Source organism: Protomyctophum parallelum (genome assembly GCF_964188405.1).
Source record: "Protomyctophum parallelum genome assembly, chromosome: 16".
Classification (NCBI taxonomy): Eukaryota; Metazoa; Chordata; class Actinopteri; order Myctophiformes; family Myctophidae; genus Protomyctophum; species Protomyctophum parallelum.
In genome coordinates, this window is record NC_139711.1 from 16,032,981 (window position 1) to 16,321,338 (window position 288,358).

The following is a 288,358-nucleotide window of genomic DNA, read 5'->3' on the forward strand; positions in this document are numbered from 1 at the left end:
TATAGTACTGTACACATAGTGTGTTCTCTGCAATATTATATGCTTTAACATGACATGAGCGGGGGGGTGTGTGTGCTGTCGGGATTGGGGTGAGAGAGAGAGCGCTTTCGCTCATGTCGAGACCCAGCCCTCATTGACTCTGTTCAACAACAGACAATATTTAGAATGTAATCATTACAATGCACGCATGTCTATGTATTTTTAAAGTTGAAGGGTTTAATATATAAAGCTCGGATCCTCACGGGTAATTTCCGGTAACTGCATTTCAGAGTTCAGACGATCCGACCCAGACCCACGGCAATTTGTAGGGATGCACCGATCCGATACTCGTATCGGAGATCGGCGCCGATCCAGGCTAAAATTCTAGATCGGGTATCGGATCGGTGGCCGATCCATTATCCGATCCGATCCGATAATTATGTGTAATTACAGTATGAAAACAACTCTACCTCCTCTGTGACACAGCAGTGTAGTATTGACAGTATAACATGTGGAATGCAGCCAGGCTAGCCTGCGCACACATTAACCTGGTCTAATTGTTGCACAGTTATTTAATAAATAATTCAGTGCATTTATATCTGTGTTTGTTACATTTTGTTTTACAAAGTTGGGAAAGTAATGTTTAAGTCAAGCCTTGATGTTGCCTTACACAAAATAATGATTCCAGACTCCACACAGTGAGGCCTACAGCTTAATAGGTTATTACGTTTCTTTGTGGGGGGGTATCGGATCGGTACTCTGTATCGGCAGATACTGGACCCCCATGTATCGAAATCGGTATCGAATGCCAAAAAGCCGGATCGGTGCATCCCTAGCAATTTGGAATGGATCCGACCCTGCCCGAGGGACAAGTCAATATTTTGTGCCCGAACGGGCTCGGTTCACGGTTCGGCTCTCGGGTATTCGGTTCCGGATGGACCTGTGCTGCCCTCTACATCATATATACAGTTAATATGTATTATGTATGTGTGTGTTAGGCTGCACAACAGTGACACTTGGTTTTTAAAACGAACCAAATGCTATTTTCAAGTATCAAGTACAATTATGTGCAATTTTGGTTAATACTTCCTATAAAGCCCATGTCTATAATATATTATAACATACATGCATGCATTATAATCAGCTTATACACTGTATAATTATGGTTATTATAACCCCAGGATCATAATGCCTTATAACAATATTCATAACACATTAGAGCATTTTAAATGTCTTACACAGAGCTTGAAAATGTGATTTTAATTGATACGCTACCAAAATGTAATCTGTGCGACCTCTGAGCATTTGTGCAAAATGCAAATGCTGTATTTTCAAATTAAACTAGACAAGTTTTTGCCGTTTGTGCTTGTGCGAGCATGCATGTAGTTTCTCTAGGGCCTATGACTCTTCTATAATCTCTGCCTAGACTCTAGGCAGAGATTATAGAAGAGTCATAGGACAACGCACAGCTGGTATAGTGCAACAATTGAGTATTGCAGATTGTCTGGGCTAAGGCTTCGCGTAACGGTGGTAACCATGTGCAACCTGCAGCTACTTTGCAGCACCAAAGCACTTACTTTTGAGCTCCTCCTTGTTCTTCTCGCTGGCTGCGTTGTCGACACGGAGAGCCCTGCCACTGAACTCTCTCCCGTTCAGGTTGCGCATGGCACTGAGGGCTGTCTCTTGGTCTTGATATTCACAAAAGCCATAGCCCTTTGGTTTCCCAGTTTCTCTGTCATACACTAGTCTGGACATCAACAGATACACATACAACATGATCATACGCTTGATATAGCCCCACAAGTCAGAACCCAATGGTACTGAAGTTTCTGACATTTTTGAGACCCAGTAGCCATGGGGTCCTATTCCACCTCTACCCTGCCACCTGGTACGCGGACATAAATAAACAAATACCGTCGCATACGTTGTTTCTGCGCCGTTTGAGGGCTTATGTTCGTGTGAGTTATTCTGAATGTGTGAACTATATGTACCTATAAATACCGCTGCGAATTCTCCTGTGCCGCGGAAGCCGTTAAGTATTTTTAATCTTTGTTTGACCGATTTGGTCGCTTTGATTGTAAACTAGAGTTCACACATTCAGAAGCCCTCAAACGAACAGAAGCCCTCAAACATCGCAGAATCCACTTCATTTATGTCCGCGTTCCATCATTTCCATACGAAAACACATCACCGCACAGGGACCCTACGGGTCAGCCTGGTTCGGTTCGGATTGGGCTGACCCAGGGGGTTCCGAGAGGGGCTAACGCTTGATACAAACTCATGGAATTCAAATGAATGGTCCATTTCAAATTGTATGACAACTAGATATAGGCAGCTGAGGAGAGATGGCTCATCACAAATTTTAAACCATTGAGATTTCTTGTGGGATTGGGTTTCTTGTGGCATAAGAATGTACTTTAACCGGTATATGCAGCCTTCCATGTTGTGGGGGCATTTGATTTTACTGACAATGAATGTGACACTGACATTGTGGAATTACAAGTAGCCTACATTGAAATATTGTGTGTAGCATAAAAAATATGAATTGTGCATGTGTGTATCCCCTTAACTTACCTGAAACTGACAACAAGCCCCACTTCAGAAAAGATGTCTTTCAGCTGTTCTTCCGTGGCTTCATATGGAATGTTCCCCACTAAATTAAGTGTGAAATGTGCAGGTGACATTACTAAAATATAACATTTCATCCAAAATTATAAAGAATTGCTCGCCATCCCATCTCAAAAGCAACCTCGTTGTAATGCTAGCGGAACCTCATTTAGCCAGATAGCTAGCAGTATCCTTGTTTTACTTTAATGGTCCGCAGTGCCAAATTCAAGAAATGTCACACACACACAAAAAAACTAATATATATATTATATATATTACAAAAAAGTTAACGAACTTACCAAATACTGAGCGTAACGAACGATCAACTGCTGGATCTCTGGCTGCGGCAGCAGCGACTGCAGCTGCAAGATTCGCCATTTTGGGGACAGAAACAAAGGTGGCACAAGGAAATGTGCACAGACACAATATCCGCCTTCAAAACGGACCTATCCTTTCAACGCGACAGTGTACCATTGTACACTAGCGCCGAGACATTAATACACATACTTGACTGCAGTCACAGTCCAGAACAAGAAAGCAATATTGTGTCCTTTTAAAATAAAATGTCCTAAAACTTGGCGTTGGAAACAGTATCACACACAAATTAAAATGAAGAATAGACCACTGGGTGGTGCAAGTTCTTCTTGCGACTGCGACTACCAAAGCTGTCTGCGACTACCTGATGACTACCGCTACCAGCCTCCAGGTGGCGCAGGTGTTCGTGGTTACCTCTAATTATTACCCATACTGTATCGATAACATTATGCCAGCAAGGCTAAATGGCCCAAATGCCAACTTTGCCAAGGCTACGTTGTGTTCCGAAAAGGAAGAACCCGAGTTTGCATGAGTACCGGTAAGTATTTTATTAGTATTTATTGTTGTTATTATTATAGTAGTACAGTTTCACATGGTAGGTTGCACTAATTTCAACAGTAACTAAATTTAAACATAAACGTTACGTATGTCATGCACAGCAGCACAGGTGAGCATGATTTATTTAGCTTACATGATGAATAAAATTGCACTGGCCCAGTAGCCAACGTTAGAAGTATAAGTATTTATGTACGTCCTTGCAAAATGAATTAGAACTAAATTCAAATTAAGCTATCTAGCTTGAGGAGCAGGGCGACATGTTTGGGGCAGCTGCGACACTTCACTGTCACTGAACTCAATGGACACGGGCCGGCCGTGTCCATTGTTCTGTTCTCATTCAAATATCAGCCACAAGTTGCCACAAGAGAAAGCAAATGTATTCTGTAGTGTAAAGTGTTCTATAGTGTCAGTTTGTCAATAAAACAATGGGGAAAAACTGAATCTATTTCATCAAGTTTCCCCCAGACCCAGTAGCCTATTGTGTTTGCTATTGCAACTGTCGAATTTTGAACATATTATGTGAATATGTATGCTTTCTTGCGTTTCCACTTTAATTCACAATATGAAAACCATTGAATAAAGACTAGTGTTAGAATAGATGCATTTATGCTATAAAACGAACCCTCGGTCCCGATTCTGCCGATTGCCGAAAAGCAAAAAGTAATGGTTCCACTGGGGCTCGAACCCAGGACCTTCTGCGTGTAAAGCAGACGTGATAACCGCTACACTATGGAACCACTTGAGTAATCCGCTCGGATATGTTTGGTTTTATAGGTTATATGAGTCATGCAAGTATTGTATCTTGAAGTCCAGGAAATAAACGTTGGAAAAATGCAGGCTGTATTTCGCGTAGCCTACTGTCTTGCAAGATGTTGGCTTCGTTTGTCTAGCCGATTATACGCAGATTGAGAACGTGAGTTATGAGAAAGTGCATGTGGGGTTTCAGTTGCCATCGAGTTGTTAGAAGTTAGAACTAGATACGTTAAAAAGTATCTGTTATTGTAATAAAGCATAGGACTACATGATAGTGATTAGTGAGATTGATTGATTGAAATATTTGTCATTAACAGTTTGCAGAATTACAGTACATTTCAAGCACAACTCAATACAAAGACTGTTAACTGTGAGTGGACGACCCAATAAAGCTTGTTTACTTGTTTACAAGAGGGTCCACCTTATTGTTCAATTCATCAAAACATTTAGAGATGTACAAATAGACACTTCTAATATTGCCAAAGAAGCACAGATTATTGGCGATTGCGTAAGGAAAGCAGCACGCTCGCGCTGCGGTGATGTGTATGACACAATAACTGCCTGACGTCTGCCAGCGACAAAACTCTAGGGGCAATCTTATTTTATCCTATAACTGGGTGTAGGTGTAGGGCAACATGCCAGGGCTGAGTGTTCAGCTCCAACTCAGTTAGTGAAGAGAAGACCACTTTAGGTAATTAGAGTTAGCCAACTATTTCATTTAAATTGAACAGACAGACAGGCAGGCAGACAGACAGACAGACAGACAGACAGACAGACAGACAGACAGACAGACCTTTATTAATCCCAGGGCGGATTCGGTTATCAATAGCAATTACAGCAGTAAAGGGAGACACAACAGACATGACAGGAAAAACACCACAGATAATCTTTTTCTAAATGCCAGTCACTTTCTACACTAGCCTACTACTGTAAGTGATTGTGGGATTCAACAAAATGATTAATTGTTGACATAATATTAATATTATGCATATTTTTGAGGGTCGCCGCCGCCAACCCCTCCAACATCTGGCTTTCACTCGTGACGTCATGTGGCAGCCAAGTTGATAGTCTTTTAAAGGACATATAACATAAAATTCTACTTTTTCAATTTCTTTTGTGTTTTTGGGGCTCCCATATGTGTTTTCTATCCCCACAAATAACCAATTTTGAACAATCAGGCTTTCATATCATATGGGTGTTTTAATGGAAATTGCTCTCAGGAACAGCTCAACTGATTTTGGCCTCATCGTGATGTCATCAATGTCACCCTACTTATATAATTCCTCTCTTTTTCAGTCTTCAGTTCCAAATTTGCATGTCCACTTTGTTTACAATGTCCACCATTGTTGATATTCCAAGCTGGCATGGAATGGAAACAAGCCTGGGTTTAGCTAGCATCAGTATTATAATGTCTCAAATATTAAATAATCTGCATATCAGCACCCCACCACCTGTGGTACTGCAGCTAAACTGCTTTCAAAGTCCAGAAAGAAATGACAAGGCCTGGTTATATCAGAGTGGTGATTGAGGCTCAAACCATTAGAAATAAATTTGAGGGACATGGACAATATGATATTAAATATTAAAAGCAGTTTTAAAATGCATGTTATTTGCGCTTTAATGTTTGCTTTAAGCAGATTAATATAATGCTTTTCTAAGTACCCAAAGTCACTTTACATAAGAAAAGGAACCAACTTTATAACGAAAAAAAGAAAGAATTGTACTATTGTGGGAATTGCTTTTCCACCTTCCATTGAAATGACGTGGTCCTTTGCCTATGTACATTTCTGGAGCAGTGCCCTATTAAAATATATTTTCTCTCAGTGGTTAGACTTAGAATTAACCCCTGGCCTATACTGTATAATGTATTATGATGCATTTGTTGTTACCAAATGTTGGTCATGTACCATCAGGACAGTACCTCGTCTGTACTATAGTGGGAATTGCTTTTCCACCTTCCATTGAAATGATGTGGTCCTTTGCCTATGTACATTTCTGGAGCAGTGCCCTATTAAAATATATTTTCTCTCAGTGGTTAGACTTAGAATTAACCCCTGGCCTATACTGTATAATGTATATGATGCATTTGTTGTTACCAAATGTTGGTCATGTACCATCAAGACAGTACCTCGTCTGTACTATAGTGGGAATTGCTTTTCCACCTTCCATTGAAATGACGTGGTCCTTTGCCTATGTACATTTCTGGAGCAGTGCCCTATTAAAATATATTTTCTCTCAGTGGTTAGACTTAGAATTAACCCCTGGCCTATACTGTATAATGTATATGATGCATTTGTTGTTACCAAATGTTGGTCATGTACCATCAGGACAGTACCTCGTCTGTATGCAAGTGACAACTATATACATCTTTCACTCTTAAATATAGAGGAGAGAGAGAGAGAGCTGAGAGAGAGAGAGAGATGTCTGCTAATTCCCCCACACAGTAACTGTCATTTCTTGACCGGTTCGGACGCGGGGCGGCTCGCCAGAACCGGGCCGGCACCCTGGGCGCGTTCCTGTGGGTCTGGAAGTTCCACCACTCAGTTCACACGGGTGTGATTCTTAGATACTATGGCAGCCTATGGGTTAAGATGGCCCTCTCCATGCCATGCGTACGGTCAATGGTCAACTATTAGCTCTGCAAAGAGACCTTGTTTACACTACAGTACTTGTCCACTATGTCCTCATGCTTGGCAGTCTTTCTCTGGACCTTATATTGGCCTAATCATGACTTCAGTAGTCATTATTAGGCCATTTTGCACTGTTCTATGCAGACAACTTGACACCTGTTATCTCACGTACAGGTGGGTGACAACCTTACATTGTCGCTGATTAAAAATTCATCATGATTTGCCTCATGATTTGCCTCCCTAGAGCTTTTTTGTAGTTGTTGCAAAAGCATGTTGTAACACAGACATGACTCTACGTACCTACCTGCTCAGCCAGCCTCAGAATTTGCAGTGTTTGGTGTGCTTGCTAAGGAAACACGACACTGTCACACCTCAGGTTTGTTGGAGAGAGTGCAGCAGCTTCAAGTTCCTCCCCGTTAACAATACACAGAGGTATAATATGTTAAACATAAAAAAAACAGTATCTAAGATGATGAATTCACAAAATGTGGAAAATAGAATTCACAAGGAGTTTGGTACCGATCGATGAGGTGGTTTGCAAGCTTGCCGCAGATGGACAGGCAGACGGACGTATGGATGGATGGACGGACAGGTGGTCCTAGTCTAAACAGTTCCACCCGTAGGTCCTTAAAAGAAAAACAAGACAGGGTCTAACAGAAGGAGGATGTAAGGGATTAGGGTCATATCCGCGACACACAGTAAAAGTTGTGGTGTTAAGTTTAGTTTAGTTTAATTTTCATTTAGAGTGTTAATGTATTTATGTTTATTTCTGTAAATTGTACTTTGTGAGTTGTTGTTGATGGGAGGGGGTGGTGGAAGGCAGGTGGTGGGTGAGATACTGTGCATACTGCATACAGTATCTGTTTGCAGAATAATGTAAACTACTTTTTTTTATGGTGAAAGATCATAGATTGTTTTTGTCTGAATAATGTGTAGTGTGGTGTCCGAAATGTGTCTCATACATACAGTAGAAATAACTTCCTATGTGAGTAGGGAGTAGTGAATGAGTTATAGTTACTGTTAATGTTAAGTTGTGAGATATCTTGTGTGAAAACTGATTTTTTTACTTTTAGCACCTCATTGTCAATTGTCATGCTAGAGATGGATCATGGGGTCACTCAAATGGTTATGGTTCATTCACCAGGGAATATGAATGCACTCAGTGTGTTTCATAGCAATCAGCCTATTTGTTGAAATGTGGGCATATGGTTGAAACTAGAGGAAAATCCTGGATAGCATGAATGTGCTCAGAACATTTCATGGCAATTCAGCCAGTGGTTTATATGTTATTTGGGATCAAAGTGCTGGACAGACAGATGGACCAACATTGCCAATTTGCCATCATGAAGCCACACCGCTAGTGGGGATAACATCTGGTATTCCTCCTGTGTTTTGGAACAAGATAACGTTTGGTTTAAATGTGGCTAGTGAGTTTCAATAACTACAGCAATTCACTTTGGCCTATATGATGTTATTGTCATAAACCAGCAATAGTATTGTTAGAAAGTCAAATGTCATTGTTTAATTAATAAACCAATAGATGCTTGAAATAGCTGCATGAAACCTTTTTGGATGCATCCAACAGTCACTGACAAAACGGTTTGCTGTGTGTCCATGGGTTATTTTAAAATGTATATAACCTAATTTCCATATGAACGGTTTCATTGATAGTAATTACTCGTGTAATCACTGTAACTGTAACTAGTGTTAACATAGCCAGTGGCAGGCACTTTGCATTCACCTGGATCTTACTCAGTCCACCATCTAGAAAGTGAAGAAGTGCATTACAACTGAGTGAGTTTATAGCAAGGGACATTCCATGCACTATCAAACACAATGAAATCATCCCTACCATTCTACACACCACAGCGACCCCAGCTGGACAACCAGAACCCAATTTGAATTACAATGGTCACCAATGTAACTGCTGGCAGGGAGGGGAGAGGGATGGTGTTCAGTACTTCGTCCTTGACATAGTTTGAACTGCAAACCCTCTGCTCACCTACATTAGTGTATTATATTAATATGTTCCGTCTTATCCACATTTATACATGAAAAGGAGACCCCTTATTCGTTGTTGCCGAAGATAACCCAACCGAGGGTCAGCATATATACCATAGGGGCAGACTGAGGCAGCCGGGAGCAAGGAGATACTGACAGCAACAATAAATGCTGGACAATTTGTTTATCAAACAACCACAGCCATAGGCTATTTATTCAAAAGCACAATGATAAACAGTTACATTTAATGAATCTATATGAATATTACTGTCAATGAAGAACTGCCCCAGTGAATGTCCAAATGGATTTCTAGACAGTATGGGGAGAGAGTTGGCTGAGAATATGGCAGGCATAGGCCTACTGGTGGTGGCACTGGATGATGGGGTCTTCAAATGTCGCTGCCCTTTTTCTGCTACTTTATGCGTTTTTATTCTTTTGGACCTGTATAAGCTCCAACAATGTGATGTCTCATCAGCTTTGAATTATATACCATATCCACAGTATGTTTAGCAGACAATTTAGTTCATGTTTGTTCCTTCCACCGCGAGTTCGCTCACAGTGACAGTCCAGTTCTTGATGGCCCTTTAGCTTGCACTAATTAGTCAGCTTCCATATCAGGGCGACAGGACCACAATGGAAAGAAGCCTTAGGGCTTTATTGTGTTTTATCCACAATGTTATTGTGTGTGCTGTATGTGTGGAAGTGCTGATGTTCCCTTTCCTTTTATCACCAAATAAATGCAATCGATCAATCAGCCCAGGGAAAGTAATGGTTATGTGATAATATGTGATATCATAGGGGTTGAAATCCACTGTGTGCATCTGGTTTGGCCAAGTGGCTATACAAACAGAATTGCCACTGCATGAACTCCTACATGCTGGGGCGGAGTGTTAAACGGAGTAGTAGGAGGAGTAGGTTTCTTGGAACAGTGGAAAAGCGCATCACCGCATGCCTGGCTGACATCTCACAGTAGATGTCTTCTCACCACCTCAAGCTGAACTCAGACAAGACTGAGCTTCTCTTCTATTTCCACAATGTGGACTTCGGTTCCAACAGCTAAGAACCTTGGTGTTGTCCTGGACACTGGACAGTCAGCTCTCATTCAAAGCACACATTACAGCAGTCACTCAATCCTGTAGTTTTATACTCTATAACATTCGAAGGATATAGACCCTTCCTCACCTAGGAGTCAGCCCAGCTCCTTATCCAGACATCAGTCATATCAAAAGTTGACTATTGTAACTCTCTCATTTCTGGCCTACTGGCATGTGCACTTGGGAGTTGGGACCGTACCCAAAGCCTCTCCAGAACGCCGCAGCACGCTTGGTCTTCAGCCAGCCAAAATTCTCACATGTCTCCCCCCTTCTCCGCTCCCTCTATTGGCTCCCAGTTGCTGCCCACACAGAGAAACTCTGATGCTGGCCTTCAAAGCAACCAAAGGTATGGTTATGGTACCCGTACCCCCATATCTTCAAAGACCCTATACAAACCGCCCTGTGTGCTCAGATCAGCCAACACAGGGAGGCTGGCAGAACATTCACTAAAATAGCCATAGAACATTGATTGATTGATTGATTGACAAACTGTTTGCAGAATTACAGTACATTTCAAGTACAACTCAATACAATAACTGTGAGTGGACGACACCATAAAGCATTACACTTGTTTACAATAGGGCCCACCATTGACCAACATTTACTATGCTTCACACGTCCCAGACTCTTCTCCCTTCTGGCTACAAAACTATGGAATGGACTTTCCCATTGAACTGCAGACTCACTCCCAATCTTCCGCCGACCACTATAGTCTGTAAACCCACCTCTTTAGGCTCTATCTTAGCCCATAGCTGGCGTAGCACTTGCCGTAGCACTTGCACTAGCCTCGATTACGTAATTTAGATAGCATTTTATGTAGACATAGCACTTACTGTAGTAATAGTCTTACTGTACAGAATTTCTACAGTTTCTAGATTTTCTACAGATGCTAGGTTCTTGATTATTTTGTTTCATGTAGGCTATTTGATGTATTGCCATTGTTCTTGCTTACTGTAAATCGCTCTGGATTGAGCATGCTAAATGCCTAAATTGTAAATTGTAAGATGGAGACACTACGTCCACCATGTGGGGGCTCCTTGCTGACAGATGAACCAGATACAACAGTGGGATATTATCAGAAAGGAGGTAAATATACAGCGGTCCGGGCACCTAGGCTGCTAATCCAGCGTGTCGCGGCGAGTCGCGGGTTTGACTCCCGATCCCGACGACCTTTGCTCCCTCCATTTCCTGCATGTCACTATACTGTATAGTGGTATAGGCACTATATCCAATAAATGCAAAAAGAAAATCTTACAAAGAAAGAAAGAAATTAGGTAAATATAATCAGATACTCTAGATTTATAGAGTATTGTTAATCGTTAGGCAGATATTTCTTTAAACAAGATGTTTAGATTTGTATTATCGTGAGAATGATGGCTTCCATTATCGTATTGCAACTTTTCAGGACTAGAAAGCCTGCAGTTTCTATTAGCTTGGATTCCCCATTGATGATGTCACGGACGGGTTTCTGAACTGCCCACAGCATGAGACACACTGAGTAGAAAAATAATTGTGCCATTTTATCACGATTATTAGTGAGGACCTATTATATGAAGATACCGTATTGAAAAGTGGTGAAGTGGTCCTTTAAAATATAGGCTACTACAAAATGAATGCTCTGTTAAAGTTTGTGCTGTTAATTGTATATGAGGAATTATTATAGCCTCATAATTAAAACATAATTAAAGCATGCCCTTCTGTAGGTCAACCAAACTGAAGCCCAAAATGAAATTTACCTGAACCTCAACATGAAGATTCATAATTTCGTATTGAAATCTGAATTGTTGTTTCTTTCCTTCCTATAACTAACTGGTGAGGGTCTGACCAACCATGATAAGCAATTGCTGTTATTAGATAAAATGTCTGCTTATCACTGATAGATTTAAAAGTACTCCATCAGCATATTCATTTTTCTGTTTGTATAAAAGCATCTATCTAATAATCTCCATCTGTTTTAGGCATGATCCCCTATTTTTTAATAACATTCTTTACTGAATTTTTATGTTTTCACATAAAGATGAATCAAATGTATACAGAAAAAGTGAGACAAACTAAATTAAAAGCACAATACGGCATGATCCCATTTTAATGAAATTAGTGTTCAATATCATAAACGCTATCAATATTCCACTACCCGTTTTACATCTCTTGCAGTCAGAATATGCACCATCGGTAGTGAAAAGGTAGGCTCTAGTGAGTCTAGTCTGCTTTGAGAAGTTGAGAAATTGTCTTTCCGACTCCAATGAAGTCACAGACACGATACTACACCGGCCTAGTCCATTTGTTATTCACCTGTAGGGCTTTACCCGGCGCTAGGACCCAGGGTGCGCGATTTTCATCTCCAGCTGCTGCAGACTGAAAACTGGCAATAAGGGAAGATCGCGAGGAGGACAAGCCAAAATTGCATACTGTATTTCATTCTACTTTCAAATCATATTCTTTAGCCCTGTACGGAAGAAGTATCTCACTACAGAACAATAGCTTGTTTTAGCTGCGTGCAGGCTTTGTGACTATTCTGGTAGGCAGTTTGGAGCGCAAGGTAAGGCGGTGCAATACCATGCGATTACTAATAACAAAGGCGTTACGGGCGAGCAGGGGGCATTAAAGGGGGCATTGCACAACGCCATTGAGGGCAAGTGAACTCTCCCAAACTTTGACCTGGATATTGGTATATTATTAATTATTTTCAAGTTTTCAATTGTCTTGGCAGAAGCGAGAGTGGTTGCAGGGTTGTGTACGTCTTTCTGTGTCCCGTGGCATTATAAAGAAACGTGTCACGTGTAGGCTGCTATGTATGCAGACCTAAGTTCTACATCGTGATGATGACATTATACGTGAGCTATTGCATTTGGGCTGTTTTACACCAGTTACCACTGAGTACCACTGACAGTCTTGACACCGTGACCATGTTCCGCGCAGATATTTGTCAGCCCACATGGACTGCTTGTTGTCGTTGCACCATTAACCTGGCAAATAAGAGCATCATTCGATTCGGCTATCCATTTTAAACGAACGTTTAGAACAGTCCATGACATTACTATTAACAAGGAGATGTGACTGACTTTTACTTAGCGTTTTGTTCCCCACATCCCCTAGCCTCGGCTTGACATTCAACATTGCCCAGGCAGGTGAACCACGAACTTAGACGGGACATATTGCATATAGGCAACACACCATGGCTGCCGAAATGGGGTCGATAATCTCCAATATGACTCACAGATGACCATGTACAGACTAGTTGTACACCCACTTTGAGGACAGGCCTTCGAAGTAAACGCGGTTCCTTCGTGTAATAGGCATTCCCGTAGTTATATTGTGCATCTCTTGCCATATTCTTTCATGTGTGATATTTTAATTGTGTGCATGACAAGTTTTAACATCCGTGGTGGAGCCTGTGAAGCAAACTCGTGTATATGGAGAAGCCCCGAGCGGAGCGGTCGGTCACTACCGGGATAGCGCTGTGCTCTGTGTGTGTGTGTGTGTGTGTGTGTGTGTGTGTGTGTGTGTGTGTGTGTGGGTCACCCCCCAGCTCAGACACAATGCCAGCGAGCCAAGTGTCAACTGACGACTTCGTTCTTGGTCTCATGCTTATAACGCTGGCAGGGTGCTGATCAGCGATGCTTCTTTTTTTCGATAGATGTTTCGGTTTCATAATTCCACATTTGGACATTTGTCAGCGATTTGCCTGTTTTTAGCCTATACGCAGCCTGCCTGCTTCGCTGCCATTGCTGCGCGAATGGCGAAGGGCATGTTAGCACACACACACACACACACACACACACACACACACACACACATGCAGGCAGCGATTTACTCGCACAGTGCACATACAGTTTACTACTCGAACGCTCTCGTTGGATGGACGAGGATCGTCGTTGCCCTATATCTGTTGCAAGTCGATAAAGAGGCATCGTGGCTGGGTAATAACAAGTAGCTATAGTATATACTGTCTTCCATCCCACAAGTGTTTAGGAAAAGTATGTTGGGAATGTATTGGTCTAAAACGATGCCACAATAGACATACCAATTAAGACGCGTGGTCTACTGTAGGCTACTTGATAACAAACTATTGTATTTTATGGGGAACAATATAACTCAGAGTCAGAATCATACAAGTAGACCACCAAGCTGTGTATTTGTTTCCAACATCTCAAACAGTTTCCCTGGTTATATCATGTAAATGAGAGGTGTCATGCCTGTCAGCCTGAAATGGTCAGTTTCTCTTTCTTGCTTCTGCATGTGTTTGTTCTCCAGTGCTTTTGTTTGAGTAAGTGGTCATCAAGTTGACTGATAAGCTTAAAGGCATATATTTAAAATAGCGCTTTGTCTTACATGCTATATACATATGGTCATTTTAATCATTCATCACGCAAGTTAATTTAGTCAATGGCCACTCTCTTGTTGCATGATGTCTACTGTTAAACTCAGGCTACTCATGTGTTCTATTTCTTTACGTATTGATCATCATTATGAATTTGCCCAGTATTATTTTGATTGTGTATTGGACGATGCTCTGTTGTCCAAATTCAGCCTCTGCAGCATTTGCAGTCTGAGCTCAGTTAAACATGAGGGGGTAAAGTTTGTATGTGACTGACACTGCACAGCAACATGTCTTTAATGCCATGATATAGTGTTCACTGCTCAGAGTGAGTGTGACAGTTTTTGCATAATCTCCTTCATCACTGTTTATCTGCAGGCATGCTGACAAAACGTCTCCACAGTCAGAGAGTTCAGTCAAACCAAGTAGGGACAAGTACAACTACAAATTAGACCTGCCAGGCTAAGGACAGTGTGGGAGTTAATTCAAGCTGCTGTGGTGAAGTGGGATACAGGTCACCCTTGGCAAGACCTACACTACGCTGTAGAGGCTATCATTTGTTTGGGCGGAAGTTGCAGGATTTAGCAGAAGTATCGCCCAAGGAAATGACGTTGATGCTTTACAAATCAGTTTACATTTTCCGCGAATGAAACAAGTGTTGTTCTGATTGGTCGGGTAAATATCGTATCCGGGGGAAATACATCTGACGGGTGTTCTGGAGGATACATCCGCCGATAGCTGCTCTGCCTTACGTTGTGACCAGGCTTTTCTTTTCGCAGATAAGTAAGCCTGGGACCGAGGCTAGATACAGGTCCAGTGGGCAACTAGCACAGTGCATCTCACTGTTCAATTGGCTGTTTAAAAAAAAAAAAGAGAACAAAAAAAAAGAAACATTTAAAGTCCATAGACTCGGCTGCCACGTGACATCACCTTTAGTGCTCTAAACAAACATTAGAAAGTACACATACTTGGTTGTTTACTCTGTTTGTTTAAAGTGATCTAAACAAACATTAGAAAAGTCTGTCTGATGTAATTTCCGAAAGCTAGACAATCAAAAGGGGTGCCTTTTATCACAATGATTACTGCATGATGACATTACGGCATTTGCCATTGACTTGGCCGTAAAGAAGAAATCTTGTCATAAAAAGTCCATAGACCACAGTCCATATTGGCCACACACATGACGTCACGGGCGGAACACACAAAGCCAGATGGGCATGTGTTGAAATATTGGGCTATATATATATATATATATATATATATATATATATATATATATATATATATAAATAAAATGTGCCAAGTGTTCTCATGGGCATATATAGGTGCCGGAGAGGGGGTCAGAAGAGTCTGAATGTCTATTGTCATCTTTCTTCTTCTTTTCTTTTCTTATTGTCATTATTTTTATTCAATTGTTTTTCCTGACCGGCGCTGGTCTAGGACCATTCCCATTTTGTTGCGCAGTCGTCGTGTATTGGCTGCATGCTTGCCTCTCGCCGCAATGATCATTCTGCAGTTGCTCTCTCAACTTGATCAAGGTGTCAGACAAGCTAATATACACAACAAATCATCCTTTGTATGCTGGCTGTAGGTGTGAAAACAGCAGATGCCCGTGGGGCTCGGGCTGGTAGAATCAAGTGCTGCTGTGATAGACTAGCTGACCAGGGATCAGATTACTGCAGCGCATTATGGGTGAACAAAGTTATATCCCCATCAGTTAAAATGGGAGCCGAGAGAGCACACACGCACGCACAAAGCACATCAAACCTCTAATCAATTGAGTGTGCACAAACATTGAATCCCATTGACAATGAATGGCCAGCTTTGAGTGTTTGTGTAAACACAAACATTGAATCCCATTGACAATAAATGGCCAGCTTTGAGTGTGTAAACAGTAAACACAAACATTGTGTAACACAAACATTGAAGACAAAAGTGAGGATGCAAAATGTGATTGACCGGAATGAGGATGATGTATATGCTCATAAGAGCGCCCCTCACTTCACATGGGTGTGTGTGATTTTTTTATTTTTGTCTGCTCCCCTCGGTGGTTGGGTGGTTTGGGCATCTGGTTAGGATTCCTCTCGGGCGTCTCCCTGAGTCCTTAGCGAGGTCCTCGATACACGTCCCACTGGGGGGAGACCCTGCATGAGTTGGAGGGTTTATATCTCCAATATCTGCTGGAACCGCCCCGGGATCCCCAGGATGTAGTTACTAATGTTAAGGGGTCACGTTGGCACAGTCGGTAGTGCTGTCGCCTCACAGCTATAAGGTCCTGGGTTCGATTTCCGCTGGGGACGCTGTGGGCGTGCTCCCTCCTCCGGGTCAGCAGTGCCCATACCCGAGGCGGGGTTGGTGAAAGGGCCTTTCTGTGTGGAGTTTGCATAACTGGTCAGAATAACGTGTTCCTTCCACGCTACGTCCGGCCGGGGGAAACTCTCCCCTGGCAGGTGAAAAGAAGCAGCTTGGACTCCTCATGCATAGAAGGAAGCATGAGGTCAGTCCGCTCTGCCCTCCCAGGTTGGCACAAGGACTGTATAAAGAGGACAGGAAGCGAAGACCGTAAGGGCGCCGCCATGTTGCTCACATGGTGCTCCATGGAAGGAAAGAAACATGCGCAATGGGCTTTATGCAGCCAACACTTCCGCGTTCAGCTTCCTTGGTCTGCAACTGCGCATGTTTCTTTCCTTCCATGGAGCACCATGTGAGCGCCCGTACGGTCTTCGCTTCTTGTCCTCTTTAGACAGTCCTTGGGTTGGCAGAGGAAGTGTAGCACCCAGGATTACATTAGATAATTGACACTGGGTGAAAAAATGGGTTACAAAATTGTGGGTTAAAAAAAAGTTAGGATAAAAAAGTTACTAATGTTGCTCTGGAGAGGGTCTGGTCTGGAGCTCTCCGCTGGATCTGTTTCTCCTGCGACCCGATTACGGATAAGCGGTTGAAGATGGATGGATGGCTCCACTCTGAGAACCAATTTCAGAGGTCCATTATAGTCCATTGGATCCGTCATTGTGAACCTATTATGTTCATTTATTCTGACTTCCTTCTATTCCATTACTATTATTATTATACTTATTATTATGTTTTTGCAATCCAATGTTCCAGTTCTTCTAACTTTCATTTACAATCTGGTCTTTAACCAGATTATAGTTAATTAAATTCCGAGGAGGACACATCCACTGTTCCAGTTACCATCAAGTGAATGATAAACACGTATTTGGATGTCTATTGGTGTCTAAGAATATGATTGCATTGTTAACAGTATATATTTGAGCAACCGTTTGGAGATAGTACGGTAGTAGCCTACAATTAATATTATAGAGACCCTAAATTGTGTTGTGTTTTCAGGGATGCACTCTTTTGAGGGGTGCTAGCCCCTCCAATACATGGCGTTTGAAGATACAGTGTCATATATGGCAGCCAAGTTTGGGAGTTTTATGTTTAGAGCACTGATGTAGGCCTAAATCGTTTTCCAGCCAAATATGGACTTTAATGTTTATTTAGGGCACTAAATGAGAACGTAAGATGTCACGTGGCCGATATAAATACATATATTTTAATAATTTTGTTTCATACAAGAAACAAGCCAGGATGGATAAAGAAAAGAAACGGTAGGCCTACAACTGTAACCAATGTGTAAAAAGCTTCACAAGAAACAGTAAGAAAGCAGCCATGCAAGTGTGATTGATTTAAATATTTATTAACAGTTTGCAGAATTACAGTATATTTAAGCACAACTCAATACAAAGACTTAACTGTGAGTGGAAGACCCAATAAAGCATTACACTTGTTTACAAGAGGGTCCACCTTGTTCAATTCATCAAAACATTTAGAGTCTTAGCCAAAGAACAGAACAGGAATTCATCATAAAGGAGGTAAAAAGGGAAAAGAAACATATACAGTGTAGAAGCCAAGTCTATGGACCCCTCTGTGACTACAAAAGAAGACATCCCTCACTTCACACAAGTGTGATTTTTTAACTAAAGGTCACTAGCTAGGTCTCATTTAAACTCGACAATGCCATCAACACCCATAGCCAAAATGTCTTTAAAGACAGTGTGTCTCACTCTCAATTATTTGTCATACACTTTCTGCTCAATGTCTGTGGAAAAGAATGAAGTCTCTGTTCCATCTGCCTTCCTATATATGAATCTGTATTCTGTAGTGTAGTCCCTAAAATGTACTGTCATGTAACTAACTGGAGTGCCCCACACACCCGGGATCTTGCTTCCTCGTGTTAATTCCGCTGCAATAGAAGCATACCTCTCCCACTCTTTTTTGCATTTGGCAAGTCCATTCAGCAACCATCACCCCTCGCCTCGTGTGTTTCTGTAAGATGACTTGTTTATTACTCAAATGCATACACCCGTACAGTTATACTTGGCGTCTCTTTTGGTTTGAAAAATTATATACAATTTATCACTTCTTACTTCGATAAGCCATTTCAGTTTATAGCGCACCGTTACACTCTGGTTGCGATCCCTCTTTCCCCTTGAGCGGCTGGAGTTTGCTTTGCATGCCGGTACCTGCAGTCCATACGCCTCCCAGCCCACCATCTCTTACGCCTGGGCGTGGATAAAGAAACACTACACATCCCATGCTAAGCCGTCCACCTTCTGCCCCTCTCTCCCACCAGACTAGAGGCTGGAGATACGGTACGGACTGTCTTGACGAACCCCCCCGGACTTTTAGAACCGAAGACCGTCGAGATTAGTGAACAACAGCGAGCGGGGAGAGAGAGAGGCTGGGCTGCTATGTGAGTCGCGGTGTATGCTGCTGCTCCCGTTCCATTCGGACGAAGGGGTTGGTAACTGTTTGTGTCATTAGACATCTTATCTTGCTCGCTAATTACCTTTAGAATTATTCAGTATTTGGGGAGAGTCCGGGGACGACAGTAATCGATTCGGCTCGAGCTTCGTCAACGCTTTTTCAACACAGAAGCGGTTCCGCGAAGGGCCGATCCGAGAGACGGAGCACTTCGCGTCGGTCGGGGATAAATACAGTAGCCTGCCTAAACATGCACACCACTGGGAGTAATGCAGAGGGACACTTCGCTCCGCATGGATCGGAACAGTATTTGTGGTACTGGATATTTGAGTTGAATATTGTTTGCCCTCTCATAGTGTTGTCCGTTCCGGGGCACTACCCCAGTGTCCACAAGTTAAGTGTAACCCACCCCTCGTCCCCTCCGTTGTCCAGTCAGTTGTCCAGTCGACTACTTTTGATCACAACATTTTGTGAGAAACTCCGTTGTGGTGTATGTCAGGAGGCTACATTGTGACGTTCTGTCATCAGCCGGGTTACATTGATCGGGTTATGTTGTGTGTTTAAAACCACGTCACTGATCATGTAGATCTACCTGGTTGTCTATTTATAGATGTAGAGATACCAGGGGTGGTCGTTGTGAGTTTTGTTTGCGCGTGATTTGAGGCTTTTTGAATGCACGTCGTTGAGACTAGTATCTTATCGGCAGCGATGTGACGGACGGACGGCGGCGGCAGTTTTGCCACATTGTGTCCACTACGACGCAGCCCGAGCCTTTGATGTGTGGAATTCTCCGCTCACTGATGTATGCCCATCATGTTCTACATCACATCACGAATGATTTAATCGCGGGTTTTAAAAATGACACGGGCTGTGTGGAAACCATGGTTAACGTATATTCAGTTGGGTCGTGTTTGTCTTTGGACTGTGTGTGTGTGTGTGTGTGTGTGTGTGTGTGTGTGTGTGTGTGTGTGTGTGTGTGTGTGTGTGTGTGTGTGTGTGTGTGTGTGTGTGTGTGATCACCTGAGAGAGGCAATTGTCATCCTCGTTATGGTGACTGTTCGCCATCTCCCGCGAGCGAGCGAGCGAGTCGGAGCTCTCCAGAGTTTCTCCGTGCTGATTTTTTGATACAGAACAAACGTAGCCTGCTGTTTTGCGAACGTTCCCGGTGCCACGAAATCGATCTGCTTGTGATCCGGCACTTTGCCTTATTTCATAAATTGACTTGACATATTTCGGGACCGTCGGGACGTGTCTCTTTTGTGCTGTTGTTGGGCTGGATAGCCTACTGAACTGGCCGGGAGGAAGTATATGCTACACACAGTCGGAGACTCAGGCTAATGGAATATTTGGTTTATTCAATCTGTGATACATTTACTGGTGGTCATGAGGACTTTGTTTGTTTTGACTGTGTGATGTTGCCCACAGCCTAATGTATATTTATAGGGCTATTACTGGCCTACATCGGAGAAGATTAATTCAAAATGCTGTAGCGGGGTAACGTTACTAGACAGCGAAGGGTAGGCTATCTGCAGCACAAAGACAAACTAGGCTGTAAGCAACATGATGTTAGACGGTAATGAATGCAGACCCTCCTCGCATTCAGCGATGCCAAAGCGGCTTCGCCGCGGAGCCGTTTCGGTCCTCTCTCGCAGATTCCAGCGGAGATGGTGTGCCAGTGCCAATGCCAGGGGTGTCATCATCATGTCAGTCGTCGTCAATGTATACAAGATGAGCTACATTTAGATAAGCACAACACGGTTTATCATTTTCCGTAAGATTTGACATGGATTTTTGTGTGGTCCCTTTTTCGTATATAGTTGACTAATTTACTTGCAGATGCGCTCGTCTGCGCTCACCTCTGAACACGGATACCAGCGGGTGTTTGTGTGTGGCGTGTGTGTCTGCATGTCGCCAGCGTTAATGGCATTGTTTCCTCTTAAATATCAAGTTTAAGTGTTATTGTTATAATTCACGTCCTTTCTATTTATACAATTTTTATTTTTTATTATATTTTTTGGTCATAAAAGGTGTCATTTTCATTTCAAACTCCGTGCTTTGTTTGTCTGGTGGTTATTAAAAGGCAAGTAATGGATTGATTTTTTTGTATACTCACAGATAAGATGAACTGTCAAACTGCAGGACAGTTACATGGATAACGCATATAGGCTACAACAGAAGATGCACTTCCTTATAAAATGTAATATGAGTAGCCTACTACAAACTGATCCGTTTTAGATAATATAATGTATAAGTGCAGTGGATTAAAACTTTTAAGGCAGAGCCTATGGTTAGGTTAGTGTATTTATTGAATTATGGGTAGAAGAGATACAAATATCAACACACCGCTTCCCCTTACCACATGTTTCCCTTGCATGACTTGGTCAACATTTACAATGCAATAGTAATAATAATAATAACTTGAATTTATATAGCGCCTTTCAAGAAACCCAAGGACGCTTGGTAAATGTAACTATATGCGGTAGTACGGGACAAATGTTTGAGATGGCTTAATTACCCCCCCCCCCCCCCCCCCCCCTCGTTCATGCAATCAAGATCATTTCACTCACTGAGTGTCTTCCTATAGCAAAGACAAATTATTTCACACATTTGGTGTAGATAAGGAAAGGCCAAATATGAAGTCATGCCTACAAATGTGTTCCTCTATGTAATGTGCCGAACTATGATTTCCTGTATCATCTCGTAATTTCAAAGAGACGAAGTTTTCACTTGCCTTTTGTTGCTGATAGAAAATCTATTGTTCCCAAAAATAATGTAGCCTATGATTAAAGTGTTTTATTTTTTCCACCTTTTGTATTCTACAGCATATTACCGTATATCAAGGAAAACACTCACTTGACTGACACAAAGCAGTACCCTCCTCCCGAGGGATGTTGTGTTAAAGAAACATCTATGCAGGTATTGTTATTTCTATTACGCAGATTATGCTAATTTAATTTTTTCCCCTTATCTAATTAACACTGACCCCATGAACGTCTTTTTATTACTCAGGTGGATCCTACACTAATGAATGTAGGGGATGGAGGCACGGTGAGCAGAGAGATCGGTGCTCCAAACAAGGCGTCTGCTAGCATGGTGGGAAATCCCCCTCAGATGCTGCCCCCTGAGCTGAGAGGAGATGTTACTCTCAGTCAGCAAAACAAGAACACCCCGACAACAGACTGTAAGATGGTGAAGCCCTGCTCGGAGCCAAGTACTTACAACCACAGCCCCGAGGTGGTCACCCCACCTCAACAACAACTCAACAATGTCCCAATGTCAGGCCCTCCCCTCCCAAGCTCTGACAAAAGACTGGACAAAAGGGCAGAGTTCCCTAAACTCAAGGGCGACGGCACAGGAGTCAATCCTACACCTCAGTGGGCCAGCAGCGCACGAATCGAGGACTCGCTCAACTCGAGCCACAGCAATGTGAAATCCAGCAAGAAATCTCATACGCAGACACAATCGGTCATAAGTCTTCCTCCTGGGTTTCAGTGCTCCACCTTATTTAAACCAGGCCAGCCCGTCGCCTTCCTTCCCACCGCCAATTTTACCTCTCCACTTTGTAAAATCACTCTCCCACCAGCACTGGGTCAGATCGCAGCTTTGAGAGAGGCCACGGCCAGTCAATTTCAGAAAGAAATTCAGCCTCAAAGCTCGGGTGTCGGAGGGACACCTCTACTACGTACCTACCCATACCCCTTCTCCGTGGGACGGAACCCTGTGCCAGAGAAGAAGGCGGGCAAATCAACATCAAAACTTAAATCAAACCTAATATTGAGTAAGAGTTCAAAATCGGTAGGGGAGCATAAATCCTTAGCATCAGTGGTGGCCTCTCCAGCTATTACACTCCCATTACAGCACCCAGCATTAGGGTCTGCCCCACCAACACGTTTCACATTGTCTCCTACCGCTGCCATCTGCTGTGGCCCTGCGCTGGCCGGTATCGCCACTCAGAGCAGACTGTTGAACCATGTGGAGAAAGGCCACAGTGTAGACAAAACATCCGTAGGCTGTCTAAAACCCAAGCCCCCATCTGCTCCAGAAGACCATGCAGCCATTTCCCCCATCGAACCAAAGGATGTGCCTCTCGATTTGTCCGCAAAGTCAAAACGTCCAAAATGTATTAAAGACCCTCCAGTGGAGCATCACCATATTGAATCAAATCAGAGAGATTCCCTGAATAAGAAAAGGAGCCAGGCTACCCCATATAACTCAGTTGTGCAATACCCTATTTTACCCAGTACCCACAGAAATGGATCTCATCCAAAACAATCAAATAGGCCTGCAAATCACCAGGTCACAGAGTCCAAGTCATCCTGGGGCAAAGGATCCTCACAAGAATCCATAAAAAGCATACCCGGAACATATGTTGGCGTGGCCAGCCCTATACTGGCTTCTACTTTGCGTGGCAAGGATGGAAAAGGGACTTTTGTTGATGAATTTCAGAATTTTGCTAAGCAGGAGTTCATATCAATCATTGATCAAGGGGAACATCTGGCCTCAAAAGGAAAGAAGCCATCCTATCTGATGAAGAGTAACCAGCATGTTCACGGAGTCAAACATGTGAACAGCAGCAGTACAACCATAACAAAGAGCTGTCCATCTAAAATAGCCCCAGCGACCATGTTGGGCTCTGCCAGTGCTCAGACTCATCACAAGTGTGGAACTAGTAAAGCAGCAGTGCCATACTCTACCACTGTTGTCAACCCAGCATGGCAAAAACCACCTCTTCTTCCTCCTCACCAAGCCACTTCTCTTCAGAGAAAAGTCTCACAAGGATCCCCAAAGGCCAAGGGCACTGCAAGTGCAGAAGGTTCCAAGTTTCAGAGTGCCCATCACCCGCCACAAATGGACAATGACAATTGGGACAGGATTAAGTCCCCCTTATCTAATCTCGAGTCAATTGTGAAACAGAAAGCTCTTGAAACAACAGTGTTGACTGGCGAAGGATATGCTCAGCCTACACCTGTTGCACCTAGAAAAGCTGATGTTGTAAATCCGCTCTTGTGTAGCCACGACACTCAGTCCAAACAGACATCTTCTTTTGGATATCTCCCTTTCAGGACTATAGAAAAGAAAGATGGGAAACAGCTTAAAAGTTTGATACCTCAAGGGGATTCAAGGCAAATGATGAATCAGATTGAGAAGGCAGGTGTCATTGAGCCCAGGGAGAATAATATTGGAATCCATAGCAGCCAGGGAGAGCATATGGTACCGCAAGAGAAGCAATGCTCCTCAAAGCCTTCTGTCCAGTCCACTATATTTGGAAGTAATGCATCAACAAATGGCAACCGGATGGAGAGCAAATTAGCCCAGGTGCTAGAGGGGGACATATTGAAAAAAGAAACTGGGCCATTAGATAGTCCTCCAAATGAAAAACTGGATGGCATAGTTCTGTCTATACTTACTGGTCAGTGTGTGGGGGTAGACAACAACGCTGAAAAGAAAACAAACGGAACCAAAGAGCGATCTCCCTCCAAAGCAAAAGCTGCTGTTGTCAAACAAAAGAAACCTAGACCCAAGAAGCCAGCTAAGGAGAAGCCACCACAAGACCCATCAGCAACGGAAAAGAAAAAGAAAGACAAGGAAAGCACTCCAACCAAAGCATCACGCCCCAAAAAGGTATTGTAGATTACTTTTACACTTGCTGTGGAAAATCTATCCAATGTCAAAGCTAACAGCTAAGCTTTAGTGCATTTACTCACCCCTTTTGGTAATTTCAGGAATAAGGTTGTAATATTTATTGGCTTTGAAGAAACAGCTTTTGAATTATACATTTCATAATTATAAGTATTTACTTGTGTGACTGACTGATGATTCAACTTCAAAGGGCTTTATAAAGTCTTGTTCTATTACACGCTCTCCATCACCATGAAAGTGTTGTGATCAATAGTGTCCCCATACAGTCTGTTCACTCTGTCCCCTGTGTGTTTCAACAGAAGAAACAATGTGCACCTGTGCAAGAGCAGAGCCTACACATGGACAAACCTTTCCTGCAGACGAAAGAGGAGATTCCAAAGGACAAGTGCAGTCCCCACAAAGTGGAACAGGCAACTCACAACAAACCACGTAAGTCTTTTGTTTCTTATAATACTCTGACATTTAATGCCCTTAAAACAGAACTTCTCACTGTGTTCAGAAAAAGAAAAGAGAAAACATGTGCTTAGAGTTTGCACATACACATACGTAGCTGTACATTGTTGTGGACATCGAACAGGTTTTACTGGCGGCTCTGCAAGAGAAATCCCCCGGAGTGGTAATACACGTTAAGTGGGCAGAAAATGTTGTAGATTGTTGTACTAGATATATAAGAAATGGTTATACCGCCGTACTTTTAACGTGTATGTGTATGTTACAGTTACAGAAAGTGTGAGCAGTCCTCACAGTCTAGAGACCTCAGTCTCCCTCAAAGGCTCCGGCAGACAGCGCAAGGAAGTTAAATCTGCAGAGAGCTCCACGCCGAGACTTAGGAGGGGCCGACGGCGAGCGGATGAGACCCAGTTAGATCCCTGGGGCTTTTCTACCCCTTCTCCCCTGGCCCCAACTTCGCCGCCGCCTTCACCCCCTCCCACCCACCCTGCCCGGCGTCCCAGAGGGAGGCCTCGCTCCAACCCGCTGCGGGAGCAGGCTGATCAGGGCAAGGTCAAGACAAATGGTGGAGAAGGAGACTCATCTATTCGCAAAAAACGCCGGCGCTGCCGCAGCAGGAAATATCAGACTGGGGATTACATCACCGAGAAGGACAAGGTGGTGGAAAGAGAAAGGAATGAGACACCCGACTCCCCAAGCAGAGACACTGAAATAGCACCAGGTATTTCATCTTAACAATATTTTTCTTGCTAGATGCAGTTCGAAGAAAGTAAAATAATATATAAGTTATGGGTCATAGTTTATGATATCCTATACAGGGCATGACATTAACGTTTTGAGGCACTTTCAGTACATTTCCCATTCATTTGTCTGGGCACAAAAGTCACTTGTCCAGAGCATGAGCACACACAAATACATTTTAAATCAAGTTAGTTTGTTTTGGTGAATACATGTTGAATGTTAGATGAATATTTTCAGTTAATATCCCTAGAATGTCTGAGATCTTACATACTGTACATTTCATGTATTCCAAATACACAGTCATAGTCATAGATCGGTTAGCAGTCTAACCTTGTCAGCATTTTAACTTCACCCAATAATTAATTCCTGGCAAAAAGAAAAATTAGTTCTGGCAAAAAACATGTACTTAATAAAACATCTCTACTTTTCCACGAGATGCACACAGACGACATTCTCTCCGGCAAGGGGCCCGCAATGAGTGCAGGACTGAACATAGTAAAACTTCCTTTTGGGAAGCACAAATGTATGAGGCACACAAAGATAGGTTGTGTGATCAATCACCCCACAATCACAAGACACCTGTCAATTGTGCCCCATATGTTTGTGCTTCCCAAACAGACTTCAAAGGAAGTTTTCATATTTTCAGTCCAGCTTTTCCTCGTGGAAAAGAGGCAATATTTTACTTAACACGCGTTTCTGCCAGAACTTTCAAATTGATATGAAACCTAGAGGACAATATCTGTGAGTACACACGCAGTGCTACAAGTTTAATTGCTGCTAAACATGTGTGTGCGGATAGGACAGATCTATGGCTGTGTATTTGGAATACATGAAATGTATGTAAGATCACAGGCATTCTAGGGCTATTAACAATATTGTAAAGGTAATTATTAGGAAAGCCAGACAATAATGCCAAACAGGGGCGACACAGAAAAAGTGAAGTAACTTGTCCAACGGACAAGTTCAATTTTTATGCACTTGTCCGGAAAGATTTATTACTTACTTGAGACTTGAGAGTCTAGACTTCAGCTATAGAGGGCAATCACTTCTGGGTTTGGGCGGATGTGGCTCTTCTTCTTTGCTTATTTCGCACATTTCACTGGCACTGGCCTCACGATCCCGCCTATGGTAACGGAGTTACATGGAATGTGTTAATGTCAAGCCCTGCTATATTAAAATTGCCATGTTGAAGTGTACTGTGTCCCTTTTATGCCCATATATGGTGTTCTGTTAGCCATGGCCAAATATAGAGTCCAGGCCAGACTACTATGTCGGTAAGTCTTCTGTCCCATCAAAGTACTCCATATATGGGGATTTGTGGATTATGTATAATAATTTTACAACCGCCAATCCAACTGACTTCTGACTCACACATCACTCTTTTGGGCCCTCTGTCAGTGTCGACGGTCTCCATATTATACGGTTCTGAACAACTGGATCTCTATAAGCTGTTATAGTGATTTTTAGTGAAACTGTACTGGCCATATTTTCCTAATTGTTTGTCCTCTACAGCTACCTATATACCTTTCATATATATATATATTCTTTATCTATGGCATGATTTGTATAATCTTTAATCATTGTAGATTCACAGACCAGTCAGTATCAAAATCTCGGTGCCTCCAGCCCAGAGCCTGTTCTCCGGAGGCCCTCGCTCACCCGCTCAGGGTCAGTTCGCTACCAGGAGAGTGAGGCCTCTCCAGAACGCAGCGACAAGCCTTCGGGAAAGAGGAAGTTCAAAAGCAAGCACCTGGGTGATGGTGATGAGCAGAAGGTAGGATGATTGTTCACAGTGCATCTCACATGATGATGCAGCCTGTTGGAAAGTAGGCGCCTCATACCACAAATAGATTAGCTTGCAGTGCCCTCTTGTGGCTTTACTGATTAAGGCTGTTTAGTTGATTGCTCATGGCAGCTGGTTTTGCACTGAACTGAGTCCTGGAGTGTGGAGCCGATTGCCCTGAGTTTCCATTGCGCTCAGTGAGATCCCATAGCACGCAGCTTTCTCATTACTCTGCAAAAATCTGTCTTCTAGCTCAAGACCAAACGTGGCAGCTTGGGAAAGCGCTGTGCCTCATTTGCATTAGATGATGATAGCCCTGATGCAAAGAAACCAGCCAGCCTACCAGTTTCTCCAAAGGGCTTGCCGTCTCCTCCATCGACTAAGAGAGGTTCATCAGGAAAGGGCGGCGCCTCCGATTCTCCTCCCAGAAGGCCTATCCCACCGGAGGTTCGCCGCCTGATTGTTAACAAGAATGCTGGGGAGACCCTGTTACAGCGAGCGGCCCGATTAGGCTACCAGGTAAACTTTGATCTAACTTAGGTACCAGCACTTTCATTTACCCTCTACCAATGTAAATGTCACGCCACTTATGTGTTTATTACTCGATTTGTTCAGGATGTAGTTCTCTACTGTCTTGAGAAGGATATCCGGGAGGTCAATCGTCGTGACAATGCAGGTTACACAGCTCTCCATGAGGCGTCATCCCGAGGCTGGACTCAGATTGTCCAAATGTTGCTGAAACACGGGGCTGATGTCAACTGCAGTGCCCAGGATGGAACACGGTGAGGATTCAGTTTGTATGATTCAGAAATGTCACAGCAATAATAAATAAAATAAAAGCAATAATTCAAAATGTTATTGTACACATTGTAATTGGGCATTATTCCTGGAATTATCTTCTGTATATTTTGTTAAAAATATGTCTTTGTTGTAGGTTTTGTCTTTTTCATATTTGATCTAATACTCCATATAAATGATGAATTGGTATAATTCATATATCTTAATATAGTTAAGGTTTGTTGTAAAGCCATATTATTTCTGGTTCAGATAACGGTGACGTTTTGGTTTGGTTTCTTCAGACCCATTCATGACGCAGTGGCGAGCGATAATCTCCCGATAGTTTGGTTGCTGCTCAATCACGGTGCCGACCCCACGCTGGCCACCTACTCTGGACAGACCGCGGTCAAGCTGGCTCACAGTCCAGACATGAAGACCTTCCTCAAAGGTAAGCTACTACCAGTGTTGTTTTCGTCGACTAAAACTAAGACGAAAAATGTTCGTCGACTGCCTTTTTCCACTGACAAACTAAATGAAAACTAAGCTATGATGACTAAAACTAAAGACTAAATATACTGACAATTTCGTCAACAAATAAAAACTATACTAAAATGTTAGGAAGGGACTATAGTGGACAAGAGATCCAGTATAAGTCATTTTACACTTGGTTGCATGCTGAAAATAGCCGATCTACAAGCTCACATTCTTGTAGATCAGCTATTTTCAGCAAGTGTAAAAACAGTCATTACGACGGCATCAGGGCCCGCCAAAATACATTTTAGTCGACTAAAACTAGACTAACACTAAGACATTCTAGGTGACTAAAATGTGACTGAAACTAAATAAAAACTATTCAAGAGACTATGACTAAAACTAACATCAAAATTTGCTGCCAAAAACAGTGTCTACTACTGCACACCTTTTTGTATTTGTTGAGCAGAATGTGGTGTGTTACATGTATGGAGAAATGACTCTTTCTTGACCTCTGTCTCTTCTTTCTGCCTTTGGTCAGAATTTCATACAAGACTTTTCCTTCATGTGTTACAGAATATTTCACAGACCTGGAGGGCCGCGGTGAACAGGATCCTAGTTTACCCTGGGAATTCTACAGCAGCTCATTGTTTGGTGAGAAATTATTTTATTGATTCTCCCAGCCACCTTTCATTATGTTAATAGATCTAGATGTTTAACTTATGTAATACAAGTTACAACTTATGAGTGCAATAGTACTTGTTTTGTGGTTTTATGCTTTATATTATATTGCAGCATCGACTAACTACTAACCTCTACAAGTGCAGCCACATTGCTGCTGTTTTAAATGTGGAGCTGCTCATCATCTCTGAACTATTTTCCCATAGTTCACTGATTGGTTGGGCTCAACGATTCTCCATAGATGTTTCCCAGACTAAATATCTTGCAACGAAAACGTAGCATGTGCAATTTAGGCTGGCTTTGTTAGGCTAAACTAAAAACCTTTGCTTCTGGGGGGGGGGGGGGTCCCCGGAACTACATCTTTTGAGATGGGGGTCGGCGGCCAAATACATATCATTCTGGGTCTCCCTGACATGAAATAGTTTGAGCACCACTAACATAGAAACATAGGCTGTTCATGATTTAGAAGACATTTATCGAATCGTCCTCTGGTCTAAATGGGCTAAGGGAGAGCAATTCATGATAGGACAAGGTAGAACAATGGTCATGCAGCTGCAGGGGAGGTAAAACTTAAGGTGCTACAGGACATAGACTGGAATGTAGGACTAGGACTTGAACGTTGCTTGGAGGTACAGGGGTGCGGCTCCTTTAGTGGTTTTCCATTCTGCCATCAGGGGTGTGAATTTGATATGAGCAGTTGGAGAAAGCCAGCGAGGCAGTGCAGTAATCAGTAGCCATCGTGGTGCCTAGGAAAGGTGGGCCACAGCATTCAAAATGAGGTTTAGGGACTAAATCATTATCACATTGGGTGATTTATTGCTACTGCACCACCTGATTTTAATATACATTTTGTCAAACATTGCTTCTATAGTTTAAGGTTTGTGTTTTAAACTTTAATGTAGACCTGTAAAATGTCCTTGCAATAGAAATGTCTTGATAATACTGATTTGCAAGACTGCAGCTCAGTATCAAAAGGACGCTGATTTGCAACATGAGTCACTGCTATTCACTCAGATCGTCTCCAGCAGTGATTCTGAATCAAGTACTATGCTTGGTATGATTTGACTGTCCACTAGGGGGTGTCCTACGCCTTCTCTTAGAGGCTGCTTATTGGCAGTTCAGATCCGTATGAGTCCTTGCACTCCCCTGCTCACCTCAGCGAACCTTTCTTCACAGAGACTGACCATGAGCCGTGCTGGGACTTCTTGCTCTCTGAGCGAAATGAGGAAGAGGAGGAGGAGAAGGGATGGGGGAGGATGGAGAGAGACTCAGACAAAGATTGCCTACTATTTGAGTTCTCCTCCGAACCCCTCCTACCCTGCTACCATGTCCAAGTGTCGTTGACCCAGGGGTGAGTTGGCAAAGTGCATGGCATGATTACATAATGCGTACATTTATTTACAGCCCTAAGTAATGTCTCTGTCTACTAGTGATGCGTGGGCCAGCTTTTTTTTCATAACCCGCCCGTCCCGGCCCGCCATGCATGGGAGCCAACCCACACCAACCCGCCCCGTAAAACAATATATTATTAAACGACCCCGCCCACCCCCCGTCCCGCAAAAACAAAAAGTATCCTAACGACTGGCTGCAAGTCCAGTCCATTATTGCTTTCGAGAGAGAAGGGAGGGGTCAGGGACGTGCAAAGGGAATTTTAACGGCAGGGTCTGGAATTCGAATTATTTTTTACATTTTTTACATTTCTACCCAGATTTAGAGGAATATCTCATTTTTAAACAATAGGAAATTACCCAAACAGTCTGCCCTGCAGCCCAAATTTCTGATTATCAAAGTAAAATGAGCAGTTGCTTGCTTTGCTGTTATTAATATTAAGTAGGATATCATTTGCTTGATTGCCTAGAAGTGCCTGTCAGTCAGAAAGCACTGCTACGCGTTGTGAGCTTGTAGATCTGCTATGATTCTGTGTGCGCACACTGTGCACGGCATCGCGCTCAATTGGGATTCACACGCAGATTAGACACACCAACGGACCGACATGCAGAAACAACGGTCGGACATGCGGTCGAACATGCGCTGCTCCCGTGCTTGCGGTTAGGGTTTGAGGTAGGTTGTCTGTCTAATGACAGTCGGACCAATAGTATGTCTAAACTAAAGCCTGTACCCGCTCAATTTAGAAAGATTTAGTGCAGATGCGCTCATTGCGCTGATGATGCGAACAGGTTCAGAGCCTCAGAGGGGCGAGAGGGGAATTCTTTCAACATAAAATGCTACATTCCAATTCAGGACGGAGAGGGCACTTTTCCCCCGGTGGTCAAAAAGGCAGGGTCTAAAGCCCCCTTTCATGTAAGCAACACATTGAACAAGCTAGATAATTTCAGGAGGAGTAGAGACGGCAGAGCAGGAGAGAGGGGGAGAGGGAGCCAGAGTAGGAGAGAGAGGTAGCGGAATGTTTTTTTACCGCGCCCGCCCAGCGATAATTGTGATGAAAACCTTGACCCATCCACCTGTCCCGCGGGGAACGGGCCGGCCAGAGGCAACCAGACTATACTAATTGCCAACTTTATTATTTATTTACATATTTATTATTATTATATTTATTTACGTATTCCATATACATTTTATCAGGGTCCCTGTGACGTCAATACATCATCATCATCATACTGTACTACTACTGTACAGTACTTTTTTATGTACATACTGTACATAAGTGTAGTCAGTGCAACCACACTTTCTAGTTAGTGTAGTTGCAGTAGGCAACCAGACTAGTTATTGCCCGACTTTATTCTAGATAACCATTCTGTATAAACCTTTGTGTGGTGGCATGTGACGTCATGTGGGACAATACATCATCATCATACTGTACTTAGCGAGCTAAGTGTGGTCAGTGCAACCAAACTTGCAATTTCCCAGAATTACATCTAGTTTGAGTTGTTTTGTTGCACACCTTTGCCTAATGCAAAACCACATTCCACTTCTGGCAGCTTTTGCAACTGGTTCCTGCTGACGGATGTCCTCAAGCGTCTGAAGATGTCGGCGCGGATATTTAGGGCACGTTACCCACACCTGGAAGTCGTGAGCTTGTCAAGGGTGGAGTTGTGGAGACAAGTGTCGGTCAGCCAGGTGAGCTCGGTGCTGGCAACGCCCCATAGAGACAAATGCAAGGACAAGGAAGACGATGAGGAGGAGGAGGAGGAGGAGGATGATGGGGAGGAGGGGCTGGTGGAGCTGGTGCGGTGTGTTCCGGAGCTTCAAAGACTACTGGGATCCTCTATCCACATTCTGCAAGAGGGGGAGGAGGAGGCGGTGGTGGTGACAAAAAAAAAAGGCAAACCACGTGGCCGGTAGCCCCTTGCCACTCTGCTTAATAGACATCGAACCTATAGCCTCTTTTGATGTGTTGAGTGTGTCAACCCCCAGTTTAAGGGAAGACCTTTCCGTCCATTGTAATGAGGGTTATTAAACTCCAGCTACAGCAATGAGTTAACACTCCCAATTAGGAAATTTTGACCTCAGCCGCAAGGCAATTAACGTGGTCACAGCAGCGCCACCTCCAGGACTGGCACATTGGAGTGGTCAGTGCCAGAAAAAGCAGCATTCAGGTTCCTATCTTGCGGTATATTTGCCTACCTGAGAAACTATTGAGAAAACCCTTTTTTAATAATTATGTATGTACATGGTGGTGTATAGTATGTATATCTTGCCATCAGGGTTAAAACATTTGGTTGTATAAATGTATTCTCGTGGCAAGGAATTGATTATGTTGAGGACTCTTTTTTTTGTTTAGTTTTTTGTTCCTGAGGGAAAGCGAATATTTTTCGATGGGAGATTATCCAAGGCTTTTATCTTGGTGAACTCTTGCGTAAAGCTAAGAGGCTTATGGCCAGCTAACAAAGTCAGGGAGGCCCACTGGCCCAGATGGTTTCTCTGTCAACCTGGGAGACCTGGAGAGAAGAGACCATGGCACATATATTTACTCGCAAACAAAAAAATCATATACCCACCCAGCATAGAATCTGAATTCCATGCCCCCAACACCCATTCCCATCTCACCAGCTCATAACTGGATGGATATGTAGCTCATATATAGCTTGTACCAACGCTTTATTTCCTAGCACATTTTGCTATTTGTTGTGCACATTTGACTATGTGATATCTTGGTTCTCCCTGGGCGCTGCTCCAGATGATAGATTGTTTTTTGGACCTTACAAATGATATGTTTACAGAACTGCACAGTATTGCAAGGTCCCGTTGTAGTTTTCTCCACTCCCCCAGGTCGCACTCCTGAACGGACAGAGAATGATGTAGATCACCCTCAGAGGAACAGTAAATACCATCTCTGGAGACCAGAGCCTGCTCCCCGTGTTTGACCAGTTCTGTCAGGAGGGGAGCCACATGCCCTCTTTTACTGCAGCCACCGTCCCTCTGTCCTCATGGCGTTACGGTTATGGACCACCATCTCTCGGCACCTCCACCCCAACTGTGCTTTGTGTTGCAAATGTTTTATTTTACACTGTTTGTTTTTTGTGCTTAATTTAATAGCCATTAATATATTTCACCTTTATCTATTTGAAAAAACTGTTTATGGAATTTGCTTTGTATGGTTGGTGCTTCATTTTGAAATGTATTACTCATTAGGATCCCTTTATTCTGAGACTTTTGTCCCTTGATTCAAAAACAGTGTTTCAGCAAGCTAAAGTACAGTTTTATTGTACTGGTGCTAAACTAGATTTTGTGTTGACAATCAATGAAGTTTTTTTGTTTCAAGTCACAAACTAATAAAATATTTAAATGAAATGTAAAGAAAGTATAGTTTAGTAAAAAAAAATGGGATACATCCAGTAAGACTTGTTCGAGAGCAGGAAAGAACCTTTAATTTGATTCTTATTTCTTTTTTTAAGAAATCAATAAGAATAAAGCATGATTGTGAATTGATGGGTTTATTTTTACCTCTTTGTCAAAGTGCATTATGCGTCCATGATAGTTCAACTAAGTGAATATTGAAGCTGTATCTCCCCCAAACAACCGCCTGCTGTTTGTTCTCATCTCTGGGTAACATTTGGGTGCTCTATTCAGACTATTCTTGAGATTAAATGAGATGGGATAGGTTTTTGTCTCCGACCATGAAAGTGGAATGGGAACTAGATTGGTCGTCCGTGCGTTAATTCCTCGTCCGTCATGAATACTGCCACCCTGTTCCCTCCACTGGAGGGCACTAGACTCTACTTGGTCCGATGACCAGCCATTAACGAGCACTTTGCAGCCGTGTCTTTGCCTTTGATGTGCCGACTGCTGTCCGTGGCTGCTTGCGCTGCCCCAGTAGTACAGCGGCTAACAGCCATATTGTGAGAGAACCTTTCACTTGGCGATATAGCGTGAAATTTGGCATGAACATGCCTCTGGGTCACCTCTTTAACTTTTTTAACCGAGCCAGCGAAAAATCCAATATGGCGGTAATTTTTCAAGATGGCCGCCAAATAAAAAAGGCCTTTTGTGGCGGTTCTGGACAACCATGGGTGCGGCCGACTCGAGACCGGGCACTGCACTCCCTGTGGGTGTGTGGAACGTGTGTGTCGAATTTGAAGTCAGTGGGGCGAACGGTTCTCGGGTTACGTTGATTACAGATGTACACACGCACACAAAATTCGTGCAATATAGCAGATCATTGGAACGGTTGTTCGCTTGGTGATACAAGCGTGAAATTTGGCATGAACATGCCTCTGGGTCACCTCTTTAACTTTTTTAACCGAGCCATCCAAGAATCAAATATGGCGGTGCTATTTCAAGATGGCCGCCACATCTAAATGTTAGCCTATGTCTACATTTCTTACAAATTTTAGGAAAAATTTCACCATTATAGATGGATAGATTTATTTTTTATTTTTTTATATATATTTATTTTTTATTTGTTTTTGTTGTAATTTTTTGTTTTCATACTGAAAATGGTAGCATGCTAATGCTACCATTTTCTAATGCTAATTACCATGTTAGCATTATTATGTTAGCATTAGCATGCTACCATGTTAGCATTAACTTAGCATTAGCATGCTACCATTTTCAGTATGAAAACTAAAAATAATAACAAAAAATAAAAAAATAATATAAAGAATATAAAAATATATATATAAAAAAAAAAAACTATCTATCTATCTATCTATAATGGTGAAATTTTTCCTAAAATTTGTAAGAAATGTAGACATAGGCTAACAATTAGATGTGGCGGCCATCTTGAAATAGCACCGCCATATTGGATTCTTGGATGGCTCGGTTAAAAAAGTTAAAGAGTTGACCCAAAGGAAGGTTCATGACAAATGTCACGCTTGTATCACCAAGCGAACAACCGTTCCAATGATCTGCTATATTGCACGAATTTTGTGTGCGTGTGTACATCTGTAATCCACGTAGCTCGAGAACCGTTCGCCCCACCGACTTCAAATTCGACACACACGTTCCACACACCCACAGGGAGTGCAGTGCCCGGTCTCGAGTTGGCCGCACCCATGGTTGTCCAGAACCGCCACAAAAGGCCTTTTTTATTTGGCGGCCATCTTGAAAAACCGCCATATTGGATTTTTCGTTGGCTCCGTTAAAAAAGTTAAAGAGGTGACCCAGATGCATGTTCATGCCAAATTTCACGCTTGTCTCACCAAGTGAAAGATCCGAAGATCGTTCCTATTATCTGCTGTACTACAGTGTGAGTCAGAGCAGAAGCCGCAAAGTTTATCGTGTTGGATAAATGCATCCAGCTGCATTATGTAGGCGTATTCATATCCAATGTTGCTACCGGAAGCACAGCGTTAATTAGTTTTAACACAGAACAAATTAAATCAGCTGACCACTCAAATGCGTGTGCATTGTAGGCTAATTTGTGTGTTCTTCCACACAAGTTCACCACACGTGACCCAGTCACCCTGATGAATGGAAAATTGGAAATCATGGAGCCAGTATCGGGGTGAGACACATAGGCCTATCTGGCATTAGCCCTTGACTGTGTTATGTTCGAATTGCATTTGTTGCTTATTGTAGGCCTATTTCTTTTTGAGGGGCATATTTGCATACAAACGTTACAGGACTATGGAAATGTTTTTTTCAACCCCCCTGCCTCCTCCCCCCTTTAGTTTACCCCTTATTAGTTTACCCCTTTATCTCCCCAATTTCGTCATCAATTAATTCCACACCACGTTATTAAATATAACAATACGTGGGTTTACGTTGTTATTATTAACACATAGCATTATTAACAAATAGGTTAAGTAGGCTACTTAAAGTAGCCGTTAAAAGTGCTACCGGGTCCGTTTCTTTTTTTGATTGATTGAAATATTTATTAACAGTTTAAAGAATTACAGTAGCCTACATTTCAAGCACAAACTTAATACAAAGATTGTTAACTGTGAGTGGACGACCCAATTAAGCATTACACTTGTTTACAACAGGGTCCACCATGTTCAATTCATCAACCGACAAGTAGGCCTACCGAAGAACACCTTCACAAGGAGTGGGCGACATTTTGATTCAAAAGACGACCAGCTAAAGAGGCTGCATTGGTAAGATTGTTAAATGTGACATAATTGCATGGTGATGATACCTGTCATTCCGTCCATCGTTCTGTCCGTCGTTCCATCCATCACGCCTCCATATATGGCTGTCAGTCCCTCACGCCTCGTAACGTCACGCCACCATATATGGCTGTCAGTCCCTCATGCCTCGTGACACGTCACGCCACCATATATGGTCGTCAGTCCGTTACGGCTCGTGACACGTCACGCCACCATGTGGTCGACGCTCCATATATGGCTGTCTCCATATATGAAGATCATGACATTGACCTCATCAAACCCTGGATAGCCATACATGGAGAAGACTGGATCATCACCTAGATCTGCATAGCCAGCCAGCAACTCTTCATCTGACCTCAAACATCAAACCCTATAGCTCTCCATATATGGAGCTGTCCTGTTCTGACAGTCCATATGTTGATCATTCCCCACCCGTCCTTCCTCTTCGATGTCCATTCAAACTCTAGACGGGCCCCAAAGTTCTCACTGCTTTCTCAACAGGCCCGGCCCTACCTGGGCCCTCATCAAACCCTGTACACTCAAGACACTGCCCCCGCTGCCACCCTTAGACCTGTTCTGACATTCCTTATGTTGATCTGACCTCATCAAACCCTGTACACTCAAGACACGCTCCATATATGGCCAGACCTCATCATACCCTGTTTTGATTGATTGATTGAAATATTTATTAACAGTTTGCAGAATAAATTACAGTACAATTCAAGCACAACTCAATGCAAAGACTGTTAGCCTGTACACTCAAGACGCTCCATATATGGCGTGTACAGAATTCATTCCATATGTTGATCTGACCCCCCCCCCCCCCATGCCAAAGCGCCAGCAGTCTGCCGTCACCCAGGCGGGTGTCGCTTCTCACCCTCAGGGCGTCTTACTGGTAATAAATAAGCTGTCAACAGTAGGCTATTTAATTTAAAAGTGGGGGAGTGCATCAATAGCCTACGGCTTGTTTCCCTCTACACCAAATATCTTTGCCAAAAATAGTGGATCTACCAGCTCAAATGGCAGCGGGACACGTGAGCTTGTAGATCGGCTATTTTGGCCTAACGTTCCCCCCAGAATATGGATGCTCATGCAGTCATGCTGGGTTTCAAGTGGTTTTGACCACTCCATCTAAATTCTACAAGGTTAACCATTTCGTTCTCACTTGCATCTTCTATGCCAGCGTGGCTGGTGTCAAAGCAATAAAAGTCATAAAACCAGGCAGGGCTCGGGCCATCCCAGTTTAGGGCCCAGGTATAATTATCTGGCCTGTTGAGAACTCTAGTTTTCGCCGGCTGCCGTGCACAGCTGATAACTTTGGGGTGGGCCCATCTAGAGTTTGAATGTACAGGTATCAGTCAAAAGGGAGACATCGAAGAGGAAGGGCGGGTGGGGCAAGGTTAATTAAATAAGGTTAGGAAGCGAAGACCGTACGGTGGACTCCATGTTGCTCCCTGGAAGGAAAGAAACATGCGCAATGGGCTATATGCAGCCAACACTTCCGCGTTCAGCTTCCTTGGTCTCAATTGTGCATGATTATTTCCTTCCAGGGAGCAACATGGAGTCCACCCTATGGTCTTCACTTCGTAAACTTATTTAATTAACCTTGGGGTACGTGGGAAGGATAAACAGGTCAGCTCCATATATGGAGATCTAAGGGTTTGAGTTTGAGGTCAGATGTAGAGTTGTTGGCCGGCTCCATATATGCAGATCTAGGTGATGATCCAGTCTTCTCCATGTATGGCTATCCAGAGTTTGATGAGGTCAGGGTCGTGAATTGTGATCTTCATATATGGAAACGACCATATATGGAGAGGTCATGATCGAGGCGTGATGGACTGACAGTGACAGCCATATATGGAGCGTGTCACAAGGTGTGACGGACGGACTGACTGACAGGTTTTCATAGTAATCTGCAATATACGGTCTCAACAATGGTTCTATGTTCAAAACTCAAAAACAACTGAAACTGTGAAATCAAACTGGTGTGATGATAAAAAGAAATCAAAAGTTCATAAGCCTCAATAAAAAACTAAAAGCTAAATATAGCTAAAGTTGATAGTAAATCACAAAAATAAAATACTTAAAAAACGTATTCACCCCATGGAGACTTGAATTCATGGATATTTTTTTTTGTCTCATTCCTCCTAAGCCAATAATCTGATGACCTGCAATATAGTTCCCTATGGAGACACAAAGGAGAGGAGGTAGGTGGCCACCACACAAAATAAAAGCATAAGATTCAACCCTCAACCATCAGATTGTGAAGCATCTCCATTTCTTTTATGCCACCATCATGGCTTACACACCATTCAACCTCATATTTGAGGTTGAATGGAGATTTTGGCAGGTCAAAAGATGAAAACCTACAGCACACAACACTCTCCCTGACAAATGAATGAGTGAACCTGTATTCTGTGATTGATTGATTGATTGAATACTTTATTGGCAGAAATGTAATCAGTAGGGTACAGTCAAACAGAAATGTAATCAGTACAGGGTACAGTCAAACACACGTCAAATGGGATCACCGAAAAAGGTCCTTGCGGTCTTGTTTCCATTCAGGTCCTGGGTATTCAATTCATAATCATGACATGAAGAATAACAACAATCATCATAAAAGGTAAAACAAAAATTACAGGTTGTGGAACAAAGAAGGGGTTAAGGGGGTGGGGGTAGTTCATACTAGACTAAGGGGGGGGGGGGGGGGGTAATGTACATTGATGATCAGGGTACATTGTTACACACGATTCCCATATTGTTGTGTATAATACATGTGATAGATCATAGATGCCATGCTTCAAAGAGACTCCAGTCTGAGACTGGTTTTGTGTTTGATACCCCACTAGGGGGAGCCGGCAACTCTGTTTCAAAAAAGTCTCCAAGCCACTGAAACAAACTGTTGCAGTTTCTTATTCACTCATTTTATTTGCTCAAACAGCATAATTTACAGTTTTTATGATTATGATCAAAATTTGAATTATTACACAGACAACAATTAAAGTATGTTGCAAGTTGTAATTAAAGTCACAAAACAAGGTAACAGGTCACATAATATGTCAAATATTCCTAATAAGTAGAGCAATTTATAAGATGCATGGCTAAAAGAAATGGCAATGAGGCAGTTAAAATAGCAGCTATAGTAACATATATATTGGATTAAGAGTGTCTGCTAAATGCCTAAATTGTAAATTGTATGGTGCATAGTTTAGAAAAACAGTGCCAACTTTAAAGTATGTGCATCTCTGAGCACAGCTGGTCTCTGTCAGGCTGGGTTGCCTACCCATGCAGGGCCCAAAAGGAAGGTAGCCATGATAGCCATTTGGAACATTTTGTAATAGTAGCAAAAAAGTGTCCATGAAAACACGGGACGGATGGACAAGAGCAAAAACTTGGACTCCAGCCTTCGGCAGTCTAAACTATAAAATAGCAACAGATATCAGACATATCAGTGTCATATAAGTGGCCGCTCCAGTGTAGCAAGTAAAGGACTGTGGTAAAGTTACCTCTATAAATGTGCTGGGCACAGTTCTGGAATGCAAGTCAAAGATCAGTGTCACCTGGTTACAAAAATAGCTGTTGTGGATCATACTGTAATTGTATGTAATTCAATTGATCTGAGTCAGAGACTCAGAGTAAAAAAACGAGAGAAAAAAAGACAAGACTGTGCATGTATGATTTACCTGTGTAAATGTACCGTAGTCTAACAACGAGAGGAAGCTGAAAGCTGACAGAGCAAACAGCCCTTCAACAGGCCCCAAGCTACAGATGGTCTCAGCACTGAAACCTGTGCAGGCACTGCATGGTTACATGAACTTGTTACTGCAGACATGATTCATCACATGCTGCTAGTGTGACTGCACCCTGATCTAAACTCAGTCTAGAAATGTAATCTACAGTTAAGTGTGTTCTCAAATACTTCGACAGCTGTAGCCTACTTTTACACAAGTTTTACAAAGTTTACAAAGTTTTACTAAATTCACAGTGTTATTCTCTATATCAAATGTTGTCTATGCCCAGTAACCTTTTCACCAGTTATCATATCACTAATTATGGTCAGTTGAGGGCAATGGCATTCTTGGCAAGCGTGCTGGTGCTGTAATGTAAAGCCTCATACTCATTACATCACATATTTTACTGCTCCGCCCACTCACCAAGCCCCTGTAAAGGGAAGGTGCTCATTCGACCGCTGCTGTGGGTAACTGAATTGTGATTGGTTTATAATGAGGGCAAGTCTCTACAAGAAGACCTACTGACTGACTGACATGGAAAAGGGGAAGATAAAGATAGTGCAGCTGGGCAGTTTTGCATTGTTGTATCATGCAGACTCATGCACAAACAGACAAGGACAATACAACAGATTATCAAGTTATAAAGTCAATCTGGTTTGTTTAAAAATGCGAAGTTGTTTTATTATTGAACGTCCTCAACGAATGTGATTGGTCCTCGCTGCTTTTAAAATTGTTCAGCTACATCAATCTTTTGATATGAAAATGAGCTCCCCTTCCAAACATTTTAATGCATGTCTCTCTAGTCCAAGTCCAGTTTTTACTAACTGATTTTCAACCGAAATATGTTATTTTAAGTGAGCAACATGGATCGTACGATGACATGTAAATTAAGGTCAACCGTTTCACAAAACCCCTCCCTTCCACCCCCATTCCACTGGGTTCACCAAGGCCGTCTGCTGTTGTGTACCAGCCTTTTGCTTGGCTTACATAACAGTGTTCTTGTTCTCTGAGAAAACCCACAAAGGGGAGGTCCCCGGACTCCCCGCTCACTTGGTTTGCCACACCAGCACAGCCTAGATACTTCCTCTTCTTCGCATTTCCTATAGAAAACGACTGAGAATATCACTCTGTCAAGTGTCGACCAGAATGGCCAAAGTAGACGGTGTAATCAACACCCTGGATTATCCTGTGGGCCTTTCAAACATATTTTAAAAGGAAGGAGTTTAATTCCATCCCATGAGAGTCAGCTAGTCTATTGGTGATTTTGTCTGCAGCAAGATTTTAGATAAACTTGTTCTCCGCGCAGAAAGGGAGGTTGGCAGGACTCTGTTGTTTGTCCATAGTATCAATCACATTGATGCATTATCCGAATGTCCGGCATTGAACTTGGTAGGCATTGCATCCACTATTTGGTGATATATTTTCTGCCTATTCGGGCCAAAACCGAATAGGCCGAAAATGCATTTTTAGCCATTTTCTGCCGAATATTTTCTGCAGCCGAATATTCGGTGCATCACTACTTAGAATTTAAATGTCTATTTCGACCGCCATATAGGGACGTAACAGTGGCCAATAATTTATTGGCTGCTATTTATATCCTGACCTCTGATGCTGTCTAATAATGTTCTATCTCTGACTTAAGTCTAGTTATAACTAGGGGGAAAAGACCATCATACATGCCCCGGAATCTTTCAAAAGTACCAGCTCTACAACCTTACCATGTTTCACGATGCGTTATGATGTTGTGAGCTTGTTGATAGATTTTTAGCACGCAGCCCGCCAGAGTAGATTAAATTAGTCGTATCGCAATGAATGTCGTTTCTGGTGAAAACAAGGTTTTTCAACGGCCGACAGCAGGCACTGTGATACTCGCGGTCAGGATTTTTCACCACCGACCAAGACAACAACAACCGGTCAAGACACCACACACAGCATTTTGTCATTGTAAGTTGTAACATCCGGCTACGGATATTTGGCTCTTCAAAATACGGGTTGCGCGCGATTAATTAATCCTGGCGGTCAAACGGCTACTTAGTCAAAGTAGGTGATTGAATACTTCATTAACAGTTTGCAAAAAGTACGGAAGTACTTGTTTCCATTGTGGTCCTGTGTATTCAATTCATCAAGATATAAAGTACATGATTGCATGACACTTTCAGTGTCATGCAATCATGTACTTTATATCTTGCAATGAGACATCTGAAAGTGTGTTTTCTCTCCTATCAATATTGGTGTTATGTCGGTTTCTATTCCAGATCACAAAACACTTGATAATCTAAGGCCCCTGTAGCCTCAATAGACTAGTATCGTTTTCCAATGGCTCCAGCGACAACACAGATGGGCCTCTTGTAAGCGAATGTGGAATCGCTGACTTGCATAGTGAGTGAACACACAGGCACAAGGATGCGCACACAAGCACGCACGCACGCATGCACGCGCGCGCGCACACACACACACACACACACACACACACACACACACACACACACACACACACACACACACACACACACAGTCACGCCATTGTGTAGTCCTTGATTTGCAGATTAGATGAAATGAAATAGCTGGCATGGGATGGATAGGCGCTGACCTGTGGAGAACTCACCTCTTTATCTGTCTGTGATTCCCACTGGCTCTGTGACTGAGAACACCGTTTTTCCAGCAACAAGGAATTTGCCTGATTGTTATCACCTACCAACCTGATAATTAGAGTAAACTGCTTCCTAGAGGGACACATTGGCAGTCCTCTATACAGCTGTTCACAGTGATAACCTGGAAATGACACAAAATGTTGACTCACACCAATGTAGTAGTAATACACAGAACATTTGCAAATGTCATTCTCATTTTAGACCATAGATTTTAGACCATGATTGACACTGTCGCATGATTATTTTCTTGTGGTCTATACCTACAGATGGATGCCTGTAGGATTTAATAGAGAATGACTGTGGGCGCACATTTGCAGTGATGGACAGAAGGCCTCATTGACCTACATAAATGGCACAGACTGAGCTGAGACAATACAAGAGACATGTCATGTATGTGTAAATTGTCTTGCTCTGAGAGGCAGTCTGTGTTAGACGAGCTCCGGCAGCAGGCTCCACGCCCTCCCCTTAAATCTTACATAACTGCATACATTCCGTCTCTATAGATACAGTATGTTCTGAACAGAATCGGCACTCGGCAGGCTGATGATGTCTTCGTGGTCTTCAGAAATGGTGGCCAAAACATCAGTACGGTGTGACTAACGTATCGCGTATAGCTGAATTCATACATCAAGACAGCACTTTGCACCACACAAAACGATGTGGGTTTACCAGGCTATTCAACACTCTGACATGCTCATTTGAAGGGATTTGACAAGAACAAGACTGCTTGGTACAGTCCAGCCCAGCCCCTATCAAAAAGGAAAGGGAATAAGGAAGGGTGGATCGGGGTGGGGTGGGATGTGAGGAGTTGTGCTGGCTCCGTGTTGAAGGAGCTCAGTGCGAAAGCATCTGCCCAAAAGAGAACATAGTGTTCCCAGTTTCACAGCTGCGTCCAAGAAGCTGACGAGACAAAAGAGTTACGGCTGATCACTTCCTTATTTATACTGATAGGGCTGTTGAGAATATTGCCTTGACCTGGAGATGGGAAAATACAACATTGTACAAACTAAACATGGTAACAGTGACAATCAAAGGCTGAAGTACAAATAATTCCACTGTTCTTCCTTTAGTATGTATGTCAAAATGAACAGATCATTTGGCGTTGTATTGAGTTGAGTAATTTTTTTAAGAAGATTTCTATTAATGCTCTGACAATAATGATCACTTTATTTATTTTGTATCAATCTAGTACTGAAGCTCAAGGACACATTCCTCAAACTGTCGTAGATAAAACTCAGATTACCAGAAAAGGACAATAATTCTCGTCTGGGGGGCTACAGCTGTAGTTACATGGCTCCAGTTCAGTTCTAATAGTCTTGCTGCTCTTCTGCAGTTCAAGAGTTAGTTGTTCATGTTTGCAGAAATGTTACTAATGATTTGATTGAGCATGCCGGGTCTCATTAAGTTTGCACTGCAGTACAAGGCAGTGCATTGTAAGCTTTAGCCATGTGCTGTGATGTGAGTTTCACCCACTCTAAAACCAGATGATGATTACATAATGGCAATGCGCCATTAACACTGATTTGCAGGCATGCAAGCAGTATACATTACTTAAAACTCGGTCATAACAACTTGTAATAACCTGGTTTTCATATCCCGAGTTAATAAAGTCAAAGGTTTATTATTTATTTATTTAGAAACCCCCATTCACAAGGGTTCTATGTTTTAGACATCTTTAACGTTAATATTAAATTAAAATATCAAAGAATGGAAAATTGGTGTCCCATTTGTTTCTTAAGCCTGAATCACAGGTTGCAAACTCCAGTGGTTTAAACGTGCCAGGACATAGATAGTCAGTGAATAGATTCAGGTGTTTACTCTGGGAGCAGTACTGTTGCCAGAGCGAGGTGGAGACAAACGCCTGTAAAGCAGGCTACAGGTGTGGCAACCAGGAATATCAAGCCACATTTGATTTGAACTAGATAAAAGTCCTCATTTAGAGTCACGTGTATCAGCCCTTATATCGCCCTATCCAATGAATTTGACCTACCTCATAAAGATACCTGTCTGTGATTGCTGCCTGCTGCACGTGCTGCCAAGTGAGAGTGTTACAGCCATCGAGCACCCCCCTCATCAGATTGTGGAGGTGAAGTAAAGTTCAAGTTCAATATTAAATTGCCATTTCAACAGCGTCGAAAGTGCCATGGGCATGGTGACCTGGTCAGTAATACTGGGGTGTCAACTGTCAAGTCAGACATAACTATTATCTGCCAAGTCTCATCTCTGTGATCACGCAGTCTATTGCTGGCCACAGACTAGGGGCCATGGAGTGGTCACGGACTCACGGCGTGTGGTACATGACTTGCACATTGCAAAAGCCATGAGAGGCCTTTCAACATCAACCCATCTTCTACAGTATGTCCTTAGCTCTGGACTCTTAATCCCCCCATGTACATGTTGCATTGCATCCATGTGAAATTATTATTTACCACCCAACTGCAAGCCTGACACCAAGGATATCAGCACTGGATGACACAATAATGTTCAATAAAAGCATTGAATGACACAATCATCTTTCAATCAATCAACGTATCAACGTAATAACTTGGCACAGGTACAACATGTCACCTTGTGTTAGAATAGTGTGGTATTGGACTTTGTTGCTTTATATAGTCCCTCTCCTTCCTCGTTTCTAACTGCTGAGCATGTTGAACTTCTTGTTGAACTTGACTGCAATGAGTGGTTGGAGGCTTTGGTTATCTAGTTTCTCAAAACAATATTGTTACAAAGAGTCCTTGCCTCAAAATATATGCTGTGTCGTTTTGTCCAGTCATCTATTGCATTACAATACATATCACTGTCACTGACTTTTAATAGTTGAGTAGTTGTATTGGATATGCATTTTATCCTTAGAATATTATATTAAGCCGACAGGCTTCTTCTGTTTAAAGTGGGACATTTATATTATATATAGTAATTTTATTGGCCTAAATATTGTCTAGATTAGATTAGATTAAATTTATTGTCACTGCACATAGTATACAAATACTTTGACAATGAAATGAATAGTGGCGTCCAACCAGAGTGCAATACAGTAATGCAATAATGGGAATAAATACACTTGTTGTTGAATGTACAGAATGTACAGTAATATATAATAAAGGAAATAAATAGTCTATATACATAATCCACTTGCTGACCGGCTGTTATATTGGGCCATTTTTCTTAATACTTTCCTTTTGCTTTAAGTAGCATGTGACATGTCAAACTAGGGGGTTTTCATGATTCTGAATCCATTCCAAGCATTAGTTTTGCACAAAATACACTCCTTGGGCTAAAAGCAGCCATAGCCACTTGCCCAAAATGACATTTTGTCATGACGTCTATGGACGTTTTTAGCCCAAGGAGTGTATTTTGTGCAAAACTAATAATGCTTGGAATGGATTCAGAGTCATGATACTAACAGCCTTTCAGCAAGTGGATCCATGAATGTATGTATATAGACAATATTTTAGGCCAATAAAAAAAAGACTATATACCAAATTTCCCACCCGTCCACCTCGGCTGCCGGGCTATTATTACATTTCACTAAACTGTCATTTAAATTGCTTTTACCCACCCTCATGTACCATAGATTAATTATAATAATTATGTTTCATGGAAACGTTGAGTTTGATGCACTTAAATGTATTGTGATGCTGAATGAGCAAATACTGACAAACACTGGTCCTGGATTACATGACATAATCCAGGACCTCCTAACCTGAACACTTTGTGCTCAAAATGCCTTTCACCATATTTGAAAGGAAACCCCTTTTGATTCATGTTAATTTAACTGTCCACCCACCAGCTGTCGTCTGTGATATTGAAGATTAACCCAGTTCACTTCAATGTGCCGAAGGACTGAACCATGCAGTCATTTGGTTTTGATTTGATGCCATTTATATATGGTCCACTGTGAAGGAAAAGAAAATAGGGACCATAGGCTCTCATACAAACAAAACTTGATCATGCAAGATCTCAGTACCAGCATGCTTCTACAGTAGTTGGGTCAGAAGATCATGGTGATTTCACCCTGCATTGCATACAGGATGCCCTCCACTCTCTCCAGATGCCCTTCACTACACTCCAATCTTTTAATCATTGCTATGCCTTTGAGAGAGGGGGGGTGGGAACCTTTGTTACCGGATTGGCTACTCTTGGTCGAGCTGTTGCTAAGGGGAGGGGTTGAGAAAATGATGGATATACTGTATGTTGCAGGATAGACAGGATTGTGAGGATAGACATTTTGAGCAAACTAACAGCTATCTATATATTAATGTAATATTTCTGTAGATATTTTCAATAACGATCACGTGCTGTCATTTTTAAAGCACCTTATATTGGTTAATGTTTTCTCATTGACAGGGCAATGACCTGTTTAGTTGTCTCACAAAATGCATTATCTCTTGTCATGTCTGATTAGAGTAGTGTAACTGACTTCTTTATAGCGGTCTTGAACCTGGTATAACCTTGTTTGAAATTAACAGCTGTGCTGCCAGTGTGTGAAATATGACATGGACTGTGAACTGCAGGTGTCTGTGGTATCATTTAATTATACCTAGGTAACCCATGGTTATTATTAGGTCAAGAATAGATATGATTCGGCTAGCCCAGTCTCATTTGTCATGAGCAGTCAGCTCAGCTCAAGAGCATTTGCCTCAACTGTGTATTCATCTGTATGTTTAACAATGCATGTATTCTATAGTAATACAGGTCTTTCCATCTTGTGTCATTTAGTTTCAAGTTTTGGTCTTAATGTCCATTTAGAATTAGGGATGAGGCAATCTGGGAACCCTTTTGTCTTTGAGAGATTAGAGGTGGCATCATTTAAAATCATATGTGTACGTTTCAAGGCTGAGGGTGCAGTCACACCAAGCTTTGATTCCACCAATGCTTTTGAATGGTAACAGTAGTTGCCATTTTGCACATTCCCATTGAAGAGCATGGGAGAATCAACCCTCATAGGCAGAATTGAAGTGGTGTGACCACACCCAGACGATGAAAAATAATGTTTCTGTACTTACTGAACCACTTAAAAAAACCAAAAGTTAACATTGAGTTTGACGTCTTTAGTTGCAATTAGAGTTCTCAAACTCTGCCCGACCCTTTCAGGCCAGGCCTAAAATGTATGCTAATCAGTAGGGATTGGGCTCCATGAAAAACTAAATTGTCTGTTTGTGTAGTTATGAAGCTGGTGCTGATTGGCGGTTCACTTTTACAGTATACTCTAGGATGCAGTGCACCAAAGTTTAGTATAAGAGGCCTGGTTGTTTGGAGAGCCTTTACTTCTTAACGACCAGTCCACCCAGACTACGTTCAATTGAAGAATTACATGTATAGTAAGTTATTGAACTCACACTATACAATACAGCCCATGTAATAGAAAACAAGTTCAATATATAAATCCCACCCCTCAAGCGTGCACAATGTGCATTTAGGCCAAGATTCAGACACAGTATATACTAGGAGGAACATGACAAAGTTAAAGACAAAGAAATTAGTTTGAGATTCTTTATTAAATTTTTACTGCATTTCTGCTCAATATAAAAGTTGTTCTTGAAATATTCAAGGAAACATAGAAATGACACAACACCTTGTTTACCATCTTTTGTACCAGTCAGACAATGGGACCAGAGATAACGGCAACTGAACAGGGCATGAATTAGAAAAATTCAAGGCACACCATGTTACATGGGAATACCGCTCAGTGATGAACAATATAAAATTCTTTAAATCAAGGCCATTACAGCCCAAATTACACATTGTCGGACAGCCATGTCACTCCCCGATAAGAGATTGACAGTTATTTTCGCCAAGTGACAGTTGTACGTACATCAAAGTATAAATAATTGGTCTTGAACCCTGCATTAAAGAATTTGAAGAGGGACAGAATAACCAGCATTCCAAATTCTCCTTCAATCATAAACTTTTGTTTTGTAGTCAAGCCATCACAGAGACCTGGTTTCATTGACAACTTGGAAATGAAAGACGGGGGGAAGCTTTAAGAATATATCATTGCCGTTTGGAAGAAAACCACCCAACTCCACAAGGTTTTTGATTTGGCATAAATCAATGCTACTCAAGTGAACACCCTGTGTCTGTGTAGTTAAAAATATTGAACTAAAAGGAAAGTATTAAAAAGTGCTTCAGCAAAACCACCTAACTACATTGTATCCTCAAACTGCAAAAAACAAGCTAAATCCACCCATTTGGCCATCATTCCCCCAATAAAGCAGTGCTATTGAACAGTGAACACCCTTTATGGCTGTGTGTTAGTTAAAAAGATTTTGAACCAATGAAAAGTATTAAAAAGAGTTGGGTGGTTTCTTTCAGACAGCAGAGATATCTACCAGAGCCATGAATCATCAGGAACTTAAATAAACTCAGTCGACGGGCTCAAAGGTGTCCACTCTCGAATTGACAGAGTTCATATTACATTCCAAAAATCATTTTCAACCATGCTCAAGGACATTATGCAAGTATAATTTTCTTTCAAGTCATAAAAACCTGGGGAGACTTGGGGTGTTGCTACTCAGAGGCAGATGCCCTGGTACACTCACCATTCACAGGAGAGCATTTACATGAGATGGGGAGGGGGGCTTCTCAAGTGCATCAAGCAGTCCAGGTTAAAAAAAAAAAAGTTAAAGAAAAGAAAAGAGAAGTGGGACAGTTGCGACTCCTATCTCATGAAGTTTCCACCACCGATTTCCCTCTTGTAGCGGCAGGTGAGGTTGTCTGCTTGCACTGTGAGTTTTGACAACACTCCAAACAATCCCCTGAGGTGGTAGTGGAACTGATCTTCAAGGTCCGAGTTGTCATCAAGAGGAAAGTCCCCGGTTACTGACTGCTTTTCCTCCTGTTTGACTGCCATCTCCAGGAAGGTGGCCCCGCTGCTCATTTCTCTTTTCAACAGGCCCCATTCCATGTCGTTTTTTATAGATTTCAGGAGGAGGTAATGCTCATACATGTCCCTCTGCTTGTTGGGGCATTGTTGGAGCCCAACAACGTTGTTGTTGGTCTCCACCTGAGCAGTCTGGCCCTCCAGTGGCACATCCATCAGCAGGCTGGGTACCATAATGGTTTCATCCATATTGTTGGCCGCAGCTATAAAGCGGTGCATCATGTTGAGGAGAGAGTGCTTATTGCTGGCTGGGTCGATGCTGATCTGCATCATCATGGTGAAGGCTGGGTTGGCTTAGTTGTTGTTGCAGTAAGGCAGAGTTGCTTGACGTTGAAATTTCACTCTGCAAGGGAATAATATGGAAACATGCACATCAGGTCAACTATAGCATTTATTTTGATCAATTTTGCTAGCATCTGCATGCCTACAAAAGTGGGGTTTGTAATACTAAGGCTTCAGATCGAGTAGTTAAATATTGACAGAAGTCACAGAACCTATAGTGTTTACGTGAAGTTGCAGAGTATGGTGAAATTAACACCCATCAAGTAATTCAGTGCTTATTGAGCCTTTAATTTGATTAAGCAACACTGCTTCCTCAACTGCTGTGAAATCGCTGCGTGCAAACCATCATGCATTTGGAGGGAGTAGCCCAGGCTAGGTTGATAACAGAAAGACAACACCTTGACGCATTGTTTATTTTTTTAAAGTCCCGTCAGGCTGAAATTACATCAACTTGACCTTGACATTGGACGTGAGAAAATAAATATGCAGCTCGGAGACGGAATTAAACGTTTACTGACCTGAAGTTACGAGGCTTGAACGATGTAATGGTTTCTTGATGCTTTATAATATTCACATTCAAAGCCTCTCGTCTGACTGCACACCACCCGCCGGGAAGAAAAGTGACAATTTCCCCACCCGCTGACGTGCGGAAAACGTCTTTTATAGGAGTGACATGGGGTTACAGCCGGTTACAGACACACACTCCGCCCCCTGGCCGCCGTACAATTCCATCTATTGGATAATATCAGTGACGTGGGCGGTCCCTGGCGTTGTCTGACATCAGGGAGCCAATTACAAACCACATCATCAGTGTCAATCAATATATTTTTGTGGGATTGTCTGTCTGCGATTAGCCGTAGCCCTTTCACTGCCCTCCCTGCATACTTGCCCTCTCGTACCCCCGCTCGCTCTCCCTGAGCGAGTCCCCCGTCTGCAACGTCTAAACGGTCTATATAATGCAATGCTGAATGACACGAATTCGCAAATTATTATTACAAAGTCGCACGTTCATTTGGTGACAAAGATGCATCATGCATAAAAAAAAATAGCTTTCTTTCAACGGGTCTGGTGGTGACCAGACCCGTTGAAAGATCAAAGAAAGCTATTTCTCTGGTCTGGTCATGATGATCGATCCAATAATGAATACATACAGAACTTAATAATTATCATTGCCAGACTAGTGGCCGCAATAATACTGATTAGATAGGCTATAGTTGCAGTTGCACGTTTCAACTTGTTAGACTTGATCGTTGTGCACACAGCAGTGCACACACACACACACACACACACACACACACACACACACACACACACACACACACACACACACACACACACACACACACACACACACACCCCCCCCCCCCCCTATGCCTATGCCATATCATCCGATCTAGTGAGTCTCTGTAACCACAGGGCTCTCATCATAACCCTGACAACACTGTCTTACACAGCACTGCCTCCTGGTGTTTAGACCAACACATTGATTCATATAAGTTAGTACACCACCCAGTCCTGATAATAATTTAAAAACCCAGTCCTGATAATAATTTAAAAAGGTAAATAATAATCAAATTCCCTTGACATTATTGCATACATTTTCATTATTGTAACCAGGGTGTACACTGTACAAGTAGCCTATACATATGTGAAATCATGTAAATGCCTACATTTTCATTGCTGCTGCTACTACCACCCACCTGTTTTGCAAAATGCTGGCAATTACGAGTGCAGTACTTTCATCCGACGGAGCATTGGTCCGAACGACAACCTACCTCCTCCCTCACCCTAACCCTAACCTCCCCCGGGGCAGACACCTAAACCCTCTCCCGACCCGCAGCGCACCTCGGAGCATTGCTCCTTCGGAGCAATGCTCTGTCGGATGATAGTATGCCTCCCGGCAAATACCCTAAACACATCACCATGATGGTGGATTGACTGGATTCTGCTCTAATGAACAACAAACATGGCATATCTCTTCAGATCGAGTCAGATCCAGACACTTATCTCCCAACGTAGACCACACTACCATCTGGTGCCAACAAGCAGTCACTCTATTGACAATGAATGGAGCCTCTGCAGCTGTTTCTCAAGGGTGGTAGGGCTAATATTGAAGCAAAAGTTCACTATTTACTGTTGAAAGGTAGCCTATAACAAAAAACATCGCATGGATGCACCTGGGACGTATCCTCAGTGATGTATCCTGAGGTCAACGGGGTTTCGGGTCTCGCAACAGGCGACCCAGCCGGGAGTGATCAAGTCCCTACTTACGTCCCAGTAGCTACCCTCAATCAGTCCCATTAGGGAAAAACCAGGGGCACACAATCCGTTGGAACTACTCCAGAACTACTCTGCCAGGGCTGGGAGGTACACTTCTGGCACATGGAGGGACTAGGCTCTGTGGGTTGTCTCCTGTCCAGGCCCCTCCTACGTCTCACCAGGTCCACTCCTGCTCTCACAAGAGCGAGGACCTGTGCGTTGCACCAGAGTCCCAGCACCAGACAGTTCATTTAGGAGTGGTGGGCAATGGTTCCGCAGGGTCATGGTACTGCGGTTCCGCTTGCTGCTTGCATGGCCCTCCTAAAGGCCTCACCGAGGGTTGTTGGGCTTCCTCCTCACGGAGGACACAGGCTGGGGCGCTAACCCATACTGCTCCGGTGGTCACCAGACTATACCTGGTTGTCACATAGTCTAACCATTCCTATGAGTCACTATAAATAGAAGAACTATAACAAATCATCGCATGGATGCACCTGGGACGTATCCTCAGTGATGTATCCTGAGGTCAACAGGGTTTCGGGTCTCGCAACATCATACCCCTCACTCAGGCGACCCAGCCGGGAGTGATCAAGTCCCGACTTACGTCCCAGTAGCTACCCTCAATCAGTCCCATTAGGGAAAAAACATGGGCACACAATGTCACAATCCTACTGTACAACGGCTGGTGTGACCCATGAACTTCATTCTGGTAAAAGTTCTGCAGCACATAATCCTACCCTTAAAACAAGAAAAATGAAAATGCATCAGTAACATCATGTCCATTGAAATTAATGGGCCCCAGACCCCTCCCTAATATAAAAGTGTGGTGTTCCCTACATATTAAAATGTTTACATCATGTACGCCTATATGGACAATGGAGGTTCATATGGTCAAAATGCACACCTGTTGTCCTATATACTTCATTGTATGACAAAAAGCCTAAATAGCTTATCTACAAGCTCACAACCTGTCATAGGATGTTTTCAAGAATCCCCTTACCCACCTGAAAATGTATTTTGTTTATGGGGAGACCCATTTTACTGAACAGACTATATATAGCAATGATTGATGATCCTAATATAGTGATTTAAGCTAAACTGAAAACGTTTTGTTTTAACCGAAAAATATCACTTACCCCATCTTTGACTCTTATAAGTCATAAAGGTGTCTAATTTGGACCTGTCCAGTGTAAATTGGTGAACTTTGGCCAGTGTAACTGGGTGAACTACTTTCTGGGTCACTGTGTCACTGCCTTGTAATCAAAGCACATTCCCATTCCTGTTCTGGCCATTGGCCTAAGGAAAAAACAGTCCATTGTTTCAGACTTTTGGAACCCTGTTGAGCTGGATTCTTACAGATTTCAGTCATTTCACACACCGATTTACACCTGTAAAACCTATGATGTGATGAATGATGATACAACTGACGATTAGCTTTCCATCTTCCGCCATTCTGTGATGTAGGTTGTAAACATGAATTAGGGGGGATTATTCCCTGGATTCCTAGTCCTACCATCATTCATATCTCCTTTATAATTCCTGCCCAGAAAAGTCTTTAGTTTGGAAACATCCAAAATTATATAAATGTAAAAGCAAAGAATCTGTGTCAAACCCTTATGATGCGTTCACACTGGCAACAACAAAGTTAAAGGCTACCATTTAGTCTCAATGGAAGCCAGTGACATGAAGATACAAAGATCCGACATTTGTAACTGCTACAACAGCTACAAACAAGTTGAGCTGGTTTCAACTTTAGATACAATTAACAAAGTTACAAATATGCTGTGTGTGTAGCTTTGTATCTGCCAATGTGAACGCAGCATTATGCTACATGCAAATTCTTGAGCATGAATAGGGCGTTTAAGGATTTTGATTTCATATTAAGCATTTCACATACATCCACAAATTAACCATTAACACCGACACAACCTAGTGTACAATTAAAAGTTTAAAAGGCCAAAGCTACACTTTAAAAATATAACTTTAATACAACCGCCAAACATCCAACCCTTAATCTTGCATTTAGTTTATCAGGAATATTGGTTTCACAGACACAAAAGTTCACTCAGCATTGCAGAGCATTCAAACTTTTATCAGCTTATTTTATATACCTGGGTTTGTAGAGAAAGATTACAAAATGATGTGTCCACAATATCCTTGGAGTGGAAATTGTAACAAATTGGCACAGTACACCATCAATTCAAATGGTAAGATAATACAGAATGGCAATATGGAAACCATGAAGAATACTCAAGGAAACAAAAAAACAAAACAAATTAAATCACAAGAACACAAAATTAACTACAAAAGCATATAGTTGCTATTTTTCCCTTTTACAATCTACACAGCAAATACTGTCCCTTGTGATTTCCTTTCATATTATTCCCTTCTGGTTGGCCGATACAAATGGGATCATAAAAGAAGCAGCAAGAGTTTTTCCTCTAAAATACAACAGACAAATACAATATTAAAATAATGGGAGGTTCCTTTAACTCGGCATGAATCAAGAGTTGCCCCTCAGTGACCTGTAAAGAATGAACGACATGGTAGACTCTTAAAATACAACAACAATACTCATCGCATAGTAACAAAGTGCTTCACAAACAAACATTAACCTGTATTGGAATGAATAAATGAAATTTTAATGTGTTTGATTGTATATTGAACAAAAAGTAGTACCTTTGGAAGACCGCTGCTAAACCATTTCATACTGGTTGTTGGTTATGTACCGTGACAAGCAGCAAGCCAAGAATATTCCAATGAGCTGTGCACAGTAAAAAGAATGGCCAATGATGACTTCCACAAACAATTTGATCACGAGACAAAGATGATTCTTCACCGATTGAAAAACACAGTAAGCACTAATAAATGGAGCATATGTTTTAGGACAAATTATCCAAAGAACGACATGTAGGCAGCTAAACTATAAGTATTATACCTGGAAGAACGCAATTCCAAAGGAAATCCCTGCAATGATTCCAAGGTTGGCCTCCATCACTGTTGTCACGAGTGACATGCAACCCTAAACATAATAGAAAGATAAGATCATGCTTAGATCATTGTTGAACAAAATTGCCATTAACTTTCACTTTCCCAACACACAAATAATCTTTCACAGGCGAGAAGAGAAGAAGTTCGCACACCGGTCTTGAGCTCCAAGCTTTTATTTGAAGAAGAGGAAACAATGTTTCGACCCCTTCGTCAGGAATTCATTCCTCAAGACCGGTGTGCGAACCTCTTCTCTTCTCACCTGTATGTATTTTTGTTCAGCACCCGTAGAATATTTTGAGATGTGCGTGCTCTTCCTGCTGGATCCTATTTTCAATTAATTTTCACAAGCAATGTTAAATCCACACAAACCAAGCGTCCACCAATGACCTCACCGTATTGAAGACTTCTTGCCCAGCAATAGTCCGGTTTTTAAGGGTATCCGGCGAGCACTTAAAGGAGTCTATGCAGCAACTAACAGGGATTCCGTTCTTTTTGAAGTAGTTCGTTTCAAACCAGTCAGTGTAATTTGTCTCCCCGCAGCAATGGAGCTAAACAGTGCAGACACACAAATTAAAACAGTACATTTAATATAAATATATACAGATGTTCTCAAACATATTTGGCTCAGGTCACCCCTGTAACCAATGTTTTCATCCATGGCACCCCTGAATTACATTGTTATACTTTATAGCACATTTTGCTATATTAACGGTATGTAAATATGTAAATCCTTCCCTCAAAGATACAGTATGTCACGAGTAAAAGTGGAGAGAATATGTTGTATAGGAAACAAAATTACTTTTGTACTTGTGTCCTATTCTAGGGGGAACATTCACCAAAAATAGCCGATCTACAAGCTTACAGTCACAACGTGATACGTTGTGAGCTTGTAGATTGACTATTTTTTGTGAAGAAACTTGGTGTACTGTAGGCTGAAGAAGAACGCCGTTTAGATCAGTCCATTTGACTAAGTATAGAGGGTCTAAAACGGTTAAACTGAAGTGACATTGATAAATTCCAAAGTAAGTGACCTTGCATCAAGAGTCCAAGTCACCCTAGGGTTCCCAATTCCCAATTTGAGAAGCCCTGATATACAGTATTAGTATACTGCATCTTCATGCTTGTTGGGCTATTTTGGAAATTAGCTGATCAAACTATTTAATACTGCTGAATATGTTATTCTAACTCAAGCCCTGCATCTGTTTACACGGGAAGAGGAACAAACAGACTAAAATCATATAAAGAAGAGTGATTGCAAAGCTCCCACTTACAGTCCTCTGAATGGTGTCAACCGCAGTACTTCGGGTGTCAGTGGTATTATAGTTCTCCACAGCGTTTGTATAGGCAACCTTTAAAATGGCCTTGATCTGACCAATCCAAAAGAAATTGTGTTATATTTTGCAACACTTAATGTTTTGACATTTTGCTGTAAATCTGTGTTCTATGTCATAATATTAATCTCACCTCATGTCTGAAGAGGAAGCCTGAGATTCCGGCCACAAGCTCAGCTAGGAACACCAAGATCAGGAACATAGCATACTGAAGGAACAAACAAAGGTGAGATTATATACAAAAGGCAGGTCTGAAGGGTACTTGGGAATACAGACTTTTGCACTGACCAGTTTAAGCATCCAGGGGCTTCCTCTGCATGTAGCGAAGCAGCCGAACAATCCGAAAATAACGATGGTGGCTCCGGTCCCAATCAGAACATATGGTGCATTGGTAGTCTTGTTAGAAGCCAGGGTGAAATAGGCCTCCAGGCTCACCTTCCCCCACACACCAACTGCTAGCAGGATCATTCCTGTGACCTGAAAGAGGTTTTGAGGGGTAGAGTGGTTTTTAGACGCAATCATATTATTTAAGGCTCAAAACCCGGCCACTAAATAACATACCTACCAACCGCATCCATAATTTCCCCTGACGTCAAACAGCAGCAGAGACGCGCTTAAGTCTTTGGGGTGTTGGAGCGTGTGTAAACTAGTGCCCATATGAATATATGCATGCATGTTGCTGGAAATATTTGCACCCTTGCATTATATTAAAATAATGCACCATTTGAAAATATATGTTACAGTAGGCCTACATTGTGAGAAACCAGTACAAGTGAGAAAAGGGCTGGGGCAAAAATGCATCCTTGGGGATCGGCGGGCCCGGTCTCTCCCCTCCCCTTCGCCCCTCTCGGTTTTTCTCACTTGTACTGGTTACCCGTGTAACCTACGTATTGTATGTTATATACAGTATATCTGTCTGCAGGTCTGTACAGGATGCACCAAATCTCTGTGTGATTGGGAGGTGTGTGGGCACCGGCATCCCTGAGATTGGCCAACCCGACCTGTTGGCGTAACTGATTGGCTGAGCAATTTGTTTGTTATGTTGCATTGGCTTCCCTGATTGCATATAATGTTACAACAATTACCACGAGTGTAAGGACAGAATGTGAGGGAGACAGGGAGTCATTCTTTTATTTTCATAGGGATCCCAAAAAGACCACCAACCTTTCTGCATGCAAGATGAACCAAGTGTCTCGAATCCATTTCACATAGCACATATACATGAAAGTACAGAGAGGGACAAGTAAAGAGTCGCCCTGCTCTCTGACATGAACCAACAAACTCCCTGGACACAGAAATACCTGGCATGACTCAGGTTTAACCCAAACAATACTTACTAGAGTAACTACACCTTTGAAATGTAGCCCTCAAGCTATTACTGGTCAGATTCCTGTCAGCTAGATCCAGGGTGGGTGATAAAATGTGATAGACAGACAGATAGCAGAATACTGAAATGGCTAGGCTAATAATTGGTACCAGATAAAGCTTAGAATAACAGAAATAATATGGATATTTCCCTTTACAGTCAAGTAAAATCATGTGACAGTTCCCACTGTTACCGGTACCGTACAACCGTACATAATACTCACACGAGACGAGAGGTGACTATAAGCATGTGAAATTACTAGGCATTTGGAGATGATAAAATAGCATTTGGGACAAACTGAAATGAATATCAATCTGCAGGCTGGAATACCGTCTACTAACTATACTTTAACTCTACTGAGTTACATTAAAGGAGAATTCCATGCTAGAATGCTTTTTTATCTTTCTTACCTTTCTTTGTAGTTGTTACGTCCCCACCAAAGAGGTTCAGGTGTTTTTTTGTGCAAAAACTCCTTATTGGCTATTTTCCCTACCATAAGCCCTCAATGAATTGCATTGCATTGAATGGGAATTGAATGGGGCTATGGGGTGTTATGCTAGTTCGCTTATTTCCATCGAAAGAAGTAGTAAAGTGTGCCGCTTGGGATATTATTTACATTATGAAGAGAGGATATATACAAAGAAATTATCATTTAGAGCGATGGAAATAAGCGAATTAGCACAACACCCCATAGCCCCATTCAATTCCCATTCAATTCAATGCAATTCATTTTGGGCTTATGGTAGGGGAAATAGCCAATAAGGAGCTTTTGCACAAAATAACACCTGGACCTCTTTGGTGGGGACGTAACAACTACAAAGAAAGGTAAGAAAGCCTTTTAGTATGGAATTCTCCTTTAACTTGGACACCACATCTCCCTCCCTCTCTGTATTGTATAATAAATGTGAAATGGATCTTGCAGGCGGAAAGGGTGGCAGTCTTTAGGGCCCCTTATTCTTTTGTACATATTATAGTGCATTTGTTGATGACATGTATTATGTTAATTTAAAGACCACAGGGGACACAACAAATCCATACTGTAGTCTGGACTTTGACCAAGAGCATGGAATGCACAGTCCTTCTGGGAGAAAGGAGAATGTACTTTGGACACATGAAAGAGTTTGGGGGTAAATACCAACCAACCAACTCTATGTTCACACAAGGCAACAGCTTTCAAAGAAAATAACACCATGCCTACACTGAAACATAGCATAGCACTGCTCTTCCTGCATTAGCGCTATGGACCAGAGCTAATTGAAACATAGAGGCTACGTTATGTTTTGGGATGGCTATCAAGGTAATTTGTAATGATGTATAGCCCAGAATGCTGTGTCTGAATCACAAGTCATGGAATATTAGTGTAAAGCGATGAAAGTTGCAGTTGGAAGACAGCACCCAAAACTGAGAAAACTGCTTGCTGAATAATATTGTTGTGGCAACTTGTGGGCATATTGTTGTGGGCAGTTTTAATTAGTTTTATTATAAATGTGTCAAGTTGAAAAAGTAAAGTTTCTATTCAATGTTAAATAAAGAACACTTGTCAGTTTCAATTTCATTTTGAGGAAACTGGTGTAAGGGTGTTTAAATGGTCTGACTCTAAGCCAAGGATATGTCAATATTTTCAGCCACGTTATAGTGAACAATGATGCAATAACAGCCACATCAGCTCTACTTTGATTTGAGGAAAATTGGTGTCAGGCATATAATCATATAATGCATTCATTTTCCATGATGCATTGTGCAGCAGAGATTTTATTTAAACACACAACCCACGGTAAACAAAACAAACACGAACCCCCAGGCAGGGCTATATAGTTGCATTAACACGGCTGCTTCTTTCTCTTAGCGCTCCTCCTCGCACAAGTCATTAGTCTGATAAGAGCGTCAGCTCATCCAACCGAGAGCAATAAATGGACGGATAAAAGCATCGACCTTTAAGCGAAAAAGAAAAGAAAAGGAAAAATGGCTGTTTTAGTCACTAGCCATTCTGTTCTGTATGTCGTAGCCTACGTGTTGCACATTGCGCCCCCACCACCGCTAGAAACGATGACAAAATGCAACAGCATCAGCACAGTTTAACACTATTTTTGTTGTCAATAATGTCATGATCCATTCGAATCCACAGTGACTAGTATAAATAACCGTGTCGACATTTCAACAAGTGTTCTCCCCCCCGGCGTAAAAAAAATACGTTCGTTTACTTTGAACGAGGGACATTTGTGCCTATTTTTTACAGAATTTACACATGATACACTCCATCTCACAATGGGTTGACCAGTTGGCATCCATCAGCGCCCATTGTTACCTCTTTAGCTTGTTGCCTTGTGTGACTGACTGTGTCTCCCCTCCCCTAATATGATGTGTCCCCCAGTCCCTGGCTGAAACAACTTACCCAAAATATGAGACTGTAGGAGATCAAAAAGGTCTTGAGACATGTAATCACGGGCTTCGTCTGAAGCCGCCTGGACGGCGGAGACATCCTGGCTTTTTATGTTGTTAAAATGAAAAATGAAGAGAAGAGAGAAACTTCAATCTATGCGACCTGGAGGACTCAGGACTGTCTGTGTCGAAGAGGAAAAAAACTTTGGGCAATAAATCCAAGGCAAGGAGAGAGAGAGAGAGAGAGAGTCAGAGAGAGAGTCTGGGGGAAGTGTCGTCACCAACCTACACCACTTTCCTGAGGGAAGGGAAGTGGGAACCGCTTTGGGGGAGGACGGTCTTGTTCGACAATAGCCGATCTGCAAGCTCACAACGCGTCGCATCGTGACGCGCTGTGAGATTGCAGATCGGCTATTTCCGATGGGCGACACCGTCGTATGGCGAAGTATACGATGGATGGTGTCGCTGATCTTTTTTTGGCAAGGATGGTTGTATTGAATAGATTTGTTTTGACTGTCCGGCGGGGAGAGAAAATAAAATCTTTAGTTGCAAACTTGCAACAGATGAGATGATGTTCTGTTAATGAATGACCTAATGCCCTCCTGGTATCTAGGAAGTATTATCCATCCAGACTTTAGACTTTATAATAAAACAATAACATTTAGATAAAGTAGGCCCACATGCGTCCATGTAGTGTAGAGATTGCTCAAATGCCGCAAATCTATCACGTTAGTATTATTTAATTTGTTGCACGACCAAAGGCGTTTGTACAAGTTCGTGCTGTTTGGGGGAGTGGAGGGGGCCTAGGAGCTTGATAAATATCTAATTATAGGCTACTTATCTTCATGGAAATATGGGAGGCAGCAGGGCGGCCAAATAGTTTTTTTTAAGAAGTCTCACAGCGCCACCAAGCGGATTTGTGATTTCTTGACTTTTGCTAAAGTCGAAAGAAGGATCATCATTTGGGTAGAAAACTGCGAAGAAGACACTGGTCTGACTTCGCAGTTCGCACAGACTATTATTAGGCTAAATAAAATACTAGTAATTTGTCAACTCAGATCTGGATTAACATACTGTATTTCATCTCGGAGTCTGGCTTCTTAGAACACAATTTGAAATCTACCAAATTAAGCCATTATTACTGTGTCTCTGGTGTGTGCTTGAAGACAAATTTTCAATGTCACCCAACTGGATTGCTGTATTTATTTTATATTTCACAGGTGAGTTTACTGGGTCTTGACAACGACGGTAAGAAAAGCCTGTCTCTCTTCACTTCTCATGACTGATGTTATTGCTAATTGCATTTTATTGTACAATACAGTAGTACAAATAAAGCTGCTACTTTTGTTTAGGCTACTGTACTAGCCTGGTAGAGATAGTCCTGAATGGCGATGTTTTTTTATTTTTCTGTCTGAATTCCCTGTGCGCACAGAGGAAATACCAGCTGCAGTGTATTAGACACAGATGTGCAGATTGTTTTCAGAACACAGTAGTAAGAGTAAGACACAATGGAGCAGTCATCGATTGAGGACTGAAGAGCCTACTTGTTGGATACCCATACCCACAACCTTTAACTTGATAATGTCACTGTTTTATTTGTAGGTGGGAACATATAGCCTATACAAAATAGCCTACATTATTCTTAAACATGGATAAAACCTAAGCCAAATCAAAATATAGAGTCGACTGTAGTACTGAGGAAAAGCAAAGCTGGAGGTAGCCCCAGTATGTTCCCTCAGCACTACTGTAGGAGCTACAGAATGAGCGTAGGGAGAGGGCACATATGGGCTAAGCTGGAGGTAGCAGTTACTAAAATCTTGAGGTTCTCTCTGGGAGTAACCAGGAGAATATAGGATCAGGAATGAGTAGATCTGAGGGACAGCGCATACATATTAGATGTTTTGGAGATAAAGCCAGAGAGGACAGACTGGGATGGTTTGGAGTCTTGGACATGTACAGAGGAGGGATAGTGAGGTTGTAACTGCCAGTCTGCCATCTTAGAGGAAGACCAAAGACGAGATTTATAGTGAAAGGGACATGAAGCTATAGTTTGTGTGAAAGAAGAGAAGGCAGAGGACAGGGTGAGATGGAGGCTGTGGCGACCTCTGAAGGGAACAGCCGAAAGGAAAAGAAGAAGTGTGTGTGTGTGTGTGTGTGTGTGTGTGTGTGTGTGTGTGTGTGTGTGTGTGTGTGTGTGTGTGTGTGTGTGTGTGTGTGTGTGTGTGTGTGTGTGTGTAAAAGGCGATTCTCCAACATGCATGTCCTTAGATCCCCTTAGATCTTTGTATAATTACAGCGCAACACACAGATCACTACTACTTAATTGGTGACTTGCTGTGGCAGAGCCATCATTTGTGAGTGACGTGACCTTAGATCCAACCAAATGCATCCATCCAGATAAGGTGTCTGCAGGATTTAATGCTTGTTTTACTCACATTTATAGTCGGGTTGTCTTCTGCCCTTGAATGATTCATTCTCATCAGCAATGACATTTTAAACCTTTTCTAAGATAAATAAAACAAGACATGTTAGTCAGCAGTTAACGGTAATTGCGGAGTTGTAAAGTACAGCCTGGTCTGCCATCCGACCCCCACCCATCTCCCTGCATGTACAGTACATGTCTTCCTGGTTGCATCAGTCCTGAGAGTAGTGGGATTAGTGCCTGGTCTTACTGATACACGATGTGTCAGAGTCTGGCTAGTCTTCAGCCCATTCAACAAGACTACCTCAGTATAGTCTACTACACCCTGAGTGTTCTTTTAACTCTGAAAGTGTAAAATGTAATAATTTAGCACTAAGGATTTTACTGTGTGTGTGTGTGTGTGTGTGTGTGTGTGTGTGTGTGTGTGTGTGTGTGTGTGTGTGTGTGTGTGTGTGTGTGTGTGTGTGTGTGTGTGTGTGTGATGGAAAAAGGGGTAGCCACTATTACTTATTCAGCATGTTTGTATTGAAGTACAAGTTCATTCTTGTCTGGGTTTTATCTGGCAAAGCACATTTTCATACATATCACATTACTTAAGCCATTTCTTTGAAATCAGAAAGAACGGGGCTGTTGATCTTATAGCTTCTTTATTTCCTTTATGCCTAATTTGCTGGGAGACATGAGTGACCAATGAGTGACTAATCTTAACACTCAACGTCATGCAGTGCATGGAACACAGAAGTCATTAAGAAAAAGCTGATGAGGTGAAATACTAAAATCACTGGAACATTCCAGAACATTTTCCAAAGGGGGCACTCGCTGACTGTTGAATGTGTTCACACTGACATCATTTAGGATCTTCATTCAGATAAACTTTATTTGGGTGTTAAAGTTAGTGTAGCAGCCCTTTATAAAAGATTTGAAGTGGGTTGCAACTTGCAAGTGGAAAGTCTCAGGCTTCTGGGCACTCATCTCTAAGCATGCAGTCATTGGAGATCTTCAAGGGATAGGGATCGCGTGCATGAACCACAAATGCTGAGGAGGAATGATGGTGGTCGGGGAGACTCACTGTACGGAAAGTTTGTTTCAGCCAGTGCAGATTTTATAGGGCTCTTGTTATTGCCATTTTTACATGGGAACTTGTTAAGGAACAAATTTAAAGTGTCAATTAATGAAGACATAATGGTCACATTCACCACATGCTTCCAACTATTAGGATGGGTGACGTTTGCACCAAAACTGATTCATTTAAGCCTACTTTATTACATTGGTGTGTCCTTTTTTTTAAACTGCAGCTCCTATGCTATGTCTATAGGTACAGTATGCATATTGATGAGTATGCTTTAAAACCCATAGTCCTGGGGAGCTCGCTGTGGGCTTGCAGTCTGCTGCACAGATTACATATCCAGGTGTCTGTGGATTGTAAAGCTAAGGGACCTGAATTAAGTTTGTGGAAATTACCTTATATGGGGAATGGGAAATCCTTTGCATCAATGCTAGACAATAACCGTTCCAGCAAAAAAAACCAATGTATTTCATTTTTTAAATACATTAACGTCTGTTTGTTTCAGGTATTTCTGGGACCATAGATGGCAGCTACAATGAGTTGGAACCAGAAGAGGAGGACTACACTCCTAGACTGGACTACAATAGTAAGAGAGGACACCTTAAAAGCATATGCCTGCGGGGATGAGGAGCACCTTCACAGGCTCATCATCCATGGCACAAGACTGAGCACGACTTGGTCAGTCATTGGTGCCGGTATACAAGTAAAAATAAGAAAAAGGCTGCACACTCGTAACCACGATGCTGTATATTTATTGACAAGAATCCAACGTTTCGACCTAGGAGGTCTTCTTCAGGGAATGATGCCGGTATAGCCATCAGTTTGAAATTGCCTAACCTACAGATTTCGGAACTGTCCACACAGCTCACCCTCAAGACGCAGAACAACTAGACAGAAAACGTAATAATAATAATAATAACGCTTTATTTATATAGGCCTATTAGTGTGCACCAATTATATGAAGATAAGGTTAAAGGGCCACTTCACCTTTTTGGAAAAATATATATGTTAATGACATTTAGAAGCTTTAGATCACTTTCATGGGGGTCTTTATGTGTGTAATATGTGGTTTTAGATATTTTAGATTGTAGCAGTGAGCCTGTTGTCTCTGATGTCATGGACACTGGGCTCACTTCCTTCCTGGACTACATGTTGTCTCAGTAAGACAGCTCTCCCCCTATCCACAAGGAGGAGCAGTGCACCAAAGAATTATGGGAATTGTAGTCCAGGAAGGTAGTGAGACCAGTGTCCATGACATCAGAGACAACAGGCTCACTGCTACAATCTAAAATATCTAAAACCACATATTACACACATAAATACCCCCAGGAAAGTGATCTAAAGCTTCTAAACGTCATTAACATATATTTTTTTGCAAAAAGGGTGAAGTGTCCCTTTAATGACGTTTAGAAGATTTAGACTCTGATGTCATGGACACTAGGCTCACTTCCTTCCTGGACTACAATTCCCATAATGCTTTGAGCACTGCTCCTCCTTGTCGATAGGGGGAGGGCTGTCTTACTGAGACATGTAGTCCAAGGAAGCTCTTAGAAGGAACGGAAGTGGTCACGTGACTGGGCTGCGCCATGACACTTTCATGGACACTTTCATGGGATCCAAACTACCCGGAGGTTTGGCAGAATGCATTGGAGTCAATGAGAGCTCAGTGACCAGCTCATGAACAAATATTATTTATGAACAATTGAGACCTTTTGTAAAGTAATCACTTCTGGAAAATAACAGAAGACATGTAACACATTATTGTCTGCTGTGTTGTTATTCGATGTGTACACTGTGTAATTTTTATAGAGGTATGGTATCTCTATAAAAATAGAGATACCATAAAGTACAAAGTACATTTCTGAACGCACCAAGTATCGCGATACTTCCCACCGTTTCCTGTCTGGCAGCCAAATATCGCGATACTTCGGAGCCAGAAACAATACCTGCTACTGTTTAGAATCCTCCTGTTTAGATCCTCAGATAAAATTATATACTGTGCACTCTGTGCACATCGAAAAGTAAGTGATTAGAAAACAACCTGTGATATGTCTTCTGTTATTTTCCAGAAGTGATTACTTTACAAAAGGTCTCAAGTGTTTATGAATAATGTTTGTTATGAGCTGGTCCAGCCGGCTCCATTCACTGCCATGTATTCATTGCACTTCCTGTGTGAGTTTGGCTCCCATGAAAGTGTCCATGAAAGTGTCATGGCGCAGCCCAGTCACGTGACCACTTCACTTCCTTCTAAGAGCTTCCTTGATGTAGTCCAGGAAGTAAGTGAGTCCATGACATCAGAGACACTGGGCTCACTGCTAAAATCTAAAATATCTAAAACCACAAATTACACACATAAAGACCCCCAGGAAAGTGTTTTAGATCTTCTAAACGTCATTAACATATATATTTTTGCAAAAAGGGTGAAGTGTCCCTTTAAAATGGTTTAAGTGCTCTTTTAATGTAGTGAGCAACATTGACTCAATTATTCAGATAAGTTTGGTAATTCTTAAACATCTTTTGTCATGATCATGGCCTCTGCCCCTGCTGTGTATCCTTCCCCTGTCATTTATGCCCTTTGTGCCCTGTTGTGACTTTGCCCAGTGTTTTTTTAACCTTCTCATTATTAAAAGTTCATACAAATACAAGCCAGCCATAACCTAGCCTCTATTCCATACCGAAATCCCACCCCTACATCATTCTGGACACAAGTTTGGTCATTTCTTAATGACAAAACATGCTAAATCTAAAATCAAATCAGGCCAAGCCCAAATCTGTGAATAAACATATTGATGCCGGGATGGTCCTTTTTAAGCTACTGAACCATTTATTTTCAACGTACTGTAATATGAGGGTTCAAGCAGGTTAATATAATGACATGTGTGTTGTTGTGCTCTGGTTTTACACAGACCCACATTGGTGTCATTCTCCCAATATGCCCAATGGGGAGGTGACCTGCTTCTCCCCGCGAGGAGGAAACTACCGCAGCACACTGGGCACCCGTTGTGAGCTGACCTGTGACCGTGGATACAGACTGCTGGGGAAGAGCTCCATCCAGTGTCTGGCCAGCCGCCGCTGGTCCGGCACAGCTCACTGCCGAAGTAAGTGGAAGCCGTAGGTACACGCAATCATTTGTCCTCTATTTTCTGTTCTCTTTTTTTTACATTTGTGACGCAATGCTACAACATTGTTTTAATCTCTACTCGTTAAATATTTTGTCCAGGTAGTGTAAAGTACATTTACTCAAGTACTGTACTTGTATTTTTTTAGGTATTTCTTTTTTTACTTTACTTGAGTATTTCCAATTTTCAGTCCTTTCACTTCTAACTCACTACATCTCAGAGGCAAATATTGTACTTTTACTCCACTATAAGTATTTGAAAACTTTATTACTAGGTACTTTGTAGATTTTTTTTATTATCATCACAAAACATACATTAACCACTTCAGTCCTACCAGGGCTTTTCAACAGGTGGTCCGTGGACCACTGGATGTCCGTGGAAGTATTGCAAGTGGTCCCTGACCATTCATTTAGTAATGTAGGATTTGTTGATTTAAAAAAAAGGCTTTCCACTAGTAGAGTTGAGAAACAGTGAAATGAATGACCCGGTGACTTATGATAACCGTCATTTATAAACTGACAAGTTGGAGTTCAAAAAATTCAACAATAAAAAGGGAGTTTGAATCTCAAGAGGGGGAAGTGCACCAGATTGCCTGGTAGATTCATTATTACTGGTAATAGGAAATTATTAGTAGTCATTAGTCAATGGACCATTGGTTGAGAAACAGTGGGATGTATACATGATGCATAGCTACAAAAGCACTATTATACAACAGGTCATTTCAAGGAAGCAATCTGATTTATCTTAGTTTTCTTTGGGTAACTGTTGTATAATTGCAATATTACACGAGAGGGTGTTCTTTATCGTCATTAATGCACTTCTGCGATACCTTTTGGAGTTCCTATGGCACCGCGGGCGTGCATTAATGATGATAAAGAACACCCTAGTCTTGTGTAATATTGCTTAAATCTTAGCCCATATCGCCACCCAACAGTGGTCCCCAGGTTCAGGGTGGTGGTCCCTCGTTCACAATCCGTTGAAAACCCCTCCTATATACTGTACGTTTCGGCCATTTGAAAATAGCCGATCTACAAGCTCGCAAATCGTGACGCATTGTGATACCAACGTTTTTATACCAATACTTTTACTTTTACTCAAGTACATTTTGAATTCCGGACTTTTGCTTGTAACAGAGTATTTCTACATTTGTAGTATTGATACTTTTACTTACTTAAGTAAAACATTTGAGTACTTTTTCCACCACTGCTTTTGTCTCGTTTCTTCAGAGGTGCGTTGCCGTGTGCTGCCCCTGATCTCCCATGGCAGGTACACCTGTACTCAAGGCTTTGTGGCAGACTCCAGGTGTGACTTCTCCTGTGACCCTGGATACCGTTTTGAAGCGGTACATTCACGCACCTGTCTGGTTGATGGCTCATGGAATGGGATTGAACCGGTTTGTTCAGGTACATTTTGGATCAGGGGTTCCCAAACTTTTCCATGACAAGGACCACCAAATAGTTATCCCTTACTGTATATTGTAAAATAACAAGAAAAGAGAGGAAAAAAGAGACATAAAAAAGAAAATCACACTTGTGATTTACATCACATTCCGTGCTCAGCCAATCAAATCATCACAAATGTCATTACGGCCAGTCACATTTGGCGTATTCACTTTTCTGCCCTCACTTTTTGTCCTCAATATGTATGTATACTTTGCTCAGCCAATCAAATCATCGCTGTTGGGGTGATTAGCTAATCAAATCATTGGGTTTGTGTTCACACAAACAGACAAAGCTGGGCATAGGAGGGGCTGGCAACACTCAAAAATAGACAACCTAAATTGATTAAAATTAATGTATTACTACTACTAATATTTTAGTTTAAAAATTATTATTATTATTGTGCAAGTTGGAAATTTCCCCACCCAGTTAGTACCCATTGTACCCGTCTGTCTGTGTCCGCTTTATGCCCATACAGATATTTCTTTATCTGTCTGTGTGCCTCTTATGCCCATAGTACTGTGTCAGGTGCAGTCAAATATGGAGTTTAGGTCAGTTTATGTCAGAGTGGCGTCATTGAGGGTGCAGAAAACAGTGCTTGAGCGCTGGTCATGCAGCTCTGTATTGTACAGTGACAACTAAAGTCTCTGTAATGTTTATGTTGTACTATTACTAAAAAACTATCTAAAATAAAGCTGGTAAGATTTTCTTCTCCTTTCCAATATTGAGCCAGAAGCATCCCCCACTTTGAAAAGATGTGCTCTAGGCTCACAGATAAAAAAACAAAACAAAAAACAAACAAACATCTTGTTCAAAATTTAAAGTAAAGTCTTTGAATTGATTTCCCATCAACTATAAAATAGCACTGTCAACTCGACAATTTACGTTTATGCTTCACTGAGGAACAAGATTCAATACATCTGCAGCTTTCTGCACCCCAGGCATGCTGTCTCCCACCCACACAAATAAAACAAACATTTTCATCTTGCTGCTCTGTCTTTCACATATTTCCTGCCCCATTGTTCTCTGGACTGGCTCCAGCTCCATGTGGGATTATCTCCCAGACCACAAATTCCCCTCTCCATAAAAAGGAATTGATGCAATTACCCCACAGTGGATGTTAATACACAACTCATGGCATTAACAGTACTTTATTTTCTTACTTGAATATATAAGTTTAATTGCGACCACAGGTCTCGTGACATCATCAGGGATGGAGATCCCTGAGGTCATAGTAAATGCGACCTGCTGTCGCAATTAAGTCCATATATGGAGATCACTGATGTCATCAATATTGGCCAGCAACTCTACATCTGACCTCAAACCCATAGATCTCCATATATGGATATATGTCAGAACCTGTTCTGATATATGTTGATTATCCCCATCCATCCTTCGTCTTCGATGTCAGCCGGCGAAAACTAGAGTTCTCAACAGGCCCACCAGTCCATTCAAACTCTAGAGGGGCCTACCCCAAAGTTACTAGTGCAGCCACGGCCGGCAGCCGGTGAAAAGAAACGAGTTCTCAACAGGCCCGAAAATGTCGTAACCCTAGCGGGGACATTCTCTTGAGCGTACAGGGTTTGATGAGGACCCCCTCATCAAACCCTGTACACTCCCCATTCCAAAGCGCCAGCGATCGCCCAGCAGTCTGCCGTCAACAAGGCGGATGCGTGCACGCAACCTTTTTGGGACGAGGTCGCTTCTCGCCCTCAGGCGTCTTACTGGTATATATGTTTGCAAATGTATTTACCAGTAGATCTTCCTGTCTTTCCAGACTACGATCCACCAAAGATCAGGTGTCCTCTGTCCCGAGTCAAGGTCGCTGAACCCGGGAAACTAACTGCCAAGGTGACCTGGGAACCCCCTGTTGCCACGGATACAGCTGATAAATCACTTGAGTATGTCACTTCTTTCGTTTCCCCTCACTCTCCTTTGTACTTCACATGGGGTGAAACATCTGTCTTTTCGTTTCTTAAGTGTGATACTCGTAGACCAGCAGCCGGGCACCGACTTTAACGAGGGAGCAAACATTGTCCGCTACAAAGTATATGACCAAGCCAGGAACAGGGCTGCCTGCAAGTTCATTGTCCGTGTTGAAGGTAAGGCACAACTAATGCTTAATACGTTTGAAAATCTTAAACCTATGTGATGAATACAATCTGCTATTGACAAAGTTGCACTATTACTTCCAGTGAGAAGGTGTCATGAACTCAAAGCACCTATGCATGGCTACGTGACCTGTGACTCTGATGGGAACAACTATGGCGCGGTGTGCGAGTACCACTGTGATGGGGGATTTGAGAGGAAGGGCATGTCTAGCAGAGTGTGCCAGTCCAACCGCAACTGGAGTGGAGACCCTGCTCAATGCATTTGTAAGTATTGTCAATTTACTTTTGTCAGAGGTTCCCAAAATCTGTGCTGAGGCACACTGGTGTGCCGGGAGACAAGTCCAGGTGTACTGTGGGAGTTTTGTGACAGCCACACACAATATCGTTGCTGTCGGGAGGAAACCACCTAACTAACTTTTGAGGTTTTAGAATTTTGTTTTTGAATACATCAATGTTATTGAACACCCTTTACATCGGTGTGTTGGTTAAAACAACATTGAACCAATGAAAAGCAGTTGAAAGTGCTTCGGACAAAACCTCTTAACTTTATTGGACCCTCAAACTGTCTGCTAAAACAGCTGCCTCCACCACCTCTCCCCCTCTCATGCAAATAATTGACAATGTATAAAGTCACAACACCAACTTTGATGAGGCAGTATTGTTTGTTTTCAAAATATAAAGCTGTGTGACATATATATATATACTGTATATATACTGTGTGATATATCACACACAGTACTTTGTGCACACTGTATGCCTTGATATTTTGACTTGCCCAAAAAGTTAGAAAACCACTGAATAATGTCATAGTTGTGAAGATGCGATGGATCAATGCAGTATAGATGTTCTATGGAAAACCTTACTGTAGTTTCTTGTTTGTGCAGCAATGCAATTTAAGACTGATGTGAAGACGGCCTCTGCACTACTGGATCAGTTCTATGAAAAGAGGAGACTGTTGATTGTATCAGCACCCGACATAACTGACCCAGATTACAAGATGCAGAACATTATGATACAGGTGAGGAAAACGCATCAGGGCGTTCTCAGAAAAACTCACCAAAATGTTATCAGAGAAGGAGTGCATTAAGAAACATTGTTTAATTTTTGCATCCTGTTTAGAAATTAGACTGTGGCTTAGATCTGAGACACGTGACAGTGATTGAACTCCTTGACTCGCCGCCTCGGGAGCACGGTCGCATCAAAGAGAAACAGCTCGACTCTGAAGTCATCGATGGCCTGAGGTAACAGGTGGCTGGCAACCTGAACCACTCAAGGGTTCACTCTCAGATACAGTATGTAGTTTATTTAACCAAATAAGCTGATAACTATTTTGTGTTTGTGGTGTAGACAAATCTTCAGAATCTCGAGATCCTACTTCAGCATGGTGCTGCTGGACAAACGCGGAATAGACAGAGAGAGATTCATGACCGTCGTGAGCTCAGATGAGCTCTTTTCATACGTTGACAACTTCCTGTTGGACGAAGAGGAGCGAGGAAGACTGGAGCTCCACAGAGACTTCTGTGGAGCTCACACTGACACCGACACGGACACTGACAATGACACTGACTAGTCAGCTAACACTGACTACAAGAACACATTGATCAGCACCATTAGTGATTGATAAGGATGGCAAAAGTACAGATAAAATACTTTTAGGGCTGGCAACTGGGTGCTCACAGGAGATTAAAATGGTCTTAAAAGTGTATTGGAGGTGCTTCTAGGATCAGCAGGAATGTAGACTTAAAGAGATCCGAGCACTTGAGGAAGTAGAACTGTTAACGCCATGATGAAGACCTTTTTGGCATTTTTATAGAATAAAATTAGCATTTACGTCCACATTGTTTTGGAGTGCTCGGATATCCTCTTACTTTTGAAATCATCATGATATATTTGACCAAATACCTCTATGGATATTGTTACGATAATATCAAACTAATAAAAAAAGATATAGCGTGTGAGTATAAAATAGGGCTCAAGTCATTAAAACCAGGAAAAGACAACATGATATCCAAAATCCCAAGATTTTGATATTCCATTGATGTATTACCCAGAATGTTACATTTAGTTTAGAACTAAAGAATAATGCTGTTCATGCATTAATGTTTGAATTATACGTTCATATATATCGTTCATTACTGGTTACATGTACAGTACATTGATTCACCAGCAGTGGACGCTCATAGTCCACATTGCTAGGGAAAATACAAAAAGAATATAGCTTTTAGTTATCTTTCAATGAACAGTAAGTTTTAGGACTGGAATTGGAGGTAAAATGATGAAATGGTTGTGGAGCCAAGACCAAATGACCTTACTACAGAGGACACACATTCTGGTAGAGAGCGAGTGTTTGGAACCAACTGATTTGTACATGGTTAAAAACAGATGCAGACATTTTCCTTTTAGTTTTTATTAGAGAATATTTAAATCCAACATTTAGATAATTTCTGATGGACACTCCGACTAGGTCTAAAATTACAAATCTAATTTGATAAAAAATATAGATTTTGTGCAACTACTATAAAAGATAAGTTAACATATAAATGTATGAAGCTTGCAGTATAATGAATTACCATGGACCACGATATTACTGCATGGACTGAGCTATGCTCTGTTTTTAACACCAGCAGTTTGTTTAACATTTACAGTATAATGATCAGTTTTCCAAGTAGGAAATCATAATGCAACATTACACCATTTATTGTATATGAGTGCAGTGTGATTTCTGAATTGCAAAAATATAAATAGTTGAAACCAACCCTACAGTGAGTGCATCAAGGCACTTGAATAAAATAAAGCAAGAGCTTATGGCACATATTCAACAGTGACAAGAAAACAATGAATTCCCGCAAAACAATTGGTACTGCTTTGTGGAGACCCAAATGGCAGATAATTGACTATTCACATGTCAGCCATGTTGTTCTGACGACATCTCGTGTGAATATGGCAATGTCCTTTTAAGACTTTAAATATTTGTGTAATAATACATAGAGGCATATGTGTCATGGGCTTTAGTGTTCAGCTGGCAAATAAGCCATCTGTTAGCTTACAGTAAATAATATTGTTTGTTCAGACAAGCCGATTGGGCTGCTGGTCAGCTTGGCTTGCAAATTAATTTAAGTCAGTCTCACAAATTGCCTCTAGTCAGCATGTCCCCATCTCAGTGTCCACACATCTCCAGTTTAGAGTTTATAGTTAGTGTCCTCATTTGGCCTGGGTCTTCCCCATAGAGGAGCGCAGCAGAAGAGTGCCCTCTGCCCATGAGTCGGGGTACTGCATCATCTTCTGCCAGATACTAATTTCTTCTCCAACCGAGTCCATTTCCACTTCTTCCTTCCCAGTTGTCAGAGTGCCTGCACAGGCAAACAATTAGCACAGTGAATACATGTGTACACTCAGCAGGGTAACATTATGGACATGGATAATACCATTTTACATTTTCCTCTAAGAATAAAGCCATTAAATGTTTTCCTGTGTATGGCTAAACGCGCAAATAGATCTCATTTATTGATGCTGAGCCTGGTATGGTCCTTTAAGTTTAAACCATGAACAAGCAGGACCAATGCATTCAGGTTCAAAATGAAATACGTACCAGTGCCAGTGCTGAGGCGAACCCCTCCCAGAAAGTCATTACTAGACAGTGCCTCTCTGTCCCACACAGTCAACTCCAGACACATGCCTGGAAGCTGCTCCAGGCTCAGCTCCTTGTATACAAACGTGTGGTCATAGTGAGGATTCAGACTCTTCTTCACCACTGGGGTCTTCCTCTTTGTGAACTTGGCCTTCGCTGGTAATAAGTATCTGTGGTGGCAGAACAAATTACGGTAGTGTTTTAGGGATCATACAAAGCTAATTTGAAAACTGGAACCACTGGGTAATTGAATCTGTGTTGAGTTTTACTTATCGTTGCTGTCGGGCAGAAACCTATTGCATCTGTTTTTTCTGTTTTTTATTTTTTCATAAATGAATGCCCTACTACTTCATCATACAAGTGTCACACAAATGAAGTGAAAATAACAGATCTACAAGTTCAAAATGGCTCACAATGCAAGAGTTTGTGAGCTTGTATGGGCTATTTTCCCTATTTTAAATCTTAAAAACAAAAAGGTTTTGAACATACCATTTCTGTCCGAAAGCAGTATTATAAAACAGATTGATATGTTATATAGGTGCATGGTTTGGCACTAACCCTTTCACGAAGGAATCTGACGTGCCCCCAGATTTCATTGCTGTCAGACTCTTTGCCTCTTTAATCAGGACGTGCAGCTCTCCCCCTTCTTCAGCCTTTGCCTTTTTGCCTAGAGGAAGACACTCGCATTAAAACACAGGTTAGAGCTGACTGTGCGTGTCTGTTATGCTCTTGTACAAGCAGTACCTTACCTTTGCGTTTGTCATCTGTTGGTTTTTTGGGTGTGATGTACTTCAAGGAGATTACCAGCTCCCCTCTGTACTGAGCAAAGATGGAAGCCTGGGCAGGAACTCCCTGTATGTAAGATAACCATGTTACTACTAGACTGGAACTCACCTATGCTTTTTATGGCATAGGCAGCCGTCGGGAGAAACTAGGGCACAGCTGCATGACATGAGACTAATTAATTAGAGCGACAGAGAGGGAGATTGAGGAGTGTGCGTGTACGTGTCAATTTAACGATCAGAAGGCCCCAGACTGTTTTTTCTCCCTGGAAATAAAAATGTTGGGGTTTCTACTGTTACTACTAGATTAGAGCGGATCTGAAAGCTCTAAATCAGCTATTTTCAGCAAAGACATTTGTTGTAGAGGCTGAAAAAGAGAGGACAAAGTACAGAGCCAACTCAGGTCAAGTTTACTAAGTATAGAGAGTGATTTAGTTAAAAGCCCTCTCCGTGACATACCTTGCCCATGAGTGGAACACATTGCTCCTGAGGAGAGTCCAGGTCGTGGCAGTCCAGGGCAACCTCCACCTCACCCAGGAAGGCGTTGCGGCTGATGCGACCATGGTGCCACACAGACAGCAAAACGGAGCGGGTCTGCAGCTGTGAACGACTGATGGCATACTGGAAGAGGACAGGGAGTCGAGTGTCTCAGGTGATTATTGTCTAAATCAGTATTTCTCAAATGGGGGTACATGTATCCCTAGGGGTAGGCGAAGCCACTACAGGTGTTAACAGCATGTGAGAGAAATTGGAAAATGGAAGAATGTAATTGTACTGTTCAATTTAATGATAAAACATTAGCAAACTTTGTGTCCACCTCCTGATCTAGAAAGTGTTACACCAACACCTGATTAGCACAACCATTATTAAATGGAAAGCAATAGTTATTTGAATATTGACATAAAAACTTTTCACTTTTCACTCCATTTCTTACTTGTAATGTTATATAAACGATATAAAGAGCTCATCAAAAACCAGGAGGCTATTAATTATTTTGCCTTCAGCCACTGTTTTAAAGTTGCTGGTATACATATGCAGGACAAACAAGACGGCAATAAAATCAATATTGGTTTGCCGTCTACAATGTCAACATGGATCTTAAATCCAGTCTGTGTAGGTGGAGTCATTCTCTAAATGAGACATGGAGTGGGATCAGTAATGAAGGAGTGTCATTAAGTCCACAGCCTCTGGCCGGCACACTTTTCTGGGGGTGAACATTAGTCGGAAATAGCCGATCTACAAGCTAGATCGTCTGCCGATTTGTTGTAGAGGGGTATGAAGTATATACTGTAAGATGTGTGTAACCACCTTCAATGTCTCTTTGTAGATTGGGTTCACCGTGTTCCTCTTGGTACTGGTTTTCCTTTTGCTTTGCCGGGTCTTCTCTGGGAGAAGGTAGCATTTGACATATCTGAAAAACAAAAAAGTGGGGTGTTTACTGTTAAATTGTCCTAATAAAAATGTTTTGTAATTGGTGCAGAAAACCCAACACAACCTTAATTTCTCTGCATTTCTCAAATAAAATGGGATTGAAAAAATGTCTGTTGACTTTCAATTTCCTGTGGAACTCGAGTAAACACCTCTAGGAAGTCATTATGTAAACACAGCAGCCCCCTTATCTAAGCTGATCAAAGTCAAGTTAGGGGTGTGTATGGAGTAAACAAAGATTTCTTGGAGTCACGTTGTTTTGAGTCAACACTGCTGCAGCCTATAGTTTGAAGGGTTGAAATGACAGACATTGGACCAGCTGTACAGAAAATATATGGGAATGAAATGCCGTAACTTTGAATCACCTCATTTTAACATCATTACTGAACAATGTTATGGATACGAAGAGAAGGCTATTCAACACGCAGGGTTTCCACTTTCCACTATGCTGCAAATTACACTTTTTGCTGTGCTTTGGTCGATCCCCACAGTGTAACCTGGCTCAGTGGAGTGCTAGCTAGTGTCTACTTACGGGTTGGAGCGTCTCCGAGAGGAGTCCCCGTAGGCCAGCCGTTGACACTCATTGATGAAGACATTGAAGCTCTGGGTATGTTCATCATAGCTGAGAGAAAAGGTGAGGTCCCCAGTCACTTCTACACAGTCATAGTCCCCGTTCTCACTGTAGATACTCATCATACTGCTCGATGTGCCCTGGAGAAACATGAAAGACCTGGGATGAGATACTGTTGAATAATTATTGGTTACTGTAAACTGCACATATACACATCAATTGTAAAAAGGATATTTTAAACCAAATCATGTAACCACTTAAAAACGACTTCGTAAACTTGACCGGTTCGGCGGTTCTGTACTTCGTCCACTAGAGAAACAGACAATGTCCCATTAACTTCACACCACATCCTGTGTGGTGATGCAATAAATGACAAGTGTAAACACAATGCTGTGATCACACAAACACCGCCGACAAGGCAGACAAGACATATATATATATATATTTGTTTTTATCCCACGATTTTGTAACCCAGTTTTCTTTTCACCCAGTGCCAATTATCTATGTAATCCTGGGCGCTACACTTCCTCTGCCAACCTGGGGGGGCAGCGGACTGACCTCATGCCTCCTTCTATGCATGACAAGACATTTTCAAGGAAGACAGGGACATGAAGCTACAAGCTGATGCCCGACTGCGACACTGCATGATGCTATGCTATACAAAAAAAAGTTGAGCTGGCTTCACCATTTTAGTTTTTCTTTCACCATTTCCACTCCCCTATTCTCCCCACTATTCCTGCTCTATTCGGTAAAAGGAAGACAAATTCACAGTTCCTGGTGCTACCAACGTTACCCCTTTCATTTACACAATGTGGCTTGAGCAACACTTTAATGGCGATCTGGCCGCAATGCTTGGTTGTTTCGTTAGTGTATGCACGCAGCATTAGGAGAAAGATCAATAACAGTTAGTTTTACCTTTGAACTGGCCAGACTGGAGGTACTTGAGTTCACCGTCTTTCTCATAGAATAGATGCTAACCAAGTTATCAATATCCTCATCTTCCTCCTCGTCTTCCTGTAGTAGTACAGTAGACAAGTATTAAGTTATATACACGCACAACAGCATCTTTCCCTGTCAACCTCTCCTTGTTGGAGATCAAAAAAGACAGATACCACGGTTAGAAATTGTGAAGGAGGAAAAAGTGAGGTTAAAGATTTACCTGCAAATCAAGGCCTGGCACAGAATGGCTCCTGTTGCCCATAGATCCCTGTGATAGCTTGCCACCTCCCTCCTCACGGAGGTCCAGGGCTGACGTGTGCTCTGTTAAAACATAATAAAGTAGCCCAGATAACAGAGCTCAATCTGACACCAGAATTCTCCAATGCTCGGAAACGGACGGATAAAAGAGACAGGAGGCTTACCTGGAGGCTTTGGACCATGTTTGATACTCTTCTTGAAAAGTCTATCGACTTCCATGCCACCTGCCTCAGAACTCGAACTGACCTGTTTAGCCTCCGAGTCCTACAGTGAGAGGGAAATTATGTTACAGTCAGCCTGTAACCACAGATCGACTGTGAAGCCAATCTGTTATAGAATGAGCTACAGTATACATATAATATACGTGTAGTAGCCAGGTCTCTCACAGTGTTTGCTAAAGAGTCGGAGCTGTGAATGCTGACTCTATCAGGTTTGATGGGGGTGGTCAGACTGGAAGCGGTGGATCCAGCTGGACTTGATCGACCCACTGCCTTCTCTTCCCTGGAAGATGATAGCATTTAACATTTAAATGTTGTCAAACTAGCATGTACAGTAGCGCCATTACCTTTGCACCTCTGCATGTTCATTTACCTCGGTAGGTCAGGCGTCCCACGGCCAGACTCTGTCTCCGCTTTAGTACTGCACAGACTGGCCTTTTCTGCAGACTCCGTGTCGCTGCGTTGTTGCAGGTCCTTCAACTCGACATGCTCCTTCTCAGTGTAAGACTCCCTCGATGCAACAGACCCAGAAGCATCACTTGGTGGACTGTCAAGGAGAATGTGTCAGCACTGGTTGGAGATTTCATAAATCCACAAATCAAACATCAGTGTAGAATATATTTTAGGAATTTAATTACAAAATTCATGTGATTCATCACCTCTTGTGCATTGTCTGATCTTTCTGTCTGGGTCGAGGCACGGGGGCAGGTTGGCTGCGATTCAACTCTGGATTCTTTAACAGCAATTCACCCATTGTTTCCCTCTTCTTCACTGTATGACAAGACAAATATTTAACTTAATCCCTGCATACATCGTCATAAGATGAATAACAGAAAATAGCTGATTTAAAATGTGTTGTGAGCTTGTAGATCAGCTTGTAGATTGGCCACTTTTGTTATTTTATATTTGGAATATATTCACCTGTAATGACTAAATAGGGACACCAGGTTTAAAGCAGTTAAATCACAAGCGAGCCTACTCGCAGAATGTTTTTTTCCTTTTCTCTCTTTGTACTATTTCCTCATTCCATTTATTTGGGACAACAACATTCCAATGACCCAGACATTCCTTTCGGCCCAGGCCGAGCTTCCTTGTTCAACAGTGTATGCCCACTTCCTCTTTCTGCACTCGGTACTCACATGGCGGTCTCTTTTTTAGGGAGCTTCTCACAAGGTCGTGTCCAGGACTAGTGAAGAAACGGTTGACCCTTTGATCATAGAACCAATCCCCTGTGCATTTCTTTATATTCCTATAAAACAAAATAATGTACTTCCTTATTGCAATGAAGGTTCTTACACAGATATAGGATTTGCAAGTGATGATGGTCTCACAGTCAACCAGAGAAAGAACCAGCCACTGGAGATCTCTGCCTACCGATACTATTACGAATTCAATGTAGGGGCTACAACAGCAGAGAAAACCTCTGCTAACAAACCTACACCCGTGGCCCACTACTTTGGAAACCAATCCAGATATCATCCCAATATAACGGACTGCCCTAAAGTCGTTGTTTTTGTCACTCCCATCACTCAAGAACGAGTCAGTAGTTCTCTTTACTGGTGGTTTATTAGACCAACTTCTTCATACCAACAAACCAACGGTCGTAAACCAACGTCAAACTATAAAACAGAAAAATAAACAACGATCAGAAAAACCTTGAACAAATTTTAACACATATGAAAAACAGGAGGCATCCTTTGGTTAGACATAGCATTGGTTAGACATAAGGTGAGGGGTGCGTTAAGAGGACCGGATTAAGGTTGGTGGGCGGTGCGTTAAAACGACCGGATTAAGGTTGGTGAGGGGTGCGTTAAGGTTTGGGAGAGGGTTAAGGTTAGGTTTAGGTGTGCTGCCCCGTGGGAGGTTAGGGTGAGGGTTTGACATAGGTTGTAGGACTAACGACTGGTCTAACCAATGACTAGTCTAAACTAAGTACTGCACCCGAGAAAACAAATACACTTGGAAATGGATATTACCGTACCTCACTGGCAGGGAATGCGTGCAGTACATACGGGAGCCCAAAGAACACAATAAACTGTAACAAAAATAATCCATAAATTAAACTCATATTGAAAACATAACATAAACCAAACACATAACTTGTGTTGACTTGCCATTGAGGCAACATACCTACCTTGCCAGCGACACCACGCTGCTTACAAGCATCCCTCTCACGGAGGTGCAAACATGCTCTGGGCTAGTGAGCTTCTACCAGGACACAACCATATATGGTAATCCACCGGAAATCACCTGAACGAGCTACTTCCGTTATCAAATACATGGGAAACCGAGTTCAAGAGAAATACATTAAAGAATACAAAATGTGACCATAAACTCACATTGTATGGCAGGCACAGGATTGGTTCTGTAAAGTATTATTTTTAATCTCCAAATTGTTTCCAACGAATTTTAGCCTCTACATTGAATTTAGAAGTCAATAGACGTATCGGTAGGTGAAATCTCTAGTTATCTGGCTAAATGAGACTATGGTCAGTCAAGGCAGAAGTAATATACAGAAAAAAGGGAGTCTCTTACGACTCTTTGGCACACACACTGCACAGCCATGATCCACTGGGCTGGGGTGTTCGGCAGTTCCGGCACACGTAGTGATTACATGCCCTACATTGGCTAGAGGTGAGAGTCAGGCGACTCAGAGGCTCCTGGCAGCGACCACAGGTGCGTTGACTGTACCTTCCACTTCCGCGCTTGGCCCCCTTCCTCTTGATGTCCAGCATCTCTGCCTTCAGCTTCCTGTAGCAAGAAACACTCATTTGCAAAACACAGAATACCCTTCAATGTTTTTATTACTAGCCTGAGGAGGCAAATGTTAAGGATGACAAGGGTCTTAGTTTTAGCATGCAGACAACAGCCCTGTGATTCTAGAAAGCTCATAATGAGGTAGATGTGTAAGTACCAGACTGCTAAAGACAAGTGCTAAGTAAGTAGACTTAAAGTCAGACAAACATCTTTACTGCAGACAAACATCTTTACTGCACACTAGCTAAACTAAAAAGTTTGCTTTGGACGAATTAATCTGTTCTTTAATGGAGGAGGCGCCAGTAAACCTAGACCACTGGGTCTTGGAATGTCTGATGATGCAAGGTTGATTAGGTGTGTCTTCTCTTGAATCTAGGGGGACGCGTTCTAGTGTACACGCACATGCACCGTTCCGTTCTGTCCCTGTGCGTGCACGTCAAAAAATTACTTGTACCACGGCGTGGTACTGTGTTCTACGAGCATGACACCACTGGTGCTAAGTAGCTAGAACAAGAGCCATGCCCCTTCCTATACGTTTAGATGCCACCTTTGTGACTTTAAGGGCAGTCCCAGTCAAAGTAGTGCTTGTTTCAGTCTCTAGAGATGATAATGGTTTTAGGATGCTTCACTTCCGCTCCCAAGTTAATGTAGGCGTTCAACATCTCACTGGACACTGCTGGTGAGAACATGCAGTTGTGCACAATAAATAGAGCATGTGTGCAGACGTGTTCTGTGTGTTACTATTACTAGTCCTTACCCGTTGTGAGATATTTGCCCCCCCCCCTTGTGGCTGTGAAGGGTACTGTGCCCGGTTGCGTTTGTAATTGGCTAATACATTAATTAATAATCATGAATGTGTCAAATCGAAAAAAGGGCTTCGTTACGCCCTCCATATGCATATGGTCAATGCCTGTGTGAAAAGTGGGACTGATTGGTGCAGGCAGTAAGGAGTTACGGCACTGTTTCTGACAGACACACACACACACACACACACAGACACACACACATTCGGTTAATTATAGTATGATGTTAGTCATATGAAGTCATTATGTCAGTAGTGAGTACAAAGATTGTTCTTCTCACCGTACACGCTGCTCTTCAGCCTGCCTGAGCTCCTCATCCCTGCGCAGGACCTCCAGGATCACCTCACGCTCACTGTCAGTCAGGAAGGCCAGGTTAATCATGTCTGCAGCCTGGGGCATCGTCACTTCACAGGTCCTGTGCACAGGCTAACCAGCCCAATCCAGGGGCTGTGAAAGAGGGACAACACATACTGACTTGACACTTTTTTACTAGAAGTCAAAAGGTGAATTATTTTTTCGTTTATGACTTACAGATCTTTAGAAAGTGAATAAGAAGAACGGAAGCCCCAGCACCTTGATTGAACGTCCTTAGTACGTTCAATCATGTTAGTCACAGGATTGGGTACAGACTACGAGATGGATAGACAGGGTTGTTGTTGGACAGGCAGTAGGCTGACAGGAAATGGGGGGAGAGAGATGGGGGAGTGACATACAGTAAAGGCCGTCGGGATCGGGAGTCGAACCTGCGGCACACTGCCAGACTTGGACTACCGGCCAATGACATCACATGCCAAGAATGCCATAGTATTGACACAATTGACAAGCATTAGTTTTTCCAAAATAAGTAATGTGTTCCCCAAATTTATACCCACCACCAGTCAGTCATGTGACTATCAAAAGACCATGAGAATTAAGTCATCAGGTTGGGCTTTAGTTAGAGCTATATTTCCAGTACACTGTGTCATATGATAAGAGGAAGTATGGCATGAGAACATACATAAGTACATAACATGGGCCATGGCCCATTTTTTCCCCTTCTTAAAATCAATAAATCACAAGATTCAAGTCTCCCAGCAACCAAGCTGTCTGAGACTTAAACCCCCACAGGGAGCCTCGGCCAGGGTGAAAGGTTAACTTGTGGAGAGAGTGGGAACAGGACAGGCTAAAACAACAAGGGCTCAACCTATCCTACAGGGCTGGCTCCCACCCTTTAAGGATACAGAGGGCCGGGTGGAGCTCAGCTGCTTAATCCTGATATGAAGGTTGTCATTGGCCATGTTCCTATCTGAACGTCACGCTCCATTTGAAGTTAAACAAGTAGAAGTAGAGGCGAAAAGTTGAGTTTTCAGATGTGTGCTGATTGTCTTCTATACCTACAGTTACAGTACACACACAATCACAAAAATAAGGAAACTTTTTCCTCATTGTTTGAATGCCTTAGGCCACCCAGGCTGGCTCAAGCACACAGTAAAATACCAGTAAAGCAACTTCCAGGGAATTAACCTTGCATGCATGCGTCATTAAAAGAGACAGTGAGGACATTGCACTAACTAGAATAATCTTTAGGGGGAAAAAAAGAAGGCATGACATGGGGTTATAGGAGGATATCAAGCTACCTAGTACCTACACTATAATTTAGTGTCTCAAATTGCACCAACTAATTTCCTCTTCACCAAACTCACAACAGTAGACATACAGTGTACATTTTCTTTGTACACTGTATGCACACATACTAATTTCTAGTTTACTTCTGATTCTAATGAATTTAGAGTGACAAAGCAATACAGACTGTTGTTGTTGTCGTCTGTTGTTGACAGATACAGTAGATGGATATATATAATATGGAATACATGGAAATTTATGGAATATCACAGCCATTCAAGGGCTGGGAGTATCAGTAAATGTAGGGCATATTAATAACTGTTAACTGATCATTCACGTGCAATTAAGTAGTGCAAAATCGATTTTCAAACACTAAATAGATAATAATAAATAGTGCACTAAATAATGCAGTTGTGCAGACTTGTGAAACGAATGTTTTGGCGTGAGAAAATATTGAAAAATAACATACTGTGTAGTACATCATGAACACATACACACCTGTTGTTCAAAGTTGTCGTCTCTCCCGGGGATAGGACTTTCTTCTCACGCTGCGGATGATCGGAAGACAATTTCGCAGATGTATAGAAAAACCGTGTTCAGAATGATAAAGTACTTTCATTCATACAGACTTTAGACGGCTTTTGGTGTGGTCGTCGTAAATAGATCCATTTAATTTGAATTACCTCCCTCTGCGGCGACAGTGCAGCTTGTCTCGTACAGACTAGACTACACACTGCGCTCCGCTCCGTTTGGACTGGAGGAAGCTTCCAAGTACCCGGAAGATAAGGAAGGAAAGTTTGTGGTCTACCTCCAAAAGTGCAGCTCCGCATTTTCCATGACAGGTGTATTTATTTCCTCTTGTCTTGGCTCGGTTGTTTGCCTCCCTCGCCGTCTATGTGGAAAATTCGGGCCATTAATGAAATTCTGTAACACTTGTTGATTTCTGAAGAGGTCGACTGACTCAACTCCCCCCTCAAAATTATACTTGGTAAGTAATTTAGAAAATTGGGCGTTTGTTTGGTTTGCTGCAAAAGCACGTCATTGCATCCCATGGCTGCTGTTGGTGGTTTTGATTTGATAACATCAGCGTGGGCCGTCAGCCGTGGCCCTAATACAAAGGCCAAAAAATGGCAGACAAAATTGGAACTATTAAAAGTCTGGAAGTAGGTCTGGCCTTCATTAATGAATCGTGCATTAGAGCTATGGACAGAGCTAGCCTGAATGGGTTATCTGGTTCTCTCTCTCCTGAGAGGAAATTACAAATTGTTGAGCGACCTGCATTTATTTTCAGAGTCCAGTGACTGTTTACACTAGTACACAAGACACTATAACAGTGATAATTGTTGTCTAACTTTTTAACAAAAAGCGTTTTGTAACCCATACCACAGATGACATAATATGGTGAATGTCAGTTCCTTTTCGATTTTGTTTATCTTTATAACAATATAAATATTGCTAGTTGACACTTTAATTAAAATTCAGGCACCTATTCATATTTACACAGATATTTGACAGCATCTGTCATCGCCTTATGCCATATGTATGTCTGCCCACTGCCCAGCACTGCTGCAAACTCTACATTAATAATTATTCATCAGCATCATTATTTTCTCTTTAAGCAGAAAAATGTATAACCTTGCAAAAAGGTTTAAATGGCTTGCCTTAAATGATTTGTTACTTTGTTCTTAACAGCTGACCACGGCCATTGCTAGGTTACAGTAAGGTACTGTAACTAAGGGGGGGGGGGGGTGCTCAGTGCTGATATCAGTAGATCAGTAGATGATGGAATAATGTCTCCCCTAGGGCAAGTGCTACTTGCTGTAGCACCTGCCCTAGCCTCAAGCGTATGCAAAGGCTAAAATTATGTAGACAAGTATACACTTCTCTATAGAATGCTATGTCACATAGCATTCTATAGAGAAGTGTATACTTTTCATTGTAAAGATATTCTACTGTCTACTGACGAATGTTAGGTTCTTAGCTTACTTATGATCCTTGATGACTATACTTCTATGTATTTGATGTATTACACTGATTACCATGTGCTCTTTCTTACTGTAAATTGCTCTGGACTTAGAGCGTCTGCTAAATGCCTTAAATTGTATATAGAACATAGAGTGGTATTTTGAAGGTGAGACAGTATGTTGAGCACCAACCCATTGGCCAAAAACATTTTGTTTCCCTTTGAATTTGCCTCTGGGGCATCACCAATTCCCCACGTAGAGACCGGATGTCGGCCCGTTCACTCTCCCTCGGCCCTCCTATTCCGGTGGTGCTCCTATGTTTTCATTCCTAACAAAACAACGTTGTAACAGGAGTTGCCGACAGATTCAGCTGCAGAGCTCTGAATCTGTCTTCAGAGATTAGTTGAGCACACATGAGTGTAAGTTGCCATTTCCAACATTCAGTCTAAAAGTTCACAATGAGTTGTGAGTGACTTTGTAGATCAACCATTTTTGTTACTTTTGTGTACTGCAAAGTATAAAACGGGGGATATACACAGCTTTTGTCTGACAGCAACAACATAGAACTTAAAACCATTATTGGAATGTATTACTCGTCATTGATAGTGTCAGTTCATCATAGAGTGGCCTGCACTCCAGGTCCAGCACCACATGGTGAATATGAGGTGCATAAGACTTAACATGCTCTACATGCTGGATACTTGTTGTCCACCGTCCGCAAGTGATGTCTTTGAATAGAGAGGCAATGCGATTCGATGTGTCATCAGCCCAGACTTGCCAAACCTCTCTGTGGGTCTTCTTCACAGAAGCTGTTTGGGTTGGTTCACTGGTAGCAATGACTGCTGGGCTGTGTACTGGTGTGGTAACATTCTGGTGAATGTGTAAAACACCCCCAGTCTTCCTCTTCAGCAGTCGACAGGCAACAGGCCAGCCCTCCTCAGAGCTTGGTATTAGTCCAAGGTTTACTCTGTCTGCAACATCACATAGCTGGAGCTGAGAAACGTCAATCAGATCGGTTGTTATTATGGTTTTGAGTTGCCCCAAGACATTTTAGTAATATATACTGTAGTTTGCCCGAGACAGAAATGTAACCACTTTCAACCCTATTTTTGTGTGTGTGTGTGTGTGTGTGTGTGTGTGTGTGTGTGTGTGTGTGTGTGTGTGTGTGTGTGTGTGTGTGTGTGTGTGTGTGTGTGTGTGTGTGTGTGTGTGTGTGTGTGTGTGTGTGTGTGTGTGTGTGTGTGTGTGTGCTGCAACGATTCATTGATTAATCGTAATCAAATCGATTATTCAATTAGTTGTAATTTAGTAATCGATTCATCGAATTGGCAACTAATCACTAGAGTTTTTTTGCAATTCATCATAGGTGATTTCCCACTTAACCATAGCTTTTGTTAACTAAACTAAAGAGGAATGAGCCATTTCTCTTTCCTTACAATCTGATGATAGTTGCACAGTAGCAACTGCAAAGCAAAATATGACACATAACGATTATAGTATCAAGAACAAAACATATGGCTTGAATATTTATTTTTAAATGACCTATTTGAGTTCAGAAGAGTACTGTTCCTTCTAGACTGACACATGTGTAGCTATTCTTTAATCAAATGTATGCAGTCAGAATAAGCCTAAAGACACCATGAGTTGCTTTAATTAATTTAAATTTAGTTTGTCTTTTATTTGAATAGCAGCCTAATCAGCAGCTAATCAAATTAAAATTTCAATGAATTATATTTTGTTGAACAGTGATTCCCAAACTTTGTCATTTCAAGGACCCCCAAATTGACACTAATTAGCCCTCGGACCCCCATTTGAAAATATACGTCAGGGACCACCCATAAGATTCTTATGTCGCTAGCAGTGATTATCAACCCGTTTTAATTTCAAGTACCCCCAGATTGACATGCTTTAGTCTACGGACCCTCATTTAATGGCATTTCTATCTCTGGGACCCCAATTTATATTGTAAAATCAATGTTAATTTAACTCTGAGAGTGTACAAATGGAACCAAATGGACCAGTTCCATTTGTACACTAGTTACAGACCCATTTGGTTCCAAACTATCATTTAGTTGGGGTCCCCCCTGGAACTCCCTCAAGTACCCCCAAGGGTCCCCGGACCCCACTTTGGGAACCACTGAGTTAGAACATGTCTAAAATATATTTTTAAGGTGATGACTAAATAAGTGTCATGATCCAAATAAATAATCGGCAGATGAATTGTGTGTGTGTGTGTGTGTGTGTGTGTGTGTGTGTGTGTGTGTGTGTGTGTGTGTGTGTGTGTGTGTGTGTGTGTGTGTGTGTGTGTGTGTGTGTGTGTGTGTGTGTGTGTGTGTGTGTGTGTGTGTGTGTGTGTGTGTGTGTGTGTGTGTGCCCGCATATATATTTTTTTCTTCAGTATTTTTTAGATGCATTACCTCCCCAGTCAACTGAGTCTCTACAAAGGAATACTCCACACAGTTCTTCTAATGTATGTCCATGTCTTTATTGGTAGAATGAATGATCACTGCATGGTGCTAACTAAGTCTGTTAATGTTCACTGTATTATTGAAGCAGGAAGTGGAAAGGTTGTCTGCGTGGGTGGCACATTCATGCAGACATCAAACCTACAGCCACTTTCCACTCTCTGCAATGTCTGTCTGTGAGAACCAAGATTTCACAGTGGATTCTGGTTATTGTAGGACCAGACAACAAAGCGCCATGTTCCAAAACATTCTGTTTACTAATCAGGTATTCAAAACGTCACAAACACAGTGGAGCATTCCTGTAACTACATACTGTCAACCAGGCATCCCTATTGGGCTGCATGTCATTATAGGAAAACATTTTTTCAAATGTCAGATCTACAAGATCACAACACAACGATCCAACATGTTCATGCGACACCAGCATAGAATCATAGTATAAAATAGGCAATGATTTGATTAAGTGAGGGAGGTTGTAGTCATTGTAAGTCAATGATGAGTAGCCACGCACACTTGTAGCTGCCAGTGCCTGGTGCCAATACAATTTTTTAGTGGTGCAACCACTCCAAAGAACAGCAATGTCCGTCCTAACCTATGGGACTGACTATGTCCTAACCTATGTGACTACCGGTATGTTTAGAGTACCAGTAGGGGCAAAAGTGGCGCTGTTGTGCCAGAAACAGAGAGAGAGAGATAGTGTTGCACTGTTGCCTGCTAATTACAGAGAGAGAGAGAGGGGAGAGGGGAGATGCACCACTCAGTTCACACGGGTGTGATTTCTTTTAAAGGACCAATGTTTCGGACAGACTAAGCTGCCTTCTTCAGCTTGAGGAAGAGTGAAGTAGTCCCACACAGGAAACCTGCATGCACAGCTGATAAACTTTCAAAGTTTAATGCAATCTTTTGGTCATAGACATTCATCACAAGCTGTATCAGTGTGTGGGACTTTGTTTTACACACCTGCTGTAAACTGATTTCTTCAGGTGTGAAATTTCTTTATTCATTATTCATCATTATTTATGATTAATGCTATGAAGTGTAAAAAGAGATGTTTTCTCCTTACTTGTCGGTTGTCTCCATAGTGAACGGTACAGCGATTTGATACCCTGTTTCCCTCAAGGTTTTTCTTCAGTGCTATCACTGCATCAAGATTCCATTCACAAGCATGAATGTGGCTAGCTCCTGCATGCACCAAATATGGGAGAGTAAAGTATCCAATACCTGAGACAAAACAAAGTACAGTATGTATAAGTGGATGAAAGCATAGAAACTAGTTTCAGTTAGGAATGTACGATATTCAACTTTTGTCCGATTTTTTTGGGTACCTTTTTAAATACAATCCAGATAATTTAAGATGGAATCACAGATTCCGGGTTGTAAAATATATTGTATTTATTTATGGATGATGGTTCTGCATGTACGTTTTCCTACCTGCATATAGATCCACCACGGTCTCCCCCCTGCAGTCAAAAGCAGCTACCCGGAGCTTCTCTGTGATATTTCCCGCAGAGAACATGGATTTGGTAACATCAAACTCATACCTGAAGTAATAGTAGGACTTTTAATAGATGCAACATGGTGGGACAAGGTATAACATAAAAAGACATCTGCTGATTGATTAGGCCTGCATTATTCACCTTATTCCATTGTCTATATGTGTCACCCAGCTGTGTTTTCCTAAGAGCATGGTCACTATAGGCGTTCGAAACCCATCCCTGGAGATTTGGCTCATGTGTGCCAGGCGCTTTGCACCCAGCCCCTCGGCAACGGCTGGCCACAGCTCCTGACCTAGTGCAGTAAGTATAATATATTGTAACTGTGATTACTTGGCACGCCTCTTGATGAAAGAAAAAGTGTAACCGAATTTAAGGCTGTTACCCATTTTCTTCCACACTGGCCGCGAGAAAAGGTTGTCTGCCATTATTACCAAGTCTCCATGACGTTGGTAGCTGTGAGGAATGTCCCCTTTCAGATCGTCTGTCCAGTTCTCTCCATACGATTCCAACAGATCTTGCAGGACGTTTAGTAGTTTGCCAGTTGTCCTTCCCCTCTCCCTCTTTGATCTGGGCATTGCCTGTTTCAGAAGCGAGACAAAATGGAGTGAAATGTACTGCATTCTTAAAAAAAACAAAAAAACAATTCACCCATTGATGATACTGGAATGTACTATGTTCTCCAACAGCCTCCATTACCTGACTCCAAACTATTTCACAGATGCCATTGGAAGCCACTTGGTTCTTGCTTTGCAGATCCAGTTTTGATAGACAGGAAAGTAAGATGGGCAAGGCCACTCTGCCATCATAGTTTTTCTGTAGACAGAATCTCAGATCTAGAATTCCTTGGGACTGCAAATCTTTCCTATAAAATAATAATAATAAACACAAATTCTAAATGCATGATTTGATCAAAGGTTTACCAATCAATAGTCTGTATGCATAAGACATCACAAACGGTCTTAAACAAACCAGCGCTTTGGAGCCCTAGAATGGCTGAATGTATTCCATATACACGCATTACATAGTAACAAACAACAATTCAAACTAAATTATTTGATCAAAGGTTTACCAATCAACTGTCTGAATGCATATAGTTAATGATTAATGCTATCACATAAAACTCTCTTAAACAAAGTGCTTTCGTAGCTATATAGAGAATGTCTGTGATATTACATTTCGTGTCTTTCCTATGAATTGAATATGAAGGACCCGAATAGAAACAAGCCAGAGCTTAAACTGTACTTTCCTGTCCTTTTTACTGCAAACTGTTAATAAACGAAGTATTTTCAATGAATCAAAATTCCATATACATGCACACATTACATTGCCATTGATTGATCAGTGCAAAAAAGTGAGCAATTTATACAAATCGACAGGTGTCATCATCATTAATTACGCCACACCAACCGAACGGACGTACGCCATTACCCCCCCCCCCCCGCCCTCCCCCCATAGCCTCATACAAAAATAAACAATAAAGTGACAACCAGGTCGCAGTAATTAATTAATGCATGTAGAAACGGAGCGCTAGAACATTTAATGCCGCCGCGATGAGTGGCATATATAATATGAGTGATTTTATGGATGTGCGCCTGTGTATAGAAATGTATGTAGGCCTATAATGCCACAGCTGGGGCTTTCGCCTTGGATGATCATGCAGGACGGCCATCTGTCATGTAATATTATGTCAGTATCAGGGCAGAATCTGAATATTCTTTCGTTGCTATTACAGTAGCAAATGTAGTTAATTTAGAAAACGGTGGACCCTCTTGTAAACAAGTGCAATGCTTTATGGTGTCGTCCACTCACAGTTAACAGTTTTTGTATTGAGTTGTGCTTGAAATGTACTGTAATTCTGCAAACTGTTCTATAAATACTTCAATCAATCAATCAATTAATCAAACGGCTTACCTCATTTTCTCTGCATGGCATTGCGGTACACGAACGCACGGGACGTGTTCCATTTCAACGGCGCACGAATACAACATTGACAAAAACAAAAGTAATCGTGAAAATATTATATCAGGAAGAAGAACATGTAACGTAATAACATGTTGCCTGTCGGACTATTATTAAGACGGGACAATTTGAAGTGGAAAACTTTATTGTAACAAAACAAACTATAGAAACAGACAAGTAATGATGGACTGTAGTCAAGTGGGTCGGTGATCGCAAATAAGAATATCAAATAAAGATGCACTATAAGTGCAAAAAATGTGAATATCATAATATGACATCAATCTTAAATTATACTATTTATATCGCAAGCTCACAGTCAGTCAGCCACTCTGGTGATGAAGGCATCACCACGTACCAATAGGTGGAGACAAAGAGCCAAAAGCTTACATTTCTTCCAGTCACCACAAACTTGTTATAACCATGGTTATAACATATTATAATATTATAACTAAAGCTTAATAATGGCATGTTGCATAATAAAAACAGCTAAACCATGTTTTGTTTCTATGATAGGAGCAATTCCTTCTTCAAAGCACTGATCTCTGAATTAAAAATATTAGATATTGAAGAAATTACATTCTCATTCCTGGCTGGTATGTTACTAATAATCTTTATGAGTGACTGTTGTGTATGCTAAACCTGTTGTACAAAGAGGTAATTGCATCTTTGATAGATGTATACATGCAATACATCAGAACATAAGATATTTGCATATACTAATGGAGTAAAAACAATGATTATAATACTCAAAGGGCATGATGAAGGCACCCTGCCCCCACTGTCCAACAGTGTGATAACCACTAGATTCGGAGGACAGCATTTTAAGATTCTAGTACTTTGAAATATTACTCATCAAGCTCTCCTCACAGCCTTTATTATTTTATGTATTTATATTTCAGGTTGTCCGGAGATAAAAACGACTTCAACCACCTATTCCCATCTACTCCACATAAAAGTGCACTTTTGGTGCTGAGGATATGCCTGACGACAAGCCCTTAATCACTTATGTCAGCTGATGGTGAGTGATGTGTGTTATCTTGTATCTATACTACTTTACAGCCTCCAGTACATTAGTGAAAAATGACATCTATTATCCGCTCTGGGTCATTTATGTAATGTTACTGTAGTGTTAGTGTTAGTTTTAGTCAGTCTCTTGGATAGTTTTCACTTCGTTTTATAGTCACATTTTAGTCAGCTAGAATGTATTAGTGTTAGTCTATTTTTAGTCGACTAAATGTCATAAGATTTTGTGTTGTGTTTTGGGGGGCCTTGATGCCGTCCTAATGGCTGATTTTGCGACACGTTGTGAGCTTGTAGATCTGCCATTTTCAGCATGCAACCAAGTGTAAAATGACTTGTCTATTACTTCTACTGGATCTCTTGTCCTAGTTTTCATTAATAGTTTCCATGTAGTTTTCGTCAGTGAAAAAAGGTAGTCGACGAACATTTTCGTCTTGGTTTTAGTCGACGAAAACAACACTGCTCCAACGTGTGGCTTTTTGTCTTATTGGTGCGTTCACACGGGCAGATTGCAAAAAATACAAAGATGCAAAGCTACACAACGTATTTGTAGCTTTGTATCTTTGTCTGAAGTTGAAACCAGCTCAACATTTTTGTAGCCTTTGCAGCAGCTACAAACATCGGATGCATCTTTGTATCTTCATGTCGCTGGCTTCCATTGACATTTGACAATGAATGGTATAGACTGTATCTTTGTATGTGGCTTACATTATCATTAGAGGTTAGCCTCATGATAAATGGCACCGCTCACTTCACAATGATTGTTTCAATTTGTATCCTGAAAAGTATAATTTAATTTCAAACGCATTTTAGTTATACTCATGTTAACTTTATGAACTTAAATACAAATATACATTGGACATAAAAAGACAATACAATTTTAATTCTAGTCATTAAACTACTAATATAGGCAGAAGTAATTAAAGCGGGTAATGTTTGCTTGTTTGGAATTGGAACAGCTGAAAACACTAAAATATCATTATTCCGATATTAACCTGCTGGCCTCATTAAGTGCACCCGGGGCTGCCAATTGCCCATGTATGGTCTAATATATTGGAACTCCTACACACAAATATAGGCTAATATGGCCTACAAATATTTCTGATTCATTGAATTGTACAGTTGAGCTGCCTCTGGACATGGTTTACACAAAGCAAGAAGTGCAATACACACACACACACACACACACACACACACACACACACACACACACACACACACACACACACACACACACACACACACACACACACACACACAGTAGTATGTACCAGTAAGACACCCTGAGTGAGTGCTCTGAAACAACAGAGCTTCTTAAAACGGCACAGTTAAGCAGGAGTTAAACTATATTAATGTGGTGTCCGTGAGGTCAGATTTAGGTGATGATCCTGTCTTCTCCATCTCTCAGTGTGCAGGGTTTGATGAGGTCAGATCAACATATGGAATTAATTCGTATTGGCCATATGTGGAGCGTGTCACGAGGCGTGATGCACACGAGATGCAAGTTTTCATAGTAAACTGCGACCTATGGTCGCAATCAAACAGTATGCATTCAACCGGTGTCCGTACTCGGGGACAATGCATGTCGGGAACGATGCAAGTTGGGAATGCATGCCCCATCTGGATATGCAATACCAGTTGTACACTGTTGTCAGAGTAGGTCCTATACTTACTGTACCCGTTGTCGGAGTACCCTACTCTGGAACGAGTATATGCCGTAATACGCTAGCCTGGAATGATTCGCTACGTTCATCCTTTTCTCACTTTGCTATACACAGCCTGACTAGGGTGAGTATATCTTTTCTGCATCTCGGTTAGGAAAAGACCCGCCCTCGCCTGTCTCTGATTGGTCTATTCTTCTACATTCTCTAATTGTGTAGACTCCTTTTAAATTAGGTATGCAGATGTTTAACAATAATTTAACTCTTGAGAGCGTAACATGAAACCAAATGGACCCGTGAGGATCCATTTGGTTACCAACTCCATCATTTAGCTGGGGGTGACCTGGATCCTCCTGACCACTGGTGGTCAGTCCCCGGACCACTGGTTGAAAACCACTGTATTAGTCGGTAGCAGCACGGTTGTCATACATTATCATCATGATAAAAGGCACCGCTCACTTCACATTGGTGTGCTGTCATGTGGCAGCCATGAAGTCACTTCACATTGGTGTGCTGTCATGTGGCAGCCATGAAGTCACTTCACATTGGTGTGCTGTCATGTGGCAGCCATGAAGTCACTTCACATTGGTGTGCTGTCATGTGGCAGCCATGAAGTCACTTCACATTGGTGTGCTGTCATGTGGCAGCCATGAAGTCAATGGCAAACATTTTATTCCGTATATAATGTTTTTAAGTGGTGCAACTACTTAATTACAGAGCTTTTTTGGCTGCCTGGCTTCGTCTGTCCCTGGCTGCCTGTGTCTGTCCTTCGTCTGTCCCTGGCTGCCTGTGTCTGTCCTTCGTCTGTCCCTGGCTGCCTGTGTCTGTCCCTGGCTGCCTGTGTCTGTCCCTGGCTGCCTGTGTCTGTCCCTGGCTGCCTGTGTCTGTCCCTGGCTGCCTGTGTCTGTCCTTCGTCTGTCCCTGGCTGCCTGTGTCTGTCCTTCGTCTGTCCCTGGCTGCCTGTGTCTGTCCCAGCATTTGGTTGGTTTTCAAAACCAAGTGTCACTGTTGTGCAGCCTAACACACACATACTGTACGTATTAACTGTATATAATGATGATTTCAGGTGTGACAGTACAGTACAGTGACGGTACAGTACAGTAGAGGGGACGCCCACACGGTAACTGTAATTTCTCAACCGTTTCGGACGCAGGGCGGCTTGCCCCTGTGCTGGTTTGTCCGAACACCCATTTGGTTTTGTGAATTGAAAAAGAAAGCATGTGGCTTTAATTTGTGATTTCATATACAGTGGTAATATTTTTGGAATATTTGGTCCCATTTCCATTTGGTGGAATGAAAATAATGATAATTCAATACATCAGAATTTGTTCTAACAATCATGTATGTGCATTATATTACGAATGCGTTATACATTATGCGTTATGCACTTTAAAAACAATAATATATATATACATATATATATATATATATTATTATTATTTTTTTTTTAAGAAAAGTTGTTATTCTATGAATGTGGTTTACATTTTTTTCCCTTTGTTCTTTTTTATTTTACCTGTTCTGCCCCTTTAAGATTAGACAGTTCAATCTAGGCGTGTTTCCTGCTACCATTGACTAAACCAGGCAAGCTTGCATCCTGCGGGAAAGCACAGCAAAATACACCTTATCATACGGCCAACGACTATTTTGATTTGCCTGTTCCGTCGGATCGAGGAATTATTTTCGTTATTTTCATAAAGAATTAGGCTTATTTGCCATCTTCCAGTATATCGTATTCCCTTGTAATTTATTGGAACATGAAACATTGCGTCTGTTTTGATCATTTATGATTTATCGAGATGATATGAATGAATGTCAACTGGCCACGGTCCAGCCTTCAAATGCAGGAACCACGACTGGATATTTTTTTCTCTCGTCGCCAAAAACATCTGCCGCAAGCATTTGGATAAATTTCAATCAACAATTTACAATATTCAATGGACAGCAAGGAATCAAGGTTGTCAGCTACTCAGCTTTAACAGGCATGGGAGCTGGATGTCGGAATGAGCTGGTGCATTAAGAAGATAATCACTTGTCTGAAAATATGGATGAAATGTGAAGCTATATGACTGCGACGCTATACGTTGATAAAGACGCTTTACATTCGTGCGCCGAGACACACTTATATTCAGGCTATTATTGAACCTGTCATGTGTGTTTGGATTGTGTGACATTCTCAGCGCAGTGTTTGTTAGTCTATCCCAGGCTGTGCGATCACATCTTTATCGATTTATTGGCTGAATTATAATTATTTTAGATCATCCATGCCATGGACTGATTAATACCCCACCATGCACCGGAATGGACAAGGCTGACACTTGATCATTTTGTTAGGCTATAAAGCAAATGAATCCTGTCTTTTAGCAAAGGACACCTATACTGGCCAAAACTCCGAACGAAATAATATCACCATGTCGGCGGTGATGATAACGCGCAAGGTGCGAAAATGGGAAAAGCTCCCGGGAAAAAACACTTTCTGCTGCGATGGACGAGTGATGATGGCCCGGCAGAAGGGCGTCTTCTATCTGACCATGTTTCTCATCGTCGGCACTTGCTCGCTCTTCTTTGCATTTGAGTAAGTGACAGTTAAGACTCATACATTGCCTTACATCTCTGGTCGTTTGATGGCAATATATTGGCCATAATATAGCTGTCAAAATAGTAGGCTAGCCAGTATGACCCGCACACGCTCTATATACTACGGGGCCCGTAGCGCGTCTTCGTTCAGTAGACTATTGTTTATGATACTTCTTAATTGCTATAATACATCCATACAGCCTACAGGCACATTTTCTCAGACACTCAAACTGGAGCCCCATATTATGTCCCTGCTCAGTATTGTAATAGGCTCATGGACAGTCTCAGATTGTGGTTTGTGTCTACTCTTAGCTCCTATAGGGACAGCAGGGATTTACTATTGACTGTAGTGTTTAATATTTAATGGGCTCTGTGAGTGAAAGGGCCTCTTGTTGTCTCAGCATTTCTCCTATCTCAACCCACTAGCACAACCCAATGGATCCATTAGAACACACACCATCAGCAGCTGCTCCTCATTTGCAGCATGTGTTTCCGACTCCTCTTATAGAGCTTTGTCTTAAGAAAGAGAATGCTTGTTTTTATTTATGAAGCACACTTAATCCTGCTTCATAAATAGAATCCTCAAAAACATCAATATACAGTTGATATCAATATACAGTTGTCTAATGTCATCAATTTATTTGCAAACACTACCCCATGACTCCACCCACCCCATCCCTCTTCCTTTCTCAACTCTACAATCCCAGAAATCAGACACACAGTCATGTCGCTGTAACAGTGTTTTGAGTATAGGTGGGCCACAGGACCGCTATACTAGCCAGAAATTGAACGAACAAGCTAGTTGCTGCACCTGCATTAGCCAAGCCCATGCATGTCATCCCTGTCACTCTGTCTGTACTCTATAGTGTATGCTGGCACTGCTCTCCTCTTAGCCTGTACAGAAGGAGCTGTTGTCCAGCCTGGGCGAGACCGATAGCAAGCGCCAGAGCTCCGGGAGGCCTTGCAGTGGCTTTCGGCTGGAGGCTTGATAGCACAATACGTTTATATTACAGCCCAGAATGATCTCCCCAGGGGCATAGATGTTAACATGGAGATTGAGCCAGAGAGGGAGGAAGGGATCAGGGTGGAGGGGTGGGGTAATCCTAAACTCAACCATTATAGGGCAATTTGAGACATTATCTGATTTGAAACCCCTGCGTGACAGAGTGTGGCCACATATACTCTACGAAAAGGCTCAGAGTTTTGGATGCATCTGCCATCTGGATGTGTTAATGCTGACATCTGATATAATAAAAGCTGTACCAGCTGTACCAGATCAATAAGATACTGTAAATGTCTTGTGTTAAATAGGCATAGGCCTTTTGGCAAATGAGCAGGAGAATATTACATATTAATTTACATGATTATTATTATTTTTCACGCTCTTAGAACTGGCACATTCTTTTTATATTATAGTTGTATTAAACAAACCCCTAAGGTTTGATGTATCATGATGGGCATATGTAACCATTATTATTTTAATGTGTGGTCAAAACAATCATTGTTTTGAAGATAAATACTGAAGATACAATTATAAGCATGTTTTCCAACATTTTCTAAATTTCTCAGCATTTTTCAAAAAAAGTCCCTTGTTAAAAAAGTACCACTATTGTGACTTGTTAGTTGTTACAGCCTTCTTTGAGCCGCTATAGTCTTTCTAAAGTGATTCCGAGTCAATTTGTTTGAGACTGTGCAAAGTACTGATGATGCGTTCTTATCTCATCATCATCTGAGCTCCACCACACGCACCCTGTAGCACTAGCTCTCTGAATGTGAGGATTCATTGCTTTGGTGTTGGCTTCAGGGTGAGCCGTAACGCGCTGGGGCACAGATGGAAGAACAGTGAGACCAGTGTCCGTCAGCATAGTCTGGAGCACTTCCAACAACAGCCAAGCAGACGTCTCATTCTTATCGCCGGGCATCAGCAGCCCATGTCGAGAGGCGGCACTATGCAAGAACTAGCGCTAAATTGCGGAAATGAGCAACAAATACACAATCGGACAGAAAGCCAAACAAATGGGCGTGTGAGTTGGTGTACCCAGCAGCCTGTGTTCTTACTTGCTCAGCAGATTTAATTCACATGTGTTGTTTTTGCCCCCCCTCTAGTAAGCAGTGATTCTATTTTCATTGGATTTCACATATTTTCATTACACTGGCTATCACTGTACTGTTATGTGCTGTAAACACAAGCTTTCACTCTCACTCTCCACTGATGGAAAGAATTGGCTTGATTATCCTATGGCTCATGTAATGTTCTGCAAGTCATGTCCCCTTAGCTTAGACACATACTAGTCCCCTTAGCTTAGACACATACTTACTAGTACAACACATACATGGTGTCATGTCCCCTTAGCTTAGACACATACTAGTACAACACATACATGGTGTGTCTCTCTATGTTTGTGTGTGGACATTTATATCGATCATAGATATCGTCTGGGATTTTACATATCTTAATATCGTGGCTTCGTGATATGGCATAATATCAAGGTATTTGGTAAAAAATATTGTGTGAGCGTGCGTGCGTGCATGCGCGTGTATGCATGCGTGCGTGGAGTAGTTAGCGTTCATGAAACTTAGCGTACAGGCGTGTCACCTCAGACCTGGGATGCGGAGCCATGCCAGCAATGAAGGCGTACGCATGTATTGTATAGTGAGGAGGACTGCGTGTTTGTCTGTGCGTTGTCGTATGCATGTGTTCATGAGGGACACGTGTGTGTGCTTTATTAGATTATCATGTCATAAGGTGGAGGACATTGTGTGCGTTGCTGATGGAGTGCCCCCCCCCCCCCCACCCCCTCCAGTCGTGTGGGGTGTAAGGAGGGGAGGTGCAGTGCTGACCATGCAGAGCGTCTGGCCAGGGAAAATCTGGTAACAGAGATCCGACTTCCCACAGCCACCTCCACGCCAACTTGCCTCCCAGTCAGCCCCGTCAAAGAGCAGCTCCTGGGCTGGCCGCAGCGTATACCAGCCAGCCAGGACCTGTGATTTATGCCCAGCTGACAGTACATGCTCCATTTACAATAACCATGATATATACTGTCTTTGTTCTCCGAGAGCTGCTCTGGTCGAGGGTGTTGTTTTTGTTGCTGAGCCGGTGAAGAAGAGATGCTCTTACCCATATCATGTGCCCTGCAGGTATACGGGGATCGATTTCTACACAGTCAATTCTGGGGTGTTCACTTAAACCAGAGGAAGTTGATGAACCCATGCATGCATACTGTACATACCTACAGTACCTACCTATTCTGGGGCATTCATAGGCGAGTATTCGGCGAAGATAAGCAGATATTCTGTGAAAATAGCAATGTGACACAATGACCTTGTAGATCTGCTATTTTCTGAAAGAAGGAGGTGGCAAAGTATAGATGAGGGACTGCAGTGTACCACATACTAGTACAACATAGTATATGATGGACTCATAACGATGGTGTGCACTCACTGCATATCTAGTTTATATCTTTCCTTTTTTTTAGGACGGGGCATAAGGTTTCGCACTCTGCTCAGTTTGTAGATAATTGTGGTACTGGGATGTGTTATGCATATATAGATTTTTCCATAAGCGCATGATGTGGCCCTTCCCTCTAGCTGCCAGGCCACTGGTGTTGTGTTTCATGCGCCTGAAATCAAATCATTCTCATCAGATTCACTATTATTTTTCATTCTGCCCTTCAGCAGTTCAGCTGTTTCAGGCTCATGATGTAACCACCAGACCTTTAATCCCAGCTGCTTGATGATTCCAGTATTTCATGGCACAGACAAGTGTTGCATAATCAAGATGTAGGATTTAAAGGCAACAGATTGTAGCCATGGAGTTTATATACTGTACATCCATTCAGAAAAGCACTCACGATCCGGATTAGGGTATTGTAGAGGTAAAATGTTGTATCTCTGACCAGATTTGTAGCTAAACTGTGCTCATACTCTAGCTAGTGGTCTGCATGCACCCGACAAGGAATATCTGCCGCAGAGCGATGGATGAAGCTAGCTTTTTATCAGAATTTCAGCTGGGGTTATGGATGGAGCAATCTGCTGTGGGTGGGGAACTAAGACGGGGCAAATTACATTTCCAGCATTTGTGTAAGCGGCGCTCTACAACATTAAATTATTGTTGTGCTACACAAAGGGAGCACGACTCACAGATAATGCAGATATTGTTACAACAAAGGAAAGTGTCTCTGTAGATGTGCTTACACCGCAACAGCATAATTAATTTATATTTTGATTCACACAGATCTCCAATGGCTTGCACCTGTGTTATTTAAAAAGGCAGAGCATGAAATGCTCAACACGTGTCAGAGTCAGGATTTGCTCAGGAATTGGCCTACATCCTACCTTTGACCTTAGTCACACTACCATTGAGATTATTTGAATTCAGCAAGAGTCTTTCAGAAGTGTCCTATATCCATCCAAGCTTTTACCATGCTGTGTTGAAAGGGAAATCCCACAGATCAAAGTGTAGATTAGAAGTTCCCTAGTGGCCGTCTTGGAATAGTAAGCTTCCCGGGTTCAAACCCTGGCTATTCCTGGATTTGCATCAAAGTGTCCTAGACCCTGAACCCTTAACTGCTCCAGATGAGGGTGGTACCTTGCATGGTTGCTTCATTTGCTTCCTTTAATGATTTTTTTAGCCAATGCAAGTGCTTTGGATAAGGTGCTATAGAAATGCAGACCTTTTACTGAGAATCCCCACCTCTACCCCAGAGGCTAGACAGTTTGCGGTGAACTTTACACCCCCACATAATTTACCTAATGGCAGAGACGGCAATGGTGACTTTGCATATAGCAACAGTGGCGGTCATCTTATCTCTTCTGTTTATTCAAAGAATACATAAGGTTGCATTTTAGGACTTGGCCTCATGTTGGCATATGACGGAAGTCCACTGTTTATTGTATAATGATTTTACAGCGGTTGCTGTGGCAGTCCATTTAGTCTGAGCTAAATATAGCTCACAGTCTTCTTTATTTGCATGGCAAGGTCAGAGAAAAGAGGGGAAGAAGAAGTAAATGTACACATGGCCTGGGCTGGCTTAGCGGTCCAGGCACCTTGGCTGGTAATCCAGCATGTGTCGTGGGTTCGAGTCCCGATCCCGACGAACTTTGCTGTGTGTCTTCTCCCCCATCTCTCTCCCCGTTTCCTGTCTACCTACTGTACTGTACATCTATCAATAATGGCAAAAAGGCCAAAAAATATCTTTAAAAAAATAAAATAATAATGTACGCATTACACCATAGTTTCACACAGGTGACGAGATAACAAATTTCCTTGAGGGTTGATTGATAGCCAGATCAATCAACAAAAGTTCCCCACACAGCTAACTGTGTGGGGAAATATATTTAGAGTTTTTGTTACAGCTGTGGTGACACCCACAGTGCTCTCACTGCATGGCGTGGAGGGAAACGGCCATGTCCAGGAAGGAGTGGAGTCCTCCTGATGGGAAGTGATGATGGAGTGTGCTTTGAATGCTTACCAGTCATCAGGACTGCAATTACACATCACCCAACGTCAAGACTGAGGGCCAAGCCCAAGTCCCCTCCGCCCCGCCCCCTCTCTGTCTGAATTGACTGGCTGTCCGACCTCTGCTGTCTCTATGCTAACAAAATGGAACAAGCATTCTTTGATCTGAAGCAGGTGGAGGTTTCTATCGATTTAATCTGTGCTGACATTTTTCCCCCGTCGGTGTGAAAAAGACTAATCAGACCTGTCCGGCAGGTGTAGTGAGCCATTGTGCGTGTGCGCTGCTTAGGTATGCTGACTTATCTGGCTCGTCTAGATACTGTACTAGGAATAGTTAATTCCTCATGTATTATACAGGCAGCCTTTTTGTCTCCATTAAGGTCCCTGCATGCGCACTGGACGCGTTTTCGGATTTTTAGCTGCGTTTTTCCGTCGGTTTTTCGAAAAACTCGTCCAGTGTGCAACCACCTTCAGCCTTCGGCTGACAATGGTGGTCCTTACCAAGCTGTGCACACACACTCCCTGGAAGCCAACGACGAACCTCTGCCCCAAATTCTCCATATATTATGTTATAGCGCCACCATGAGTCCGGGTTTTGCTAAACTCATTTTTTTATATTACTCGTACACATTTTATCCATACATCACACAAATCTCCATACTCCAATGTGATCAACACAAATCTGTCCGTTTTCCCATATTCCTTCCTGATTAGCTATTTTGCCTTCCAAAGTTTGCAGGATTGGTCCATTTTGAACAAAATGCCTAAACGTTTGAACATAGCGTGCGATTTCCGTGAAATCATGCACGCATATTCTCACTAGGCAGAGGAAGAAATGACACTTACAGATTTCAAATCAGCCTCATGGTGGCGCTATAACAGTCCAATTCATGTTTTCTTTGCACACTACTAAACATTATGAATAACACGTGTTATATATTTATTTTTTATTGCCCTGTTATACAACCACCAGACGACAGATAATTGCAAAAAATTAAAATAAAATGTTTATATTACTCCTACACATTTTGTCCAAACATCACAAACGCTATATCCTGGTGGAGAGCAAGGTTAATTAATAAGGTTAGGAAGCGAAGACCGTATGGTGGACTCCATGTTGCTCCCTGGAAGGAAAGAAACATGCGCAATGGGTACAGCCAACACTTCTGCGTTCAGCTTCCTTGGTCTCAATTGTGCATGTTTCTTTCCTTCCAAGGAGCAACATGGAGTCCACCGTATGGTCTTGGCTTCCTGTCCTCTTTTAATAGTCCTTGGTGGAGAGTGGAGACCTGTGCCCCGAGGGGCACCTTTTCTAGTTTTTCCCTCTTTCTCTACTCTCCCATTCCTTTCCACATTTCCTCTGAGCTGTATGTAACTATGCCTATGTATTGTAAGCAGGAAACGCCATCCAAACAAGAGAGAACATTCCAAAACCAAACTAGACAGTTTAATGATATATTTCTTTCTTTCTTTCTTTCTTGCTGAATGTTATGTACATTTATCTTACAATCTGCATTTTGACAACATTTTGACTCCACATAACGTTATTTATTATGGTCAGACACACACATCTTAGTGTATTCTGATGCTGATATCATCTGTGCATTTATGACATGTGATACCCAGTTAGTCACGTACTGTCCAACAGGATATAGTACGATCAAAACCTGTAGCACTATTTAGCATTGCATTAACCCATTTTGCTCTGGTGACGATTATTTTCTGGTGACAGTTTTCTGAAAAACCCTATGTTTCTTTTTTATTTAAGATTTTTTTTTTTTGCGGCTTACGCCTTTTATTGATTTTTGAAGGGACAGACAGTAGGCTGACAGGAAACGGGAGAGAGATGGGGGGATGACATGCAGTAAAGGCCGTGTCGGGTCCGGGAGTCGAACCCGCGGCACACTGCGACTGGATTACCAGTCCGGTGCCCAGACCGTTACGCTACGGCCTGGGCCAAACCCTATGTTTCTATGTCAGTCATTCTCAAACATTTTCATGTCAAGGACCCCCACAAATATATGTAATTGGCCGCCGACCCCATCTGAAAATATGTTGTTCCAGGGAGACCCCCCCCAGAAGTGTGCGTGTGTGTGTGCACGACTGTATGTGTATGTGTGTGTGTGTGCAGTTTATCTATTAATAACTGCATGCACAAGGCTCCAGTCTGTTGCCGTTCTTTGTGCTGCAGCATGCATCTGCCACCATTGACGAAAACTAGGCCTTTTGCGATGTTGGCTGTAGGACCTATTGCCTAATCGCAATTATTTTAGATAATCGCAATTATTTTTTCCATCATCATCATAAATCATTTCCATGTCGAAAAATGTTCACATATTTTCAAACATTTTCAAAAATTGTGGAAATAGTCGATCTACAAGCTCAAAACGCATGAGAATGTGGCGAGTTTTGAGCTTGTAGATTTATTGTCTATTTCCAGTAACTATTCATGTTTTTAGTGGTAGTAGTAGTAGTAGTATAGAGTTATTCAATTATGTAGGTTTTTTTGTCATATGTGCCCTGTGCACCCTGCCATCCTTTGTTTACGAAGCCGAAAGGCCGAAAAGATTTTTCAACGACAGAAACGCAAGTAAATCGCCATTATTTGAGCGACAATTAGCCTGAGCTAATGTGTTCTGGTCTAGAGGAGCGGGTCGCGGCAGAGATTTACGCAGGCCCTGATTGGATCTCACCTCCTCTCCCCCCTAGTGCAGCGCTACGTCACATCCTTTGGAGCGACGCCCACCGGAAGGGTTGACTCCCACTTTTAGACCAGAGCGGCCAATGCGTTCCTCCAGGCATTCATTTTTTGCGCCGACGAAAATGAAAGCCTGGTGCCGAGGCAAAGCGACAATTAGCCGCCAAGTAAAAACTCCTAATGGTGACACCTTTACAGCCCTAGGCTGTAGCTGGAGTGATTGTATAGTTTTATATGTTGATACTGTGTCCAAGAATGTTGTGTATTCACCACCATGACTCCAGCATAGCCCAGAACAGGTCAGATCACGGAGCATAATGTGTGACAGAGGCTGGTTCATGACCTCATGCAGAGTACACCACTACAGCTTGTGTATCATATTGTTCTCCTGTCCACCAGCTGCACATGCTGCCCTGTTTGTTTGACAATAACTAGCAGTTTTTTTTTGTTGTGGCTGTTATCTCTTCAGTGAGGTTTCTGTGGCGTGGAAATAATATAGTCATTTATAAATCAGATGATCAGCGAGTATTTGTTTCAGAGTGGAATTAGTCCAGGTCAAGACATGATTGCTTTGTGCCCATAATTTACAGCTCAAAGCAGAGGTAATTGTTTTACTAATCGCACCTAGATATTGGATATGGCCTTGTTTATTGCTTACTGAAAGGTAGAGCAATTTCCTCGAATTAATTTGTCACAGTGAGATAACCTCCAGCCTTTATTACTGGATTTATTAAATCATTAATACCTGATTCTACAAATGCCTTCTGAATCAGTAGTTTTTAAAGTGAGCCTGTGAGCTTTTATATTACACTATTACACTCAAATCTAAAATGACACAGGTGCTTTCCCGGTTTTAATGTTCGTTAAGCTATAATGTTTTTTTCTTTTCCTCCCCTCGACAGATGCCCGTACCTGGCTATCCATCTGTCCCCCACCATCCCATTCTTCGCAGCTGTGCTCTTCCTCTTCGTCATGGCCATGCTGCTGAGGACCAGCTTCAGTGACCCAGGGGTGCTTCCACGGGCCCTGCCAGAGGAAGCCACCTTCATCGAGATGGAGATTGGTAAGCTAAAGAGATTTGTTTTTATACTACTTACAAAATTATATTTAATAGTTCACCTTTCTTTTTGGTGTTATTGATTTTTGGTGGAGACGGGAAGAGCTAGGTTAGAGAGGTGGGATGACATGCACCGCAGGTCTTCTGACCTGACTAGGTAGTAGGTATTGACCCTGGGGCTTTGCGACAAGAATCGAATCAAACTGGTTTCCAGTCATTCTAATTCTACTCGCATTTATTATTTTATATTTGACTGATTTGAAATTGCATGGGGGGGGGGGGGGGCCGTTGCCATTGTACAGTATAAAGGTAACACTGTAATACCAACAACCACCAATCCTTCAGCTTCATCTAATCAAACATCACTTGACGGAGATAAATGGTTATTGCGGTTTGTGTGCCAGTCTTATCTGTATCTTCCAGTGAACTGAAACATGTTGGTCTACCTCTAAGGCTAAGCAAAGCAATGGGGAAATGGCAGTCCTTTTGGTTTATTCATGTTTGTTATGCTTTATGTTGCTTAAGCTTGGGGCTGTTCATCCTGATGCTCTGATGAGACTAGTCCCCGTTTGCTTTTAAAGTCTTACCCATCTCTCTCTCGCGCGCACACACGCGTGCACACACACACACACACACACACACACACACACACACACACACACACACACACAGAGAGGATATCGTGTTTTCCTAATAAATGCTCTTGTTGTGTCTTTGGCAACAAGCCATATGTTGTAGTAATGATGATAAACCTGGATACTCCAGACACAAAAACATGTTTTGTTATACTCGTATTTAATGGATTTTTAAGACCACTTCCTGGGCTGTCCAGACTCTGCGTAGCACTCTGAAGGGATAAGCCGGTCTGCAGTATCTCTGCCACATCCTCGCCTGCCTCTCCCCTCCTCCTGCCCCCCCCCCCCCCCCCCCCCTGCCTTATCCCAGCCTTCTCGCTGTGAGCGGCTGCTCATCTTTGTGTAGCACTGTGTCCTTCAGCCGTCGCATGCCCTCTCTCGTCCCAGGCAACGGGGCCAGTTGCGGGCAGCTGGTCACAGGTTTTTCAGAGGCATCCAGGCAGAGGATGGCTGTAAAAATAAGGCAATCACATGATTCCTAGAACCCAGTGTCCCTATTATATTCTGGGGCAAACATTCACAGAAAATAGCGTTGTGAGCTTGTACAGTAGATCGGTTATTGTCGGCGAAGAAATTTGGTGTAGAGGGGAAGAAAAAAAAGGAGTGGACCAAGCCCTGTGGGACCCTGTTTAACTAAGTATAAGGTTTAAAATGGTTAACTGACTGGATATGGCTTTTCGAGTGGGGAGTTGTTGCTATGGCACCGTTTTAGTGGGCACGTACAATTTTAGTGGGTGAGTGCAATTGCTTTATTGCACTATAGCATATAGGAATTGTGTAGCCTTTTATGTAGTGTTTAGGTGTAATTTATTACTTGCGCAAGCAGAGCGCGCAAGTAATAATTTCGCCCAGTCTCTTTCGCCGTGACAGCCAACCTGCCATTTGATGTTTATGCAAAAAAACATCAAATCTGTGCCTGTTTTGCTGGGACCAGATTACACAAATGACCATATTTCTTACGTCATCATTGAGAGCTAGTATACTATATACATAATCAGTCAAAATAAAATAGCAAATTGTGCCTGATCTGCTGGGACGTGGTGTGTATATGTATGACTATGTCTCAATGATGACGTAAGAAATATGGTCAATTGTGTAATCTGGTCCCAGCAAAACAGGCACAGATTTGATGTTTTTTTGCATAAACATAAAATGGCGGGTTGGCTGTCACGGTTTTTGGTGCAAAGTAACCACAGTATACCGCTAATCAACTTACAACTACATACTCTATATATTATATGTATATGTATACGTATGTCTTACGTCATCATTGAGAGCTAGTCATACGTATACTATATACATAATCAGTAAAAATAAAATAGCAAATTGTGCCTGATCTGCTGGGACCAGAGTACGTGGTGTGTATATGTATGACTAGCTCTCAATGATGACGTAAGAAATATGGTCATTTGTGTAATCTGGTCCCAGCAAACCAGGCACAGATTTGCTGTTCTTCTTGCATACGCATAAAATGGCGGGTTGGCTGTCACGGTTTTTGGCGCAAAGTAACCACAGTATACCGCTAATCAACTTATAACTACATGTATATGTAAACGTATGTCTTACGTCATCATTTAGATCTAGTCATACATAAACTATATACATAATCAGCAAATTGTGCCTGATCTGCTGGGACCAGAGTACGTGGTGTGTATATGTATGACTAGCTCTCAATGATGACGTAAGAAATATGGTCATTTGTGTAATCTGGTCCCAGCAAACCAGGCACAGATTTGCTATTTTATTTTTACTGGTTATGTATATAGTATACGTATGACTAGCTCTAAATGATGACGTAAGACATACGTATACATATACTATATAAAGTATGTAGTAGCAAACCAGGCACAAATCTGCTGTTTTATTTGCATACGCATCAAGTGGCGGGTTGGCTGGCACGGTGTGCAAGCAGAGCGCGCAAGTAATAATTTCGCCCCCAAGTAATAATTTAGATCCCTTTTTAGTTTTTCAAAGAAAAATAAATCATGATCTAGAATATATCTACATCGATAAAACTGTATTTCTTATATAGATAGAAACTTGAACCATACTTAATAATACTAGGCGTTTACATGCATAAAGTAGATAGGTAGCAAATAGTTACACCTAATAATTAGACATTTCAAACGTTCCTTCACAGAGATACTGAGATTCCACAGTTTACAGAATAATTATACTGTATAACATATTTTAATTCAGTTTATATACCTTTTTTTTCCATCACACATCAATGATTTATTTTTCTTTAAAAAACTAAAAAGGGATCCAGAATATACGCACAGATTGAGTTTTGTTTATGTTGTGCAGTACCCCGTGTCCCTTATCCTTCGTTAACATATGGTGAACCACAGACTAGACGGTAGCCTTCAAATATCCCTCAGTGGTAACCTACTTCCGGTCTCATGCCATTCTGGCATCCATTTCACACCCCTGCCAGTAAACCTGGGCTTGGTCAGGTTCAGGCAAAGGTTCAGGGTCAGGTTACTTTATGGTAGATTTGGTTTGTGGCGGACAAGGCATCCAACTTGAGAGACATTGTACAGTACAACACAGAAAATAGTCTTAAAATGAAAAATAAATTAAACGAGTATAGGTAATGCAGGAAATACAATAGATAAACAAGCGTTTATTTCTTGTACATCTGAGTGATTGCTGCCGGAACAAAGCTATTTTTATCTACCGCTTTGTTCTACACCGTGGGACTCTGTCTCCGAGACGCGAAGCATTCATCACACTAATGCTAAAATTGGACACAACAGCTGCGTGAAGCAATGATCTGCAGCAGCTAAAAGACAATGAATTTATTTCAATGCCTCCATCCCTCACTGAGATCTGTTACACGTTGTGTAAATATGCTTGGTTAGCTAAGTGCCCTTGCTAAAACAGTATTGTGTGTAGCAGGTGTGCTCACAGAAAGAAACCAGGCGGTATTTGTGGCAGGCATGGTTGTTGAGACTAGCACAGGCATGTGTTTATAAAGCCTCGCCTGCCATGGTGCTCTGTCACTTCAGTCAGTTAGAGTCTACTTCCAGGGAAGGGATGCTAATATGAGTAGCGGCATGATCCTCTTGGAATACATAATGGCATCGGCAGAGCAGACCATCCTTGTTACCCAAGGGAGTGGCCTCATTCCCTGGGTGAGTGGTGACTTATTAATCTATTCTCCAGTCTTTTGTCCTGAAAGCCACTTATTTGATATTCTGTGCAATTATATTACCCAATATCTGATAGCCGTTTTCACTGTTTTGCAGATATAGTGATCTGCAATCTTGTGTTAATTTGACTGTTTACATCCATACTGACAGAGAGAAGAGATTTTTGCGCAAATAGTATAGAAATCGTATAGTTTTGTGTGATTTGATATACACAGACATAAGGGGATATCTTCTTGCATCGGGGTCTAGCTCAATCTTATCGTCCACCAAGCGTTGACAGACCATCATGAATAACAGGTCGTCTTGTACAGGACTTTTGACTGAGTGAATGTTGTCATTCATTCACTGACATTCTCAAGGTTCAACTCGCCTGATTTATGTGTTGGTGCTTTCAAAGTCCTTCATCTTCCTTCCTCCGCCAGTCGCCTCAATTGTACCTTTTCACACGGCAGGCACTTATTATAGGTATTAGGTAGGTGTTATGCTAGGCGAGACCTAGTTGTTATGTTGAGGCTTTACACATCTGCTTACATTCTCTGTGCATGAAACGTGTGCTGTGATTGGTCGAAAGAGACAATTCCAGGTGAAGTACACCCGATGGAAGTCCCGCCCTATAGACCTTAACTTAAGACCCGGAGGCGTGGCCAATGCTATTTGACTGTTTTGAGTGGCCAAACGGCATTGGCATAGGCCTTAACCCATTCTGACCTGAGATCAGATTCATACGAGGTTTTTCCGCTGGACACACACTGGGTCTGATGAACCCATTCTGACCTGAGATCAGATTCTAAAAATGTCAGTCGTTCTTCGATTTTTTTCAAAAATAGCAGACCTACAAGCTCGTATCGCGCCACTCGGTGGCGCGATATGAGCTTGTAGATCTGCTATTTTTCAATAGCTAAAGCACGACATGATGCCAACACCAAAATGGGTGCCCGTTCAGAATGGGTTAAGTCCTAAGATTAAGACATACAAATTAGGGCCCTCTGAACACAGGCGTTTCCAGGAATTACATGTTGGGAAGGCAAGATGTGTTGTCGTCGTCGTCCCCCACGCACAATCAAAAGCACTCAAAGAGATATACCTGCCAGGCGAGTACGCTACAAAGGCTGAAAGGCATGCATTTGCACTCCAATGGGAGATTGAGGGTCGCACTCTATGCGCAACAGCCAATCAGCTGCCCAATAATAGTTCTCAGGTCTGGTGTTTGTCCTCTCTTTTTTCTCAATGTATGGAATTTGGCCAGGCAGAAATGGATTTGGACAGGCCTGTCCTCGCCTTATTGTAAATACGCCACTGTCTCTAAATTAGGTTATGACCAGGCTTTTCTCCTCTGAGATGAGAATAGGCTGGGAACAAGGCTACTGTATATCAGTGTGCAATTTGTGCATACTGTAGACGTGATCAATAATACTGTTGTGTCTGACTGTAGACTGATTTATACTATGCCGAATATGGCTGACCTACAAGCTCACAATGTCACAGTGTAACACGCTGTGAGCTTGTAGATTGTATAAATATAAGGCATATATGCGTGGCAAGACATCCTACACCTACATGGTCTGAAGCCAACATTGCATTGTGTTGTATTTCCACAGAGGCTGCCAACGGGAACGTCCCCGCGGGACAGCGGCCCCCTCCTCGAATCCGCAACGTCCAGATCAACAACCAGATAGTCAAGCTCAAGTACTGCTACACCTGCAAGATCTTCAGGCCTCCTCGTGCGTCTCACTGCAGCATCTGTGACAACTGTGTTGGTGAGAAACACTCACTTGTCACTATGCCTTCTCAGCTGACATACTGTAGGGGTAAAATATAGTACAGATAAAAGGTTTATTATATAACTCTGTAAATTGGTTTCATTTCATGTTTTCAGAAACGGATAGAGGCATCAAAAGGGTGAGGCCGAGTTATACTTGACGTCCTTGCACAGCTGGGGTGTTTATTTTGTGCGAAATATGTTATTTTGAACTGTTTTTTCGTGGAACAAGGTTGAGTGATCACCATGAAGAAAGGCATCAACCTGTATGAGTGAGGCATCAACTACTACATGAATAGTGTTGATGCCCTGCGGTGTGTAGACCTTTTGTTGTGTGCGGGTGTCACACCTTATACATGGTGCGTGACACTGGTGTGCAACTATAAATCGGTCCTAACTTTTTCTGAGAGCCGGAGGAATGGTAAAGAGCGGCATATTGACGCAAGGATGACTGCTTCTTTGCTGGAGTCTGACCTCATTCTGGTCTCTGTAATGATTTGTCACTGCGTGTGTGTGTGCGCGCATGCATGGTGGAGCCTGGTCATCTTAGTCTTGGAGACTGGTCATTTGGCTGCTGGTGATTGAGGAATGCCTTTGAAGGCAGCGTAGCGTCATAGCTGATATGAGAAGAACAGGCGAAGCACAGTGAGGGAATGTATGCACCGTCACTGTGAACACTGGGCTATCTGTGTGAAGTCCACCTGCTACTTGCAAACACACACGCACTCACACACGTGTGCAGGTGCGTGCACACAGAGAGAGCATGATCCAGCGGCCTGTTGTAGGTCCCCGCTTACTGTAAATATTTGCCTTGTTGACATTCCATCGTTTGAAACGCATTAATCCTGCCTTGCCTATTTTTGGCATGTCGTCGTTATAGTCAAAGATTTTCGTCCGTGGCCAAATACATATAATTTTGGGGGCCCTTGACATGAAAAAGTTTGAGAACCACTGAAAGAAGGTAGGAGTGCACACCAATAGTGGGGAGGTGCTGACCACGGGAGACAAATATACACTGATATAGCAACATAGGTTTTTCAGAAAATTGTTTAGAAGACATTTTTAGAATCGGCCTCAGGTCTTAATGGGTTGAAGAGGGTAATTGGAGGGAGGAATAAACTGAGCTGAACTGTATTATTATAAATGTTTTATTTGTATTATTTTTTTAATCTATTCTTAAATTGCAGGACATTGTTCTGTTCATGTGGGACGTGGAACAAAACATTTCAGGACTGTGCTGCGAAATGTGGCAAGTTTTGTCACCTTTGTGCCTCCCAATTTGTTTGTGTCCGTGATGTTTATGTTGTCGTGAAACCTCATCCCAGATGTCCAGTGTTGTCGGCCACACACGCACAAACACACACAAAGGGTAAAGCAAGATGTTTCACCTCTGCCGGCCGCCTGACCCTGGTCCGCTATCGTCTGGCACTGCTCCAAATGGAGTGCCAGGCATGGAGAGACGTCTCTTCCTATATTTAGACTTTAGGAATAGGAAAATGGCTCTGATTACCTGCACTGCTCTGCCTGTGTCTTTGAGAAAGAGGGGGGAAAAAGTCCAAAGTTCAAGACAGCGTATTTTCTATTTCCTTTGTCAAAGCTGCAGTATGTGGTGTAGTGCTGCAGTCTTGGGTGGGGTTTTTGGACAGATTATTTCCAGATTCAGCAGCTTGCTTGAGACTGCTTAAAGCTCTAATGTGTTGCTGTAGGATGGTCTGTGTGACCCCTGGGTCGGCAATGTCCACTCACTGACTCCACTTGTGTTTGTATTAACCATTCTGAACGGGAACCCCTTTTGGTGTTTGAAGCATTATGTTATACTTTAGCTATTGAAAAATAGCAGATCTACAAGCTCATAGCGCGGCACTCGTGAAAATGTGGCACAAATCTTTGAATATATATATATATATATTCTTTCAGAGCGAGAGTTTTAACTCAAATCTTTGCTTCTGGGGGGTCCCTGGAACAAATATTTTCAATGGGGTCGGCGGCCAATTTAATATATTTTTTGGGGTCCATGACATGAAATATTGAGCACCACTGATAAAAAATTACATTTCGACGTCAGGCCTAAATGGGTTAGAACATTTTGCCTATTTTCATCTCATAATGGGACCTCACAAAATGCTTACTGTGGCACCGGGTTATGCTATCTGTAGTGTCTGTCTACACACTCAGTCTGTATCTCAGAAGTGGACTGTGGATGGTTTGAAAATGTGCCTACCGATTATTCGTTTTTTTCAAATTAACAATTGTATTCACGTAGGAACAATGGCTTCCATTTCGGCATTGCTTAAGCTTCCAGGAATAGAATAGTAGTTTCTACTACCAACCACTGAAATGCAGAGTGAACAGTGCCATCTTGTAATGAGCATAAGTGAGGACAATTATTTGATGGTACATTTTAAAATGAAACACTGATATACTATACTAGAAAAGGAACACTTATTTTTCTATATTTTATGATGACAAAGATGACAAAAATAGCCTATCTGAAAGCTCACATTGCATCGTGATTGTCTATTTTAGCAAATGTTTCAACATTACTGGTCATTTTTTGAAAATGTTTGATTTGCTTATAATGACATGCCCAGGGCCAAGATACTGTAGGTATGTCAGGTTGAAAGTAGCTAAACACCTGCTCTCATTTGTCATCCTCCAGACCGTTTTGATCACCACTGTCCCTGGGTGGGCAACTGTGTGGGGAAGAGGAACTACCGATACTTCTACCTGTTCACCCTGTCGCTCTCCCTGCTCACTATCTACATCTTCACCTTCAACATTGTCCACGTAGTCATGCGTAAGTATCGTGTGTGTGTGTGTGTGTGTGTGTGTGTGTCATATTGTTGGTAACGCAGCAAAACCCTGATTTGAAAATGGTCAAGCTGGTCATCACATACGGCTACCTTTTTCCGTGTTCATGTCTTCATTTTCAATCTGAAAAATAACTAGGCATTTGTTTTGGTGTGGTGCACAATGTCTAGTGTGACACGCTGATTGCTTGATTGCTAATAGAATGTGACAAAACAGGAAGGGGCAGTTTGTGTGACACACAGAGACAAACTAATTCTACCCCCCAACCACGTACCGCCTCCCACACACACACACACACACACACACACACAGCTTGGCCCAAGGCATTTCCTAGAAAAGCGTAACTCGTCATCTAACATCGCATCCTCTCCCTCTCATCATCGCACGCCTTTGCTTCGGTATTCTCTTGCATGTAGACGGCGGGATGACAGAGCGATGGGCACCAGGGGAATACATTACATTACAGTCAGGATCATTATCACCTCCTGGGCGTACGATCTTCATATGAGGCCCGCACCACCCTTTGAACGCCATGCTAAAGAATGAACAAGGGGTGTGTGTGTGTGTGTGTGTGTGTGTGTGTGTGTGTGTGTGTGTGTGTGTGTGTGTGTGTGTGTGTGTGTGTGTGTGTGTGTGTGTGTGTGTGTGTGTGTGTGTGTGTGTGTGTGTGTGTGTGTGTGTGTGTGTGTGTGTGTGTGTGTGTGTGTGTGTGTCTATCTTTTGAACTCCTCTGTGTGTGCTTCTTCACAGGTTCAGTGGATTCTGGCTTTTTGAACACTTTGAAGGAAACACCTGGAACATATCCTTTCCAACACGCTGACCTCTGCACGTTACAAAAACGCCAGCTGCCATGCATGCATGCGTGTGTGTGTGCATGCTATTTTTACCCTGCTCTTGGGACAAAAATAATGTAAACAGTAAATCCCAAAGACATTAACAAAGACCTTCACACCACTACTACCACTACTACTACTACTACTATGACACCACAAGTGAAACGATATCGTCCCCCGTTTCACGCTTTGGTTCATTCTGCTTTTGCTTTCTCTCAAAATGTCAGCTCAAGGGTACATTTAGGAGGGCTTTGACTGCCCGCATCTAGGCTGCCCCTGTTCTTTTATTAGATCTCTATCTATTTATTAGACCTTTCCTTCTTAGATTTTGTGGAAAATGGGTGTGTGTAAGTGTGTTATATAGCTGTTAAGCCCTATTTTATACTTTGTTGTTTGAAGGAATACAGAAAATAGACGAACTCACATCACAACACATTTCACTGTGATGTGTTGACTGAACTTGTAGGTTGAGTTTTCACTATTAAAAAAAAAACGCAAAACAAAACATTGTGTGTGGGGGGGGAAAAACTCTGCCTATAATGATGCGCCCAAAATAGGGACGCCAGGTTGAAAGTGGTTAATCAGTAATTACGGAGTCGGGAAGAACGCACGTGTGCTGATTTCTTAACTCTTTAGTTCACTGTGCTGGAGGTGCTGGTGTGCTTCTTCACGCTGTGGTCTGTGGTGGGCCTGACTGGCTTCCACACGTACCTGATCTCTCTCAACCAGACCACCAATGAAGATGTGAGTATACGGTCCCAACCTTTGCCCCCTCACATACAGTGCATTCCAACGTCGCCATGTCCATATAGTCGCAATCGTGCAATGATGATAATGCAGTGTGATTATGTATAGTGCAGGTTATGTAACGACACACACACACACACACACACACACACTTCACACACACACACACACGCGCACACACACACACACACACACTTCACACACACACACACACACACACACACACGCACACACACACACATGCACGACCCTACACACAGCTTTTACAGTATGTGTCTGTGTTATTGCGAGTGTGTGTGTGCGCGTGCGTCACGATCAGCCAGTGTGGACTTCACGTGGTTGGAAAGATAAACACACGCCCTGGCCCTGTTGCAAACACTCCAAAGTTCTAAGTTCCACTCAACTGTTTCCTTGACAACTGCCCTGGCTTGGTCAGAATAGAAATGCTCCTGGACTCATGGTGAATGCTTGAAAATTAAAAGCAAAGGCTGTTCTCAAGGGATTTGATTGATGCGTCTTTACTCATTTTCTCTAGACTTGCCGTTACGTAGTATTTCCGTTAGTTCTGTTGAACATAGCGCTCAACTTATCATGGAGATTTTCTTTGCAGGTGTTTTTGTCTCATTCCTAAGCCACCAATGTGATCTCCGGTAGGAGACTCAATGCAGATTCATTGAGTCTCCTACCACCGGTCATCAAGTTATTGGCTTAGGAATGCGACAAAATCAAAACAATCTCCATGAATTCAAGGCTCCATGGGGTGTGTAATCGATAGAAAAAACCCTGGTGGGTGGTTGGAGTTAATTGTAATAGAAGAACATTTGGGCTTTAGAACAAATTGGGCTGGCAGAAGATGCTTGTCAACTCAGTTGGATCTAATTAGCTTTCCCAGGGTGGCTCTGTGGGAGAAGATAAGGTCTACAGTACAGTGAGGGATTGGACATGCATGCTGGACAGAAATGCTTCAATTGAATCACAACGTATGAATTAATTCAAATCCGCCATTGTTGTTCTATCGAACAACAATCTATCGAACAACAATGCCACACACACACACACACACACACACACCACACCACACACCAGGCTTGATGGAAAGCAGATGACAGTTGGATAAACTCACAGCGGGAGTAATTCTTGTTATCTTTGTATATACCAATGTAATGGCATAAATAGATCTTCTGAGTCTTTGCTAGCTCACATTTGACTGCAGAGGCTCTGGCAAGAACAGCACAAGCACAGCAGTGGTCGTGGGAGGCTCTAGACGGCCGCTGAAAGCTTCAGAGCGCTCATACTTTACTGTAATGATTAATTTAACATTCCTCTTCTCCCCATCTCCTCGGGGCCGGCGTGCTTGTTTTTTTTAACCTGTAATAAGACGAATACGAATGCAGCAACAACGCCTCTGTTGGTTAGTTAGAAACAAATAGCTGTCAGCCTGGCTCTATCTAGATCTGTGATTGGCCTAATAATAAGCACGTCAATTCCTGCAGGGGCTTGGCAAGCTGCCAGGCATGCTGGTCTGGCAGTAAAAAGGAGAGCAGAGCAGTAATGCTGGCGAGAGAGAGGGAAAGTGGAGAGCAGCAAAGAGACTGTAGTCACGGTGATGAGGGACAGAGGGAGAGAGAGAAAAAGAGAGTGAGAGGGCACCTTGAACTATGGCTGGTACAGTATCTAGGTCTGGGGGCCATAACCACATCACCGCCATACTGTGGGGTCTAGTTCGCAGTCATTGTTGAGTGTAGTGATTATGACATAATAATAATAATAATAACTAGTAAGACACCCTGATGGCGAGAAGCAACCTCGCCTTAAAGGGCGAGGTCGCGTGCACACATCCGCCTGGGCGAGTGCTGGCGCTTTGGCATGGGGGGGGGGGGGGGGGTCAGATCAACATATGGAATGAATTCTGTACTGTCCATATATGGAGAGTGTCTTGAGTGTACAGGGTTTGATGAGGGGCCAGGTAGGGCTGGGCCTTAATTTTCGGGGCAGTTGAGAACTCTAGTTTTCGCCGGCACGGCTGCACTAATAACTTTGGGGCAAGCCCGTCTAGAGTTTGAATGGACAGGTATCAGTCAAAAGGGAGACATCGAAGTGGAAGGACGGGTGGGGAGGATCAACATATTGAATGTCAGAACAGGTCAGCGCCATATATGGAGATCTAAGGGTTTGAGATCAGATGTAACGTTTCTGGCCGGCTCCATACAGTATATGCAGATCTAGGTGATGATCCTGTCTTCTCCATGTCTTCATATATGGTGACGGCCATATACAGTATGGAGTGTGTCACGAGACGTGATGTCACGAGGCATGATGGACTGACGACCATATATGGAGGCGGCCATATATGCCATAAATATAACGAGGCATGTGTTCTGACCTAACTGACGGACGGATTTTGCAAGTTTTCATAGTAAAAAAAATAATAGAAATAATAATACATTTTATTTCTAATGCACATTACAAATGCACATTTTTGCTAATCCCAGAGTGGTACAGGGTTTAACAGCATTGCATAAAATCTGCATAGGCAACAAACAATTACATGGGACACAACTAGGCTAAACTAAAAGGGTCAAGTTAAAAACATGGCAAAGACTGGGCAAAGACAAAAAATGTAAAGGCCCAAGGAAAACTTTAAAGGAGCTATAACATAAAATTCAACTTTTTCCATTTATTTTGTGTTTTTGGGGCTCCCATGTGTGTTTTCTATCACCACAAATAACCAATTTTGAACAATCAGGCTTTCATATCATATAGGTGCTTTAATGGAAATTGCTCTCAGGAACAGCTCAACTGATTTTGGTCTCATCGTGATGTCATCAATGTCACCCTACTTTGTATAATTCCTCCTTCTTCAGACTTCAGTTCCAAATTTGCATTTCCACTTTGTTTACAATGTCCACCATTGTTAATTTTCCAAGCTGGCATGGAATGGAAACAAGCCTGGTTTTATCTAGCATCAGTATTATAATGACTCAAATATTAAATAATCTGCATATCAGCACCCCCACCACCTCAGGACATTGTGGAATTGCAGCTAAAACTGCTTTCAAAGTCCAGAAAGAAATGACAATGCCTGGTTATATCAGAGTGGTGATTGAGGCTCAAACCATTAGAAATAACTTTGATGGACATAGACAATATGATATTAAATATTAAAAGCAGTTTTAAAATGCATGTTATTTGCGCTTTAAAGGAAAACTTTCGTTTTTTTTGTATTAGGTTGTTAAGAGAGAAAGTAAAAGATGAGTAAATTTGTGATGATGTAATTTTTTTTCTAAATATGTATTATTTTACAAAAATGTATGGCGATTTCTTTTTTTATTATTTACTATAGTCCTAATAGACCCCAGAAAATCTGTCCACAGAAGATCACAGGATCTACTGAATGTGAAGGTAGCCTACTGGGGGGAAGCCACACTGTGTGTCATATAGGCTCAATATGTCAGTTTGACACATTCAGTAGATCCCGTGATCTTTTGTGGCCAGATGTAATGTCTTGGGGTCTAGTATGACTATAGTAAATAATATTTTGTAAATAACATTTTGTAAAAATATACATACTTAGCCCCATGCTCAAATGCCCCCGCCCCCCTGTCAAAAACAGCTAAAATCCCTAAAACAAGATAAACTCATCTTTTACTTTCTCCAATAACAACCTAAAACATGAACCTTGGATGAAAAAAACTAAAGTTGTCCTTTTTTGTGCACCCAAGAGGAAACTGCGCACGTTCCTGCAACTCCAGTAACCAGTGGCTATACTTACTCACCTTCCTCCAATTTATGTGGAAAGAACTACACTGGTTTATCAGTGTCATTTGGATGTTTGGTGTAGAAATATCTATGCATGTTCACTGGCGTACAGCTAATGTGTCGGAACCTCATCACAGTAGCTACACTCACTGTAGCTTTTATTTGGGGCTAATCAATTCATACCATGACAGCCAGGTGAATCCAAACTCCTGCTGATATTTGCAACACATTGAAAACAGCTGTGCCTCCAATGAGTTTCTCATTTGCAATCACATTCGCGGTACTTGTTAGTTGTGTGGCACTTTTAGATGGATCTCACTGTAACAGGAAAAGCTATCGACTGTTCCATCCACCTTCCCCCCGAACTGTCTGTAAACTGTGAGCTTTACTGCTGTACCTAAAAATCCATACCACCCGAGGCCTATACTGGTACAGTGTACAGTATGTGCTCTCCGAGGGCTGAGCTGTGCCACACAGTACAAACACATGAACTGATCATATTTACTATATGGAGAGATGTTGACCTACTACTGTAGTAGGGGTGTCATTATTATTAGATTTTCCTTTGTGTGGTCCAGTTCTGAAATCCCCCAACCCTGTATCAGCTAACGGGGCTACCATGACATGGCGGCATGTACACATTTTCGAAAGAGTTATTCATGTAGGAATTTGTAGGAATCTTTTACACAGTTTCTTTGAATTGTTATTCACTGAATTAATAAAGTCACTCCCTGGTTGTCATGCGTTCACCCACATACTATTAATCCTAAACCAGGAATCATCACAGCCTTTTTGTAGGTCAAGCACATGCCTGTGGGCATAACATCTCTGCTGTGCTTTTGAATAACGTATAAGCATATACTGTAGTGTGTAAGAAAATTCTCCCAGAAGACGTGGCAGGCAATCTGCTGTGTTCAGCAAGATTGTACTCCGGTGCTTGAGGGTGTTCAATATCTTTTTAATGGGTTGACTTTGAAAAACGGGTGGTAGTTTGGAATGGTTAGACTCTGTATGGATGGTTAGTTTTAATTTTAATTTTATTTCTACTTTATGTTAATCATTTTCAGTTCTTTTTTAATTGTTTTTAAAGCGTGATTGCTAGTTTAGTCTTTTATTTTGTGAAAAGCCTATGTTTTAGTTAGTTTTATTGTTGTAATAGGCTAATATTAAAAACTGATACTGATAAAGTGACAAAGGCGGAAACTAAGTAAAAACAAATTCTATGATTTTATTTTTGTTTTTGTACACACACACACACACACAATACAGTTTTGGTTAGTTATCATTTTGTTTTTGTTTTTTTAAGCCTCATTTCTATTTTTATTTCAGATAATAATAATTATTACATTTTTGTTTTCCATAATAATTTGAGTTATTTTGTTATAGTTAACTAACAGTAACCCTGGTATGGATAAATAATATAATGGACCTCTGTTTTGTGTTCTGTGTTGGTTAGATCAAAGGCTCATGGTCGGGTAAGAACAGAGTTCAGAACCCTTACAGCCACAAGAACTTCATGAAAAACTGCTGTGAGGTGCTGTGTGGGCCTGCATACCCCAGGTAAGTGTCACTAGAGTCTAGACGAGTGAGTCTCTAGAGTCTCTCAGTGCAGTGACATTCTGTGATTATTTGCAATAATCATATTAAAAAATCACACCCGTCTGAACTGAGTGGTGCAACTCCCCCCTCTCTCTCTCTCTCTCTGTCTCTCTCTCATTAACAGGCAACAGTGCAACTCTATCTCTCTCTCTCTCTCTCTCTCTCTGTTTCTGGCACAATAGCGCCACGTTTTGCCCCTACTGGTACTCTAAACGTAGTCACATAGGTTGGGACCAGGGGGGCAGTCAGACAGATATTTTGTGAAGCCTGAAACTCCTGAAAGTTCATATAATGGCCTGTTGTGGCGCTGTCACTGGACCCAAAAAAACCCATAGCCCCATAGAAGTCCATGTATTTGGGCCCAACTTCACCTAGACTGTATTACCTTAATAAACATGGTCATGAATACTTTCTGCTTCCAGTCACTAGTTTAATGTCTCATTTCTAATGTCATAATATTCTTTTTGGAAAATTATGGTCCCATTTATAAAATAAATGACCATAAAGTCACGTATGTTCTGAGGGGCGTGGCTACCGTTACAGTCTATGATCGGGAGTCCCCACCCACTCGAGTCAAAATAAAAACCAACGGAGAAGAAGGGGGGAAGTCCCGCCTCGTTGTCTGGGCAGCCAATGGCCAGCTGGGCCCAAACGGAGCCAGCCAATGGCCAGCTGGGCCCAAACGGATCTAGAAAGATGGCGACTTACAGTGCAGGAATAAGAGGCTTCATTTTACGTCCATGTCAGACCTGGGGAACGCTTTGTCCATATTTTTTACAGTCTATGGTTGGGACGAACATTGCTGTTCCTTGGAGTGGTTGCACCACTCAAAAATGTTTTCGGCAAATACAAGGAGACTTAGCGCTGGGGGGTGCGTCAGCTAGGTCAGGAGGTAACAGGGGGAGCACGGCCAATAAGGTTTGGGGACCGCTGCTCTAGACCAGTGGTTCTAAAACTTTCATTTTAACTCTATGTCTGTCCCATTACAGTGAATAATAATGACAACAATATATTTAGTTAGTTATGTTAATTATACATAAAGATTTAAGTTATAAAGGGTAGTGTTATATACCGTCTAACTGTGTATTACAAATGATACAACGTAACGGGTGATTCAGTATTTTAATTAAAAAATGTTAAGGCAGTTATCTGAACACCTGAACGGCTCCATCTTTCTCCGCCGTCCTTCTATAGTGAACAATAGAGAACGGAGTGCTTTCTGTGACTGAGAGCCTTGTCTTTCTCACCAGTGTCTTGGACAGAAGAGGACTGATGAACGAGGAGTCGCCTGTTCCCGCAGCCGACACTGCTCCCTCCTCCTCCGACAGTAGTAACGCAGTGCCACAGACCACCACGGTGAGCCAACTGGAACACAGAACACACACACACACACACACACACACACACACACACACACACATACAGTCACACTCGCATAGGGCTGTCACCATTACACATTTTAGTCAACGATTAATTGTTGCGCAAATAATTGCGACTAACGATTTAGTTGTGTTTTTTGGCATTGAACATTGTGAACACACAAATGCAAATGATATTATTTCTGTTTGGCTGTTAGGCTTAGTAATCACAAATTGCACAGGACAGATATGACAAATATCTTTAAATATACAAATAAATTACTGACATTTAATAATCTTATACTTGAAAACATGAAAATTGTAGAAATAGAAGCATGTTGTAAGCGTGCAGATCTCCTATTGCTGCTATTTTTGGAAAATGTAACATTTCAACATGTAAACGATTATGACAATTATGCGATTATCTCATAATTGTGATTAGGCGATTAAGTAATGCTTTTGACAGGCCCACACACACACACACACACACACACACACACACACACACACACACACACACACACACACACACACACACTGTCATATTTGTGTGTCTGGCACTAAAATCGCTCCAGCCTGCCAGGCACTGACTATTGTGCAGTGAGCAGCAGGCCTGAAGGAGATTCTAAACCAATTCTAGAGAGCAGCAGGAGAAAGAGCATAGGAGGTGTGTGAGAACTTTCCATATTCCATTTATTTTAATAATCCACCTTGTGATGCACTGACACGGAGCCTCTTGGTGCATCTCATTGGATGGCAGCGATTGGATTATCTTTTGGGTCCAATACCTGTCATGAATCATAACCATGCTATGCCCACATTTTCATGCTTCAAGATGGTAAATGGTTCATTTATATAGTGTCTTTATCCAAGGCACTTTACATAGATTGTGCATTACATTCACCCATTCATACACCAATGGTGGCGGAAACCATGCAAGGCACCAACCAGCACATCAGGAGCAATTTGGGGTTCAGTCTTGCTCAAGGACACACCAGCTACAGTTAGAATGGTCTTGACCCACAGGACAGGATGAGATAGCATCCATAATTGCCCCTCAATATCCTTTCCCCAGGTTAGACGATCATTATTTCACATAGAGGGTAGAGTCCAATTCTCTTATATGTTTGTATTCTACATGTAGTCACGCAGTCTAAATAATGACACTTATTTTTGTTAAAAGCTCTGTATTCTGATAGTACTCATTGCTATAAAGTGTTTGTTCAGTAACAGGGAGTGTCACTGTCTCTCCCGCTCTTTAGTAAACAGAAAATGTATCAGGCCGGGATACCAATTTTATCCAATCAGGAGAGAGAACTCACGCAGGATACAGGATAAATAAGTGAGTTTGGAACTGATGAGCAGACACATTTGATGAGCAGACACATTTTTAAACTGGAATACGATCAAATTGAAACCTATAGGCCCTCATTTATCAATCGAGTGTAAAATCTGCCACAGATTCGAGTGCAGGTTTCGTAGTACACCCACGTCGCCACGGCATTTATAAAATGATCGCAAACAGCTGATCCTTCCTTAATTTCGTTCCGACGTTAATAAATGTGACGGCTGAAATCTATCTGGCACGCCCTATGAAATCAAGCCTTGCCCTCGTTTTTGCGACATAAACGTTCTGCCATACGATCCTGAAAGCACGGTTACTTCCTTGCTGCCCCCTTTCTCATACACACACACACACAGACGCAAGCACGCACACGCAACTTGCAACTTGTTGTATCTTAAATAAATAAACCTGCATGAATTAAATAAAGCTGTCTGTTTCTCTTCTCGCTTCGGTTCCCTTGCTGCCCGCCTCACCCCCCCCCCCCCTGCACGCACGCACATATCGCAATTTGCAAGCAACTTTCACTGTGTGTTGTTAGTTGTATATTAAATTATTAAAGTCTTTTAAATGTAATATACAACATATATTAGTGAACGAAAACCTGAACCTGTGAATCATGAATTAAATAACAAATAGGCACACACACGCTGCTGTTTTGCATATTGCTCCTCCTCTGTCTGTCTCTCTCTATCACTGTGGTCCGTCCGTGACCAACTGACCATGCACGTTCGACAGTCTATTTAGATTGCCTCGCAGTCGCCGATCGCTGCAGTGGCTGGGCTGTCAACTGTCATTATATGAATGTGCAGCCGTATAGCCTCATATGTGGCTGGCACGGGGTGGTGGGCTGGCTGGGTAGCCTACCTATCTCCGATGCGGTTCCCACTTGCGCTGGCACGGTACATTTGGCATTCGAGCGACGTGTCGGGTTTATTAAACGAGGAGGAGATTGCATATACCGTAACTCCAGAAAGACATCGGCCTGCTGTAGATTACGCTACAGTAGGCTACCCACGTTGGGACTCTCCACAACTGCAGCACTGCACTATACTCTCCAACGTCCCGTCATGGAAATATTTCAGCACAGACAGCCCAAATCCTCGCATGTATGCGCTCATGCAAAACACTGTTTAAATGGCTTAAGCATCTAACTTGCAACATTGTTTTTAATTGCGCGATTTTAACTCCTACTAATTTCATATGACACAAAGACACATCGTTGATGTATTCCTTTACTTTTTATTTTTTACATGTAGCCCATATACATACCTATACAGTTTTATATAAACATTTTAGGAGTGAATACATATATGTTTAGATGCCTGTGACAGCCTCTCAGCTGGTCAAACAATGCTGCTCCGCTGTTCTACGACAGAAAAACTGGTGAGGACAAAGCGTACGACAGCTCCTGACCAGACGTGACTTTTTCTCCTACTCAAGTTCAATTTCAAGCTTTACCGGAAATGGTAAATGCCGAAAATGTCGGTAATTTCGGCGTGCACCCATATTTTGGCGTACGCACGGTTGAGTGCTGGTGCTTTCAGTGATGTTGGCCCGTTGAAAGCAGACATTATATCCCTTGCCATACAAAGACAGTTGTAAAGCCATGTCGCTTTAGTGTGGTTCAGAATATAACCTAAATGTTTTTGTTTGCCTCTTTTCAGCGCTCACTTCTCTGCCTACAGAAATCCACAGCCCCACTCATCCCCAACGAGCACCCCCCCGCTGATGCGAAACCTAGCATCGCATCCTCAACAGAGAAGATCCCCTCCCCCAAGGAGGAGAGGCCACCCACGTCTAAAGTCCCACCCCTGGCCTCACCCGAGACTGATGTAGAAACGTCCATTGCCAAGGCGTAGCTGCATGCCTGCGTAAGTCCCTCGTGGCTCGTCTGGCAGCTGCTCCCCAGCACCGCCCACCCCCTGCCTGCATTGTCAGGAAGTGGAACATGAATCATCAATGTCGTGAGGAGACTCGGTTATTGTCGAACTCTTGCCCTACATTCCACTACCACTGCAGAGATACTGCATCCTCCGTCTCTTCCCCCTTTCTTCCAAACCTGTGGATGCGGCATCGTGTAATTGACACTAAACCCCTCTGTGGGGATGGGGTGTAATCTAATAGAAACTCGGATGCTTCCTCTATCCGTTGAACATTGCATGGAAAAATATGGGGCTTGGGAGACTAAACAAAACAAAAAACACTCCCGAGTAGTGGACATCCCTACAGGCTACCCATGGGCTCGTTCTGTTGATGCTACTCTGTCTTTATTTAATATAGCTGTAAAGACTTTTATTGTGGGAAAAAAAGAATCATCCAAATCCTCCTCCAAATATACTCCTAGGATTGGACGTGACAAACGGAAGACAAAATTTCTTCTGGACATCTGTAAATCTCCTATCATGCATTCGTTCAGTTTTCGGTTTCTCCAGCACACGCCCTATGCAATTCATACGCGGCTGGTTAAGGATCATATGTGTATCGGTAATAGCTACATAAGAAGATAACATGCAGTTAACATCTTCTGAGACGAGTACGATCTCAGCAGATCTCTACCTGGTAATCTGATATTTGCTGCATTCAATGCTGTGGTACATTTGCATCTGTTGGTTAATTCGAATCAAGCTACCGTCCTTCCTTTTTTATACTGTCAAATATGCAGAGCGGCATCAGTTTTCTGAGTCAGTGGAAATTATTTCAGACAATGTTCGCAGGGTACCTCCAATACAGTTCTGTGTCTATAGTCCTGGAGACCCAATTGGAGTTTGAAACGGTCTGACACGCAACATACAGTACAGTGGGTCCTGGAGGAGGCCTATATTCTTCCACTATAGCAGATTTCCCAGGAAGTGCCGTTCTGCTGAATTTCGCTGTTTACAATGAAATACTGAATGGATGGTCATATATGAATACATATTATCCATGTTGTTGAGAATTTTCATTACTTTAAAATTGTTGTTGGCCAACTTTCTGAGAATACTGAGAAAAAGTCATTTTTGATCAACAGCCCTTAGCATAATTAGTGAAATTTGTATTAGTGAAAATAATAATAATTTTAATACGGGCAGTCCACTAATATTTAATATGGGCAGCACCTTCCCAAGCTAGGTATCCTCAAAATGTAAATGCCATCATTGATGTTCTTGTGCAGTTGATCAGAAACAGCATTTTTTAAATTCTGTGTGGAGCTTGACACTTTTAAAGTAAGATTTAAGGTGGACATTAGGCAACTGCACACAAAACAACATGTATAATATATTTAGAATTTCATTTTAAACGGTGGAATTCAGGACCAAAACATTGTCAAATATTGTCTCCAGGGCTATTCTGTGTCTAGAGGAAGATGCTTTCGCCAGTGAGTGTCCAAGAGTGTGAGTGAGGGAAGGCCTGATTGCTCTTGATAGCAGACACTAGGAACAGTGCCTTATCTTTAACAGTTGCACTATCAAATGCAGCAAAGGTCAACCACAGAATAAGCCCCATTCTCAACACACTTACATGCCATCTTCTAAACACAATTACATTACCCATTGAATGAGTGTTTGATGGGAAATGTCACTTTTTATACACTACGGGAATTTCACTATGGGAAGCAGAAAAGAAGAAGGAAAAAAAAAAACGAAGCCATTGCTCAATTGTACATACTGTAGTTTATGTTTGGGGTAGATAGTTAAAACCTCCCATTGGACTGATAAAGGATGTTGACAAACCGTTTTATGAGACTGTGTGTGGCCAGTGTTAATTCTGCCTGTGAGCTCAAACACAATACTATAATGTAAGTCAAACCACTGATCTAGCTAGGGTCTGAGCTATTTGTTCCTATAATCCTTCCTCTTACAGTTGCCCTTTAACCCATCCAAACGTCAACAACCCACTGATTTCTAAGTGGAATTGTATTTATCTGTTCTCCCTTTCTTTTCGATATATGCCTGTTATTTTGCAATGACAGGTATTTCAAATCCAAGGCATGGGTAGTTGTTAGTACCTAAGGCAGTGGTTCTCAAACGTTTTCCAGGGAGCCCCATAAAAGATTTGTGTTAATGTTAATGTTTCTAAAATATTACAAACTTTTTTTTGGGGTGTATATACAGGTATATAGGGTTAAAGTGATTCTGATGCTGGGAACCCCCTAAAGGACACCAACTTTGAGAACCACTAAGGTGTCTGTGGGTGGACTCGTTATCACACAGAAGAGTGTTAGACGCATCAGAAAAGTATCTCTCCTTCTTTTCACACATCTGTGCTTCCAGGTCAAACGGAGTGCAGGATTCATTCAAGCTCATGCTGCTTTCAGGTCACATAAACTTAAAGGGACAGGATTCGCAAAGGAAAAGAAAGACGGCCCAAGACATTTGTTGTTGATTCGATGCTAGCCATTAGAGAGTTTGTGTTTTTGTCATTGTGTTGTATGCAAGAGAGTATATGTTTGTGCATTAAACGTAGAAATAGATTCTAGTATAACAACCGCTTCACTATTGATTAGACTCTGATACTTGCCCAAGACGTGTCTTGCTTTCATTGTAATGTTGGTCGTTAAAATTATCTTCATAACTACTGTATAATAGGAAATTATATGATCTAGTGACCTAATTCAAAAACGGAATGATAAAAATGCAAAGTTCAGTTGCTGGGTGACACAGTAGCTTTATTATTATTTTTATAATTTGAGTGAATCACTCAAAAAACATGTCCGACTGATACACATTTCCTTTGTTTATTTTCACACAGTGGAAAGAAGAATGTCATCTTTCCTATGAAAGAGGCTTTAATTTGGCTGCAGTGTTGTGTCTGGGAAGTGTAACTGTTCAACATTTGCATGAATAGGAATGTTTTATTTTCCGCTTTTGCCCTGCACCTTTTCATGATCTAAAGTTGTCCCAAGCCAAGATCCATATTTAACGTTGGATTTGTTGAGTTTGCCTTCTGCAAAGTAAAGTATATGACGACAGCCTACTTCAGTCTACTTCCTCACTCTATGTTGCTGTCGCAGATAAACTGGAGTGCACGCACAAAGTGTTTGTAAAAGATGGGGTGTTCATTTTGGAATCCTGTGTATGGTGATTCTAACAGTAAAATGTTTGTGGGACTATTGGACAGTAGATATTACCTGTGTCAATACAGTTTACAGTTCAGTAAGATGACTGTATTGTTGTCATGATGAGCTCAAGGAAACTCCAAATTTGCGTAAAGGGATAGTTCACGATTTTTTAACTTGAAGTTGTATGAATTAATTTACTTTTAAACCTAACCCTATGCCCCCCACAAAATGACCGGAACTACATAATATTTCACCAAAACCAGAGCAGAACTCCCACCACGGGACTAGGGCAATCAATTAATACAGTTGCAACCACTATATTAATGGCAAGTATTTCATACAACTTAAGTTAAAGAATTCTGAACTATCCCTTTAACATTTGTATGTTGATTTCTATGTTAAAACATGTGTGGGGCAGATCTGAATGCCCTGTTCAGTCTATTATGTTGCATCATTCAGTATACAGTTACAGTACTATTACCATTGATGGAATTCAACTTATTTATGTTAACTTTGTTTAGTAATAACACTGTGAATTACATGTATTTCATTCAGATTCCCTCACTTCTTTTTACATGATCGATGTGTCTGTTAAATAAATAATGTCTTAATATTATTGCCTCCACCGGTGTTTGTGTGCGTGTGCATGTGCACACGTGCTCTGTCTGGCACTGTTGGCCTGATCGACATTGACTTCCAACGTTTGCAGGAGTGCTCCATTTTGTACTAAATGCCTCAAGTCATGAACACATGAAATTTGGTATGCACATAACCACGAATACCAAACGACTTGCATCTTCACCAACTCGCCACAGGCGTACAGCAGGCCTGGTATTCCTGAAGTAACCTATAAATTATCCTAGGTTTGAATCCCGGTCCTGGAAATGTGTCAAGGCCCTAACTGCTCATGTGTGAAGCGAAGTGAAGCGGACAAATTGAGTTTTCCCTGCGCAGCACTACTTTTTGGGGTGTCAATAGTCAATGGCAGATTTTGGCTGAAAATTATTGTTTCATAGTTTTAGAAATATAGTGCTTTCAAATTTGAGAAATTCAGACTAGGGGTCAATGGCAGATTTTGGCACAAGTCACTTTCACCTAGAAACTACATTCACACTTTTTATAATTCAGCTTACTGTGGAGACACATGATGGAACTTTTTACTTTGAAATGTTTTGTAGTTATTTAACTTAAACGCCCAATGCATTCTATGGCAATAGCACAAACTTTGGCATGCTACTAGTCCTTTGAAATGTTTCATAGTTTTAGAAATATAGTGCTTTCAAATTTACAATGGGGCTCAATGGCAAAAATTATGAAAAACGGCGTGCTATAGTATGCCGTACGATATGGTCCAAAATGATGAAAAACAAGGATTAAAAAAAAAAATCAAAAAACGATGGGCTATAACCCATCTTTTTTTTTTTTTTCAAATCCTCAAAAATGATGATAAACGGCGTGCTATAGTATGCCGTACGATATGGGCTATAGCCCATGGTCCAAAATGATGAAAAACGAGGTTTAAACAAAAATTCAAAAAACGATGGGCTATAACCCATCGTTTTTTTCATTTTTTTCAAATCCTCAAAAATAATGAAAGACGGCGTGCTATAGTATGCCGTATGATATGGGCTATAGCCCATGGTCCAAAATGATGAAAAACGAGGATAATCTTTTTTTTTTTTCAAAATTTCAAAAAAACAACCCATCGTTTTTTTCATTTTTCCATTTTTTTTCAAATCCTCAAAAATGATGAAAAACGGCGTGCTACAGTATAGTATGCCATACGATATGGGCTATAGCCCATATCCTCGCGGTATATGAGAATGGGTGTTGCGGAGGATGAGAGCATTCCTCTCATCCTCCGCAACACAATGCATTCTCTATGGCAATAGCACAAACTTTGGCATGCTACTAGTCCTACAAACTTACACCTAGCAACCCCATTCTAGCCTACTTAGGTTCATCTTACGGTGGACATGTTTGCCTGAAAAGGAATCTTTGAAATGTTTCATAGTTTTAGAAATATAGTGCTTTCAAATTTGAGACATTTAACATGGGGCTCAATGGCAGCTCTATAGGCACGTCAAAAGTCACTTTCACCTAGAAACTCCATTCACACTTTTTATTATTCAGCTTACTGTGGAGACACATGCTGGAACTTTTTTTTAATTTTATGTTTTGTAGTTTATGAGTTATTTTACTTAAACGCCCAATGCATTCTCTATGGCAATAGCAGAAAATTTGGCATGCTACTAGTCCTACATACTTACACCTAGCAACCCCATTCTAGCCTACTTAGGTTCATCTTACGGTGGACATGTTTGCCTGAAAAGGAATCTTTGAAATGTTTCATAGTTTTAGAAATATAGTGCTTTCAAATTTGAGACATTTAACATGGGGCTCAATGGTAGCTCTATAGGCACGTCAAAAGTCACTTTCACCTAGAAACTCCATTCACACTTTTTATTATTCAGCTTACTGTGGAGACACATGCTGGAACTTTTTTTTATTTTTATGTTTTGTAGTTTATGAGTTATTTAACTTAAACGCCCAATGCATTCTCTATGGCAATAGCAGAAAATTTGGCATGCTACTAGTCCTACATACTTACACCTAGCAACCCCATTCTAGCCTACTTAGGTTCATCTTACGGTGGACATGTTTGCCTGAAAAGGAATCTTTGAAATGTTTCATAGTTTTAGAAATATAGTGCTTTCAAATTTGAGACATTTAACATGGGGCTCAATGGCAGCTCTATAGGCACGTCAAAAGTCACTTTCAGCTAGAAACTCCATTCACACTTTTTATTATTCAGCTTACTGTGGAGACACATGCTGGAACTTTTTTTTATTTTTATGTTTTGTAGTTTATGAGTTATTTAACTTAAACGCCCAATGCATTCTCTATGGCAATAGCACAAAATTTGGCATGCTACTAGTCCTACATACTTACACCTAGCAACCCCATTCTAGCCTACTTAGGTTCATCTTACGGTGGACATGTTTGCCTGAAAAGGAATCTTTGAAATGTTTCATAGTTTTAGAAATATAGTGCTTTCAAATTTGAGACATTTAACATGGGGCTCAATGGCAGCTCTATAGGCACGTCAAAAGTCACTTTCACCTAGAAACTCCATTCACACTTTTTATTATTCAGCTTACTGTGGAGACACATGCTGGAACTTTTTTTTATTTTTATGTTTTGTAGTTTATGAGTTATTTAACTTAAACGCCCAATGCATTCTCTATGGCAATAGCACAAAATTTGGCATGCTACTAGTCCTACATACTTACACCTAGCAACCCCATTCTAGCCTACTTAGGTTCATCTTACGGTGGACATGTTTGCCTGAAAAGGAATCTTTGAAATGTTTCATAGTTTTAGAAATATAGTGCTTTCAAATTTGAGACATTTAACATGGGGCTCAATGGCAGCTCTATAGGCACGTCAAAAGTCACTTTCACCTAGAAACTCCATTCACACTTTTTATTATTCAGCTTACTGTGGAGACACATGCTGGAACTTTTTTTTATTTTTATGTTTTGTAGTTTATGAGTTATTTAACTTAAACGCCCAATGCATTCTCTATGGCAATAGCACAACATTTGGCATGCTACTAGTCCTACATACTTACACCTAGCAACCCCATTCTAGCCTACTTAGGTTCATCTTACGGTGGACATGTTTGCCTGAAAAGGAATCTTTGAAATGTTTCATAGTTTTAGAAATATAGTGCTTTCAAATTTGAGACATTTAACATGGGGCTCAATGGCAGCTCTATAGGCACGTCAAAAGTCACTTTCACCTAGAAACTCCATTCACACTTTTTATTATTCAGCTTACTGTGGAGACACATGCTGGAACTTTTTTTTATTTTTATGTTTTGTAGTTTATGAGTTATTTAACTTAAACGCCCAATGCATTCTCTATGGCAATAGCACAAAATTTGGCATGCTACTAGTCCTACATACTTACACCTAGCAACCCCATTCTAGCCTACTTAGGTTCATCTTACGGTGGACATGTTTGCCTGAAAAGGAATCTTTGAAATGTTTCATAGTTTTAGAAATATAGTGCTTTCAAATTTGAGACATTTAACATGGGGCTCAATGGCAGCTCTATAGGCACGTCAAAAGTCACTTTCACCTAGAAACTCCATTCACACTTTTTATTATTCAGCTTACTGTGGAGACACATGCTGGAACTTTTTTATATTTTTATGTTTTGTAGTTTATGAGTTATTTAACTTAAACGCCCAATGCATTCTCTATGGCAATAGCACAAAATTTGGCATGCTACTAGTCCTACATACTTACACCTAGCAACCCCATTCTAGCCTACTTAGGTTCATCTTACGGTGGACATGTTTGCCTGAAAAGGAATCTTTGAAATGTTTCATAGTTTTAGAAATATAGTGCTTTCAAATTTGAGACATTTAACATGGGGCTCAATGGCAGCTCTATAGGCACGTCAAAAGTCACTTTCAGCTAGAAACTCCATTCACACTTTTTATTATTCAGCTTACTGTGGAGACACATGCTGGAACTTTTTTTTCTTTTTAATGTTTTGTAGTTTATGAGTTATTTAACTTAAACGCCCAATGCATTCTCTATGGCAATAGCACAACATTTGGCATGCTACTAGTCCTACATACTTACACCTAGCAACCCCATTCTAGCCTACTTAGGTTCATCTTACGGTGGACATGTTTGCCTGAAAAGGAATCTTTGAAATGTTTCATAGTTTTAGAAATATAGTGCTTTCAAATTTGAGACATTTAACATGGGGCTCAATGGCAGCTCTATAGGCACGTCAAAAGTCACTTTCAGCTAGAAACTCCATTCACACTTTTTATTATTCAGCTTACTGTGGAGACACATGCTGGAACTTTTTTTAATTTTTATGTTTTGTAGTTTATGAGTTATTTAACTTAAACGCCCAATGCATTCTCTATGGCAATAGCACAAAATTTGGCATGCTACTAGTCCTACATACTTACACCTAGCAACCCCATTCTAGCCTACTTAGGTTCATCTTACGGTGGACATGTTTGCCTGAAAAGGAATCTTTGAAATGTTTCATAGTTTTAGAAATATAGTGCTTTCAAATTTGAGACATTTAACATGGGGCTCAATGGCAGCTCTATAGGCACGTCAAAAGTCACTTTCACCTAGAAACTCCATTCACACTTTTTATTATTCAGCTTACTGTGGAGACACATGCTGGAACTTTTTTTTATTTTTATGTTTTGTAGTTTATGAGTTATTTAACTTAAACGCCCAATGCATTCTCTATGGCAATAGCACAAAATTTGGCATGCTACTAGTCCTACATACTTACACCTAGCAACCCCATTCTAGCCTACTTAGGTTCATCTTACGGTGGACATGTTTGCCTGAAAAGGAATCTTTGAAATGTTTCATAGTTTTAGAAATATAGTGCTTTCAAATTTGAGACATTTAACATGGGGCTCAATGGCAGCTCTATAGGCACGTCAAAAGTCACTTTCACCTAGAAACTCCATTCACACTTTTTATTATTCAGCTTACTGTGGAGACACATGCTGGAACTTTTTTTTATTTTTATGTTTTGTAGTTTATGAGTTATTTAACTTAAACGCCCAATGCATTCTCTATGGCAATAGCACAACATTTGGCATGCTACTAGTCCTACATACTTACACCTAGCAACCCCATTCTAGCCTACTTAGGTTCATCTTACGGTGGACATGTTTGCCTGAAAAGGAATCTTTGAAATGTTTCATAGTTTTAGAAATATAGTGCTTTCAAATTTGAGACATTTAACATGGGGCTCAATGGCAGCTCTATAGGCACGTCAAAAGTCACTTTCACCTAGAAACTCCATTCACACTTTTTATTATTCAGCTTACTGTGGAGACACATGCTGGAACTTTTTTTTATTTTTATGTTTTGTAGTTTATGAGTTATTTAACTTAAACGCCCAATGCATTCTCTATGGCAATAGCACAACATTTGGCATGCTACTAGTCCTACATACTTACACCTAGCAACCCCATTCTAGCCTACTTAGGTTCATCTTACGGTGGACATGTTTGCCTGAAAAGGAATCTTTGAAATGTTTCATAGTTTTAGAAATATAGTGCTTTCAAATTTGAGACATTTAACATGGGGCTCAATGGCAGCTCTATAGGCACGTCAAAAGTCACTTTCACCTAGAAACTCCATTCACACTTTTTATTATTCAGCTTACTGTGGAGACACATGCTGGAACTTTTTTTTATTTTTATGTTTTGTAGTTTATGAGTTATTTAACTTAAACGCCCAATGCATTCTCTATGGCAATAGCACAAAATTTGGCATGCTACTAGTCCTACATACTTACACCTAGCAACCCCATTCTAGCCTACTTAGGTTCATCTTACGGTGGACATGTTTGCCTGAAAAGGAATCTTTGAAATGTTTCATAGTTTTAGAAATATAGTGCTTTCAAATTTGAGACATTTAACATGGGGCTCAATGGCAGCTCTATAGGCACGTCAAAAGTCACTTTCACCTAGAAACTCCATTCACACTTTTTATTATTCAGCTTACTGTGGAGACACATGCTGGAACTTTTTTATATTTTTATGTTTTGTAGTTTATGAGTTATTTAACTTAAACGCCCAATGCATTCTCTATGGCAATAGCACAAAATTTGGCATGCTACTAGTCCTACATACTTACACCTAGCAACCCCATTCTAGCCTACTTAGGTTCATCTTACGGTGGACATGTTTGCCTGAAAAGGAATCTTTGAAATGTTTCATAGTTTTAGAAATATAGTGCTTTCAAATTTGAGACATTTAACATGGGGCTCAATGGCAGCTCTATAGGCACGTCAAAAGTCACTTTCAGCTAGAAACTCCATTCACACTTTTTATTATTCAGCTTACTGTGGAGACACATGCTGGAACTTTTTTTTCTTTTTAATGTTTTGTAGTTTATGAGTTATTTAACTTAGACGCCCAATGCATTCTCTATGGCAATAGCACAACATTTGGCATGCTACTAGTCCTACATACTTACACCTAGCAACCCCATTCTAGCCTACTTAGGTTCATCTTACGGTGGACATGTTTGCCTGAAAAGGAATCTTTGAAATGTTTCATAGTTTTAGAAATATAGTGCTTTCAAATTTGAGACATTTAACATGGGGCTCAATGGCAGCTCTATAGGCACGTCAAAAGTCACTTTCAGCTAGAAACTCCATTCACACTTTTTATTATTCAGCTTACTGTGGAGACACATGCTGGAACTTTTTTTTATTTTTATGTTTTGTAGTTTATGAGTTATTTAACTTAAACGCCCAATGCATTCTCTATGGCAATAGCACAAAATTTGGCATGCTACTAGTCCTACATACTTACACCTAGCAACCCCATTCTAGCCTACTTAGGTTCATCTTACGGTGGACATGTTTGCCTGAAAAGGAATCTTTGAAATGTTTCATAGTTTTAGAAATATAGTGCTTTCAAATTTGAGACATTTAACATGGGGCTCAATGGCAGCTCTATAGGCACGTCAAAAGTCACTTTCACCTAGAAACTCCATTCACACTTTTTATTATTCAGCTTACTGTGGAGACACATGCTGGAACTTTTTTTTATTTTTATGTTTTGTAGTTTATGAGTTATTTAACTTAAACGCCCAATGCATTCTCTATGGCAATAGCACAAAATTTGGCATGCTACTAGTCCTACATACTTACACCTAGCAACCCCATTCTAGCCTACTTAGGTTCATCTTACGGTGGACATGTTTGCCTGAAAAGGAATCTTTGAAATGTTTCATAGTTTTAGAAATATAGTGCTTTCAAATTTGAGACATTTAACATGGGGCTCAATGGCAGCTCTATAGGCACGTCAAAAGTCACTTTCACCTAGAAACTCCATTCACACTTTTTATTATTCAGCTTACTGTGGAGACACATGCTGGAACTTTTTTTTATTTTTATGTTTTGTAGTTTATGAGTTATTTAACTTAAACGCCCAATGCATTCTCTATGGCAATAGCACAACATTTGGCATGCTACTAGTCCTACATACTTACACCTAGCAACCCCATTCTAGCCTACTTAGGTTCATCTTACGGTGGACATGTTTGCCTGAAAAGGAATCTTTGAAATGTTTCATAGTTTTAGAAATATAGTGCTTTCAAATTTGAGACATTTAACATGGGGCTCAATGGCAGCTCTATAGGCACGTCAAAAGTCACTTTCACCTAGAAACTCCATTCACACTTTTTATTATTCAGCTTACTGTGGAGACACATGCTGGAACTTTTTTATATTTTTATGTTTTGTAGTTTATGAGTTATTTAACTTAAACGCCCAATGCATTCTCTATGGCAATAGCACAAAATTTGGCATGCTACTAGTCCTACATACTTACACCTAGCAACCCCATTCTAGCCTACTTAGGTTCATCTTACGGTGGACATGTTTGCCTGAAAAGGAATCTTTGAAATGTTTCATAGTTTTAGAAATATAGTGCTTTCAAATTTGAGACATTTAACATGGGGCTCAATGGCAGCTCTATAGGCACGTCAAAAGTCACTTTCACCTAGAAACTCCATTCACACTTTTTATTATTCAGCTTACTGTGGAGACACATGCTGGAACTTTTTTTTATTTTTATGTTTTGTAGTTTATGAGTTATTGTGGGCTCGCCACAGCGAGCACACACTAGTTACTCTCAGTTTATATTTATTCCAATTTCCGCCACTTTTTTTGGCACCCTACTACTTCCACATACTTTATGCTAGAAATTTAGTTCAAACTTCAAACTGTTCAGCTCTTTGCAGTTATTATTGCTCCAATTAGAATTTTTACAAAGTTTTATACTTTTTATACTTTTTAACTTTTTAACTTTTTTTTACATTCTTTATAGTGAGAGTTGATGGAAGAAAGGTCCCATTTTTCACAGTTAACTTTTTTGAGCTCTTATTACTCCGTCATACTTTCACTTTGAAACTTCATTCAAACTTTATAATGTTCATCTATCTTTGAACTTTAATTGGTGAAAAAGTTGTTTTGAAAAAGTTTATACTTTTTAAAATATTTAACTTTATTTATAGTTTTTTCCTCCCATTGACAATGTATGGGATTGATCTCTAAATCAACCTCACTTTTGCAGCCTCATTACTCTGGCATACTTTGTCGTAGAAACGTGATTTAAACTTTAGAAAGCTCACACGACTCTGGACTTTTTCGTGGTTCAAACCGTATTCGAATACGTTAAACGTTTTTTCCGAAATCGCAGTTCAATCGCAGGCCGTTTCGCCTAATTAGTGCCAAGTTAGAGTGCAGGGCTTCTTTCACTAGAGTGCGTGAACAGAAAATCTTTCCTTGAAAATTTACCAAACAAATTGCCGTCCCGGCCAAAATATTCACTTTACACGCATGTCCTTTGGTCATTTTGTAGCCACACATGTCCTCTTTCACACAATGTGACCACCAAAACACAGAGACATACAGAATGTGAACTACGGCCTTTTAAGTGACACAAATACAGTCAATCTGCTCATTGACCTCAATTGTAAAATCCTTACGAGGAAATTATCGCGATGACAATTCTTAACTCGCTCTTATAACCACATTTTCGATCGTACCAACACCACAATCGCACATGGTGTACCTCAATATCTCAGGCCACTCACAGCGAAAAAATTATTTGCATTCGACTTTTACTTTTTGCGATAGAGCAATTTGTTCGGGCATAGTTTCCCCCCATTCAGAACCATTGTAAAATAAGAGATCAAGTTGCGCGCCACTTGTTTGTTTTTTACACTTCCACAGCTGAGACATATAAGGGCTTAATTACAGGGCTGAAATTAAAGTTACAAGATCTCAATGAGTTGCTCTGCGATACCTTGTGGGCTTGTAGGTCTGCTATTTGTGCAATTGGATGGCCTTTACACAGATAGATCAGATAGAGATGAAAAAGTATTTTCCAAAAAGTATTTTCCAAAAAGTATTTTCCAAAAAGTATTTTCCAAAAAGTATTTTCCAAAAAGTATTTTCAAAAGTATTTTCAAAAAAGTATTTTCAAAAAAGTATTTTCAAAAAAGTATTTTCAAAAAAGTATTTTCAAAAAAGTATTTTCAAAAAAGTATTTTCAAAAAAGTATTTTCAAAAAAGTATTTTCAAAAAGTATTTTCAAAAAAATGAAAAAAATTAAAAAAAAATAAAAAAATAAAAAAATTAAAAAAATTAAAAATATTAAAAAAAAATGATTTTGTTTTCAAAAAAATTTAACAATTAAAAACATTTAAAAATGTAAAACTTTAACTTTTTTTTATTATTTTTTTACATTTAAAGAAAAATCTTAGACCATTATCAATAATCATTGTGTTTATGCTTTTAAAGATAGGCCTATACGCTATTTGAACCTTCTTTTTACATGTAAAAGTATGCTATTTCTGTTAAGCTCATGAATGCTTTTATATGTATACTCCATTGGATTGACTCTTTTTTTTCTTTTTCTTTTTTACCTTTTCTTAATTCATCAAGAATACATTGTAAAGCATTATTCACACATTACAAATCATTAGTAGACAGTAATACTTTACTTACTTTATTCTGCCACTTTTTGGGCATCGTACTACTTCCACATACTTTATTCCGCTTTATGCAGTTATTAATGCTTATTCTTTTTACCAATTTTTATACATTCTTTTTAAAACTTTTCCTTCAGCTTTAATACATTTTCTACTGTACATTATATACATTGCGTCTTTTGGCGAGCCCACGCAGTTTCTGCAGGGAACTGCTTTCTAGTTTAACTTAAACGCCCAATGCATTCTCTATGGCAATAGCACAACATTTGGCATGCTACTAGTCCTACATACTTACACCTAGCAACCCCATTCTAGCCTACTTAGGTTCATCTTACGGTGGACATGTTTGCCTGAAAAGGAATCTTTGAAATGTTTCATAGTTTTAGAAATATAGTGCTTTCAAATTTGAGACATTTAACATGGGGCTCAATGGCAGCTCTATAGGCACGTCAAAAGTCACTTTCACCTAGAAACTCCATTCACACTTTTTATTATTCAGCTTACTGTGGAGACACATGCTGGAACTTTTTTATATTTTTATGTTTTGTAGTTTATGAGTTATTTAACTTAAACGCCCAATGCATTCTCTATGGCAATAGCACAAAATTTGGCATGCTACTAGTCCTACATACTTACACCTAGCAACCCCATTCTAGCCTACTTAGGTTCATCTTACGGTGGACATGTTTGCCTGAAAAGGAATCTTTGAAATGTTTCATAGTTTTAGAAATATAGTGCTTTCAAATTTGAGACATTTAACATGGGGCTCAATGGCAGCTCTATAGGCACGTCAAAAGTCACTTTCACCTAGAAACTCCATTCACACTTTTTATTATTCAGCTTACTGTGGAGACACATGCTGGAACTTTTTTATATTTTTATGTTTTGTAGTTTATGAGTTATTTAACTTAAACGCCCAATGCATTCTCTATGGCAATAGCACAAAATTTGGCATGCTACTAGTCCTACATACTTACACCTAGCAACCCCATTCTAGCCTACTTAGGTTCATCTTACGGTGGACATGTTTGCCTGAAAAGGAATCTTTGAAATGTTTCATAGTTTTAGAAATATAGTGCTTTCAAATTTGAGACATTTAACATGGGGCTCAATGGCAGCTCTATAGGCACGTCAAAAGTCACTTTCAGCTAGAAACTCCATTCACACTTTTTATTATTCAGCTTACTGTGGAGACACATGCTGGAACTTTTTTTTCTTTTTAATGTTTTGTAGTTTATGAGTTATTTAACTTAAACGCCCAATGCATTCTCTATGGCAATAGCACAACATTTGGCATGCTACTAGTCCTACATACTTACACCTAGCAACCCCATTCTAGCCTACTTAGGTTCATCTTACGGTGGACATGTTTGCCTGAAAAGGAATCTTTGAAATGTTTCATAGTTTTAGAAATATAGTGCTTTCAAATTTGAGACATTTAACATGGGGCTCAATGGCAGCTCTATAGGCACGTCAAAAGTCACTTTCACCTAGAAACTCCATTCACACTTTTTATTATTCAGCTTACTGTGGAGACACATGCTGGAACTTTTTTTTATTTTTATGTTTTGTAGTTTATGAGTTATTTAACTTAAACGCCCAATGCATTCTCTATGGCAATAGCACAAAATTTGGCATGCTACTAGTCCTACATACTTACACCTAGCAACCCCATTCTAGCCTACTTAGGTTCATCTTACGGTGGACATGTTTGCCTGAAAAGGAATCTTTGAAATGTTTCATAGTTTTAGAAATATAGTGCTTTCAAATTTGAGACATTTAACATGGGGCTCAATGGCAGCTCTATAGGCACGTCAAAAGTCACTTTCACCTAGAAACTCCATTCACACTTTTTATTATTCAGCTTAGGCTACTGTGGAGACACATGCTGGAACTTTTTTTTATTTTTATGTTTTGTAGTTTATGAGTTATTTAACTTAAACGCCCAATGCATTCTCTATGGCAATAGCACAACATTTGGCATGCTACTAGTCCTACATACTTACACCTAGCAACCCCATTCTAGCCTACTTAGGTTCATCTTACGGTGGACATGTTTGCCTGAAAAGGAATCTTTGAAATGTTTCATAGTTTTAGAAATATAGTGCTTTCAAATTTGAGACATTTAACATGGGGCTCAATGGCAGCTCTATAGGCACGTCAAAAGTCACTTTCACCTAGAAACTCCATTCACACTTTTTATTATTCAGCTTACTGTGGAGACACATGCTGGAACTTTTTTATATTTTTATGTTTTGTAGTTTATGAGTTATTTAACTTAAATGCCCAATGCATTCTCTATGGCAATAGCACAAAATGTGGCATGCTACTAGTCCTACATACTTACACCTAGCAACCCCATTCTAGCCTACTTAGGTTCATCTTACGGTGGACATGTTTGCCTGAAAAGGAATCTTTGAAATGTTTCATAGTTTTAGAAATATAGTGCTTTCAAATTTGAGACATTTAACATGGGGCTCAATGGCAGCTATATAGGCACGTCAAAAGTCACTTTCACCTAGAAACTCCATTCACACTTTTTATTATTCAGCTTACTGTGGAGACACATGCTGGAACTTTTTTTTAATTTTATGTTTTGTAGTTTATGAGTTATTTAACTTAAACGCCCAATGCATTCTCTATGGCAATAGCAGAAAATTTGGCATGCTACTAGTCCTACATACTTACACCTAGCAACCCCATTCTAGCCTACTTAGGTTCATCTTACGGTGGACATGTTTGCCTGAAAAGGAATCTTTGAAATGTTTCATAGTTTTAGAAATATAGTGCTTTCAAATTTGAGACATTTAACATGGGGCTCAATGGCAGCTCTATAGGCACGTCAAAAGTCACTTTCACCTAGAAACTCCATTCACACTTTTTATTATTCAGCTTACTGTGGAGACACATGCTGGAACTTTTTTTTATTTTTATGTTTTGTAGTTTATGAGTTATTTAACTTAAACGCCCAATGCATTCTCTATGGCAATAGCACAACATTTGACATGCTACTAGTCCTACATACTTACACCTAGCAACCCCATTCTAGCCTACTTAGGTTCATCTTACGGTGGACATGTTTGCCTGAAAAGGAATCTTTGAAATGTTTCATAGTTTTAGAAATATAGTGCTTTCAAATTTGAGACATTTAACATGGGGCTCAATGGCAGCTCTATAGGCACGTCAAAAGTCACTTTCACCTAGAAACTCCATTCACACTTTTTATTATTCAGCTTACTGTGGAGACACATGCTGGAACTTTTTTATATTTTTATGTTTTGTAGTTTATGAGTTATTTAACTTAAACGCCCAATGCATTCTCTATGGCAATAGCACAACATTTGGCATGCTACTAGTCCTACATACTTACACCTAGCAACCCCATTCTAGCCTACTTAGGTTCATCTTACGGTGGACATGTTTGCCTGAAAAGGAATCTTTGAAATGTTTCATAGTTTTAGAAATATAGTGCTTTCAAATTTGAGACATTTAACATGGGGCTCAATGGCAGCTCTATAGGCACGTCAAAAGTCACTTTCACCTAGAAACTCCATTCACACTTTTTATTATTCAGCTTACTGTGGAGACACATGCTGGAACTTTTTTTTATTTTTATGTTTTGTAGTTTATGAGTTATTTAACTTAAACGCCCAATGCATTCTCTATGGCAATAGCACAACATTTGGCATGCTACTAGTCCTACATACTTACACCTAGCAACCCCATTCTAGCCTACTTAGGTTCATCTTACGGTGGACATGTTTGCCTGAAAAGGAATCTTTGAAATGTTTCATAGTTTTAGAAATATAGTGCTTTCAAATTTGAGACATTTAACATGGGGCTCAATGGCAGCTCTATAGGCACGTCAAAAGTCACTTTCACCTAGAAACTCCATTCACACTTTTTATTATTCAGCTTACTGTGGAGACACATGCTGGAACTTTTTTATATTTTTATGTTTTGTAGTTTATGAGTTATTTAACTTAAACGCCCAATGCATTCTCTATGGCAATAGCACAAAATTTGGCATGCTACTAGTCCTACATACTTACACCTAGCAACCCCATTCTAGCCTACTTAGGTTCATCTTACGGTGGACATGTTTGCCTGAAAAGGAATCTTTGAAATGTTTCATAGTTTTAGAAATATAGTGCTTTCAAATTTGAGACATTTAACATGGGGCTCAATGGCAGCTCTATAGGCACGTCAAAAGTCACTTTCAGCTAGAAACTCCATTCACACTTTTTATTATTCAGCTTACTGTGGAGACACATGCTGGAACTTTTTTTTCTTTTTAATGTTTTGTAGTTTATGAGTTATTTAACTTAAACGCCCAATGCATTCTCTATGGCAATAGCACAACATTTGGCATGCTACTAGTCCTACATACTTACACCTAGCAACCCCATTCTAGCCTACTTAGGTTCATCTTACGGTGGACATGTTTGCCTGAAAAGGAATCTTTGAAATGTTTCATAGTTTTAGAAATATAGTGCTTTCAAATTTGAGACATTTAACATGGGGCTCAATGGCAGCTCTATAGGCACGTCAAAAGTCACTTTCACCTAGAAACTCCATTCACACTTTTTATTATTCAGCTTACTGTGGAGACACATGCTGGAACTTTTTTTTAATTTTATGTTTTGTAGTTTATGAGTTATTTAACTTAAACGCCCAATGCATTCTCTATGGCAATAGCAGAAAATTTGGCATGCTACTAGTCCTACATACTTACACCTAGCAACCCCATTCTAGCCTACTTAGGTTCATCTTACGGTGGACATGTTTGCCTGAAAAGGAATCTTTGAAATGTTTCATAGTTTTAGAAATATAGTGCTTTCAAATTTGAGACATTTAACATGGGGCTCAATGGCAGCTCTATAGGCACGTCAAAAGTCACTTTCACCTAGAAACTCCATTCACACTTTTTATTATTCAGCTTACTGTGGAGACACATGCTGGAACTTTTTTTTATTTTTATGTTTTGTAGTTTATGAGTTATTTAACTTAAACGCCCAATGCATTCTCTATGGCAATAGCACAACATTTGACATGCTACTAGTCCTACATACTTACACCTAGCAACCCCATTCTAGCCTACTTAGGTTCATCTTACGGTGGACATGTTTGCCTGAAAAGGAATCTTTGAAATGTTTCATAGTTTTAGAAATATAGTGCTTTCAAATTTGAGACATTTAACATGGGGCTCAATGGCAGCTCTATAGGCACGTCAAAAGTCACTTTCACCTAGAAACTCCATTCACACTTTTTATTATTCAGCTTACTGTGGAGACACATGCTGGAACTTTTTTATATTTTTATGTTTTGTAGTTTATGAGTTATTTAACTTAAACGCCCAATGCATTCTCTATGGCAATAGCACAACATTTGGCATGCTACTAGTCCTACATACTTACACCTAGCAACCCCATTCTAGCCTACTTAGGTTCATCTTACGGTGGACATGTTTGCCTGAAAAGGAATCTTTGAAATGTTTCATAGTTTTAGAAATATAGTGCTTTCAAATTTGAGACATTTAACATGGGGCTCAATGGCAGCTCTATAGGCACGTCAAAAGTCACTTTCACCTAGAAACTCCATTCACACTTTTTATTATTCAGCTTACTGTGGAGACACATGCTGGAACTTTTTTTTATTTTTATGTTTTGTAGTTTATGAGTTATTTAACTTAAACGCCCAATGCATTCTCTATGGCAATAGCACAACATTTGGCATGCTACTAGTCCTACATACTTACACCTAGCAACCCCATTCTAGCCTACTTAGGTTCATCTTACGGTGGACATGTTTGCCTGAAAAGGAATCTTTGAAATGTTTCATAGTTTTAGAAATATAGTGCTTTCAAATTTGAGACATTTAACATGGGGCTCAATGGCAGCTCTATAGGCACGTCAAAAGTCACTTTCACCTAGAAACTCCATTCACACTTTTTATTATTCAGCTTACTGTGGAGACACATGCTGGAACTTTTTTATATTTTTATGTTTTGTAGTTTATGAGTTATTTAACTTAAACGCCCAATGCATTCTCTATGGCAATAGCACAAAATTTGGCATGCTACTAGTCCTACATACTTACACCTAGCAACCCCATTCTAGCCTACTTAGGTTCATCTTACGGTGGACATGTTTGCCTGAAAAGGAATCTTTGAAATGTTTCATAGTTTTAGAAATATAGTGCTTTCAAATTTGAGACATTTAACATGGGGCTCAATGGCAGCTCTATAGGCACGTCAAAAGTCACTTTCAGCTAGAAACTCCATTCACACTTTTTATTATTCAGCTTACTGTGGAGACACATGCTGGAACTTTTTTTTCTTTTTAATGTTTTGTAGTTTATGAGTTATTTAACTTAAACGCCCAATGCATTCTCTATGGCAATAGCACAACATTTGGCATGCTACTAGTCCTACATACTTACACCTAGCAACCCCATTCTAGCCTACTTAGGTTCATCTTACGGTGGACATGTTTGCCTGAAAAGGAATCTTTGAAATGTTTCATAGTTTTAGAAATATAGTGCTTTCAAATTTGAGACATTTAACATGGGGCTCAATGGCAGCTCTATAGGCACGTCAAAAGTCACTTTCACCTAGAAACTCCATTCACACTTTTTATTATTCAGCTTACTGTGGAGACACATGCTGGAACTTTTTTTTATTTTTAATGTTTTGTAGTTTATGAGTTATTTAACTTAAACGCCCAATGCATTCTCTATGGCAATAGCACAACATTTGGCATGCTACTAGTCCTACATACTTACACCTAGCAACCCCATTCTAGCCTACTTAGGTTCATCTTACGGTGGACATGTTTGCCTGAAAAGGAATCTTTGAAATGTTTCATAGTTTTAGAAATATAGTGCTTTCAAATTTGAGACATTTAACATGGGGCTCAATGGCAGCTCTATAGGCACGTCAAAAGTCACTTTCACCTAGAAACTCCATTCACACTTTTTATTATTCAGCTTACTGTGGAGACACATGCTGGAACTTTTTTTTATTTTTATGTTTTGTAGTTTATGAGTTATTTAACTTAAACGCCCAATGCATTCTCTATGGCAATAGCACAACATTTGGCATGCTACTAGTCCTACATACTTACACCTAGCAACCCCATTCTAGCCTACTTAGGTTCATCTTACGGTGGACATGTTTGCCTGAAAAGGAATCTTTGAAATGTTTCATAGTTTTAGAAATATAGTGCTTTCAAATTTGAGACATTTAACATGGGGCTCAATGGCAGCTCTATAGGCACGTCAAAAGTCACTTTCACCTAGAAACTCCATTCACACTTTTTATTATTCAGCTTAGGCTACTGTGGAGACACATGCTGGAACTTTTTTTTATTTTTATGTTTTGTAGTTTATGAGTTATTTAACTTAAACGCCCAATGCATTCTCTATGGCAATAGCACAACATTTGGCATGCTACTAGTCCTACATACTTACACCTAGCAACCCCATTCTAGCCTACTTAGGTTCATCTTACGGTGGACATGTTTGCCTGAAAAGGAATCTTTGAAATGTTTCATAGTTTTAGAAATATAGTGCTTTCAAATTTGAGACATTTAACATGGGGCTCAATGGCAGCTCTATAGGCACGTCAAAAGTCACTTTCACCTAGAAACTCCATTCACACTTTTTATTATTCAGCTTACTGTGGAGACACATGCTGGAACTTTTTTATATTTTTATGTTTTGTAGTTTATGAGTTATTTAACTTAAATGCCCAATGCATTCTCTATGGCAATAGCAGAAAATTTGGCATGCTACTAGTCCTACATACTTACACCTAGCAACCCCATTCTAGCCTACTTAGGTTCATCTTACGGTGGACATGTTTGCCTGAAAAGGAATCTTTGAAATGTTTCATAGTTTTAGAAATATAGTGCTTTCAAATTTGAGACATTTAACATGGGGCTCAATGGCAGCTCTATAGGCACGTCAAAAGTCACTTTCACCTAGAAACTCCATTCACACTTTTTATTATTCAGCTTACTGTGGAGACACATGCTGGAACTTTTTTTTATTTTTATGTTTTGTAGTTTATGAGTTATTTAACTTAAACGCCCAATGCATTCTCTATGGCAATAGCACAACATTTGGCATGCTACTAGTCCTACATACTTACACCTAGCAACCCCATTCTAGCCTACTTAGGTTCATCTTACGGTGGACATGTTTGCCTGAAAAGGAATCTTTGAAATGTTTCATAGTTTTAGAAATATAGTGCTTTCAAATTTGAGACATTTAACATGGGGCTCAATGGCAGCTCTATAGGCACGTCAAAAGTCACTTTCACCTAGAAACTCCATTCACACTTTTTATTATTCAGCTTACTGTGGAGACACATGCTGGAACTTTTTTATATTTTTATGTTTTGTAGTTTATGAGTTATTTAACTTAAACGCCCAATGCATTCTCTATGGCAATAGCACAACATTTGGCATGCTACTAGTCCTACATACTTACACCTAGCAACCCCATTCTAGCCTACTTAGGTTCATCTTACGGTGGACATGTTTGCCTGAAAAGGAATCTTTGAAATGTTTCATAGTTTTAGAAATATAGTGCTTTCAAATTTGAGACATTTAACATGGGGCTCAATGGCAGCTATATAGGCACGTCAAAAGTCACTTTCACCTAGAAACTCCATTCACACTTTTTATTATTCAGCTTACTGTGGAGACACATGCTGGAACTTTTTTTTAATTTTATGTTTTGTAGTTTATGAGTTATTTAACTTAAACGCCCAATGCATTCTCTATGGCAATAGCAGAAAATTTGGCATGCTACTAGTCCTACATACTTACACCTAGCAACCCCATTCTAGCCTACTTAGGTTCATCTTACGGTGGACATGTTTGCCTGAAAAGGAATCTTTGAAATGTTTCATAGTTTTAGAAATATAGTGCTTTCAAATTTGAGACATTTAACATGGGGCTCAATGGCAGCTCTATAGGCACGTCAAAAGTCACTTTCAGCTAGATACTCCATTCACACTTTTTATTATTCAGCTTACTGTGGAGACACATGCTGGAACTTTTTTTTATTTTTATGTTTTGTAGTTTATGAGTTATTTAACTTAAACGCCCAATGCATTCTCTATGGCAATAGCACAAAATTTGGCATGCTACTAGTCCTACATACTTACACCTAGCAACCCCATTCTAGCCTACTTAGGTTCATCTTACGGTGGACATGTTTGCCTGAAAAGGAATCTTTGAAATGTTTCATAGTTTTAGAAATATAGTGCTTTCAAATTTGAGACATTTAACATGGGGCTCAATGGCAGCTCTATAGGCACGTCAAAAGTCACTTTCACCTAGAAACTCCATTCACACTTTTTATTATTCAGCTTACTGTGGAGACACATGCTGGAACTTTTTTTTCTTTTTAATGTTTTGTAGTTTATGAGTTATTTAACTTAAACGCCCAATGCATTCTCTATGGCAATAGCACAAACTTTGGCATGCTACTAGTCCTACATACTTACACCTACCAACCACATTCTAGCCTACTTAGGTTCATCTTACGGTGGACATGTTTGCCTGAAAAGGAATCTTTGAAAGGTGTCATAGTTTTAGAAATATAGTGCTTTCAAATTTGAGACTTTTAACATGGGGCTCAATGGCAGCTCTATAGGCACGTCAAAAGTCACTTTCACCTAGAAACTCCATTCACACTTTTTATTATTCAGCTTACTGTGGAGACACATGCTGGAACTTTTTTTTCTTTTTAATGTTTTGTAGTTTATGAGTTATTTAACTTAAACGCCCAATGCATTCTCTATGGCAATAGCACAAAATTTGGCATGCTACTAGTCCTACATACTTACACCTAGCAACCCCATTCTAGCCTACTTATAGGTTCATCTTACGGTGGACATGTTTGCCTGAAAAGGAATCTTTGAAATGTTTCATAGTTTTAGAAATATAGTGCTTTCAAATTTGAGACTTTTAACATGGGGCTTAATGGCAGATTTTGGCACGTCAAAAAATCACTTTCACCTAGAAACTCCATTCAGACTTTTTATTATTCAGCTTACTGTGGAGACACATGCTGGAACGTTTTACTCTGAAATGTTTTGTAGTTTCTGAGTTATTTAACTTAAACGCCCAATGCATTCTCTATGGCAATAGCACAAACTTTGGCATGCTACTAGTCCTACATACTTAAACCTACCAACCACATTCTAGCCTACTTAGGTTCATCTTACGGTGGACATGTTTGCCTGAAAAGGAATCTTTGAAAGGTGTCATAGTTTTAGAAATATAGTGCTTTCAAATTTGAAACTTTTATAATGGGGCTCAATGGCAGATTTTGGCACGTCATGAAACACAATTGAAAACATTTTACATTCAGTGATCCGAGAGACACTATGACGCACCACACATTGTTGTTGCAAAAATGTCCCTTATCTCGTTACAAACAATGACACACCTTCTGTTATCATACTGTATATCGAACATTGCTCCATGTGAAACGTTCATGGAAAGTTCATAGTCAATAATATAAAATGTAACTCACTGCTACTGCTACTATACATCAGATATGGTCATGCCATTAGCAACCACAAACAATGACACATCTATTATATCAATCGTAGCTGTGTGAGAGTAGCAAGTTCATAGTCTACACAGTACACAATATAAAATATAATTCACTCAGTATCTGAACGGACAGTGTGTGACAACCACACACTTGCACTGAGCCCGGTTTGAATCTGGATGGAGGCCTATGTTGCAAGTATTTTCCCCTCTCTGAACCTTAATTTCCTGTTATATATACTATACAGTACGTGTGTGTGTGTGTGTGTGTGTGTGTGTGTGTGTGTGTGTGTGTGCGCGCGTGCGTGATAATTAAGTCCCAGGTCTTTACATACAACAGTATCCACCATTACATCAGCTGAGGACCAGGAATGCATGTCGTTCTAGCATAATTGTAATAGTTTTGTTCCCTCCCTACTTAAAAGACGCCATTCACTCCACAGTGACCTCCTCCAGTTGCTCCTGGACAGACTCCAGCTGCTCTGTTTGGTTCTCCTCCCGTTCCCCAGACTCTCGGTCTTGTTCCTCTGATGATGTGTGCTTCTGGAGCTCTCCCTCTCGGTCTTGTTCCTCTGATGATGTGTGCTTCTGGAGCTCTCCCTCTCGGTCTTGTTCCTCTGATGATGTGTGCTTCTGGAGCTCTCCCTCTCGGTCTTGTTCCTCTGATGATGTGTGCTTCTGGAGCTCTCCCTCTCGGTCTTGTTCCTCTGATGATGTGTGCTTCTGGAGCTCTCCCTCCGCCACTGGTTCCTCGCTGCGGCCGTTCTCCAGGTTATCGGAGCTCTCAAAGCAGCCTGAATCCCTCGGTTCCTTGTCCGTATCTTCCTCAGACGAATACATTCTGTCGTCCTCGTCTGATTCATCTTCAGCTGAACAGGTGCAAACACATATGTGGTTAAGAAACAGTGATAATTCAAAAGGCCTCCAATCTGGATTCAAAATAATGACATTGACATTGACAATGAAGGGAAAATGTATGTCATAATGTGCCTCATTACGTCATGTTGTCTCTTTACTTTAATATATTAGCGCCCCTCACTTCACACGGGTGTGATTTTTTATGTTTAAGACACCATAAAATGAACCGCACAGATGCTTATATTTACTTACTATGATTACGATGCTTTAAAACTTTTTCATCATTTTATCATCTACTCAGCCTCATGTGAACACCCCAGATGCGACGCTCGATTCAGTATTTTGATATTTGATATTAATTTTAGCTGCCCCGCCCCCTTCCTATACAAACCCATTGTAACCCATGATGGAACCATCCTTTTTATGGTGACTGATACTGCCCTACAAATACAAATACAAATTGTTAAAAATAAATGAAAAAGTAATTAAAAAAACATGGGCACCTTACGTATTCGATGAATCTAACATGGTTAAAATAGAGGTTGAAGTTACAATGGGTTTATATAGGAAGGGGGCAGGGCAGCTAAAATTAATATCAAATATCTAAATACTGAATCGAGCAACTTAAAAACTGTCTGGGGTGTTCACATGAGCCCAAGCGATGAAATTACCAAAGGTTCTTTTTTAAAGTGAAATATACCGTTAATACAATCCGATATTATGAGCACCAAAATATCACTAAAAGTTTAATCCTAGAGTTGTCGTGGTAGTTTGTAGTTCCTAAATGAATGTATGGTTTGAATACATAGCAAAGAAATAGTTCTCATTTGGACATACAGTCTCTGAGCAGCTCGATGGCGTCCAGGATCTTGGCGCGTTGGTCTGCGTTGGTGATGTTCAGCTCGTTCAGGTCGGACTCCCTGAGATCCACAAAGTCCTCCAGGGTCTGAAAGCCATGCATGGCCAGCAGGGGGCAGAGCTCCTACAGCACAGCAAGACATCACAGTTAACAAATAGAGCCTCATTTATAATCATACTTTATTAATGAACAAAAGAGGTCAACGTGTCCACTGTCCAGTTTGTTGCTACTTGCGTACACCAGTGTTGTTTTTGGCAGCAAATTTATATTTTAGTTTTAGTCATAGTCTCTTGAATAGTTTCCATTTAGTTTTAGTCACATTTTAGTCACCTGGAATGTTTTAGTGTTAGTCTAGTTTCAGTCGACTAAATATCATAGATTTTAGTCGACTAAATCTACAGTTGAATTAGTCAAACTAAATGTATTTCGGTGGGCCTTGATGCCGTCGTAACTCGTAACGACCGTTTTTTTCACTTAAATAGACAAGACATCGACAAGTGTAAAAGTGTACAATGACTTATACTGGATCAATGAAAAAAGGTAGTCGACGAACATTTTCTTCTTAGTTTTAGTCGACGAAAACAACACTGGCGTACACCATACTAGACAGTCTGTCTAGTATGGTGTGTTAATTTAACTTTTGTAAGATATAAAAAAACGGATGAATGAATAAATAAATCCTTTTTTTACTTTTGACAAAGATGCTATGAAGATGGACCCTTTCAGAGTTAAAGATATAGTTCACTTTCAAACATGTTTGTAACTTCAAACTCATTAGATTCATTGAAAAGACCTGTTTAATATCCCTTTAAATTAACACCCCAGGTTAACACACTGTATATGTACAGTATGACTGTAACTACAACTGAATGTACAGTATCTTACACTCAGGCTGATGCTCTCCAGCATCTCCTCCAAGGTTCTGGGTCTGTCTTCTTCGCCCCGGCAGTTGATCTTGCTGGCACTGCGGTTCCTCCTGGCCGGTGGGCCGTCGTCGGGCAGAATGTTGACGTAGATGAACTTGAAGGAGCCCACCTTGTTGCTGAGCTTCCCTGTCCAGGTCCCCACCGGAGGCTTGTCAATGATGTGGATGATATCACCTTTCTAGGAACACAGAGGTGATATCATGCTGAATATATTATAGTGACATAAACCATTAGTATGATGTCATCCAAACCCCTGTGAGTTCAGTTCAAAGCCAGCCTCATGCAGGGAACTAAACTGAGGAAGTGATTATATGGTTCCGCCTTTGTTAGAAAATATTAACAATCACAAGCCCTCTTAACTGTAGATTGTGGATGCTATAGGTATATATTGGTTTTGTTGTTGTTTCTTTACCACGCTTTGAACAAATTGCCAACTGACATCATCATTTTGATAATATTATTTAGTTATTATATCATTGTTATGTCCGTAGGGTCGTATGTGTATTTTCTTGTGTGGTGTCTTGCTCTGTATGTCTTTCTTCAACTTTATTTGTTTATTTGGACGGGACAGAGTATATTAAATGAAAATTACATTAAAAATGTAGTGTAAATACACTGGATTTAGCAGAGATGCTCATTTCCATCCGTAGTCCCCGAAAACCAAACTGACATAACAAGACATGAGGACAGCATACAAAAACACAATGCATTTCAAACACAGTAAAACAATCTAAGTTATATGTAGACCAAATGTCATGTTGTTCATGGTTAATGAACAAAGAGGACCTCAAAATGCTTTGCACACATCAACATTTTCCCCTAGCTCTGGTCCATAGCCCTAATGCTCCATAGCTCTGGTCCATAGCCCTAATGCTCCATAGCTCTGGTCCATAGCCCTAATGCTCCATAGCTCTGGTCCATAGCCCTAATGCTCCATAGCTCTGGTCTATAGCCCTAATGCTCCATAGCTCTGGTCCATAGCCCTAATGCTCCATAGCTCTGGTCTATAGCCCTAATGCTCCATAGCTCTGGTCTATAGCCCTAATGCTCCATAGCTCTGGTCCATAGCCCTAATGCTCCATAGCTCTGGTCCATAGCCCTAATGCCGAACAAGGCTCTGCATTACCTGTTGCCGCATGACATGCAGCACAGCCTCTCGACTTCTGCAAAAAGTCAAAGAACGATTTAGCTACTCAGCAATATACAAAGACAGGTTTTGTGATGAAAAAGCCTGTTGACGCACTCTGAGCCCCCCACCACATACGTATAAAATGCACTTGTCCAGAATTTATTTTTTTCCACCGGAAGAAATTTTTATATTGCTAAGAGAAAATCTCATTGACTAAATTTTTCCTTCCAGTGAAAGATTAAAAGTTTCTGCCCCAAAAAGTGCATTTTATAGGCTACGTGTGGTGGGCCCCCGGGCTGCAGCCCACCCTAGCCCAATGTCCGGCCCGACGATAGTGTGTCACGTGCCGGAAATAGTCAATCTACAAGCTCACGACTTTCTAGCACGCAACAAATACTGTAGGAAAATATTGAGAAAGACTCTCATTGGGAAGAAAGACCCTAGCACCCCATGCCTTCGGTCTGGTATAGACAATTAAGCATTATGTTATACTTCAGCTATTGAAAAATAGCAGATCTACAAGCTTGTAGGTCTGCTAACTAAAATCTTTGCTTCTGGAGGGTCCCTGGAACAACATATTTTCGGGTCGGTGGCATATTACGGGTCGGTGGCATATTACATATAATTTTTGGGGTCCTTGACATGAAATATTGAGATCCACTGATATAGAAACATGAGGTTTTTCAGAAAAAAAGGCATTTTGAAAAATTCAACGTCAGGCCTAAATGTGTTTATACTCAAAGCAGAGACTCCAGGGGGCTCACCTGGAGTTTCAGTGATTCCACATCATAGGGACTGGGAATGAAGTCGGTGTGGACCAAGGCGCGGCCACAGAACGGTCCAGCGTAAGAAAGGCCATTCTCCTCTAGCCTCATGCTGTCCCTCTGGCTGTAGCCACTGTCCAGGCTCTGCCGGTTGCTACCTGAGATACACAGTCAGGTACAAGGAGCTCATTTCATTATGTTAGAGAGAGAGAGAGAGAGAGAGAGAGAGAGAGAGAGAGAGAGAGAGTTTGAGGGGGAGTGATAGTCCTACAGTCATACCCTAAAACAATGATTCTCAACTTGTTTATTGTTTATAAGGATCCCCATTAGCTTTTGCCTTGACAAAAGCTAGTCTTCCTGGGGTCCGACACAGACAAACATTCAACATAGGCAATACTTACAAACACTAACTCAAAATAAAACATAGTAAAATAAAATATAAAATAAGAAAATAAAAAACACAGGAGAAATAAAAAACAAAGAAACATAGCAAAAAATTACTTTCAACACATTATACATTTGAATTGTTCTTTTCCCAGGGTTACTGCAGTATGATTTACATAAGGTGTTCTTTTAACTTGATTTTAAAGATTAATTTTGTATTTGTATTGGTTATACACTTTGGTAGTGCATTCCAACCTATTACTGCTCTATACGTAGATAATAGAAGATTTAAGAATATTTGTTCTTGGTTTAGGTGACACCAAAACACCCGAACTGGCTTGTCTAGTCATATGGTTATGTTCGTCTCTTACATGTGCTACCTGTTCAAAGAAATACTGTGGTTTTTTGTCCATTAATACATTTCTGAAAAACGTAAGAATACGTGAATGTAATCTATTCTCAACAGTAAGCCATGATAGATTTCTGTGCATTTCTGCAATGTGTGTCCTGTTGTAACACTGGAGAGCTAATCTGGCAGCTTTGTTTTGAGCTATTTGTAATTTATGTATGTCTGTTTTTGTAGCCGATGACCAGATGACTGGGCAATACTCAAGATGTGATAACACTAGAGCTTGAATTACTGCTTTCCTAGTGTTTAGTAGCTAGAACATTTCCTGGTTACGGCAATACTTCTTCCCATTTTAGTTACTATATTGTCAATTTGTTTAGTCCAATTAAGTTTAGGATCTAGTACCACTCCAAGTAATTTAGCCTCTGTTACCTGTTCTACTGGCTTCCCGGCAACTTGTGGCCTTCAAGTAATTGTATGACATACAATACTGTAACATTAGTATATATAAAAAAAAAATGGTAAGGTATTTTCTTCTTTAAAACCTTTAAAAATGTGTTCTCATTGTGATGCCGATAAATAGTAATACTGTGTTAGTTCCATTGATCCAAGCCGGAACATAATCCGATTGATTAATCTTAAAAAAAGAAACCTGCTCGGACAATGGCCCGTGGCGGCCCACCCATCGGTCCACTTAACACATAAAGGTTGACTTACTGCCAGAGAGCTGTCTGTTGACAGGTGTGGTGTCCTCTGATCCTGAGGAGCAGACAGAGCTCCTCTGTCTTGCTCGCAGATCTGGAAGACCATCGATGACAGGAGACAGAGACGCCTCGTCACCACTCATCCCCTGTGATGTGATGCACAAAACACAGTGGCTGGTGTCAGTTCACTCTCCATTCACTCACTTTAAAATGGAACGCGACCCTGAAATCCACCTTAATGATGATGACGTTACTAATGATTGCTGTCTATAAATAAGTGAATGGGAACTTGTTATTCCAAATTATGTCTCCTTTTAAAAAAATAACTGAAGGAAGTTAGCATTATTTGACAGGTCTGTCAAGTAAGGTCTGAACTGAAGTCAGACCTTGCTTTTGTTTGTACTAAGGAGTTCATGCATATGTCCACTAGGTGGAAGCATTTTCAATCTTCTTTTTTTGTTTTTTTGGTAGCTGCAACTGCTGCATACAGTGTTCTGTTACAGTTTGCATGACCTAATAGTTTGACTGTATTCAGAATGTTATTGGGCCCCTTGAGATGCAGCATCTCGTTTTAAAGGGGGTCACACAACTGCAACATGACAAGCAGTGCAAGTACACAGTACAATCAAAAGACACATCATAGGTGCAACATAACATACAGTATACACAAGACATACACATACAGGTACAGTACCCCTTCTCCCCCCCCCCCCCATTCCATTTACATAAGAAGCCTTACCCCCTCCTCAGCCAGCACTTTTTGTACCATCTTGGATGTTTTGCGGGACATTGTACGGGACATGACTTTGCGCCATTTCTTGCCCAGCTTGCTTCCACTTTTGTCATGTTCCTCCACAGGAAAACCTTCCGTCACCTAGGAGGATAACAAAAAGGCAGAATAATGGTCTTAATTATCTATTTTAAGTGGTGCTTTGATTTTCTTTTCTTTTTTTTCTTGATTAAAGCTTAAATATTTAGCAATCGGTCACCGTGGTGGCGGCGGTGTGCATGCAAGCACGCACAAGACAAAACTCGTACTACAGATCTTATAAAACACCTCGACTTTGGCTTGGTGTCTTCATTAAATATACTATGTGAGAATGTCAATCATCCGGTCTGTCTGTGAAGCAGACAGTTTGGAGGACTGAGGTTCTCTGCATGACTGACGCATACCCAGAATGCATCCTGTCCGAGTCCGACTCATTTAGTCTCAGCATGATGGCTTTAATTGTAAATGCTCAATTTCATCCTCTTTTTGGCTTCCTCCCTTCATCTTACAAACCCATTACTGATTTGTCTGTCAAATTGTCATACAAAACCTGCTGGGAAGTTCAAGTTCTCTTGATTGCATTATGATAATTACTTTGTTTTGTAAGGTGAGTTTTGAGGAACCTGCATCTGTGAACTTCTGTAATGGGACATTTTCTGTATGTGTGTGTGTGTGCTGGAGTGAACAAGACAGGTGTGTGTGTGCGTGTATATATATTACATTGTTATTTCCATCAGACATGTGTGAACTGTTACCAAACAGTTCTAAAAGTGATACCAAGTGTGTGTGTGTGTGTGTGTGTGTGTGTCAGTGTGCGCCATGATGTGAAACCTGTGAACAACGCCTGCCACTACTGGATCTATCAGTGTGTATCACACACCTGACAGCTACATAAAATCCTTCCGTCTCGTTACAACCCCAGAGCCCCTGGACTGTTGTACAGCTGATTGTTGTAATTGGAAAAAAAAATATTTCCCAATAATGTTTTCAGATGTTTTGTAAATTTCCCATAGATTTAATTCATCCATTTTGCACTTACTGCATGCACTCCAAGCACCCTCTGCTGGCAAAACAAGAGTTGTGTCTATTCCTGGTGTATTCAACCAGTGTGTTAATTCCATAATTCCACTACTCAGTCAACAAGTGACTGAGACACTTGTTGACTTGCTTTGGCAATGTAAACGTATGTTTTCTCAAGCCAAAAGCTCATTTGGATTGTATTGTATTGAGTCAGAGTATTCATGTTTATTTCCCCATAAGCCAAACTTACTGTTTCATCGAGGGTGAACTCCTTGTTCTTGTCCGACACCACAGGAGAGGTGGGCTTGTGTTTCATAAAATCCTTGAAGCTGCTGGACCTCTGCAGACTGAGCTGTGGACACATTATAGATGTGTGTGTGTGATATGTGTTTTAAATCATAGTAGGGACCAGAGAAGAATGTACAAGAGTTGCTATACAAACAAATCAATGTCCAGTTGTCCACTAGCACCATGCAACTTAATCTAAACATTAAGCCAGCATCAGTCAAAGCAGGCCTGAGATGCATACAGTGAAAGTCTGGTTTGTTCTGAAGGGAGAGCATAAAAACATCCGTTGTTTTGTAGCTCAAAGGATCCTATTTGCCCGATGAAGACCTACAGTATAATGTACCATAAAAACAGTGTGCGGATGTTTTTTCCTCTCCTTGATCCTCGCCTTGATGTCTAGCACTTGGCCTAAATACAGGCATAAGATGTGCACACAATTTGTTCTAAAATTCAGTGTTAATTCAATGAGTGCAAATGATAACAATTCATGGTAACTATATGTGTCATACTTCTGGCATAACCTTTTTCTCTAGTCATTTGAGACAATCCAAGTCAAGTCTTGAGTCATTTTAGTGCTCTCAACGCAATTCTCAAATCAAGTCTTTCAGGGAATGCACAATTAAAGTCTTGAGTCTATGTAAGCGTTGCAAGATGGAAATCAAGTATCTGAATGCCGACTATGCCCATTACAGTATTCATCTGTTTTAATAGTGTTTATTGCATACTGTAGCTGAGACCAGGTCAGGTCCCTTTCTTCAAATGTTCATGGAACGTTTATATATTAAAAACGATGTGACAAAAATAAACACATTCTGCATTCTTTTTCACACTTGATACTTGCAATTCAATATATAGTCAGACTCACCAGACTTTTAAATAGTGAAGTTCTGGCAATGTTTTGTAAAGATCTTTGTCTTTCAATAGATTGATCATTGTAGCATAATTAAGTGTATAGGCCTACTATTGATATTGGGTTCAGGTTCAACATACAGCTGAAAAGGCACCAATAATAATAATTATAATATTTTACAAAAATAAAAATAACCTAAAAAAGCTTTTAAGTTACCTGAAAGCAGTGTCTACAGGTAGTCTTATTCACACTGAGACAGAGACTACAGTAGTCTTCTCCAGAGTGGTTCAAGCATTCTTTCCCCTGGGACTCTAGCTTTCAAAACATGCTTTTACAGAAATGCTAGGGATTTGAACTCACAAACTAAGTGTCTCAACCAAGTGCAGGACACAATGAGTCACTAAAACAGAGCTTCCTTTTCCTATTTATGAACGGTGTCTACAGTATACATGTGTATTCATATATGTTTCTAAACTTTCTACAGTATAAGCATTCATATACTGTACAGACAGATCTGGGCAATGTGTCTATGTGTGCGTGTGTGTGCGCGCACGCTGTGTGTGTCTGCGTGCGTGCCTGCGTGTGTCCGAGTTGCGCACACGCGCATTGACTGTTTCTACCAGTTTGCGTGGAAGTCTTAGATATGATTTCCCTCATAGCACTGGTATAATTAAAATCTTATCATCACAATGCATCCTCCTCAATTCTTGGTAAGAACCACAGGAAGCAGACGCCAGCTTAAGTAACTGTAGGCAAACAATCATTGCAGATAGGCCTATTGTATTTTTTTCAACATTGGGGGGGTGAGTGTCTAAACTGACTCCAACAGGTGGTGGCAGTAGGAATTTCCTACTCCTGCTTCCATCTGGTCTCTCTCTCGGGCAGATACGATGTACTCTGATCAAATGCTGATCGGAGCGATATGCGACCGTATGCGGGATCAAAGCGAGACTGAAGTGCTACACAACCTAACAGGACTACAACTCGAAATTAGAGATGTCCCGATACTGTATCGGTATCAGGAAAAGTATCGGATCGGCCCATATTTGTCATATCGGGTCATATCGGTATCGGTGAATATGCCAGTCTAAACACCGATCCGACACAGGGGTAAGGGGTTGACACTATGGCAGGTAAATAAAATGTTAGGACATGTGGAGTTTGCTTTGGAGTTGCCCAAACTGCAAGTGCACATTTCAGTGAGGAGTCTGCTATAAACACAACACGAGATATATAGCATAGATAGCTATAAACACAACACTAACACAGAAATTGAGGTATCGGGATTGGATCGGAAGCGAAAAAAGTGTATCGGGACATCCCTACTCGAAATTATTATGGAGATATCAGATTTTTGTCCTGCTGCTTCGGGTTCATCGTTTCTGCTTGAGAGAGACCAGATGAAGGTAGGAGAACTTGTGAACTCAATACTGCCGCAATCTGGCGGAGTCACGTTAGTGAGTGTCTGCTAGGGTTAAGAATTAATTAAACCACCAATAGGAACAATTGTTTTGAAGCAATCTTAGTGAAGAATGATGATATTTTCCTGTCGCAATTCTCCTTAAAAAGAAAATCTGCAGTAGTTTGCCATCTTGGCTTCAATTCACAGACACATCCAATGGAACAATGACCTTTCCCAGTCATCATCCTTGGCAGTATAGTGTCAAGAAAGGTAATGAGATGCATAATGATAAGGCCTGGCTTCTACTGCAGAAGAAGATGGAAAACAAATGGTGTGAAGAGAAGCGTAGGCGGTTCTTACCGCTAGTGAGAAACAACCACAAAGCACATTCTGACCCAAACTACGTCTGCAGCAGTGACTCACTCCAAATTAGAGGAACTTGTCTTTTCTGAAGTAGCCTACATATTTCCAAAACAAGTTTGATTCTTAAGTTGAGAGGTCATTTAACGTAAACATTTGTTTTATAAGCTCCCATTGCCTTGGAGAGCTCAGTTGTGTTCTCCGCTCACTATAAGGTTCACCAGGTTCACTGTATGATTTCTTTTGTTTTTGTTAAGTGTCACCGCAAAGGGTTATTTGCAGTACATCCTGTGAAAGGCTGCGCTGCACACTCAATCCGTACATGTCTGTTACTTAAAGTGGTTGAGTGTGTCAAGTTCAACTGGACGTGTTCCCATATTTATCCAGACTATAGCTCACTCCACTTGACCCCTCAAAACAACAACAATCATAACCCTGCTCACCTTCTTCTTCGGCGCCGGCTCTTTCTTCTGCCCCTGCTCCTTTTTCTGCACCTGCTCCTTCTCTGAGGCGTTGGAGGGCTTTCGTCTCAACATCTTTGTCCTTGGTGGCGTTCAGCTCTGAGTCTGTATTGGTCAAACAGTGAGGAGGTGATGTGGGCACCAGCACAAACAGATGGACGAGGATTCCTGTCACTCTCTGGTCACAGCCGACGCAGTCATGAAGAACAGAGGAAGGTAGTAACTGCAGTTTACCTTCCTTTGCAGTGGAGTGGTGCATAAACGCTGAGGGGAAGTCACATGGCCACACAGGAAGTAAAGGAGCTACGTTTTTGTGTGTGCTGGTTTTGCAGTCAGTCTGTGCATCCAAGGGCTGGTTGATTTCTCAACATTGTGGCTACAGGCCAGTTTCACTGTCTAGCACGAAACAGTTCAAAAGTATGTCAGCATAGGGCCACCAATTGGATAAGATAAATAGGTTAGTGACCCTTCCCTATAAGTGTAGAGTGGTGTAGACTAGGAGAGTGACGTCATTGAGGGGTCAGAAAACAGTGCTTGAGCGCTGTTCATGCAGCCCTGGAGAGTGACAAGCTGGAGTTTGAAATACATAGTTTTCAATGAGGGCGGCGCAAATATCAGCAATATTAGGCATGTGTGCAACATGACAACTGTTTTAAAGTAGGCTATTGTACAGTGACAATTATAGTCTGTAATGTTTATGTTGTACACTTACTAAAAGAAATGGAATTGGTAAGATCATTATACTGTATGTAGAAGAGCCGCCATTGGACTGGCCCCATGATGTGAACGGAGTTGTCACAACTTTCACATCTAAACGGCACTGGGCAAGTGGACCCAAACCCCAGGAAAATGACCCCCCCATGTATATACCCACATTATTTCTGGGGGTCCCCAGATGCAAATTGTTTTCTCACTAACAGTAAACAAACCAACATACAGTATAAGACTAAGTGGTCAAATATTACGTAAGAAAGAGGCAAAGATTGTAAAACTAGCCGATCTACAAGCTCACATTGTGAAACTATCCGATATACAAGCTCAGAAGTATGCCTCACACTTGTGAGCTTGTACTTTGGCTCTTCACAATATTTATACGGTACTGTGTACAGTATTGCATCCTAGGACCACCGGAGGGTGACATGATTGTGTCCTTCTCAATTTAGTGAGTCTTAAGGATGCAGGATGCAGGCCATTTGCATCACTGCCAAACTACAGTAAATGTAATGCCTACAATTAAGTGTTTGTTAGGGTGGGGAGTCCCCAGTTCCAGTTTTTGACCACAATTTCCAGCCCTTTAGTAGATGAAGAAAAGACTACATCAGGGATACTGAATAAGACCAGAACAAATTGCAATACCTTCTCCATGTACTTTGCCATGTGAAATAAAGGCTTTCAATGTTCTACAGTGCCTTGAATATGTTGGAGGAAACTGTCTTTGACAATTTTACTAGAAAATGTATAGCATATTATTCAAGCAATAAGAAGAGTTGTTTCCTATTGTTCAACTCAATTAGCTGAAAAGCTTTTATTTCTTTATTTCTCTAAATTGTTTACACGAAGAAAATTTGCAACTACTCTTACAATGAATTCCAGTCCTATCTTTTTAACCTCAGCAGAATAGAAATGTATTGTATCGTTGGGTGACAACATTCATTGACACAATACCTCAACTCTTGTATGTATCAGTGTGAAACTTTACGTAGGGCTAAGTTACTCAGGTGGTATGAGATGGTTCAGTGAAGTGAAAGACATTGAAAGATGACACATTTAGAAACCAAGCAACGCTTCCTGGGCAGCTGCAGCACAGGGAGGGAGGCCTGCACAGTATACCGGCAGGTACTAGGTACATAAACCGACTAAACCAACTAATGCTGCTTAAATAACCCATTAAAACTGGGAAAGCATCCGTGTAACCACTTTGACCATTATTTCATACTTTGCCTCTTCAAAAAGAGCAGATGTACACACGTCACACGCATCACTTTGTGCCATGCTATGAGCTTGTAGATCTGCTATTTTTGAAAAATCTTGTATATAATTTTTTAAGCGACCGTTTTAACTCAAATCTTTGCTTCTGGGGGTCCCTGGAACAAAATATTTTGAGATGGGGATCCACAGCCAAATACATATCATTTACAAGTAATGTAAGACAGTGAATTGAGTGGCTTATAGAAATGTGCATTCTTGTCAACAAGGCAAACATTAGGCTAGTTGATCAGAGGGGGAAATACTGTAGAAATGTGAGATGAATTGGCAAAAGCCACGAGATATGACGGTTACCTATTTTAGTTTCCTGTCTTTCTCTTTTCGAGGTTGATGATTACTTGACTTTCAACAAGTTGACAACTAACTGAAAATTGTTGTATTATGTATAGCAGTTTGTTTGATGAAGCCCAGAGTGACATTGTTGAACATTATGAAATTGAGTTAATAAACACCTGGAGGCCTTAAATACTTTTTTTTACATAGATACTCAAAATACACAGTTTGAACAGTAACTGATTAAACAAGGCAAAGCGGAAGAAAACAGGTTTGTTCCTTACACAGCACAAAGATCTCATATTTTCAACAATAGTCATATAATTCTTCCTCTTTTAGGGGCCTCTTTACCACAACCACATCATTCCTTCACCTTTCACATACTGACGGTATAGATGCATTTACTTCAAATTATGTGTAAAAGCAAACTAGTTTCTGCTGCAAGTGACATCCTTGTTAATGAAAGCGTGCACACATGCAGGGAGAAAAGAAAAGCGTTCAATCTTCAGAAAAAACAACTGTGTTTTTCACACCTTCACACAGCTCTGACAGTAATAGTTGCCTGGCAACCGAGTTTCCTCTGGCACAAATCTTCATGTGGCAGAACTGAACCTCAAGAGCTGTTCACGTATGACAAGTTAAAAGTCTTTCACACCAGGTGGTGAGAGAGATGGCTGCTGGGTCGCAGCAGGCAGCCGTGACCCCAATTTCCAGGCACTGTTGGTTTGGGCAAAATTATATATTTTTTATTTAAGGTGGCTGAATGTGGTAGGCCTATAATATGTGAATTTCCCGATAAGTCTTGTTTATTTATTTTTAATATGCAAGCAGGCATGGGTCATCACATTTAGGCCAAGAGTAGTACTGTAGATGGCTAGTGTTTTTTTTTTTTTTTTTGCCTTATTTTAATAAAACAGTTATCATATTGCACTGTCAACTGGCAATGGCCCATTTTAGGCAGACATACAAAAAAACGAATCAAATCTAAATACTTTTACCATCACAAGATAATTGACACACATTTAACACAAAAGCAAACTTACCTAATTAATTACAACTAGTCCTTACCCGTTCTGAATATATGAACAGCAAATGATGTTGGCCAGATGGGGCAGTAGAGAGTACTCTCTACTGCCCCATCTGGCGGAGTCAGGTTAATATAAGGAAGTGTAGGACGGACAGACAGAATGACTGACTGACACTGACAGACATTTTTCGGTGCATTTATAGATATCTAATGCAAATCTCCCTTTAAACCAAAACCAAAATAAATGAGAGGGAACAAAAGACCCAACATTTCAACCTGGTTCAGTTACTGTCAATAGAAACTGCATAGAGGGCAACATCCGTTATGCTATTCTGCCATATAAAGAGTGAGACTAATGGAGGGATAACTAATAGAGGAGAGCAGTGACCATGACGGTGAGGATGAGAGAGGATGAGGAGAGGGCCGTGCAGGGAACGGCTCTAGAGCCAGCAGTCTGGACGAAGGGCTCTGTATGCTTCTGCATCCATTCCTTCTCCTGGGACAGACCCTGCCTCTCCAGCTCTGGTCCCATCACCTTACGGATGGTCTCATAGTAATTGTTCAACCATTGCACCTGGAAGTTGGGAGACCACTAACGTGAGAGTGAAACTCAAACGTGTACTGTGGGTGCGTGCGCTTACACGCACATGCACACACACAGAAATAGACACGTACACACGTGCATTAGCCATTTATACCACACACACACACGTGTATATATACACATACACATTATATGTACATATAATATACTGTATATAGTAGTATACTGTAGTAGTATATATAATTTATACTACTACAGTATATTTATTTATACTACTAATATTTATAGCCATTACTCTGAGAGTGTAAAAATGTAAAATGTTTACTCTGCGACTGTTCATGTAAAATGAAGATCTGTTTAACCTAGTTTCAAAAGGAGAGGGTTGCATAAAGCATGACAACATGATCCGTTACAATATATATACAAATATTAAGGAGTTGCTTCTAATGCAAAAATATTTATTTAGGACAGAGAACAACAAAACTCCGACCTGCCTTCTTCGGTTCTCTGAAATGGAACCACGATACAAAGGACTTGCAGTAAATTCACTTTCTCAGAAGAATTTTTTGAGTTTACAGTAAGCTGCAGAGATAAGAAACTGAAAGATGCTGTGCAGTGTGCACTGGGGATTTTAAAAGGAAATGTAAACTTTTCCCCAAGAAACCTTTATATTATTCAACAGGTTATGTCACACATTGGGAAATAACAGTGAACTCTGGGATACTCTTAATCAATCAGCCATTATAGTGCTGTTCAAAAACAGTGGAGAAAACATGCGTAAAAACATGTTATTTTAGGCTAGATGTGAATGCTAGGGGGTTACAACTGCAATCCAGTGTTGCAATGTCTGCTTATTATAAAGCGACTTTGGGCTTGTTTTTCTGTATAGTCTCATGTATTGATAGTTGCTGGTTGTGGCTTTTTAGGCTCGTTTCTAAAGGGTAGTTGCTTATTTGGGCTAGTTTCCCAATGTTGTTTAAACCAGTAGTTCTCAAACATTTTCATGTCAAGGACCCCCAAATTGTACCCCCAAAATGTCCACAGACACCCCTCATCTAAAAATATTTTATGCCAGGCCTGTGTTGTTAAAACTAGCCCTTACCCGTTGTGAGATATTGCCCCCCCCCCCACCCCCCTTGTGGCTGCAGGGGGTGCACCCTGGGTGCATTTTCGCATTCTTTATTCCCTAATAAATTAATGATTAATTTATAATTTGTTAAATTGAAAAAAGGGCTTCGTTTAGACCTCCATATTATTATGCTGTGTGAAAAGTGGGAGCGATTGGTGCAGGTGGTGAGGAGATACGGCGGTGTTTCTGACAGACAGACACACATTCAGACATTGACTGAATTATAGTATGATGATGTTTCAAAACATATTCAAAATACTTTTTTTGAAATAGAGTTTAAAGAAAGTAATTTCTTATCTTACCTGTCCATGGCTAAGTAGAGTGACGTCAACCAGCTTTCTGTCATATGGTACCAGCGACACAGTGTCAAAGGTCAGGTAGTTGTTACCATACTGAGGAGAGAACCACACAGGGCCAGAAATCATTCACATAGTCTTTGATTGAACTGCTTACAGTCACTGATAACCAATAAGGAGTCATGTTTATGCTTATTTTGTCAATCGATCCATTAAGCCTTAAGGCATCCATCGTCTCTTATAGCTCAACAACTGTACCTTTGTGACGGCAGGTACAATCACGGCAACGTCTTCAATCCGAATGCCAAAATCATTGTCCTTGTAATATCCTGGTTCTGCAGAGAGAAAGGTGTTATAATAATGTTTCATGTCATATCTGAAACACATGAACTAAATGGAATCATGAAATGGGTGATGTGTAATGCTGTTATGCAGATGCAGAGGTGAATTTACTTAACAACTTTTATCCCTGGCAGCCCTATTTTGGGCAATACATTATAGGCAGAAAATAGTAAGCAAAAAAAAAGAAAAGCATTCTAAAATTGCAGAACTACAAGCTCACATTACATTGACATATTGTGAGCTTAGTTTTTTAATAGCTGAAGCATAAAATAGGGCTTAAGTGGTTAATGTAGTGCATTACCTATAGAGGTGAACATGCCTTCTCTGAAAGGAATGTTGTTGCTCTGAAAGCCAACTGGCCCTGCAAGGGAACATCCCAGAGATACAGTATTAGAGGAATTACGCAACTATTAAAAAGTCTACTGTACAATGTATCACATTTATTTCACAGCCAACTAGCGTGACATAGCTGTATAGCTGTGGTGTTCCTACAGGCTACAGGTATTGATTATAAAGGACTGGCTGTGATGGTTTCACCGTTTCATTTATATTTATTCAGTAACCTCACCACCAAGCTAAGCTAATAAGACCTTTTTGTTTTGAGATTTCATATTTACAAACAAGGATGACAAAATGATGGCCTGACAAAATGAAAAGTGTAATATTGTTAAGCTATAAACGTGTGCGCTGATCTGTGAACAGCACAAAATTGCATGTGACATTATACTATATTCCACAGGTATCAAAAGGCTTGACAGACAGACAGACAGACAGACAGACAGGGCATTAATACACAAACAAAAACATTTGGCGATAAAAAGGTTTCCGTCCGACAATAACGATATAGAATAATGTTAATTTAATAATAATTAATCAGTGGAAAAATAGAACGTACACTCGTGAACCCCAAAGTAATTTCCAACACCGTGCCCTGTGCCATGGCCGTAGTTCAAGCCCAGCTCCCATAGTGCACGGCGACCCAGCATCTCCATGTTGGACCCTGTTCAATGATGGAAGAGAGAGATGTGAGTCCAAACTGTGTATAAATAGAGTCCTCTAGTGGCTAAATGGAAAACAACATTAGATTTAAAGAACAATAACAACTCTGGTAGAGGTTTGATTTGTGTAGTTACTGTAGCCTACCTTGTCATGATACACTGTAACGTAAAGTATTAAAATAAAAAAATAAAAAAATACAAGTAAAATGTTTTGTGTTTTTGGAAAGAAAAGCAATGCATCACTGTGTTTGTTATTGCACTGTTAGAAATTACAAAAGTGCCTCGATCTTCCTCATTTATCATTGTAAAAAGATGAAACTCTGAGACTGTCAACTATTACATCTCAAGAAGATTTGGAGTTACACCAGAAGGTAACTACACAACCCAAACATCTACTAAAGTTTAATTAAAGGGAGTGTTAGGGTGTTAGGGCCCTATCCTGGAAAGAGAGATCCAGGATAGGGCCTGGATTTAAAAAAAAAGTTAAAAAAGTTAAATCCAGTTAAAAAAAATAAACTCTGCGCAGTGTTATTTGTCTGACCAAGCCAGGCTATCATTGCTCACCCACCTCTGGTCCCAGAGGGAAAGATGGTTCGAGATATCTCAATATTTCCCATGAGCACACGAGTGAAGGCCTCCTGTCAAACATTGCACATGATCGACGATGAGGAAATTGCATACAAACAATTTAAAAAAATCTGTTTAAAATCAATTGAGTCATATGATACCTATCTTCCAAATCTAGACAAATCACAATCCACTAAGGGGGCTGTGTCCATAGAAAGCATTTGTTTGAGCTCCCAGAGCTTAAAAACACACTTTCCTGGGGGTTTTATGTGGGTAATATGTCATGATGTCATGGACACTGGGCTCACTTACTTCCTGGACTACATCAAGGAAGCTTTGAGAAGGAAGAGAAGTGGTCACGTGACTGGGCTGCGCCATGACACTTTCATGGGAGCCAAACTACCCGGAAGTAGTATCGCGAGACTTCACATCGTTTCCTGTCTGGCAGCCAAATCTCGCGATACTTCGGAGCCAGAAACTATACCTGCTGCTGTTTAGATCCTCAGATAAAATTATATACTGTGCACTCTGTGCACATCGAAAAGTAAGTGATAAGAAAACAACCTGTGATATGTCTTCTTTTATATTCCTGAACCGATTATATGACAAAGGTCTCAATTGTTCATAAATAATGTTTGTTATGAGCTGGTCCAGCCGGCTCCATTCACTGCCATGTAGGCTATTCATTGCACTTCCGGTGTGAGTTTGGCTCCCATGAAAGTGTCATGGCGCAGCCCAGTCACTTTTCTTCCTTCTCAAAGCTTCCTTGGACTACATATAATATTGTCTCAGTAAGACAGTCCTCCCCCTAACCACAAGGAGTGCACCAAAGCATTATGGGAATTGTAGTCCAGGAAGGAAGTGAGCCCAGAATTTCAAATCAAAAGGTTTTCAGGAAATGAAAAATAGAAAACACCATCTGTGCATTCATTTAAGGTCTATATCCAAAGCCTGCTATGCTGCTGAGCACTCAAGTGAAGTCAGAAAATAACTACATATGTTTGAGTAAAATATGAAACGCTGTACCCTTTGAAATGCTGTGGGAGTCCCCCAGTGAACTGTTCGAGTGATGTCAGTGGTACCATCTCTAAGAGCACATGGACAGAAGGGATTAGTCAAATCGAGATAAATGTTAAACACTTAAAAATAGATGACTTACAAGCTTACAACTCGTCAAGATGGTAACGGGGGATAATAAGGAAATAACATTTTTAAATAGCAAATTAATTTTCGCCTACAATGACATGCCCAAACTAGGGATGCCAGGTTTTAGGTGGTTAATTACTGAACTAGAAATAGTGCATTTACTCACAGGTACTGGCCACCGGAGTCCACCAGGTACATCTCCTCAACTGTCAACTTCCTGCTGCTTTCATTCGTAGGGCTGAAATACACAAGTCATGACCAAAACACCTCGATCAAATGTCTTCTTTTCAGTTGCTTATGAAAATGTACTTTACTTGAAATGTCTCCGCCATTATTTACTTCTGAAATTATTCCCTTAATGCTTTTTCACATATTTTATATTCTATAATCTATAGTATACTGTACACTGTGATTTCATTTTAATATATAATAATAACAATAATAGATGGCATTTTTATAGCGCTTTTCCAAGTGCTCAAATCCCTTTAACGCCGAGCTCCACCAGGCGTTTCAGCATGCGTTTGTGCGCACATGCGAGCCCCGCATACGTGCACTTAAAATAGGACTGGATCCATAAGTGTGTGTGCGCGTTTGTGCGTATATACGCGCTGAAAAGCCTGGTGTAGCTCGGCCGTTACAATGGTCCATACTTTGGGAGAGGGATTTTGTGTGTACATGTTTCATGTAAAGCAATTAACCTTGTTTTGATCAATTCTGTATTAATAAAGCTTAATATTATTATTACATAATAATACAAATTGTGTGATATAGCAATATGATCCTCTATGATACTGGAGATCAACTTTGATAAATAAACATGGTGCCAGAATAAACACGAAGCTGTGAAAAGCTGAAGGAGGAACATTTAAATGGACATACAGTACCTGTAATGGGCCAGAGCAGCATTGGGTCCACTCGCAGAAATGGTGTCAAAGCTTGGGCCTCTGTTGTCCTTCTGTTTGCTAGAACAAACAAAGTTTATATAAGGAAGTGTACTTTTGTATGCATTCGATATGTAGGCGGGGGCGGGGCCTACTCCGTTAGCCACTGATCATTATTCTTTACCATGTTTGTTAAGGTTTGTTTTAAACATACTGTAGCTGAAAATGCTTTGATCTCTCCAACCCGCCTGTAGTACTGTGTACTTCATTAACCGGGATTCCCAGGGACAGGGGCGTCAATAGCGCGACGCAGACAACACGACTGCGTGGCCCCCTTGCCCAGAGGCAAGGGGGGCACATGGCCGTGTCAGGGGCACTCGCTGATCAGCCTGCGTCAGGGCCCACTGACATCTAGTTACGCGTCTGCCCAGGGATCTACATTTTGGCCCACTGACTTTCCCCCTCTACCCCTAATCTTTTAGCCAAAAAAGCAGATCTATAAGCTCACAATGTGACATGTTGTGAGCTTTTAGACCTGTTGTTTTCACTGAATGTTCGCCTATGAATAGAGGCCAAGAATAGAGGCATTAGGGAACATGTGGTTACATGTTTTTCAAAACTCTGCTATGCTGTACAGTGTACACATGCATCTCGAAGAAGGTAGGAAGTCCGCACACCGTTCTTAAAGGTGTAGGGAAACGGAAATGGTGTACATCTTATTTTGAAGTTTTAGCTTGAAACGCTGGCTCTGAAGTTTTTGAACTAATCAGAGAGTTGCATACCTCCAGGCTATGGGGTCTCAAAGTCTGTGACTTCCTGCACGTGGTCGTTGTAAACAAAGTGACAGGGAGACATGGGGAAGAGCCACCAGATTATTTCTAACCTATACACAACCTATATACATATTTTAGCGTGATGATTAAGTTTAAAACAAGTAATACACTGTCTGGATGTCATCTTGAATGAGATTAAAAACGGAGTAGTTCTTTAATCAAAACCAGCTGTGGAGGTCGTCAAATGAAGCATGGGAATCAAACTGGTAAGCTTTTTTTTTATTGGATTTTATTGATGTGTATATCTACACGTCATCACGCAGCACGTTTTCAGGAAGTAATTAAAACATTTTTTTACGGACTTTTGATACAAAAACACACACAAATGAGAATTTGCCAATTTTTTGGCATCCAACTACTGGGAGCTTAAGAACAGTGTGCAGACTTCCTACCCTCTTTCTGTATGTATATGTTTGTCCTGCACCCGTCAACATTCTTTGAGATGTGCGTGCTTCCCGTTTGGATGTTCTCTCACAGTATGCATCTCACCTGCGACGGTCATTAACATACTGCGCAGCAGTTAGCTCTGTTTCCTTGCCTTCAGGAACGGCCTTTTCCAACCACATCAGGAACTGGATGACTGCAACCGCATCCCTCACCTATACAGGGCCACAGGGACACATGCACATCTCAACCGCATCCCTCACCTATACAGGGCCACAGGGACACATACACATCTCAGCTTCCATCAACGTCAAATCACTTACCGGTATATTGACATTAAAGGGCCATGAAACCCTAGGGTGATTTTGTCATTTGTTTTCCTGTACAGATTAAACTCTACAGAAGGGCAAAAACATGGCAGCCTAGTAAGCAACACATCTGCAGCTAATCTATCCAAATTCACAAAGACCTGTGTACTGTACAGTATGTCCCAGTGTCCATTGACAATTCAATCGGACCAACGCCTTCCGAGAACTGGAAAACCACAAATGCCCAAAATGCCTGCATCTGTCTGACCAACCCTGCGGGGGACTGAGATTTGACTTGGTGTTGCTTTAGGTCTTCAATAGTAGCTATAGTTTAAGCACTTACAACATAACTGCAACCTCCCTGAATCCTGGCTTGTGACCTGCTGTATGCCTGCATACTAGCTGGGAGGGAATTCGCCAAAAAATATCAAGATTGTGCACTTTGTTCCATTGAAAAATCTCTTCTATCAGTTATTTAAGATTTCAACCATAATATTGGATTCATTGCAAACAGACCACTAGGAGCGAGCCTTATGATTTTTGAAAACCTTATTTATGCCAACACCTATAACCCCATGCCAAAAAACTAAATTAATTCCCTCCCAACTATACTGCATCATGCCATCATCTCACATTTCCGCCACTTATTTTCCTGTCGCTCTAGTTAACATAACATTTTAATATTTTATAATGTGTATATGAAAACGCCAGCACAATTTAGCTGGACTCATAAAAGTCCCACAGTTTTGAGAGTGAGAATGGACTGATGGCTGAGGGTGCTCTCAGACAGACTTAATGGGAGGCATTGGCGTCTAGTAGGAGAACTTTATGGCTTCATAAATAGTAATTGAAAGTGTTCTCAGAAAGGTTTATGCGTAATGTTATCTATGACTGTGTGTGTGTGTGTGTGTGTGTGTGTGTGTGTGTGTGTGTGTGTGTGTGTGTGTGTGTGTGTGTGCGTGCGTGCATGTGTGTTTGTGTGCGTTTAGATATCATACATGAGCATCTCTCAACACACGCTGCTCGGTTTGGTCCTTTACTGCTTTGGTGGTCAGCACAGGAGAGTAGTCGCTGGTCAGCAGCTTTTCCTGCATCATGAACAAAGACGAGTCAGAGATGTGCTTTTGGAACAGTTGTCCCTTCTGCATAAATCATCTCATATCATCTACGCTAGAAACATTTATCTCAGATTTTACCACAAGTATTGTACTGACAGCATCCACATACAGAATTCTGATTTAATGTCGTGTTAATTAGAACTCTACAAAAACGGGTAAAATTTTCTACTGTACACCCATGTTTATTGACCCATGTGTATATTTAATAAAGTTTAATTGAATATTCTAACCCCCAGACGAAAGGATATAAATAATTGTTTTCTATCTTAAATACATCTTATTTAATACCTCCTAAAGAAAACATGAGTAAAGGTATATTCCACATTCTATAGTCAAATTTGTACTTCCATCCCATCCTTATCCATTACCTGTGGTATAAGCTCATATAGCGCATAGTTTGTGTACTCGGTGCCAACCCATACTTTCACTCCACCGTTAGTCACATACTCCATGAGGGTGGTCCGCACATCGTCATAACTTTTCAACTGGACACACATGCTCTGGGTACAGGATGCATTCAGATAAACCTTCAACTCCTCCGTGACTCTCTCTGTGTGTGCAAATAGCCTGAGGAAAGGACAAGGAGATGGACATTTACAAGTGGAGATTAGAAGGTGTCATAGGTTTGTGTGGAGAAGAATGGGATTTTGTCGTCACCTTTGAGGAGAAAAACAGAAAGATATACGTAAATTATAAGTAAAATGAACACCAAAAGATACAGTTTAATTTGTACAGCATACAAATGTTTTACAATTATACTGTGCCATACAACAGTGCCAAAAATAGCTGATCTTCAAGGTCCCAACAGGCACAGCATGAATCTGGCTTTAAACATGAATTGCATCATAAACCAAAACCACCTGAAATGCACTTGTCCACAGTTCACATGACATTATTGCACAAAAGAACTTGCCAGATCTGATCCAGTGTCAGCAGAGTGTAGGAGTAGAAGAATGGGTTGTATGGGATGTCGTTGCCACGCAGGTTAAACAGCCCTGTAATAAAACACAGACATCTCGTGCTGTCAGGAGCCGTCCATACTCTCGTTCACATGATTTATTACAGTGCATCCAACTCCTATAGTCCCTATGCTGCATGTTTCCCACATGTGCTCCACAGACCACAGGCAAAGTCTGTGTTCTTGTGAGGCATATTAAGGTTTTTTCTTTTATTTTTGTCTGAGCGTGATTTACCCTTGTTGAACAGTTTATTGTGACAACGCACCAGAGTGATCAGAGTGCGGTGGCAACAGAGACAAAATCAACAGTGACAGAAAAGAGAACAAAACAAATATCCAAAATGACCAAAACAGAACAAAAATAATAATTGCAATGCAAAACTACAAATGTAATTGAAACAGCCTCCTAGCCGTGCTTCAAATGAGCATGATGGAACGGCTAATCAAAACAAATAAATCATATCACCTGCTATGTTCTCCCAGAGCGCAGCAGACTCGGTGGCTACGACTACAAATGTCCCAAGAAACTAGCTAGCCTAGCCACCGAGTCTGCTGCTCTCTGGGAGAAAAGCACGGCTGAATTCTTTGTTTTGATTAGGTGTTCTAATATCGTGGTTAAAGCGCGGCTATAAAGCTGTTTCAACCAATCAGATTGCTTCCTCGAAATGACATGTCGTATAATATAAATATAAATGTATACTTAAAGTACAAAAAGTAAAAGTGATCAGTTTTCCAAATTTGACAAAATGTCGAAAAAAAGCTGATCTCCATGCTCACGATGCGCCACATCGCGGCATTTTGTGCGTTTGCAGATCAGCTATTTTTGAAAAACCCTCTATTCTTAGAGAAACGGACTCCATTTACAACTGTACTTGGATCGCCTTTTCCCGTCTACACCACATCTCTTTGGCAAAAAGAGCAGATCTACAATCTCATAATGTGTCGTGTGAGATTATAGATCAGCTATTTTTGGCTAATGTTTCCACCAGAATGTGAATGCCAGGGTTCAAGCCTCACCTCCTGCCTGACAGACATCAAAACATGGATGCAAACAAACATTCTAAAGCTCAACTGCAATAAATCTGAAATTCTCATCAATGGCCCTTGACTCCCTCACCCGCTCCTCTCATGACTTCTCCCTCACTATTTTTTTTTTTTTGAAGATATTTTTTTTGCGGCTTACGCCTTTTATTGATTTTTTAAGGGACAGATAGTAGGCTGACAGGAAACGGGAGAGAGATGGGGGATGACATGCGGTAAAGGCCGTGTCGGGTTCGGGAGTCGAACCCGCGGCACACCGCGACTGGATCACCAGTCCGGTGCCCAGACCGTTACGCTACGGCCTGGGCCTTCTCCCTCACTATTGATGGCTCCACTGTTGTCACCCCCTCCACCCGAGTTCACCTCCGCAACATCGCCCGCCTTCGTCCCATCACACACTGCCGCTGAAACACTCATGACTCATTCATGCTTTCATCACTTCCAGACTCGACTACTACAACAGCCTCCTGTATGGCGTCACCACCAAGGTTCTCAAAAAACTACAGTATGTTAAAAACTCTGCCGTCCGCCTGTTCACCAGAACCCGATCCAGGGACCACATCACACTTGTCCTCCATGAACTCCACTGGCTCCCAGTCAAGTACAGAATTGACTTCAAAATACTCACCATCACATGCCCTCAACAACCAACCCCGCCACTACCTCTAGTCTGAACTCGAACACCATGCCTCCACCCGCTTCCCCAGGTCAAGCACTGCCAACCAACTGGAACCTCACAAGTCAAACAAGCAACTTGAGGAGACAGGGCCTTTGCACTGTGGAAGTGGAACTCACTCCCAACTCACATCAGAGCTGCCACAACCTTCAAAACGTTCAAAAGCACACTCAAAAGTTACCTTTAACTCCCCCCTGTCAGGTGTAAAGGAGCAACTTGGACATTCAGGCATGAAGGAAGCATGAGTTCAAGTCCGTTGCTCTCCCCTTGTCCCCCATATATGGGGACTAGGTTGGTGGAGGGTGTGTAGAGCCCAGGATCACATTAGATGATTGACACAGGGGTGAAAAATGGGTTACAAAATCGTGGGATAATTTTTTTTTAATAAAACCTACCTTTTCAGACTTCAGGCTTTTCCTACATAATATTCCCCCCCACAAACTTTTGGTTCTCTACCTTTGGTTTCTAGTTTTTAACCTTAACTTTATTTTTATAATGAAATTGTTGTTTTAAATGTTCTGTTCTGTAAAGTGACGTTGAGTATCTTGAAAAGCGCTATATAAATTGTATGTATTATTATTATTATTATCATTTTATTATTAAGTGATTAAAATATTTAGTAATCTGTTGCAGACATGTTACATACAAGTCACATGGAATCTGAGGCCTGATTTAGACTGCAGTCACATCAAGTCAAATCCGATTCAAATCAGACATTGCAGATAGGACCGTGTGTAGCCATTCCATTCCGTGAGAAACGTCCTCATAAACGTCCTCGTTTCTGTACATTTCGAAAAGTTGTGTTTGTACGGAGGCATCCCCCAATGACAGGAGCGCCAAAGTCTGACGTAATTTCACATCCTACCCGGTTTGCATTTAACCACCTCACCCCCTTCGGAATCCAATAACTTTTTTATATCGCGTCAAATAAAAAGTGTGTTCTAAACAAATGATTGCAGTGGTTTGACTCATATGGATATAAAGAATCAACTGACTGTGAGAAAACTCTAATGTTACTGCCGCCGAATTATTAACAGCATATCAAATAGTATTAAATATGACTGACTGACTGTTGTAACGATACAGAGACACATCCCCAACAATATCGCAGAGACAGTTTATTTATTTTTAGACAACAATTCTTATATGAGAGGATTTAAAAATGAACCTTCTGCGACCCTGGACCAGGGGATGAGCGAGTGACGTCAGGACTTTGGTACAGATTTCACTGTCTGTCCGGCGTCCGCTGTAGTGCTGACATAATGAAGTGACATTATTCCTATAAAACAAACGTGTGTTGCACTATTGTTTTCTCTCTTTTCTGTCCTCTCGCTTGTTTTCTTTCTTTTGCTCTAGTTTGGTTGTTTTTCTCTCTCTCGTTTGTTTACTTAAATGAAAATACTCGCGCTCTGTAATGACGTCACGTCAGTAGTGCTCGGGTCACGCTGCAAGTGACATTTTGGATAGTTTGATATGTGACTTGGTTCACTTCATCTGGTCGTTGCATTCAGACTGAGGCAGATCTCCTCAGATCAGATTTGAAACCACCTCTGATTGTGACTCAAGTCACGTTTGAAAAAATCAGATTCCATGTGACCTGTCTGCATTTTCTATCTTGAAGTGACACAGATCTGATTCAGGCTACATTCAGGCTAGATTTGGCTGCCAGTGTAAATCAGGCCTAAATGAGGCCTTGTGTCCCATTAGCTGCTATTGGGACAACACACCAGAGTGGTCAGAGTGCAGTGGTAATAGAGACAAGCTCAAAGTGAACTGCTCACTTCACATGGGTGTGATGTTTTCCCCCATTCCGAATTCCCATAGACTTTTTTTCATATTGCGTGAAATACAAATTGTGTTCCAAAGATAAACAAATTATCCTGGCAATTTTACTCATATGGATATGAAGAATCAACTGACGGCGAGAGAACGCTAATGTTACTGTTGCAGAATTAGTAACATTTTCGCTAGAAAGACACTATAAAAAATGAGTGACTGACTATGGTAAATGATACAGAGCCACTTCCACGACAATATCGGCGAAACAGTTTGTATATTTTTGGGTCACAATGGTTTGAGGGCCCCAGGGGATTAATGAGCGACGTCAGGACTTCGGTACTAACTAACTATTAAAGGTTAAAATGAGGAGGATAGCCTTTATTAAATTAAAAAGGCAAGTGCCAACATGTTTCGACCTAACCGGTCTTCATCAGGGCATTCTTGCCCGGTTATGTCGACCGGTTAGGTCGAAACATGTCGGCAGTTGCCTTTTTAATTGAATAAAGGCTATCCTCCTCATTTTAACCTTGAGTGCCTGGATCGTTTCTTTATGCCTTGATCCCGTTTGATGCACCTTTTTTATCAACATCCCATGTTTATATCTCCGTCGAGCACCTGGTTAGTTTTTTATTTAAAAAAAACAATTGTTCAGGTTCTTACAGGCAGTCTCATCCAGGGCTGAAAGCAGAAGGGCTGTAGGCTTGTAAGGACTGTCCTTCATTTGAGTCCTGATATGATCCACCTTCATCTGCCAGGTCCGCTCTGTGGGTACACCACACACACACGCACACGCACACACACACACACACACACACACACACACACACACACACACACACACACACACACACACACACACACACACACACACACCATTAACTTTATGGTCCTCTCCATTTACCTATAATAAATGCAGCTACTCCCTGACCATGACATGGGGTAAAGAGGCAGACATGAAGATAGAGAGACAATGTGCCTTCAGACATATTCACTATCTGGTTGCCTTTTCCATTCCCTTGATGTTGTTACTTAATATGACAAACAGCCATAAAAGAAAACACGAATGCACTGTTTATGGCCGTGTTTGTCACGGCCGCCTGCGCTCTGTACAGTCCGCAGGTATTTATCAGCACACCGATAAGGGCCACATCACTGGCAGACTGACACACACACACACCTATGACACGGTCTGGTAGGCGGGTGAGGTTGTCAGGAGGGACGCGAGGTCTGTCCGTCCACACTATATCCACCAGGTTATCGGGGATGGACTTGAGGATGCGGTTTCCTGGTGCCAGGTCCATGCTGTAGCGCGCCTGCGTTTCTAATGGGGGGGGGGAAAGTACTGTAGATTACGCACTGGGACAGAAATCAATCACCAAGCAAACAGTCTGCACAACGGCCTGACGTCAATACTTTCCCCATCTACTCGGGTGTGCACTTTATTGACGCTAAGCTAGACTGACAGGCTGGCAGGTTCGGGGCTTCCTTACTGAGGGAGAAGAGGAAGGGGTCAAAGCCGATCTCTCCACCTGCTGGAACCTGGGAGAGGAGCCAGTCTGCCAGGGTAGACGCTGTGGAACATCACAAAGGACAGACTAAGAGAAAGTGACATGTTCTCAACTCTGTTGTAAATTCTGTGAATATATAAATGTTGATCTATCAATGACGTGCCTTGAATTTACAAAGTATAGTCTGTATAAAATGACATGTGTCTAAATACCATGCAGTGACTATAGTCTTTATGATTACAGTTATACAGTATAACTTATGACACTTTATGCAAACCATGTAGTGAGGTGATTTTTAATACATACTGTATTACACTACACTAGCAGATTGTTCACTCACATTAATTTAAAACCCCAACACCATCTATTGTAGGGATGGCCAGATATTATTCATTTCATTCCATGCAACCCTGCTGTTGTGTCTTTAATTGACATAACTATAGTTAAAACGTTGGCATCCCTACCATCTTTCTCAAGCTCCCAGTTGCAGTCCATCTGTCTCTCTGCTTGAACCCAGTAGCGGCTGTCTGTCCACTGGGCAGCCTTGGTCAGGGTAACAACAGCTGTGCCTGCATGGGGGAATGAGGACAGCAGCTATCATGGTGGTTTGGCAGGTAGGTGGCGTGGAGTGGGGCAGTGACATTGAACTAACCCATTTAGGCCTTTACGTCAAAATCGAAATCCTGACAGTTTTCTGAAAAACCTCATGTTTCTATATCAGTGGTGCTCAATATTTCATGTCAAAGACCCCAAGAATGATATGTAATTGGCCGCCGACCCCCATCTGAAAATATGTTGTTCCAGGAACCCCACAGAAGCAAAGATTTGAGTTAAAAACATTCGCTCTGAAAGAATATATTCCAAGATTTGTGCCTCATTTTCACGATTTTTCAAAAATAGCAGACCTACAAGCTCGTAGTGAGGCACTCAGTGCTGCGCTATGAGCTTGTAGGTCTGCTATTTTTCAATAGCAGAAGTATGACATAATCCTTAAAACACCAAAAGGGGTTCCCGCCCAGAATGTGTTAAAAGTGACTGTAAATGATGGGGCGCCGGCTAATCTGCAAGTTCATTTGGATGTGTGCGACACATGCAAGGTTAAAACACAATATAATAATATTACATATATATAATATTATATATATAATATAATAAACAATACACAGGGAGATTGGCGGTCCAGCCATGTGTGGTGGATTTCAATAAGAACTTGCTTGTCTTATATAGTGTCACTTTGCTATAGTACTGCGATGCTGCATTCACACTAGCAGTGACAAAGCGACTGGCAACTGACATTTACAGTGGAAGCCAGTGACATAAAGATAGCCTCTCTGCTACAATTAATTCCAGATATAGACCGACTCATTATCACATTCTCCACCAACTTTGTTATACTTATGTTTTAGGTGTGGTACAGATGAAAGCGGGCTCCTTTTTGCATTGTACATATGACAATGTATAAAAGTTAAAAGATTCTGGTAGGATATCTGTGAAACACTGGCTAAAATTACAGATGCTCTCTTCCTGTTAGACCCTGAAGTTTGCCTCTTAGGCAATTTCACAAGTATCAGTGCAAAGAAAACACATTTTAATTTATAGAGGTGGCAGGAAATTGCAATAACATGGAAGTCTGACTCCCCCCCCCAGCCCCCACACACACACTCATAAAGGGATGGTTCTCAGAAATGAATAGTTGTGTTCCTCTTGAAAAGATTACCTATTTGATGAGAAAAGGGTTTGACACCTTTTTGAAGATTTGGCAACCTTATTTTGATTATATGGAAACTCAGCCTGTTCTTTTAACTCTACCCTTTATATTTTCCTTAACATTGTCTTGACAAACGTCCGTCACTCCCACACATGGACACACGCTTGTCGACATCAGCGAGTGCATTAACACATCACTACTAGTGAGCAACCCTGTCATACGACGAGATATAAGTGAAGATACAGTACCATGTACGCCTCGTCGTAAGACTGATAAATAAATCAGCCATAAGGCTTCATAGATTGCGCCAAACCGAAGTGCTTAGGAACATTTGGGCGAGTGCACGGGAGCAATTCACCAGGCCTATGGGGTGCGATCGGTCTTCATAAAACCCTTCACATACATACATGAGTGCAGAGTATTAGAGCAGAGCTGCGATCATCCACTCTGGTCACCAAATCGGTCCTGAAATAGATCTCATGATCATCCTGTGTGGAGGCAGAACCACCCTGAATCACCAGACATTAGTCATACCACCAAAGGCTGTACGAGTACGTGGGGAGAGTGAGCTTGAGCTGGTGAATGGGAGCTGTGACGAGGGAGAGGAAGAGGAAGGATTGAGGAGGTGTAAAGTACTGTACCTGCAGAGCCTGTGAAACCAGTCATGAAGGCCATCCTTGCGTCGCGCGGCGCAATGTACTCGCTCTGTCAGAGAGACGGACTGCTTCAGTATCGTGTGCGTGCACATACAAACACACACACGTATACTGTACACCCACGTGCACAAATCCACATGCGCACACACACGTCTGCACACTCCCACATAACAAGATATGCTTTTAACCACTTGAACCCTAGCGCCATGATAGCAGCATAAAATAGCAAACATTTCTGGGTCAACAAAGTATTGTGGTTCATGTGGTTAAATCGTTTGTCTGACAGTCATACCAGGTGAGCATCAGTACCAGGGATGATGTAGGCAGAGATGTTATGGGACCGCATTGCTTCTCTTAGAGCCTGCAGTCTGAGAGTGGTGGTGACCACAGTGCTGGGGAGGTACTGCAACACACACACACACACACACACACACACACACACACACACACACACACACACACACACACACACACACACACACACACACACACACACACACACACACACACACACACACACACACACACACACACACACACACACACACACACACACACACACACACACACACACACACACACACACACACACACACGGGTTCGAGCAGTGCCATCACAGTGCCTAGACTAGATAGACATCAAGGGAATTGTAGTCTGTACAGGTACAGTAATGACTACATCAGACAGGAATTATCAATGCATTTAAAATGTAACAAAAAAACAAACAAAAAAAGCACTAACACAATTGACTCTAGGTGCACTACCCGTTCAAAACGTATCAAAATAACGGTAGTGGGTCGCACACACCAAAACATTTATTTCATTTTCGAACAGGGACAAACGTTTCGGCTATCCAGCCTTCATCAGTGTGATCCATCCACCCCGCCCCCCCCCCCCCCCCCCCCCCACCAGGCAAATCGAACCATGTAAATGAGAGAAATTACACAGTGCAGTGTACAGTATGTAGGTATAGAGGGTATAGCCAGTGGGGCAGGTGCTCGGGCACTGGTTGGATCTAATGTGTGTGCACGTGCCTGATTGCACGCATCATTCCTTCCCAGCGCTTTGATTCACACATGTGGCCCACAGGACTCACCGGTGGGGAGACGGAGCAGTTCCTCTCGGTTCTCGCTTCAGCAAAAGCAGCGCCCTTTCCTGGGAAGGAACAAGGAAAAGACCTTGAAAAGTGACAATTCCGTCTGTGCCTGAGCTGAGCTGGGTAAGCATTATTCCCAGATCAAGTGGAGCGCCGCTGTCATAACATACTCTATTTTGGGGACTGCCGTGGCCGGTTTGACCTCTGGCTCGCTCCGTATATACAGTATGTAGTGTCCCTGAGCAAGACATAGCCCTCCCCTCATGTGCTCATCATAGCCATCTGAGCAGTGATCTGCTGGGTAAAACTGTAAAAGCTCATTTCCCTGCTCCGGGGTCCTGCAAATAGTTCCTTTGCCTTCCCCTTTCCTTTCCATCTTCCTGCCATTGTGACCAGCAGAAAGCCAGCATAGCAAATTTCTGTCACAGAGAAAGGTTGAACTGACAAGGAAAGGCAATGCATGTGTATTTATTTGTGTATATATAGTGCATTGAACAACAAGTCACTTCAGCGCATTACATACCGGTAAACACAAAAATACACAGTAGAAATTCGTCTTGCAGAACATGCCACATCAACATTGAAAAATGTAATCTTGAAAGTTTTCTGCTTTGATTAAAAATAACTAATAACTGTAGTTATAACTGGCTCTGTGGATACGAAGCCACTTGGTACCTGGTTGTATCTGAAACGGTCTTTCATAAACCTGCCAGCTTTGCCGACAGGACACAATATCCGTTGTATACTGTATGTCCTGGATTGACATCTATGCTGTACCCACTCATACCCGATTGTATTGAACCATAGTCCTGATATGGCCACGTAAAGGTGTGTGTCGTCTACTCTATAGTAACACATTTTGTTGTTTTCCATAATCTGAGCCAATGGGAGTCAGTCAAAGTGTCTGTCTGCAGAGAAGAGTTTGTCAATCAAATAATTCACCTCCAGTTCAATGAAGGCATTCACAATCAATCAGGATGCTGCAATCCTGCTAGTTGTCAATAAATTGAACATAGTCTTGGCTAATGGCTCATACACATAAGAGTATGGTAAATAAAGTATTTCAATCGCTATTGGACATAACTGGCATTTGACTCTTCCACAGCCAAATTGTAGGCAAATATATCCCAATGAATAATACAGCAAACACAGCAGAATCTCTTAAATGCTGTTTAATGAACTACACATGAAAATGTCAATGAATACTGCATTAGTAAGCCTTCTATGAGCCCGTATGTAGTACGGTACAGAGCAGTACGATAGATCAATCATTACATAGTTTGGAATAAAAACAAGTTCACTTTTACCTGTTAGTGCTGCCAGGGACAGAGCTAAGAACCAGCCATAGGAGGGCATCCTGGCACCACCAGCCTGCCACAAACGAAGATGCAATAGAATGAAGCACGGTGCTCCAGTCCAGTGTGTATCATCCAGTGTAGGTGATAAAGTGTGTGTGGGTGTCAGTAAGTCAGAGTTATTGAATATGTGTGACTGTCTCTCTCTCTCTCTCTCCCCCCCTCTCTGTCTGTAGGCCTATCATGTCTCTCAAATCACTATCTCCTCTCACAGCAGTTATCTGATCGGAATCATGTGCCCTGGCTTAAGGGGAGGATCTAAAAATGCCATAAAGCACAATGTGTCAAGGCGCTGTGGGCCACCTCACCGTTTTTCTCCCCTGAATGTGTTCCGTGTTGGCCCTGGCGTTGCAGTTTGCTGATGCTGCCGTGAAGAGCAGACAGGATTTCAACTGGAAGCCTCCTGTTACACTGTTTGTATCCCTAGTGTTAATTTAACTCAAGAGAGTGCACAAATGGTCTTCATTTGTACACTCTGGGATAAATGAACACTGAGGATTTTACAGTACATACACACTGTGCTGTCTAATGGCCTGCCAGCATCCAGACTCCAGATCCTACAAGCTTTACTTTTATATTTTCCACGCTTCTGCCAATAAGCTGAGAGATGGCGATGCGCTGGGCATGCAGCCAATATATATACTGTAGCTGGAGACCTATACAGAGAGAATGGATGTGTAAGTGTGGGTGATTGCGCTTGACAGTGAGACACTGTCTGAACTGCATATACCAATTTATGTACTGCATTTGTTCTCCAGTGTGTGTGTGTGTGTGTGTGTGTTTGCATGCCGTGCATGCGTGCGTGCAACTGCACATGTTTGTGTATGTACTGTAAGCTCCCAATAATTACAGAGCAGTTTTCCAGAGCAGTTGCTCTGACGTTGCACGTCATAAGGATCTTGGCTGCAGGCTGCAGCACCTGAAGCCACTGGTCACTGACACCCAGACAGTTTGGTTATCAGCCAAACATTAGTGTGGATGATGGAACCTTCAACACAGCAGTGGTTCTCAACTTGTGGGTCCCCAAGTTATTTTGAGGGGTCTCCAGATGATGTGCATAGGGTATCTGCACATTTCTAAAGTCTAATTTTGTCACGATAGGCAGGAGATAGAACCCAAATGCAGAAGCCAACAGCAGAAAAGTTCAAATTAACTTATTTATTAATTCCAACAAAGGTAAAGCTTACACAAAAATACAAAAAGTTGCAAGCAGAAAATCAGGGACACAAAAGCTAAACTGTTCAAACTCAAAGCAGGGATGCAAAACAGTTCAAAGGTCCAAAAAGCAAACCTTACACGAAGCCGAAGTAGTAATGTCCAAAATACCAAAATCTCACAGAGACACAAAAAAGACAGGACTGCACAGAACATCTCAGGAACAGAAAGTATGTACTGGCAGTGTTTGACTGTTTGTGTGGAATGAGTCCAGTCTTATAGGGAGCAGGATGATTGGAGAAGTGTCCTCAGGTGTGAAAGGGGCATGGCACTGTGGGGATAATGAGGGAGTGTGAGCAGGTGTGTGGCAAGGACTGAAAGCTGGAAGGGAATGTGGGAGTGGCTGACATGAAGACATGGTCTGTAGGGAGACAGACCATGACACAATTTAAGACATTTTAATACTTTACTACCATACAAATGAAAAATAACCAGATAACTGCGTCAAAAGTAATAAACAAACTACAATAAAATGGTTAAACATTGGCCAAATTGACAAAGATTTGAGGCAAAATTTGACATACTCTGCACAATGCCGTTGCGTGGCATTGTGAGGTTGTAGATGTGCTATTTTCACAATATGTATCTGTAGAACCAAGTAAAACAAAATGTAATGCCTCAACTACACTTCCAAGTACTTGTCAGGGTGGGGATCCCCAGTAAAAATATTTTGTTTGTGTGTGTGTGTGTGTGTGTGTGTGTGTGTGTGTGTGTGTGTGTGTGTGTGGGGGGGGGGGGGGGCTATACCTGCTCGAGAGGCCGTGAAGCAGCACTGTGCTAGTCATGTTCTTCGACTTCTCCAGCACCTTCGGTACCATCTCCACTGGCTGGCTAGCCAAGAAGCTCTGTAAGTGTAAAAGATGTGCTAGTGAGAAACAGTGGCACTCCCCACTGAACTGTGCTGTTAGCTTCCCAGTTCACCTCTCTACACCTCTGACTAGAGCTGTGCACGGTTCAAAATTGTGCTGAGTACGCATACTAGTGGTATCAGATGTCGAGAGGCGTGCCTTCACAGAGATAATGCAGATGTGCGTGCCCCTTCCAGTTCATTCTAAAAGATGTAGTGAGCAGGAAACATGGCGTTTGCGTAAGTCTTTATAATGTGTTAATAAGTACGGTAAATACTCTGTCATAGTGATACGCTTGTGCAGTCGCTAGATCTGTGAATTAATAGTATGTGTTGTGTTTCTTTTGTGTTTCAGTTTATTACCTAATGCCACTAACGCCACTAAAGTCGCGACCTCTGAATCTTGTGCTATTGATTAAGAACGATCAGTTGTTGAAGCTATTGAACAATATCTGAACACGGGCCAGGCAAGGCAAATAAGGCTTTTACTGTACACAAGTTTAGTAGAAGTGTGTTTGTACGTGTGTGAGTGTGTTATGAGATTGTGGTAATAAAATGGCCGGAAAATAAGTGCTTGTTTGCAACTTGGAGGAAGTGTGTGTTTGAGTAATATAACAGTGTGTGTTTAAATCACAATTTACCCATACCTGTTTGTTACACTCCTTTACGGAGGGTTGAATCAATAGTTAAACAAAGTTATGAAAGAGCAAAGTTTAATTATATCCGTACAGTACATATCCTGTGTTTCATTATTGCTGCTACGACACCTGCATTTCACCACAGGGATGAATAAAGGTCTATTTGTATTAACAATTTGAGGGATATTTGGACAGAATCTGTAGGAGTAATTTGTTTTTCAAAAGTCGGCCTCTTGGTGGCGCTATAACAGGCCGTTCTGGAAAATTTGGGGCAGAGGTTCATCTTGGCATCAACGTCCTTATATTCAAATGAGTCCAGTGTCTCTGATGGACCCTACTACGGGGGGAAAAAATTGGGAGGCTAATAAATTACATAAAACTAACTAATAGCTCTTGGAATTTTGCTCTCACATAATTATTCAGCATCATCATAATAATTTTGTCTAAGTAATATGGCTCTGACATTTGTAATCCTTTCCAGTGGGTGCTTGTAATGCCTGAGGAAACTGAGGAGTCTGCGGTTGCATTCATCAGCATAGATGCCGTGGTAGATGAGTATGTTTGGCAGTAAGTTAATCAAAAGGATGGTGAATGTACTAGGATTAGGCTGCCATTACGTGAGATAACGGTCAGACACAAAGAACACACCACCATCCACATCGCCGATGCTGCAGTGGAGAGGGTCAACAAGTTCAAATATCCTGGAGCTAGTGTACATCACTCATAAACTCACCTGGGATGTACAGTACACACTAAAAGGGTGGTGAAGAAGGCACAACAACGCCTCTACTTTCTCAGGCAACTGAAGAATTAAGGTTGTCATTAACAGAGACACCAACCGAGAGGTTGGTGTTGACCTCAACCGCAAGGCAATGAAAAGAGTTACGCAGACAGCTGAGGGACCATCCCTCCAAGACGAACGCTGTGTCCGCAAAGCTTGCAGAATCCATTACAGTTTTGTTGAACTTAAGTTCTTAAAAATGTAATAACCAAGTTACTCTTCAAATAGGGTAGGCAAAATAAGCCATAGTCGGCTTCAGCCTATACACTTTTTCGGTGTCACCTCTTGTTAGCCAAAAATATAGTGTCAAGTTATGGTAAAACACAGACATTAAATATTCATTCATCAAAGGTCCGAGCCACCCCAACCACGGACTTGTTTCAGATGTAGCGATGGGACAAGCTGCAAAAGTGCTTCTTTCCCCAGACAATTTCACACATGAAGAAGTTGGCCAAGGCAGCAGCAAAGCTGGCCCAGAGAAAAAGCAAGGACTATGCAATGCACCCTTACAATGCACCCTTCCCTCACCATCCTAACCACACAGCCTCCCTTATCACAGAGGACCTTTTTAGCACCTGAGCAATGATTAAAAATTTCTACTATTACAGTACTTATACTCCTGCAATGTCTGAGTTGTATTCCTTCCTTGTATGTACCTTTAGACAAGATTGAACCTTTAACCTTAAGTATGGTTACTCACCAATACAGTACAGTTGCAGAAAGATTTAGTTCAGCAGAGTCATGGTGGCAGTCTGTCTCAGGGCCTTGAAGTCTACAGTATTTAAAAAAGGTCATCTAATGTAAGAAACACGTTCATTGTGTCCTGTGACAGGACAAACGATTTACCAGACAAATATCACTTTTTCAAGGAATTATTGTAATACTGATCATATACAATCTCTTAACCCATTTAGACCCGAGGACGATTCTACAAATGTCTTCTAAATCCTGACAGTTTTCTGAAAAAAAACCTATGTTTCTGTATATTAGTGGTTCTCCAATTATTTCATGTCAAGGACCCCCATCTGTCGACCCCCATCTGAAAATATGTTGTTCCAAAACGTTTTCACGATTTTCCAAAAATAGCAGACCTACAAGCTCGTATCTCGTTGGTGCCGCGCTATGAGCTTGTATTTCTGCTATTTTTCAATAGCTAAAGTATAACGTAATGCTTAAAACACCAAAAGGGGTTCCCGCCCAGAATGGGTTAAGCCTGTATGTGTATAATGTGTATAATCACTCTATTTTGTGTACAGTATATGGTGTATTTTGCATTGGCTTCAAAGGGCAAGAACCTGGATGTATGGCAGGACTTCCTGAACATTGTGTCATGTTTCCTGAGTGACCTCACATAAAGCTTTCATGATCACTTTGGCTTACTTTCACCAACCTAAAACAGCGTACAGTAAATCAATGATTTGCCTGGCAGATTCAAACAATGAGGCCAAAATTACTGCTTAATAATGTACTGCTCAGAAGTGGAAAATCAGGAACTACGTAGCAGCCTGGATACAGCCGACTGACGTCCCTCTCTGTTCTGGTTCTCGTCTCGTGATTATTTAGAAAAATATTCAAATAGGTTTCTATATTCATGGTTATGCTTAGTTTCCTAATTATGGGAGCCACTTAAAACTAGATCATATACTGCACTCGCACTCACAAAAAATTGAGTTGAGTTGAGTTGATGAATGTAACTGTTTATTTCTTTGGAAGGAACTATGTAATCATGTACAAATTACAGGGAAAATTTATAAAGTGTTCAATTGGTACAGATGGAATATAAGTACTTGCTAACATTTGGGTTAAAAAGGGAACTGTGGCAAAGACATTTTATTATGATCTCCAATCCCGCTCTGATCTTCGTCAAGTTAATGTGTCACAAATGAGAGAAAGTAATTCCTATAGAATTGAGTTTGTCTTCCTGTGTCTCTGATATTTGCCTTCTTGTGGTGCAGATATATAGCCGCCGGTAACAGATACGGTCGCCCCTTTTCCATCTCGCCCCACTACTCTACCTAGCTGTAAATAACAAACATAACAAACATGTTGTTGATTATATAAAAAGGTATCATATTAGCTTATCTTTGTTAAGTTCACTGTATATCCACGGGCGGAGGGAAATACTACATTAACTGTTAACTACATTAACACATTTTGCGCGGGCGAGTTGGTAAAGGGGCGAGTCGTCTGGTATTCATATAGCCTACTGTAAGTAATAATCAAATACAATTTTAGAATATTTTTTCCCAATTTTATTTTGAATTAATATTTACTTTTTGTCTTTTTGTTCAGAATTGTGCATTTCTTTTCAGTAAGGTATTTTAGAAACTGAAAGTATTACTATAGTAAAAAAGTATTGAAGGACTTTCCAACCTGATTGGTACAAATGCCAAGACAGCTGCATTTACACCAATTACATTAATTAGCCACGCCGTGCCATCCAGGAGGATGGCCACACCACGCCATCCAGGTGGCCAGCTGTCTGGGTGTCCAGTTGTCCAGGTGCCCACTTGTCAAGGTGCCCACTCATCCAGGTGGCCAGCTGTCTGGGTGTCCAGTTGTCCAGGTGCCCACTCATCCAGGTGGCCAGTTGTCCAGGTGCCCAGTTGTCCAGGTGGCCAGTTGTCCAGGTGGCCAGTTGTCCAGGTGGCCAGTTGTCCAGGTGGCCACTTGTCCAGGTGGCCAGTAGTCCAGGTGGCCAGTTGTCCAGGTGGCCAGTTGTCCAGGTGGCCACTTGTCCAGGTGGCCACTTGTCCAGGTGGCCAGTTGTCCAGTTGTCCAGGTGGCCAGTTGTCCAGGTGGCCACTCATCCAGGTGGCCAGTTGTCCAGGTGGCCAGTTGTCCAGGTGGCCAGTTGTCCAGGTTGCCAGTTGTCCAGGTGGCCAGTTGTCCAGGTGCCCACTCATCCAGGTGGCCAGTTGTCCAGGTGGCCAGTTGTCCAGGTGGCCACTTGTCCAGGTGGCCACTTGTCCAGGTGGCCAGTTGTCCAGTTGTCCAGTTGTCCAGGTGGCCAGTTGTCCAGGTGCCCAGTTGTCCAGGTGGCCAGTTGTCCAGGTGGCCAGTTGTCCAGGTGGCCAGTTGTCCAGGTGGCCAGTTGTCCAGGTGGCCACTTGTCCAGGTGGCCAGTTGTCCAGGTGGCCAGTTGTCCAGGTGGCCAGTTGTCCAGGTGGCCACTTGTCCAGGTGGCCACTTGTCCAGGTGGCCACTTGTCCAGGTGGCCAGTTGTCCAGTTGTCCAGGTGGCCAGTTGTCCAGGTGGCCACTCATCCAGGTGGCCAGTTGTCCAGGTGGCCAGTTGTCCAGGTTGCCAGTTGTCCAGGTGGCCAGTTGTCCAGGTGCCCACTCGTCCAGGTGGCCAGTTGTCCAGGTGGCCAGTTGTCCAGGTGGCCACTTGTCCAGGTGGCCACTTGTCCAGGTGGCCAGTTGTCCAGTTGTCCAGTTGTCCAGGTGGCCACTTGTCCAGGTGGCCACTTGTCCAGGTGGCCAGTTGTCCAGTTGTCCAGGTGGCCAGTTGTCCAGGTGGCCACTCATCCAGGTGGCCAGTTGTCCAGGTGGCCAGTTGTCCAGGTGGCCAGTTGTCCAGGTTGCCAGTTGTCCAGGTGGCCAGTTGTCCAGGTGCCCACTCATCCAGGTGGCCAGTTGTCCAGGTGGCCAGTTGTCCAGGTGGCCACTTGTCCAGGTGGCCACTTGTCCAGGTGGCCAGTTGTCCAGTTGTCCAGGTGGCCAGTTGTCCAGGTGGCCACTTGTCCAGGTGGCCACTTGTCCAGGTGGCCAGTTGTCCAGTTGTCCAGTTGTCCAGGTGGCCAGTTGTCCAGGTGGCCACTCATCCAGGTGGCCAGTTGTCCAGGTGGCCAGTTGTCCAGGTGGCCAGTTGTCCAGGTTGCCAGTTGTCCAGGTGGCCAGTTGTCCAGGTGCCCACTCATCCAGGTGGCCAGTTGTCCAGGTGGCCAGTTGTCCAGGTGGCCACTTGTCCAGGTGGCCACTTGTCCAGGTGGCCAGTTGTCCAGTTGTCCAGTTGTCCAGGTGGCCAGTTGTCCAGGTGGCCACTTGTCCAGGTGGCCACTTGTCCAGGTGGCCAGTTGTCCAGTTGTCCAGGTGGCCAGTTGTCCAGGTGGCCACTCATCCAGGTGGCCAGTTGTCCAGGTGGCCAGTTGTCCAGGTGGCCAGTTGTCCAGGTGGCCAGTTGTCCAGGTTGCCAGTTGTCCAGGTGGCCAGTTGTCCAGGTGCCCACTCATCCAGGTGGCCAGTTGTCCAGGTGGCCAGGTGCCCACTGGGGGATGCACACTAAGATTAGACCCACCAACAGTCCGACATGCGAAAACAATGGTCGGACTACCGTTCGAACTGCACTGCTCCCGTGCTTGCGGTTATGTTTAGGTTAGCCCACTCGTCCAGGTGGCCACATGTCCCTAGTGGCCAGTTGGTTTTCTTGGCCAGCTGTCCAAGTGACCGTGTGCCGAGTTGTCCAGGTGGCAACATGTCCCTAGGTGCCCAGTTGTCCAAGTGCAGTGTGTGTGGACCTTATGAATACTGGGGGCAAGCAGAGCAGTAACGTTTTTGGGTGCCGGACTATTGGTTGTCGGACTATTGGCTGTCGGACTCTTAGTACAGGACAAATGCCTGCCCCCCATGTGGGTGTGTTTGTGTTTGTGTGTGTGCAGTGAAAAGGGGAGGGGTCGGTGGCATGTCGGACTATTGGCATGCCGTACTATTGGCTGTCGGACTCTAGTACATTGGCATGTTGGACTATTGGGGTGCCTATTGGTTGTCGGACTATTGGCTGTGGGACTCTTAAAATGTTGCGTAATAACATAGTATTTCATTCAAATTACAATTTAGGCATTTAGCAGACGCTCTTGATCCAGAGCGACTTACATTTAAGCAAAAACAAAGCATGTCATGGTAGGAGAAGGTGGACGGATAAACGGGTGCCCCCTTTCAGTTAGTGTAGCAGGAAGGATAACACACACAAAGGCAGGTGCCTGAATGGCGTATATCTACTCTACGTCCGAGCATAGACGTGGTAACGCCCCGCCTGCCTGATTGGCCTACCGACACTGCCCGTCTTGCCTGTCCTCCGAGATGTACTCCGTGGTGGGAAATAATACGAGTAGGCTACAAGAGAAAGGCAACACGCAACAGTAACTTGTAACTTACATTTGTTTGTGCCGTTTGCTTTGATTTAATAATTGATTGAATACGTACAGTATGTACTATGATTTGATTTGGCTGTGTTCTAAATTAAAGTGTTAGTGTTGATTATCGTGTAGTAATCTAATTATAGTAAACTAATATTATTATACTAAAAAAGATAAACATCAATGTATTCATCTAATTATAGTAAACTAATACCGTTACACAAAAAAATGGATTAAGGGAAAAGAGACCTTTTTACAATACAATAATGTTTCAAGTTTACACATGTACCCGGTATACAAATAAACAGGCCAACAGCATGAGCATAAACAATATTAGTTTGCCTCTTCTACAAAAATAAGTTACTGTTGTGCGTGCCAAGCTGTCATTCTCTTGTATTATATATCATACTTGTATTATTTATTTATTTGCCACCACGGAGTAACCTCACGGCAGACTATCCAGCATTGTGTATCTTCCACCTCGGAGGAAACTCTGGTAAGGCCGGCAGTGTCGACTCGGTAGGCCAATCAGAGGCAGGCGGGGCGTTACCATGTCTATGCTCGGACGTAGAAAAACCTGAATCAGCTGGAGTCTGTGTGCCAATAGGACATGGACATACATACAGTATATGCACACACACACACACACACACACACACACACACACACACACACACACACACACACACACACACACACACACACACACACACACACACACACACACACACACACACCCACACACACACACACGAGAGCATACACATTATGGGCATGATTCCACAAGTGTGGAGGACATTGCTTTCTTTTATAGACCATTTTCAATTTAGAATTAGCTTAGCTTAGGTCTTTGCACAACCTTTGAACCCCCCTTGGGTTAATTATAAAAATGCAGGAAATAAAGCCTAGTATTTCCTAGTATTCACAAAATCTGAATAAAGGAATGAGAGCTACACCGAGTGTCATTATGCACACTTAAATACACACACTAAAATATGTGTTTCTTCTACTGTTCTAGTTAACCTGTATATTTATTGATTGACAGCCAGCTGTAGACGAGCATCTGTACTTTGACCGTGGTCCAATGTAGCCTCCATTGCAGAACACACCGGTTAATGTTTGGCCAACCCTAACATTAATTTCCTGTAACAGTAATTACAGGAAATATGTGAAGTCAATAAAAGACACATTAAACGTTCAAGATAGTTTCATTTGCACAATACCGCAACAGTCCAAACATGGATAGAGGCAGCCGTGACAAAGAATGATGTAAAATTGTAACCTCAACTGAGTGTCTTTGTTGGTAAGGAAGTGTATTGCTAGAGATGCATGTCAATTCACGCATATTATTTTTAATCACAGTCAGTAACACCCTGTGACCAGATGGAGGTGCATTCTCTCCATGATTGTTTGAAATCAAGTCATCCTCCATTTGCGGACCAGAAATGGGTACTGACCCTCAAGACTTCTTTGTAAGAATCCATTAGATTAGAATTAACATGACGTGATGTTCTTTTTGACATGTTCATGTCAAGATGGAACCAACCGGCACAGCATAGTCATAATCAACACCCTCCCAGGTGAAAACATATAATGCATAATTACATATAGAGTATTCTATCTACAGCATAGCACAATTCTAAATTAACCCTACATTGTGATTGCCTGTAATGCTGCATTCACTCAGGCAGATACACAGATACATACAGGCTACCATTATTTTGCAATGGATGTCAGTGACATGAAGCCACAAACATACATCAAATATTTGTAGCTGCCTACAACAGCTACAAATAAATTGAGCTGGTTTCAACTTCACTTGTATCTTCACTTCATCTTCACTTGTAAATCCAAAATGACACAGATGCTTTTTAATGGTTAAACAGGGATGTGGAACTGTAGAACTTTCTTAACCAGAGGGGGTCACTGGTGACTCATTTATCTGATACTTCAGTTACAATCAGTGCACACCCTGTTCTGATTAAAATCCTGCACTTAGCAGTTAGCACTTAACACTGTATAGGTGCACTCATCCACAGTCTATATTTCATTTGCCCCAATACTCTGAAGCAAAATTTGCACTTTGCCATTATGACCATGTCACTCACTGAAACAAACTGATTTTGAAGTGAAAATCTGACACGATGTGCTTGAAAGTCAGATATTTTCAGTGAGCGACACCACTGTACAACAAAAGTGTATATTTTCGTGCGTGTGCATGTGTAGTGCTGTACACTAGGCATGTAACGATATATAGTATATCGAAATATATCAATATAAACCAGTGACAATTTAAATCGATTTAATAAAAACATGTATCGTGATCCAAACACAGAGAGATCGCGCAATCGAGTTAAACTTGTGTAAAAAGATTCCTGTCATTTGCTTGTTAGTTACTGCACAGTATTGAAAAGAGGATAGTACAGTTTATATTTTATACCTCAGGATTGAAAAGAGGGTAAGAGTATTGTTAAAAAACAGGAAGAGAAATGATAGAGAAAAAGGTTTCCTGTCATTTGCTATAGTTTTGAAAACAAACAGTATTATAAAAGAAAAAAGAAAACACTGGATTTGTGTAAGAGAAATTATAATAATAATAATAAACATATTTTTCTGTAATTTGTCTGGAAAATAATTGTGTGTTTAAAGAATCATGAAAATTCATATCGTGAGCCTAATATCGTGATTGGAATCGTATCATGAGTTGAGTGAATCGTTGCATGCCTACTGTACACATCTGGGGATTCAGAGATGGTGGCGGCCATCAGCCTCAACACTGCTTGCTGGAGAGGCTCAAAGTTATGGACCAATATTAATAAATGGTAGCCGTGGCAACAGTGTTGAGTGTATGAGTCAGAGGAGACAGCTGAGGCTGAGGCGAGGACATGGCACTGTGGCCACAGGCACATATTTAAGGTCTAACATAGACATTATTCTCTCAAAACCTACAACACCATGAAGGCTGCTGCTACAAGGTGGCGTTGAGAGAGTAGCAGTTGAGAGAGAGCGAGAGAGAGAGAGAGAGATGTACATGTACTGTACCAATTTCGTATCCATGATATTGAAAGAACACATCACTGTCAGCAATATGAAAGGTGAAAGTGCTGAATTAGAATCAAATCAAATTTCTATGTCGATATGCCTGCAATAGCCTACAAATGACAAAATAAAACGAGCAAACAATCAACGAAATGACTAAACTTGTGCATGCTGTTGCCAAGATCACTGCTATTTGGTGAAGCGAGAGACTTAAAATGCTCTTGTCTTGCAAGTCTTGTCAACAAGTAGTCTCCCCACCACGTTGGACAACAAAGTAATTAGGCTGAAATTACTTGGAGGATGGATGAGAGAAAGGTTTGGTTGGACAACATAAGGATCGAGGTAAGCCCGATTCATACTTCGCCGCACAGCGGTGTCACGCGCCAAAAATAGCAGATCTACAAGCTGTCACTGAGCGTTTATGAGCATAAATTTGGCTTCAGACTAGTGTGGCCAATCAGACAATCCGAGATCTCCACCTATACTGATACCTCTGTTAGAAACTGAAATTCAACGTATAGTGGCTAGAACAGCGGAGAAAAACAGGGCTAACAAACACACACTCAGCTGCTTTGAAAATCAATCGCGACACCATCCCATATGAAGGACTGCCCTAAAGTCTATGCACTGGTTCTGCAATGCTGTTATTTTATGCCCATTCATTGAATTTACTGTAGATGTCACTAATGTACATATCGGTAGGCCGAGGTCTCTGTTCGTCTCATGACATGAGACAAGGTTACTGTAAACTATCATGGACTTGGCGAGTGCTGCACAGCCTGGGTGTTCCACCCACTGCCCTGGGGACTGCTGGAATACTATTTGTGTTGTTCACTGCACTATATCTCAGTGGTGCTGGGGGACATTTCCAATGTGACCAGGCATTGACCAAGGATATTTGGGGTCTATCAACGGGGCGTAAAGCATTTAAGACTACCGCAGACAGTGGACGCCAACGCACAGATCCCCTCCCCTCATCCTTTAATTCTTGCATGAGCTACAAGAGGGACTCGGTGTGACATTAGGTACAGTATACTGTAGCAGAGGACTATACTGTTACTATAAAGTATACAGTATGTGTAATATCCATATGTGGGCCCAAAGAGAAGGATGGAGCATTACATTAGGGAGGTTGGAAGATAGCTGGCAGAAAAAGAGAGTTAGTGATTAGAGTTTCTGTTGCAGGGTGTTGCTGTTGTCGCTGTAGGGTGGTTTTGTGACCTCAGTCACGTATCCGCAGTGTGGACTTGTCCCAGTCTGTCAGTCTCTCTGCCGAGTAAACAGCCTGTGGCCACTGTGGGGTCACAATCCCCTGGCGGCTTTTGTTTGCTGTGCCACTCCAACGGCGCATGGAAGCAGATTAGGCGTCGGACCACTTCCCCGAGATTACAACTATGTCAATACCATACGCTATATCTTGCTGCCGATTTTCTGCCCTCCAAGATGCTAATCCTTCAGGGAAAGAGAGTGTTCTATACAGGCATGAAGAATTATAGCCGTTTGATTGAGGTTGCATTGCGCTGCAATTGTTGGAAACATTTTCTACCATATTTCCATCTGCACCATAAAGCGTCCACCAGTTCCAAACATCTTGAAGGCATTAGAAGATTTCAGCACCGGCAGCTCCATTAAATAAAATCTTCCCTTTCTTTGCTACACACATGCATTATTCCTCCCCGCGCTTCATTGGGGAGGAATATCTCCTCCTTTCATTGTGCTGACAAAGTGCTCTTAAATAGAGCCGGGAGTCCAAGTGAAACCAGATTGGTCTGAGAGATAGTGGAGGCTGACGATAACATGCAGTAAATCAGGTAGCGTAGGCTCCCAGCTAGACAAAGAACAGCAGTAACACCTATCTGTGGTAGAGCAAACACTAGGAGAATTATAGCTGTAAGAAAACAACTGGTGCAATATCCATTGTACAGTGGTACACCACAAAAAACCTAACAAACAAACGAAAAAATCCTATATATTGTTTGACCCATTTAGACCTGGTGCAACCTATACGTTGTTATACATCCCTTACCTCTGTGTCCTTACCTTAGTTTCCTATATACAGCTTTTTTGTCCTAACTTGTGTCACATTTACCATTGGCAATGAAAGGAGAATTTACGTCATATGTGTCTGAGCAAATCGACATGTTGCGTCATGATGATGTACGACGATAAGAGCGCCCCTCACTTCACACAGGTGTGATTTTTGCTATACATGTAGAAACAAAAGTCTTATTAAGGGGCGCTAGCCCCTTCTATAAACAGCTTTTGTCCCTACACGATTTGCCATTGACAATGAAAGGGGAATTCAAGTCAAATGTCGGAGAAACGGATTGAACGGAGAAATTACGCCAGAATTCTGCTATGACGTAAATTAAACATCAACAAAACATTAAACGCCATTGACATTGAAGGGAAAAGTTACGTCATATGTAAACGAGCAAATGAGCTAACCAATCACAGGCAACAGGCATTCTGATTGGCCAGTATGAGATCATGCATGATGATGATAAGAGATGATAATTCCAAATATGATGTAAATTAATCATCAAAACATTAAATGCCATTGACATTGAAGGGAAAACTTACGTCATTATGTAAACGAGCAACATTTCACACAGGTGTGATTTTTCAGAAACCTTAGGTTTTAGAAGGTGTTTTTAGAATCGGCCTCATGCAGGTCTAAATGGGTTAAAACCCCCAAAGCCCATACTCTGTGACAAGCTGAGACCAGCTCTTGGTTTACCTGTACTATAAGTAGGGTAAAAATGTATTGGCCATAGTATACACAACATTACATTGATACAAATCATAAGTAACGATAACAAAGTCTGCAGTGTCTTTTAATATACATTTAGAGCCACGCTAAAACGTAAAGTGTTGCGTGACCTCTCAACCAATCAGGATGCAGGGATACAGGCAGACCGACCAACAGAGTGGTTTATATTAGCTGCTTGCTCGCCTCCAACAATGTAAAGGAAACTCCTCCATTCACCAATCTGGATAAAGGGGGCTCAAAGGATGTCTAACTTTACAGCTGGAATGCAGATAAGATGGCACCGGATTTGGGCCAGTACCTGATGATGGAGTATACGGTTGACTGTCAATCCATCTGCTGATGAATGAGCTGGCTATGATGCCGATGCTGTGTGTGTGTGTGTGTGTGTGTGTGTGTGCGCGCACATGCGTGTGTCTGTGTGACTGCATGCGTGTGTGTGACCGCATGCGTGTGTGATTGCATGCGCGTGTGTGACTGCAAGCATGTGCATGTGTGTGTGTAAAGAAAACGTGCCATGTAATGAAGAGTGAGATAGCGAGAAATCCTGGAATTAGGAGAAATGTGGGAGCTGTCAGACAAGATGGATGCAAGACTTCGCTTTTGGGTCCGACTTCGCACACTCACACACGCACGCACACAATGAGAGGTGGAGGGGTTTCTCTCCCCACGTGCCAACACACCATACTTAACATGCACATACTGTAATGTATCTACACGTATGTGCCAGGATGTCAAGCTGTGTGCACACTTGCTCATGCAAGGAAGGTGTGCTCATATACACGCGCACACACACACACACACACACACACACACACACACACACACACACACACACACACACACACACACACACACACACACACACACACACACACACACACACACACACACACACACACACACACACACACACACACACACACACACACACACACACACACACACACCACTGCTTGTCCTCAGACTGCATATCCTACTGGGCTGCGTTCCAATCAGCGGAATTAATGAAGAGGTATCATGTTTTACTGTAAGTCAGTGTGTGTGTGTGTGTGGGGCTCTTGAGAACAAATGGGTAGAGTCTGCCGTTTCTCAAGTCTGTCTACAATAACGAATTTGACGTCACGTTACGAGATAGCATAGTTAAAGCAATTCGCCGGACTTTTGAGGAGAGCTGAATTATTTCCCCTGACAGGCCCATTGGCCCGCCGTCTGTTACACCGCTTGCCATTGACCATGCACCCTCATAAATACCTGCAATGTAAATATACAGCTCCTATGAAGCATGGTGTTGAAAAATACAATGCATCAGCAGGTTCACGGTTGACTGGGGATTGGGTACAATCCATGAGACTTTGAGAGGTTTTGCGATTAAGAATTCATGGATAAAAGTGTTTGTTAAAGCCTTCGAGAACACATGTAAATCCAGGGCAGCCTAAGTTATACTTTGTCGCAGGGCGGTGTTGCACACCGTAAATAGCCGAGCTACAAGCTCACAACGTATCACATCCGCTGTGCGTTGTGAGCTTGTAGGTTGGCTTTTGATATGCAACGCCGCCGTCGTCGTCGTATGAATCTGGTTGAAGGCAGCCGGAGCCAATCTTCAAAGACGACAACCACCTGGAATAACCCCAAAAGGTCTGCATGTCTATATAAACCACTGACAACAACAGAAAAAGCCCCAGCGATGAATGATCAAAAGAATATTGACCACAGAAAGTAATACAGCCCTGTGCCACAGGGCCTGTGGTAGTAGTACTACAGAACACTTATTGGTTAGGAGAATATGTAAACTCAATATGTAGTATTTGTTTGACAGAACAGCAGGCCACAATATAAACCTGGGAATTAGGTCTACTGTGGTTTGATGCAAGTACTGTATGCAATCACTATAGCCATTCACAAGTAAATAAAATACAATCAAATGAAACTTCAGGTAGTTTCTCTCCTCAGTATTTTTCCTTTACTTATCGACTTAACTGGGTTGAAAGTTAGATTTCTTTGGCTAAAATATATGTTAAAACAGCTCTCATACAGGGTACACGTGAATAGCAATTGGAAATATATAACATTTAAGATGATGGGTTCTCTTTCCTTATTGGATGATACATTTATTTTCCGTTTATTAGAGAGCTGAGAGAGCCCCGTTATTCAACATTCAATATCAATGATTACAATCAGAATATAGAGCCTTTATCACTTATAACATGTTTAATTCCTATTATACATTTGCAATTGTTTGGAAGGCGTTGTGACTTAGTGTAGTACGTATGCTATTTTAGCTAAAAAAGAAAAATCACCGATAATGAAATGCCCCAATGTGTATGCCAGGGTGAAAGTGGTTAACGAAAGACACCTAGCTGCATGCCCTTTCCAACAAGTCAATTCACTTCAAACTGGCTCAAACTTCAAGGACAAGCGCTGCCATTCTGTGTGGCTGAGAGACGCTGGTTGAGACAAGTGTGGCGCTGAGGTGCCGGCATGTTCGGCAGAGTGCGGGATGATAACAGCGTTGGCCTGGAGTGGGGTGACACTCCAGAAACTTGCCATGCCTCCCCTGGCGTTCTCAGGGTGGCACATACCAAACCAATGAGGGAATTACTGTTCCAGGAGAGGGAGAATGTGTGAGACTGAGTACAGTAGATGGAAAGTTTGACGTGGTGGTAAAGGCCAGATGATTTTGGTGGCCCTAAATATGAAATTGCGGGCCCATAACACTAACACCAAATGATACATCGTCACTGTCGGGTTTATATGGCCAAAACTCTTCAGGAAATCGGTTTTGTTAATTATTTTCATTGGTTAAATATTTATAAAACCCACAAACAGACTGAACCAACTTCAATTATTGTGAACGCAATGAGCAGCTTACTATGGAAGCCAAGCAAAACTGTCTGTCTGTGCGTGTGTCACGCTGTGACACCACCCGCCCGCCACCAGAGGGCGCAGTTGTATCACACACACACACACACACAGACACACACACATTAGCAAACTTAAAAAAAAAAAAAAGATCTAGATCGGCTATTTTCAGCCAGTTTAAAAACATTACGACGGCATCAAGGCCCGCCAAAATACATTTTAGTTGACTAAATCAACTGTAGATTCAGTCGACTAAAATCTAAAACTAGACTAACATTAAGACATTCCAGGTGACTAAAATGTGACTGAAACTATGAGACTATGACTAAAACTAAAATATAAATTTGCTGCCAAAAACAACACTGCCTGCAACAGGGGTGTTATTATGCAAGACAATGTAAAAAAAAGAAGAAGAGAAAACAATCTCCACCAACCCCATCCAATGCATTAGTAGTACAAAAAAAAACTACATTCAGAAGTATATAGGCCTACACTTTTGATGAAACGGAAAAAATATCTCTGCTTTTCTAAGTAGTAGTATAGCTACGTAGTGTAAACTAAGAACCACCAAACACCAGCTACCTCAAAACCACCTCAGCTACGTCAACAAAACACCTTGATGTCCTTGCGTGGCAGGCAGCAGCCTAGCAGGTTGTGTTTGCTTCTTACAGTATGCGAACAACAGAGATACAACTCCATACAGCTCTGCTCATTCCAGTCTGAGCCCTTCTTTGTTTATCTTTGGGAGTTTGTCTTGGGAATATACTGTATGAAAGTGCTGGAGCCTTTGAGTTTGTAAGCAAACACACTGCGCGTGCGAGCGTGCGTGCACGTGTGAATCTGTTGCCTGTGGTGAATTGCGTGGTGAATTGCGTGGGCAGTAACGTGTTAGAGCAAAGGCCACGCTATGAAGGACCAATCATTGACCACACATATTGAGTGCAGTCATCTGAGCGATATCACAACCTGGGGTCAAGCGAGCCATGGGGAACCAGGCCAAGAAATGTCAGTACTGTAAATATACTGTAGAAGTCAGGGTAGTCCCCCCCCCCCCCCCGTCTGGCAGCAGAGCACTATACACTGCAGACAAAGAACGGACATGCCAGAAAACTCTGAGGTCTGCTCCCACATGACTGTCTGCCGTTCTGGCATGGATGAGCACATTGCTCAATGTTATTTATAAGCTACATCATTTCATTACTGCACTGCTCAAAGCACAATGTCTATTTTTGACATTTTTCAATTATAAAACACTTAATGGGAACAATATTTGGGTAAAAGGACCTTTAGGTTATCCTCTTACAATAAATATTTTTGAATTGCAGTAGTCAACCCTATAGTTGGCCCGTGGTATTCTCTGACGCACCAATCTGGCATGCACAAGTTCTGCTCCGACATTTATGTCATTTTAAATTAAGTGTTTATACAGCAGGGGTTTCACAGAATAATAAACTACCAGTATATATTAAAATATCAAAACCACTATTTGACACTTTACATCAAAATCGAATATACGCTGATATAATTTTTGTATATAATAAATGTTTTATTTATTTCGTTTTGCTCTGGTGTTGGGTAGTTATTCATGGTTGATCGTTGTCAAATCATTGCATACTGTACATGATGCGGGCCGTCACTCAATGCATGTGGGACGCTATAACAGCAGCACTCATGCCAGAAAGAATTTTAACACTTTGAGGGCTTTATATTAAAAGTTGACATACTGTATAGTGTATACAGAGGCTGCCGAGATTGTTTAATCACCTTTGGAGCATACACCGAAGTATTTGCGCTTTTGATCCATGAAAGTCCCCCTGAAAATAGTCCCATGGCTTGTTGTCGAACCGAAAAATCCACCGTTGTGATGCGGAAGAACAACAAGCAATAAGAGCTCGCAGAGCCCAGTCAAAACCACCATTCACTTGCATTAAACTCATTTTCCCAGAAGCCCTTGCAGCCCAGTGCACGGGTCGATTTCCGGTTTCGTCATCATAACGCGGCGGCCTCGTCACCAGGTCCGCGACAAATCCGCTATTTATTTTTAATTATAAAAAGAACGGCGAATTGAATACATGAAACAAATAGCGGGTTTAGCGTATTACGCAGGGGAAGAACATGGATGAAATAGCGTGGAATGCGGGGTATGCAGTCAAACGAAATGCAGAGAATTGCAAATATTTATTTTATTGGATGAAAAAAAATATGATCTCAGCCGGAGAATCGGAGCGGCAGGGGCGCTACTGCAGTCGCTGTACCGCAATGTTGTGACGAAAAGAGAGTTGAGCCAGAAGGCAAAGCTCTCTACCGAGCAATCTTCGTTCCTACTCTCACCTATGGTCATGAAGTGTGGGTCATGAGTCTCATGACCGAAAGAATAAGGTCGCGAATAGCGGCCGAAATGAGTTTTCTCCGACGGGTGGCTGGCATCTCCCTTAGAGATATAGGGTGAGAAGTTCAGTCACACGGGAGAGACTCGGAGTAGAGCCGCTGCTCCTTCACATGGAAAGGAGCCAGCTTCTGGTTTTATGCCTCTCGGGCGTCTCCCTAGGGAGGTCCTCGATGCACGTCCCACTGGGTTGAAGATGGATGGATGAACATTTGTATTCTACATTTCAATACAACAATGCATTGCTATTAAAAAGAAAGTTTCTCTTTGTAACTGTATCTATCTATAAAAGCATGTACTTGCTTTCACTTAGTAATATTTGAAGTATACTTTGACGCAAATACTGCAATTGAGTACGTTTCCACCACTGTATACTGCTAAAACATTTCAGTCAAGTGGAGAGTCAGACTGGAGAGGCTGTCAGTTCAGGGCCAGGAAATTAATTTATACTTAAAGGAAGTCCTTGGACATTGAATTGTTTTAATTTAGCCATGTGGACGTGAGTAGAAAATAACATGTTGGATAAATTTGATATGCAGGAGGATCTCGGAGGGTCCACAAATAGCCAAAAGCCCAAACCAGGGCCTTTTCAAAACAATGCACCCCACACTAGACTCTGTCAGACTTCCCGGGGTCAATATTCTGAGCCCCTTAATGACGTCCGGCAGCCAGAAGAAAGCAGTTAAGCAAGGCGAGAGTTCCAAGCTCCACGGGAGGATATTGACTTTGGCGGACCAAAGGAAAACAGCCAAACAGGCAGGCGAGCGAGTCGGTAAACAGGAAAAATACAGAGAGGAATGCACCTGGTTCAAGTGCGTGCCGCCTCCAGGGACAGGCGACACACTCCGTCACCCGCTGTGTTGTTTCCTATTGAGTCACAGGGTTTCCTCGCTTCTGGATTTCTGGACATCCTGTCAGTGTGCGTGCGTGCGTGCACGCACGCACTTGTGAAGGCCAAATTCCCCTATAAGATAGAATTTGGGATATAGACATTGTGCCATTTTACTGGTCCTCACAAGATAAAAGTTTTATACAATATCATGCACCGAAAAATAGGCAATCTACAAGCTTGTAGATCGGCTATTTTCAAAGCCATCCTAAAATGTGGATGTCTACACAAGAACAGTAATACAAACCACGTGTCTGTGATCCTGAGCATGGGTCTGTGAATGTTTGTCATTGTGTTAGTTTGTTTGCTCAAAATTAACTTTAATTGGCATCATTATACCGGTTGGAAGTTTTTATGCTTTTAATTAGGATGTTTCTCTGTGTGGATGAATTTCGTCACACTCACAAATCTGTGTCAAGAACTGACAGTTTGTGCGTGTGCGAGCATGCACGCATGCACACACACACACACACACACACACACACACACACACACACACACACACACACACGCACACACAGCTAGACATTATAATGCTCAGTTCGGGTAACCAATTAGACCCCAACGTGTCTTGTACTCTGGAGACCATCCTGGACGATGCAGAATTGATGACGACTCTTACGGTATCAAGAACATCGTTATGACTGCGTGGACTTAGGGCATCTCTCTGCTCGTGTCCACACATTCAGAAGCTCATAATAGGCTTGAGAAGGGATTAGCGGGGTGCCTAACTTGACCCCTTGACCTCTGAGCACTGAGCAGACGGCCTCTGAGCTACTGTGTGAACAGACAGCGACAGAAGAAAAGGCCCCCATCGCCAGGGCTTTTGCCTTCTCCCCTCAAATTCTGACGCTTAGTAAACTGCTCTGCCATAGTCAAGCCTGACTCCTTTACAAAAGGAGGAATGCCAGTCAAGCCAGCCCATTATAAGGTGCTGGTTTGATTTGAAGGAGAGAGAGTTTAGCCATTTCAACCCTGGCACCCCTATTTTGGAACAAATTCTCAAAGATTGATACACATTTTTTAAGCTTTCACAAAGCTCACAATGACTGGCTGTTTTTGCTATACGTCATGTGCTGAAGTAGGAGCTGGTATAGAGATGCTGATAGAATGGAATGGAAATAGAATGGAAAGCAAGGGGGTACAGTCAAGGTGAAATACAACAATATACAATTCTCTGTGTCAGAAGGTAAAACCTCATTATTAGCTGCAACAGAAACAGCTTCGGGGCATGTTAGGATGAGAAAGAGAGAATACACCTCAGCGTGAGGTGAGCGAGGCTTAAATTAGTGACCAGACATTGTAAAGCCGCTTTGTATGGGTGAAAAACAACGAAAGACGTGAGTTATTTCAAAAGAAAAGGAACAGAGAAAACAATGTCAAATGTCAAAAATAATCGTTTTTGATCGTACGCAGGTCAGCTCACAACCGCCACTCGTAACCCAACCATACAGAACATTACACATGGAGTAACTCCATCCGCCACAAAAACATTATCGTTGTGTGGGATGTACATATTAACCGTTACAAGCAACATATGTGCTGTCAGCACTGTACACTTCTCACTTGGATGTGTGCGAAGGATATGATTTATGTGGAACTTGGCCTATGTCGTAGCGGGGAGGCATTGATTTCACACCACTCCTGCATGGACGGAGAAGAAAAACAAAAGTCTGAGACCCGTACTGGTGCAGCCCTGTCATGGGCAGGCTTGTGTTTATGGTTGTCCGCAGTGAACCGTTGGAATACATACCAAGCACAGGCTGCCTGTTTAGCCCCGATCCATCTGAGGACGTTCCTCCCAGGACTCTGATGACGAATGCTATTTATAGCTCATTTTAGCCCTGGCATGTCATACTCCTCAGCTATCGCCTTTCACTTTTGCTATATTCCCATAGAACAGTCAAAGGGATTAAAATTACAGCCTTCTCAAGTCTTATTATACAATCAATACTGTAGCACAAGTGTTCTTCTTGGATTCAGAACAAAGAGTGCATTCAATTAATTTCTGACGTTCTCAGTAAACCAAGTATAGTGTTTACAAAGACTACTCCGCATGAGCCGTTCCCATACTCGCTGCAGCTGCTGCAGCAACAATGCTTCCAAGACTTCCAAGATTACTGAGGTGGGGGTGCAACTATCAATTATTTTCTTATCAGGTCCTTGTGGGGGTTCCAGGGGTCTCCAGCTAAATGCGGAATAGTTTAAACAATTAAGCCCTATTTTACACTTACTATATGATTTGTTGAGGGGTGCTAGCCCCTGATTGGATGGTGCAGGATGATGTACAGTACAGTACGTAGGATGTTCACACGGGTGTGATTTTTATTGATTAATTGACATCAAACAATTCAAAGGTAAAAATGCAAAAATAGCCAATGGCCAGTTTTGAGTGTTTGTGGAAACACTAACATTGAATGCTATTGACAATGAATGGCCAGTTTTGAGTGTTGTCGAGTGTTGAGTTTTGAATGTTTGTGTAAACACAAACATTGCGTAAACCGTAAACACAAACACTGAAGACCAAGGTGAGTACGCAAATTGTGATTGGCCGGAATGAGATGATGCGCCCCTCACTTCACACAGGTGCGATTTTATTAAATAAGCAAATCAGTTAGTATGATTAACGGTTGCACCACTAGACTGAATCAAGTATTATAGTGTGATTTTGTGTTCCAATGAACTAGAAAGCCTAATCAACCATTTATACAACGTTGTGCTTTCCTTCCCAAAACCTGTCTGATCAATGCACAAATTGTATAAGCAGATGAGCGGTCAAGAGAAGCTCTCTTGAGGTCCATGACCTCGGCCCTGTCTGTTGATTCATTATCTCAACCCGGAGTCTCTAAAACTGAAGCAAAAATAAGCAAGACGCCTTGGAAAAACAAAAGCAGCATGCTCATAAATCTACCAGAAGGCCCTCTGCAACCCTTCCAGGACATCATTGTTGAGCAGCACAGCTAGGTGGCTTGTTGGTTTGGAGTCCACAGAGGAAAAGGGAAAGACAGGACACGGTGTAACCGCGAGGAAACTGATCCCCCGCTGGGACGCTGTGGCCATTAGGGAGCATTTCCTGAATGTACATCTAACCTTTCAGCAGCTCTAGGTGATGGCCTGTCCTGGGAGGGCAGCGTCGCCATGTGTTCATGTCAGACGCTTGCTTTGACTGCTAACTCACAGAGGGAGGAAAAAGCCCTCTCAATAGAGGAGACTGAAACATGTGGTAGAGAGGCAGGGATTTGGCTCAGGAAGACAGCATGGACGTCCGCCAGGCTTTAGATTTTAAATGACCCATGACCTCACAAAGTCATACAAGTTTGACAGACTTACTTGGTAAAGAGAAAAATGTCAGACCATGGATTAAGATTAAAATCAAGGACATCATTTTCATCATTTTCATTCATACGTAAATGGTGCTTACTGTATGAGTCAGTTTATATAAAGTACCATCCTTTTAGCTGATTTAAACCATATTGCTGTGTTTCATACACTTCAGTCAATGGGGGCAGCACTTAAACATATATTTTCTTAAGTGTTTGTCACATTCAATAACCCCTTTGGTGGATTTATGGTGATAGTTTCCTGCTGTTATCGGCCCATCACTGCTACAAAAGTATTTAACATTTGATCTGATTTCCTTTCTACATGACTACATGACTTTGTTTGAAGCAAGACAAGGCCTCTATTGATCATCATATTCACATGCTGGCCATTTTGCTGTTTCATATGCTGTACACCATTGAGGTAGCTGACATAATATCAATTGGCTATTGATCACTTCATCAATAGCGAATTATACTGGGGACAGGGACCACCCTACTTATGGTATATCTATATGGCATATCTATTTCTCTAGCACGGTTTTTATACTACTAGACCACTGCTTCTTGAAGTGGGCTCCAGCAAAATGACTTAAACCATTTAAGTCCTATTTTATACAGTAGAGGTTCGGACCGCTATGCAGCCCTCACATAGTTTGGCTACATCCGCCGGTGGTTTGACCACCGGCGGATTATAGTGTGTCATATAGTGTCGGGGACTTCGTCAGAGTACCCGTCTGTGTGTCTATGTGCCCATTTATGGATATCTCTGTATCTGTCTGTCTACCTGTGTCCCTTTTATGCCCATATACTCTATGGAAATCACTCCCATATATATGGAAATATCAGGTCCGGCCGATAGTCGAACCTCAAATTCAAGAGGAGCAATGTGGATTCCGTCAGGGATCCTGAAGATGGCCTGGGAGTATTCATGTCCGATATTCATGTGTTTTGTGGATTTGTAGAAGGCATACTGTATGACCGGGGTTCTGTGGGAGCTGTCTACCGAGCAATCTTTGTTCCTACTCTCACCTATGGTCATGAAGTGTGGGTCATGACGGAAAGAATAAGGTTGCTAAAACAAGCAGCCAAAATTAGTTTTCTTCGACAAGTGGCTGTCATCTCCCATAGAGATAGGGTGAGAAGTTCAGTCACGCGAGAGAGACTCGGAGTAGAGTCGCTAGACTCGCTACTTCTTCGCTTGGAAAGGAGCCAGCTTAGGTGGTTCGGGCATCTGGTTAGGATGCCTCTCGGGCATCTCCCTATAGGTAGAGGCACGTCCCACTGGGCGGAGACCCTGGCAGACCAAGGCGCAGTTGGAGGAATCACATCAACTCACTGGACTTGGAACGCCTCGGGATCCCACAGGAGGAAGTTACTAATGTTGCTCTGGAGAGGGAAGTATGGAGCTGTTGCCCCCATGACCTGACTATGGATAAGTGGTTGAAGATGGATGGAGGATGGATGGATGGAAACCTCTGATGTCAACAGTATATGCCCATACTGTACATGCATGGGCATATCGCTTGGATTGGCAGTTCTGGACAACCTCATATCCGAACAACTTGACGGCTGTCACCGCACTCCTTCGAGTCCTTGCTAATGTACGCACCGAGTTTTGAGTAATTCTGGCCCATATACGTACGTATGCACATGACCACATGGGCATAGCGGTCGGATCTGTGGCTCTGGACAAAGGGCTCTCCTATGCCTTCTGATGGGAGACTTTAGTGTGTATCAGGTTGTTTATGGTTATGTCCGAGTCATATTGACATGGCCTTGACGTGGTACATCCAGCTGTGCATACGTCCGCCCTCCCATTAGCTAATCTTATATAGGATAATCCAAAATAACCAATTTACAAGCCTACTGTATGGCACAAATGGGGGTGCGCGGCCCAATACATACCGATTAGGTGGTCCTTGACGTTAATATGTTTGAGAGCCATGCACTGTACTAGAGCAGCCAAGTGAGAAGAAAATAAGTTAAGACTCGTGGAGGAACCTCTGACCCCACATTCCAGTCATAACAAAAGGACACAATGGGAGCATAAAAATATATTAAGTCTACAGGTGTTCATTATCAATGATGGAGAGACGGTTTCTGTTAAACAATGGCTGAATGTTTGGCTGCCCCATGTGGACGTGGAGATGTTGACCAACCTGACATTCTTCATGGTTTCCTCAACGCATGCTGCGTTAACTTGAGGGTCTTGTGCGGCGGTCCGCATGTTTTCCATGGGCGACACATCCGCAACAGTTGTCATGCTGCAGGGATTCCGTAGGCCTGCATAGGTATAGCAGGTGTGAGGCCAAGACGGACTTTCCAAGGATGTCAAGTCAACGGAAGACTCATTAATGTCCTTCCCCTCGCTCTGCAAACAAAGGGAAAGGAATGCAAGGAGGATGCCTGTCGACATGCCGCAGATGGGCCAGATACAGCTCTCTGAATAGGATCTTGATCACTGGTTTACACTTGGGGCTCACTGGGGCTTTTTCAGCCATCTTTGGAAGGGATTAAATCATCACTGTCGGGCAGAAACCTTGTATCTTTATTTTATTTTATTTTTTTGTATGTTTTTTTCCCCATAAATTAAGCCCCTATTTCATACACTCTAGCTGATCTACAAGCTCAAAACGCACCACGATCTAATGTTTCATGATCTTTAGAAAGGTTTTTGCATTTTCTTTTCCGCCTGTAATGACATACCCAAAATAGAGAAACCAGGTTTAAAGTGGTTCAATCGGTCAGTGGGTTATAAATATTTAACCAATTCAAAGTATTAACAAGAGCTTGTGACTGAAATAATAACTATGCTGGATCTACTGGAAAACAGGTTCTCTTGTCTATATTCTGAGAATATATTCTGAGACCTACAAGGTTTCCACCCAAGCCAGGATAAATGAATGCCATCCGGTTGAAATGTGGCTTGTTTTCCAATTTGATTTTGCTGTACAGCAACAGTGAGTTAAATCAATGAAACAAGTCTCAGAGAGTGATTTGGTTGTTTTTCATGTTCTCAGGCTAAAAGGAACAAAGGGTGGTCATGATTGAGCATTTTGCCAGTGCCACTTCCTGCCTCTGCCTTCTGATTTTAATCACATTTTAAATATTGCCATGGTGATTGCTGGAGATGGTCTTGAGCTGAAATTGCACATAATTGCTCCGTCTCAGCTTGAGTGAGTTCTCAGAGGATTTATAGTACAGGGCTGAACAGACAAAGCTTTAAAATAGCAGTGAGAACTGCAAAGGAAAGCCATTATTATATTCCTTTTGTATAACCATTGTGTTTTAATTACTAAATCACATACAGTAAGTGGCACAGTGCTGACTGATGCATCGTTAGGTATATCAGTACAGTATTTAGAAAGAAAACAAGAAATTACATATTATACCCGCTTGCACCAAGCTAAAACCCTTGAAAAGTACCGTCATGAGTCATGACTCTTGCATCTTAGTTAACATACCAAATATATACAGTATATATATATATATATATATATATATATATATATAAATGTTGGTCTTTAAAACAGAAAAAACTTGTTTTGCATCGTGACTATGAACTATGCGACCTCTTCTACTTTTACCAGGTGCTAGACAAGCAGCAGTATCACAAAAGGAAATGGAGTCCGCACACAGGTAATGCTGAAAAAGCTCTATTGGAGCGGATAATAAATATTGTGAACAATACTTTCGTACTATTTTCAAATGTATTACAGCAGAATGATGGTTTAACATGAAACACCATACATACTGGATATATAATATTAGGGAGATATGCATCATGTGCAAATCTTCAAAATGACTGTTAACTATGGAATTGTGCATTTCCCGTCAGTGTGTTGGTTGGTCGGGCACCATATACTGTATGGTGCCCAGGTCTCGTGACATCATCAGGGATGGAGATGTGGAGACCCTGACATCTATATCCTCAGAAGACCTACAAGGTTTCCACCCAACAGAGACTACATGAAAAAGGCCAAACTACAGATTCAACATTGCACTTTTGAAAACAGTGTGACTGCTGGAAGCCAGTATAAATTAATGCCATCCGGTTGAAATGTGGCTTGTTTTCCAATTATATTCCGCTGTGCAGCAACAAGTACTGATGTAAGCAGTATCACAAAAGGAAATGGAGTCTGCACACGGGTAATGCTGAAAACGCTCTATTGTATTGGTTATTGCGTCATCAACGACTTTAGATCAATTCAGATCTTCATCAGGACATACAGTATACACATGCCTTTCAAAACAATCCAACATCTAACTGTAAACAGGAAAGTGTGGGTTGCGGTTGCCGGAACGAGGAATATGCTGGGAGGACTAGCGTCGGATCATGTAGCATCATGCAACATGATCCGATTTGGTGCCGACCGGATCCTCCGTTCATTAAATAGGCCCGTCCCACTAATTTTGCAAGCCAATTACATTGTCACATCACTCCTGAGATCATATACATTTTATTTTGAGGGGATTGATCAGCGCAAATCAGCATTTTTGCATCAAACGGTAAAATTGTGCACATTTGTGGCACCCCCATGGGTCAAGAATGGGAATACTGTTGGTACTTCGTTGTTGAGTGCATTCTCGACAACTGTTTCAAATGTGGGGTTTATTGGACATTTCGTTCATTATTTTTGGCACTAGAATTTCAGCACACGGTCTATTAAAACACATTTAGTGCCGGAAGTGCATCAAAATAGAAGCTCCGGGGTGCCAGAGTTGTCTGATCGCTTTTACTCTGAAAGCCATGAACCGGAAACACTTTCCTAAAAAAGTTGACTTTACAAAGTGACCTCACATCCCCGATCATCTTCATTTATTTTTTTACGCTCCAAAAAGCGTTCATATTTTGCGGGAGAGACGGATGAGGAGCAGAAATGAAGCGCCAGCATATCGATCCATTCATCACCACGGAGAGCGCCCTGGATTAGGAGATACGAGTCATTCTTTCCGCCACGCTAACATGGGAGTCAATGACAAGCTAATAGTTGCACAGAGCGTTAGCGTACGGAAAGCGAAAAGCGAAATGCCAAAAAAAAAAGAAGGAAAAATTCGGAATATTCTTATCTCGCCCCGTGTCACTAGGACGTCGCTAGGACGTCCACAGACATCGTAGGCACTAATTTTTCGGGATCCTTATGACGGCCTCATGCGTCGTATGAACTGAAACGGTTAAATTTGAGGCACATTATGCACATTTCCCTCTTTTTGTAGCACTGGCAGTTGTGATGTGATACCATAGCCTGCAGAGGACGTTCGTCTGAACGTGTTGTGCTGACTGATCCAGTCACTCAGTCAGCGACGACCTTAGAGTATATATTAATAGAGACGGCACCGGATTTCTCCTCCTATCCACTTGCATTAAGTTGCTCAAAAGCACATGAGGCGATTTCACTCCTCCTTCCGGGTAGGAACAGAGTGCATTCTGGGATGGATTGGGCCAAATCGTGAACGCGCTGGCTGTTTACTATCATTGCACGCGTTCACGTATGAAACAGCGTTCACGTGTCATCATGAACGTGTGCAATGATAGTCAACGGACCAGCGCTGACTCAGTGCTGCAATACCAAATTCGACCACTATTTCTATTACTACTTCGCCTCAGGGTTTCCTCCACGTGCCGTCTCTATTCATATATACTCTAAGGTGACGACGCTCTTGCGCCTGTTCAGACTATGGGAAGGCATTGCAGAGTCCCCATTGGCTTAAAGGACAGCCAATGAGGAAAATTTGTAGCGACTGAATATAGACCAGCTTGCTTTCATTTTCACAAGCTGGTAAAAACCTCAAATAAAGACAATGATTGATAGATTGAATAATGGCAGCTAGGCTAGCCAGCTACATACATTATTGAATGCATCCCAGTCCACACACTTTAGGCTCTTGGCCTAATTTACCCTTTTCATCAGGAGATTAATTAAAAGTATGAATATTTCCTTCAGTAGTAATAAGTAAGTTATAGCTTCTGAGTGGCAAACTGTAACTCTGACTGACCCCCCCTTTAAGACTGTAAAGCCAATGTATTACACTTTAGGATGGCCTATTTCTTGTCTACCTGAAGCAAGTTTAGCCTCCTCAACAAGTTTCATGACAATCCACACACTAGAGATCTTGAGATATGTGTGCAAGTGGACATTTTGGCCTAAGGAAGGTCATGAGGTCGATAAACTCAGCAGGGTGGGACATGGAAGAACAGCAGGACTGAGATTATGAATTCTCAAAATTTAATAAATAAATGAATAAATCAATCAATCGAAATATAATATGAAAAAAGTCTGGTATTTACACCCTTGGCCTACTGTCTGGCAGTGTGCATAAGGAATTTGGAGCTGATCGGTCGAGTGGTTTGCAATATTAGCCATGGACACACATCAGAGACAGACAAACAGACAGACTGTAGGGGGGCCTATAGGTGGAAATAGGGCGCCTTTGCGCCATTTCTCTTCTGTTTTTCTATGCAGCATGCCAATTTCTTTGGGTTTATTTATATTTTTAGCCAGCGTTTGGGGATTTTTTGGGGACCTTTGCAGTTATTTTATAGCAACTTCAGACCGTACATTTAATACATTATACACTATATGGGCCCTATTTTCGCCAGTGCCTAAATATCCCTATTTTCTATTTCTATTTTGAAGAACATTTTTGAATAGCCAATCTACAAGCTCACAACGTGTCCATGTAGATCGGCTAGTTGAACAATTCTTTAAAATAGTAAAATAAATAAATGATATACGTAGCTTGTGGAGTTAGTTCAGTCAGATATACTCAGTCAGGGGCTCATTCAGTGTTATTCAAGACCCATTCGCTGACATGGCAATCAGCTGTTATATGCACGGTTGGTTCCCACCACCACCCCAGCACCGCCGGTGGGCTCTGCTATTCTGTTCCCCAGCACCACCGGTAGGCTCTGCTATTCTGCTCCCCATGGGGTTGTTATTGTATATCCTGAGCCATAGAGTAAGACAGAGTTAGGACAACTCTGTTCACTTCATGGGGCCGGTCCAATGGCGGCTCTTCTACATAGACTTCTATTGGTTTACCGGAAGTTCACGGAATGCATTGGAGTCTATGGGCTCGCGTGAGTACATGAATCATGTGACCAGGATGTTTTCTGCCCCTCTACTGTATGTCGTAACTCTGTCTATACTCGATGGCTCTGTGTATATCTTTCTCTCTGCTCTTAATGGTTAATGATGGTATAATTGTGCCGAGCAGGGAGAAAAATGTAGCAGAGCCGAATGCCAAAATAAAATGTCATACAGGTGTATGCACACTTGTAATCTCATTCTATAATTAAAAAATCACACCAGTGTGAACCAAGTGGTGCAACTCCCGTCTATTGGTTCTCTGTATCGTTCCAATTTGTATCATTCCAATTTCTTCTCTGTATCATTCCAATTTCTTCTCTGTATCGTTTGCGTCCAGCAGGTGGCAGCCATGTCACATACTTCTCTCGTTCCAATTTCACGCATGCGCACACCACTCGTGCTCACACAGGTACACAAACAGGTACACAGGTACATGGACATTGCATGCTGGATGTAGAAGTGGTTGCACCACTTAAAAATTCGTGAGTTATCTTATCTGACTGAAATAATGGAAACAATAAGGTAATCCACAATATTTGGCCCTTTGGTGAAGTAACTGACTAAACTAATCGCTTCAGATTAGTAGGCCAAAAACAGAGATAAATAGAGCTTTGTTTAATAACACCACTCTTCTAAACATCTTGCCTCCTTGGAGGCGGATAATAAATATTGTGAACAATACTTTTGTACTATTTTCAAATGTATTACAGCAGAAGGATGGTTTAACAAAAGAAAAGGAAACATGAAACCCTGTACACTCAAGAGAATGTCCTCGCTACCACCCTTAGGTCTCACTGTATGGAGCTGGCCTGTTCTGACAATCCATATGTTGATCTGACCTCATCAAACCCTGTACACTCAAGACAAGCTCCTTGTATGGCCAGTACATAATTAATTCCATATTGATCTGACCCCCATGTCAAAGCGTCAGCGCTCGCCCAGCAGTCTGCCGTCACCCAGGCGGATGCGTGCACGCGACCGCGCCCTTTAGTGCGAGGTCGCTTCTCACCCTCAGGGGTCTTACTGGTCTATATGAAAAAAATTATAATAATTAAAAAAAATGTATATATACATACACACACACACACACACACACACGCACACTAAATGCTGCAGCATAGCATAACAGAGGTAGGCTAGGCCTTCTACCTGAAAGCTGACATCACTTTCTTGTTTAGCGTATAGGCTATAGACAGCAGGCTGTTCAGGATGAGATGGGTTATTGTTTAGCGTATAGGCTATAGACAGCAGGCTGTTCAGGATGAGATGGGTTCTTGTTTAGCGTATAGGCTATAGACAGCAGGCTGTTCAGGATGAGATGAGTTCTTGTTTACCGTATAGGCTATAGACAGCAGGCTGTTCAGGATGAGATGAGTTCTTGTTTACCGTATAGGCTATAGACAGCAGGCTGTTCAGGATGAGATGGGTTCTTGTTTAGCGTATAGGCTATAGACAGCAGGCTGTTCAGGATGAGATGAGTTCTTGTTTACCGTATAGGCTATAGACAGCAGGCTGTTCAGGATGAGATGGGTAAGCCAAAATGTGGCTTACCCATCTCATTCTGAACAGCCATTTAATGTCTTTGTAAAAGACTGACATCTACAAAATGAAGCCCATCAGCAAAACCAGTGAAGTGAAAGCCCAGTAAAAACCAAGGAATCGATTCAGTTACATTCTCAGTGCTACTGCACTGTGGCTTCTGTCTGGGTACAAAATGTCAACCTTGGGATTGGTCACCATGGCCACTAGAGTGGCCTCAGCTGGCCTGTCAAGGTGTTTTAATGGGGCCTGTTGATGGATGACTTCATTACTGTACCACAGCATGCTGTGTCACCTCCGGCTGCCGACATGCTCCCCGCCCCGTGCAAGGATGTGATCTAATTGTTTGCAATGGAGGAAATACTACATATAGAAAACAAACAAACAAACAACCAAAAATAAAACTTCCGCACAAGTATTTCCTGACAACAAGACACCCGCTTGATTGCAGAAATGGGGCCAGGAGATGAGGCACGTTTGGTTGGCTGCATGAGGAGGCCTATACATCCTGGCATGGTTGCCACTACGAAAATAGCAGAGCTACTGTACAAGTGTAGATGAAAATGTTTAAAATCTATTTTATTATTTAGGGTATAGAATTTGCTCCGATGAAGGCTCTTGGCCTGTTCGTTTATGGGTGTGTGCCAATAAAAAAGTGGAAATGTGAATACTTTGTGCTACCTTTTCGGGATACCTCTGTATTGGGAAAAGGTTGTATGCTCTGTAATACTAATAAAGAACAATTATTATAAATAAGAATCCCAGAGCCAAGACACACCTGGACTCATGAACACACCAGAGTGCTTCAACGCTGTTTGAGAACCACTGACATAGACGGCTCCATGCTTTTAGAACAGCTAGCAGTCTATAAAACGGCTCAGGCAGCTGTTCTTTCATTTCAGCAGATCACCAAAGCAGAGTACTGTTGAAGTTGAACGTGGAGATGGGAGATGGCTAGAGTCGGGCGGAGGAAGGGCCGACACAACAAACAAGGCATGGCCCAGATCAAGGTGCTCCCCCATCATCACCCTGCACGCTATCTGAACCACATTAGTCAGGCTTGAACAGACTCCCCTTTCCCCATAACAACCGCCCATAACAACCACTGAGGCTAGACGAGCAACAGTGAGATGGATGAAAATCCAGCAAGAAAGAAAGAAAGAAAGAAAGAAAAAGGTCAAGACTTTTCCCTGATTAAGTGCGAAAAATCAAGACTCTTGTCTTCAGTAATACATTCCAGGTGTGTGTGTGTGTGTGTGTGTGTGTGTGTGTGTGTGTGTGTGTGTGTGTGTGTGTGTGTGTGCGTGCGTGCATGTGCGTGCATGTTTGTTTGCGCGCAGTGTTAAATCTGAAGGGTCTTTCACCTTATGGCCCTCGCGGCACTGACCTGGGCTGGGTGCAGAACCCGAGGGACATGAACATACTGTCACACAAAATCACATGTTACATTTAATTTGTTACACAGCTTTCTAAGTTATTGGGCAAATTTGTTTCGCTAGAAGGTGAAGGGCCTTTCAGTTGGGTGGCGGTGGTCTTTAAGTCTTTAATTATTTGAAATCACAGGCAAGGAGGACTGTGATGTGTGTTTGTGTGCAGGGTGAGCGAATGCGAGGGAAATTCACTCTCAGATTGATACGGAATACCATCATGGGTCCAGTGAACTGGGCTGATAAAAAAATTATCAACTCACAATACATTTTTCACAGACAAAAAAAAAAAACCCAAAGAATCTTGGGACTGTTCCAAGTCTAGCAAGGGATAAAATATTTGGTAGACAGGATTCACCAATGAATTCGTCCTTATGTATTCTGTTTATTACTGTGATGGCCACACCAGCAACCATAGGCCAGGGGTTCTCAACCCATGGGTCGCGACAAAATTATTTTGGGGGGTCCAGTCCACAAATTATTTTGGGGAGGGCGGGGTGCGCGAGACACGGCCAAAGCATTTCCGGGGTCCCCAGTCAAAAACGTTGAGAACCCCTGCCATAGGCTACACTATTGAAACAACATGGCGCTAACTCTTTTCTTTTTGGTTTATAGTTTAGATTTCTATTGTATTGCAATTCTTAACAGGAAGGTTGGCTGATTGGAGTGCACACATTTAGTGTTGCCTGATTTGGTTTTGCAATGAACTGGCATTTGTTCTGCCAGGCTGGAACAGCAATGGATGGATCATTCTTAAGGACTGGAGTCTTCAACAATAACTCAAGAAAGCACTGCTTACATTGAACTGGAGGAAATTATTATTATTCCTTCTGCATCATGAAAGTGTTTATTAGTTAGATTTTTGCTATTACCGTATGTTGTTGGCCAATTGTGGTTTTATATTTTCATTGTACTCGCATATGTTGTAGTTATTGTTGCTTGTTTAAATGATATGTCAGTCTATACACCTTGTGTGTGGCCAGTTCATGTGTTCATGTGTGTGGCCAGTTCATGTGTTCATGTGTGTGGCCAGTTCATGTGTTCATGTGTGTGGCCAGTTCATGTGTTCATGTGTGTGGCCAGTTCATGTTCCCGCATTACTTAGATTAGTAGTGCTGTCATCAGCTCAGACCTATGCTTAAGTACCGGTATTTGTATTACTATTTTGTTTGGTAAATACAAAAATTAACATTTTCTCAAATGAAAAGTCATGTGCCTCTGGTCTATCTGCTCGGTCCCAGGCTGACACTCACACTACATTCCTTTGTTGTAGTTGGAGATTTTTATTAAATACATACAAGATTTTATTTGTACACTTAGGGGTAGTAGAATAAAACAGAAGATGACTGAAGGGTGCGACGTTGTGTACTGTATATCAAGTCCTGATTAGATCTACAGTAAATGGCAGGCACGGGTAAATGTGGTCAAGAGACCCCTAAATTATCTTTCCACTCGATTCTGAGGCTTATAATAATGCACTTTTAATTCATTCCCTTTAGGCTAATTCATCAAGGCAAACATCTGAATTAAGATGGGAAGGCTAATTTCCTTTTGCAATTATGCCTTTCATTTAGGTTTATTTCCGTGTATTACACTTCCCAGTGAACTCGCTTGGCAACTCACACAGAAATGAGGTAGAAATTAATCAAATCCTTCCTAGAAACTGCAGCGACTTCTCGGCCAAGTTTGTGCGTTCACGCACGCACGCATGCACGCGCGCGCACGCGCACGCGCGCACACACACACACACACACACACACACACACACACACACACACACACACACACACACACACACACACACACACACACACACACAACCGTTTAAATTCCAAGGCAGTGGAATGTGTCACTGCATATCTTTATTTTAACAGTTTGTTACAAGTTGATGAGAAAAAAAGGAAATGGAAGCCTTGCGGCGTACACTGGGGTCTGAGGCATTTGTCACAGACAGAAACGTGAGAAACTGAGCCCAACTAAAACCCAGCTGAACCCTGTTGAGCTCCCGAGCACCTGTTTTCTGTAAACACCACCAAGCTTTTTGCGCCTCCCGATAACACCCTTCACCCGCAAACCCCACCCCCCCATCCCTCCCGATTGGAAGCCTTGTCCCCAGGGGATTCCAACTCCTCTTAGAACAATTCCATGGACCCTCTTCCCTGGATTATTCCCATCCTGAACAGTGACTAGTGGGTGCCAGCGGGCCACGACTGCCGACACAGATGGGATAGGCCTGTTATGGCTTCCATATGTCACATCGCTCTTGTGAGTCGGGCCGTGCTTTTAGAAGAAATGTTTTCTTTCCATCTCTCTCTCTCTCTCTGTTTTTGTCTTGAAATGGACTGACCAAGGAAGGAGCAGCAAATGGAGGGGGTCAACGGCCATGCCCATTAATATGTCTCAGCACAAAATGGGGACTCTGTTTAAGCCGGACATCCACCTCTTGGCTAGATGGATATTGTGAGGTTAAAGACTACGAGAGGTTAAAAGTAGCACATTTTATGGCCAAGAAGCTGACATGAGATAATTTGTATATCGGGGAGGGGGGGGGAAGCAGTGTGTCTGCCAGTGTCTTGGAGAGTGAGACCATGGTGAGATTTCCCACCATAACTCCTCCCTCCGATACCTGTCACCAGATTTAGACATCTTTAAGCCCACTCTGGGAAGGCTAGCTGTGACATGAATATGTTGTTGTTGTATGGTAAATATGAACCGATCGGAAGCAGAAAAGCTCATTTTGACACTGCGACACTGGGAGGTTTTCCTGTCTGGGCTGACACATGAGAACACTAATATTCCCCTGTCTGATTGTAATCCCTGCAGCCGACCTCATTAACCAGGCATCCACATTGAACCCTGGCTGAGTAGGGTCCAGAAGCTTGGCTGTCAATCAACACAGTTTTCTTCAAACAAAGGGCATGAAATAATCCCTCTCTCTCTTGCTCTCTCTCCCCCTTCTCTCTCTCTCTCTAATGCAGCTTAAAACAGCTTGTTTTGGGATTTAAAGACTTATGAATGCAAAGCATACACACACATACAATGCATAAGCACAATGGCGTTTAAACATTAAAGGCACAGAATCACTTTAAAGGGCTTTATAGCCACACCTACAGCAAATACAAGTAGTAGGAGTTGAAAAAGATTGAGAATATCTTTCAGTTTCTTTAGTATTGTGATGACACAAAACATGGCACAGATTTTTTGTAAGGCTGGTTGAAAACAAAGGTTTCCATCGCTTTCATTCTAAAGCTCTCCCTCGAGCCCTAACACAAAGTAACTCATTGTACACACAAGAGCCACACGTTAATGCAAGTTCCCGCTTATATGTTCAGGTTCATATAGCATGCAATAAGGCCTTTACTTTCCATACTAAAGGAATTAGCGGAATTCCATGAGGTTCACACGCTGGACAAAGGTTGAACTGAGGTTCCCATGTCAACCTTTGGTGGTCTTCTGATAGGTTTCTGACTGTAGATTTTTCTGCTCCCCTTCCCCTTTATTCACCTCTTGCAGCTTGAATTCAGAACGCCTTGAGCAAAATAACAGCCCCATAAAATGACACTGACTACGGGGCAGTCTGCCACTTGAAAACACAGAGCTGCCAAGGTGATTTACGGCACGCTTGCTTTTCCTGAGGGTGACAGCGGAGACAGCGACGGAGACAGAGAGGGAGAGTGATTTGGGCTTTTGTGAGGTCCTCTCATAAAAGGTTGAGCGATGAGACCCCACTGCTCTCATAACATTCCTGTGCTGTTGGGATAACACACTCAAACAGAAAACGATACTCCTTTTACGGCATGTGCCGTGTCACCAAACACTGACGCCGCTCTCCGCGCTGTTCATCATGATAAAAGAGTGAGATGGCTGTGTGAGTGGGACCTGAAAATGCCTTTTCATGGGAAAACAAACCGGGACGATTTGCCTAAAGCCGAGTTGCAGAGGAAAACAAACAGTTATAGTTGATCTAATGCAATAATCTCCTCTTAATGCATTCTCTGTCTGCATTCTGTAACTTTATAGCTCCAAAATATGCGGTGGAGTGGCTCTGGTGCCAAGTCCTTTTTTCCCCCTCTGTTGGGTCGACAGGGTGCCACACACTTGCAAGACAGACCGAGGGGCAGGGCAGACAGACGGGCACGAGGCTGAGCCTGGGTGGACAAGAGCGTTGTTGTGCATCAAGAAAACCTTATCCATTTCACTCTCACAAAGACGCTTTGGAGAGAGACATACAAGACAACATGGTCACAAAGAGGACACTGCCCTGTCTGCTGTGTGTCATCATAACTGCTAACGTTCGTTCTCATGCCTGTGAGTTCACTGCTGGACCGCTGCCTGGGAAACAGATGGCAGGGAACAACACTGTCACCCACCCTCAACTGTGACATCCTGGCCCAGGCCTTCGACCATGCACTTTGCTATTGGTCTGACTGTATCTATACAGTACGCCTGAAACCCCTCCACCCCCCCGGCTAATCCTCAGAGAACCATCGCCAGATTAGGAGATATTCAAGAGTGAAACTGCCTTGACAGCTGAGCCTCATTAGCCCAAGCATGCGCTTCCATTTTACAATGACTTACTTTACTTGTAATGTGCACTAGGTTGTTCATGTAGCACAGCACTGTTCTGCTGGACAGTGTCTGAGATTTATGGGACAGATAGACCTGAGTTAGCCCCCGTGTAAACCCTCCAGGAGATGAAATCGGAAGCCCCCTTGTCTTGTTACTTACTGACCAGCTTTACAACATTAGACAATTAACGAGTTAAGATGGATCAGTGGATCCTGGGATTAAGACCAGTTGGAGATGCTGAAATAGTTTAGAAGGGATTCAAAGTGGACCTTGTAATGAAGGCAATAAACCCTGTTACACAAAGCCAATATTTGGAAATATTCTGTGATTCAGAATTGAGATAAGTTGCCTAATAATTTGCTTAAAGGAGAATTTCATGCTAGAAGGCTTTCTTACCTTTATTTGTAGTTGTTACGTCTCCACCAAAGAGGTCCAGGTGTTATTTTGTGCGAAAGCGCATTATTGGCTATTAAGCCCTCAACGAATTGAATTGAATTGCATTGAATTGAATTGAATGGGGCATTAGGGTGTTGTGCTAATTCGCTTATTATTATTATCGCTCAAAAATAATTTTTTTTGTATATATCCTCTCTTCATAATGTAAATAGTATCCCACACTTTACTACTTATTTCGATGGAAATACAAGAATTTGCACAAAAACTTTTGTGCTAATAGGGGAAATGGCCAATAATGCACTTATGCACAAAATAACACCTGGACCTCTTTGGTGGGGACGTAACAACTACAAATAAAGGTAAGAAAGCCTTCTAGCACAGAATTATCCTTTAAGTGGTAGCTTGGATTTGAATAATTGTGATTAAAAAAAAGCAATGCACCCTTTTCAGAATCCACATGAGTGGCAACCAGACACAGAATACAGACGATAGTTCACCAATAAAATGATAAGCAGAAAATAAACAGGCACAACAAGGGCAATGTCTGTGTCAGATTGCCATGGTCTATTTCAGCAAGGGTTTTGGGAACAGGCACATCTCTCCTGGGTGTCTAGCTCCCTCCTGTTCAAAGACTTGTCGGCAGCATGAGGCCATTTTAATAAAAGTTTGCTAGCTCTTTCCACCACCAAGACTCACCACCCCCCACATGCACTTCTAGTCTGGTTGTCAGAAAGTGATTTGAACTCAATAATGAGCGAGACATTGGAGGAAAAGGTGTTAGATTGGGACATAAAGGGAAACCTTGACCTTGGCGGTTCATGCTGGTGATCAGAGGTTTTGAGAGGGAAGAGGGTGCCTGGTCACAGCAGGTGGGTTGCTTCCAGCCCTCTCATCTACCTCCTCCATGTGATACTCATCAGACGCCACAGAACCAGCTATAGCAGGTCTATTGACCCCGGCTCAAACAAGAAAAATAAAGGCTTTTGGGAAGGTCTGTTGGTTTAGTAATGGACTTCGTTATGTTGTCAAACGTGGTGGCAAGTTGGACGGACTGAACAGGAACTGGTCCCCACACACCTTGTGTGAAAATGATGTCCCTTTGAGCAAGGCACAGACCCTAAAATGCATCAACTTAATTGATGTTCTAAATTTTGAATTTTACATTTTACAAGTTCTGGTGACTTTTATCTTGACCCTAAATTTTATCAGGTTGTCAAACTCATATCAATAAACTTCGTCTTTTGGATAAAACTTTGGGTGTTACTAATAGAAAGGACAGTGAACTTCGTCCTGGGCGATTGGGGTGTTAAAGGAGGTCTGATTGATCCTTTCCTGAAAGTTGGAAGCCAATCCATTCGCTACAGTATGTTCCTGTGAAGTTGCTGAAACAGACAAACAGCAGACAAACTAAATGAAAACAATCCAGTTACAGTACCAATAACAGCTTAACTCAAGTAGTACTACAGTAGTTCACTTACTGTGTATAAAACATCATTCTCACTTTAAAATAGCTTCTGAGCATGTTTCTCATCCATATTCAAATAGATGACATCAGTAGTTCAGTACATAATCTAGTCTTCTGAATGAAGTAGGGGCCTAGGGAGATCACATACCGTTCCATTCAGAACATGTGACTATTGAATATTCATCTCTTTCTCATTCACTATGCAGTCAGGTTCTGAACCTTTTCAGGCTTCAATACACAGTGAAATGTCACAACAACCCACTGACATTATCCGTGCCTCAACTTTTTCCTGGCCTCTCGACCGTGGTCCCTGAAGTGCCTCGCCTTCCAAGCTTCCGTGCAAAGTGGCACGCCAGTGGCAAGCTCTGCCTCGCCCTATGGCCACTGCTGCCACAACCACCGGGGGTGCCCTTGCCAGCCATCACCAATAAGGGCCTTTCTCTGCCCCACCCCTCTCCCACTGTTTATATTGTGTTTAGTTTCCAAGATGGCCGCAGCACCAGGAGGTGGGGCGGAGGTGAGTGGGCAGGGTCAACATATGCCCTTACTAAGCTGCATTCAAGACACTTGCCTTGTGTCTGACACCTGACTTGTGTCTGAACACAGCTTTGATGGATGTGTTCTGCCCCCCTCCCCCATCAAACAAAATGTTTGGCCAAACCATATGGGCTTCCATTGGAAATGCATTGGAGCGGCCATTAAACACAGACACAAGACAGGTGTCTTAAATGTGTGAAGTGTGAACGCAGCCCAGTAAGGGCATATGTCAACCCCACCCGCTCCCGTCTGCCCCACAACCTCCTGGTGCTGCGGCCATCTTGGAAACTAAACACAATTTAAGAGGGATGGGGTCGAGAAAGGCCCTTATTCCCTGTATCTGCCAGCAGGGAAAACGGAGTTAGAGGCCTTCCTCGGAGGACCACTCTCTACAGCTCTCTGGCAGGAAGCCCCCCTCTCCCCCCCCCTCCTTTCCCCACAGGTGGCTCTGCATCTGGAAGCGGAGCTCCAGCTGGGGGCCCTGCAGACCCGGAAGACCAGATGGATGGGCGTTTTGTTACCGGTGGAAGTCCTCATTACCCTTCACGTTCTCCACCATCTCAGGGGTCCGCGTGTCACTTCAAGTCCATCACTCCACCGCTGTCTGCCTGCGCTCCCCTACCCCCTCAGCCCCCACAGGCCTACAGAGCTGCTGTGATGGGACTATAGGATGTCTTCGGAGCCGAGAGTGGCGGGCAGTAACCTTGACACATCAGCCCGAGAGCACCGCACTCCACGTCTCATCAAATCACTATCTTGGAGTCCTCACAAATATGGGAGACGCCACAGACCTTTGACCTTGCATGCAAGAACCTCATTTATAAGCTGAGAAAAAGATACCGCAATATATTATCCTCCCTTGCCTTGGAAAAGGAAAAGAGACAGTTGCTCTTCCTGGGTTATCATCTCTATGAAAACATGAGAAAGGTAAAATTCTGTCCAGATCGTTTAAGGAGAGAGCACAACATACATACACTGTACAGTAGTATGACCAAGGATTCATCAAAATGTCACAATATCAAGTGGGAGTAGAAAATAATATATTGCTCACACTGTGCAAAGTGCAGATGCGGCCCAAACAAAGATAAGCTCCTTCGGTAAGAATTCACTCTAAAGAGCAACTATGTCATGCAAATAAAAAAAGCACATACACAAAGTCAAATCCTGAGTGATGATCATTTAACTCTGAGACTGCACAAATTGACCCTTTAAAATGCAGGAAGTTGAATATACTGTAACACCTGGAGGCCTTAAATCCCAAATAATAATGTTGATACATGATCGTACTAAACCAATAAAACAATATTTTAACAACAGATACTGTAGTGTAACACCTTGCTTGACATACAGTAACTGGGTTTTTGTTGTTTGGTTTTTAACAGCTGCCTAATATGTGGTCGATCTCACAGTGCTATTCATGCTATTCAAATAACGATGACACTAGTTGACCCCTATACTGTATATATTTTAACCCCTTAAACTATATACACTTCATTGTACATCAACATAAAAAAGCCAATGTACTCTGCTCACAGCGTGTTCTTATTTTTTCACATAAAGTTCATTGCCAGATGTTTATATAGAATAGGGACACTAGGGTTCATATGGTTAAGACCCTGTTAAACTGCTACATAGCTGTACATGATGAGCATGTTGAGTGTGTGTCAAAGTTGTTCAGCAGATACAATTGGCCTCCGAGGATCCGAGATCTGAGGATACCACAAGGTATCAGTGATGACTGAACCAGCTGTCCCTACTCCCTTCTGTGTACAAGTGTGTATATGCACACACGGCAGCCTCTCATCTGCCTTTCAGCCCTCTTGTTTAATGTCTGTCTGCTTGGAAAGGAACAGTGTAATCTTGATACAATGTCAAATGTGGCACATCCACTCCTCCCACTTTGGAGTATACGAGTCTTGGGAAACATAATATCGAGTCAAAACAGTCGAGGAACAGAAATAACTTATGACCTGAAAGTGCCTGGGATCCTTTGAAAGTACTCGATGACGATATGACGTCCCTATCTGCTCTCTCTTCTGAAATGCACTGCTGCTCTGTAGTCCGTGAACCCCAACGTAAATGGTTTTCTTTGCAGGCGCTGAATCACAAATGTTGAATTCCACTTTTCATCACAGCGGTTGTGGTTGACCGCCTCATTAACTCCTACGTGTTGGAGCCTTCATTATTATCATCATTAATAACAGTGTTCTTATCACAGCAACTTTTCACCATTGGCTCAGCACCAAACCATGGGCTGCACAACAACTGCACGTAATTCGTATCAGTAAAACATGACCATGACTCACTGCCATTATTATTTTTAACCAGAGCTGCAGGTAACATGGTAGCACTGAATGGAATATACCACAGTCAAAGGTGTGATACTCATTACTCATGTTATTATCACAAGGGAGATCACTCGCCCTCAACACAGATGCATGCATACCATGATTGGGCCTCGGAAGCATGACGGAGGATTCACTCTTTTTAAAGACTTGAGAAATGGGTGACCTTCAACGATTCTGTACATTAAAGGAATGTCCTTTCCCATCTCTCTCTCTCCTGACATTTCCTGTCTCTCTCCACTGTCGCTATCAAATAAGAGGCTTGAAAATGCCTGGGAAAAAAATAAATTTGAGTGGTTCAGAACGAAAAAAAGAAAAAAAAACAGGAAAATGACTAAATGCAAATAGAGCCAGCAACTTTAGTTGAATGAGAAGCCAAGAATCAGAAGAATGCAATTAAACAAATAATTTAAGCAAAATGGCAATGCAACGAACAATAGCTCAACTGTTTAAGAGAAAAGATAGAGTTGAAGAAGCTGATAATGTAGTTAAAGAAAAAGTTAGAAAAACGCCAGGGGATGAAGATACAGAGCAAATTGAGACCATAGTTGTTTGAGACTGAAAGTGAGACAGATGGGGAGGAGGCAGAGACCTAGCCTGGCTAATAAGCCAGCAGAGACCCTGAAAGAAGAACTGACAGCAGGAGCAGATAATAATAATAATAATTATTAACTAGAAATATTGTTCCCGAAGAAACAATGTGGGGTCACTGCAATCCAAAAGATTGTAGGCCTACTATCAATCAGTCAAGGTCCCCCAAAAAATGTACTACAGTACGTTCTGCTCCATTCTCAACATCTTTTGGTTTCCAAAAACAGTAATTTATTGCAAGTAAACACAAACGAAAAGCTGTTTAATGTGTGCTTATTTTAATTTAATTTGCTTTGATGGGGAAAATAGATATCAGATATCTGATATCTTCAGAAGAAGACATGATTGGACTAATGTTTTGTAAGACCTTGTATTGTGTTATAGGTTATATATACTGTGCCAGAATGCCATTTTCTATGCATTTAAGGGGTATTGGGGGGTTTGACCCCCCAAAAGATTTCTGGGAGCTCCTCCAAGAACTGAAAGTCACTTTCACCCCTGCATATACCTGTATATAATATGGTACCGACCAACTTCAAACTCGCCGACTGTGGTGCCAGCAGCAGAGTCATTCGGATGTGCAGTTGTCCACAACCGCCATCCATGTCGAAAAGTTGTCCAGAACCACTGTTCCAACCAAAATGCCGATATATCGGCCAATATACAGGCATATACTAACAACATCTGGGATCTATATGGGCATAAAAGGGACACAGGCTGCAGACACATAAAGTACAACGTGTAGTACTATGACAAAACCCCGACACTATGATCCAGACATACTAAGACTCGGGGCATTAAAAGGGAGCTTTAAACACACACACACACACACACACACACACACACACACGCCGCTCATATTCGTCAATAGGCAGAATTATTTTCTTCAATTTTGTTATTTGGAATAAGGACTCTGTTCAGGAAGTTAGGTTACACTTTTAAATGCCAACCATAAATCAGCCACTCTGTGGATTATAGAAGAAAATCCTACGGAGCAGGCGGTTGGAGCGTGTCCAAATCATGAACAAAGAGCTGCCTCTCCTTCCCTCTGCTTCCCTCCGCACTTGTTAAATGCTGCTTGAGGTTTGTCTTCTTTGATTTCCTATAGTTCTATAGCTCGGTAAAACGAACTTTCTCTGTGCGTTTTTTTTTTAATGGCTCTGCCTTCCTTCTATCTCTCTTGTTTCCAATTTGCTGGTCACAGTTTAGAAGCCAGCCGAGTGGGACTTGGTCAGTAATTGGAGTCTGTATGCACTACTATGCAGTGGTGGTATACAGCATGGCTCCAAACGATGCACAGGGGAGACCTCCTAGGAAACACTCAATACGCTCTTCACAGTTAAGTATAGTCATCATTAGGCTTTTCCCCCACTGTGGTGAACAGTACCACATGTCCTGTTAAACACCAAGCACTTGAAATCACAGAATCCTTCAAAGCTCACTCTTTGGCACATTTCCTAATTTCTTTCATCACATCACAGCGTCACAGGATCCCTTTCTAATTTTGTCCAGAGCGAGGCTTTCTTGTTTAATGTGGGTCAATTCACATACTTTGTGGAGTCATTTCCTTTCAGCTGGTTAGAGGTCAAAATGTGAGCGAGCGCTTGCATGTTCACTTGTTCAGCAGTGTTTGGTTGATATCCAAAAAGTGTCTTGTAAAGGTTTACAGCAATCACTTCTGCTACAAACAGTACTGTACCATTCCCACAGCTCAGTTTGACTTGTATTGGAGTCAGTATACAGCTGTGAATTATTGCCTGAAAGAATCAAGGGAACTATTTCATGAAATAAAAATGGCTCATTTACAATGATGGAATATGACCGTGTGTTGGTGATGCTGAGGATATGTTATTCAACCACATGAACCCTATAGCATCAGAATTCTGTGGCAAACATTCAGCCGACAATCTCACATGCTGCGTTGCATTGTGAACTTGTGAACTTGGAGGGAATTCTATGATCAGGTGATGTAATGATGATGTAAAACAAACGGTGTCAAAACAAACATTAAATTATCTTTATTACTTGCGCAAGCAGAGCGCGCAAGTAATATTCTCGCCCGGTCCGTATGCACCGTCCCAGCCAACCCGCCACTTTTGATGCGTATGAAAATAAAACAGCAAATTTGTGCCTGATTTGCTGGGACCAGATTACATAGATGACCATATTTCTTACGTCATCATTGAGAGCTAGTCATACATAATATATATATAATCTGTAAAATAAAATAGCAAATTGTGCCTGATTTGCTTGGACCAGAGTACATGGTGTGTATATGTATGACTAGCTCTCAATGATGATGTAAGAAATATGGTCATGTATGTAATCTGGTCCCAGCAAATCAGGCACAAATTTGCTGTTTTATTTGCATACGCATCAAAAGTGGCGGGTTGGCTGGGACGGTTTTTGGCGCAAAGTAACCACAGTATACCGCTAATCAACTTACAAATTATATATATAGTATATGTATGACTAGCTCTCAATGATGACGTAAGAAATAAGGTCATGTATGTAATCTGGTCCCAGAAAATCAGGCACAATTTGCGGTTTTATTTGCATACGCATCAAAAGGTCTTCGATGGTGACATAATGACGATATGTTTTAGTGTTGGGAGGATTAAAGGGAATGCTCCTGTGTATACATGTATGTAATCTGGTCCCAGCAAATCAGGCACAATTGGCTGTTTTATTTTCATACGCATAAAAAGTGGTGAGAACACACTTTATGAAAACGCTATAATGTCGCTAGGTGGCGGTAACCAGCTGCCAAATAGACCAGTCACCCACGTACTCACTCATGCAACCCTATCAGGGTTTTGAATGACACTTCCAGACCACGACGGGGTTGTGGCCTTCGCTCGCTGCCTGCTTTCTATAACACATCGAGGTGACGCAGGCAGAGCGTGCCACGGGATGGTTATATATAATACATTAGGCTACATAAACGCTGCTGCCTGCCACCTATCACAAGGCATTTCATTTACATCATCTAATATAATAGTTGTAAAGTTGTCACGTGGCGCAAAAGATGTGCCCATAGCCAATGAAAAGATGTGCCCATACTGTAAAAGATGTGCCCATACAGATGTGGCCACTAGCCAATGAAAACTCAACCAACTCAACCAAGCCACACCCGTCACTAGCTCTCAGCCCCCCCCTCCCTCTTTGGCTGCTGTAATGTGATCTCCCCTATGGCTCCCTCTCCGCAGAGAAACCTTACCTATAGTCGCCTCACCATTTCGCTTATTCCTTCTAAATCTCTGCATTTAAAATATAGGTCGCTCAGCGAATGTCTTAGTTACATTAACATTGTTCTTAGAAACTACTTGGTTTGTACCCAACTACTACGATTAGACAGATCGCGTTTGTTATTTCGCTACTGCCAGTACTTCTGATTGCACGCACACACACACACACACTACCCCGTGTCCCACACACACACAACACTGCCGCGCGGATTTAAGCTGTCAAAACTATTTTGTTAAAGTTACATATGCCACAGACACTTGCCTGAACTGTGCAGCTGATATATATACAGCATTGTCATATTTAAAAGGCGCTTTATAGCTTCTCTCAGCTCAAAGCGTGTATGAATAAGGAGATAAATGAACAGCTGACGTCGGTGGGAGAGGACATCAGCTGTGTGTGTGTGTGTGTGTGTGTGTGTGTGTGTGTGTGTGTGTGTGTGTGTGTGTGTGTGTGTGTGTGCGCGCGCGCGCGCGTGAGAGAGGGAGGTACCGTAAACAGTCAGCAACACGTTAAATTTCTACTTCTACTAAAGAAAGAGGCAGCGATGGAGCCATAAGTCCATATCCATAAATTCGGGGACATAAATTGCGCAAAATACTGTTAAACATGACGGCATCAGCCTGCTGCATCCTCCTAGCTGTTGTGTGCTAAGCTAAATCATCATACAGAACAGTCAACACGGCATTGACCAGGGTTGCCACATTGACTGAGAGGGAAACAAGCAACCAGGTCTATGAAAATGTTAACAGGCCAGATCAAGTCAGAAAATAAACCTAGAATAAGCAACAATATTGCTGACTGTCAAACATCATTGTCCAATGTTGTTTGTGCAGTGGTTCTCATCTCAAACATTTTCATGTCATGGACCACTAATGCTCATATAATAACTAGAGCTGGGACTCGATTAAAAAAAATTATCTAATTAATCAGAGGCTTTGCGATTAATTAATCTAGATTAATCGCATTTTAATCGCATATCATTATTTGACCCGAGAACAGTGAGAAAGCAATTTTTTCAAATGGATTTTGGTATACTAGTGAATCAATGAATAGTGAATACATAAGTTTAAGCAATAAAACATTTTTTTTTGTAGTAATAGGGGTAATAATTCTTTATTGAATAATTGCACACAACTGTGCTGTAATCCACGCTACCATCGGATATCCTTTTAAATCCTATTTCCAATCCACGGGGACAAGCAAAGTGATCTCAGTGGCTTCCCCCAGTCTGGTGAACTGTCTGCGGTTTCTGGTGGTGTTATTGTCTGAAGAGGACACGGACACTTGGTGCGCAGGTCCGTCTGAAAACTGTCCAGTGACAACGTTCGGCGGTGAAGAAAATAGTGCGATTAAAATGCGTTAATTTTTTTAGTGCATTAATTTTTCTGTAGTTAATTAATCGTAATTAATCGCAATTAGTCCCGGCCCTAATAATAACATAATCGGAGCAAATACCGTGCAGTGTGTATGAGCCATAACGTGTTGACTACACTACACTACACTAATAAGGACACATAATAATAACTAATAACCCATCCGTTACTACATGTGGAGTCAACTCTGGGATGAGCGGCTGCGAAGCGGCCGCGAAATTCTAGTGGTTTTACATTCACCATCGCTCCTGATGAGCGGCACGCTTGTTAGGAGGGAGGCTTGTTCATTGTAGTAACTAATAAACATGCGTTGTGAGCCAAGATGTCAAACGTTTTGAGGATTCGCCTCTTTATATGGAGACCATAGGAAACGGCGTTCTCAAAGATTTCTACTCTGGGAGGTGGTTTAACTTTGTTGCGTTTTCACCTCCTGAAAACGCTGTTCTCGTCTAAAGGGACCTCAGCTAACTTTATTTTGCCGTTTCCTATGAACACCGTTCTCTTGTAAAGACCACCCTAGTGTATCATCCTGAGGGACCCTGGTCAAAGTAGTATACATAGGTTTTAAAGGACTGCGTTCAGACTTGAATATGTATATTTGTTTCAAGTCGCTTGCGTCGCTTCACTTTGGTTGCGCCGGTCCGCGTTGGTTAAAAAAAAAAGAAAAAAAGAAAACAAACGTGGCTATCGACAGTTCTGCATAAACAACCATTCAACCAATATGTCAGAATCAGATATTGTCACTACTGCTACTTTGTAGCCGCAAATACAGACGCAGTCGTTTGTGGGTTCATTTAACAAATGCAGATGTTGCGCATCCATATGCATCCAAGCAGATAGCTGTATGAATGTGATTATTTAACTATCAGCATCTGAGCATCTTAGCTTATTATTTATTTATGTGTGACTGTGAACATGATTTGAAAGGGGAATACCACTCATTTTCAACATTGAACTATGTCATTCATATACCTTGACCTGGCGCAGCACAAACGGGACGAACCGAGGCGAATATTTAAATGAAAGTCTGAACGCACCTTAAGAGTACAACTTTTTATTATTTCCACACAACTCTAAGGTATATTAATGATGACATACAGTAGTTCAATGTTGAAAATGAGTGGTATTCCCCTTGAAGTTTGGAATGTGTGTGTGTTTTATTTCCTCTCAGCAATCAACTGACATCTGACATCCTCTGCTGTGACAGAGATATTGACTGAGCTGCACTTGAGTAATAAAGGACATTAAACAGTGATACCGCCACGCCCACAACCCCCTTTAAGGATTATGTGCTTACTTCACTAGGCACCAAAGTGAGAGCATGAAAAAAGTGTTAATTGCAAAAATGGATTTGCTGCCAAGTCAGCGGTATATAGCGGGTCCCAGTGCTACAGCCACCAAGGTCTAGCCCTCCACACCCCACTGGGCAGCAGTTCGCAGGTTTTCTGTGGAAAAAAGACAAGGCCGAAGGGGGGGGTAATGATGAAAAGGAATTCTGTTCAAGCTGCTTTTCAATATATTGTTCTGCCTCCTGAGATTTGTCAGAGCTCTGGAAAGTTCAGATCAGACGTCTTGCACCGGCAAAAATAAACAGATCCTGCTGTCAGTGGAGGTATAGTAGCTCTCAGGAGGTGGGAGTATATACGTTTCAAGTTGGTGCTCCTGAAGCTGAACCTATACATTACAACAACCAGAACACGCCATGAATCAGGGCGCGTTGCCAGCACTTCCTGATTAAGAGCCCCCCACCAAATAAAAAGTATTTGGGAACCGTCTCACACCTGGCAAACCCTGACACACAGGCGCATAGTGAGTGACACTGTGATAAATGGCTGAGTGACGAAACACAGAGTCTCAGTGACCCCCTCTGAGGAACGGTGCAGCTAACCCTCAAGAGGACAGAATATATTACACTCAAAGCCTCCAGCCTTAGAAAGATGTCAACATGATGTAGCAAAAATTGCAGGAGATGCACGTAGCTTGTTTAAGTGTCATTTTAGCTCACCACAGCTGACAGCTCCCCTCTCATTATAAAAGGAGGTTAAAATGATATTGAAACCCCCCCCCTGCATGCCTGTGCAAAATCGACTCCGCAAATTCGAGGCACCTTAAAACAACGGCGGCTCCCAGTGAACTCCCAACAACTCCTGATCCGTAATCATTTCAGAAGGGAAGGAAGCCGATGACATGATTGGCTGCTGAAAGGCTGCGCTTCCTAATTAAACAGGAAGAGTGATGACTTGGCTCATCCTTTTTTGAGTTATCACTCGCTCTCAACCTCTCACTGTCCTGTGACTCAGCTTGCTGTGTTTTCCTCCAGATAGTGAAGCTACGGCTCAGACCTTGTGACAAGACCAGGCCTGGCCTGCAAGGAAACACATCACACACCCCTCCCCACTAATCAGCAAGACACGACAAAACACAACTTGTTATGAATAACCATAAAAACACATGTTGCATCATGCATGTTGAAAACAAAATGCTTAAGAGTTCTAGCTGTGGTAGTTAAGTCCCCTGTGCTTTAGATTTACTGTTCCAATACCGCATCCCAGCATCCAGAGGAAGTGGTGGGTGACAGCATTTTTAAGGTGTGTAAGCAATGTTGCTCGTACAAAATGCCCATAATTCACAGGCTATTTAAGGGTTCCCCTTGGCCTACATAATCTTTAATGAGTTAGGGTGTATTTAAACAAGAGGGTCAGCCCCAGTCAAGTTAATGCAGTCCACTGCTGTAGCAATGAACCGCGAAACCTGACATTAATCCTGAGGGTAATGTGGCCCTTCCTGTGGCTAATGAAATCTGAAGCTTTTAAATGGCTGCACCTAATGACACTGCCTGACAGTTTTTGAATAAAGCAGCCATGGCTGTTGGGACTGGTCTAAATAGCACACAGATGGCCCACACCAAAATGTTGTCCAGCCACCCCCGCCACGATTCGCCCCTGGGCTCTTGCATGCAATGCGGTACCCATTTGGGCATGGAAGCAACAGAGGACTTTAACAACAGGGATTCTACAGTGCCTTCACCTTAGTCAACAGCAATAGCTGTGAGATGTTATTGAGTGGTTTAAACTTTTATACATATTTAAGTCAACATTTTCGTCAACTATACTTAGGAATTTGTGTTCATGACGATTTATAATACAACGATGTCAATTTGTGAATGTGCATGTGGTGATAAACGTTTCAAGACGCTTCGAAAAAAAGCGAATTGTTTTTTGGCAGGATTCATTGCGACATTATTTCAACATGGGATAAATTACTGCCAATATTAAAAATAATTTATTTCACCACATCTGCAAATAGTATTTCAAGCTAGTTGCCAGTCATTATCTACCTGAATAAATTGCAGAGATTCTTGCCCTACAAAAAAACTAATAAATACCAACTGTTATTGCTCAGATAAAGTAAAGCTGGGCACAAGAAAATATGGATGATTTTTTTCCCCTAAGTGTCTCTACAACATATACTGTAAGTGGTGTGCAAACTTGTTAAGAGAAAGCATACACAATAGTTATTAATGAACTAGAGCGGTACCCGGGGGGCCAGTGCCCGTGGTAGCCTGGGCAGGGGTCCTGCCAGAGCCCGGGAAGAGGACTTTTGTGGTGGTTCTGGACAACCGTGGGTCTGAACGACTCGACACCGGGCACTGCACTTATATTGTCAGGACCTCTTTATAAACAACATTGCTGAGAAACTGGCACATCTTGTTTGTCTCTTCATCTCGAGCAAGAATACACAGCCTAGTTAATTTGCCAACCCTACTGGCCGCCACAGAACTGACCATGGCTGAAGAAGTCTCTCGTGCAGAAGACCCCAACACAGTGTAGTGTCTGGCCCTGAGACTAAACAGTATTGAAGGGCCATGCGTGCAGCGTTGTTTGCCTGTCGCTCCGCTCGCATGTGTGCCGTCTCCTCCGTCCTCATGTTAGCAATGTGTGCAGCGTCACTTGACTGTCGCTGTACTCGATTGTCCGGCGTCTCATCTCACCTAACAACCTTTCGGCTGCTGCTCGAAAAAGTTTTTGCTCCTCCTCTCGTTGGAATTGGGCTGTATTGGGCTGTATTGGCGGAAATAGAATGGCGCCTATATAGAGCGTCGCAGTCCCGCCCCCTTTCAGAACGACGAGTGGCCCAGGAAATGATTCTCCGTTCATTTTCTCCATAGGCTTTTCAAAAAGTATTTATTTAAAGACGGTTACGCCGCGGACAAAGCCAACTCGGATCGTGACAAATCATGACAATAATTACAATGTTTTGGGCCGATCAAATAATTAGTAAGAAGAAAAACAAAACAAATAGTGTTGTATCCTGCCTTTATTTTCTTCTTTCAAATTATTTGATCGGCACAAAATATTGTGTTTGTTGTCATGATTTGTCACGATCCGAGTTGGCTTTGTCCGCGGCGTAACCGTCTTTATATAAATACTTTTTGAAAAGCCTATGGAGAAAATTAATGGAGAATCATATCCTGGGCCACTCGTCGTTCTGAAAGGGGGCGGGACTGCGACGCTCTATAGAGGATATAGCTGGCTGCCTGCGGTCATTTCAAATGAACAGCAGGGGGCGCTGAAATTAAACAAACATTGAACTAAAGACAAACATTAAACCTGTATATAGGAGGGGCTAGCACCCCTCAAAAATGGTGATGTGTAACTGCCATCTATCTATAAGCCAATTTATCATTCTGTTGAGCTGGTCAAGTCATCGTGATGTCAGTCGTATCCCCATTTATGCCCAAATATGTCTGGCCCGGTAAGAGGCCTTGTGATGTCAGCTGTCGCCTGGACAGAGGCCTTTTGTGGTGGTTCTGGACAACCGTGGGTCCGACCGACTCGACACCGGGCACTGCACTCCCTGTGGGGGTGTGGAACGTTTGTGTCGAATTTGAAGTAGGTGGGGCGAACGGTTCTCGAGTTACGTGCATTACAGACGTACAGACGTACGTACAGTACACAAACACACACAGACTTTATAGTAGCATTTATAGTTAGATAGATGAATCATGACAACTGTACCTGTATATGCTCAACTGTACATATTGCTTGTTATTATCCATTATCAATGATACATTTAAGTAAATTATAATTTTGTAATGATAATGACAACGTCCTTGAGGTGTAAGTACAATGTTATTGCACTGTATGCAATACTTGTTAAGTGGACATGGCACAGAGCTAGCCTCGCAGTGGCCAGACGCCAGAGCCTATTTCACTAGCAGTAAATCCACCCAAACGTCTCTCAAGACAGTCAAGCTTGTCACAGGCTCACAGCTAGATATAAACATGGAATTCAAAGCCACATAATTGCTGATTTGATTGCTCCAAATATGTAATATTATGTGTAATCTTCCCAAGCCAAATAAATCAATTAATTTACCAGCTGCATCCTTTAAGGGCTCTCTTGGACACATCATGGTGAATCAACATCTGCTGAAAATACTCAAACCCATTTTCTTTTCATGTGCAACAAACAAACTGTTCCAGCAAACCACAGAGGCACATAGCAAACTGCAGCCAAGGGAAGCGAAGTGTGAAAATGGCTTGAGATGGGATTTAAAACACCGTTGCCGAAGAAGTTTATTTCACACACTATCTGAAAGGAGCACACTTCTATAAAACTGTGAGAATTCTTTTTTCCCTTGGTTTACACATCACCCATCCACAATAATAACAAAACTTTGCACCCAAGAAATAAACAATACAGAAATGTATGCTCCTTTCAAGATATAAATATATATAAGGAGTTCCTCCCTGTCCCCAGTGAGCCCCTGGGGTAAAAAAACCCCCTCAGGTTTCGTCTTTGGCTAGGTGGCCAAGTTTTCATCCAATCAGGATCAGAGGGGCCTTCCGCCAATCATGATCGAGCAGAGTCTTGGTGTGCGTGCTGTTGGCCTGTTGCGCGTCCCCCCACTGTAGTGCATGTGCACATCTTGCTAACAGGGCAGACCGGGGGGGTTTTCCAAATCACCCAAATCACTGAATGGTGGGTTAAGGTAACACCCATAGAGCATTCCGAACTTTATCTCAGCTTCAGAGCCTCCCACAGTGTAAAGTAGGGGTGGGAATACCGCAGCACACAGAGTTGCTCATCACCACCACCAGCAGCAGAACCCCCGGATAATTCACACATCAGTCACAGGAGAAGGGTAGGTACTGTAAGACCCACATAATGTTGCTGCTCACTAACTAGGCTCTTCTGGTTCAGGCAGAGCGGTCTGCATCACTCTGACATCACTGGCATCAGGGTGGTGGGACCCAAGTCCAGACCCCACAGTCCGTGTCATGGGGAGAAGCCTGGAGCGAGGGGACCCGTTCCCACAGACAGAGCATGCATGAGCAAAGCAATTTCAACGGCAATCCAGCAAGTAGTTTCCGAAATACCTTGCTTGCACCAAAGTGTGGGACAGGCCGACCGACCAACCATCTTTCATAGATACCGATGACATAACATGTAAGTTCGAATTAGTCTACTAGTAAGAAGGTTTTGTGTTGGAGTGTTGAAGTGGCTTCATCTATCACATCTGGCCAAGTTGGCCATGTTGTGTTTGGTCATGACATTGGTTGGGTGGGCTTCAGGGGACCAGTCCTGCTGAGTATGGTGGTGAGCTATGATGGTGTGAGTGCTGAGTGGAATGCTAAATGACCCCCATGGCTGAAACCTGAAGCTGTAGGACAGGCGTCAACGTGTGCCCAGATCCACAGCACTCTGAATGCCAGCCTGGTCATCCCTACCGTAACTCAAACTCTGAGGAGTCATGTACTGTAATATCAAAGACACACACTGACATCTTAGTAAGTAAAGCTTCAGGAAAGAAGCTATTGTGACATTTTATTCGAGTGTCTGTGAGTAGTAGTACCATTGCACTGGAAAGAAAATGTGCTCAAACATTTGTATATTTGAAGATTGACTTGCATCTCATGTTTCTCTTCTATACTTCTCCATGAAAGGATTTAGATTCAAACACTTGATATGCAATGGCTTTAATGCCGGGCCGGAGCAGACACTTTTCTGAACGCTGTACAGCAAATGCAACTGAATACAGGGAATTTCAAGCTGGCAGAGACCGACTATAGAACCCGTGGGCAAGATTAAATGCCCTGTGTTCCAATGTTCAATGTTTCCAATGTTATGGAAAAATAGTATGATTCATCTGAAAGTGTTTACAGATTTCTCTTCTTTCAAACACACAAAACCTCAACACATATTTTGATGATTCGCCATGGTCAAAATGTGATAATTGTTTGTGGCTGTTTGTTCATACCACAGCAGCAAAAGCTTGGCTCTAGAAATGCAACAATTACATGCAGTTGATAGGTTGTTGGCGTGTTGTGAGCAGTATTGGGCAGTGACTAGTTACTATTGATACTTTTCCCAGTAACGAGTAAAGTAAGGTGTTACTCTACCAAAACAGTAATATTATACCAATTTACTTTGTAAAAATAGCACATAATATAGCAATACATTTTTTTGTTTTTGTTTTGTTGGCTGTTTGCTTGAAAACATTTCATTTAAAAGGTCCAGAGGTCTAGAGAGATTGCTGCTTTATTTTATAGCCTTTTTGGCTGATTGGTGACTCTTATAATATTATTATTCAAAACAATTTGATTCAGTTCTACAATAAGCTGACTAAACATTATTGTGTTGTTGTGCATCCCTAACACTAGTTATGAGTTAATGTGTACTGCAGCATGTGTTAAGGGATATCGTGGGTATTACATATCTATTTGTTTGGCCTAGGTAATGGTCAAAAAACAATGTCTGGCCATCAAGAAACCGAATCAATCGACCCCAAACAGACCTTCAAGCTAATCATATCCTTTTTATTTAATGGAACAAATGTTTTGCTGAGATTTATGACAGTGTGTTTGTAGATAAATTACGTGAAATACAATTCCTGCAAAAAGTCTAGTTGCTACGTAACTGAGAGAGGTCAAGCAGACTCAGTGAAGGGACGGGGTTTCTCCAGATAAGTCCATTCATCAAGTGCTGCCATGTGCCAAACATACAAAGGACAGCACTTCCATTCCTGGGTCTATTTCCCTTTCTCATCTCTTTTCTTCTTTAAACTACTTTCACAGTTGTCCTGACCCTTTAGTCCCAACACAAAGAAACGCCCATATTTCTTTCTTTCTTTCTTTCTTTCTTTCTTTCTTTCTTTCTTTCTTTCAAGGCAAGGAGATTTTATTGTGGTCAACATTATCACTAATGCTCAAAAACAGTATTATTTAGCTGATTTGTCCCCCATGCACTACCTTTTTTTTTTAAATCTCAGTACAAAAATCCAAATGAGAAATTAGGTTTCTTTACCCAATGAATGTAAAGGAATATAATCAGTTGTAACAGGTTTGTCAGGTATCCTCCATCTGCAGTCAATTGTGGTAAAAAAGAAAACACGATTTAATGGGTCCCTAAGCTCATGCAGAGAAATGCCCTTCAACCACCCCACCAGAGGCAGGTGGGGACCAGAGTGGCACGAATAAAAAAGAAACAATTTATGTTCGGGACATTTGAAGTTTTAAGTCGGCTGTGAAACATTGTGCCATTAACAACACTGCCTTTCTCTGCACTTCTCTCTTCTATAAACCAATAACAGCTGGGGGAAATATTATTTCCAGGTCTACTTTTTTAATGTGACAATGAATAAATTACTATCAGATATCAGAGAAAAATGGCAAACGATGAAGTGTGGATTGCACAGCTATTCTTTCAAGAAAGAGCAAAGAGAATGGATAATGAAGACAGTGTGGAGACATGAAAGAGAAATTTCACACAGGCAAGACACAAAAGAACAATGCCTTCAAAACACTGCCAGGATAGTTTTTCCGGGTGCTTGTTCCTTACTTACTAAAGTTCAACTGTGACTGTGATACTGCACAGTATCTTTTCATTGCTCATTTTACTGTGCCAAACCCGACTCTTGAGAATCCCAGCCATAAGAGGACACAATGTCAATGTCATTCTTGTCAATTAGGTAACGGTATACCTTTTTAAGTATACCATGGTATCAAGCAACCACAGTTCTGAACCGTAAGCCTTTCCCACAGTAGTCCCATAGTATAAATTCAGCCATGCATTAAAATACAGTATGCTTTCAATGTAAATGTTACAATGCTACAATGCATGTGATTTTCAGTTAAACGCACGCATGCGTGCACGCACGCATAGCCAATGCATCACACGTGTCTTTGAAGCAAAATGCTTGTATTTCTTTTTCAAATAGGCCATAGTACAGTAAGTTTAATTAAAAGGGAGACATTGCATACTGTTACATCCATATTGTCTGTCTGCAAGTATCTAATGTGTGCTGTAGTCACATTAAGGTCAGTAGTCTACCTTTCCTTTGGTTGGCAGCATTCCCTCACATCACATTTGCTCTTCTTGGCCTGATTACATCCACACTAACATGACCTCTGTGGAAGAAGAACTGTACTTTTCCTGTGTCTCGTGAGTTGGAATATGCCCAAGGCAAGGATGGAAAAGGCAGATGCAGACATGGAATTAAGTCTGACTGTTGTTTAATGATCACATTTACAGCGAGACCGTGCTGCTTAATGAAGACAGGAAAAGGATCACTTCTAATCAGCTCAAAGTGACATGCTGTTATTGTTAACCGCTATTCTTTACTCTCTTGCAAGTCGGTTTAAGATTTCACATTGGGCCTGATGCTTCACAGGTAAGTCTAGACTATCACATGCTGAGCTATTGTGAACATGTTTTCCAAGTTTCACAGAGTTGTCTTTGTACTTGAACTTCCTAGGACTTGTATCGAAGAGGAAGGGCAAAAAGTAAACTAGGAAGATTTATGTGAAAGGTTCAGTGAATTGGCTTCCAGGAGACGGTGATCTTCACTTCTTTTATAAGATGACTGAGGCTGAGGTCTTAAAAAAAACCCATTCAGAAACACCTTACGCCTGTCTTCTCCCACGGAAAACATATCGTTATCCTCTCATCAGTCAAGTCACATTTCTCCATCTTGCAGTATGTCAGAAAGACCAAGCCACAGCATGCAGAGCCTTCCTTCTCAAACCCCTAGCAGTTTGAAGTAAAAAAAAAAAAAAAACAGCATCCATATGAAACAAGCAGTGCATTTCCAAACTGCATGCCACGGCACAAACAGATCGAAACGCTGATAAGCGCAACAATATTGGAAAGGAAGAGAGCAGCTATCCGCTTTGGCTGCCTCATTTCAACCGTTTCATTTGTTTTGACTCTTTTGATCTTCTGGCTACAATGAAAGTAAAGAACGCCTAATGACCAACTGACCGCCTGTGTCCGTGTCCAACGAACAGGACACGCCAACCTAAAAAGAATGGTGCACCCAGCGGCCAAAGAATTGATGTTTTGAAATGCACAGGACCATGTGAAGAGTTGGCTGGCTGCCACTAACATCCCACTCACACACATGCATACTCTACCCTTACATACCCATAGACAAGTACAGGTATAATAGTGCAGCAAAGCCAGGGTTAAGGAGTCAAACTTTATAGATAGTTCCTGCTGTACTTTAGGTTTAACAGGCATTCAACAACAGTGAAACACACAGCTCTGTGATATCACTCAGGAGCAGGGCTAGTATCACCTGCCACCTGGAGAAGAAAGACCCCCCCCCACCCCCCCTTAGATTTTATTTCTGATAAAACGCCCAGGAGAGTGAAATAAATTCAAAAGACATCCTTTGTTTGTTGTTTTTTCCAATATCTGCAGAGAATCTGGGTCTGGCAGGCTTATGAGGGTGTGGAGCATGTTTTACACACTCCCTGAGTTTCATCATATGCCGCTACAAAAAGCAGGGAAACAGATTTACTGTACATTACTGCACAAAACCATCCCACTGCAACTGGAAACCTGCTTGGACTGGTCAAGCCTCTCTCTAAATTGGAAAAAGGCAAGTCCCACAGGTGCCACATCACAGAGAGAGAAACTCTGTGGTCTCCTTGTCCACAAATCAGTGACGATGGAAGTTAACAGACAAGAATACATGCCATATCTCCTGTGCAAGACGGATGGGCCAGGCCAGATTGAACTGATTGTACAACTGTTTGAGAGTCACGCAACAACACCACAAAGCATTATGCAGGGACACAAAATAATATGTAACCCTTAGCATTTGGATATCTAGTGTTACTGGGAAAAAAGTGTTTAAATCAAAGTGTATTTATTTAATAGTATCTATAATGTATCTGGAAAATGTGTATGTGGTTAGTGGTTACTAAGCCCAGCGCCAGAGACATGCGTGTCAATGGATTGTAAATCGGTCCTGTCTGTGTCTTTCTACGCACGAGAATGCCACGCCCATCAAAGTCCTTCTAGTGGTGCCGGCCCAGATTCAAAAAATGTCTTCTACATCCTGACAGTTTTCTGAAAAAGCTATGTTTCTATGTCAGTCGTTCTTCGATTTAAAAAAAATAGCAGACCTACAAGCTCGTAGCGCGCCACGTAGATCTGCTATTTTTCAATCGCTAAAGCATAACATAATGCTAACACCAAAAGGGGTTCCTGCCCAGAATGGGTTAATCTAAAATTCTAAATAGTAGTCTTCAAGAGACAACAAGGTGTGTCTTTCTATGAACAAAATAAGTTGAGATGGACAGAATTCCCTGAAGATTGGTGGGAATGATCAGTAGGCTGCCCTGATATTAATAGATAATGTCATAAAAGGTGAAATGTAGAGGAAACAAGGGCCAGGTCAAAATTACATTATCGGCCATAACTCAGGAATGGAAAGACATCGAAAATATATACGTATGTACTGTATGTTGGTCTGGGCAGGGTTCACAGCCCCAGGTGCGGTTTTAATTAAGTGAATATACAGTAGAACAAGTCTGTGGTCATTTTAGCAAATAAAATCCAACTGGTGGCTAGATCCAAGCATTCAAGCACTCTGTCTCACCCTATCTCTCTGTCCCACAAAAGACTAAACCAGGCTCTCTGATATCTGCTCGAAAAGTATTTTTTAAAGTGACGATAAAAGTATGTTGCCATATTTTAGGACATCTTCCGCCTTATGGTTTTCAGGAACTCAAGCAAGTTCTCTCTGTCCAAGGGGGACTTTATACCGGTAAGTGGGATTATTGCAAGGTAATATGGCAAAAATCAAAGACTGGCAGAAAAGTGATACCCTATCTTCAAGGTTCAAGCCCAAGACATTCCTCAGTTGAATTGCTGTGCAATGTCACGATTAAAGGCAGATACATTAATCCGCCAATCCTCTGATTGCTGACATTTTACGATGTGAAACACAGGCCGCCTGAGACGAGGATCTCATTCGGTAAAGTAAAGTATAGTGTCATGATGGGAAAGTCGGAGCGCTCTGCTCAGATCCTCTGATCTCTTTGAGGAGACACACTTTTAATATGTTCTAATGAAGACGTCTCAGTTAACACTTTTTTTGTTCCGCATCTCTGCAGAGCACCTAATCTCATTATGGACCACAAAAAACGAATCTCAGATTGACAGTATAGGTCTCCAGGCTGACAGGAACTTCATCTTGATGCAGCATTGATGAGTTTTCCTTTTGAGTGTACAGTAGGTGCACTATATGCTGCTTGCAATGGAAAGGGAACCAGATGCTGTGGTATGGATAGAGTTCAGATTTGTACAACAACACAAGCTCTTGTTCATTCAACAACAATACAAACACACATCCCCCATCTCATTAGCATTTCAGAAATCAGCTTCTTTATATAGAAGCGGATGATAAACAGGAAACACATTAATCTTGAATAGAGGGAATAATACAGCAAATCTTCTGTCAGATCAGGGGGATTAATTTAGACACAGCTGAAAGGCCACCTGTTGACATTTTTGTAAGCATTATTTGTTAGATTTATGGGAGAAAAAAAACATGCTTGGGGGCAATACAACCCTTCACTGTTATGCCTATTACACTTCTATGCGGAATGTTGTGTTTTCCTATCACTCAAAACAGCGGAATCAGGAAGACCTCATCCTTTACTGACCACAAGAGCATCACCAAAGTCGTCAGCAGTGACCAAAATCCTCACATACGCAGAATTCTTTTTATCAGACATTTCCTGTAAACAGCCCAAGTGCTTCCTGTGTCAGGGCAGATGCGATTACACTGCTGGCCTCCGTCTGGTGCTCGTGCCTACCGTGACTCACTCCACATCCCCAGAGGTAGTTACAAGATAGACCGACAGTCTGTTGGCGATCGCTCGCGTCACCGCACGTACTCTCTAAAGCACTCTGAGGAAATACCATCTGTTACGTTCTCATTATGGGCTTTGTGTCAAGCTAAGATAATTAAAGCTAATATAGTGCAAATGTTTGAGACCCCCTTGCCAACTTTACGATAGTCTCACACGTTCGTAATCGTTACCCGGGACATTTTAATGATTTGTAAATCCAAAGCCATAAATTACCACAGGCAGATTCCAGCACCTGCATTCAAGACCTGGATAGCTCACTTATTCTGTATTAAACGGGAATTTTAGCTCTGATATCCAGCCCAGGAAAATTTACTTAATAGTACAGGCAATTATCCCAAAAGGCTCGAAGATTATTCCTGAAACATAAAACAGGTCAATGTTGGACGAGATGTTATGCTAAATTACTCCAAATGACTCCTAACTACCTAGAGGGCTGGAAATCGTAGTACATTTAGCTGCATGGACCTGCCTCGGCTTTCTGTCAAAATGATCAGCCATCACCTTCGCGAGAATGCAGTGATGCCAGTGAACGGATTCTTTTTTCAAAGCACTTGGGACAAATTATCTCGGCTCTAAAAAAAGGACAAGGCCTCGGATAAGCATCTTTAGCCCCCGGGACTCGGCCACCCGCGAGGTGAGAGGATTACTTCACACGGAGTGAAGGTTTCAAGTGCTGCGTGTAAAAATGGAAGGTGCTCTTGTTGTTGTGGTCTCAAGTGGGTGGTGCAGACGTGCTGCCCGCCCATGGGACACAGGGGCCTTCAGGAGACAATGGGCTGTGTTGAAGCGGACCCTAGAGCGGAGCAGGGGGTCACATAGGCCTCTTCTCGGGGTCCACACAGTTAAACTGTGACTGTTGGTAGAAACACAGAGAGAAGTCTTTGCTGGGGCGGATGGGGTGGGGGCGTGGGGGTCTTGGATTTGCTACCAAAGGCATGCGGTCCATCCATCATGTGTCACTGCACCACTCGAGCACTCTATAGGAACTCTGTGTGTCAAAATCAGACTAAAACACCATGGTTTCCTCTTTATCTTTAATTACGCTACATTATTTGTGGTGTCCAGGACAGGTAAAGTGTAAAATAACTGGTACTTTTCCCAGGTGGAGCGAAATGCCTTCACGACCGACGACGTACGTCGCGACGTATATTTTTCCGTCGCAACGTATATTCGAGTACGTCCTGGCGTAAATATCAATTCGTCCCGGCAGAACGGACTCGTCGCGGCTATATCTACCCGTTTGCGACGTAATATGTTGGCTATTATTTTCCGTCGCGCCAGAACGGGACTCGTCGCAGCTATATCTACCCGTTGTGGCGTGAGCTGGACTCGTCACGGCAGAACGTGACTCGTCGCGACTATATCTACCCGTTTGCGACGTGCGCCTCGCCGGTCCGGTCTCCAGGCGAGCCTGCGTCCTTCATATATTTTTTTTTCTGCTCTCGTTGGACTTAACTTTAAAAGTCCAATGGAACACCTCTTTGTAACGGGTCGCTGTAGTATAGTGGTCTAATTCCTCGCCTCTCTATTCTTTTTTGCTGAGGACGCTGGTTCAATTCCCGCTCGCGGCAAACCAAAATTATTATATTTTAGACAGACAGACAGACAGACAGACAGACAGACAGACAGACTGCCTGTCTGCCTGCCTAATGTATTGTAAATAATGTATTCATTCCATACGGCTATTTTTTTTTAATATAAAAACTTTTGTCTTTCGCGCGATTCGAACCAGCGTCGTCAGCACCAAAACATTGAGAGGCGAGTGATTAAACCGCTGGACTACAGCGGCCATACGTTACAAAGAAGTGTTTCATTGGACTTATAAAGACAATAGCACCCAGCTGCAGTCTCGCAAGGGGAGGGACCGGAAGTGCTTTTATTTCCGGCTTCCACGTGCACAAGCGCACATACACGCACGCGAAATATAATGCAATATGTAATAATCAGCTCATACATTATAAAGACATTATTGCATTATGAAGTTTTATTACAGTATGAGTCGCCTATGTGGAGGTTCTTAATGTAACACATTATTACATTATAGAAAAATCTATTAAGTTATGTGCTCGTCTTTTAATTACATTATGAGCTGATTATTACATTATGAGGTCAGATGTAGAGTTGCTGGCCGCCTCAGCTCCATATATGGAGATCTAGGTGATGATCCAGTCTTTTCAATGTATGGCTATCCAGGGTTTGATGAGGTCAGTGTCGGGATCTTATATCATATGGAAACGGCCATATATGGCGGTGTGACGTGTCATGAGGCGTGACCATATATGGAGGCATGACACGAGGCGTGACATGACACACTTACTGACTGACTGACGGGAAATGCAGGTTTTCATAGTAAATTAAATGCATATGGTCGTGTGTCTGTGATCTATGGTCTGGACATGGTGTGTGTGGGACAGGGGTACGGGGTTATAGCAACTTATTACATTACTTAAATGCCTTGATATCATTATGTTATAATCGACCATATAGGCCTAGCCTATTATTGCATATCATTTTATTATTGTTAGATTTGCATTTCTTCAAATATGCACACTTATACCACCAACTAATAAGCTTTCAATTAAAATATTACCTACAACAAACTACTTCAAACTTTTCCAAACCGACCACGTAATTATGTTTAAGCACAGATGGTACTATATACACCCGGCATTTAAGCGCGCACCAGCAAGTGCGTGTCGTGCACGCGCATTATATTTCGCGTGCGTGTATGTGCGCTTGTGCACGTGGAAGCCGGAAATAAAAGCACTTCCGGTCCCTCCCCTTGCGAGACTGCAGCTGGGTGCTATTGTCTTTATAAGTCCAATGAAACACTTCTTTGTAACGTATGGCCGCTGTAGTCCAGCGGTTTAATCACTCGCCTCTCAATGTTTTGGTGCTGACGACGCTGGTTCGAATCGCGCGAAAGACAAAAGTTTTTATATTAAAAAAAAATAGCCGTATGGAATGAATACATTATTTACAATACATTAGGCAGGCAGACAGGCAGTCTGTCTGTCTGTCTGTCTGTCTGTCTGTCTGTCTGTCTAAAATATAATAATTTTGGTTTGCCGCGAGCGGGAATTGAACCAGCGTCCTCAGCAAAAAAGAATAGAGAGGCGAGGAATTAGACCACTATACTACAGCGACCCGTTACAAAGAGGTGTTCCATTGGACTTTTAAAGTTAAGTCCAACGAGAGCAGAAAAAAAAATATATGAAGGACGCAGGCTCGCCTGGAGACCGGACCGGCGAGGCGCACGTCGCAAACGGGTAGATATAGTCGCGACGAGTCACGTTCTGCCGTGACGAGTCCAGCTCACGCCACAACGGGTAGATATAGCTGCGACGAGTCCCGTTCTGGCGCGACGGAAAATAATAGCCAACATATTACGTCGCAAACGGGTAGATATAGCCGCGACGAGTCCGTTCTGCCGGGACGAATTGATATTTACGCCAGGACGTACTCGAATATACGTTGCGACGGAAAAATATACGTCGCGACGTACGTCGTCGGTCGTGAAGGCATTTCGCTGTCTCTCACTTTTCTCGATTGGCTTTATATTTTATATAACTATAATCACATTATTGCGGTCATTATAGTTCAAAAACAATTTACAGGGCCATTTAAGGGTCCTCCCATTGAGGGCTGACAGAGGAATAAAACCTGTACATTTTGTGTGTCTGGTTGGTGCACAATAAATCGCATGATAGTTTATAAACTACATATACATTAAAAATATTTGAATTCATGATTTTGAGACCATTACGTCAAGCCAACTGGAATGCTTTTCATTTTAAGGGACCGCAAGCGTCATAAAAACGTGTTGCCTTGATGTCGCACTATGGCTAATAGCGATAAGTAGCTGCCCAGTGTGCCCATAGTTCTCACAATTATGTACAAGAAATGCAACCTTTCCTGTTTATTGTCGGCTAAACAAATGAATGTATGACTTATTTTATGGCAACACAGGGTGGAGGTTCTGTCAGCACTTTGTTCGCTGAAAGAATCGCGTCTCCCTAACAAACGAAAACAAATGACTCTGGGCCAATGAGACAAACAACGCAAGCGACGGGATCGGGGCACAGTCTGATACGTTTATTCCTCTGGCGACTCCCAACGCCATGAGGGTACTAACATCAAACACCGCAGATGATTTATGCCGTGCCGTTCCTCAGACAGGGCTGTCTGGCACCGTTTTTGGTAAATAATAGTGTACGGAATCGGAAGAAAGGTCTATACAGCTGGCTATAGTACAAAAGCAGGAAAACATGAGTCCCCCCCACCTCCTTTTTCCCCCCTCCTTTCCTCTCATTTCACACACCTACGCTGTAACCCTCTTTCATCCGCTTCCCCCTATAAGCTGGTATTTTTGATTCCTGGATTCCTGGCAATCCGCCCTACTTGTGCGCCAAAGGGTTTTCAACAAGAGCATCTGTTTAGGTATTATCATAAACCTGGACATCCCACTCCTCTACCCCCCATTTCTACCCTCTTCAGCCACTCTCCGCTCTCATCATCCGGAGGGTCAGTGGGTGTGTGTGTGTCTGTGTGTGTGTGCAAAGGGAGGGTGGGTCACGGGTGTGTGTGTGTGTGTGTGTGTGTGTGTGTGTGTGTGTGTGTGTGTGTGTGTGCAAGTGGGATGGCATTGGGGGTTGGGGAGGGCCCTTTTCCATGACCCAGAGTCAATGATACATAAGCCACATGACCAACTGGGCTCCTTATCCAATGCAAACAGGACTGGTGCACGTTCACAAGACAGAGAGACCTGACTCCCGGCACATTCACAGATCTACTGAACTTGGATCAGGCTGCCGTCGCTCTGACAGGAGAAGGGGGACAAAAACAAAAACACACATATCCGTGGGAGAGCTAAGATAAAGACGCGCGTTCAGTCTAGGAGCGGCGCTGTCACACTGATATACAAATACGCATTTAGAAATACATAGACACAGCCAGGGACCGACCACACGGCACATTCACATACATTTACAGGGACACATACTCACTCCTGCACTCTCACACACATACATACACAGGGGAGCAAATAGAGTCTCTCTCCTTCTCTCTTTCTTGCTCGCTCAGCTGCTCTCTCTCTCTCTCTCTCTCTGTCTCTCCCCTCCCTCCCTCCCATCCACACACACACACACGCACACACACACACCACTACAGTATATCAGCGAGTGACTAGCGGAGAGCCAGAGGGGAGTGCAGAAATGAATGTGAAGATTCTGACGCTGGTGATTGTGCTCTTGGTGTCTCTGCTGTGTTCTGCCAGTGCTGGTGAGTACAGGAGCAGCCAGCCTTATAGCTGGTAGCCTCCACCACGCTTTCTCATTTTCCCTCTTATTAGCCCTGGGCTCGTATACAGGCAGCTGTAGTTGATCAGTTACCCAGCATGGTTAGCCTTGTGTGGGCTCTAAAAGACAGGAATATCAGCACCTGGCTGTGTACAGTACTGCACTGCAGTGGTTACACCGTCTGCTATTGTATTGCTGAGGGTTTTATGTTGGGGGAGTTAAAAGGTGGCTTTATTGCTTATGCTTCAGAATCAGATATAGATGGGGGTTTTTTTTCTGCTTCCAAGCTTGCAGATTGATGCAAGCAGAGGCTGTGACTTTGGGATGAAATATTTAAGAGGCTTTTATTGATGGGCATCGCTCAGTCTGCGTGGAGTGGAGTGCTGCCACCAGAGCTGTTGGGTGACTGTGTTGTGACTGTTATGAAATGTAGATATTGCACAGCACATGTTCTGTAAAAGGCGGAGTAGCAGATCGAGTGATGCTGATTAAATCACAACCCTGCACTGTACTGTATATTGTGACACCAAGTGACATGATTATTAATACATCATTGTACAGGCAAGTTATGGATGTATACTGTAGTATGACATGTGTGGTGGCAATCATGAGCACTGCGTTGAGTGAGAGGAACACAGATCCCAGATGCACGGATGGTCTCTTGAGGTAGCCTACTCAACATCTTGACTCCTTGTCATGGTAAATTTCCGTTTAAGTGCTGCTGCATCTCCAGAAGCCATTGCACCGATGCTGGGATATCTATTGTAATGTGCTCATAAAAATGATAACTTGTCACGATTACACAGGGCGCTGGGCGTTGTGCTCGCGGCGATAAATGGGCTTTGAGAAATGTGGCTTGGTGGGGTCAGCTTGGTTACAGCGGTGGTCAGTCTGCAGATGTGATGCAAGTAGCATTGTGGTGAGAAAAAACAACAGTTAGGCTTGTGCAAACGTCTAGACCTCTCTCTGGATCATCACCTACCTATGAACTATACAGCTGCCTGGCACGCACGCACACACACACACACACACACACACACACACACACACACACACACACACACACACACACACACACACACACACACACACACACACACACACACACACACACACACACACACACACACACACACACACACACACACACACACACACACACACACACACAAGCCGTTAATGTGAGTGCGTTTCACCGCACATGCGTGCACGGCACACATGCAATAATATGGCTACATCTGCTGTTAAGGTGATCTATAGGCGACATGTTTTTTGATATGCAGTGTGTGCACTAAATGGTTTCACTACTTAAGTCCTAGTTTGTACTTTGACTATTTTCTTCAAAAAAGACGAGGAAAAAAATAAAATAAAGCAAATTACATTTTTGTCCAATGTATGCCTATAATGACATGCCCAAAATAGGGATGGCAGGGTTATCATTAAGATGCTGTGTGGAGTATAATGTATGGACAGCTGTGTGTGTACTGTACAATATGATGTGTATATAGATGCAACGAAGGCTGTAGGATTTTGAAGACAATCAGTGGACTGTGTGTGCATGTGTGTGTGTGTGTGTGTGTGTGTGTGTGTGTGTGTGTGTGTGTGAGAGAGAGAGAGTGTGAGAGACTGTGTAGGGGGGGGGGGGGTCTATTAGAGTCTGTGCAGACTATAAGGTTGTGAGATGCTGTCCACTGTGCATATCGATCTCCGCACACAGCACTCCCAGTTCCCATGCTCCCCCGGCACGCTTTTTATTACGGTGACATGCTATTTTGGTCACGGGGCTCTCGGCACATGTAGCAAAACGGGAAGCAATTATCTTGCATTACGGTCAGTGTCGTTTTTCACACCGTTGCGTGTGGCGGAGCGTGTTCCACGCCTGAGAGCCCCCTCCGCCTCCCCCACACACCCCCCCCCCCCCACCCCACTACACTGGTACACCACAGACAGAGAGAAAACAAGGCTGCTGTGGCTGATGAGAGCTTAATCCTGCTCAACATTGTTCGGGTCATGCTGCTTATGCTTATGTGCTTCCCTCGTTCCCTGGCTGCTAGTGTAGTATCAGAGCTTCATTGACAGAGAGACAGAGAGAGAGAGTCACACACAGAGGGATGGAGGGAGGCAGGGAAAGAGAGAGATAGGGAGAGATGCAAGCATGTTGCAGTGATGCTGGGTGTGGGGAGGGATGCTATGCCTCCTGTGTGTGTCTGCGTAGCCCGAGTCTCTGCTCTACAGTCGCGAGAAGGTGTCGGAAGAGGCTCTGCATGTAGGCAGTGGGTGTGAAAGCCTTTCATCTCGAGACAAACGCTTTTCCAGTTCAGCTGGCTTTTTCCTCTCAGGCAACTGTCTGCGTGTCTATACGGTGTATGGGAGGAAGATTATACCGTACAGTATGAATGCATGCATGTGTGTGTGCGTACATGAAGCAATGTATTCCCAAAGCAATCAACATAGATAAAACTGACGTGTGTGTGTGTGTGTGTGTGTGTGTGTGTGTGTGTGTGTGTGTGTGTGTGTGTGTGTGTGTGTGTGTGTGTGTGTGTGTGTGTGTGTGTGTGTGTGCGTGCGCGTGTGTGGTATGTGGTGTGTGTGTGCGCGTGTGCACCCGTGTGTAACTTGTAGCATGGGGGAGGACTCCTAGTGCAACAGGCAATAAGACATTCAAAGCAATCAAATTCCAACAATCAATCCAATTCCAACAATCTTTCAGCAGTGATACTCTGAGGGAACCGTGGCCTTGTCAGTGTAACATTAGCATCCTTGAGTAGTGCACCTCAATCACCCATCTTCAGAAACCACTCTGCCTTTTCTGAGCGGCCCACAGCTTTAGACATGTGGTGTTCATAATTCACCCCGACGCCGATCACTCTTCCCTCTCGTGTAACCCTTAAGGCTGGTATGTAAACAATCCTCATTCTGGTGACGCGCTGGCCTCGCAGGTCCTTCAGCGGCTCAGAAATATCAAAAACAGCGTTTCTCTCAACCATGGAAACACCCCTGCCAAAACTCACCTAGGGAGATGCAGGACAAAAACAACAGGCTGGCTCACATGATCCGGCGCACGCGCAAAAACTCACCCGCATAGATGCGCATCCACATGCACGTTTGCTCTCATGCATAGTCGCACGCGCACACACACACACACACACACACACACACACACACACACACACACACACACACACACACACACACACACACACACACACACACACACACACACACACACACACACACACACAATTTCTGAGATGGAATCGCAGCTGCCTAGCTGTTGTATGTGTGTGTACAATATGTACAGTAAGAGGGGGCAAAGGCTCTGATCATGAACATTATCAGTGAGACAAATCGTTGCCTTACAAAGGGGTGGTTTTATGAGACTCTGTCAGCAACGCTATTATTCTGTATTAAACTTTGATGTAGTGTAGGGGCTGCTGGGCCCGTCGGCACAGACATACACACAGTATAACCAGCCTCACTCGCAGACTCAGCCAAGCATTTGGGGTCTGGTTAATGCGAAAGAGATGGAAGGAAGCTGCAACAAAACACGTTGCAAAGCAATGCGTTGGGCTTTCCGATGCAGAATCTTTATGCCTGTTTTCGAAGAATGAAACCCCCCGAGAATAGGGACACTATGGTTCGACACTATGGTTCATGTTGTTCAGGCACCTTCATGGCACACAATGCTGTCTGTACTGTATCATCATGAGCGTTCATGGAGCTAACTATGGACCTGTAAGGGTAGTGTGCAAAAAAAAATCCAGATTCTTTTTAATGTTTTGATAAAAAACATCACCAAAACTAAACTAACAGAGAGCAGGAAACTTTAAATCAAAACCCAGGTTTCTCTGCACTGGTGCACGTATAATATAAAAGAGGTGCTTGTGTCCAACGACATGATTATGGGGGGTGTGGAGAGAACAAAAACAGGTAAACTTTTCCAGATGTCCTGAAATAACATAATAACAGTGGGCAAACAGTGGTGTGGAAGGGGGTTGCAGTGGAGCGGTTATTGCAGGATTACGGAGAATCTTTCAGTTCGTTTTGAACTGCTAGGGCTTTTACGCCAGCTGGGTTTCGCCACACACACACGGACACACACACACAGTCAATGGTTGAGATCTATTTTATGAGTAACCTGGATTTCCACTTCACGCAGTATTGCTATAGAATAGAGCCAACCAGCTTCAGATGAAGACAGCATGGCTTTTCTGTTGCAAACAAGCCAGCTGCAAACATGCACACACACACACACACAAATCACCGCACACCCCCATTCCAGCAGCAGTGGTGTTTGTGTGTGCGCAGCTGCCCACACACACACACACACACACACACACACACACACACACACACACACACACACACACACACACACACACACACACACACACACACACACACACACACACACACACACACACACACACACACACACACACACACACACACACACACACACACACACACACAGTGGCTGCATGGTTTTGAGTGCAGCTGTTGCAACTACGCTGGCTGATGTTTAGCTCACATACATTTTGTGTACATGTGTTGTGTGTAGAGACTGTGTACTGTATATATGCCGGAAACTGCTAGCGTCATCCTTTCATGACTGACTGTATGCCCTGCTGTAGTTCCGATTCATAGCATGAGGCCCAGTGTACTTCTATGGGGAGATTTTAACCAGGCTTTTTTGGGATAAGACACTTCACATCTGTATAACATCCCAACACACTGGGCTTCATAAATATGGTCCACAATTGCCTTGCGGAAGGGTGGGAGTTGGGAAAGAGATTCAGGAAAAAATCATAACTCATTTGGTAGGGATAGCCTATACCTTTTGTGCTAACGCTCGATCCCCGGAGGGTTCCGCTAGTGAACACTTTGGCATATGTGACTGCTGGCCCGCTGTAATGCAATTCAGAACCCTTTGAATGAATAAATCAACTCACTTAACACATTCAGAACGGGAACCCCATTTGGTGTTTCAAGCATTATGTTATACTTTAGCTATGGAAAAATAGCAGATCTACAAGCTCACAAGCTTGTGGGTCTGCTATTTCTTTTTAATCGTGAAAGAGCGAACATTTTTAACTAAATCCTTGCTTCTGGGGGGTCTCTGGAACCACATATTTTGAGATGGGGGTCAGTGGCCAAATACAGAAGATTCTGGAGGTCCTCGACATGAAAAAGGTTGAGCACCACTGGCATAGAAACAGGTTTTTTTTAGAAAACTGTTAGAATTCAGAAGCCTTTTTTGTAATCGACCTCAGTCCAAAATGGGTTAAGACTTTCCTTCGAGACCATAAGCAGCAGTGATGGGGGGGGGGGGAAGGCAGAGGGAGTAAAAGACGTGCAGAGGGACAGAAAAAGAAGAGGAGGAGGACAGGAAGCGGGGTTATCTGGAAGCTTAGTGTTTGTGTAAGCTTGCGTTTGTAGAGGCACTCGTCTGACTTTTATAAGATCTCACAGCTGTTGGTCTGGGCCAAGCTTTTCAAATTCCACATGTGGGGAAATTAGAGGAAATTACACATACTGGTAGCAAAAGGAAGGAGAGGTCCATTCTGCGAAATCGGATTTAGCCTGCATTCTATTATTCCAGCACGCGAGTATGACCACGCCAATGCACCATCAGACTTGAGAGGGCATAACCCAAAAGTTCAAGTACAGGGGGGGTTGCGTTAGCCACCCTGCTTGTTAACCAGGCCTTTTGTAAGTACCAGACCCCATCCTCAGGCCCAGTCTACACCCGACAACTTAATCAGAGCCAGATATATTCAAAAGCCATTATTCTCCACCAGGGTCCAATAACAAAGTGATTTATGACTCCCTGTTTGAACATTAAGTGTTACATTTATAGTGGTGGCCCAAAAGATCAGATTCCTGATCAAGATCAGAATGGACCTTTTTATTAACAGCATGCCAGACTGCATAATAAGTATTCTGTGCTTTCAGAATAAACTACTCTCATGACCAACTTTGAATGGTAAAATATGTATTATTTTATATTAACTTCGTGAGTATTATGGAAAATCAAGGTTAAGTGTTCATAGCAATGTCAACTGAAAATCAAGGTTACAGTAAGTGTTCATACATGCAATGTCAACTGCTTTTTCGAGACAATATATTTTATTATTATTCACGTTGTTCTGTGGCAGATATTCAATGTGCAGAAGTGCATCGATGAAACAAGTACAATATTATGATCAAATAAGAGTTTGTGTCTAATGCCATCATGGTTCGGTTAAAAATGTCATATTCTGGATTAGATTGCAGCACAGCTGGCCCTTGTTAGAATGCTCTGAGGACTTCATTGTGAGCTGTGAAGATGGGATCACGGATTGGAGACTTAACAGAGTTTGGGAACACTTACCAACGGGACCGACCGAAACTCTGAGCCTTAGGCCACAGGATATCCGTGCCTCCCAGGCACACATAGACATCAAAGGGGGCTTCATCCCCTGCCCTTTTACCTGTCTATAAAACAACTGCCCTTTATAGACTACGAATGCATTATTTACTATGGTGAAAGAAATGCAAATGCCACTCCTTTCCATGCCATTGCCGGAAGGCAGCATTCAGGAGAATAGCTTTTTTCCCCCGAAGTCTCCTGAACTTGAACGTAGCATTTTGCATTGAACATATTTGTTTAGAAATCCATGTTGTTGCACCCCATCTCCACTAGCTAAAAGAGTACTGGGTTTGCGCACCCAAAATAGCTGATCTACAAGCTCTCAACGTGTCGCAGCGCGATGTGTTGTGAGCTTGTAGATCTGCTATTTTTGTCCAAAAGTGCCCTCTTACGGGATGTCAGCCCCTGCCTCTCTAACACTCTCTGCCCCTGGTGCCTCCCCTACATCTCCTATTCTCAAAGACTTTTAAGCCGTGGAGCACCTTATGTTCTCTGAAGCTGCCGTGCACGTACGGTGTGTTTTTATCCTTAATGAAATGAAACAAACGAAAATGAAAAACACTGGATCTCTTCTTCCATCATCATACACCCAAGTGAGTCCCCTCTGTGACAAACACAGAGATCTTTCATTTATGAAATCATACATAATTCATGACAAGAGTAAGTTGCAATCTTCTCTGCCTTTGATCACCAATGATATTTTCCCTGGGAGACCATTTCACGCATGTGAGCGTACGCTCAAACAGCGGTCAATCATAATCTACTACGACTCTGCCTTTTGAGTGATGGCGGAGATCTCTCCACACCCCGTTTCCTGGCGGTTCTTTGGGGTCCAGGAAGGAGCCCCTCGCTGCGTCCCTATGTCTTGTTTGCCGTTGAGGAGAGGGCTCGTCTGCTCTGCACTCAGGGCCCCTGACCACGAACAGATGTTTATGAAAGTGGAAGAGGGGAAAACAATATATGGAATTCATAAACATGTATCCACATCAGGCAAACAGTTTATCCAAGCAGTTGATGAAAACCTCCTGGACCCCACAGGACTTGTAAACTCCCATGCTTCAACCTACCTGCGGTGGTATACAGCTGTACCTGGCAATGAAATGGATGTATGCATTTTATAGCATCACTTTTATACGTGGCCAGATTGCCTGTAAGGGATCGTGGCAGTATATAACATTATTTTATCCAAAAAAACTCTACCTTCTGCCCTACAGATGTTTTATGTTAGATCAACTCAAAGAATTGATGTGTGTATGTATAATATATACGGTACACACACACACACACACACACACACACTCCAAAGATGCTTGTGCAGCTTCATTGCTGTTTTATTGCAATTAGTGCAATAAAACAAGCAACGAAACAAACTTAATTCTTCTCCACAAGCATCTTTGGAGTGTGCCGGTCCCTTCCTTCTCTAAGGGAAGTTCTCTTTGGTCTGTATGTAATACCTTGCCTACCAGCACCTCCCCCACCTGGATGTGCACGATATATATATATATATATATTATATATTGCTCTGGGGCTATCGCTACAGGGGCAGGTGCCTTAAGAACTGAGAGCTGCAGTAAACGCTACACAGTGACAATTCTCTTTCAATCTCTCTCTGCCATGTCTCAACTGGGAGAAGGCATGCAAGGTTCAGTGTGGTGTGGAGGGATGACACAAGGCAGGGCTGTACTTCACATCTGATTAGTGTGCCCATGGAAACGGGTGGTTGCAGGATACCTTTGCCCTTGACATGTTATCTCCGGAGATTAAGGTAACGGTTGGTAGCCTTACCGACCGACCTGCCTGCCTGCCACACACGCGCGGTCTTAGTTCACTGCTGTTAACTGGAACACCCATGGGTCTGCATCGCCAGCAACTGCACAGTGCCTTTCCCACAATCCTCTTGGGCATAACGAGGGGCTTAAAATCTCACTAGCAGTCTTTGTGTGACTCTGTAGTTTTCTGGTCTCGCGATGTGTAATAGGCTCCCAACCTACAGTAACCTCCTAGCCACAGTTTGACCCTTTTCACTGGAGTGGTTTGTGAATAAACCAACAGGCAGTGAAGTAGTGAAGGGATTCATTAGCTGGCTCTGTGCTGTTGTTGCTGCATGGTGCTGTTGCTGCTGCTGCCAGCCCTTTGAACTCGCAGTGCTCTGATCATAGTAGAACAGACCTTATCCCACCTCATCATTACACACACTCACTCACTAATTCAGAAGCATGTATCGTTCTGAACTTCAGCTGTGAGTGACTCAAGGAGACATCAAGGGGATGTCTCTCTCTCTCTCTCTCTACAGAGGACAGCAGTGGGCAGAACCATTCGTTTTTAATAGTTCTGATTGCCTTGACTGGCGCAAGCTTTCTTTCTGTGCAGGGTTTTACAAAGAGGTTAATTTTCAAAGCTGGGGCTTAGCGGCGGCAACTTTTCATGCACTTATAGGTTTCCTCTGCAGAGTTGGCCCGGACAAAGCCGGCCTTCAGTTTAGCCACAAGCCTTGCATTATCAGCGCCACAACAATGCTGCATATCAATCAGGGCCCAAAAAGCAAGGAAACAAACTGTTCACAATCACAACAAACCTCCTGAGAGGAACACATTGAGGCACACACACACACACACACACACACACACACACACACACACACACACACACACACACACACACCTACACACACACACACACACACACACCTACAGAGACACAGTTGGCAGGCTGATCACCGATTCAGAGCTTGTGCACTGAAATTTGTAAACCGGGAACCTGGTCCATTCTAACTGACAATGTCATTCTTTTTGCTCCTGACTGAGCGCCTTTCACGGTGGCTGCCATGGTAACGTGGTCTGCGAGTCGACAAGCAATTGGTACCAGTTTCTGCCAAGGCCCAGAATTGGTGGCGAGCATGCGATAAGCAGCTTTCCAAAGGGAGTGCAATTCTGACGGCTTGGGTTCTGAAACGGTAGCTCTAGAAACCATTCCATACAGTATGTGAAGCAGGCCAGCAAAGGATGTCAATGGGAGGCTAAAAACGCAGCTAGCAAATCCCTGGTACCATGATTCCGACAAGGCAGCCGAGGCTTATGCGAGGCTAAGTGTTAGCCACCACGATTATGTGTCATGTCTCATTTCTGCCTAAATAGACCTTATCCCCTTATGTGCTTATGCAGTATAAGGAAGCATGCCCTGGCCATCGCATGTCTCTGCAGGGTGTGTGGGTTAGGGTGTCTGTTGCAATAGCACGCCAGCACGGAGGGAATCGCTGGTTGGAGCTACACTCCTGAGGCTTTTAGTGAATGAGAGGAGGCGGCACATGATGGACGCAGCAGGTTAGCTACCCCCGACGTCACGGTAATAACCATGGATACACTCACCGGGGTGTTTCTCACCAGTGTATTCATTCTTACCCTCTCCCCACAAGCACAAATATTGTTTTTGAGTGGTGCAACCACTCCTAAAGACGGCTATGTGTGTGGCTGGGTCCCTGGGTCTGTCCCCGTGTCCCTGGCTGTGTCCGAGCACGAACATAGCGTTATAGCGTTTGTTCACCACCAAGTGTCACTGTTGCACAGCCTAACACACAGACAGACAACAAGCTCACAATGCGTTGTGATTTGTGAACATATACTGTTAAGTAGATCTGCTATTTTCAAAATACACATACACACACACACACACACACACAGTATATATACATGGCTCAGATATGTACACCAATTTGAAAAAAGTGGTTAATTTACATTAACAATGTATGCTGAATGGTGTCTGTGCAGCAAATAATACAGTCGTAAAATGCACTGGGAATCCTGTCTGTGTGTGTACATGTACTAGAAACCTCGTTCTTTCATCAGGTACTGTACACTACTGTATGTTGTGGCAGAATGTTGTGCTCTGCGTTGGCAATAACAAGGCAATGAAGGCATGTTTCACCAAGACAAAATGTGAAAAGAGGCCACATTGTACTTTTAGCTGTAATTGGGTCTCTGCCTCAGTGATATATATATATATATATATATATATATTATTTTTTTTACCAGACTCAGACTGAATAGATAGAGCTCATTATCACTTTGTCACAAGAGGTAGTTTAACTATAAGGCAGGATCAATTATAAATGTGATGCCCCTTGAAGAAGTGGCATCACATTGTGGACACACAGGGCTATATATATGTAGCTCTCCTCTCCACGGCTGCAAAGTCCTCTATAGTTCCAGGCAAGTGGCTCCATTTCCATTCTGTGACAGCTGTTTGTTTTAGTCCACTGTAGAGACTGGGCTGAGTAGTGCCTGAGTACAGAATGAATGGCGTCATGGTGGAGGGAACCCATTTAGGCCTGACCTCGAAATTAAAAAGAATTCTTCTAAATCCTCCAGTTTTCTGAAATAAATATTTTCACGATAAAAAAAAAATAGCAGACCTACAAGCTCGTAGCGCGCCACTCAGTGGTGCGCTATGAGCTTGTAGATCTGCTATTTTTCAATAGCTAAATTATAACATAATGTTTAAACACCAAAAGGGGTTAACCACTATAGGCAACATGTCACTATAGGAAACATGTCACTATAGGCAACATTGTGCAGAGAATAGCACGCTTGTGAACTTGTATATATATTTTTTTACATTATTATTTTATTTTTACCGTTTGCTGTACAAAGTAGATATTGTAGGGCTTGGTAAATTATAGGGCTCGGTTAAAGATGGAGAAATACAGCAGAGAAATATAAATGATTTGCAAATGCTCAGCCAACCGTGAAAGTGGATCAATGAGATTTTAAATATATATTTAAAATCAGTGAAACTGGAAGTGATGAGCAAGGCCAGTAAAGAAACTAAATCGAATCTAACAAGACGATGTGCCAATTCGCTGTACGTGACACGCAGAAAATTAAACGCAGCAGGGGCCATTCAGTGTTGGCGCCCATGCTTGACTGCACATGTTGATGTTGTATCAATTCATAACGGCTCCTCTCACTTGTTGCTACAAACATTATCTAGTGATTGGGACAAACACCAGATCCTGTCTCTACAAGGTGTACTGCAGACATGTGCTGTGCTCCAATTGCCATCCTTTAAAGTAAACCAACATTTGAATTATAAGGAAAGCTCTTCTAGCCCATTTGCCAATACAGTTCTGTACCCGCACAGACCACATCTGTGCCAGTCCTGTGATATACAGGCTGCTCAGGCCAAGGGGTGAGGGCAACTGATGAAGTTGGCATCACCCCAAAGGACATTCATTTCTCTTCCCTGACATGACAGATAAGTAGTGTGAGATGTAAAACTCCCCAGGCCTGCTTGATGAGCTACTGGGGAATCAACAGCGATAGGCTGTCAGTAGTGTTCTTTCGGGCTGGGCCTAGATAAGAGCGAGTGAGCGAGAGAGAGACAGGCCATTGAAAAAGTCAACATAATAGATGGCACCTTAGGACGGTGCTGAAGCTGGAGCAGGGGAATTAGGTAGTAGCTGAGCAGCTATTCATCATGAGTCTGGAGACTAGCCAGTTTGTGACACTGTGGACTACCCTCTCTCCCACAGCCCTCCCTCCATCCCGCACTCTCTTTTCCTGTGTGAGGAGGCAGCAGACAAGCAGGCAGTAGTAGTGGCAATAACCAGGCATTCCAGAAATTCCCCCTTTATTAAAGTTTAATTAGGGAATTACTAGATGGGGAAATGCTGGGATTTTGGTGAATGAAGGAAAAGCCAAGGTTATCACAAGTGGTGATAAGGTGGCTGGTAAGGTTTTTTTTTTTTTTACACTGTTCTTTATTCTTTTTTTCCCGCTGAACATAAACATGGAAATCCCACATGGGAAAGATCAAATGGGATGGTGCACACAGATTCAATTTCACTGCAATAAGACAGCAGAGATATCTTTGTTTGTGGAGATGAAATATGCATTAGCTGGTGTTAACCCTACCATGGTAACAATCATAAGGTCTCATCCAGCTGTAATGGCTGCTGCCACATTCAATCTATCTAGCATTCAGTATTAGATAGCTTACAGTTTAGATGCAGGAGCTGGTTGCTATACGACACTTCCGTCTATCATAGCGGGATGCTTTCCTCCGCCGTCTTATCGCTGGCACCTACACTGTGGCTTATTTTTAGTAGCTTTCATTACACTATCCCTTAGCCAGAAGGATGGATTGAGTTTTGCTGGGAGATGTTCTCTCCACAAACCCTGGTGGTTTTGAGTAGACACTGACAGCTTGCCATGGCAGGAGACATCTAAATTGTCTCATTATGGTCCTGGGTTATGACAGTCTGACTCTGAGCCACCCATAGAGGAGCAGCACATCAGCTGTGTTCAGTACAGGCGCTGCAATTACTGTATACCATCTTCGCTTACACTGTGTGTGTGTGTGTGTGTGTGTGTGTGTGTGTGTGTGTGTGTGTGTGTGTGTGTGTGTGTGTGTGTGTGTGTGTGTGTGTGTGTGTGTGTGTATGTGTGTGTGTGTGTGTGTGTGTGTGTGTGTGTGTATGTGTGTGTGTGTGTGTGTGTGTGTGTGTGTGTGTGTGAGAGTGTGAGAGAGAGAGAGAACATCTGAGTGCATTTTTGTGCAGCGGCTGTTAAAACAGCCTGTCAATCAAACATCTGCCATGGTTGGGGGGGGGGGGGTTGATGGACATGGTTGGTATCCTTCTAGTGTGGCAAGGACTAAAGCCCTCTTTCCTTTTTAAGGTGTTTCAGGGGCCAAACCAAAATGCCCCTACCCCACAACACAGAGCCCCTGTCAGGCAAAGCTGCTCAAACGCGTATGTTTTTTTGTTTATGGTAAACCCCTGAGATTAGAAAGCAATGAGCTGAACGCCTTCAGAATATGTAAAGTTACCTCGTTCATTCTGTATCTAGTACAATAACAAGGGGGTAATATGCAGATTAGCGCGCCTCTGGGTAAAGAAGGGCTTTAGATGCAGAAATATGCAACAGAGACTTTCCCTGTTGCACATGAATTAGCCCACTGTTCTTCCACAAATGTAGCATGAAATAAGCGTGTGGAAGAAGATTAGTGTAGAAATGGAACTTGAGAATGTCTGGCCTTTCGGGGGAAATACTCGACAGGCTGTCTGGGTTAAATTAATCAGTCAATTCTCCATTGTTTAATAAACCTGAAATACAAATGTATTGTGTTTCATTTAAAGATGTTCTTTGAAAATGCTCAATATGTATATATTGAACTTTTATTGACTTGTGCTAGGAACACATGCTGTACAGAGGTTTGTTTTCCCTCATTGGCTTGAACATATTGAATTCTGCACTGGAGGAAAGCAGTCATTACAGAGTCCTGTAGTGGATACTGTGCAGTACGAATTGCTAACAATACATGCAACAGCCTCCAATTATCTCTACAACTATTTCCTTTAAAACATTTTGGAAGAGATCTTTGGGTACTAGGAAAGCAAGTACCGGTATGCCTATACACACTCTTCCATGAAGCTGGCCATTTAAGAGTATCAACGGAGCCAAGAATCATCATGGTTTTGACAGCTGTTCAATTGCGGTCCTGAGCACCCATGCTCCTTTTTCCCCACCTCTGAGGGTTATCTTAACGAGGGTGCCTACCCACAAGCTGCAAAACCCACGGAAGGTCATTCTCTAGAGAATTCTAGAAATGGTGCCAGTGGGGGTGTGGTCATAGGAATGTCATGACCCATTGTGAGTGATGTCAGTCTGCTTTTTATTTGCCTAAAGAGAATTGTTAATTTGGCTCTGATGCAATCCTTTTTGTCGGGAGTGCAAAGGGAATCTTTGTTACTTATACATTAGAACATAATATTGTGTTAGAACAGGCAGGGAAGGCAGGCAGACAGTAATGACAAATTCAGATGTTTTGAGCATTTTGAATGATGGATGTCTACGTAAATTCTATAAGCTCGAAATCTATTTCTACTGGTCAGACTAATTTGAATACATTTAAAGTAATAGCTAGAATTACTTTAGTGAGTGAAATTCATCAGCCTCTCAGTTCGCTGAATATTCTACCATAAGATAGTTAATCTTTTTGACATGCCCCAAGGAAAAACAAAGCTATGCTTTTACTGAAATTTCATAGGAGTAAGGCAATGGACTTAAAGTGTGAAAGATCACCCACGTTAAATATCCCATTACATATAAAGATATGCCACAACCCCCCCCCCCCCCCCCCCCCAAACACACACCCTCCGCCAAAAAAAGAAACCCCTGATCTCCCGGAGGTCTTTTTGATTGCATTAAGGTTGAAAGGTTACGGAGACAAGACGTGGATCAAACCATTTGGAACAGAGGGGCTTTAAAGGATCAAGCCACACTTATTGAGAGCTGACTGAGAACATCTGGGATCGCTCTTTAACACGTGCACACGCGCGCACACACACACACACACACACACACACACACACACACACAAACACCTCACATCCTGTGAGAGAGTAGCACTACGATTCAGCTCGTCTCATATCTTGGTTCAAGGGTGCTATAGGATGCATCTCTTCATGGTCTGTCGGTGTAATGGTGTGTGTGTGTGTGTGTGTGTGTGTGTGTGTGTGTGGGTGTGCGTGTGCATGCGTGTGTGAGAGAGAGAGAGAGAGAGAGTGAGATAGAAAAAGAGTGTGTGTGTGTATCATTTGTAAACTTGACAAAGTGTGACGGAGACATGAGACACAAGGCTTTTTAACTGGCTATATATCTAGATCTGCAGTGCTTTGGTTTCACCGCACTGATTTGATGAACTTAACTACGATGCTGGGTGGCCTGGGTGGTACAACTCTCTCACTCATCTATACATGTCTCTTATTTCCTCATCCATTATACCCCCATGAACGCTTTCTCCCTGTACACTATGATATTACTACGGAGAGATTGACAGAGATGGCTCGCATTTAAAATGTAACACTATTTTTTGTCCGAGAGACTAAACCTCCTCAAATGGCCTTCCGTGGCTCAAATGCTGCATAAATAGTGGGCCCTGGTAATGGTATCAAAATGGTTGAAAACCACCGGTTTATGAGATGTAGGTTGTGAAATGGCAATCAGAGTGGCGCATGGATCTTGGGGTTCTAATGGTCATCTCTGTTTGTTCTCCAGGTCCCATGGCCTCCACGGAGCACGGCAGAGCGCTGGAAGAGGCGGCTACGGTGCGGAAGGTGGTCCAGCAGAACACCGGCAGGGGTGGTCAGTCTCACAGACCAGCCGGTTGGAAGAGGAGACGCCCACGGCCCCGTCTTTCCCACAAGGGGCCCATGCCATTCTAGAACAAGGTGAGTTTTACTATACCTCCAGCGTGGGCAGAAGCTTGTTGTAAAATTACGGAATAAACAAAACAGTGGCTGAACTGATGCTAACAACAAAGAAGCTCTCCTACAGTAATAAGACAATGGCGACAAGTTGTTCTTCACTTAAAATATTATTCTAAACAGCATGTGTTTCAAACTACAAAGTCCACAGAATGTCTTGTTTATTCACTCAACGTATATCGCACCAAGCTGCACAATATGACCAACACGTCAGTGGACACCCTTTCTAATGAGTCTTTTTGTCAGTGAATGGAAATCCCAATGCTGCAGCTGCAAAGACATTCTAGACAATACTGTGTGCTCGTGGAGGTTTATTATAGATGGCCGTTTCCTGTCTCAGAATGACAATTCCCCCGTCCCACCCACACTTGTGCTGAACCTGACTGTCCTGCACAGAGCCCTGACCTTAACCGCATCATAACCACTTTCTGAAAATATCAAATGTAAGCCAGACCTAAAAAGAAAAAAAAAGAAAAAAAGTGTCTGACCTCACTAATGCTCTTATGACTGAATGGAAGCAAATTGCAACAGCAGTGTTCCAAGTTTCCAACTAGTGAAAATCCGTCCAAGAATAGTTGAGATTGTTATAGTACCAAAGGGGGAGAGGGTGGGCAACTCCATAATAATGCTTGTGATTTACTTCCATTTAGCCACAATACCGAATCCGATTACTAGAAAGGTCACCGCCGGTGCAGGGCAAGTCTCAGCCAGGAGGCATGCCCTACCTCCCTCCCATCTGTCGAGAGCATGTGATGACAATGTTTTGGGGTTGTGCGTGTGTTGTGTACAGTATGGAAACGCACAGCGTGGGGCAATGTGGAGTAGGGCTACGCCCAAAAAGATGCAACCTGTAACTGTTAATTCCTTGTGTCAAGATAATTCACCAATAAGACCAACACGTATATGACTAAACTAAAGGATTCTGTGAACAAATGTCTCTCTGAAAAAGGAGAAAGATTTAAATAAACTATTCATTCAAATATCTATTTTACATGCATAGATTATCAACCACGGTGGAAAGTTTGCCATTGTATTGTTGCACACCTGCAGCCGGAGTAAGTTAGGAACAAGAGCATTGTAATAGGCTGGAGTAGATCCCATATTCAAGATATACTCCGCTTGCATCTGATTCGCTATTTTCTGTGCATGGCCTAGCGGGACGCATGTCCCATAGCCTGGAGGGAAAACTGCACTGCAATTATTAATTCACAAAAGTGACATAGATAAAAATATTCCAGAATGAGTTTCTCGGCCTGCTGTCAGTGTGCACAACAATACATTACATGATGCAGTTTGGCCTATAGTTCAGCGTCTTGCTCAAGGACACTTCAACACTAACTCTGGGGGAGCACGGGATCAAACTGGGAACCCCACGGTTCCCATCCGGCTGCTCTACCTGCCCCCTCTACCCCTGGGCCACGGCCGCCCCTACGTGACTGTGTGCACATGCAGCATGTGACTGTGTGCACATGCAGTACAGACCATTATGTACACAGTGTACTACTGTACCATGCACTCTGTAACTACTGTATGTGTGACATACTGTACAAATCAGAATCCAAATGTACAAACTGCTCAGATATCAGAATATAAAATCATGGACATGGGCCCAAACTCAAAACAGGAGGATGCACAACAGAAGTGCACAGCACATGAGCAAAACAGGAGAAATGCATGACACACGAACACAACAATTAAAACAAATATTTGTGGACTGTGGGCGGGTGGGTGGTTGAATCCACAGTGGCAGTTTGAAAAAATCCCTTCCTAAATCCACCACTGTCTCCAACACGAAGTCATGTCTGCACGACAAAACAGGACAATTTGGGGCTGAAGCTCACTCAGTGGTACCCACAGAGTCCCACAAATTCCACATACTGCATTATAACTGTTTTTTGAGGGGTGCTAGCCCCTCCTATATTCAGCTATTAGTGTAGATTTTCATCTTACACAAACATTAAATTCCCATTGACAATGGAGAATGTACGTCATATGTGGACCAGCAAATCGACATGTTACGCCATGATGATGTACGATGATAAGAGCGCCCCTCACTTCACATGCGTAGGCTACGGGTGTGATTTTTCTTTTAAACTCTCATATGCTAGAAAATCTATTTACATTTTAATTTACTGTAAAGCCAGAGTCTAGGCCAGTTCATGCCCCATTTCAGTTTTATACAGTATAGTAGAATATAGTAAATACTCAAGCTCAACTTGTATACTATACATCATAGACTGCTGTAAATCTTGAGAGTGATATGATGAGGCAATAAGTGTCATGTTTCATATCGCTAAGAAAACTAGAATCCAAGAGGCCTCAAATCCTCTCTTGGCAGAGTCACTCAGAAAGGTTTGGACCGCAAGTGGAAAGTTCAAACCGTTAGAGGAAGACTGGGAAATCTGTTAATGACCATCATAGACGCCGTTTCAACTCGACCTCCCACACAAGGATGTTATTGTTGGCCCAGAAAAAACTATTGCCGTCTTAACAGATTATTGGACTTATGCCGGCTTGCATATCTTCATATTGCTCCAGTGGCTACTGGCTAATAGCTATTTTTCATGCGGTGTAATTTAATATATTTCCTTTTAAAGGGAGACGGTTGTACTAGAAACCTTACCGTTAAGTCAACTGAACAGGAATAAGCCTTTTCTTTCGATCTGATGAAGTCAATTAAAACCTCTACCAAAGATAATGCTTTGAAGGGTTGAGTTTCTCAGCTCTGCCGCCATTGTGATTCTTTCCCATGAAAGGATATTTGACTTACAGTCCAGAAAAGCAAAGCCCATCTTTGTGTGCATTTAGCGACGAAAAAAACCCTTGTATTTATCAACGTTTTTTTTTACACTGTCTGCAACACAAACATGTAATTTAATTAAGTACATTACCCCTGGTGTGTATTCTGGGCATGTTGTTATAGGGGAACATTTCAAGAATAGCCTAAGTCTACACTATATGCCAACGCATCATAAACCAGTGTTGCACAGCGAAAATAGCTGATCTACAGCTCACGACACAATGCATTGTGAGCTTGTAGATCGGCTATTTTCATTGTATGACGTGACAGGCATAAGCGGCAAACACCGAGCAGTTTTCACTGGTAACACAGTGAGTGAAACAATGGCATTCTATCCAGATATGAACTCAAAAGTGTAGACTATGTACATGTTAGATTATATGCTTGTGGCCACAGCACGGCTCTGTCCATGAACTGAGAAGCAAAGGGCCGATTTTTACAGCAAATGTTGATTTAGTTTTAATCAGTCTTTTGAATGAAATTTCATTTAGTTTGTCATATTTTAGTCATCTGAAATTTTTAGGTTTGGTCTAGTTTAGTCCACTAAATATAAGATTTTAGTTGACTAAATCTACAGTTGATTTAGTCAACTAAAATGTATTTTGTCGGTGCCTTGATGGAGTTGTAATGGCAAATTTTAGACTTGGTTGCATGCTGAAAATATCTACAAGCTTGTAGATATTTTCAGAGTGCACCCAACACCCAATTGCAGCCAAACAGAAAATTACTTTTTACAATTTTTTTTTAGTTCTACTGGATTTCTTCTCCACTAGTCTCTCCCTAACATTTTAGTCTAGTTTTTATTTGTTGTCAATATATTTAGTCTCAGTTTTAGTCATCATAGGTTAGTTTTTATTTAGTTTTTGTTAGATTTTCGTCAGTGAAAAAAAGGTAATCGACAAACATTTTTCGTCATGGTTTCCAGCAAAACAGGACCCATTCATGTCTTTCCCAGATCGCGTGAGAGACGGAGGAACTAGACAGGGCACAATATCCCTGCAGGAGGTGCCAACCATACAATGCCAGCCTGCCAAGGGCAGCCATAAATTAACCCCGTGGTGGGAGAGCGCTGTGTGAGCAGACACAATCATGTCATTCCCTTAAAGACTAATTTATACTCTGTGGTATGACAGTGTCACTTGCCCAAAGGAACAGATTTTCAAGCTAACGACGCGTTGCGACACTGTCGCGCAACGGAGTATAAATTAAGGCACGGATAATCATTTTTTAACAGGAAGGCAAATGAAAGTCATAGAAATGTCATTCTCTAAAGAAGTTGTTTTTACAATCTACAGTATAGTGAATTACAGATTGGAGAATTGTTGTTGCGTATTTTCTTACAATTTGGAAGGGTCAGACTACTTTTAATTGACTCCTACTTCCCATACTAAACTTCAGAGGTAGTGGAACAAAGCTGAAAACAAAGACTCACTAAAGGTCATTCCATAGAAGGAGGGCCACATCATTATACTTTATTTGCCATTAAAGGTGTTTAATTAGTTTTAAATGTAAAAGCTCTATATTTGATAGTAAACATTGCTATAGTGTGTGTGTGTGTGTGTGTGTGTGTGTGTGTGTGTGTGTGTGTGTGTGTGTGTGTGTGTGTGTGTGTGTGTGTGTGTGTGTGTGTGTGTGTGTGTGTGACTGTGTGTGTACTAGTAAACTAAATAGGTGTACAGTTATTCAGTAAATCAGCTTAAATGTTAATGTTTCAGTTATGTTTTGTCTGCTAATATTTTTGTTTTGTCACTTCCAATGTAATTTCTATATCCCTTATGGTGTACAAGTTCTCTCTCCTGGTTGGATAAAATTGGTGTGTATTTTCTATTTACTAAAGAGCTGGAGAGACCCGTTAGTGCACAGCAGTGATTGCCATCAGATTATAGAACTATTTTAACAGAAAAATACAACACCACCTTTAATTTAATAAACAGTATAGACTTACAGAATTACAGTATAACTCAGAGTCACACACTGTGAGCGGGTTCAACTTCCAAATAACAGAGGTCTTTGCTCTGCCAGTGAAATGTGTGCATTCTCTCCATGTATTCAATACTTGCTTTCAGAGGCAGAATGTTGACACACAATTGAGGGATGCTTCAGGAAGTTGTGAAGCTCTATAAAAGAGAACGGCTCAGTGACTCACAATGCCGTCCTCACCAACACCACTCCAGTCACAACAAACTGACGATTTCACTTGTTGTTTGCTTCCCATTCCAGCCCCTCTCATGCCTTTAAAGTTCACAGTTCACCTCATTCAAGGATCCCTCTTTCCCAATCCCACAGTCATGCCAATTTTCTCAACCTGACCGGCATGCCAATCAAGCCTTTCGTTTGCACTGCCCGAGATACAATGGCCGTTCACAAAGAAGAAATAGGCACTCGCTGAGATCAGATCTGCTTCTTCCAAAAATTAAAAAAGCTGAGCATCTCTCTGGTGCTCAACTTAGTGTATTATACAAAACGTGCAAATGAGAATTCAGTCCAGCTGGGCTTATGATCTGGCATATCTCTGGTCCAGCTGATAAGGCTACTTGTTCACGTCTCCTGCTCTCGTCATGTTCTACCGATGATGTGATGAAAAACCCTTGGACACAGATGGAGTAGCACATTGTTCCACTCACAGGAATTACCTAAAGATCAAAGCTATACATTGAGTGGAGAATGAGAATTCTGCGAGACAGACTGTATACAGACATGTCATTATTAGCCTAGCCTTAATTATGGCCCTGCGTAAATAGAGATTACTGAAACATAGACTTGACAGTGTCCATCCACCAGCCACTATGCGTTCCTGCGTCTACTCTTATCACCCCATTTCAGTGTCATAGGCAGCTCATCTATTATTCCCTGACACCTAAAGGCAAATGGCGGAATGACTTTGACTTTTCTTCATTACACATTCCAGATGTGAGTCCTAAAAGAGAAGATGGTATCCATCATTCTCTTCAGCCCAGCTAAATGAGCTATTACAAGTCTTGGATCAAAACCATGCAGCAGACAATCCAAAAAGACAGCAGGGAATTACTGGTTTAAAGCCACAAGCAATTTCCTTGAGACCCCCAGTGTGAGAAAGCTTGGACAAATAGTTTCCCATCTAAACATACTGTAGGTCTGGCACACAGTACCTTCCATTCAAAGAAGAGTCATGAGTACATCCAAAATCTAGAATAAGTATTAAGAACGCCAGGTGCTGGATCCGTGAAATGATGAAAGAATATCTGCATAATGGCATTCAAGTTGTTCAGTACTAGCAATATTTAGACCAAACTGGTCTTCTTCAGTCAAATACCCACACAAAGGGGGACCTCCTTTCAACTCCACCATGTACTCTAAGACCTTACATCAAGTGGCCTGTATGTCATCCTGTACAGAAGATAAACAATATACAAACAAAAACTGCAAGAGAGATTAGATATGAATCAGTTCTTGGCATTACATGACCACACAAATATGTCTAAAGGGAAGAGTGGTTTCTTATCAATGAATGAACTCTGTTGTCATGCAACAAAGCTTGCTGTGCCAAATGCACTAGCCATCTGAAATCTTCGTAACTTATCAAGACAGGGCAAGATAAAAGGATAGGAAAGTAAAATATTGTTCCTGTTAACAAGAACTGATCCAGGGCCCTGGGCTTAGCATAACATAGGATTACTGTTACATATGCAATTGTTTTCCTAACTCCTGCCAGTGCATTTCTATCAAAGCCCAGAGAACTTGCAGGTTACATACTGGCATTACTGTTTATTCACTGCTTTTCAGTCTAGCTTTGTTCCAAGTACGAGATAAGCCCCGCAGTTGAAATCCTGAGGGAAACCTCAGTGGAAAGGAAATTGAATTGTCTCCACTCTCCGTATGACTCATAACATGTTTGGGGAGAAAATGGAGGCCTGATGGGACTTTTCTGTGTTTTTTGTTTGTTTTGCAGGCACTGCTCTGAGCGCCCTCCCCCAGGTTCTGATTTCTATGCTCTTCCTTTGCCTTGGGGGACCTTGCAACGAAGGGCCTTCGCTTGCCCAGCAGTCTGAAGAGTGATGTCCATAGCACCTGCTGGTTCTTCAAGCAACTCTGTCCACAAAAAAAAATCAGGACAAGCCGCTCACCCTCAGCTCTAAGAAGAATTGGGGGCAGGGAAGGGGGGTGGGGGGTACTGAGTCCGAGCTACCAGATTCTATTTCTCTGTCTCTCTCACTCCCTTGCTCTCTATCGCTGTCTTCTCCCAAGTGTTTTTTTCCCCCCTCTATCGTTTGCTTTCTAGAGCCCTGTCATGGCCATCTCCCTGAGTGTCTCATACACTTTGCATGACATGTGGTGGAGGGAGCCCGGTCCAAACAAGCCGTCTTAGTCTTAAAGCGTCTGTCACTTCTCTGTGGTGTGGTTATTCCTATCTCTCAGATCTAAGGTGATCACAGCCGCTAACTCCATTGCCGTGTAGCTGCTTCTGGCTTTACTTAGTGGGAGAGGGTGCTGGTTGTGAGGATGGGCAGTTCACAGTCTCAAAAAGGTTGAATGCATCAACTAATATTCACATCACTTGTGATACATGTATCATGTCTGTTGAAAAAAAATCTAGTCCAAGGTTTCCCTTTCCAAAAGAACATAATGCTAAATCATTGCATCTTTTTACAACAACATGACCGCCATACAGCTAAATAACCATTATTATTGGTGCTTTATATTTCCTTACTGCAGTACATTTCACTTGTGAAGAAAAAGAAATACTGAAAAAGAGGCCAAACAACACAAACAATTGTCTAAAACAATCTGCTTTAAACTACAGATTAAATCCTTCATTTAGAACAATCTTTAATCCAAAGCTTTTTGGTATTACTGGACTCCTTAACACCTTGGGGTTTAGAGATCTGCTCAAGGGTCACACAGCAACATTGTCCCACCTGGGATGAGTCCTTTGACCCCAAATCCCAAATCCCAATCCTTGTCCCCAATCCCTGGCCTCCCTCGCCACATTGCTGCCCTGCGCAGCTGCTCTACACGACTGTTAACAGGCAGGGGTGGCCTGCTCCAAGGACAGGCCGCCTTGCCTTTTAATGAAGTGCCAAATAATAACCTACTCCACAATGCTGCCAGGAACGAAAGAACGCAAGGAAGGGAGAAATGAGAAACACATTACCTCTTGTTTGAAGTCTCGATACACTGACACATTATGCATTATATTATACAGTACATTTCTAGAAGAGAAATAAAAAAATAAAAAAAAGAATAGTCCCACAAAAGACAGTGGTAGCAAGGAGGACAGTTAAATTAGACCAAAAACAATTTAAAGCGGACATCCGTCAGCTCAGTAAATATGCCACCATTTTCAGCCTACCACTAGTGCTCTAGTTGTCTTACTGTTAGCATAAGGCTGGTTTGACCCTTTGACTGAGATCTTTGATTGACGGAATGCTATGCCTTTCCATCATACTGGAATATATTAATGTTTATGTTTTGTCTATTCTAAGTTTTACTAGTTTGTTCCTTTTTTTTCTCAGGGTGCTGTGATAGAAGCCTGTACCAGAGCAGTCTATTTTGTGCATTTATTTACCAATAAATACACACATACAGGACATTTATAGCTTATATGAGCATATTTTCATATAATGTATCTTTATTCTCCCTCTATGTATACACCATTATAGCCATGTATTCAGATTCAGTCATCATCTATCCCTCTGTTGGGTACAGTTGCCTTTTTAGCATGCCCTTCCACAGCACAGGTGGTCGTGGCTTTGATCATTACACTCATTAAATCCCATGCTTAATCTTTCTCAGATGGATCTCCCCAAGGCTGGCTGGGGCCACTTACGGTCTGAGCTCATTGTCAAATTGGCTTAGATTGAAACCACACCCTTCCTCCTTCCCAATTCCCAAACCCCTGTTGATTTCTATGATCAATACAACAATTTAACAGGTTATGACTGTGACCGGTAGCACAGCCACCATCAAACATCCGGTTTGGTATTAGGTGTGCAGATCCATGTCCAGAATGTGGCTTCGGTAGGTCTTGGCCATATCACATGCATATATTATAATAAAAAGCAGACTTCTCTGGCCCAGCACGAGAAGCATTAAAGAGAGCATCTAAAATCACAGTGGTAATCCACCCAGCCAAGCTCACCTTGATTAAAAATGTATTAAATCCTAGGGCACTGTGAAGAGTGATAATTTCAGTTCCACCATTATTATTTCATACCCTCTCAGACAGAGATGTAGATTTCATTAATGCTCCTTGGGAATGAGACAGCTTTGCTTTGGGTGTCTCATGTATTATTGGGGAACACAGTAGAAGGATATGAACAAGGGGATGGAAGTTCTAAGCACAGCAGAGTGTGTGGATGCTGGAGTTTTATGACAAGGGGTTCAAATCAATCTCTCTCCCCATCTCAGAAGTTATTAGGGAGTCAAGCAACGTCTGTATCCGCACTGTTCTTCATGAATGTATCCATACCATCTGCACCAGCCATGCTGCCCTTGCAGAGACCAGAGCAAAACCATTGTTTATGTAAAGCACATTTGGAATCTCCATCTCCCACTCCGCGTCCTCATAACCGCCACCCATCCTGGGTGACAGTTATCTGTTGGATCCAACAAACAAAGCCAAATATCCCACGATCCAAAGCCTCCAGTATCAATTATCCCCATCATTAAACGTGGCTTTGCTCCAAGACTTCTCTGTATGGGTTTGCAAGGCTGCACTTTTGCAATTCCATTATGCTGCTGGAGAAATAAACCCTGAAAACAAGATTCTCTTGGTATGAAATGGTTTTCCAGTGTATTGTGACAATTGATTTTCTTCTTTGTTTTTGTTTTTTTGTCTGATTCTTGTCTAGCTGGTTGTCCAAAGCTTACTTTTTTGAATACAGTTGTGGAAAGCTGTATCTTTTGTGGATGTAACGAAATAGAGAAGTAGTTCTGCAGCACAATAATGTGGTGGACACGTGAAAGCTTTCTTCTTGTCTTAGATGATAGCCCACAGCCCTCCCCTGCACATCAGGTTAATGGGCCTTGTGGTGTGGCAGGACAAGCGCGTCCAGGCTCAAACTGAAATGGTAAACCAATACATTATGCTCTGGGAGCAAAACCATTTTCCTTAATGGTCTTTTCCAGCAAGGCTTACACAAGAGAAACGATTCCTCCCCTCTCATTGTTTCCTCTCCTCTCTGTGACCATCACAAGGCCTGAGTAATGTTCCTATGCACTTGTTCGCATGTTCTTTCTGGTTAGGCTGTGTTTGTTCTGAGAACTTACCCTTTTTACGTTAAGCCCTTTTTGTTTTGTCCAAATGCATTTGGCTGTGAGTGTGTAAGGAGATGAAATGAGCGCAGGGGGGACGGGGGGGGGACGACGGACGTGTGTAACTGGTGGATATGAGAATAAGCTGGTTGCTGTTTAGTTTGCAATAGGACAGGAGGCTATTAACCCTCACAAAGAACCATTCAAAACCACCAGATTCTACATTTTTTATACTGCTACATATTCTCTCAGTTCTCTACCAGATAACAGTTCCTTGAAAATGAAAAATGAACCAAACATTTCACCCATCCAGGAAATGGAGTTAGCATGCAACACATTCCACGGTTTACCTTGTGCATCTCTAACCTATCATTACTGTATCACATTGGCCTTCGGAGTGGGCGTGTGCGTGGAGTGGCTGATATTCAATCCAGTGCATTCACACATTTCTACTGGCCCGGCAATCCAAAGGATATAACTAGATTTGATCTCCCGCGGGAAATGTGTACATGAACTGTCATTATCTTGCAGCCTCAAAATGAGACTTCCTATACCCAGAATAGAACGAGGCCCCTCCTCCATCGATTGTGACACATTCTACCGATCTACATAACCACTGTGTCCAACACCAGTTACCGTTCAGAACAGATGGGAGTCTGTAGGCTTTCCGCCTGATTTGTATCCCGTCGTACGGCAGTGTAACGTGTACAGCCCGATCTACAAGCTGCGCGCAACGTGTCGTGGAGCTTGCAGATCGTCCACTTTCCGTACGACGGGAGTATAAAGCGTTACACGCCATTGCAACAGTGTTACTAGGTCAGATACCGTTTAAAAAGACAATGTATTATTCCTGATCTTCTTTAATTCTGTTTAAGGTGTGTGCTCATATTACTCACCAGGCCAAATGTACAGTCCCCTGTCTCTGTTTTGATGTTGATCTGGGCAAAAATAAATGAAATAAATAAATGAATAAATAAATGAATAAATAAATAAATAAATAAAACAAGTGTATCAGAAATGGTTGAAATACTGTGTACATATTTGAACTTTTGGTTTCTAATTTATAAAAAATAAGCTTTAGCTCTTGGAGTACTTATTTTATTTTTTTCCTTTCATGCGTAGCTTTGTGTTTTTATTTTCTATTTCTGTAAAGTGTGTAAATATATCTTTATGATAATAAGTAATATTAAAAATCTTATTTTAAGAAACCACTGTGTCGTGCCCTTTTTTTAATGAGGAATTGAAATGGAAATAAGCATTATAGTCATAACTGGTATATTAGAATAGAAATGGAAATTTGACCTTCAATGATAATTTGGAAGTGGTATTTGTTCTGCACATTCCTTATTGTGGAATCATTCACACCAAGTTTAGCTCCGTTTGGAACCTCTATGTACGCTGCTACGCTTTAGCTCCGAGATGAGGTTCTGAGAAAAGCTATCCCTGCGCTGGTAGAGAAATGGAGTCTAGCTGGGTAGAGCCCGTCCAAAAGTAGTGGAATTTATTTCAAAAAGTAAAAGGTATCAGAACCAAGATAAACTTAACATACATAGGCACCTAACATTTTAACTGAGGCATCAAACAAACACTTACAAAACGGTTGTTTTGTCAGCCAGTACGATTTGTTTCCCCGGTTTTCCCAATGCATCTTAATCTTACGGAAGCAGTACTGCATGCATGTGCATGTGAACGGGGGTTGACTGTACTACATTTTTATTTAAGCCTGATTTAAGCGGTTGTTTGGTGCCTCAGTTAAAATGTTAGGTGCCTAATGCCTATGTTAAGTTTATTAACAGTATCTTGGTTCTGATACCTTAACTTTATGAAATAAATACTGCGAAAACGGCTAAATGGTAAATGGTAAATGGTGCATTTATATAGCGCCTTTATCCAAGGCGCTTTACAGAGATTGTGCATTACATTCACCCATTCATACACCGATGGCAGCGGAAACCATGCAAGGCACCAACTAGCACATCGGGAGCAATTAGGGGTTCAGTGTCTTGCTCAAGGACACTTCGACAGTAACTCTGGGGGAGCCCGGGTTTGAACTGGCAACCTTACGGTTACCATCCAGGCACTCTACCCCTGAGCCACCGCCGCCCTAAATCCACTACTTGTGGACGGGCTCTACCCAGCTAGACTCCATTTCTACCAGCGCAGGGATAGCTTTTCTCGGAACCTCATCTCGGAGATAAAGCGTAGCAGCGTACATATAGAGGTTCCAAACAGAGCTACTATTAATGTATCATTTTAAAACTCAAGTGGAGTCCAGACCACGACCATACATGATGCTTACATAATAGGCCTAGTTATTGTATGTATTGGTCTTGGTATGGACAGCCCTGGCCTGTTGCTTTCTGAACAGGTCAATTCAAACAGGGTGCACTAATCGGAAACAAATTAGTCACTTATTCCATGTTTTTAGATACAGTACATCATCAATAGAGCTTCCATTTCATTTCACATGCATTAGCTTTAGTGTCATTGAAGCTGTTCCGAAACTCTACCGTATAAAGGAGACATTATATTCCCATGGGAGGTCTGTCATAGACAATATCATTCTAATAGCTTTAATTACAGCTTGTACAGTATAAAACTCCTGCCGCTGCGATACAGTACTGTATGTACACATCAGTTGGTATTTAACCCATTAACACTAGGAAGGCTGAAAAAAAATCACTCCTACTCAGTCTGACTATATCGGCCCATTCGACCGCTCTCCCCCTTTATCCCCCCACCCCCGCACCACTCGTTCACACCTCTTCAGCTGGAGAAGTCATTGTTGCCTACACGCACTCACTTTTATTTATTTTTTCTTCCCTCTCTTATGAATACATTATTATACACCCAATGAAAATGTACACTTCACGGATTATATAGGCCATTTGGAATTAGAACAATCGGTAGAAAATTGGCCGAGAATAGCACAATAGCACATTAATTATTGCCTAAATGTAGGCTACGGACTTTTCTGAAAATGGTTAATCTGCAAGCTGCCCGACATTTCAACTTGATATGTTTCGTAGAGAGGGCATAGGCCTACACAAGCCAGAATTCCGTAGTTTACATGGTATTTTGAATTTTTTAAAATGAGCAAAAAATAAGCGAGTTATGTAAAGAGGGGTGGAGGGGAAAAGGCGATTATTTGGCACAATCAATCAAATATATATTAATTACATCGCGTAGCCTATAATGTTTCCCCCTCTATATAAAAATGACAATATATAACTCTAATGTCGTATTTCGTCATGTATGTGAACTATAGGCTGCTTGAAATACTGTTGGTCAAAGTAACTAGTTGGGCAGGCTAAATATAATAGTAGGCTATAAGCCCGTTTTCAGCTAAATGCGGAAATGTCCAGGCTAAAAAACTTATCGAACGGGAGTCGTGTTAATATTTATTTACTCGTCATTGTCATGTTCACTCCAAATAAGCAAGTATTATGTAATAAATAAATTAATTTCGTGGCTTTTTGTTCTCTTTTCTCCAGGCGCATACCCGCATCGAGATGAGCTCTGCGACAGCCGTGCTGTGCTGTTTTCAATTAAATTACTTGCAGTATAATATTAATAAATACTACATCCTATATACATTGCTTGTCTGTCTAATCATTCAAATGTTTTTCTATATGCATATTGCATAGTTTATGTAAGCCTGAATTAAAGTCTGATTACTGAGGCTTTTTCCCCCGTCTCTCTCACAAACAACGAAGCCTATAAATATTGTCACCTTTATGCAAGTTCGTTTGATATTGTTTAATTCGATAACGATAGCGAATATGCAGCTATCCGTATAGGTGCCCTTTGTGTCAGTGTGCGCCTGCCCAACCCCTGGCCTCTGTAGAACCTGAATCCCCCCCCCCACCTCATTTCCCCTCACTGTATTTTACATTCCTGCTGTTGTCACCACGCGGTAAATAATGAATACTTTGTGTTAATTCAACCATGTTTATTTTTTCTTATTGTTCACAATATCAGAAAGCATGAAAGAAAGTAAATATAAAGCGAAATAAAATCAGGGAAAACACAAATCCAGTTTCTGTTGCTATACTTAGAGACACTTGACACATGTCATTGTAATTGTTCCCGTACATGTGCCACATGCCCGTTTGCCACATTTGTGGCAGCTGGATAGCGTCTTGTTTCCACATCTGTCAAGCTGACACTGCCGTCGCTTCTTGGGCGTGTCTGGTGTCTGTGGACCATCCTGTCTCCTCTTGGCAGTTTGCTGGTTCTGTGGTGTGGTAGGCAGCGGCTGCAGTGCGCTGCGCTGCTGGCGCCGAGGGGTGCGTGGTGGCATGACTGAGTCCTTTTCACCCATGTGTTCCTCGCGGAGCTGTAGTGCCAAGTCCTGTAGGAACTCTCTCCTGGTGAGCTGCGGTTTGTTCAAGCACTGTTTGTACAACACATAGGCATTGATGGCAGCCAGGTCCAGAATGTTGTAAAAGACAGCCATTGGCCAACGCCTGGTGCCAAGTCTGACGCTGTAGTTTCGTGCCATCTGATCCAAAATGTCCACTCCCCATTTCGTGTCATTATAGTCCGTTACAGACTCTGGTTTCGCTTTGGGGTCTTTACCAATCACGATCGAACGGTGCATGGTGCTTAGAATGCAAACGTTTTTGTTTGCTTTGCTTTGGTAAATCGTCAGTGTGGCACCATCACTTGTCATCAGTTGTGTGTGGAACAGCTGTTCTTTTCCACGTGCGGATGGAGGCAACTCTCGCCTCTGTCTGTTCACAGTTCCAAGTATCGTTGTGTTGTTTGCTAGGAGAGACTGCCCCAACTTCATCGAAGTGAAAAAGTTATCCATTGTGATGTTTCGGCCTCTGTCGAGGAATGGTGCTACCAGCCTCTGGACCACGTCTTGAGAGAGCGGCACGCCATCACTATATATACAAATGACAGGGAGAAGGTGTAATGGTTATTACAACGCAAAAATATATACATAATAGGCTTTGATGTAAAGACATTTTAAATGATTATTGATTATTAGAAAAGGAAAATAAATCACCTGCTGCGGTACTGGCCCTTTCCAAGGTATGGAAATCCATTCAGGAAGTATTTGCTGTCCAGGTCGGCAGCAATCCAGAACTTAATTCCAAACTTGTCTGGTTTATTGGCCATGTATTGCGTAAATCCACATCTTGCCTTGGATGGGAAGAGTTGCTCATCGACCGTGATGTTTCCTCCAGGCACATAGCAAGATATGCAGTTATCTGTGAACTGATTCCAAATGTCCGTTATTGCAGCAAACTTGTCTGTTTCTTTGCGTGCTTCTCTGGTGTCCTTGTCGTCAAATCGCAGGTATCGCATTATGGATTTGAAACGGTCACGAGACATTGTTTCGCTCACCGTCTCATTCCCCCATGCCCCTTTCGCCCACAGTTGATTCAATGGATAACCAGATGTCGACATCGCACGAATGAAAAACACGCTGATGAATGCTTTCAGTTCAGTAACAGACAGATCCCATTCTTGATTCTGTCCATCACTGCGGGCAAACTTCACTGTGCAGTCTTTGACGTTTTCCAACATGTCGGGGTCAAACATACACAAAAAACTGCTCAACTCGTCGTGGATTCTGACTTTGGCAAAAGCAGTAGGACCTGGCCTGGCATTTCCCCTCACTGTATATGTATCTTTATTCTTTTCCCTTTTTGCTTCCTATATGAATTCCTGTTCTACTGGCTGGTAGCCTATGTCTTGTATAGGGCCTTGTATATCTTTTTATTTTAAGCATGCCGCCGCATTCTGTCAGAGCAGAGACATATTTATTTAAAATAATCCTGTCTCGCACGGCCTATATAGAGCCAATGAACGGAGCACATTCCCTCAGCATGTATTATTATTAACGAAAAACATAAATACTAGCCTACTATTTTATTGGTCTAGTTCAGTTGATTTAAACAAAAGTAATACATTCAGTATAGGCCTGGTTTTGATATAATGATGCGCTATAACAGAACAGGAATTCATCATATAGGAAGCAAAAAGGGAAAAGATACATATACAGTGAGGGGAAATGGGGTGGGGGGGGGGCCTACATTTAGGCCTACATGGGACAAGCTATATATATATATATATATATATATATATATTTCCCTATTTGTCTATTGGTATGTCTCTAAATGTTTTGATGAATTGAACAATGTGGACCCTGTTGTAAACAAGTGTAATGCTTCATTGGGTTAATATAGTATGTTTTTGAACGAATATTTGGGCCTAAGCAGTTTTTTGTGTGTGTGTGTGACCAGTGTTGCTCGTCGACTCGGGAAATGGGGTGGGGGGGGGGGATTCAGGTTTTACAGAGGCCACTTCGAATTGCAGCCATCCGTATAGGTGCCACACATCAGGGGTTGGGGGGGTTGGGCAGGCGCACACTGACACAAAGGGCACCTACGGATGGCTGCAATTCCGAGTCGACTAACACTGGTCACACACACACACAAAAAACTGCTTAGGCCCAAATATTCGTTCAAAAACATACTATATTAACCCAATGAAGCATTACACTTGTTTACAACAGGGTCCACATTGTTCAATTCATCAAAACATTTAGAGACATACCAATAGACAAATAGGGAAATATATATATATATATATATATATATATATAGCTTGTCCCATGTAGGCCTAAATGTAGGCCCCCCCCCCACCCCATTTCCCCTCACTGTATATGTATCTTTTCCCTTTTTGCTTCCTATATGATGAATTCCTGTTCTGTTATAGCGCATCATTATATCAAAACCAGGCCTATACTGAATGTATTACTTTTGTTTAAATCAACTGAACTAGACCAATAAAATAGTAGGCTAGTATTTATGTTTTTCGTTAATAATAATACATGCTGAGGGAATGTGCTCCGTTCATTGGCTCTATATAGGCCGTGCGAGACAGGATTATTTTAAATAAATATGTCTCTGCTCTGACAGAATGCGGCGGCATGCTTAAAATAAAAAGATATACAAGGCCCTATACAAGACATAGGCTACCAGCCAGTAGAACAGGAATTCATATAGGAAGCAAAAAGGGAAAAGAATAAAGATACATATACAGTGAGGGGAAATGCCAGGCCAGGTCCTACTGCTTTTGCCAAAGTCAGAATCCACGACGAGTTGAGCAGTTTTTTGTGTATGTTTGACCCCGACATGTTGGAAAACGTCAAAGACTGCACAGTGAAGTTTGCCCGCAGTGATGGACAGAATCAAGAATGGGATCTGTCTGTTACTGAACTGAAAGCATTCATCAGCGTGTTTTTCATTCGTGCGATGTCGACATCTGGTTATCCATTGAATCAACTGTGGGCGAAAGGGGCATGGGGGAATGAGACGGTGAGCGAAACAATGTCTCGTGACCGTTTCAAATCCATAATGCGATACCTGCGATTTGACGACAAGGACACCAGAGAAGCACGCAAAGAAACAGACAAGTTTGCTGCAATAACGGACATTTGGAATCAGTTCACAGATAACTGCATATCTTGCTATGTGCCTGGAGGAAACATCACGGTCGATGAGCAACTCTTCCCATCCAAGGCAAGATGTGGATTTACGCAATACATGGCCAATAAACCAGACAAGTTTGGAATTAAGTTCTGGATTGCTGCCGACCTGGACAGCAAATACTTCCTGAATGGATTTCCATACCTTGGAAAGGGCCAGTACCGCAGCAGGTGATTTATTTTCCTTTTCTAATAATCAATAATCATTTAAAATGTCTTTACATCAAAGCCTATTATGTATATATTTTTGCGTTGTAATAACCATTACACCTTCTCCCTGTCATTTGTATATATAGTGATGGCGTGCCGCTCTCTCAAGACGTGGTCCAGAGGCTGGTAGCACCATTCCTCGACAGAGGCCGAAACATCACAATGGATAACTTTTTCACTTCGATGAAGTTGGGGCAGTCTCTCCTAGCAAACAACACAACGATACTTGGAACTGTGAACAGACAGAGGCGAGAGTTGCCTCCATCCGCACGTGGAAAAGAACAGCTGTTCCACACACAACTGATGACAAGTGATGGTGCCACACTGACGATTTACCAAAGCAAAGCAAACAAAAACGTTTGCATTCTAAGCACCATGCACCGTTCGATCGTGATTGGTAAAGACCCCAAAGCGAAACCAGAGTCTGTAACGGACTATAATGACACGAAATGGGGAGTGGACATTTTGGATCAGATGGCACGAAACTACAGCGTCAGACTTGGCACCAGGCGTTGGCCAATGGCTGTCTTTTACAACATTCTGGACCTGGCTGCCATCAATGCCTATGTGTTGTACAAACAGTGCTTGAACAAACCGCAGCTCACCAGGAGAGAGTTCCTACAGGACTTGGCACTACAGCTCCGCGAGGAACACATGGGTGAAAAGGACTCAGTCATGCCACCACGCACCCCTCGGCGCCAGCAGCGCAGCGCACTGCAGCCGCTGCCTACCACACCACAGAACCAGCAAACTGCCAAGAGGAGACAGGATGGTCCACAGACACCAGACACGCCCAAGAAGCGACGGCAGTGTCAGCTTGACAGATGTGGAAACAAGACGCTATCCAGCTGCCACAAATGTGGCAAACGGGCATGTGGCACATGTACGGGAACAATTACAATGACATGTGTCAAGTGTCTCTAAGTATAGCAACAGAAACTGGATTTGTGTTTTCCCTGATTTTATTTCGCTTTATATTTACTTTCTTTCATGCTTTCTGATATTGTGAACAATAAGAAAAAATAAACATGGTTGAATTAACACAAAGTATTCATTATTTACCGCGTGGTGACAACAGCAGGAATGTAAAATACAGTGAGGGGAAATGAGGTGGGGGGGGGGATTCAGGTTCTACAGAGGCCAGGGGTTGGGCAGGCGCACACTGACACAAAGGGCACCTATACGGATAGCTGCATATTCGCTATCGTTATCGAATTAAACAATATCAAACGAACTTGCATAAAGGTGACAATATTTATAGGCTTCGTTGTTTGTGAGAGAGACGGGGGAAAAAGCCTCAGTAATCAGACTTTAATTCAGGCTTACATAAACTATGCAATATGCATATAGAAAAACATTTGAATGATTAGACAGACAAGCAATGTATATAGGATGTAGTATTTATTAATATTATACTGCAAGTAATTTAATTGAAAACAGCACAGCACGGCTGTCGCAGAGCTCATCTCGATGCGGGTATGCGCCTGGAGAAAAGAGAACAAAAAGCCACGAAATTAATTTATTTATTACATAATACTTGCTTATTTGGAGTGAACATGACAATGACGAGTAAATAAATATTAACACGACTCCCGTTCGATAAGTTTTTTAGCCTGGACATTTCCGCATTTAGCTGAAAACGGGCTTATAGCCTACTATTATATTTAGCCTGCCCAACTAGTTACTTTGACCAACAGTATTTCAAGCAGCCTATAGTTCACATACATGACGAAATACGACATTAGAGTTATATATTGTCATTTTTATATAGAGGGGGAAACATTATAGGCTACGCGATGTAATTAATATATATTTGATTGATTGTGCCAAATAATCGCCTTTTCCCCTCCACCCCTCTTTACATAACTCGCTTATTTTTTGCTCATTTTAAAAAATTCAAAATACCATGTAAACTACGGAATTCTGGCTTGTGTAGGCCTATGCCCTCTCTACGAAACATATCAAGTTGAAATGTCGGGCAGCTTGCAGATTAACCATTTTCAGAAAAGTCCGTAGCCTACATTTAGGCAATAATTAATGTGCTATTGTGCTATTCTCGGCCAATTTTCTACCGATTGTTCTAATTCCAAATGGCCTATATAATCCGTGAAGTGTACATTTTCATTGGGTGTATAATAATGTATTCATAAGAGAGGGAAGAAAAAATAAATAAAAGTGAGTGCGTGTAGGCAACAATGACTTCTCCAGCTGAAGAGGTGTGAACGAGTGGTGCGGGGGTGGGGGGATAAAGGGGGAGAGCGGTCGAATGGGCCGATATAGTCAGACTGAGTAAGAGATATATGCCTAAAATCATATTTAGAAAAAGTTTCAAATGGGGAAAAAAACAGAGATGATTTCAATCGAATATTTAGACAAAGTCATGAAAGGGGAACTTTCTCTGGACTCCATGGGCTGAGAAAATAAACATTGAAATCTCAAATTCGGTCAGAACGGCTGCTCAGACTTCCTAGTGTTAAGACCTGAGGCCGATTCTACAAAAGCCTTCTACTGAAAATCATTAGTTCTTGTTCATGCCAAGGGCGCCCAGAATTATTAGTGTCTGGCCGTGCAGATCGACCCACATCTGAAAATGTCTCCAGCTGTTTTGTACCCGGGACCCCCAGAAGAGAAGATTTGGGGTTTTTCAAATTAAAAAAAAGCAGTTGTACAAGCTTGGAGCGTGGCACGAAGTGATCCAATTTTTGAGGACCACTGCTCTAAATCCTAAGAATATTTTGTAAACTTATGTTTCTATATAGCTAAAAGATAAGATAACACAAATGCTTTCCCGGTTTTAGTGGGTTAAATCAGTCCTTGGTCCATCAAGTAACACCTCAATAGTCAGACCTTATAGTGCATACTAAGCATGCTGCACATTAATGCATCACAACTGCTGAGCTTGCATAGATATCATATCATGAATAAGTCTAGCTATAATAAGATTCCAAATCCATGCAGGTAGGCTACCACGTGTCCCCCAGGCCAGCCGCTGGATAAGCATACAGTACGTAAAGGAATTTTTGATAAGGAATTTATGAAATTATTAGCCATAATATTTCTCTGTCTGTTTTTTTATGCCCAGCTTTCCGGGTTTGTGTGAACACAAACATTGGCTTGTGATTGGCTGACCACCCCATAGCGATGATTTCATTGGCTGAGCATTGGCAAAGCACATCTTGAAATAAAAGTTAGGGCAGAAAATTTAAGACGCCAAAAGTGATTGGCCGGAATGTCTTTTGTGATGATTTGAGCTGAATGGGATGCGGAATGTGATGTGTGATGATAAGAGCACGTTTTTATGTTTTGAATGTTATGCTATCTATGCTGCTGCATTGTCTGAAGGAAGCCAAATAAAAATAAGTTTGTCTTATATAACTGTACACAAGATGTAACAGTAACAAGTACAACCTTGAACCTCACTTCACACGAGTGTGAATATCTTTTAACCATCACAGACGATGGATTCAACTGATCTCTGAAACACCTTCAATACCTTCAGTACAATCACCATCTTTCCTCGCCTCATGATTAAATACGCTTGCATTTGTCTAAATCACTCCATTTAATATTAGAACAGTAGATATTTCATTAACCCATTTAGACTGTATACGTTGTTTTACCTTTAGG

At 42.0% G+C, this 288,358-nt stretch overlaps 11 protein-coding genes across 14 annotated transcripts in view; 4 read left to right on the top strand and 7 right to left on the bottom strand.

Annotated features, from left to right (window-relative positions):
• cstf2 (cleavage stimulation factor, 3' pre-RNA, subunit 2) overlaps positions 1-2,970 on the bottom strand; it is a 17,023-nt gene extending 14,053 nt beyond the window's left edge. For both annotated transcript variants that reach the window (XM_083785311.1, XM_083785310.1), the window contains exons 1-3: positions 2,886-2,970; positions 2,554-2,632; positions 1,557-1,726 (exon numbers count right to left, since the gene is read on the bottom strand). In XM_083785311.1, the coding sequence (XP_083641437.1) occupies positions 1,557-1,726; positions 2,554-2,632; positions 2,886-2,964 (328 nt within the window). In that variant the 5' untranslated portion in view covers positions 2,965-2,970. The remainder of the gene's footprint in view (positions 1-1,556; positions 1,727-2,553; positions 2,633-2,885) is intronic.
• A 9,421-nt stretch (positions 2,971-12,391) lies between these two features.
• bcorl1 (BCL6 corepressor-like 1) lies at positions 12,392-34,380 on the top strand. Of its 2 annotated transcripts, none has more exons than XM_083785349.1 (12): positions 12,392-12,476; positions 21,848-21,941; positions 22,035-24,647; positions 24,965-25,094; positions 25,384-25,836; positions 27,443-27,630; positions 27,892-28,158; positions 28,255-28,421; positions 28,719-28,864; positions 29,464-29,541; positions 30,745-30,919; positions 32,508-34,380. In XM_083785349.1, exons 2-12 carry the CDS (start codon positions 21,936-21,938, stop codon positions 32,869-32,871), a joined length of 4,587 nt encoding a protein of 1,528 aa, XP_083641475.1. In that variant the 5' UTR covers positions 12,392-12,476; positions 21,848-21,935; the 3' UTR covers positions 32,872-34,380. The 2 variants fall into 2 exon arrangements, with proteins under 2 accessions (XP_083641475.1, XP_083641476.1); XM_083785350.1 differs by lacking the exon at positions 12,392-12,476 and adding an exon at positions 19,031-19,061.
• A 14,560-nt stretch (positions 34,381-48,940) lies between these two features.
• On the bottom strand, positions 48,941-51,276 carry mid1ip1l (MID1 interacting protein 1, like). Its single transcript, XM_083786593.1, has 2 exons — positions 51,145-51,276; positions 48,941-50,687 (listed from the first exon to the last, which is right to left on the bottom strand). Exon 2 carries the CDS (start codon positions 50,618-50,620, stop codon positions 50,123-50,125), a length of 498 nt encoding a protein of 165 aa, XP_083642719.1. The 5' UTR covers positions 50,621-50,687; positions 51,145-51,276; the 3' UTR covers positions 48,941-50,122.
• Positions 51,277-54,956: 3,680 nt separating this feature from the next.
• tspan6 (tetraspanin 6) lies at positions 54,957-202,795 on the bottom strand. The gene is made up of 9 exons (XM_083785525.1): positions 202,785-202,795; positions 60,966-61,119; positions 57,496-57,684; positions 57,341-57,415; positions 57,148-57,243; positions 56,269-56,424; positions 55,824-55,907; positions 55,565-55,649; positions 54,957-55,410 (listed from the first exon to the last, which is right to left on the bottom strand). The coding sequence occupies exons 2-8, from the start codon at positions 61,050-61,052 to the stop codon at positions 55,581-55,583; spliced, it is 756 nt and encodes a 251-aa protein (XP_083641651.1). The 5' UTR covers positions 61,053-61,119; positions 202,785-202,795; the 3' UTR covers positions 54,957-55,410; positions 55,565-55,580.
• Positions 61,893-72,950, top strand: srpx2 (sushi-repeat containing protein X-linked 2). The gene is made up of 10 exons (XM_083785429.1): positions 61,893-62,172; positions 64,946-65,026; positions 67,347-67,538; positions 68,786-68,962; positions 70,776-70,899; positions 70,979-71,100; positions 71,194-71,373; positions 71,994-72,127; positions 72,229-72,350; positions 72,457-72,950. The coding sequence occupies exons 1-10, from the start codon at positions 62,130-62,132 to the stop codon at positions 72,677-72,679; spliced, it is 1,398 nt and encodes a 465-aa protein (XP_083641555.1). The 5' UTR covers positions 61,893-62,129; the 3' UTR covers positions 72,680-72,950.
• Positions 73,789-85,013, bottom strand: sytl4 (synaptotagmin-like 4). Of its 2 annotated transcripts, none has more exons than XM_083785428.1 (17): positions 84,594-85,013; positions 82,774-82,940; positions 81,625-81,684; positions 80,073-80,182; positions 79,593-79,704; positions 79,307-79,480; positions 79,102-79,216; positions 78,880-78,979; positions 78,678-78,778; positions 78,434-78,532; positions 77,480-77,658; positions 76,828-76,930; positions 75,979-76,140; positions 75,487-75,589; positions 75,296-75,404; positions 74,699-74,907; positions 73,789-74,459 (listed from the first exon to the last, which is right to left on the bottom strand). In XM_083785428.1, exons 2-17 carry the CDS (start codon positions 82,890-82,892, stop codon positions 74,311-74,313), a joined length of 2,004 nt encoding a protein of 667 aa, XP_083641554.1. In that variant the 5' UTR covers positions 82,893-82,940; positions 84,594-85,013; the 3' UTR covers positions 73,789-74,310. The 2 variants fall into 2 exon arrangements, with proteins under 2 accessions (XP_083641554.1, XP_083641553.1); XM_083785427.1 differs by having other exon boundaries at positions 81,469-81,684; positions 84,594-85,012.
• Positions 86,281-92,062, bottom strand: trmt12 (tRNA methyltransferase 12 homolog). The gene is made up of 7 exons (XM_083785430.1): positions 91,932-92,062; positions 90,717-90,882; positions 90,403-90,598; positions 90,162-90,312; positions 89,956-90,065; positions 89,588-89,745; positions 86,281-87,052 (listed from the first exon to the last, which is right to left on the bottom strand). Exons 1-7 carry the CDS (start codon positions 92,006-92,008, stop codon positions 86,636-86,638), a joined length of 1,275 nt encoding a protein of 424 aa, XP_083641556.1. The 5' UTR covers positions 92,009-92,062; the 3' UTR covers positions 86,281-86,635.
• zdhhc9 (zDHHC palmitoyltransferase 9) lies at positions 96,264-130,102 on the top strand. The gene is made up of 9 exons (XM_083786464.1): positions 96,264-97,232; positions 106,293-106,453; positions 111,836-111,994; positions 114,656-114,793; positions 115,558-115,604; positions 116,280-116,384; positions 121,603-121,706; positions 122,996-123,101; positions 126,113-130,102. Exons 1-9 carry the CDS (start codon positions 97,069-97,071, stop codon positions 126,305-126,307), a joined length of 1,179 nt encoding a protein of 392 aa, XP_083642590.1. The 5' UTR covers positions 96,264-97,068; the 3' UTR covers positions 126,308-130,102.
• On the bottom strand, positions 150,530-161,981 carry sash3 (SAM and SH3 domain containing 3). Its single transcript, XM_083785499.1, has 9 exons — positions 161,740-161,981; positions 158,647-158,748; positions 157,347-157,481; positions 156,621-156,753; positions 155,171-155,328; positions 153,237-153,455; positions 152,330-152,474; positions 151,325-151,503; positions 150,530-151,144 (listed from the first exon to the last, which is right to left on the bottom strand). The coding sequence occupies exons 1-9, from the start codon at positions 161,830-161,832 to the stop codon at positions 151,067-151,069; spliced, it is 1,242 nt and encodes a 413-aa protein (XP_083641625.1). The 5' UTR covers positions 161,833-161,981; the 3' UTR covers positions 150,530-151,066.
• Positions 165,268-184,396, bottom strand: xpnpep2 (X-prolyl aminopeptidase (aminopeptidase P) 2, membrane-bound). The gene is made up of 21 exons (XM_083786184.1): positions 184,319-184,396; positions 183,012-183,070; positions 182,208-182,318; positions 181,901-181,964; positions 180,016-180,120; positions 179,534-179,614; positions 179,221-179,364; positions 178,704-178,805; positions 174,491-174,584; positions 173,958-174,156; positions 173,470-173,559; positions 172,269-172,378; positions 170,950-171,027; positions 170,232-170,303; positions 169,946-170,006; positions 168,921-168,990; positions 168,250-168,354; positions 167,656-167,715; positions 167,271-167,347; positions 167,019-167,108; positions 165,268-165,617 (listed from the first exon to the last, which is right to left on the bottom strand). The coding sequence occupies exons 1-21, from the start codon at positions 184,365-184,367 to the stop codon at positions 165,411-165,413; spliced, it is 2,028 nt and encodes a 675-aa protein (XP_083642310.1). The 5' UTR covers positions 184,368-184,396; the 3' UTR covers positions 165,268-165,410.
• A 47,950-nt stretch (positions 202,796-250,745) lies between the features above and the next one.
• Positions 250,746-278,216, top strand: apln (apelin). Its single transcript, XM_083786179.1, has 3 exons — positions 250,746-251,287; positions 266,773-266,945; positions 273,710-278,216. Exons 1-2 carry the CDS (start codon positions 251,221-251,223, stop codon positions 266,937-266,939), a joined length of 234 nt encoding a protein of 77 aa, XP_083642305.1. The 5' UTR covers positions 250,746-251,220; the 3' UTR covers positions 266,940-266,945; positions 273,710-278,216.
• The last annotated feature ends 10,142 nt before the right edge of the window (positions 278,217-288,358 follow it).

What these genes read in the sequence shown, in the direction of transcription:
- bcorl1 (XM_083785349.1), top strand. An exon ending in AAGCATCACGCCCCAAAAAG is followed by an intron (nt 24,648 to 24,964) that starts GTATTGTAGATT and finishes GTGTTTCAACAG; the next exon opens with AAGAAACAATGTGCACCTGT. An exon ending in CGGCCCGATTAGGCTACCAG is followed by an intron (nt 28,159 to 28,254) that starts GTAAACTTTGAT and finishes CGATTTGTTCAG; the next exon opens with GATGTAGTTCTCTACTGTCT.
- mid1ip1l (XM_083786593.1), bottom strand. Translation starts at nt 50,620, where the DNA reads ATGATGATGCAGATCAGCATCGACCCAGCCAGCAATAAGCACTCTCTC.
- tspan6 (XM_083785525.1), bottom strand. Translation starts at nt 61,052, where the DNA reads ATGTCTCCGCCGTCCAGGCGGCTTCAGACGAAGCCCGTGATTACATGT. An exon ending in GCTTCCTCTTCAGACATGAG is followed by an intron (nt 57,244 to 57,340) that starts GTGAGATTAATA and finishes TGGATTGGTCAG; the next exon opens with ATCAAGGCCATTTTAAAGGT. An exon ending in TTGACACCATTCAGAGGACT is followed by an intron (nt 56,425 to 57,147) that starts GTAAGTGGGAGC and finishes TGCACTGTTTAG; the next exon opens with CTCCATTGCTGCGGGGAGAC.
- srpx2 (XM_083785429.1), top strand. Translation starts at nt 62,130, where the DNA reads ATGTCACCCAACTGGATTGCTGTATTTATTTTATATTTCACAG. An exon ending in ATTTATTTTATATTTCACAG is followed by an intron (nt 62,173 to 64,945) that starts GTGAGTTTACTG and finishes TGTTTGTTTCAG; the next exon opens with GTATTTCTGGGACCATAGAT. An exon ending in TGCAGAACATTATGATACAG is followed by an intron (nt 72,128 to 72,228) that starts GTGAGGAAAACG and finishes CATCCTGTTTAG; the next exon opens with AAATTAGACTGTGGCTTAGA.
- sytl4 (XM_083785427.1), bottom strand. Translation starts at nt 82,892, where the DNA reads ATGCCCCAGGCTGCAGACATGATTAACCTGGCCTTCCTGACTGACAGT. An exon ending in AGTGTGTGTGCCAAAGAGTC is followed by an intron (nt 80,183 to 81,468) that starts GTAAGAGACTCC and finishes TTTGTTTTATAG; the next exon opens with GAATATAAAGAAATGCACAG. An exon ending in CCGACTCTTTAGCAAACACT is followed by an intron (nt 78,980 to 79,101) that starts GTGAGAGACCTG and finishes CTCTCACTGTAG; the next exon opens with GACTCGGAGGCTAAACAGGT.
- trmt12 (XM_083785430.1), bottom strand. Translation starts at nt 92,008, where the DNA reads ATGTTGTATTCGTGCGCCGTTGAAATGGAACACGTCCCGTGCGTTCGT. An exon ending in GTGAAATAGTTTGGAGTCAG is followed by an intron (nt 90,599 to 90,716) that starts GTAATGGAGGCT and finishes CTTCTGAAACAG; the next exon opens with GCAATGCCCAGATCAAAGAG. An exon ending in GCCAGTGTGGAAGAAAATGG is followed by an intron (nt 90,313 to 90,402) that starts GTAACAGCCTTA and finishes TTACTGCACTAG; the next exon opens with GTCAGGAGCTGTGGCCAGCC.
- zdhhc9 (XM_083786464.1), top strand. Translation starts at nt 97,069, where the DNA reads ATGTCGGCGGTGATGATAACGCGCAAGGTGCGAAAATGGGAAAAGCTC. An exon ending in CATCTGTGACAACTGTGTTG is followed by an intron (nt 111,995 to 114,655) that starts GTGAGAAACACT and finishes GTCATCCTCCAG; the next exon opens with ACCGTTTTGATCACCACTGT. An exon ending in TGTGGGCCTGCATACCCCAG is followed by an intron (nt 121,707 to 122,995) that starts GTAAGTGTCACT and finishes CTTTCTCACCAG; the next exon opens with TGTCTTGGACAGAAGAGGAC.
- sash3 (XM_083785499.1), bottom strand. Translation starts at nt 161,832, where the DNA reads ATGTTGAGACGAAAGCCCTCCAACGCCTCAGAGAAGGAGCAGGTGCAG. An exon ending in AAGTGCTGGCTGAGGAGGGG is followed by an intron (nt 156,754 to 157,346) that starts GTAAGGCTTCTT and finishes ATCACATCACAG; the next exon opens with GGGATGAGTGGTGACGAGGC. An exon ending in CAACAGACAGCTCTCTGGCA is followed by an intron (nt 155,329 to 156,620) that starts GTAAGTCAACCT and finishes TGTGTATCTCAG; the next exon opens with GTAGCAACCGGCAGAGCCTG.
- xpnpep2 (XM_083786184.1), bottom strand. Translation starts at nt 184,367, where the DNA reads ATGCCCTCCTATGGCTGGTTCTTAGCTCTGTCCCTGGCAGCACTAACA. An exon ending in TGGTTTCACAGGCTCTGCAG is followed by an intron (nt 180,121 to 181,900) that starts GTACAGTACTTT and finishes TCCCCCATGCAG; the next exon opens with GCACAGCTGTTGTTACCCTG. An exon ending in CAGATCTGGCAAGTTCTTTT is followed by an intron (nt 174,157 to 174,490) that starts GTGCAATAATGT and finishes TCCTTTCCTCAG; the next exon opens with GCTATTTGCACACACAGAGA.
- apln (XM_083786179.1), top strand. Translation starts at nt 251,221, where the DNA reads ATGAATGTGAAGATTCTGACGCTGGTGATTGTGCTCTTGGTGTCTCTG. An exon ending in GCTGTGTTCTGCCAGTGCTG is followed by an intron (nt 251,288 to 266,772) that starts GTGAGTACAGGA and finishes TTTGTTCTCCAG; the next exon opens with GTCCCATGGCCTCCACGGAG.